Source organism: Alligator mississippiensis, chromosome 3, assembly GCF_030867095.1.
Source record: "Alligator mississippiensis isolate rAllMis1 chromosome 3, rAllMis1, whole genome shotgun sequence".
In the NCBI taxonomy this organism is placed as follows: domain Eukaryota; kingdom Metazoa; phylum Chordata; order Crocodylia; family Alligatoridae; genus Alligator; species Alligator mississippiensis.
In genome coordinates, this window is record NC_081826.1 from 268,286,677 (window position 1) to 268,495,562 (window position 208,886).

Sequence of the window (208,886 nt, forward strand, 5' to 3'; positions counted from 1 at the left end):
ACTTCTCTACACCGACCTTAAACAGTGCCTTGGATAAAGCCAATTTGTCCACTTCTACAGCTCTGAAGCTTGTTTCTTCAGGATGTGATTCATCCAGATACAGGAACATGAAAGGGCACAAGGCATTGCTATAAAAGACTCCAATATTACATATATGTGATGCAGGTACTCCACAGTGAGATCCACACTTACCTGTCTCCAAGTTGTGCTCAATCATTAACATGAAGGTACCAAATGAGCTCTGATTCTGTGCATTTCTACCAAGTAGCGCTGACAAGCTGATGAGACTCACTGTACTTTGGCTATCTGGCATTTTCTCCAGCTGGTAAAAGGCAGATCATGTCCTGCACCAAACTAGCATCAGGCAGAAACCACATGAAGTCTATCCAATCCCTGGCTTATGGTTAGCAAGGCTTCAGAGCTGCCCTTTTGATCCAGGAGCCATTTTAAGTGTCAGAAAAAGCCTAAACCCAGCTAGATTCATGGATCTAGTAATAATATATGTTCACTATTGTCACCTACACATCTAAAATGGGACTCTGCCAGGTGCATACTTAGAGCTTTTAGGCCAATTTTCCACTACTCAGGACTTCTTCCTCTGCTAAGAAATCATTCTCTGGTAACCAGATGGGAAGGGTTTACAGACCTTCTATTCCAGATAGATGTAGAGACACCATAATTAGAATCAGGCAGCCTATTTCACAAGCATTTTTCTCAGATAATTAACCTTATCTGTATGGCCCCTAATACCATGGTATGCGAGAGTCCTACAGTCTTTAATGCACTTAACTTCACAATTCATGGGGAGGGAGAAGTACTAATGTCATTCTATTTTACACAGATGGATCTGACGCCAAGGGACAGGTTTGTATATGCATTTAGAAAGTCAGATGTTCAAAAGTGCTTAGTCACACTGAACATAACGGAACCCTAAGCTCATGTAGCCCACACTAATTCCTCTCTCCTTCCTTCCTCACCATATTTTCACAAGAAAATAACTTATATTCACTATCATAACATACTATAATTTTGAAGAATACATGAATAGTTTGAACCATAATGTAACCCTGGTGGTACCCAGCAGTCTTTTCATAGCATAGATGAAAACAACATGAATTTTAATATTCTAATATTAAACTAAGCCTAGAATTTAATTAGCAAAAATGTAGAAAATGAAGCTCTGGCTTCATTAAAAGAGGAAACATCATAGCCTAGAATGCGAGTCCCTTCATGGGATGCAAGATGGGATGACTTACAGAAAACTAGTAAACACCAGAAAGCTAAAGCTGTCTTGGCAAGTTTTAAGACGAGGGTGGGAAAACAGAGTGATTTCTCTTCTTTCCTATTTTCTTAATGACTTTACACCAGAAAACTAGACTAGGGAATATTTAGAGAGAGATTTTGAAAGGCAAACTTTTTAAAAACTTCATAATGATTTACTTTCCTGTGCTACAAAAAAAATCAAGAGACTAGAAGCCTTCAAACAGGTCTAAGATAAAACATGCCCAGGCATTGAGCTTTGAGATTCAGCTACTGCTTGTCTTCATATTTAATCCTTATATTTCCAAAATAAATATTGAACTTTGACTCAAGTACTGTAATATAAGGTTTATTCATATCCATGCCTATAAGTTCATCACGGGGGCACAGAAGGGAATTGGTGAGGTTTTATTCACCAATGTGCCCCCGTGGGTTACAAGAAATAATGGCCATAAACTAGCAGAGAGCAGATTTAGACTGGACATTAGGAAGAACTTCTTCACAGTTAGTGGCCAAGGTCTGGAACGGGCTCCCAAGGGAGGTGGTGCTCTCCCCTACCCTGAGGGTCTTCAAGAGGAGGTTAGATAAGCATCTAGCTGGGGTCATCTAGACCCAGCACTCTTTCCTGCCTATGCAGGGGGTCGGACTCGATGATCTATTGAGGTCCCTTCCGACCCTAACATCTATGAATCTATGAATCTATTTTGCAAGAGTTGCCCAAATGGTGCAACTTTGTAGGCTTATCATGGAAGCCCCCCTACCTTGGACTGGGTGAGAGGACTGTCCATCATGCAGCCCTGTCCCTCACTACTCACTGGCAGAGAGAGGCGTGGCCACACAATATGCAGCCTTCTCAGCCAATCAGCTGCTGGGGGTGGTGGTGGCAGCCACCATCTTACCCCTCCCCCACAGGCTGTGAAGCTGAGCTGCAGTAGCCATTAGAACTGCTGGCTCCCACTGGGGAGCCAGCATTTTATTTATTTATTTATTTGGGGGGGGAGGGGGAGTGTCAGCAGGGTTTTTTTTTTTAAATTTCGTGGCTTTCACAGACATTGGCTAATTTTGCAGGGTCCTGCAAAATCCACAAAACTATGGATTGAGTAGGTTCCTACCTATGACTATCCCTGACATGGGCAATTGGTGCTACCTTTGTCAGGGGAGACGCATTCCCCTCCCCCTCCCCTCCCAGTCAGCAACCAGGGGACAGGGCCCTGCGACCAATCTTGCCAACCAGCTATAACACTTTATCAAAAAAGAAACATTTGCAACATATTAAATACTATAGTAAGAATAATAACAGATATCCAGCAGAATGTGTGTGTGCAAACAGTAAGAAAAGTGAAAACTGGCAAGTGCCCTGAAAACAAAATAGCAACGGATAAATCAGGGCAATCTCATGGCAAGATTCATAGATGTTAGGGGCTGGAAGGGACCTTACAAGATCATTGGGTCCAGATCCCTGCAACTGCAGCAAACATTCTCCTTCCCATGGGTAGAGCGGATGGGGGTACGTCTGTCCACACACACTTTCATTCTAGGAGTTTGAGGACTAGCTTACAGCTTCTGCATGCAATCTGTCCATTGGCTGCAGGCTGTGGTATCTCAGAAGTGTCTGTGAATACTGATGGAACAGTGATGGAAGGAGCGCCAAGATCTCATTCATAACAGAGGCCTCCCAGTCAACAGTATGAGCAGCCATTCAACTAAGGTCTCAATTCCCTGAGCTGCTGTTGTCAGCATGATTGAAGGATGAGGAGAAAGGTTATCCTGCTGGCCTCCCTGTTGGTACTCTAGATGGAGGTCAGACCAGCACCTTACATCTCAACAGTTCTTGCAAGTAGTCATCCCCAGACCTCTTCCTCCCATGCTTGGTCACTTCTTATGCCAAGGCCACTTGGATGGCGGTACAGGTTTCCTTCGTTTTATGCTGTACATGCATTCCTGGAAAGTGATGCATAACTCAAATTCACCCAAAGGGAACACACTTAGAATGTAACAAACAGGGATATGTTCCAAAACCTCAACTGTACTGACCCCCAGACATATTTCTATCACTTTTACAGGACAATTTTTTTATGTACTCACCAATAGCAGAGTAGGAGATAAGCTAGTGGGATGCATAGAAGCCATAATGGGGATGGCAAGTACAGAAATGTGCGTCACAGACAACGAGCGAGGAGCACAGATCCACACAGGAGACTATATTCTTGTGTGCATCACTCCCACAATGCACTGCACAGAGCAACTGACTGGGCTTTCACCACACCAATTGCATAAGAGTGAATTTACCTTGCACATGATGAATTTTTGGTATAAAAAGGGTCATCAAATAAGAGCCAATTTGCACATACAGAACCCACATAAAGCAAGGGGGACCTGTATTCAGCTATCTGTACTGGAAGTCCAGCCAGAGAGATGACAGATGAGAGAGTGCATTTCTATTTGCCTATGGAAAGAAAGAAAAAAAGTCCGTCTACCCATTCTCACTGGGGGAGAAGAGTGTGCGTGGGGGGGGGGGGGGCAGGCAACTTGCTCCATTTCTCCCCTCTTCCCCTGCCCACTTAACTCCCTCATGCCCCCCCCCCCCTCAGGTCTCTGCTCCACCTCCCTCCCCCCCCCCCCCCCCGATTCTGTCCCCTGCAGCCTTAGGTCCCCAAATCCCCCCTTACTCCCATACCCCTGAAATCTCTACACCCTACCACATCTGACCCTCCTCTTCCCTCCCATTTGCTGTGCATGGCAGATTCTGTCCCTGTTGAAGCCTGGAGGTACTGAGCCTGGATCCAACCCTGCCCTGTAGTAGCAGCATAAAGCTGATATGGCTGCTACAGGGCCAGGCTGGAGCCAGTCTCCACTCTCCAGGTTGCAGTGAGGACAGAGCCTGCCACAGCAGAGCAAAACCATGAGGGAACATGGCGGGGCATGGGGAGGAGGGGGAAAAGCAGCACGGATGGTAGGAGAAGGTAGGCAGCAGGGGCTTGAGGCTGCAGGGGAAGAGTCGGGGGAGGGATGCAGAGGTGAGGGGTGGAGGCAAGCAGCAGCTGTGGCTCTGGCCTCAATCTGGAGTTGGACCCAAAACCACAGCAGCTGCCTGCCTCCTGCTGCTGTTTACTCTACTGTAAGATGAGGGGCATTCTCTGCACTTCCCCACCCCGCAGAAGTTAATGGAGGAAATACCTAGTCTTTTAATAAGAGTGAAAACAGTCATCAACTTATGAATATGCTCTCCCCACTGCTATAAGAGAGCCCATTTTGGTATAACTTGAGGACATGTTACAAACCCACCTGTTTCTCAATCTTTGTGCTGTTTCCTATATCACTATAAAGGCACAGTATCTGAAAAACTGGTAGGTAATTCTGCACTTATTTTGTTTCAGGTGTCAACTTTTTTGCACCAACATATCACTGTTAACCCTCAAAAATTCTCATGGACCACTTAAGGACCAGTTTGGAAACCACTGCCTGAAGCCATATAGTGAAGACAGACTACTTGCTACAGCTAAAATGGAATCCATTTTCCTACATATTTAAAAATCTCTAAGAACAAAAAACACAAAGTATGCTTTTAAAATTAACAACTTTATAAACAAGACATTTCCATTTGAGAGTTCACGTTCTCAGTCTGACAAATTAGTGAGAAAATGACTTAAAGTTCATATTTCTGTGAAAAGGTGTCCCTCCCAGGACTTCCCTGTAATGTATGCAACACTTTCTAAACAAGAAAAATAAGTTTGTACTTTAAGTGTAATAGTGTAACCTTCCTCTTGGCAGAATTGCAATCTGATACAATTCTAAGAAATCATTAGCAGGATGAATGAAACAAATATCAGGGAAAGTTCCTTCCAAAACAGAAATACCATTATCCTGAAGAAAACTCTGGTCATCCTTGAACTATTTAGCCAGAAAAAGCGATGTCACTTTTCCCCTTTGTTCAAAACACTAACCCACTTCCAGGAAAAGGTGGAGTGAGCCTTAACACACGCAAAACAGGACTCTCAATTCAAAGACTAGGTAGCTTTAATACACCGCTCATCCAAAAGTGATAGCAGCTAGCATTATATTTTCTTGCATACAGCCTGCAAAGAGCAGGTGGTGGAATTTAGAGCGTGCACTATATAGAAGAAAATGTGATGCGTAGGTTCGGCAATGGTCCTCAGATTCAGCCCATTTGGATTCCACACTGGTTGGAAATTTGGTGACAGGAGAGCAGTGGCAGTTTTTTTGCAACCACTGCTCCCCCACCACCAAATCTTCAGACCCATGGGGAGCCCCTTGGCTAGATGATGTGACCGTGTGTGTCAGATTGGGCCAGCATGTGGATCCAGTTCACAGCCCCAAATCTGGCACATGGCCAGTTTCAGGATTAGATCCGGCCTGTGGTTCCAGCCATGGCACACACAGTTAGTCCACGGGGTGACAGCAGGCTCAACTCCCTAGCTGCAGCCACTCAGTTACTACAAAGTTATTTGAAAGGCAGCATGAAGGGGGGAGAGGGGGAACCAAGCGTATGTTATGTATGTGGTGTGTCTGTCCCTATATGAGTAATTTAGCAACTACCTAAGAGTGATAATGCAAACTGTGAAGCTGTGTTCTGTACAAAAGCAATAAGTCAGTATTGGAAGGTAAAATGTGGTAAAAACCTACCAAAAAAGAAAAAAAAAAACCCAAAAACACAAACCACCAACAGTATACTCAATTTGTTAAAAGCAGTATTGTACTAAAGTTTATGGATACTATTCCCTCCACAGTACTAAACAGATGAGTGTTTTAACACAATTCTTTTCCTCTACAAAATGACCAACTATTTATTTTGTGGAGGTTCCTATTTTAATCAAAATAATAGATATTCTTAATGCTTATCACAGGGCCTTCAGCTGGTATGGTTTTAATTTTTTAAAAGAAGGAACACTATTGTCTTAGATTAACATTTCTGATCAGCTATTTCCTTCAAGGCATGTGCCGGTTTAGGACAGCAATGAGAAAGGAACTCAGGCTACATAACCTTGAATATTATCTTCCTTTTGTTAGGGCATGGTGTATAAACATTTTGTAAACATCTGAATTTTGTCACCCAGTAAGATATGCTTGTGAAGCTTCTTGAACATGAAAACAATAAACAGGGAAAAGCCTAACATGCACACATGCTAGAGAAAATACTAAGCTACAGCTAACATTTAAACAGTGATGGAACGCCAAAAAACAAAAGTCTAAGGCAGTCATGATAGATGTGTGAGAATTCCCATTGTCTTTAGTTTAATCACCCTTTAGTTTCTAAATGCTCATCTCTTCTAAACTGATAACTGGACACTCCACCCACTTCGTAAGTATCAACAGGTTAAGACTCCAAAAAAGTTTGCCTTTTTGTGCATATCAGTTTTTGATAACTGACGTATTTCCATATTGGAGACCAAGAAGGAACCATTGTGAGCGCTCACATAACACAGGAGATAGAGACTTGTTCAAATTCATTCTCATTTGGCCTACGAAAATATCCAATCTTAAAAATCTATAGTAAAGACAACACCACTACTCCCGCTAAGTTTATCCAATAGCTAGCTAATTTACTGTTAAATTTGCATGCATTTCAAATCTGAATTTCTCTAACTTAAAACTTCCAGCCATTAAATTTTATTATTCCTTTGTCTGCTATTTTTGGGTTCCCACAGTGGGTCTCTGCTCAGGTGTTCTGAAGCCCCATGAGATGGAGAGCTATAGGATGATGAGATCTTGGGTATTCTTCTATGCTTAATTGCATAGAAGAAACAGTTAGGCATAATGCAGGCAGTTACTGGCGTGGTCCACAACCACTACGAAGGTACAGCCCTGAAGGGTAGAAAAAGCCTCAAATGCCAGACAAAATTGCTCCAAATTTTAAAACACTGATATGAACAGAAGGTTTAGAACCAGAACGCTCTCTCCAAAAGTGAAGTTAGTCTAAGTATATTCCTTTAATAAGAGTCTTCAATAAAAAGATTTAGAGAAGTAAACTTCCTTGCATAACTTATTTGAATTGTGTAATCTGTCTAGAAGTGATGTTTTCCTTTCCTAGGGAAATTTTATCATGTCCATAATGTTTATACTTAGGCTCAGTAAATACCATTCAATATAGACACCCCTGCATTGGAGAAAGATGAAGTCTGGCATGCGGCATGAAGAATATCTTGTAGCTAATATTGCTTGTGCAACTTGCCAGAGGCCTGTGTAGTGAGCCAATTTAGCACCTCTTGAAAAATTCTCAGCTTGTCCAAGGAAGCAAATTAAGGATTAATCATTTATCAGGTGACAGAAAGAAAATAGCCAAGTGGTCACACAAAGACCTTAATGGAATTCTTAGTCGTCCTCCAAGAGTAGATGTCAGAAATGGCAGTGGTCATCGTAACATTTATTTTGTAAGAGATAGTAGGATCCCCAAGGAAACATTTCCAGACATACAGGTTGATCTCAAAGACACTTACAGAGGGGTAAACTTTGTAAGCATGTTCTCAATGGTGTGGTGGCCAGGTGATTGCTGGGGCCCTTGCCCGGAACCCAGAACATTAGGTGGGTACTTCGATGCGTGGAGTGGAATTAGGCACGGATGTGTATTGGTTGCAACAAGGTTGTTTACTTACGCTACTGATGTGTGCAGCATAGGAAGAACTGGCTTAATTGCAGTTACAAACGAGTTACAAACGTAGCGAGAGAAACGTAGCAAGAGCCCTTGAAGCGGGACAAGACGTTCCATAAACGAATTACCGAGTGCACAAGGAAGGGGGGTACGTCGGGCAGGTCGGTGACGGGGAGTCGTTGGTGGGTGATCAGTCCGCCAAGTTTACTCCCAGGTGCGTCCGGAGTTCTCCAACTTGGGCGGAAACTGCTTTTACTTTTATACATTTAGAGTAGCCAATGACGGGCTGCTAAGTAGAGCAGAATGGCTGATGTCACAGCGCACTTCCATGACCAAATTTGGGAGTGGAGGTAGGTCCATACGGTCTATTGTGACATGGGCACTTGCTCGACTTGGTTATGACAAATGGTTTGTTTTCAAATAGTCAAAGCATTAAGAGATACCTATTAAGGATTCTTCTCTGAATTGCATCTCTCTGTACTTACGGAGAAGTCTGCTGCATTACCTTCGGGAAGTCAGAGAAATAAGTCTTCCATTAACAGGGTACATCATTCCAACAAATCTTTTTAACTGGAATTGAAATTCATAGATTATAGTCGGAAGGGACACAATGGATCATCGGGTCCGACCCCCTGCCCCTGGCAGGAAAGAGGACCATAGGTCAAACAACTCCAGCCAGGTGATTGTCAAGCCTCCTCTTGAAGACCTCCAAGTTAGGTGACAGCACCACCTCTCTTGGAAGCCCATTCCAGACTCTGGCTACCCTTATTGTAAATAATTTCTTCCTAATGCCTAACCTAAATCTACTCTCCACTAGTTTGCACCCATTATTCCTAGTTACTCCCCAAGGTGCTCTGATAAACAGTGCATCCTTGATTCCCTGCTGTCCTCCCCTGATAAATTTATAGGTGGCTACAAGGTCACCCCTCAGCTGTCTTTTGTATAGGCTGAAGAGATCCAGATCTCTCAACCTCTTCTCGTAGGGTCCTTCATGGAGACCAATCATGCGGGTGACCCTCCTCTGAACCATTTCCATTTCCTCTGTGTCTCTCTTGAAGTGTGGCACCCAGAACTGGACACAGTACTCCAACTGTAGTCTGACTAGTGCTGCAGAGGAGGAGCATCACCTCCCTCAATCTGTTGGTCATGCATCTGCTAATACACGACAAGGTGAGATGGCCTCGCTGCACTGCCGACTCATGTTCATCTTGGAGTCAACTATGACTCCAAGATCTCTCTCGGCCTCTGAGCTGCTGAAGAGGACATCCCCCAACCTGTAGGTGTGCTGGGGATTCCTCCTTCCTAGGTGGAGTACCTTACATTTATCTTTGTTGAATTGCATCCTATTACGTTCCACCCATTGATCTAACCCGTCCAGGTCGGCCTGTAACTGCTCCCTGCCCTCTGGTGTATTAACTTTGCCCCATAATTTGGTATCACCTTCAAACTTGGAGAGGGTGCTCAACACACCCTCTTCCAAATCACTGAAAATATTAAATAATACCAGCCCAAGGACCGAACCCTGTGGGACCCCACTGCCCACCTCCTTCCAGGGTGAAAATGACCCATCAACCACTACTCTCTGGATGCAGTCCCTAAGCTAGTTAGCCACCCACCTGACTGTGTAGGCATCCACTCCACAGCCCGTTAGCTTCCCTATGAGAATAGGATGCAAAACTGTCGAAGGCCTTCCTAAAATCCAGGTAGATGACATCAGCCCCCGCTCCTGTGTCAAAGCAGTGTGTGACCTGGTCATAAAAAGCTATAAGGTTTATCAGGCAGGATCTACCTGCGATGAACCCATGCTGGTTTCCATTCAGCATCGTTTCCCCACTGGGCTTTCACAAATATGCTCTTTGATTTTTTCCTAGTATTTTCCAGGGATAGAGGTAAGACTGACTGGCTTAAAGTTACCCAGCTCATCGTTTCTCCCCTTCTTAAAAATGGGCACCATGTTGGCCTTTTTCTAGTCCTCAGGGATCTGTCCAGAGCGCCATAAGAGCTCAAACAGCTGTGCCAGCAGCTCAGCAATGACACTGGCCAATCCCTTCAGCACCCGTGGATGGAGGTCATCTGGGCTGGCTGACTTGTACCCATCCAGCCCTTCCAAGTGCTCTTTAACTAAATCAGCACTAAATTACTACGTAAGACATGAAACTGGTTTTTACAGATTTAAATAACGCTATGGAATAGCAATTTTTATTGGAACACGTATTCAAATATTTGAATGCCGGCTTCCCTGCAGGTCCTTTCACAGCATTTAAGTGGGCAGTTGCTTATAGAAGCTTATGCATGAACCAGCCAATTGCCTGTCAAAAATGACCGCAGTGGGGAAGGAGAGATGCACTGTCACTACCTGATGTCCCATGCCGCCTCCATTTTGCCTACTGCAGGGAGCAGGGTGGGTGAGCCCTGTCCAGCCCTCCTCAGTGCTGTGGCCTCGGCTCCCCCACCCTCTGTCTCGACCTCAGTGCAGCTTCAGAATCATGGTGGCACTGCCCCAAGCTTGGAGCACTCCGACTGGCCGTTTCCGTTGGCCAATCAGAGTGCAAAGATCAACAAGACTTTTATATTAGAAAAAGTCTAGAAGGTTCAATGCCACACTGCCTTCTGCCTATAATTTAAGTGAGCTTTAGCTAGTGAAGAAGTCTTAAAAATAAATGCTGTGACTTATGCAAAAAGTTTTGATAGTCTAGATGGATTCACAGACTTCATTGTGTGTTACTAATTTATACTTCATATATATCTGAGAAATGAAAAAGCCTGTATCACGAACTTAATATAAAAATAACTACCAATGCAAGATATGATCCTTCAGTTTTTACTGACTGCTTGTAAAGACTCATTTACAACAGTTTATTAAACAACTCAACTAGTACAAGCTGTGTTTCACAACTAACCTTTAATGCTACAACTTAAACCTGAAAATGTCATTGCAGATAATCAAATAAGTTTTGTGTAATAGTCTTCATTCGCAAAACCAATTGTTCACAACTGTTGTGCAATTTTCCATTAAGGACACTAACTTTGAAATGGTAAGTTAGATGAATCTGCAGGTTTTCAATTAAACCAACAAGCAAACAAAAAACTGAAAATTAAACTAAAAAACGAGTTTCACACATTTTATAAAGAATGCTCACTGCAAACAAGTCAACGCTCTTCATTGTTTATTATTTTCCCAAGACTTCACACGTATGTAAGAAAACTCTTGCTAAAAATGGCCTTTTCACAGAACTATTCCAAAAGTGGATGTTACCTCAAATCCCCAGTACCACTATGTAGTAGTACATCCACTTTTCATGAAAACAGCATCAAATAGTCAACATCAACTGCTTCTTAAATGTTTAAAGAATTTTACAGAACTGATCAGCAAGGAACTTAGTAAAGGCAACAGATTATGCTTTACAAGTCTTTAAGAAACAAAATGTTTTTAACAAAATCAAGATCTGAAACTTGGCACTTTTTCCTTTCAATCCCATGACTCATCAGCTGAACCTGTAGCATACGACTGGTTAAGTCCTCCTGCATTCATACCGTCTTTGCCTTGGTAAGTCTAGAAAACAAAGGTAGATACCAAACTGTAGTTACATTTCTATGTTTTAAGGTAAAACCTGATCCATTTTAAAAATCATAAAAAGTTGTATATCAAAAGAAATTGTGTTAGTTGATTCATTTTTAGGGACTGACCTTAGTCACAGGCATTTGGGCGGTGGCTGCCTACTTGCAAATACTGGAAGCATTTTTTCATAGGATTAAAGGGCGTAGTCATAAATATTCAGCCAGTAGATTAGATAAGTACTCGCACAGCTATATGGAAACACTACCTATTAATAGCCAATTACAACTCCTAAAAAGGAATTTAGAGACACTGAGAAGTATAGATCCCAGGAGAACTTGGAGATTCCAGTGTCTTGGGTAGCCAGTTCCAATGCTTGACCACTCTCAGTCACCCTCCTGATCTTCAACCTAAATTTCCCCTGCTGAAACTTAAGGCCTTTGGCTCCTAGTCCTGTTCACTATAGCAAGGAAATGCCTCTCTCTATACTCTCTGTAAACTGCCTTCAGGTATTTAAAAAGATAATCCATCATCCACGTAATTAAATGAAGATGTTAAACAATACTGGACCCAGGACAGACCCCTGTCCTGCAGACAGATCCCACTTAATAACCTCCTCCCAACTAGACATCAAGCTATTGATAACTACTCGTTGCACACAATTCAACCAGTTACATATCCATCTTCCAGTAATTTCATCTAATCTGCATTTTCTTAGCTTCACTATCCAGGCTTTTGATGCCATCTGATGACAAGGTATATCGCATCTACTCTTCTCCCCACATCCACAAAGACCGTCTCTATCACAGAAGAAAATCAGGTTGGTCAGACATGACTTGCTCTTGGTGGACCTGTGCTGGCTGTTCCTGATCACCTTGTTCTCCTCTGTGCTTCAAAACAGATTCCTTGAGGACCTGCTCCATGATCTTTCCAGGTATCAAGTACAAACTGACTGGTCTGTTAGTTAGATCCTTCTCCTTTCCTTTTTTAAAGATGGACTTTATATTTGCCCTATTTACCCTTATATTGCCCTTTTTACGATGCAAATCAGCCACAATCAGCTTGCTTCTTCAAACAAGCCTGCAAAATAGCTCCCGAACTATATCACCAAGCTTAAACCAGGCACCTTGCTACTCACCACTCTCAAACCCTTTCCCAGGCAAACAGGAGAGGGGAAGCTATGAAACTGCTTTCTTCCTGTGCTTTTTCTTACCCCTAAGGTTTTTGTATTTTGCCAACAACCTTTTGAGAAAAATTTCACCTGGACTGTCCCACTAAGAATACAGCACTGGAGACAGTTTTACACAGACAAGAATCAAGCTTAGAAAAGCCAGCACTTCAATTTCTCCTCCAAACTCACCTTTCGAGTATCAACAGATGCAAAAATACTTCCTCTTGGAATGGAAAAGTTAGCTCCAGGAGCACTAAAAGCAATTTCTTCCAGCCATACTGGAACCTCCTGTTGAGCCTACAGTACAAAAGTTAAAGGCTGAAGTCATGACTGGGTTGCCTACTTGCATTAAGAATATAAAAACAAGTTAATATCTCTATTTAAAAAACTGGGTAGAACGTACATCTGAAAGCACTTTAAGCAAAGGTTCTGCCAGGTGGCTATCTGTTTTTAAATCAAAAAAGGAAATGGCTTTGCCTATATTCCCACAACGGCCAGTTCGTCCAATCCGGTGAACATATTCATCAATGGTGGTTGGAAGATCAAAATTAACAACATGTTGAACATTTTCAATATCCAAGCCTCTGGCTGCCACTGATGTAGCAACGAGAACAGGGCATTTTCCAGAACGAAAATCCCGAAGAGCTTCTTCCCGTTCCCTCTGCTCCCGATCTCTATAAAAGAAAGCAAATCAAACAGGTTATAACAGATTTCTTTTTAAGAGGCAAGTAAAAAATATTATAGACTAAGATGAAGCAACTAAAAAGCAACAGGTTACATATAGAAAAATACAGCAGCAACTCCAATTTTTAGTACAGAATACCTACATTATTAAAATTCTGCCATTTGGATCTGTAAAATAGGTACCATTGGTGTGCTTCTTACAAACCTCTATTCTGGGAAATGCATTCATTTTGATACACTAGACATATACAGAGTTTAAAAACTAGCATGACCATGACAACACTCACACAGTGTATTTGATGTAAATTGGGAAGGGGAAGGGAAGAAGCAGGAGGTCATCGTAGTAGTAAGGATCAACTCCCTTACTGAAGAGTGATGTCACTGACAGGAAGTAAACTGATTGACCATTTTGGATTCAGGAGTTGGTGGTTACAATAAAGGCTTAATGAGAACAAGGAGTCTCCCTGCCTAAGATCCAGAACAACACATGGGGCACGTCCAGGCAAGCGCAGTCAAGCAGTATGTGGTGCCATAAACACATTTGCGGCACCACATACTGCAGTCTGGTGTTCACCACCTTGCAAGGGCATGCTGCCTGAGCACGTGCTGCTCCGTTTTTTCTGCAAATTTTTTTTTTACCTCTGTATATCCAGGGGTCAAAAAAACTGCAGGGGGAAAAAAATGGAGCTGTGCATGTTCAGGCAGCATGCACTGCTGGAAAGTGAAGCCAAGCCACCCGGAACTGCACTGAAGCTGCTGGCCAGGTTCTGTCTGGAAGGATCACTGCAGCTGCAGCCCTGGGAAGCCCCCAGGACAGGATGTTGGGGCCTGTACATGTTGGCGATGTAAAAAGAAAAGTTGCTAGCCTTTATAGTTTGTTGCCCCATTGCTGGAGTCTGTGAAGTCACAGAACAGGATGCAGAATACTTCACAGTACTTTTAGATGAAGTTACAGAGTCTTTATCAGATCTAGAAATCAGAATGACAGACATTGAGCTCAATGGATAACCAATGCCATTTAAAATTGATACAAGAGCAGCCTCAGCTATCCCAGGATTCTTACTACAGCCCACATAGGGATGGGATTCTCCATACCCCTACCCAATAGCTACAGAGACCAGACAACACTACCCTCAAAGTACTGGGATCCTTTAATACAAAGATGACATTGAAGTAGAGATGAGCAAGAAGTCTATGTGATTGGTAATCTTGCTGTGCCTTTACTGGGTTTACTGGCCATACAGGCACTGCAACTTGTCCACTGACTAGATTAAATAGTGGACCAGAAATCCTTAAAGCAGTACTAAAGAACCAAATATTCATCTGTCTTTTCTAGTCTTGGAAAAGTGTCAGGTAAATATTAAATACACCTAAAAGCCAATGCATAGGTGATGCGTAAGGGGTGCATGTGCATGCCCTACAAAAAGGCACTGCTGACAGTGGCAGTGGCATCTGTGGGTGGTCACCGCTCATCAATGACACCAGCATCTGTGGGCATTCGCGATCGCCACTGGCCACTGCCAACAGTGCCTGTGGGTGGTCACCTATCCCTGGTCAGCATTCCGTCCCCCCCGCAATAGTGCTGGCGGCGCCTGTTGGAGCTCTGTGCTTACCACCGCCATGGTCCTGCTGCCACTGTGCCCCCCCACCCACAAGGGGCATGCACCGTTCATGAGCTGATGCCATTCCATATGTATTAACTACTCCAATACAGGTACCTTTGCTACAAATGGATGAAGTTTAAGAGCTAACACACATGGAAGAAATGGGAGTAATTACAAAGACTGAAGAACCTCTTACTTGGTGTTCTGGGATGGTGATCGTGCCAAAACCCAATGGTAAAATTATGATACGTGTTGACCTCACACAGCTGACAAATACACGTGCAGGGACAGACACATTCTTCCATCTATAGAACACAATTTGGCTGAACCTGCAGAAGCCACAGCTTTCACCAAATTGGATACTCAGGCAGAGTTCTGGCTGATTCCTCTAGCTCAGGGGTGGGCAATTATTTTGGGCAGAAGGCTGCTTACTGAGTTTTGGCAAGCCATCGAGGGCTGCATGACAGGTGGCTGGGGACAGATAAATATTACTTTTCTAAATTTTTGGGGGGCCCCGCGGGCTGGATAGAATGGCCTGGTGGGCTGCATCTGGCCCGCATTTTGCCCACCCCTGCTCTAGCTGGTGAATCATCCAATCTAACAACTTTCATTACTCCATTTGGATGCTACCAGTTCAGAATCTCATCAGCTCCTGAATTCTTCCAGTTTCAGATGTCACCGATACTAGGTAGCCTAAAGGTATTCTTTGCTATGCCAATGATATTTTGGTTTTTGGGACCACGAAGGCACAACAGGATGCAAGAGGGGATGCAACACTCAGAAAACTCCAAGCAGCTCAAGTTACACTGAATGAAAATTGCACCTTTGCTATGTTGCAGCTCATGTTTGTGGGACACTGGATTCTGTGTGTTGTAATCCAACCAGATCCCTCAAAAGTTGCAGCCATCAAGAGGTTCTCAGAACCCAAGGATGTCTGAGAATTATGCAGATTTATAGACATGGCCACATACTTGGGCTGTTTTGTACCAAAATAGGCAACAGTAACAAAGCCTTTAAGAGACCAGAACACATGGCTCTGGGGACTCCAATAGCAGTCAGCTTTCAACAAGATCAAATCTATACTTAGTTCCTCCCTGATACTGGCCTAATGTGAGCCAACATGAAAAACTCATATTGCAGCAGATGCTTCATCATACAGGTTTGGAGGAGTGTTACAACAATGTCAGGGAACGGGCCACTGGGCCCCTACTGCTTTTGTGTCTACTACTTGCTCCACCTGAAACTTGATATGCACAAATAGAAAAAGCACTAGCAGTTACACAGACATGTGAGCGACTCAGAACTTTCCTTGCGTGCCTGACCTTTACTTTACAAACTGATCACAAGCCACTAGTGTCTGTTAGACGACAAACCTCTTGATGAACTTCTGCCACGAATCCAGAGATTTATCTTCAGAATGCTGAAATTCACCTACAATATAGTGTACATCCCAAGAAGAGTTACAAACAGCTGATCCTCTTTCTAGGGCACCATTACAGACTCCACCGTCTCCAGAAGAACTCTGCCAGGAGCAAGATATTGCTGTTTATGTGGACCATATTGTGAATGGATTACCCATATCTACTTCACTGCAAACAAGAATTCAGGAAGCTCAAGAAGCTGATTCCTCTCACGAAAAGATGAAGTAGTACTGTTTGGAAGGATGGCTTCAAGTGAGATTCAAGGACAGTCAGCTGGCAAAGTACCAACAAAAGATTCAATCTCCATGTTGTCAGAGACTTAGTCACTCATGTTCCACAACAGAGTACTGATACCTTTCAATACTACGCCAGGAAATCCTAGAGAAAAATCAAGATGCTCACCAAGGCATTGCAAAATGTCAAGCCAAGGCTCACTACAGTTTGCTGGCCCTCCGTCTGTGATGACATGTAGAACTGGGTGACCAGTTGTAAGGTTTGTGCTGAACACCACCAACCAGCCCATGTGAAGCCATGCTTTACAAATGATCATCCATGGCAAATGCTGGGAGCTTATTTATTCACCTGGAAGGGTTCTGTTTACCTTGTTGCTATTATTATTCCAATTACCTGGAGATGGTACAATTACAGAGCGCCACCACAAAGAGTTATAATGGCATTGAAAAAAATATATATAGGCACGTCATGGCATACCTTCAGTTTTAAGAACTGATAATGGCACACAATTTTCTGGAGCAGTGTTTAAGCAGTTTGCAACCCAGTATGACTTTTAGTGTGTCACCACTAGTCCATGTTTTCCCCATAGCAATGGAGAAGCAAAACATAAGGTGCAGACTCTGAAGAATTTGCTCTGGACAAATGAAGATCTCTATAAAGCATTCTTGATCTACCATTCAACGCCAATGGAGCATGAGTCCAGCTGAGTTGCTTGTAAGTCACCGACTCCATACAGCCCTACCAAGTACTTGATTCTAAAACTTGCCAACCCACAGGAATTGTGTGAGAAAGCCAAACAGATAAAGGACCAGAGACAGAACTATAACACCAGGCATGCTTCCAAGACATGTACCTGCTCTTTCCCCACAACAGGAAGTTTGGATCCCATATCCAGGGATCTAAACTGTCCAGGCTAGGTCAAATACCCCTCATTCATATTGGGTGGAGATGTCTAGTGGTCTTCTCCGTAGGCATCAAGAACACCTCCGTCATTCCACCTGTTTACCACACTAGGTCTGGACATGCCTCAGTTCCACCGAAGAGATCAGACTGGTTAGTCTGGTCTAAACAAATAAACTTACCAATGTTTCTGCTTTGCTTAGGTTCCTTTTGTAACCAAGTGTGTATCAAGCTTTCCCCTGAGAAAAGGGGATGTAGTAGTAAGGGTGAACTCCCTTACTAAGAAGAGTGATGTCACGAGCAGGGAGTGGTCTCAGGGGTTGGTGGTTACAATAAAGGCTTAATGAAAACAAGGAGTCTCCCTGCCTCCTCCCAAGATCCAGAATAAGTCATTAACTAAACAAGTAGGAAAGAAATGTTGAGAAGAAACAATATTTTGATGACTGTAAACCAATTTAGTGCTTTAAGCAATGAATGCTACATGTGTCATTAAGCAGTTTCAAGTTGATCTTTGCATTATTATATTATGCTGGATTAATGCCATGCAATGACCAAAAAAAGCAAGGCTACAAAAAGGTAATCAAGCAACATTTATACAAATCATCCACCTGCTATTTCACTATATCATAGGGAAGACCATTTCCATAGATCTTTCATAGGACTCTGAAAGAGGAGGTAGGAAGGGAAAGTTTAATTTATCTACTCAAATTTCATAACAGTCACTTTCTGGCCAAACCCTTTCCTGCAGTTCCCAGAGATAAAAATCAGGTCTGGGACCTCTAAATTCTTCATCTTCTAAAACTAAATTCTGTCATATCGTATATATGATAGGTCAGGAGCAGGGTTAAGGTCTCCATTCTTTACTCAAACAAAAAAGGGGAGGCAAGACTCAGGTAAGTAGAAAGAGAGAAATGGGCATGAAGATTAACTCTAGCAATTGTCACTACAGTCCACTAACTTTTACTCGCAGCAGCAAGCCACCCATAACTAAAGGAGTAGGAGAGTAACAAAGAGAGAGGAGTAATCAGAGGAAAAGGCAAAATGGATGAATCTCCTGCCAGACTGCAACAATGCATAGGGGAAAAAGGTCCCATTCATAGTAACAAATTAAAACTTAATATTGAACCAAGAAGCTATCTGAGACGTATGCCTTCTCTGCCCAGGCTGTTGCAGATATAGAGGAATTTGAACAGAGGTCCTCCACAACACCAATTCCTGGTAATTCACCTGGGGATGCCGAGTCAGTCACTTGCAAAGACAGAGCCTGCATTTAGTCAATTGCGAAGACAGAGCCTGCTCTACAGGCACAAAACCTAAAGGATGTGGAGGAGCAATCCACAAGGTGGACAACTTTGTCCCCAAATAATAGGATCCCCCCCCTAGATTTGTTTCCCCCACCATTAGGTGGGCTCAAAGTAAAAATGGCCAAACTGGCATTTTTGCCAGTGGACCCCATGCCAAGAGGACAGAAAAATAAAAGGCATGTATGATGGATGACCCTGATGTCCAGAGGCAAAGGACTAGAGTATCACCAGCTGCAATTCACTTCAAAATCAAGAGAAATCCAATGAGTTCGAGAGGAAAAAAGCTGGTACTAACTATGAGATCCTTTCAGGGGTGCCACACTATGCCTGCTCCCAGGTCAAACTGCCCTGCTGAACCTCTCCGTTTCCAGATGTGAAGTGGAGCTAGACCCGGAAACAGCTGGGGACAGGATCTGGCTCTCTAAAACCTAGGGAAGGTGTCCAACTCTTTTTGGGTAACAGGCTACAGCCCTGATTGAAAAGTAAGAGCAAGGCAAGAGTTAGGCAAGAATAGGGAGGGGATGAGGAACCAGTCCTTTCTCCCCTGCTCTCTGGGACAGGTGGGAGGCCCCACTGCAAGAGGTTCTTCCAGAAGGGACTCTACAACTGGGGTCCTGCTACCAAATCTTACTGTATAACACCAGACAACTAGACCCTTTCTATGGCAGGGACCCAGCTGCCTTGCAAAGGCATTTTCGTCCTGCAGGAAGAGCCTCCCCTCTCCCCATTTTATGTGGCTGTCCCCTGACTTTCATTTTCCTCTCCACCCTGCTCCTTTTTTAGGCAGTATGCAGAAAACAAGCAGTCCCCCCCCCCCCCCCCCCCCAAACTAGGGAAAATTATGGTTTTACTGTGAATCGTGTATATGTTGTTTTGCACAAAGCCCTCACTCCTAGAAGGATTTTTGCTTTGTATTAAAAAAAATCCAATTTCTAGACCTCACACTAAAAGGTATCTAATGGCACTTACGAGTTAAAGTGAGATGAAATCTGACCCTTGGTCTCTGTGCACCAATGTACCCTGCAACAATTAAAGATCTGAGGTTTTCATACCTCATTTTGACAGGATTCATAATAGCATCCTTCTAAAGTGGTGATCCTCAAGTGGGGCACTATCAGGTACCAGTGTGGCACTGTGGTTATTCATATGTGCTTTTTCTAGTCTTTTTTGTACACTATAATAGAGGGGGGAGTTGCTTGGTTTTGTAATGGAGTGCCACTAAATTCAGAAGTTACAGAAGGTTGTCTTAAATCTAAGAAGACAGCCTACAGCCTGATCACATTTACATGTTACTTTCCCTGTCTGGAAGTAAAGGACTTGCATGTGACAAATCAGTAGCATGTATGTCCCCATTTCAAGAGAAACAGAGTTTAAAACCAAATGATATGAGGGAAAACCACACTGAAAGACAAGACAGCAGTCTGGTCAAATTAGAAGGGGGAGAGGCAGAAACATGCAGCAGGGGTCAAGATCTTGTGTGCGTGCATGTGTGAACAAAAGGCTGTATCAAACAAAAGCTTCATCTTGACAGGAATAGGAAGCTCACACTTCCCTTTAGGTCCTCAGTGTGGAGGGGGGAAAAAGTAATGCACATGTATTACTGAGATAAGGAGGTTATTGAGCAAGTATCCAAGACAAGTGCACCAACAGTACAGAATGTATATAGAGAAACACTTTAAAGTATAGCTTCTACATACATAAAGTAACATACTACAAAGCCATATTTAAGTTAAAGTAGTTGCAACATAGGGGCTAGATGTAAACTAAATGTCTTCAACTAAGGCAATGCATGAAAAATGGGAAATCCAGCTCAGGAAAGCATCCCACTAGCGCAGCGGTCAAGGAAGACCAGTTCCCATATGTGCCCTTACAGGAACTGTTGAATTAACATGTTTATCTTACTGAAATTTAGATACAAGCCATCCAGGATTGGTAACAGGTTTTTCCTTTCTCAACTTACTGTGCATAAATTAGCATGGAAATAGAATACAGATTCCAAATATAAGCAAAACCATTACTGGATCCAGTCTTAAACGAGTCTGAAAGAAAACATCATTTTTGCTTTATTTCAAATAAGTGAAACGAGTTAATGCAGTAAAGTGCTCACCCATGAATACTGGTGGTTGCTATTTTTTCTTGACAAAGAAAGGTTGCAATGAAATCTGCTTTTTTCTTCGTTTCCACAAATACCATAGTTCGCTCCTTACCTGTGAGAGATCAAATATACTCCTTGATAAATGAGAAATTACAAATTTACTACAGTCTCAAAGCACTAAATACAAACAAATATGGCCTGAATATGGATGTTCTTCTTTCAGATAGTTCTACCTGTCAATGGATTTAAAACAAAGCAACACATGCACTTTGCCATTTTTCTAAAGGCAGCTTTCCTCTCTGCTTGCTAATTAGTTATTATTTCCCAGCTGAATTCCAGTTCCAAAGAACTGAGAAGTAAAGTGTGTCCCCAGGTAGAGTTCTAAGTTGTGGCAATTCTTCAAAAAAATGAACACAAACACTATAGGTAAGACTATTAACTACGAAGCTCCACAAATCACTTGGAAACATTAACTTTAAAATGACAAAAAACAGATGGGGGCAATGTACAACACTACTGTATTAATTCAGAAGCACCTCAGTTAAAGCTGTGGGGAAGATATAAAAACAAAACCAGCTTTTAAGGGAGAGCAAATCCTACAGTATTAAAGCTCCCAAAGTAAAAACCACGATTGCCTGCAAATTAAAAAAATGCTGAGACAGAGCCTTTAAATCTTGAGTAGTACACCTTTTAAGGCCAGAGTTTTTCAAGAAGTTAGTATGGATCATTTAAAATTCAAATCTTACCTAACAGGAAAACTGTATAAAATGGTGATCATATTAAACCCTCTCAAAATCCATGAACAATTATTCTGAACACAGCAGCAAAATCTGTAAGTGGCTGATCAGCCACACCGATAATCCAAATAGAGCAGAATTAAAATAACTGAGCTTTTAGTTCACAATCATGTATCACTCTCGCTAGGTGGGTACAAAATAATTAAGACTTATTAAAACTAATTGGCCTTCGTTTTGTCATTGAAAACAAGATTTTCAAACTAAGCCTTGACACCCAGGTCCATCTAAACTGGGCATCTCAAACTAGAAAGAGACAAAAAAAGAGAAACAATTATTCTGTGGAAGTGGTTACTGTCAAACACTGCTTCTGTCTATCCTAGCACTAACACACACACACCACAAAACAGCAATGACATCCATTAGCCAACCAGAAGTATAATTCAGACATTCCTCTAAAACAGATCAAACATTGAGTATATGCATTACAAAATATACAAAGTTTAGTATCAAGAGCTCACATTTCACAATCTACAAAGTTTTAACACTAATTAAACACCCAGCTGGTGGGTGAAAGACAGCACATTCCAAATGAAAGAGCAAGTAAAGTAGTTTACTTCCAAATAGACAAAGAAACACTTAAGTTAATGCAGAAAGCAATACATCCCAGCTGCCAAACCACAGCCCATTCTATTCCCACAGCTATTCTTGGAAGAGCCCATAGTCTTGGAAACTCATCTAAGCAGTAGCCAATACTAACAAGATTGGTCTAGGAAGCACCCAAAAACAAAATTTTCCTAGAAACAAGAATAGCCAGGAAAGTTTGCCTAGCACTTGAAATTAATTGAAATCAATACTAGCTCAGCCCGATCAGGATCTAAAATTTTCATTCTGCTCTTGACTATCTTTCTCTCCAATTAGGGAGGGAAAAAATGCAATAAAGAAAGTTACCTATGCTTAGCAAAATGTCGATCAACTTTTCTCTCTTAGAGTATTGGTCAACCTGAAGAATACTCTGCTGGACATCACTGCAGGCTCCACCAACTTGTCCAACAACAACAAATAAGTATTCAGTTTTCAAAAACTCTCCAGCCAACCTTAGAACAAAAATAAGTGATAGTTTAACTACTTGTCATTAGAATGACAAGTTTTTTCAGTAGCGTAACATGTTTTTAAAATCATAAACAAAATCAACACAACATAATAAACATTTACATTTTACACCTTTCAGGCCAAATTATCTCCTAAAATGTAGGCATAGCTTTTCGCCATAATATTAAGAGGAATTCTGCATCTACTTTCCAGCACAGGGTTTGCTCACAGGGTTTATAAAGCAACTGATACATTTGTTTTTATTAAGAGAGAAGTTGGCAGTTTGCTATACAACTACTAGCTTTCAACATACTTGAAGAGGTATATAAATATTTACAGATGGCAAGATTCAGAATTTGAATTCTGAACTGTCAAGTCCTAAATGCTGCAGCACATACAGTTATGGACTGCTATCATCATAAGACAGCACCACTTGCACTTATTTACCAAAGAAGCATTAATTTATGCTGCAACAGAGGAAGTAATTAAACAGGCAACAAACAGACACAAATTAGTTCAACTTAAACTCTTGAAAAAAATAAGCTCAATACTCAGACAAGTTTAGCAAATATGACTCTGAGCATTAACAATGAACTTCAATTATTTGAGTGATCATCAGATGAGAAAGAAAATATAAGCAGAGATGTAAAAGCCAGAGACTGACTCCCTGCAAATGGGTTTTCAACTCCATGAAAACTATTTACCCACCTCTGAATTCCTTCTGGGAAGGTGGCACTAAACATCAGTGTTTGACGCTTGTCTTTTGGGGGCATGCCGGGATAAGAAACTAACTTCTTCATCTCTGGACCAAATCCCATATCAAGCATACGGTCCGCTTCATCTAACACCAAATATTTCACTTTACGCAAGCCAACCTTTAGAGAATGTTTATTAAAAAACACAGAACATTAAAAAACTCCTCTTCAATCCTATAACTTTGTTTTGCCGGTGAAAATGGTAAAGGTATTTCCTTTCTGCTGTAAACCAACCAGTTGCACTTAAAATGTTTTTCTCTCTCCACAGAGCTCTTCAATTCCCAACCAGTTAATTACTTAAAACATCCTAGTCTACACCTCTGCAATAGCTGGGAACAAAAAGAGTCACTAAATTGCCTCCTGATTCACTTCAGGAGTTTGTCTAGTTAAGATCTACCATACTTCATCTAATACAGGATGCAAGCCACAGCCTGAAGCCATTTCATCTGGCACGCAGGACTGGAAATTTGACAGCGTAAACTGCCAAATCTCCCAGAGCCAGGATGGCTGCCTTTTATCCTGCCACTAGATTTCAGGCTCTGCAGGCAAGATAAATTCTGGCCTATAAGGCCAGATAAAAGTGACACCACCTCTGCTCTAATACAATAGTTACAAGAGCAGATGTGCCCAAGTTTGACATTTTTAGTAGCTTCCTGAAAACATGCCTTTTTGTTCCTTGATTACATGCTGCAGTATACAAGAGGGAATGGAGTAAAAAAAAACAAACAAAAAACAACCAAACAAAATGCCAAACAAACCACAAACCCCAACCCCCCAAAAAACAATTGGTACTAAAGGACAAATGTAAATGCTAACAATTAATAAAGAGGTTATGACAGAAGATTCAAAACAGTATGAAAAACATTTTTTTCACAAGAAACAACAAGAAAGTAAAATTCTACAAGAAGGGCAGAAGTATTTTCATCTGTCCAGATGCTTATTTAAGGAATTACTTGAACATCAACCCACAGGATATCCATTCTTCAGTCAACAAATACAAAAGTGCAAATACAAATAAAATGCTTCTATTTGAAGTCATGCACTTACACAAGTGATAATGGAAACAAGCTTTTTCAAGCATGAATTCATTAGTATTAATGAGTTCCACAGATAAAGAGGTGCTTGCGATACATATAAACATTCTTTCAGATGCTGAAGTCAATCTAAGTTTTCCCAGAATGAACCAACATTATATGCATCTATAAGGGTTTTGAAAATATATCTAAATATTAAAATAATTTGTTACTGTAAAGACTGAAGTGAGATTGAGATTTTCTGATATGCTCTGAGGACAGGCTATCGAGGAGATTTGAGATAAAGGTCACTTTCAAAACTAACTTTCTAAACTTGAGAACAAAATGTAAATTAACCCAACATATAAGCAAATTCATCACCTTTCAGCTCCTATAATCCTCTCCTTCCTAGGCAGCCAACTATGGCCTGTCATTCTGCCTTCATTATACTGGTAAAACTCAAGTTTCTCCAGGCAAAAGTTTCATCACATTTAAGTATCTATTTTTGTAACCCCGTAAACACAGAAGTGTAAAGTTGCAAGTATATCAGAGATGCATTTAAGAATATATATAAAAATTTAAACATTTGAGGGATGGTAGCTACTTGGGTCAAATGAATTTGACCATCAGACTGGACAGTGCCTTCTTTTGGAGGTAAAGACATCAGCTCAAATTAACTTGCAAAAGTAAAAAGCTTTGTTTCATTAAAAGTTTACCTGACTACAATCGATTCATAACAAAACTGCACTTTTGAAAGAACGCAAAGAAGTTCTATAATACAGAAACATTAGCTTTAAAATCTTACCTTTTCTTTATTTATCATATCCATAAGTCTGCCTGGAGTGGCGCACAGTATATTACAGCCTTGCATTATCTGACGAATTGAATGAACTGTCTGCGTACCTCCATAGATCACAACTGGCCTTATACAAGTTCTAAGTCAAAAGAAACTGTGATTTAAATATGCACAAAAATCCTTACACAATGGTTTAAAAGAAAAAACACTGGAAATTACTGTACTATTCCACAGCTAAAGCTGAACTTTATCATAAAATTGCTGATGTCTACTCCCCTCCACTGCTGCAGTACACCCTAGATCAATGGCAGAAACTAACAATGAAAGCTTTAAACAGAGATGGCATTCTCAGAGTGAAAACCACCACCCATACCACAGGTAGACTAGGGGTGTTGGTTGTAGCTGTGAGGAAATAGGCAGAAAAGGTTCTTTGGGTAAATCTGATATCTTTCATTAGCTAAAATAGTTGGGCAAAAATCTTCTTTGCAAACTTTTGGGTACCAACACCCTTCTTCTGCAGTTGTCTTGTACTCTCCTGGATGGGATAAAGGCCAGTATGGCTTCCACTCCCCCTGCCTGAAGGGTGTTGGGTACTCAAAAGCTTGCAAAGAAGATTTTTTTTCCCCAACTATTTTAGTTGGTCTAATAAAAGACATCAGATTTACCTAAATAACCTTGTCTGCCAAAGGTGGACTAGCTAATTAGTTGCAGTTGCACACTAAATACATCATAATATTAAGTGCTCAGGTAGCATAAATGTAACTAACAAATGTAGCTTTTCACCATGTTTATTTTTTTAAAAAACAATGCAACGCTCTTGAAACTACTAGTTTTCAATTTATCACATGAAACTGCCTCTGCCAGCCCTTGGGTATCCATTTCATTTAAAGGACTTTCTTCCTTTCTATTTAAACCCTGATCTGTGCAAGCCATTTCATACCATCCGACAAAGGAGGCTGTTGCCTACGAAAGCTTATGCCTTAAGGTCCCTGCTACATGTTACATATATCATGCAATTAACTGGTTTATTGAGCAATAAATTTAGACCACCTACATGGGCAAAGTAATTATCACATGATAAAAATTACTATCTAGCTATAAAGAGCCAACCAGCTATCAAATTAATGCTTAAAAACCCATGACAACTGAAAGCTGGATAGAAACCAGCTATAAAATTTGAACATATATGTAGCAGGGCCCTAAGATGCCACTCTGCCTTGCTTGTTCCCGGACCTCAAAGCTAATTGCTCCTCCCTATTAAAAAAGCAGTACAGAATCATGTAATTAAGACTACTGCAAATAAATGCACACAGAGGACAAATTAAACCTTAAAGAGGCACTTCCAAATGCTCCATTTTAACAGTGTTCTTTAACAAAGAAATAGACATCAATGCACACTTCTTCCAAACAACAGGATCTGATCATGCAGTTTTACACAAAATATATTCTTAAAAAGACAGAGGTAGGTTTTGCTTTACACAGAGAAGATGCATGCAATAAATAAGGCTGAAGAGCTCATTAAATTTTTTTAAAGTTAAAATATTTTAAAAGTTAATGTATATGCAGAAGACCTTTTTCCAATTACTAAAGAAGCCAGCACCCCTTTACTAGACCACCACCAGACACATCTAATATGAGGCCTCAGTATGCAATTTTAAAGTTGTATCCCTTGAGACAATAAGTTTGACCTTCTGGACAAAACTAAGAGCAGTGGGAAAAAGAGCATGGTATCTCAATACTTTCGTGCACAGAGAACACCGCTCAGATTTCTGTAAGATTTGATTTTGAAACTAGAAGCACAAGATATCATATATTTTATAAAGATGAAAGGCAAAAAAATTAAGAATCTAGAGTACTTTTTCATAGTTACTTTATTTTAGTCAAACAGATAAAGAAATTCAACTCTCATTTAAAAGGCTCTCCACATATTAGTAAGGCTCTGCCAAAGTCAACATGACAGCTTTCTCTCTGCCCCTCTCTAGCTGTACATTAAACTTTAATGATTAAATCATTAGTTAAACAGCATCCTTACAACCTACAGCAGAGTTGTCCAACTTCAGAAGTCAGGGGTTACACAGTGAGGATCACAGACCTGGGGGCTGCATACCCATGCACAGGCCAGTCCTGTTCCCCCGCCCCCTCCTTATGCTGTGCACAGCCCAGATTCCACCCCATCCAACCCCTTTCCTTTATCATGCACAGCCCAGTTCTCCCCTATATCCCACCCTGCCCATTCATGCACAGCCCAGCCCATCTCCCTTGTGCCCCCCTCTTCCCCCACAGCTATACAAGCTGTACAAGACAGTTTGCCTTACAACACAAGCAGCCCAGCTTCCCACTTACCCTGCCATGCATACAGCACCCCCAACCTGCTTCCAACCACACATGTGGTCGGGGAGGTGCTGGGTTCCCTGTCCAACGTGCACCCTGGCCCCCTTCCACTGCACCACCTTCTACCCCACCCCAGGAACAGGGCAGGAACCAGAAGTTGGAGAAAGGAGGGGGAGCGTGGAGGACCCGACAACTGACATTACTGTAAAAGAGAGGGACAGAGCAGCCATCAGGCAGAAACCCTCATGTTAACTTCTCACAGGTCTCATGAGGCTAAACAACCCTGAAGCTGCTTGCAAAACTCCACGTACAGTAATTTCAACTTGACAGACGTTTCGTTTTAAGATCAATTCCTTAGTTGTAGCAATTATTGGCTTTTTTACTAAGTAAATTAAGTCTCCTATTGTTTCAATGTATTCTGGTATTGCTTAAATCTTACCCATATGCAAACTTTCTCGCTTCCAGAAAGATCTGATTTATCAGTTCTCTAGTTGGAGCTACAATAATACATTCTGGTTCTTGTTGCTCTTTAAAGTGACTGGCAGCTATTCCATCGTTCATCATGTGTGCCAAAATTGGCAAGAGAAAAGCTGCCTGAAAAAACAAATATAAAAACACTTCAACAACAGTTTCAAAATATTAGTTTAAACAGTGTGAGCTAATTGTGAAAGCCAAGAAAATTATGTTATTGAAGAAAATCAACATCAATCTCCAAATGAAAGCATTGAAAAACCTATCATGTTTAGAAAAATTCAGAAGCAGCAGTAATTTAACGAGATGTAGAACAAATTACTGTATAAAAAATTACACTTGAGATGCATAAGGCAAAGTTATAGCTTGTAATCCAATATTTTAGCAAATAATTTACATTTTATGCAAAGAAATACACAAGCCAAAAACATTTTAAGTTCTGTTGATATGACTCCAGGCGAAGCACTGGCTTCTTAGCAATATGAACCATTTTTTTGGCAAACACGAGCAAGGTAGAATTTCATGCTACAGCAGAAGCCAGACCTAGGTGTTCATAGAATTCATCTTCTAAAGCTGCTGACTGCAGCTGTTTTCTTTTTCATTTTTTTTAGTGAAAGGATGGCACTACTTCTCCAATCACCTAGAGCTTCTTAGCAGTGTTGTACAGCTGTTTGTTATGGCTATATATATATATATATAACTCCTGCTTACTTCAAGTACCGTCACTTTTGCATGGCTAGATTCTTAACTCCTGTAAAATACCCAGATGCATTTCAGGTTCCTAAGATCATTACAAGTCCCAAAACAAATGCTGCTACATCAAAGCAAAAAACTAAAGACAAAGAACTGAACATAGTAATAAAATGCTGAACAAGTTATTTTCAAGGAAGGAGACAAAAAAAAAAAATTACCCTCAAAACTGCCTGTGTATTTGATACAAGTTTGTTAGGGTAATGCATTAGATTTCTAGGCAGGCAAGGTTCTCTGGGTAAATCTGATATCTTTTGAGTTGGTCTAATAAATTATATTTCTAGAATACTTTGGACATTTTCCTAATAAGAAAACAGGAATTTCAGCACTTCAAATGAAAAACAAAAACAAAAAATACATTAACACCATAAACTGACTAGAATTCTACAGTTTTTCTGACAGTTAATAAAGCCCACTAAAGATCTAATATTTCCAGAAAGTAATAATTTTATCAGTAAGATAATTCAGATATTAAAAATATTTAACCATACTTTTAACTCTGAACACATATATTACTCTAGGTATCATTAAATCACTGTGAACTATAGCTATACCAAAGCATGTAACCAACAAAATTTGGATGTTTTGTAAACAATGTAGAACTGTTTACTATAAAACTATTCAGTTTTATACTTCAACACTTAATTCAGCTAAGAGTCTGGGTATTACTGTTCATACAAATGAATGAATGTTATGCCTTTTAAACCAAAAGAATATTTCTTGCCGTCTAGCTGGAGGTGCTGACAAGCCTCTCAAGTCACAAAAACCAGGTTGTGCATGCACAAACACTTATAAACAACTTACAGTTTTTCCTGATCCTGTCTGGGCACATGCCATTAAATCTCGCCCTGCAAGTATAATAGGAATACTGTACTTCTGCACTGGAGTAAGTTTTGAATACCCAGCTTTGGCAATGTTCTTGTTTAACGTTTGACAAAGATTAGCTTCTTCAAAAGTCTAAAGAAAGAAAAAAAGTTTGCTGATTTTATAACCATTAAGTTCCTCTAATTCAGAAGTTAAAGAAATAATGGCAGGAAGTGATCCAAATATTTAAAATACCAGAATTAACCTTTAAAGACTCAGGATTTATGTTAACTGATACTTGAGAGAGGACATCCTGTTAACTAATTTTCTTCCCACCTCAATATTCTACAGCCCATTGTCTAGGCAAGTCCCAGGATTCTTCTGGAACTAAACATTGTTAGAACAACATTAAGGAATGCAAATCATTGTTAGAGCCCTTAAGTATTTAAACGGCATGCAATTAGCCCTAAAACCACCATTTTCTTTTGATCCAAGGTACAAAAACGTGCAACTTCTTACTGATTTCTAGTAGACAGCCACATACATTCAAATATTAATTTGTTCTCCAAGATGCACAGAGAAGCTTGAAGATTCCCATGCACTCCAGATGCTGGGCACTGGCCAGATATTCAAATAAAGACATAGTAGGAACCAGCCCAAAAGTTATTACACAAAATATATATATCTTAACCCAACTAAATGCATGGCCAAGTCACTACCTAAAATGCAATTAACCAGTTAATTACATCTTAAGTGTAGTGTCTGTCAGGGACCTGAATGTCCCACAATAAAGATGAGAAATATATGTAGCGAAAAAATGGTGAAATCACTCAACTGCTTTTTCCAATTACAATAATGATTCTTCCAATTTGGGTTCCTATGAAATAGATGTTTTCTTGATGGACTTGGCTGTGAACAACCTCAAGACTGCAGAGAAAAACTAGACAGCTCTTGCTCTACTTCATAAGAACTCTTACCTAATGGCCAAATCCAGCTACAGACTGAATTAAACTTTTTAGTTCCACACAAGCTTCAAAAGTTTCTTCACAGAAAGTACTGCAAATCTGAGCTTTCCTATGGCTGGCATAAGCAAAACATGTGCACTTCTTTAAGTTCACTAGAAACCAAGAACTTTTCTTGGCTGGAGGAAAGGAATTTGTTTAGATGAACAAAGTTTATTGGCCAAGTTTCAGAAACATTCCACATAACTTTCCAACTGTTTAAAACAAAAAGTTTCCCAACACAGTTTGTATTTGGTCTATATAAAAAAAACTTCCCAGAAGTACTGGACCTTATTAAATCAAGGATTTAAACAAAATAAGCACATTCTACAGTTCTGTATGTAATTCTGAACCGCATACAGCATCAAAACTAGAATGGAAAGTTTACAACACATACCAAAGAGAGGTGCACCTAAAAATGTTGACACCCTGGGCAAAACTTCTGTGGGGAGGAAGGAGAAGGCAAGCGCTGGAGCAGCCCTAAGTCCCCGCCCCTCCAACCACAGGAGCCCAACTGGGAAAAACCCCATGCCACCCAGCTGTAGGAGCTGGGTGGCAGGATACAGCTGGAGCATCCCCAAGCCACCCAACCATAGGAGGGTATTACTTCCCCCGGGATCCAAAGATTTCCCAGTCAGTCCTGCCATGTCCCTGCACCAACCTCCTATGGTCAAGTCAGTCCAGGACTTCAACTCTGCATCTAGGGATGGGCAATACAGAGCTGTTCCCTTCTGCGTCCCAGCACACAGCTCCTATAGCCAGGCAGCAAAAGGCTTCTCCAGCTGGGCTCCTATGGCCAGAGGGGGAAAGGGCTATCCCAGATGCAGTAAAGACTCCTGGGGAGGGGAGGGAGGCATAACAGCTCACCGGGGTCGTTTGACCCCTGTACTCTTTCCTGCCATGGCAGGGAGTCAGACTTGATGATCTGCTCAGGTCCCTTCCAACCCTACCAAGTATGAAACTATGAATTCCAGCACCCCTTTAAGGTGGCACTTGGAGCTCATGCCCCTCTCACCCCCAGTTCCAACTAGTTACATTACTGCCAAACATATTTGCTACTTAAGTGTTGTCATATTCAATTTTAAAATGTGAGCAAAGCCAAGTACAGTTTAAAGAGACGTTATTTATTTACCACGGTACAAATTCTCAGAGACATACTGCCCATATCCCATTCCAATGCAAGATGTGCGTGAGGTGCATACATATGACCATGAAATTTTTTTTTTTTTACCTTAGCACTATCCACAAGGCATAAATACACATTTTGCTTCCTCGTACTCTGCATGGAGTGCAGAAAAGGCAGTATGTATATCCCAAAGCTGTTTCCCCTGTACCCCATCCACAACCACAGAACCCCAGAATATATGGGCTCAAGAAGAGGGGATGGGGTAAAACAAAGAATGTACAGAGACCTTGCAAAGAGAATATACTTACCAGCAACAGGAGCTCAAGATGGGTATACAAGTACCACAGCAGATGCACCCAAGCTACAGTCACTCTTTCTGCCATAACAGTAAAGATACAGCGTGCCTTTTCCCCACCCTTCTTTGTCCTATGCACTGGAGAACAATGTGTGCCTCCTATTCTTTTTCCCCCTCTTAGGAGTTCTAGATCAGTACGGACTATGAGGAGGAAGGGGTAGCCAGGCACCACAATATCTAGCACCCACTGACCTGTAGTAACCTGGACCCCCACGATCTAAAGATTTTCTGAAAAAAAGGAGACAACAAAGCTAGAGGAAGCAGACCCCAAGCACTGGCAGAGATGCCAAATCTACACTGCCTTCTACAGAGATGCCTAAAAGTCAAACAGACTACATAGGGAACTTGAGGAATTAACATGGGGGGGCAGGGAGGAAGCAGCTGGTCCAGGAACCAGGAAATCTATAGAGACTGTCCAAGAGCTCAAAAGGACATCATTAAAAAAAAGGAAGCAAGCAAGCTGAAGTACAGTCTTCACTAGGATAAAGGTAAGAGTTCTATGATCTGTTAGAAAGAGAACCACAAACAGGCTCACAAATATAACAAATACCTATAAAATGAGAGAGACTGGTGCAAGTAGAGTGCTGACAGAAGCACAGAGGGCAGCAAAGATTCCAGTTGAAGCAAGTCACTCACTATCTAGAGGATGTGTGGCCACCTTGCAGCAGGAGCAAACATGCCACAAGTGGCACAGGCAGCCTGGGGGACACATGGCAGACAAGAGTGGGGAGGATAAGCAACACAATAGCAGGTAAGGCAGGAAGAAAACCAGGCAGGGGGAAAGGGATCTGAGGAGGACCTGGGAGGGCACGGAACTTAATTTATGGCACAGCTGCCAAAAAAGGCTGGTCCCCACTGGTCTAGATGGTTAACTCAAGAAATGAAGTAATATCTTATCAACTTTGACTAGTTTGATCACCAAGAGATTAATAAGCACACTCACCTTCCCTGTGCGTGAAGGAGACCCCACATTTAAAAAGATCAACTAGCCAGTTACCAAGGTACATCACAGCTGTGAATAGCAAGAGAAAAACAAAGGTCTCCTTTTTAAACATTAACTGGATCCTTCTTAACAGAGAGGAATGAACTAAAAGGGCAATCATAACTGTCATGTCCATGAATTGATTTCCACCTGCAAAAAAGTCAGGTCGGGCAGGTTTTTAAATCGGTCTTACAGAAAAATTTCAGGGAGCCCCAACTGGCCCTGATAAATGCCTCTCCCCACTATGCCCAGGTTTGACTGCTGAGTGTTCAACCTGGACCCAAAGTCTTAAATTGGTGAAGTATGGTCTCAAGGCCCACTATCAGCTCTTCATAATCAGGCATCCAGATACAGGTGCACCACAATGTTTTTCCTCCTATAGGTGGACCTATCACTACAGAGTCATGTTAAAGACCCATGGGACTGTCAAAAAACAAGACCTAGGATCTCATACAGGTAATGGTCCAGAACAAACTTCAGCTACTGTCAGAGATGATATCTCATGACAAATGTAGAAATGCTCAGTCTGAAGGTAGAGAAAAAAAAATAAGCCAGTGCCCAATTCCCAGCACAGAATGATGGTAGTCAGTGTTACTATCTTGAACTTCTACTTACAGATAAGGAAGCTCAGCTCTCAGGTCCAAAATCAGATGGCATTCTCCTTTTCTTTTTAGGATTTGCAAAGGCTATTGTAAATACCTTATTCCTTATGCAGCAGAGGAGCTTTCTTTATCACCCCCCCAAAGTGTGAAGACTTGCTGATGCAGTAAGATCTTGTGAGAAGGAACCTTAAAAAGGGACAGGAAAGGTAAAAGAATTCAAGCTGAACTGGATCAAGTCATCCAAAATGGTGTCTAGGACCCACTGATCTAAAGCAACATGACTCCCTAGGCATGCCTGCAATAGGCAAAGCACTTCTCCAGAAGTGGAGAGATGAGAGTACAAGAGCTAGAATCCAAGGAAGAAAGAAGTTTTTATCTGTCCCATCACTACATAGATCACAAGACACTCATTTGTAGAAATACTGCCTCTTCTTTGGTAGCCCAAATCATCTATATAGTTAGCTAGCTGAGTAGATGGTCTCTGGATGATGCTCATGTTCATTTCAGGACTGGCATGGCAGCAGAGAGTTCCCCTACAGCTGTTAGTGGTCGGCAAAGCTTTCTTTCAGAGCTGAAAAAAAACTCTCCTTTAACTGGAGGTCCTCCTCAGTATTTTGGATGTCACAGGGAATGCCAGAGTCCCAGAGCCAGGGGGCAAGATGCTGTATGCACTGCAGCCAAGCACGTTTTGTAAAGAGATCCTGGCAAGGCCACAAAGCCCCCTTAGAGTCCAATGTTATCTTGTCCATGAAGTACTGCCATTTCATGCCACATTAAGTTATACCAGACCAGAAAAGTTGGCCAGTTGGCAAGACAGAAAGCCTGAAGATTTGCCATTGAGTATGGATTTATTTGGTAGGAAGTTCATCCTTGTCTTTCACATGTGCTCTTACACAGCTTCGCTTTCTCACTGGCAACCACCACAACTAGGCAAGTAGAACCTGTTTGGGCTAGAATTCAGCACTCCTAGATGGCTCTTGATAATATTTACTGACATCTCTAGTGGTAGGAACTGAAGAAGCTGGAGTTTATTACTTTGGCCAACTGCATTCATTGTGTGAGACTGTTTCACTCTGTATAGATTGGTGGAGAATATCCAGCACTTTAAGGGTACGCTGCCTGACTCTCCGCCACAGGAATCTGAAGACCTCATAGGGTCCTGAAAGTAACAGATAACTCAGCTGTCCACATGGAACTACAAACAGTTATTTCATCAACTCCTTCCACAAAGGTCTTTCATATGTCTGTTCTTTCCCTAATCAGGGAAAGGACTGAAATAAAGTTTACCCATGTTTCACATCACATTTGCATTACATTCACTTCCACAAAACAGAAAAATTTCCAGAAGTATACACTGGGAGCGAAACAAACCATATACCATATAGAAAATAATCTGTTTCAAATTTTTAGTAAAAACAGATTTTTTTCTGAATAAACCAAATGCTCTTTACTTCCATGCCTGTTGCATGTTTCCACATATTAATATTTTAGAAAAGCAGCAGATCTTGCCATGTATCAAGTGCTATTTCTAGCACAGAAAACCTGAGATTTTTATTTTGCAGAGCAATCCAAACAAACACATACAAACCCTTACTTGAGGGTACATTTAAAAAGCACTGAAAAAAAAATTCCATCTACATTCTCTAGAGATGCTATAGAGGTAGTAGTCTATGCAAAAGGCCTCTCTGCTTTTTACAATATAAAGCAAAAACTTAAAAGATTATTAAGGGGAATTAGTATCTAATGAGCGTGGATCTTTGAGAGAGGATTTTTAGTCAGGCTTTTTTATGGCTGTCACCTATTTGGTTTCAAAAGGAAGGAATATCCCAAGCAAGGGAAATAAGTGTAAGCTCCATACCTCCTATTTGACCTTTTCAACTGAGAATTAATAATAATGGTTCTAGAAACCCTACCCACCCCTGTGATTTTCAAAGGTCCTCCAAACAGTCCTACCTTCCTAAACACAAGTTAAAAGCCCAGGTAAAATGTCCTGTCCCCTTCCACAATGTGGGGGGTGGGATCTTAAATAGAGGAAAAAAGTTTACTCACCAATATTGCTGGAGGGGGATCAAGCCCTGATACTTTTACAAGTATTGTATCATATTTGTCAAAATTAATTCCTGTTTGATAATGTGCAAAGATGGCTTCTTCATTATCTGGTGGAGGTGGAGGCATATATGTCACCTTTGGCCCTTCAAAATACAAGAAAAAATATAATGGGTCAGTCATATCAATAATTAAGTGAACTCCCAGATGACAGTTTGTATATGCTGTACATTCTACAATTCTGTAGGATCTTATTTTTATGCAAGTGGCAAATAAGTCACATATGAAATAATTTACGAAATGGGAATAGTTTGAAACATGCTACACTGAAGTCTCATAATAGTAAGACTTATTTTTACTCTCTTTTTTTATTATAAAATTTACTTGTACCTTATCCAAGGTTACAACATTAAAAAAAACCAAATTTGCAAATGACCAAAAAAAAAGTTTTTTTATGAAATTCTTCTATGTGCTTAATTAATATTTGTTCACTCTCACACAAAAAAGTTTTTTTCCCCAGTCATTACTAAATTAACTGCAATTCTATTGTAGGATGAAAAATTAGAAGTCAAACTGTTCACCTTTGGAATCTTCACAAGAGAAAGCTTACTTACAACTGAATGCAAGCTTGTGCTGTAGGGCTACCAGATGAACAGCCCTGATCTAATTCTCCCTTAGAAGCCTGTACTAGCCTCATATTAAGAGTGTTCTTCCCAATATCCAACCTAAATTTCCCCTACTACAATTTAAGACCAAGTCATTCTAACCTGGCTACAGAGGACACCATATTCACACAAATACAAGACTACCCTGATTATAAAATGACCTCCCAATAATTAGATCCTGTATGTGAAAATTTTATAAATTTGCTATCATTTTCCATGTATAGAATCTAATTATTGTAGGTTTGTCTTGAATTTGTCCCCCTTCCACTGCTACAGTAGGGGAAATAAATCTGGGAAGGTCAGGTGGCCCTCTTACCCTCTGCCCTCCCTCCCAGCTTCTTCGCCCTGTAGCCCCTGGCCCACCCCCTTCTGTCAGACGCTGCTCTCTGTGAGCACATGGAAGTGAGGAGAAAATCTGAAGACACTGACATGAATTGACACATTGTCTTTTAAACTGATGCAAGGTTTAGCACAGATACTCCACAAACACACCTCTAAGCAGCACTTTTGTACCTCCTTATATAGAATACATATTAGGCATGATATGAACCCAAAACCAGAAGCCTCAGGATTTCATAGGAGTTTAACAAAAGACAATGCATTTAATATGGTTTCCTTGTATGCAAGTGTAAGACTGGGAGCTTTTCCCCCCACCATGCTGACTGGCAACCCCTAGTCTTATATTCAAGAAAATACAGTATTTTGCCACCAACCTTCACTCCCCCCCACTCACTCAGTAGTCCCAGTCCTTATAGCCTTTACTCATGTTTCATGCACTGCTGAACTCTTTCCTATCCAAGTCTTTCTTGAAAAGTGGGCCCCAAAACTAGACACCACTCCAGGCTCCCCAGTGTCAAGAAGTAAGAGAACCATTTCCCTTGACTTGCAAGTGACAGGTTTATTAATAAAGCACAGTACATTATTGGCCTTTTCCCCAGTGCAGGCAGGAGCACCTGCTCCTCCTACAGATACTTCCTGGCCCAGCCCTGCCTGCTCCTGCTGAAAACAGAAGCATGCAGGATTGTTCTACCTGGTGGCAGCCTGGAGATTTATCTGTGCAATGCCTGTGTTCCTCCAGGCTGCTGCATCACCACTGCTGCCATCAGGTAGAACTGCCCTGCACACCTGTTCCCAGGAAGAGCATGCAGGGTTTGACCAGGAAGTCACGCAGCAAGAGAAGGCCATCCAGCTTCCATTCAGCTTAATCAGATAAATCTAATGGAAGCAGGAGCTCCTGCTTTTCCCACAGACCTTTCCCCAAGTCAGGATCTGTGCAAGGCACACAGAGCAGTTTCACCTGTTTGTGGTAGCACCAGCACCATGGCACCCTCGAAAAGATCTTGTAGCACCCTCAGTGGCATGGCATGATGCCCAGTTGAGGACTGTCCACTGATTTATCCAGTACAGATTTCCTCCCAATAAAATAAGCTGGCGTCTCTGCCTTTTTCAAATCCCTTCCATGACTGACTTCTGCAAAACTTATTTTCTTGTTCTATCCTTTAAATTTTTGCAAAGCACTACTCAGACCTATGTCTCATCCTGTTACTGCACATTGCTGTGTGACCTCTATTTCCCCTCACCTCCTGGCTGGGATGATCTAGTTGGGGATGATTCTGCTTTGAGCATGGACTGGACCAGATGACCTCCTGAGGTCCCTTCGAATCCTAATTTTTTTTATTTTTTTTTTTATGATTCTATGAATGGCAGTTGCCAGGGAGCCGAGCCAAGCCCGCTGCCAGCCCTGCACATTGGATGAAACCTGCAGTCCAACCTAGTGCACCAGGTCTGTGGCTCTGCACTAGCTCTGGAGCCACATGGCAGGTCAGAGCCTATGCATGACTCTGAAGCCATGTGCCAGGGCCAACCCAGCACACTACCCCAGAGCCAACATGAAGTCCCACACTCAACACACTGGGTCCCATCTAGCATGTGGTTTCAAAGCCAGTGCACCAGATCTAGATCTGGTGTGCGGAGTCCAGCAACAGATCAACTCTGCACACTGGGCCAATCTGGTGTGTGGCTAGAAAGGGGAGTTCCACATAGATCTGGACTTTTGATAGGCAAGGGCATGGCAGGAGGCAGATTTGTAAGCCACAATGAGCCTTTGAGAAGCACAACATAAATACACTGAGTCTTATTCAGAAATGACTTTCAATGGCCTATTTGTGGATTGTTGATTCAAGATGTTACGCATGTGGACATGGTCCACTTTGAAGAACACCTAATCTGTACATATACTACATGCATAGTACTGAGTATTTCTGCTCAGATGAAAAAATAAACTAACTAGAATTAGTTAGGCAAGCATGCTTTATGATTAGTGCTACAAACATGTACATGCTTACCTTGATTATCACCACTTTCCATTGCACCTGACTTCCAAGTACCTTTAAGAAAAAGGAAATTAACTATTAATAAAGCAAAAAACAAAAATAAACCCACTTCCTTGCTAAGGTAACTTACAATAAAGCAACTTACTTCTTCCAGAACCTGCAATTACTTCTTCATTGCCTCCTCTGTAACCACCTGGTTAAAAGATTGTCATAATTGCTTTATTTTAATGAGACAAGGTGCACTGGAAATACTCATTTATTTACCCGTTTCATAAATTAAAGTCACAAAAAACCCACATATAAGGGGCAGCATAGAGGAGAATGCCTAACTATTGGCAGAGTGAAAGGAATAGAATGCAAAGTAAGGGAAGGGATTGGGTAAGTAGGGTGAGTTAAACTATGGGAGACATGGAAGACAAGGACTACAAATGTGTGTTTATTATGCTAAGAAAGGGGGGAAAAGATAGTGGGTGACATGATCAAAGAAATGGGCGTGGACAAAGATTTTGGAAGTACCATTTGGACTAGACCAAAGGAGGGAAAGAATAAAGTGATCAGCTAGAAAAACAGGTGCTTGTAACACCATATTTACTTGAATACATGGATGCCCCCCAATAATTAGATTATCTATATAAAAAATTATAACTTATAATTTTCCAGATACAGAATTTAATTATTAGATGTGCCTTGAATTCATCCACCACCCATTGCTACAGCAGAGAAAATAAATTCCAGGGGGGGGGGGGGGGGAAGGAAGACAGGTGAATCCCATTGCTCTCTGCCTCCCCACAACTTTTTCCCCTGGCAGCCCCTTCCCCTTCTCCTTGCTGTCAGACCCTGCCCTCCCTGAGCACACAAAAATGAGGAACAAATTTGAAAACAATAACCCTGAAATTAAACGTGGCTGTAGCAAATTTTCCCGTAAACTTAGTTCATCCAGAACTGACACGTTACCTTTTTTTTTTTTTTAAACTACTGCAAGTTTTAGCACAGGTACTCTATAAATACACTTCTGAAGCAGCACTTTGGCACCTACCATATTTACCCAAATGAAACATGACCCTGAATGTAAAATGAACCCCTAATAATTAGATTCTACACATGGAAAATTTTTTCCATGTATGGAATCTAATTATTGAAGGATCATCTTAAATTCAGCTGGGCTAGAACAGCAGTGCCAGATCTGTGCCACTGCTACTAGAGGCCCAGGCTGCAGCCAGGCTCCGCACCCCAGGTTGCAGCAGGGATGGAGCCTGCTGGCCAGCAACAAAAGTAAGGAGTGCGCAGAGGGGAAGGAAATGGGGAAAAACAGGACTGGGGGCTGCAAGGGCAGAGTAGCAGGGTGTACATGAGGCAGTGGGGCACGTTGGTGCCGACTCTTATTCAATGGGCACTATCATATGTCTTATTCAGATGGACTGCACTAAGCTCTCCTTGTGGTTGGGCTTACTTGCCCAATGTAGGTCATGTGTTTTATAGTCATGATCAGTGTTGGCTGCATTTCAACTTCATGGTTGGTTTCCATTGCTGAGTGCATGCTGCTTTTGGCAGCAGTTTAATAGCAGAGAATGAATTTAGAGAGATTTTCTTATATATCTTATGACAAGGGAGTTTCTTCCCTCATGACATTTGCTGGGGGAGGGGGTGTGCTCATTTTGTATTCAAGTAAATATATTACTTTGTTATTCAGCCTTCATCATGCTTCCAGTTTGGTAGTCTGGACAATATTCCTTGTCTGACTGACCAAATCCCACTACTGCCACTGCTATTTCTGTTAGACATGGAACCTCTGGCCACTGCAGTAAGGCAAGATTCCCAGACGAGGCTGGATACAGATTAGAACATAATACAGTTCTCTATACAGAGAATGTGCTGGGTTTTTTTTGTTTTTTTGGTTTTTTTTAAACAGAATACTCTTTCCTTCTTAAGAGCAATAGTATTTTAGACAGGTAGTCATCTGTCTCTGGATACAACACTAAATATGCAATAATATTTAATATTTTTAATTCCTTTGGCAATTAATTATGTAACAATATATTGATAATTATTAACATGTACATGTTAGGTGTTGGTATTCCTGAGAAGCTTAAGCTGGAATGGGGAAAAAAACTTGATAATTTTAAGCAAATTAAAATTTTGATGAAATACGTGGGTATCAGCCTTAGGGAAAAGAAAGAGGACCTTTTTAATACTAATTGTTGGTCTAAAAAATAACAAAATCCCTCAAAGAACAGGTGGTGATGGAGAGTTTTGGGGTCACCAGAATAGCTGCCATTAAAATGAATGTACTCCCAAAACTTCTTGCTATTGCAACATTTAACTTATGTATAGCAGAGCATACTTCAAAGTCTTAGCAAGCTGTTCTCACAGACTTCATTTGGAATCATCATCATGAGGATGAACACCTATTATACAGGCCTTCTAAGAGGGCAGGTCTTGCAGTCTCATCATGTCTTTGAACTAAGTTTTGTGCCAACATGCTACATGAAACTTTGTTCAATGCTATGGACTGATATAGAACAAGACTGGCTTGAGAAAACAGGATCTCCCATAAATATACTGAGTGAGAGAAATTCAGGCTGAAAAAGCCTTAAAAACTACCCCTTTTATCCATACATCAAGATTCCTAGGTCAACATGTAAAGTTGCTTTCTCCTTGGCCTTTCCTATTAATCACTTTTTCTTCTTTTCTTAACAAAGTATTCCTACCTAAAACACATCAAACATGCAGCTCTGCTTGGGTCAGGACAGGTATTATATTCAATTAGCTAACAGACATGATAACATCTTCACTCATCTGCAGAATTTTTCATTTAAAGAAGCTGAAAAGCACTTTAAATCTTAAACCTCTTAAATCTCAACACTCTTAAACTAGGTATTATTACCACTTACAAAGAGGGAAATTGAGACATTCAATGACTTAATGATTTTTTCCAAGTTGTCATAGTGCATTAATACCAGAACTAGGAATATATTACAGCCGCACTTCTGTACTCCCCTTCCTTTCTTAGAGAAAGAACTTTTACCTATACACAAATACAACTAAATACAATATATATGATTCAAAATTCTGACCTCTGACTCCAAATCCTCTATGTTCTTGATCACCTGAAGAACAAAAAGTCAAAACATTACTTCTAAAGGAGCCTACTAATTTGACTTGTGGAGAACACACTACAGGTTTGCCATCCCTGTGGAATCTTATAGTTGCTATAACTATGTACCAGAAAGAAGGATGCCAAGCGTTTTTGTCTATTTTTAAAATCCTATCTTAATCCCTTGTCTGTTATGTATTGGGAAACATTGATTTTAAAATCACTGCATTATGCATTCTAAAATAAATTATTGTAAGAAGTTTTACTGCTTGCAAAGGAAGAAAAGTAGGCTAAAACAATTAGCTGTTCATAAATTCTCTTCAGGCCTTCCTGACTGCAGAAGCTTCTATGACACAATTAAGAGAGGCCAAAAAGACTAATCTAGGATGCAAAAGAGCAAATTGTTAACTAGGGTGTAGGTTGTAACCATGTTGATCTAAGGACATAGGCAGACAAGGTTCTTTGGGTGAATCTGATATCTTTTATTAGACCAACTTAAATAGTTGGAAAATATTTATTAAGCAAGCTTTCGGGTTCAAAAACCCTTCGTCAGGCTACGGAAGTTTCAGCAGTTGGTGTGTGCTCTTCCTGGATGGGTCTCTCTCCACTTTCATCCCCCTTCTCTCTCTTCCCCCCGCCTCCCCAGGCTGTCTCACCCATTGATTCTTCAATCTACATTTTCACTGACTACCTGTCTTGCATGCATACCAGCCTAGCCGCTGGCTTCTTTACTTCCTGGATGGAATGAAAAGAGCACACACCAACTGCTGTAACTTCCTTGGCCTGACAAAGGGTTTTTGAACCCCAAAGCTTACTTAATAATTGTTTTCCAACTATTTAAGTTGGTCTAATAAAAGATAATTGTTAACTAGTAATTTATTCTCAGGCATCCATCCTACAAGAACCCAGTTCAACCCAGCAAAGGTTCCTCGGGATTTAAGCTTACTTTAATCTCCAGCATCAAAATATAACCAAAGACCTATGTAATGTTAAGAGTACTATGAACACTACCATGTCTCTTGCCGAGATTGGTAGACAGTACAGTGCTCATCCTAAAATTCCTACTGAACTGAGCCTGTTCCTATCCTATATTAAAAACTAGTTTTATTATTAAAAACAGGAACACTCAAAACTCAATGTCCATCTTCAAAAATTTTTTTTCTACAAATTCTATACTCAACTTCATGTTTTGGGGGTGTTGGTTGTAGCCATACTGGGCTAAGGATATAAAACACCAACAGTCTCTTCCTATGCCTAAGAGCTTACAAAGAACAATTTTCTATTTAGTTGGTCTAATAAAAGATATCACATTTACCCAAATAACCTTGTCTGCCTATACTCAGCTTCAGTATATTATTGATGGCTTCCATTAAACGCCCTTCCAACACAGCCATAGAAAGACAATCTACTTCCTAATATCCACTACAGCTAGTTCTCTCATTCAGTTACTTTACAAGTTTTCCATTTTATATAAGTCCTCCCAAATACCAAGAGTCATCCAGAATTCAAACAATAAAGGACACTTCAAGGAAAATGGTAGGGAGTAGTGTCACTATTTAGGATGTTTTACTGCAATTGCCAATTAAAAAGTATAGGCTATGGCACAAAGTTATGCACTGCCTGCTTTAAAAAAAAAAAAAAAAAAAAACACACAACAAAAACATATACAAAATGGGTTACAGAAATACAAACTCTTATAGATCAAAATCAGACATCAATCAGACAATAAAAATTTACCTATAATGTTCAAAAAGATATATGGAAATTTCAACTGGTAGAGAAGGATTATAAACTGGAGGTCTCATATTACCTCTATGAAACATTCCTCTGGGGTTTGACTTCAGATTATTTCCTAAAAATACTAAAATCCATTAGTTTTTAAATGCTTAAGACTCATTGAAGGATAATCATAAACTAATGGTTATCTGAACAGAATAGGATCAGATATCATTTGTTATATTTTTGCATTGTCTCAACCAGTAATACACAAGCAGTAGTTAAAAAAGGCCTATTACTCAAAACTGGAAAATAACAGAGATGCAAACAGTGGGAGAAAAAATTAAACATATAAATAATTGGAAATGGTTTCCAAGTATTTTTGTAACAATCACAAGATCACAGCTACAAGAAAGCAGGTTACTTTTTGAAATAAAAACAACCAACCTAGTTAAGAGAGTTAGTGAAAATATCAATAAAACTAAAAACCATGGCTAGAAGAAACAACTTTTGAAATATATTCTTGGGAAGCTGGAAAAGAAAGTCGGGGAAATCTGCCAGAGGCAGGACAGGGGCCAAGACAGTACTAAATGAGCATCGCTGAAAAAAATATGAAACTAACAGGTTAAAAAAATGGAAAAAGTATGTTCAGTGTGTACTCTCATTATATGGATTCTCAATCATCAAATCATCAACAAGAAACCAGCAGACTGGCGGGAAAACAAGTTATATGACAAACAAAGGCCTCCCTCTAAAATTGGAATTGGCGACTTGCAACTTCTTGTATATTATGTCTGTTTTCCTGAGTCATTAACTTCATTTTGTGACCGTGAAAAATCTGGAGAAGAAATCTTTATCAGAAAGGCCTAAACAGAAAAGGGCAGTGAACCTAGAAGCGGCCAACAAAAGTAGGGAGGAAAGGAACCTTGAAATGGTCACAATTTGCCTGCCCTAGGAAACATCAAGATGCATATATATCAAAACTTGCTCCTAAAAAGTCTCCAGTGATGGAAACGCCAAAACATGCTCATGTAATCTATTCTGGTACTTCACTACCCCACAGTTGGAAGCAAAAAAAAATCCAATGCCTAACCCAAATTTCTATTCCTGCAATTTAAACCTATTACTTCTTGTCCTATCCTCAGAGACAGGAAGAACAGTAACATTACTTGAAGATTTCCATCTCCCCAGTTGTCTATTTTCTAGGCCAGAAAGCTCTCCAAACAATTCTAAGGATCTGAAAAAGGCCACACGATCTAGACCTCTAATCCTTTTCACTGCTCTTCTTCAAGACTCCAACTGGTCCATATCTTCCCTGGAAATAGTGCCCAAAATAAAACTCAATACACCAGCTGATACCTTACCAGAAGCCGATTACAATGAAAGGATTTTTCACATCTTATATGCAGGATGGTGTTGGTTTTCCCTCACAACATGAGGGACTTCATAATGTCACATTATGACTTGATTGATTTGCTTTGAGATGCAGTATAAAACCTCATGATCCTTGTCTGCACAATAGCTGCCCTACAGCCCCAATTTAAAATTCATGCAGTAAATTTTTCCTACACAAAAAGTAGTAGGCTGCACTCGCCCTTTGACTGTATTTATTTCAAGACATTTCTCCAATTCTCCAACCCTTCCCAGCTTGATAGCATCTGCAAATTTATTAAATGTTTAAACTTCCTGCAGGAAGCATCTTGAACAATGATCCAAAACAAACACAAACAAACAAACAAAAACAAACAAACAAAAAAACAAAAAAAAAACCCATCAAGAAAAAGGAAGTTGTTTCTGATTAAATTAGTTTTGCAATGCTGTGGTTCACTGTCTGTTTACTGGACCATAAGGAGGGGTGACAGGAGGGAAATTTACCATTGAGGCATTGACCCCTGGATAAGTGCAGGGCAGGGAGGGCAGCAACCAGGGATCTTTTGGCAGAGGCTGGGCTCAGAGAAAGCGCTGACAGCACTTCCCAGCATGTGGGTGGAGGTGGGGCGTTGAGCAGGGGCTGCGCTGGGCAGCTGGTGGCAGCGAAATTTGGGGTGGATGTAGCATCCTCCCAGAGCTGCTGGCGCCTGCTCCAAGCCCAGGCCCCGCTGAGAAGAGGCTTTCACAGCCCCGGCTGCGAGCCACTCAGCCCCACACAGATCTGAGAAGCTCACACCCCTCGGCCCTCCTGGGGTGCAAGCAGCAGCAGGAGCCAACCCCCTCTCCCCCCCATGAGCCATGGCTCTGCCCACTCCACCCCACCAGTACCTGCCCCCTCCACCACAAGGACTACTGATCTACCTGCCGAAGTCCCTTCCCTCCCCCCTCCCCTGCCATCACACCGGATTTACCAGCTGGAGGCAGCTGTATTGGAAATCTGATCAGTATCACCCGATGTGCCTCCTTAAATATTGGCTATCGGTATTAGTCCCAAAAATTTAAGTGTGCACCCCTGATGAAGATATCAACCTCCAATCCATTGGAATACCTATCCTTCAGTTGGAAGGGCATAGCTGCTGCAGTTTATTATGTGCCCTTGAAAATACAGCATGATTGATTGTATTTTTTCAAACCTATATATACAAGGAGAGGCAATAAAACAGACAGAATACTGGCATTCAACAGGAAATGCTAGGTTCATATAGTAACGCTGTGAAATTTAATTGAAGTAATTTTAGTATCTGGACAAGACAGGTACTCTCCTCCCCTAATGCTTCTATTTTAATGAAGAATCACTGACTTTTAAGCTAATCCACTGGAACTGGCAAACTAGTGAGGACCACCTACACATTCAGCACTACTTGTGTGAAAGCTACTGTCAAGTTTAATAAAATGACTGGTTAAACCAAAATGGCAGAATTAACTATTCTATAATCAGTATGAACAAACAGTGAACTGGTACAGCCACAAGACAAGCTAGGAATAGGCTATACTGAGACAGAGGCCAAAAACGAAAAACCAGATGTCAGCTACCAATCCGTAGCTCGCTATGCTGCATCCTGCAAAAAGCCAAAAATAGAAGGCAGTGCCATAACAAAACAGGTTAGCTCAGTGGCTCTCAACATTTTTAAACTCAAGGCACACAGAAAACCTTTTCAAAGATCAGTTCTAAGACTTCCAGTTTAAAGTGCAGCATTTAAAAAAAAAAGAAACATAAGGCAACTCCACATATGCAAGATTCCCATTCCTGGCTGTGTATGGCACACTCCTGCAGCTGAGAGCTAGGTCAGCTGATGGGGTTCCCTGCCACAGGGGCAGACCCTGCTACACATGCAAATTAAAGCTAGGCAGCAAACAGCTATAAAGTCAATATACATTTTCAAGGTATAACTTTATAGCTAGTTGGACCACCTTTTAATGATATGATAGGTACTTTGCACAGGTAGCTGGTCTCAGTTAACTGTGCAATATCTGTAACATGTAGAGGGGGCCTTTGTGTTACATTTGTGTTCAAGTTGGAAGATAAGCTAAGTAAATACAACTGTACAATAAAGAAGGTTTAATGTTTTGAAGGAAAAAAGGAATTAATCCATTAGGTTAGAAACAAGTCAGTTGCAAACACCACTTTAAAATATCTGCAAAACTTTAATATAAATAAACATCACCTGTAGGGCCTCCCAACATTCCCCTCCTAAGGCCAAAATGCGGTCCTCTTTCTTGTTGCTCATTTTCATTATCTACAGTAATATGTACAATATTATTAGAAAAGTATTTATTAAAAATAAAATAAAATATTCAGTCCTGAATTAGAAATTCCTATTCCTTACGAACTACAAAAAGCAGCAGCCTCACAGGTTTAAATTTTAGGAAGAATGTGCATGAATGTAAAGTCCCCCATTTTTAAAGTAAAACGTGTTCATTTACTTTGTTTTCATGCTTTTGCACAGCTCAAAGACCTCTTCATAACTTGAACCTTTATTACATTTTTAAATCAACTGGGAAACTCCACCACAACAAAACTGTATTTTATATTCAGTTACTGCTAAGTGCCAGAAGTTCAACATTATCAAGCTTACATTGACTTGGACCAAATCCTCCACGGCCACCTCTGAAATCCCCTCGAGCACCTATAATACAGCATAATGGCAATTGTAAAATCTGAACAGAGTTCACTGCTTATCAGTTGCACTGTTTGCACATGCACATCTTGGTGCTTTCTACAAAGAGTAAAGAAACGTCATCAACCAATATTATTAAAAAGGGACACAAGCACAGTCAAGTGACTTATTCAAACAGATTTGAAGTAAAGAATTGAAAATGCTACCCCCTCCTCAGTAATGCTTCCAGTTCACACTGAAGATATGGAGAGAAGAAATTAGGACCTTGGAGTTATTTTCTTTCTCCAAGCTATTCAGATACAAACCCCAACCTTTAAAGCTATGAATTCTGGGAAAGATAACAATGTGGTTAAATCAGAACATTGAGTCAAAAAGTCAGTTTTCTATACCCACATCCACTGGTGTGAAACTAGAGGAAACCCAGCAGCCTGGGTACAGGGCTAAGATAGAAAAAAATGAAAGCTATTCTTATTCTACATAAACTCCTATGTACCTGGTCTTTCATTTTTTATTACCTTTTTTTTAGGACATAGACCAGAGTCACACAGTCAAAGAGTAGGGAAGAAACACTCACCATATTAAATAAAAAATGTGTTGCTTTACTCTGGATCTAGAATGTGCTCCTAATACATTTACAAGGAGTTTCAGATCACCACTTATGTAACCATAAAGAAGAAAATATTCTTTATTGCACCAAAATATTATGAATATTTCTTTTTTGTACAACTCAGAATGTTACCTTGTGAAACTGGTTTTTCAATGGTTATTCATGATTTTTAATTTTTCTATTTTATCAAAACAAAGAACACTAAGTCATGCTGAGATTATGGGATGGATTTTCAAATGTACAAGAGGCATCTAATCATCCAATTCCAAATGAAAGCCAATGAAAATTCCCCTGGCCTGAAAGTCTCTCCCTTAAAATATTACTGCCAATTTGCTTGTGCCCTTACCTCCTCTTCTTGAAAATCCTCTGCTTCTGGAGTGGGCATCTTCAGTACGTTCTTCTAAAAAAAAAAAAAAAAGCATTCAAGTGGAATTTTAAGAAATAAAAAGATCTCAGAACTGTCTTATTTTGCAAAGACCAAGTCTCAACTTCAACAGATTTTACTGCCGACAAGTTAAATACATACCTTACCTTTCTTCATTCTGCTTTTTAAAAGAAGATTTGTCCAGAGTTATGACTGCACAGGGCAGGGACACAGCCTAATCTTCAACTGACTCACCCTCCCCTTCAACTAAAGTTGAATCCCTAGCTGCTGAAGACTGGCTTTCATGGGTGATTTTGAAAAGAGCTAAAGAATCTGAACTAAAGAACTGAGGGAAGCAGTGAAACAGACCAGGAGCAGGTGACAGACAGCAAAACTGCCTTAAGAAAGGTTAGCTTGATTAGTGAAACATCAAGACTGATCTGGGACAGACTAATCATTAACACCTGTAAAGTGAAGAACAACGAGCCAGTAAGTCAACTGACTCCCTAAACTGCCTGAACAACATCAGCACAGCTCCTGCATTGAGGTAGGAATCAGGGAGCAGGGCGCTTCCAACCCCAGGCAGAAAATCAACTTCCTCACTTACTAGATGCACCCCAATTTTGAGGGGCTGATTTTTGAGTAAGTGTGTATGTTGTATGTAGGAAAATACTAGTAGTAACCTTATTTTCCAATACACACATTTGCCACTGCATAGGAATCAACTGCCAATCACTTGAGTCCACAATTAATATCACATTATCAGGAGGAACGTATACCTCCTGCAAACTGCATTTAAACTATTGCACACAGCATCTCAAATGCCAATTAATGTTTTATTTTTTATATATTTTACAAATTAGTGAAGTGGTGGAATGGACTGAGATTAGGTTTGAGGGATGTAATCACTGTTCCAGAATAAAATGCTTGAATAATATTACCATTAGAAAACCTCACTGAAGCAACCTATATCAAGACAGAGATCAAATTACTCAGCATAATAAATCACTTTTAGGGACAGAACAATTAAATGTCTTAAAGATTAAAAGACATTGATTCTTCTTCAAATAAATAGTTTAAATTTGCTACCCTTTATTATATTATGGTTACATTTGGGTTTAAAGTATTCTGGAATACAGATTCAAGATTGACTTAAAAATTAAGCATCTTGATTTTATCTATAATTACTAAGGGGTTTCGCTCCTTATGCAAGAATAAGAAAGGGCAGCAAGACAGAATGTTATAATTGGACCTTTTAGAAAGTCCACTTTTCTTTTTAGAACTCATTTCTTTCTTTTCATGAAAGATACAGACTGCACTTGTCTTCCTAACAAACCGAAAAGCAGGTGGAAACTCTTTGAAGTCTCACCATTTCAAAGCCTACTTCATTTTAGTAAAAAATATGAATGTAACACTACCATCTTTCCACTATTAGCTGGAACAGTCATCAAAATACCAAAGAGAGCAGCCCCAGAAAGAATACATAACGAGTTCCCCATCCTAATCCTTGTCCTTCCCATGCAGGGCTAGGGCACTTTACAGCAAGGGAAGGACAGAAGTATTAACTGCCACTGCTTTTCCCCTACCCCCTGCCACCTAATTTTCTGACCTATGGGGAGCTCCACAGGCCAGAAGCCATGGCTCCACAGTACAGATTTGGACCATGGGCTGGGTGTTGACCCATCCCTAATGCAAGAGGTTTGCTCTAATAACCACAAGTACAGGACAAATTCTTGCCCTGTTCCATCTACTGTGGGTTAGGAAGAAACAGAAAGGTAGTTACGCTCTTGAACAACACTTCATAACATTCTGACCCATGAAAGGAGAGAACAAGAGAAAGTTGCTGCTGTATTTGGACAAGATGGACAGCAATAGATGAAAGCCTCTAAAGACACTGCTAAAGAAAGAGTTGCCCCAAATGTTCATAGATTTCATAGACATTAGGGCTGGAAGGGACCTCAGAAGATCATCGAGTCCAGCCCCCCGCCCAAAGGGCAGGAAGTCAGCTGGGGTCATAGGATCCCAGCAAAATAAGCATCCAGTTTCATCTTGAAGGTGTTCAACGAAGGCGCTTGAACAACCTCCAGTGGCAGGCTGTTCCAGACCTTGGGGGCTCGGACAGTAAAGAAATTCTTCCTTATGTCCAGCCTGAAACGATCTTGTAGTAGTTTGTGACCATTCGACCTCGTCATCCCTTGGGGCGTTCTGGTGAACAAACGTTCCCCCAGATACTGGTGGTCACCCCTGATAAACTTGTAGGTGGCCATCAGATCACCCCTGATCCTGCGCTTTTCCAGGCTAAAGAGCCCCAGGGCTCTCAGCCTGTCATCGTAGGGTCTTGTGGAATCAGAAAAAAAATATGCGCCTTAAACTTTGATTATTTTAGTTATAAGATGACATAACCACTTTGTGTAGAATTGCTGGCTCTGTACAAAAGAACAGATAAGGGCAAGTGTTTGTTCTTTGTCACTCCTCTGCAACTGCTTTGCTCACCGCGGCCTTGAAGGTAGCAAAAAAAAAGTATATACAAAGTTAATTTCCAGGTGCAAGGAGGTTTGTGAACTAATCTCGCCTCCCCCATTAGTTCCCATCCTGATTACAGCAAAAAAATAATGAAGTAATATTATAGCCGCTTTTCATGCTAATTTCACTATATGATCACGTGAGTTGTAAGCAACTGTTAAAAAGTATATAAGCCTCCTGATTTTGCTCTTGGGGGGGGGGGGGGGGAGACCCCTTCCAAGTGCTTGGGAAATCCATGTCACTTTGGAACTCCCCCTACAGCTGTAGTTTCTTTTGAATAAAAACTTCTGCTGACCTGACCCAAAAGTATGCTGCGTGTGTTTCCACGACAATTCCTGGTGCCGTGACTCGGATCCAGAACACAGGCTGAGGACGGAGGACTGCAGGCTGCCCCCCGCCCCGAACCCCGAGGCACCAAACTTGAGAGGTAAGAGACCTAATTCAAAATCTCTATTGGGGTTTCGGAGGAGGACTGCCTGTAGGCTCCCAACTTGGCCGTGGTAACTGGATCTGAACTTTGTTAAAACAGGTCAGTCTGAACCTTACTGCCGGCTAAAATTTTCTGTCTGGTAATGGATCCCATTTTGTGTCTGGTAACCTATGTTTTATTTAGGGAGAAACTCTTTGAGGCACCTTCATCCAACAGCACATCGGGCTTGTAGTTAATTAACTAAGGCGGTGTGGGGTAGCAGGTCTGGCTGACTGAATAAATGTGCATGTGCGCGTATTTAGAAATATGAGCCACTGACCAGGACTGAGACTACGGTTGGGCTCAGCCGCCCCAATTCTGCCTGACAGGGCAGTTTTGAAAGCAAGGGGGCCCAACTGGAACCTCGTGACCTACTGGACAGGGCGTCTGAGTGATTTTGTCTTTTCCAAACCCCTTGTCCCAGTAGCTTCTGCCGAAAGCAGGAGTGAAAGGATCCCTCTAGTGTTTCCCTCCCCATTTCCATTTTATGAGCCGGTGTCGGGTCAGAAGCCTTTTGTCTGGGCAGTGAAAAACTGCGGGGCAAGGCACTGAGCGGCCCGGACATCCTAAATAAGCCTCTCCTACGTCTCCCTGTGTGACTGAAAATGGGAACAAGTCAGTCTAAACAAGTTCCTGTCCCCTCTAAGGGGACTCCGGCGTACTTTATGTACACACATTATTCTCCCGAGACTTGCAAGTACCTGGATAAGTGGAACTGGTATACTAGGGATGATCCTGTGAAGCATTTTCCACAGGAAGGAACATTTGATCAGGATAAAAGAGTGCACTTGAGAGGGGCGTTAGAGTCCCGTGGATCCAAAACACCACAAAATCAGTGGGACGCGTTCTTTTATTGGTATGATGAAATGTCCAAAAGGCAGACAGAGTCTCAAACTAGGAGCCTAAAAGACTCTCAAGAAAAATTAAAACAGCAGTTAAAAGCTGTTCAGGAGAAATTGGCTGCTCCCCCAAATTACACGCTGGACACCGCTCCGATGTATCCAGCATTGGCCGGGGCGCCCCCACCACCGGAGCCAGCAGAGGATATCCTTGACCTTTGTTCGAACTCTGCTCTCCTGGGACTCCCACATCAGCAACAACCGGTTCAACATCAGGCTGCAGCCCAGGCTAGTGACCCATTAGCTGAAGCTCCTTCAGTAAATCCATCCACGGAGCTTAATAGTCCGGACTCATCCACCATATCTGCCACTCAATCATCACCAGTGTGGCAATTTACTCCTGGGTCACAACCCACCACAGGTGTATTTAAAAGAATGGGAATAGGCATGGAAAGATCTCCCATCAATCTGAGATCCCGAACTGCACAAGTTTACTCCCCAAGACAAATGCCAGGCATTGGCACCAATGGACAAAATATAGTAACTGTGCATGCACCCTGGACTCCAGGTGAGCTCTACAATTTAACTCAAAAGTTCCCAAAAATCAGGGAAGACCCAGAAAAATTTCAGGAAGAATTGCAGACTGTTATAAATTGTTATAATCCAACATGGGCTGACATTAATCAGCTCATGCGATCGATTTTGCCCAAGGAAACTATGCTACGTCTGTATGCTGCCTGTACTTGGCCAGATCAAAACCCAGGGATTGGCCAAGACTTTATTAACAAGAGAAATGCTTTGGTTCAGGCAGTTCTCACAATTTGCCCAAAAAAGGCAGACTGGACCAAAATAAATACCTGTAAACAAAACAAAAATGAACACCCCAGTGACTATTTAGAACACCTCAAACAGGCATTTGAACAATACTCAGGAATGGATAACCCAGTCAGAAATGCTAAACAAGCAATAGTGGCAGCATTTGTCCAGGGACTTAACCCTAAAATTGCTGAGAAAATTCAAACAGTAATTATTGGCTGGGAAACTAAAGATTTGACCGAAGTCCTTGCTGCGGCTAACCATTTTCATAACAAATTGGAACGGTCTAAAGACAATGCCGAGTTTAAATTAATGGCCTTACAGATTTCTCAGTTGCAGGGTCCAGGTAGAGGAAGAGGACAAGGACGGGGAAGGGGAGGCCCGGGTAGATTCAGGGGAAGAGATAGATCCTTGAGCCCACAAAACCCAGGCTATGGGAACCAATGTCATTATTGCAAGCAAGAAGGACATTGAAAATCAGAATGCCCCAACCGCCCCGGCCAAGGACCCAGCCCCCACCTCCACTTCCTGTCAATTTTCCCAGTGTTGAATAGGACAGCCTGAGGGACAGTGACATCATTGCTCCTTTGCTTGCTACTGACCAATCTGGTCCGTTTGTTGAATGCCTTATTTCTGGTAAACCTGTCTCCTGTCTTGTTGACACCGGAGCGTCCCGCTCCACGCCAAAGGCTGCTGAGTTTCCTTTTCTACCTTATTCTCCTGAAACTGTAAATGCTGTCAGTATAGGCGGACAACCTATCCCACATCCCGTCTCTGAACCTGTCTCCATCTCTATTGGCCCTTTGTCTAAAAATCATGCCTTTCTTCTTAGCCCCTGTGCACCTGTCAACCTTCTTGGTAAGGATTTGTTGTGTAAACTGGGATGCGTGATTTATTGTAGCCTAGATGGTGTTTACCTTGAGGTACCGGAACATAGGGAAACCGAGCTTGTGGCTTTGCTAACCCAGGAGTACTCTGATCCTGACACTTCCTACTTGCAAGAGGAACTGTTGGCACAAGTACCTCCACAGCTGTGGTCCACCCATGCGAATGAAGTGGGGCACATGCTGAGTGCTGAACCAGTGCGTATCATCCTAAACCCTGCCAAGCCACTTCCTCGTGTCCCACAGTACCCCATCTCAAAGGAAGCTGAGGAAGGGATCAAGCCTGTCGTTTCCTCACTCCTTGAGCAAGGGATTATTGTCCCAATACGCTCCCCTTGCAACACATCTATCCTACTTGTCAAAAAACCTGGTAAAAATACGTATCGCTTTGTGCAAGATCTTCGAGCTGTAAGTGCCGCTGTTTTACCCGCTTTCCCCGTGGTCCCTAACCCTGCCACTATTCTTTCCTGTATCCCTTCAGATGCTACATATTTCACAGTAGTGGATCTTTGTTCTGCTTTTCTCTCTATCCCCGTTCATAAGGATAGCCAGTATCTGTTTGCATTTACTTATCAGGGATTTCAATATACCTGGACAAGACTCCCTCAGGGATATACGGAGTCCCCAACCCTGTTTTCCCAGATCCTAAAAAAAGATTTGGATCCTATCATGTTCAAAGGAGGGTCCACCCTTGTTCAGTACGTTGATGATCTATTGTTAGCCTCACCCACTTTAGAGGCCTGTAAGCAAGATACTTTGACACTCCTCACAGCTTTAGCTCAGAAAGGCCACAAGGCCTCAAAATCTAAATTGCAGCTCTGCAAGTCTAAGGTACATTATTTAGGGCATGATATCTCAGCAGGAGAACGACACCTTTCCCCTAGTAGAGTTGAAGCTATCCTCAACATTCCCAAACCTATGACTAGAAAACAGATGAGGGGATTCTTAGGTGCAACGGGTTATTGTAGACAGTGGATCCTGGGTTATGCTGCTTTTGCAAAACCCTTGTATTCACTCATGATACCACCCCGGAACCCCTCCCTTGGACTCCTGAAGCCGAACAAGCATTTGTGGCCCTTAGGCAAGCCCTCACTCTTGCTCCCGCTCTTGGACTTCCTAATTATAAAAAACCCTTTACCTTGTTTTGTCATGAACAGGAAGGAATCGCTTTAGGAATACTCACTCAGCTGCATGGTGAAAAGCATCGCCCAATTGCATATTACAGCTCTGCCCTTGATCCCATAGCTGCGGGACTTCCTCCTTGCCTCCGTTCAGTTGCAGCTGCTGCCTTGTTGGTTGAAAAGGCAGATTCTCTAGTTTTGGGACACTCTTTAACCGTTGCAGTTCCACATGCTGTGATAGCCCTTCTGCTCAAGGGCAAAACTCAGCACATTTCCAATTCCCGTCTTACTAAATATGAGAAGCTTCTACTGTCAGCTGCAAATGTAACCTTAAATCGCTGTTCAATTCTGAATCCTGCGTCATTTCTGCCTATTGCCTCTGATGGTGAGCCTCATGATTGCCTGTCTATCACAACTCAATTGTTAACCCCTCGAACTGACCTCAAGGACATTCCTATCCCGAACTCTGACCTTGTTTTGTTTGTTGATGGTTCCTGTCTTAGAAATGATGCAGGCAAATTAGTTGCGGGATATGCAGCATGCACTCAGTATGCTGTTTTGGAAGCCTATTCTTTACCCCAAGCTCGTTCTGCTCAAATTGCTGAACTCATTGCTTTAACACGTGCTTGCATTCTTGCAAAAAAATCAAACCACAACCATTTATACTGACTCTAAGTATGCTTTTGGTGTTGTTCATGATTTTGGACAAATCTGGAAACAAAGAGGGTTCCTCACTTCATCAGGGACCCAAATCAGTCATGGTTATGTAAAAGTGCTCTTAGAAGCTGTTCAATTGCCTCTTGCTATTGCTATTGGTAAATGTAAAGCTCATGAGAAACCCTTTGATGATGTCACACGAGGAAAAGATCTGGCAAACCGTTCTGCCAGAAATGCGGCCCTTTCTGGCCCACAGGCTCCTAACTGTGTTCTTGTTTGTTTTTCAGCAGACCAGTCTCCTTTGGCTAGCCTTTCAAGTCTGGCCCTTCTTCCAAATCAGGCCCCAAAAAAGAAAATAAATGACTGGCTGCGTGCAGGATGTTCACTGCACCCCGACTCTCTCTGGCGCTCCCCGGACGGCCGCCTGGTGGCACCTAGAGAGCTTTTGCCACTTCTTGCTCGTTTAACCCACTCTGTGGCCCATACGAGCAAAGGGTGGATGATTGCTACAGTACAAAGAAACTGGTTTGCCCCAAATTTTCCTTCCATGGCACAACAGTACTGTAGCTCATGTCCCATCTGCTTAGCTCACAACATTGGGCAACGAGTAAAAACGACACCCGCAGCCCATCCCCCTCCATGGGGACCATTTGTAAATCTGCAAATTGATTTTGTGCAGCTACTTAAGTGCTGTTCTTATGAATACATTCTTGTTATTATTGATGTGTTCTCTGGATGGGTGGAAGCCTACCCCCGCGTACATGCTGATTCCATCACTGTAGCAAAGAAACTGCTCAAAGAATTCATCCCTAGATTTGGATTGCCCCTTGCCCCTCACAATAGATAGTGACCGCGGCACCCATTTCACAGGACAGATAGTAAAAAACATCTGCCAAGCACTCAACATACAGCAACACCTACACTGTAGTTATCATCCACAATCAAGTGGTGCTGTAGAACGTAAAAACTCTGATTTAAAAACGCGCATTTCGAAGATTTGTGCTGAAACAGGCCTCAAATGGCCTGATGCACTGCCCATTGCTCTTATGCACATTAGAAACACTGTTAACAGAAAACATGGCCTAACCCCTTATGAAATACTCATGGCACGACCCATGAGGATACCAGCTACACCACCTGTTGCCCCTCACCAAACAGACCTACAATTAACTGATGAAACTGTACTAAATTATTGCAAGGCATTAATGAAGTATGCCAGGTCTGTTCATTCACAGGTCCAAGAAGCCTTACCTCAACCACCGGATGTTCCCTGTCACAACCTCGATCCAGGAGATTGGATCTACGTAAAGGTCTATCAACGGAAAAACGCACTTCAACCCAGATGGAAAGGACCTTTCCAGGTACTTCTGACCACTAATTCTGCTGTTTGTTGCCAAGGTCACCAAACGTGGACTCACGCCTCGCGCTGCAAGAAGGTATCACCTCCATTGGACCCCGAAGCAGCTGTATTCCAACCAAGGTTGGGATCTTTCCCTGAGGCCAAGGACAAAGGACCTCACTCAGGCAAGTGAGGAGCATCAGGGTGCAAGTGCTAGTAACCTCTCCCCTGCACCCAACACCTCAGCCCAGCCGGATTCATCAGTTAAAGAACGAAGATATCATCTTCGGCCTCGAAGGAAGTGAATGCTCCCATTCGGAAGATCACCACCTCGATCAAGACCAAGAGCCGACATTATCAGTCCTTTAGGTAACTTGAGCCCAGAGGACGAAGAAAGACTTTGGCTGCCATCCTGGGTTTGGCTGGTAGTGTTCTTTTTCTTACTGGTGCTGGTTATGTTTGTTGTTAAGATTCTTTGTCCCTCCTGTCTCTAAAAATGGCACTGATATCCTTATATATCACACTTGGGTATCTCAGTATCACCCAAGGGGGGTGGAAGAAAAATTTGTATTTGCAGATCTCCCGTACGGTGGCTCAAGCTGGAAATAAAAGTGACTGCTGGATATGCTCTCACAGCCCAGCACACCTACACCAAGGAATCCCAATGATCGGAGTACCAATATCCCTCTAGCAATGGGGAACAATAAATGGCGGCTTCGTTAGACACTACTCGTTAGCTGCCCATCGGTCCGCTCCTAAAGAATGGAGGGCCGCCCCTGCTAACTGGATAATCTCCCCAAGAGTAGAGGCACCTTTCTGTTACAGATCCAACAACACCGGAGCTTATAATAAAGCTACACCTGTATGACACTACCCTCATTGCCTAACTACTCTAGATTATAGCCCTAGTAGCACCAGTGGATTCCTGTTGGGTAACGTACCCTCTCTCAATTGTACAGGATTCATGGTCTACAACTTTTCTAAGGAACCTCATGTTGCTCTCATTGCAAACAGATCGGAATTTTACATTGACTCCAATTTTACTTCTTGTAATATATCTCGGTCCAGCAGGATAGCAGCTGAACGTGGTCCGTCCTATATGATGCATATCAATCGAAAGTGCCAGATATGGCACAACTGTCGAGATCTGAGTACCCTTTCTGCCCCAGGCCTTTACTGGCTCTGCGGAAACAGGGCTCATAAAATCTTGCCCTGGAATTGGGTGGGGGCATGCACTCTTGGACGTGTTATCCCTGGTTTCGAAATGCATAGTGCAATATATCTGGAACAAGTAAAAAATTTCAACCATCACATGAAAAGGGCAGTTAACCCCTTAGCTACCAGAAACACAGGGTTCCATCGATTTGTGAGAACCTTCATACTGTGGCTTGGAATAAGAGAATTGGAACTAGCCATAATTAACATTTCAGCCACAATGGAAACTATGGGAAATGCCACTGCGGATGCAATTCAGGATCTGCAAAAAGAGATCTCCCAGATCTCACAAGTAACTATACAACACCGCATAGCCCTAGATTACCTATTGGTATCCCAGGGAGGAGTATGTGCCTTAGTAAACTCCACCTGTTGTGTCTATATCAATCAGGACACGCGAATCGAAACTGACATTCGCAAAATCCAAAATCAGTTAAGGGTCCTACATCAAGTGGCCTCAGAAAATACTGACTGGGGTCTAGAAGAAATGTGGTCTTGGCTAACCTCCTGGCTCCCAGATTTCGGGGCCCTTGGCAAGAAAATCCTGTATGGAATATTGTTTGTCTTGATAGTTCTGATAATGTTCTATGTCTTAGTGCAACTGATCCTCTGCTGCGTGAAAGCCAGCAGGAGAAGCTTTAGCAAGGCAAGAAAACCCACAGCAGAGTCTAGAATAATGGTGTTACAAAAGTGTGAGCAGATTGAAAGAAAACATGAAAGGCTGCATGATGAAATAGAGGGGCTCATGAGAATGGAAATTTAAGGCTAAAGTGAGACTAAATAGTCTCAAAGGGGGGGGCTGTGGAATCAGAAAAAATATATGCCTTAAACTTTGATTATTTTAGTTATAAGATGACATAACCGCTTTGTGTAGAATTGCTGGCTCTGTACAAAAGAACAGATAAGGGCAAGTGTTTGTTCTTTGTCACTCCTCTGCAACTGCTTTGCTCACCGCGGCCTTGAAGGTAGCAAAAAAAAAAAAAGTATATACAAAGTTAATTTCCAGGTGCAAGGAGGTTTGTGAACTAATCTCGCCTCCCCCATTAGTTCCCATCCTGATTACAGCAAAAAAATAATGAAGTAATATTATAGCCGCTTTTCATGCTAATTTCACTATATGATCACGTGAGTTGTAAGCAACTGTTAAAAAGTATATAAGCCTCCTGATTTTGCTCAGGGGGGGGGGGGAGGGGGGAAGGGGGACCCCTTCCAAGTGCTTGGGAAATCCATGTCACTTTGGAACTCCCCCTACAGCTGTAGTTTCTTTTGAATAAAAGCTTCTGCTGACCTGAACCAAAAGTATGCTGCGTGTGTTTCCATGACAGTCTGCTTCCGTCCTCTGATCATGCGCGTGGGCTCTTCTCTGGACTCTCTCAAGCTTCTCTACATCCTTTTTGAATTGTGGAGCCCAAAACTGGACGCAGTACTCCAGCTGCGGCCTCACTAAGGCCGAGTACAGGGGGAGAATGACGTCCTGGGATTTGCTTGAGAAGCATCTATGGATGCAAGCCAGCGTTTTGGTCGCTATACTAGCCGCAGCATCGCATTGCAGGCTCATGTTCATCTTGTGGTCAATGATGACCCCCAAGTCTCTTTCTTCCATAGTGCTAACCAACATAGCACTGCCGAGCCTATAAGGATGCTGCAGGTTTTTTTTCCCCAAGGTGGAGAACCTTGCATTTATCGGCTTTGAACGCCATCAGATTCTCGTCCGCCCACTTGCTGAGCCTGTCCAGGTCAGCCTGGATCATCCGCCTGTCTTCTGGTGTGGATGCTTTGCCCCAAAGTTTGGTGTCATCGGCGAACTTGGCCAGTCCGCTTCTGACTCCAGTGTCCACATCATTAATGAAGATGTTGAACAGTATGGGTCCAAGGACAGAGCCCTGGGGAACCCCACTGGTCACAGGACACCACGATGAGTGACTTCCATCAATTACTACCCTCTGGGTCTGAACCCGGAGCCAATTTTCCAGCCAGTGGATCGTGGAGGACACAAGGTGACAATTGGCCAGTTTCTCCAAGAGATGATCATGGGACACCGGATTGAAGGCTTTTAAGAAGTCAAGATATATGACATTAATCTCTTCTCCCTTGTCCAGGTGATAGGTCACCTGGTCGTAGAAGGAAATGAGATTGGTCAAGCAAGACCTACCCGCAACAAACCTGTGCTGGCTATCCCATAAGATGTTGGCATCGGCCAGTCCATTAAGGATGGCCTCCTTAATAAACTTTTCGAAGATCTTCCCCGGGATAGAAGTCAGGCTGATGGGCCTATAGTTAGCCAGATCCACTTTCCTCCCTTTCTTGAAGATAGGCACTACACCAGAGCGCCAAGAGTTTTCAAAGACCCGTGCTAGAGGCTGGGCTACGATGCTCGCCAGCTCCTTGAGTACCCTGGGGTGAAGATTGTCAGGGCCGGCTGACTTGAAGGTATCCAGCTTCTCAAGATGTTCCTTCACAAAGTCAGCATTAATGGAGGGCAGGGGATCACCCTCACCCGGACTTCCCGGCCCTGTAGCGGGCATGGGCGTCCCATGGGGCTGATGAAAGACCAACGCAAAGTACCTATTTAATAGGTTGGCTTTTTCCTGGGCGTCAGTTGCCCCATCTGGTTCAGCAGGGGTCCAACGTTGCCCCTGCTTTTCCTCCGGCTCCCCACATATCTGAAAAAGGACTTTTTATTGTTCTTGATGCTCAAAGCTAGCTGGAGTTCAGTTGCAGCCTTGGCTTTCCTGGCCTGCTCCCTACAGGACCGGACCAGTGCAGAATAATCCTCCTTGGAGGTGATTCCCATCCTCCATCTTTTGTAGGCCTTTCTTTTTAGCCTCAGGAGGTCTGCTAGGTCCCTGGAGAGCCAGGGGGGCTGCTGTGCCCTCTTGCTGCCTTTCCTCCGAGATGGAATAGACTTAGTTTGTGCATTGAGGATCGCTCCCTTGAGGAGCAACCACTCTTCTTGAACTCCCCTCTCCCTGCGGTCACAGTCCCTTAGGGCCTCACTGACAAGCCTCCTGAGCTTGTCAAAGTCGGCTTTCCTGAAGTCAAGGACTTGCGTGTTGCTGACTGACTTGCCAGCTTTTCGACGGATGGTGAAGGTGATCAGCTCGTGGTCGCTGTCACCCAGCTTCCCATCGATCGCTAGGTCGCCGACTAGGTCATCCCCAGTAGCCAGTACCAGGTCGAGCAGCGCTTTGCCTCTCGTTGGCCCATAGACTTCTTGTGTCAGGTAGAGGTCATCCACGCATGAGAGGAAGCTCTGCGACCACTCAGATTTTGCTGAGCGATCCTCCCACGAGATGTCTGGGTAATTGAAGTCACCCATGACAACCGTGGTCCTGGAGCAAGCTGCCTCAGCCAGTTCCTGGGCAAACTCCTGGTCAAGCTCAGGACTTTGGGTGGGAGGTCTGTAATAGACTCCCACCATTGTGTCCCCCGTGCTGTGTTCCCCACGGATTTTAACCCAGAGGGTCTCCAGCCGTCCACCCTGGTCGCCAATATTGGCTTGCAGGGACGCGTAGCTTTCCTTAACATAGAGAGCTACACCCCCGCCCCTTTTCTCTACACGATTCCTCCTGTACAGGGCATAGCCATCTATCCCCGTGGTCCAGTCATGGATGGAGTCCCACCAGGTCTCCGTTATCCCTATGACATCGTAATTGTTTGCACTGAGCAGGAGGATGAGCTCCTCCTGCTTATTCCCCAAGCTCCTGGCATTAGTGTAGAGGCAGGCAAGTGCCCCCTGGGGGGCTCATTCCTTGCCCACAGATTTTACCAGGGCTGGGGCGGGCTCCCTTGAGTGCCGTGATCCGCTGGCTTTGCAAGGATTGTTCAGCGGGCCAGCAGTGGCGGTAGTCCCCCCGTCCCCCAACGGGCTTAGTTTAAAGCCCGGTGGAGCAGGTCAGCCAGTCTGGCTGAGAAGAGCCTCCTCCCCAGGGGAGAGAGGTGGAGACCATCTCTTCCCAGCAGCTCGCTGCCTCTCTCGCCAAAGAGCGGGCTGTGGTCATGAAAGCCAAAGCCTTCCTGACGACACTAGCGCCGCAGTCTTTGGTTGACCACATAGATCCTCCTGTCCCTTCTCAGCCCATAGCCTGAGACTGGGAGGATTGACGAGAACACCACCTGTGCCCCCAGACCCTTAAGCCCCGCTCCCAAATCCCTGTAGCGCCTCATGACCTGGCTGGGAGTGCTCCGAGCCGTGTCATTGGTGCCCACATGAATAAGGAGCATGGGATAGTGGTCTGTGGGTTTGAGGAGCTTGGGGATCATCTCCGCAATGTCCCGAATGCGGGTCCCTGGGAAGCAGCAGACTTGACAGGCTAAGGGGTCGGGGTGGCAGATTGGCCCCTCCGTCCCCCTCAGGAGGGAGTCTCCCACAACAAACACCTTACGTTTTGTCTTGGGGAGAGCAGGGGCGGGAGCTGCAGTTAGGCCCATGTTGCCTGTGGGGGCCGGCAACTCAGCAGGCTCTGCTGGGGCAGCAAGAGGTGCGTACCTGTTGCTCAGTTCTGGTGGGGGAGGGGCCTTGGTGCAGCGGGCCTTAGGGCCCTTGACCACCTTGGTCCATGCCCCTGGCTGGACACAGCAGGAGGTCCCAGAGTCCTCCTTTGGCGTGGAAGGAGACTGTGATCTACCCTCCGCCTCCCAGGGGAGAAGGGCCTGGCAGTATGAGTCTATCTCCTGCTTGCAGTCCCTGATGGCCCGCAGTCTCTGGACTGTGGCCTGGAGCTCCTCCAGCTGGCGCACCAGAGACCCCAAAAGGGAGCAGACCCCACAAGGGGAGGTCGCCATGCTCCCAGGCCCCAGAGCCTGGAAAAGGGACAGGCAGCCCCCGCAGCCGAGAGCCAGGGGCTCTGTCTGCGTGGAGCCCAGAACCAGGGGCTCCGTCTGGGTGGCCATCTCTGAAGTGCCGGGGGGGGGGGGGGGGGGGGGCCGGGGCCGGGGCCGCAGAGCCCGAGGGGACCCTCGGGGTGCGGCACGTGCCCATCCGTGTCATGCCTCTGGTGGGCTGGCTACGGCTGGGGCTGTTTACCCTGGGGGGTGCACAGGCAGGGTCCGGCGCCCTCCCGCACACCCTCCCGCGCTAACTCACGCGCCGGCAGAGAAGCACGCCTGTTTGCGCAGCCTGTTCGCGCGGCTCCCTGGGGGGCTGGGCGGGGCTTGACCCGGCCCGGCTCCACTCAGCCGCCGCCTCCCACACACACACACACACACACACACACACTAAGGGGTTAGCCCCCTCTCTCCACGGGCCCCGCTTACCCCGGCTGTGCTAAAGGGCATGGTTAATGCAAGCTACTTAATTATTCACAGGAATAGCCCAAGTGTCTGGAAGAAAGTTCAGGAACCGGAAAGTGAACAGACTTACCTTGCTAAATAAATGTGTTACTGTTACAGCAGAAAATTATTCCGTATTAATTCAAAAGAGGGTACACTATAACTGCCAGCACTAAGATGACTGAGTTGCAATCTTCCCCAGGTAGATTTAAGAGTTAGATACATTCCCCAGGTAGATTTAAGAGTTAGATACATTCTGCATTCTGTTAATAAGCATTAGCTTAAATTTCACCTTAATTTTTCCTTCCAAGAAGAATGAAAACATGATTCTGCTATAAGGTTATAACTTATTCCAATGAAGAATAGGGAATTTTCTCAAAGTTTACTACTCACCTACAGGTCTCAGAGAAGACTATATTAATCTTTCCATAATACCAGTTTAAGATGTAGGCATGAAACTGCATTTATTGTAAACAAAAGGACATCTTAAGCAAACAGGGAATGGTTAAATACTGTCTACATGCAAGCTTCTCAAATGCTTTAGGAGGGAATAATAATACAATTTCTCATTTGAATTACAATCTATACTGTATAAGACTATTTTGCAGGGCCAGTAGTTAACACTCAGTATCTGATACTTATGTCTCTCACTAACAACACACAAAATCTAAACCCACGTGCCAGGACACTTGAAAGAAATTTGACTGACCACTTGTCTCATGACAAAGCACATCTCTAAAAAACATTTGCCAAGAAAAGGCTAGATACCAAACTTGCATGTCTCAAATAGAGTTGTTTCTTTCTTCAAGTTTATTTTCTAGTGTAATTGGAGGTAACAAAAGCAAGCTACATCAGAAGAACCAACATACTGATTTCCACAAATACACACCCACACATTTCAGAAGTCAAAGGAAATGATTATGAAGTAGTCCAATTAGCTGGGTAGCAACAGGCCACAGAACTTTGCCTGGTATCAGAAACATCTAATCCAAATCCAGTACAAATAATATTAGCCAATAGCTCAATAGCTGATGTTTCAAGTAATACTGAACACATTACCCTCCCACATCCCTAGCCAACTATGCCATGTTATAGTATAGGTACAAGATTGAAGGAGAAAAATAAGAATGAAAGATATTCTGAAGCATGCTGTATCGTTTCTACTGCTCTACTGTGAAAAATGTTATTGATGCTCAGTTATCAAACCTTGCAGCACCTTCAAACACTATTTATTTTAGAAATAGCCGCTGTTGAAAGAAAAGTCTTACAGGAATAGTAGAGAAGAACTGGTAGACTAATCAACTGATGAAGCAGGAAACAAACTGTAGTTATTTCAAATAAAGTTGGATCCCAGTCAAGTACACCATATCTCAAGGTTTGAAAAATTAAGATAAGGGGCATATTGTTATGCAGGGATGCTAGTGCAATTCCAAGTTATAAGAAAAGCCAGGATGCAGTGGGAACAACCTAAACAGGACTCTAGACACAAGAAATGAGAGGTCAGCTCTTCTAATGGGACAGGATACCGACTTTCAGGCTGGAACAGTTCCTTTATTTTTGTCACTGGTTTACGGGAAGAACCCTATCAAGACTTGTAAACATATCCTCCTCCTTCCAGGCAACATTAAATCCCTAAAAACCTAAATGGTCTCACAGCAAATAATTACAAGGCCGAGCTGATGAAAAACCTGAACACTCATTGAAACCCTGCGAAAGGGAAGCTATCAATATCACTACATCTTTTGTTGATTCTGAAATTCTGCATAACACCCAAGGGCAAGATATCTATTAAAATGGAGTACCCAAATATAAATAGGAGAATTTAAGAGATTTAAAAGACCTTGTGCAAATATCTGCTGATAAAAAAAGCAAGCTTAATATCAACAACTAATTTCAGGACTAACATCAAGCCATTTTATGTCTACATTAACAATGATCACTTGTATTAAAATTATGGAAGTAAAGAACATGTTTCTTAATTTAATAAAATCCAACACACCTTGCAAAGTAGATCCAAAATGAATACCCAAGACAGGAAAAATTTAGCAGTAAGCACTAAAGACATCGCAGATACTAAAAAAGTTCTTTGTAACGAGTTTACAAATGCTGAATAGAAAGTTTACCTCTGTTTCCAAAACTCCTTCCACTACCAAATCCACCTTCTCTGGGAGTATTTTCTGTATTGGGATTCTCACTGGCATCTACAAAAAAAAAAAAAAAAAACAACAAAAAACATATTATGACTTGTAAGGACAAGTTCCTGATCAAGCATTTTACTCACCATAAAAGATCATGCCACAAAGAAGAGAGTGTGTAATGTGAGAGCTTCTTTGGAAGAATGGCTAAATTGGCTTTCATACTCAAGTTTTTCACACTGCCACTCAATTCCAGATCTTTAAAAAAATAAAACGGGCTAAAAAGTCAGAAAGGTATAAGCTACCATTGAGACTGTCATTTTATTGAGGTACAGTGCACTTTAATTGCATGGCCTCCAGACTAAAATAACGCCAAAGGGAATAGGTACTATTTTGTACCATTTCATTCAGCAACTGTTCCATATCACACATGAATGCTCTACAGAGCATGACAAGGGCCACGTAAGTCCTCCAAGCATAATCACAATACAATGTTCTGCCTTCCTCCTCAGCCCCTCATTCCAACGCTGAGCAGGGGAGGTTATCAGCAAGTACTCTCCTGTGCTCTCCACCACTACCCTCGAGATCCCAGGAGTGCTCAATGATTGTCTGTTCCATTATCCAAGACTAATCCCAATCCTTCCCCACTGCTGTGTGTATGCCAAGTGCAGCAATTGAGGCAGTTTATGCATTTAACAGATACTAAAAATGGAGCTGATTACAATCAAGCCAATCAGTAAAAAACTGGGTACAGTACTGGTATGCACTTCAGCAAGCTATACAGTATTTTGTACGTGTACTGTACAAAGAGTATAGTTTTTATAAAGGAGATCTTGGACCTATAGACTTTGCAGCTGAATGCCTTTGCAGGGGTACTCAACCTTCAGCCTATGAGCCAAATACGGCCCATGGAGCCAAGGCAGCCAGCCGACGGAGCTCTCTATGGTCCGAAAACATGGCAGTTATTAATTATGGGCCCGCCCCCCTGCCAAATGCCCAAACCCCAAGCTCCACCCAGCCAGCTGAAGCCAGGCTGCAACCTCTTTACCTTGCAGGGTCAGGTCTCCCCCCCTACCCCACAGGGCTGAGTTGGGGCCAGGCCATTTCTCTACCTGCCGTAGGGCCAAACCATTCCCCCCCACATCTATACCAGCAGGACTAGGTTGCCCTTCCACACAACCAAAAGATGCCTGCCACATGCGCCCTGGGTGCTAGATCAGGACCAGCAGACAAGTCTGGCCCATGCATGGACTGGGCACTGCTCTGAGAAAAAAAGAGGCTGGTCACCATGCCTTATTGTATGTAATTTGCACAACAACATTATGGAAGGCTTTGACTCATGACCACTCCCAATACATTTATCTTCGTCATGTTCTACTAGCAGCACTATGTACCCTAACGTTAGTAATAATCGTTTATAGTTGTGTACCACCCTGCTGTGCAGAATACATTGTTAAAGTTTAAACAAAACCCAATAGAAAAGGTGGGGCGTAGGGGGGAAGAGAATAAAATTAACAACCTCTGCTTCCAAAATTCCTTCCACTAGTAAACCCTCTCATTCTGGGCTGACATCCTCGGTTAGGCTCCTCGTTGACATCTGCAAGTTTGGAAGAAAAAAAAAAATCAATTTATTTTTTCATGTTGAACAGGTGTCAATACTTTTACCCACCACACCAAAATATACCACATGTGGCACATTCCTTTCCTATTCAAGTTTTTCTTACTTTCACCCAAATCCAGAGTAAAGGACAAAGGTTTTGAAGCAAAACATTTATTTGTCAAGTAGCAGAGCTCTTCTAGCATGCTTCCAAAGATTCTAGTATCCACACAGCAAATCACTTCATTTTTACCCCAGAACTATTTTGTATTGAATTTACAGCTTAGTGATTACCTGTATCACCCTGCATACAAAATTCACATCCCATTTTAAAGATAGAAAATGTGGCAGTACATGAAAGTTTGCATGTACACAATTTAGAGTTAATCCAGTGTTTTAGCTTTAAAAAAAAGCAAGCCTCAGGTTCATGCCTGGTTTTGGAATAACATGCCTGCAACTCAAAGAATGCAATTTGATCAGTACTGTTAGAGATTCAGGATCTGTGTATGTTTGCAAAACCCAAAATACTTAAAATTGATTCTCATGGTGTTCCATTAAAAGCTGTTGCCATATTCGAGTAAATCATCAAAAAAGAAGCATGAAACAAAAGGACAGAGTCATGATTAAGTATTCTGTAAATTGCCAAGCACCATGGATTACCTTAAACAACTTCAAAACCATGTTTCAAGCATATAACGCATTTCAGAAGTTAAGCACAAAGTGTTTGGAGCACAAGCAGATAAACTGCTGAGCCTGTATGCCAAATCAATGATGCAGAAAAGGAGTACGTCCATACAGAAGGGTGACAAAACTTGTAGGAAAGTATCTGTTGCTGAGGGGATGGGGGAGAAAGAGAGGGGACCATATTCAAGTTTATAATGCATTTGATGGAAATAGCCAGTCAAAGTGCTCCAAGAACGGGGGAGTGCCGCCATGATTCTGAAGCCACGCCAAGGACCGGACAGAGGGTAGAGCAGCTGATAGCCTCGGTTCCCCCACCCCACTCTGTGCAAGCAGGACTGAGGACTGGATTCCCCACCCCACTCCCTGTAAAAGGCAGAACAGCAGTAGCATGGGGCATTAGGTGGCGGCACTCCATCCCAATCCTGTCCCATCCCCCGTCACTCTTGACGGGCAATTGGCTAGTTAACTATAAAAACCTCAAACAGGACCCTAACCGTCCTTGAACACAAATATGTAACCAAATTCATTCTCTGCCAATTCTAAGAACTGTATTCTCTGAATGCCAGAACATTATACATGATCTCCAACATGTAGAAACAAAGGGAACTCCAGGAGACCCATCTCCAACTGCAGTACCCTCACTGAAAAGCTACCAGGTTTCAAAGAAGCCACGAACAAGCCACTTTTTCTTTAAATGACAAGATAAACTACCTTTAAAACACCATGTTTTCAACCATGGATGACACTAGCATCCCACACCACGAAGGCATCAAAGCATGCCTAAAATACAAACGACATTCATAGATGCTAGGGTCGGAAGGGACCTCAATAGATCGAGTCCGAACCCCTGCATAGGCAGGAAAGAGTGCTGGGTTCAGATGACCCCAGCTAGATGCCTAACCATTCAGATTTAACACAGCCATGGCTGATTATCCCAAAGCCCATTACAGGCCCCAAAGTGCTTCCCCCATGTAAATATATCAGTAGCAACTTGCAGACATTACTGTTGTGTAAAAACCATGAATTCCTCTTCTTCTATCATCTCTTAGCACCAACCTGCTGTGGTAGACTCTGAAGTTCCACAAATACAGAAGAAATGAACATTCTGTCCATAAAATACACAAGGAAGTCTACTGATGTGTGCACGGTACAAGTGTGACAACAAAATAATAGAAAATTAGGGTTGGGACCTCAGGAGGTCATCTAGTTCAACCCTCTGCTCCAGGGTGGATTGATTTAAAAATCATGATTTAAAATCACCGAGAAAACCAAGTTTCCCACTGATACTTCACATATCTTCTTAAACAATGGCGCAAATTGGATCACTGAAACATGTTAATTTACAACTCAATACAGCATTTTACGTCTGTCTTTAACCTTTTTTTTTTTTTTAAGTTTCAAATTTTATTGACTCTAACAGACGTCATCACAACACGAAACGTACACTGTCCTTTAAACTTCTACAACTAGATCTCCCCGTTCCCACTGTCATTTTTACTCAGAGACTGAAACAGAAATACGAGTTTTCCTGCTTTTTCAACTCTCAGTTGATTTCTTAGCTTTGAGTGAATAATACCAAATGATGAAAATATTATCTCTGTGCCTGCAGAGGAAATGACTGCTGTGAAAAGCTGGCTTAGCAACTGAAGGAACTCTGTTTCAAGGTGCCTGGCTAATGATTTCCACCAATTCAGGGGACTGACTTTGTTCAAAACATCGTCAGTAAACATGTTCTGTTTAAATAGTTCCCCTCCAGCCCTGAAATTTATGATGACTGACATAACTGAGGAGTGATTTTGAGATGCCCAGGCCATGGCAGCATCATCTTCTTCAGAAGTTAGGCATCTACCTAGGCAGCTGAAGCAAAATGGTTGTTATGGATGTATTTTGCAACTTCAACAACATTTTTTTATTCCTAGAAAAGTATTTAGGTCTTTGGCTAAAAGACAGATTGAATGGGCACTACAGGTATGTTATTAAGAAGCATCCTTCTTTGTCTTCTTTTAAGTATCTTCTCATCTTTATCACGTTTGCAGCATTGTCTGCGACAAAACCGTGCACATGACAGTTGAAATTTTGCTCACAGTTTATTACAACTTTCACTGCCACTTTTAAATATTCTGCTGTATGGGCACTTCCTGATGCATCGTTTCTGACAGATATGCAACTCCATCTTCTGATGTCATGCAGGCACATTCTACTGGATCGTTGTGTACATTCCTCCACCCATCAAGGCTTAAACTAGCAAATTTCCCCTCAGTATTTCTTATACACTGTTCAAGTTCCTTCTCATACACTATCTAGCAACCTTCCACCAATGTCTGCCCTACCAGGTGGCATGCAGCCTGGTCGTAAGGACTCAACCATGTCAATGAAGTGTTTATTGTTAACAATGCAAAAAGGAGAATTTGAGCATAAATGAACCGAGCAATCTTTTCATCTATGGTGTCTTGTTGGTATTTGCTGGTCCTTACTACAAACCCATCCATGGTGTTGGTTTTACAGGATGATTGAAATCTTTTGCTTGCTACTGATACTTTGTTGTCTGAAGCACGTTCAGTTGCAGCACTGCTGCTAAAGTACCAACGGATGACTCTGAAGTTGTTGCCGATACAGTCAAAGTCCCTTATACTTAAATGGGCTCCTGAAGAAAAAAAAAAAAATATTTTTGTATAGTCATTCCTCTCAGTTCTTCTCACTCTATTATTCATTTAATCATTTACATTCTTTTCAGCAAGGATGCAGATCCGATTCCAAATTACCAAAAAAACTAAGACTGACTGCACTTAGGGTGCACTTAATTTTGGACTAATACCCATTGAAATCACTGGCACTTGAGAAAACAAGTATAGGATGGGGTTCCCTTGGGAAAGCTGAGCTATGCTGAAGTAAAATAGGGAATAGACTTATGGCATCACCATTATGGTCTGGGGCCTTGATGTTTCAAAATAAAGGGCACGTGTTATGCAATATAAAATAAGAAAATGATGCCCAATGGCAACTGGCAACTCTAGATTTCTCTTACTGCAATGTTTTGTACCATAAACTTGGGTGATAAATTCTAAACCTAGTTAACTAATTAAACAAGCCATAATGATTAGCTAAGCTAAACTTTTTTTTTCTAGCAACATCCAACATAGCAAACAGCTTGGGAATTTACTGGTTACATCACACTTATACTAAAAGGCATAGCCAGTCTTGAAAAATGGTGCATTGCAAAGTGAATTATTTAATTTACTAACCAGTTGATCCACATAGTTCTTCAGACATATCCACGTCTTCATCCACATCATTGTCTCCCAATAAACAGTTTTCGTTATGATGACATGCAACTAAGCCATGTCATTATGATGATTCTTGCAACTAAGCCGTGTCTCCTTCTTGCACTACTTACACTTGCCACATTTTCCTTTGTTACCCAGGGAAGGTCTCTTACGCCCAGAAGCCATGACCGGTTTTTTGTGGCAAAAAAAAAAAAAAAAAGGGAGGGGGGGAGGAAGAGTGAGTGAGTGTACTACTGAATGTCTTCCCTTTTTCTTTCCAGTCCACTCCACTGTTCCTTTCTACTCTGCTTCCGTCCTTTCCTATATCATCATCCGTCTTTAAGACAGTGTCTTGACTAACTCCTCTGCCTGGCTTGGCCCAGTCCCACCACCACCTAAGCACAGAACAACAACAATCCCATCCAGCCTGTGTCTTTAGTCCACTGAGAAACAGAAACTGAAAGCCCAGAACTTTCAAGAAGCAAGAGCTGGTAATTAGGCTGGACACACAGATTAGAGCCACTTTCATGAGATGAAAAACTGAAATGAATGCTGGGGCCCATGTTTGATTGGTAGATAACTCAATGTATGCAAGTGAGACAGAGCCATTAATTCATTTTTAAGAGACTATAAGTGTAGGTTTGGCATGTTTGTGATGAGATTTAATTGTAGCTGTTATTTTTTAAACGAGAGAATTTTAGTATTTTATTGATGATTTTGGAAAAGAATCCTATTTAAATAAAAATTTTTTTTAAAAATTGGTTTCTTTTAAGTTGTCGATTTTCATCCACCTGCCCTGCTCACAGCAGGACCAGCCCCAATCATCTCATCCCAGCAAGGCTTTGTCTAGCCAGGTCTTAAAAACCTCCAAGGATGGAGAGTCCACAACCACTCTGGGTAACCTTTTCCAGTACCTTACTACCTTCCTAGTGAGAAAGTTTTTTCTGATATCCAACACCCACACTTCCCTTGCTCTAACCAATCTCCCCTCTAAGGTGTAGCAAATCATGAACATGGGAATAGAGCGAAGCAGCAAAGTGATCCCGCTCCCCCTTTCGGCGCACACTGCTTTGGGCCGCCCCGCAGTATAACAACAAAAGTTGATACTAACAGCAGAATGTCTACAGAACCATCTGACCTCATTCAGCGGCCTAAATAAAACTGCTTCACATTCAGCAACCTTACATAGTTCTTCAAACTTCGATTTTTTTTTTTTTTTTTAAACAGATCTATTAAACAGTGTGTATATGGCCTGTAGTTGAGTTTCAATGCACCTCAAAGATGCGTATTTCCAAGCATCATCAATCCCCAAGTCTTCCCAGTGTGCCAGCATAAAATTATTTAATTGCTGCTAGAAGAGCAGAACTATCACAAGCTGTCAGCTTTAAAATTCCAGCAAATCTGGACTGAGTGAAATTGTCCATAGTTCGGAATTTTACATACAGAATTAACATTTTGCTAACAGAAATATCTGTGCTCTTGTCAACTATCAAAGCGTACAATGGTGATGTACACATTTCATTCGCTACTTCCTGATGAATTACAGAATTTATGCAGTCAATAAATTCAAATACATAATTCTTACTTCTCCAGCTTTCAGGAATTTTAACATATTTTCCAACATGACTGTGGATTTCCTGCAACGATAGCACTGATGAGTTTAATTTCACTGTGAGGAGAACATTATCAATTAAGATTTTGACTCTGTCAGAGTTTCATAGATGTTAGGGTTAGAAGGGACCTCAATTGATCATTGAGTCTGACCCCCTGCATAGGCAGGAAAGAGTGCTAGGTTTAGAGGACTCCAGCCAGATTCCTAACTAGCCTCCTCTTGAAGACCTCCAGGGTAGGGGACAGCACCACCTCCCTTGGGAGCCCATTCCAGATTTTGGCCACTAACTGTGAAGAAGTTCCTCCTAATGTCCAATCTAAATCTGCTCTCTGCTAGCTTATGGCCATTATTTCTTGTGACCCCCAGGGGCACCTTGGTGAATAGAGCCTCACCAATTCCCTTCTGCACCCCCATGATGAATTTATAGGCAGCCACAAGATCGCCTCTCAACCTTCTCTTGCGGAGGCTGAAGAGGTCCAGGTGCCCCAGTCTCTCCTCATAGGGCTTGGCTTGCAAGCCCTTAACCATACGAGTGGCCCTTCTCTGGATCCTCTCCAGGTTATCCACATCCCCCTTGAAGTGCGGCGCCCAAAATTGCACACAGTATTCCAAATGCGGGCTGACCAGCGCCCAATGGAGGGGAAGTATCACCTCCTTGGTTCTGTTCGTCATGCATCTGCTGATGCACGATAAAGTGCAGTTAGCTTTGCTGATGACTTCATCACACTGCCTACTCATGTTCATCTTGGAGTCCACTAGGACTCCGAGATCCTTTTCTGCTTCTGTGCTAACGAGCAGGTCGTTTCCTAAGAAGTAGGTGTGCTAGACATTTTTCCTCCCTAGGTGCAGCACTTTGCATTTCTTCTTGTTAAATCGCGTTCTATTGTTTTCTGCCCATTTGTCCAACCTGTCCAGGTCTGCCTGTAGTTGTTCCCTGCTTTCCGGTGTGTTCACTTCTCCCCACAGTTTTGTATCATCCACAAACTTGGACAGAGTACATTTCACTCCCTTGTCCAAATCACTGATGAAGACATTGAAGAGTATCGGTCCAAGGACTGAGCCCTGTGGGACCCCATTGCCCACATTCTTCCAGGTGGATACCAACCCATCCACTACCACCCTCTGGGTGTGACCCTCTAGCCAATTTGCGACCCACCAGACTGTGTAATCATCTAAGTCACAGCCTCTTAACTTGTTCACCAGTATGGGGTGGGATACCATATCGAAGGCCTTCCTGAAGTCTAAGTAAACGATGTCAGCCCCTACTTCTGCGTCCAGGTGTTTTGTAACCTAGTCATAAAAAGAGACTAGATTAGTCAGGCACGATCTACCTGCTATGAACCCATGCTGGTTTCCCCTCAGCATAATTTTTCCTGCTGGGCTCTCATATATATGAGCCTTAACAATCTTTTCAAAGACTTTGCCAAGGATGGAGGTGAGACTGACTGGCCTATAGTTGCCTGTATCCCCCTTCCTCCCCTTCTTGAAAATAGGGACCACATTGGCCCTTTTCCAGTCCTCCGGGACCTGGCCCGTGTGTCATGAGCGCTCAAATATTCTTGCCAGTGGCTGTGCAATGACATCAGCCAGTGCCTTCAGTACCCTTGGATGGAGCTCATCTGAGCCTGCCAACTTAAACGCATCCAGTTGGATCACTTCCTTTCAGACAGTTCTATCCTATTTTCCCTGTATCTTGCGTGTTTCAGAAAATAAACTTTTCAGGTTTCCTCTGCTTTGGTAGTTTTATCACAGAATCTATACAAATCTTATGGGTCAAATGGCACTTCAAATAGTTTAATTTCCAGTAGTCGCTCCATTTGTTTCCAGTTGTCTATTCGCTATTGGCACCTCTGCACACATAGATGGTACACAGGACATACCTACTTTCACGATACTGGAAAATATCTCCAAGACTTACGCGCTGCCAACTGGATGCATGCAGCATGTTGGTTTTCTCCTTCAACCACACTTCTTTGAAACTCAAGCAGCTCTTCTTAGCTGGTCCACTGCATTCACTGTCTTTACATTTACACTTCGACGTTGCAAAATTCAAGGATTTAACTTAAAGAAAAACTAAAAACCAATTACTACACTAACCTTACCACGCTACCAAACTTAGATTCAACTCTTAAGGCCAATAACCAGAAGTCATCCCTGGGAAGACCCCAGGCCCCTCCAGACACAGCGCTGGACAGTCAAGTGAGAGCACGTGGCCTGCAATCTTTGCGCGGGGAAAGGGCAGGCGGGAGCTGCGCTCTGCCTGCTCCCTGCCTCCATGCCTTGCTGCAGCCTTTGAAAGCTGTGTGGCACCTTCACTGCTGCTTGCATGCTGCCCAGTGCAGTAACCATGGCCATGCAGAGCAGCCGCGCTGCCCAGTTCACCAGCAGCGGTGCTCAGCACAGGCCCCTCCCCTCCCACTGTTGACACTGTGGTGCAGCCAACACATGGCTCTCAATCTTTGCATGGGGCAAGGGCAGGCAGGAGCTGTGCTCTGCCTGCTCCCCACCTCTGTGCTTCATTGCATCTTTTAAAAGTGGCGTGGCGCCATGTACATCCTGCTGCTGGGCAGTACATGCAGCAAGGCCATGATGTTTTCAAAGGCTGCAGCGAGATGCAAAGGCAAGGAGCAGGCAGAGCGCGGAAGACCCGTGGGGCGGCCAGGCTTTGGCATGGGAGCCGTGGGGCTCCCAGTGCAGGGATAAAAGCTAAGATGAAGGTGAAGCCGGTGGGGCTCCAGGTGAAGCTCACCTGAAGGGGCTGGGGAACAGAGCAGGTTCCCCAGAGCTGGCAGAGGCCACATGGAGCTCTGCCCCAGCCCCTATCCCCACCTTGCCTCAGGGAAGAACCGCTGCCTGCCCTGTGTCATGGGCAAGGAGGAGGAAGGGCCGGTAGCGATGATCGTCCACTGATCCGTGCCCCAGCCCCTTCCAAGACTTACGCACTGACAACTGGACGCATGCAGTATGTTAGTTTTCTCCTTCAACCACTCTTCTCTGAAACTCGAGGGGCTGTGCTCTCCCTCCCCGTGGGGATGCTGGCATGATGAGGAGCAGAGCAGCCCCCACACAGCCGAACTGTAAGTGTCCTGTGCCGGCCCCACTGCCTCCACCCCAAGCTGCACTCCAGGGACGGTGCCCAAACTTCCAAGAAGCTACAGCCCAGGTCCTGTCCGGGAAGGCCCCTCGACCACAGCGGGCAGCGGAGCTCCTCTGCAGTTTCTCCAGCTGTGGGAACAATCCCCACAGTGCAAGAGGGAGCAGGGCAGCACCCTGCCCCTACCACACTCCCTCCTGCACTGAGGGGGTCTTAATCTGTCTGTCCATCCCCCCCACAGTGATAAAGAAAGAAACTTACCTGCCTGTGGCTGTGATCCTGGCTTGGGGTGCACGGGTATCTCAGTGTCCCCACCCCTCCCCCCTCCTGCAGCAGCCTGTGGCCGGGTTGGGGCAAGTGCACCGCATTAGAAAAAGTTACTGTGCAGCACAATTTTTTATTGTGCATGGCCACACACATATGCATGCAGCTTAGAGGGAGCCTTGGCTGCAACTTCAGACCACTGCTCCTGCCATATACTATCTGCCACCACTGAAAACAGGCTATCTCCATCTTCTTTGGAATCACTCTTCAGGTAGTTAAAGGCTGCCATTAAATCCTCCCTCAGTCTTCTCTTCTCCAGACTAAATAAGCCCAGTTCCCTCAGACTCTTCTCATAAGTCAAGTGCCCCAGCCCCCTAACCATTTCCGCTGCCCTTTACTAGACTCTCTCCAATTTATCCAAATGCTTCCTGTAGTAAGGGACCTAAAGTGGCAGATGGGAAAGCAATGGGAAAATAAGGTTGTTTTGAATTGGTGAAGTTATATGGAGAAATATAGGATTAGAAAGGAATTGTGGGTATTGTCTTCATATGTTTCCACAATTTTCTGGGAAGAATACTGATAAGTCCTAACCCATATCAGCAGTGCAGTGTCTTATAAAAATCAGCAAGTCACATGGTAGTATATGGATGCCAATATATCTAGCAAATATGCACTTCTAATATTCATTTTTACTAGACTACAAAATCCAATTGTTGCTTCTGTTTTTAAGCAAACTCAACTTTTTCTTAAGTGTCTCAAATGAGCATACAGAACTTAAGGTGCAGTCAACACTGCTATGCCCATTAGAAGCCACATAGCTAAACAAAAAGCACTCCACCCTAAACATTTTCATTATAACTTTATATAAAAACCATTTTCATTAGAACTGAAATGTATCCCTTAGTTAAGTATCTCTGGATATAGTTGCAACAAAACAGAAACCAAATCATTAAGCGAGCATAAAAGAATTCCTTCGGAATCTCTTCTCTATCCAAACACTACATTCTACTGGAAGAAGGCCAATGTGGTGCCTATCTTCAAGAAAGGGAGGAAAGTGGATCCGGCTAACTATAGGCCCATCAGCCTGACTTCTATCAAGGGGAAGATCTTCGAAAAGTTTATTAAGGAGGCCATCCTTAATGGACTGGCCGATGCCAACATCTTATGGGATAGCCAGCACAGGTTTGTTGCGAGTAGGTCTTGCTTGACCAATCTCATTTCCTTCTACGACCAGGTGACCTATCACCTGGACAAGGGAGAAGAGATTAATGTCATATATCTTGACTTCAAAAAAGCCTTCGATCCGGTGTCCCATGATCGTCTCTTGGAGAAACTGGCCAATTGTCACCTTGTGTCCTCCACGATCCACTGGCTGGAAAATTGGCTCCGGGTTCGGACCCAGAGGGTAGTAATTGATGGAAGTCACTCATCGTGGTGTCCTGTGACCAGTGGGGTCCCCCAAGGTTTTGTCCTTGAACCCATACTGTTCAACATCTTCATTAATGATGTGGACACTGGAGTCAGAAGCAGACTGGCCAAGTTCGCCGATGACACCAAACTTTGGGGCAAAGCATCCACGCCAGAAGACAGGCGGATGATCCAGGCTGACCTGGACAGGCTCAGCAAATGGGCGGACGAGAATCTGATGGCGTTCAACGCCGATAAATGCAAGGTTCTCCACCTTGGGGAAAAAAAACCCGCAGCATCCTTATAGGCTCGACAGTGCTATGTTGGCTAGCACTATGGAAGAAAGAGACTTGGGGGTCATCGTTGACCACAAGATGAACATGAGCCTGCAATGCGATGCTGCGGCTAGTAAAGCGACCAAAACGCTGGCTTGCATCCATAGATGCTTCTCAAGCAAATCCCGGGATGTCATTCTCCCCCTGTACTCGGCCTTAGTGAGGCCGCAGCTGGAGTACTGCGTCCAGTTTTGGGCTCCACAATTCAAAAAGGATGTGGAGAAGCTTGAGAGAGTCCAGAGAAGAGCCACGCGCATGATCAGAGGTCAGGGAAGCAGACCCTACGATGACAGGCTGAGAGCCCTGGGGCTCTTTAGCCTGGAAAAGCGCAGGCTCAGGGGTGATCTGATGGCCACCTACAAGTTTATCAGGGGTGACCACCAGTATCTGGGGGAACGTTTGTTCACCAGAGCGCCCCAAGAGATGACGAGGTCAAATGGTCACAAACTACTTCAAGATCGTTTCAGGCTGGACATAAGGAAGAATTTCTTTACTGTCCGATCCCCCAAGGTCTGGAACAGCCTGCCACCGGAGGTGGTTCAAGCGCCTTCATTGAACACCTTCAAGATGAAACTGGATGCTTATCTTACTGGGATCCTATGACCCCAGCTGACTTCCTGCCCTTTGGGCAGGGGGCTGGACTTGATGATCTTCCGAGGTCCCTTCCAGCCCTAATGTCTATGAAGTACATTCTAAATAAATCTGCATCTAGCTAAACATTATGTCTTCACTGTTTAAAAAAGGAACTTCTGCTCTGAATTGGTCATCTTTAGTCTGGCCTACATAACTCAGGTCATCTTTCCTGATAACAGCAAAGACATGCACCCACTTTATGAATGACAATTTGGCACTGCCCTCTCCAGACCTAAATGGCAGAATCTTGTAAAATGATTTTTTGGTAGGAAAAAAAAACTACAAGAATCTGACCTTTATATAAAGCAGCGAATGCCAAGATCTTAAATAGTGCCTCTAAGCCCCTCCCCACACCAGCAAATATTACTGAAAAAGAACTTATACCTTTACTGTGACCCACTCTTCTGTGCTTAAAGAAAAAGCAACCAGCAGGCTCCTATGTCTAAAGGGTAACTAGTTACCTCTTACCAGAGAAGTTACTCTGGCCCCGTCCCCAATCATTTCATTAACTCAAACCAGATTCTTGCCTTAGAGACCTTTACCAGTTAATCCCATTCCAGTCAGCTGTTCTGTTATTGGAACTCTGACCACTCTCTGCTTTCCAAGCTTTCAACGCCCAAATGTTAGAACAACCCCACTATGGTAAGCTATCTTGAAGAAATCTCAAAACTTCAGGCAATAATATTTACCAACTCATGGATGACAGCTGAAAAGAAGAGAGAGTACTTCACATTTCCTCTTCTTAAAAGAAAGAGGACCTGTGTATTTACAGGTCAGTAGCCTGGCTCCAGTACTAGAGCAAATTATTTGACAATCAATTTGTAAATATCTGGAGAATGAAGGGAGATTACTAGTGGTGTGCAAAGCTTCGGTCACCGATTCAATTCTGAGGCCGAATCACAGAACCCAAATCGAACTGAGAGACCAAAAAACCTCCAAATCAATTCTGAGCCTCCAAATCAATTCAGAAAAGATTCGGGGATTCAGAAGGCAGTCTTTCAGGGGAACAGAAACTGAGAAAAGGGAGGGTGAGCAGGGGGAGAAAAAGACTGACATCTGTAGCTGGCCACTGACTGTGATCTTTCCAAGTTCCCTTCCAATCACAGTGCTCTGGGGGAGGGATGTAGAAACAGCACATAAGCCTCTGTCTGCAGCCTTTCTGCCCCTTTTGTGAGCCATTTCTGCCTCAGCACCAGAAGTGACCCCTGTTGCAGGCTACTAACCCTGCTGGTCTCTCTCTCTGTCTCTCACACCCCCCTCCCCAATGAACTTTGCTTGTCAGCAACTTGAGGTGCAGTTTCCCAGAAACCGCTGCACCTATCTCCTTGAAACCTGGTAGGCCTCATGCCCTCAGAAGGGGCTACCGTTTCTGCTGTTTTCAACTGAATCTACCAAAAAAAGACAGTTATAGATATTTCAGTGACTCCCCATTATAGTCTATGGCCAAATCTCTCCAAATCAGCACTAGAACTTCCGAAGCCGATTTGGCCAAATTGATTCAGGACAGTGATCCTAATCAAATCGCTGTCCTCCGAATCCAAATTGAATGCTTCCCATTCGCACAGGCCTAGTGATTAATAGCAGCTAAAAGATTTGTTAAGAAGAAACCACGTCAAACAACCTGATTTCCCTTTCTGACATGGGAAGTAGTTTAATGAATAAGAACAGAGTTGACATAAAAGCCTTGCTAGATTCAGGCAGACATGGTTTTTTGGGTAGATGCAATATCTTATTTCTTCAGGCATAGGGAGAGTTTGTTAGTGTGTGTGTGCTCCCCTGGGTAGAACAGAAGCCAATATGTAAATTAAAGTATTGAACTGAAATATGTGAAAATGCAAATGCCTGGCAGTGAGGATCAGTGGGGATGGGAGACCACAGGTAAGAGAAGGTAGTTTGGGGGGGGGGTGTGCAGGGAGAAGGTGATAGAACAGGGGTTGACAACCCCCAGCATGCATGCCATTAGTGGCACATGGAAACATTTTTCCAGCACGCTGGGAGACATGCAAAGAAATTGTTTAAATTATTTTTGTTTTAAGTTGCTGCTCTGGGCTCTCCTGTGCAGCCACAAGTCCCAGTGCCGCAGCAGGCACGGGGGCGGAGCCAGAAGAACACAGGCAGGGACACCTTGCTCCCAGGCTGCACCCTCCAGCCCAGATGGCCCCTGGAGCGAGCTGCGGGTAAACAGGGCTGGGGCTGGGACCAAGGCAAGAGCTGCACAGGGTCGCTGCACAGGGTCGCTGCACAGGAGGCTTCCAGTGGGTGGCAGAGCCCTGTGCCCAGGCAGGCAGACATCCTGTCCCACCCGGGACAGCACTGTGGTGTCGAGTGCTGGGGCCGGACAGTTGGGACAGTCTGGGCAGCATGGCGGGAGGCGCCACAGGCAAGCCAGCCTGGTCAGGCCCTTAGAAGGGCAGGGGCTGGTTAGGAAGTGGGGGGGGGAGGGGCTCAGGGGGTAAGCTCAAGCTGTGGTGGGCAGGCAGGTGGAGTAGACATTGTGGTTTTTTCAGCACTCCAGCCAAAAAATGTTGCCTACACCTGCGATAGAATGTAGCTGGTAAAATGCAGATAGGTTACCTGGAGTTAATCAGATGGTAGGCATGTTATAATGCATCCTAATGCATCCATGTTATAATGCATCCATGTCTATATTATATAAAGTCCATGATTTTTTGTATCCAGTAGATTTATTAAGTGAAGTTCATAGGCTCGTCTACAAAAGGTGTTTTATAAATTCCCTTTGAGGAGTAGAACTGAAAGATTGGAGAGAGAGTGGTTGTCTTGTGAGATCTGTGCACCCACACGTAATTGGGTAGTTTTGTCTTTGATAGATTTTTGGTGTGCGTTCATTCTGGTATGCAGCCATTTGATTTCTCCTACATATTTTCCATCACAGAATTTAGGGTACTGGATGAGATATATTACATTTCTGGAGGTATAGGTGTAAGATCTAGGAACGGTGATGATTCTGTTATGGGCTGTAGTTATTGTGGGTGTGGTGGAGATGTGGTGGCAGGTTTTACATTTCTCGTCCAGGCATGGTCTGGATCCATCCCGGTGTGTTTTCGGCCATAGGAAGTTTGTCCGTGATGAGGTTGGAGAGGTTTGCTTTTTGTTTAGAGGCTAGGATGGGTGGTTCTGCAAAGATCTCTATAAGAATTGGTTCTTCTTCTAGTATGGGTTGCAACTGTTTGAGGATTTTCCATATATGTTCCAGGGAGGGATGGTATGTCATAACTAAGGGTGTGTGATCCATGGGGAGTTTCTTTTTATACTGCAGCAATACTTCACATGGTATCCAGGTGGCTCTTTCAAAAGTACAATCTTTCTCTCTCTGGAGTGTCCTTGTTGAGTGAAAGCCCTTTCGAGATTTGAGGTAATGATTGCAGGTATTCTCCTCAGTGCAAATTCAGTGATATCAGAGGGCTTAGCTATATATTACATATTTCTTGGTGTGTTTAGGGCAATTGCTCATTCTGTGCAGATATGTACATTGGTCCGTGGGTTTCTTGTATATGGCGTTTTGTATTTTACCACTCTGGATAGTGAACAGTGTCTAAAAAAGGAAACATTAGTGCTGGAATATTCAAGAGATAGCCTGACAGGTGATGGTTACTGAATTTGTGATGAAAATCAGAGATGGCAGGTTTTCAGCCCATATGACAAATAGGTCATCTACATCTCTCAGGTATGGTATGGGTTTGATGGTGCAGTTCTTAAGGAATTCTTCTTCCAGGTGGGCCATAAGAAGGCTGGCATATTGTGGGACCATTTTGGCGCCCATAGCTGTGCCCATGGTCTGGAGGAAGTGTTGGTTATTGAAAATGAAGTTGTGGTGTGAGGATGAAGTGTAGGTTTAGTAATATCTTTGGATCTGTACTCCGAGTTGTAATCTTGCTCTTGTAGATACGAGAGGCAGGCCTGGATGCCATCCTGGTGTGTGATAATTGGTATATAAGCTGGTAACATTCACGGTGGCTGGGAGGGTATTGCTAGGTAGGTGGTCTGTGTGTTTAAGTTTTTGTAGACAGTCTGTTGAGTGAGTCTTGGACAAAACTTGAGGTTTTAGGATGGATTCAATGACGTATGATCTTTCCTCAGTTAGGGTTCCATGGTTGGATATTATGTAGTCTTCAGTTAAGGATAATTATACCTCCTCCTTTTACCAGCTGGTTTTATTACTGTTTGGTGGTTGGATCTTAGAGATTCTATGGTCTCTCTGAGAGGGAGAGGTTGTTAAAAAGGTGCTGTTTGCTGTTGATTATTTCATTGTTCGTTCTTGCCCTGAAGCAGTCAATATAGCAGTCAAGGTTTGACTTTTGTCCACTGTAAGGTGTTCAATCTGATTTTTAATTTTTTATGTTAATCCTTTCCTTGATGTTGTCACAGTATGAACTATTGTTGAAAGTGGACTCATTTTGGTTGTGGGAATATTCAAAACTGAGGTGTTGGAAAAATTCGTCTAGTTCTCCACATTATAGCATCTTATTAGGGTATTTTTCCAGACAGAAATTAAGGCCTTTGGAGAGGACAATTCTTCAGTTTTGTTAAGTGTGCGCGGGGGTGGGGGGGAGGAGATTGATGATATTTGAGGGTTGACTGGTTCCATCACTTTCATTAGGTATGAGGTTGGAATGTTGTACAGTATTGGTGCTGTTTCTCTGATGGTTTCATAGCTGGGAAAGTTGTTCCTGTAATTATTGGTTCCATTTCTTCTTTCTATGTTGAAAGGATCTTGGGTAGTCTTTCTGTATACATGGTATAATGTTTGGGAAGATATCTGGATTTCTCTCTCAAGTTGTTGTAGTATGTGTTGATTTCCTTGAGCTGATCTCTTTTGGAGTAGGTTATGTGAAGCAGATGATTGTTAAGTTTTTCTGAAGTTCTCCTGCATAGTTGTGAAGCACATTTGGAGTTGTATGCAGTAGTCAGACAATTGTAGATGTTCAGTCCTCTGGGAATTATGTTGTATTTCTTGCATAGGCTTGGAAAAATATATATCACTACTGAGTTTGGCCTCTTTCTTCTTCATGTTGTGATGCTGAAGAAAGTTGGGCTAGATAAAACTACCCATAGGTGGATATGTAAATTGACTGAAAAATGCCACCATACAACAGCAAGATAGATATCAAACTGGCAGGTCTCAAAAGGATTTTAGAGGGTCTTGCTTTAAATCATAATCATTTTACATTCATATTAATTACAGAAAACAAAACTGCAAGCAAGGGGTTGCAAACAGCCTGAAGGACTGGAATTCAAACTGTTCCAGATAAACTGGAGAACCTGGCTATGGACAATAAAATTAAATTGCTTATACTGGTGTGTTAAATTATACAAAAAGAAAAAAAAACAAAACAAAACAATACACAATCTTAAAACAGGGAATTAGTTTGGCAGTAGCACTAAGAATCGGTGCGCTGTAGTGGATCAAAACCTCAACATGGATCCACAACATGACACAGCCACATAAAGGCATTTTGGGCTGCATTAACAGAAGTATTGCATGCCAGATACCATGACAGCATGAAGTGAGCTTTACAGCTTTAGTTAGACATCAGCTGGAATAGTGTGTTGAGTTTTGGCACCGTATTTTAAGAAGGATACAGATAAATTAAAGAGGAACCAATGGCAGGTGAAAAAAAATGGAGACACCAGAATGCAACACCCCAATACAAAAAAAAAAGAAAGGTTGAAGGTTTTAGGCATGCTTAGTTTGAAAAAGTGGAGTTACACTATTTATTAAATACAGAAAAGGCTGCCAAAAAAGATAGAAGAAAGCTGCTCTATGCCACAGATGACAGGGCATGAGACAGGGAGCTTAAACTGAAGTAAAGCGCATTTAGACCAAAACTCATCAAAAAAGCACCCTACTGAAAGTACAGGAAGGCAATAGAACAAACCAACCCAAGGGTCTTCAACCCCTATCCTGCAGGCTACATCCAGCCCACAGCACCAAGTCATCCAGCTTACAGGGATCCCCAGGCATCTGGAAATGTAGCAACAGAGTACCAGTAGCACAGCTCCCTGCTGCCAAGTTTCCAGACCCATAGGGAGCCCCAGGCCCTGCATGCCAGATCAGACACCTGATCCCAGTGCTGAGGGCAGCAGCAAGCTCCCTGGATGCCCAGTCCTAGCACACATGGCTTTATCTGGCCTGAGGGGCCAAAATTTTGAGCACCCTTGGTCTAGAGAAATTCTGGCATCTTCTTCATTGGTACTTTTCAAGAAAAGCCTGGATAAAAAGTTACCTGGGATGATTTAGGATTAGCAAATAATTCATCTGTGCAGGTGGTAACATTGATACCCTCACAAAGGAGTAGTTTGTTTGTTTGGTTTTTTAAAAAACAACACCATCTGAAAACTGAAGCAAAAAAGTAATAAGCACCTTGATCATCACAAAATGAAAATTTAAGACACAACACAAGCTATGATACAACACGGTACTCAATAACAGTACCAGTAAGTATTAATATGTTCAAAAGAGCTTTAAAATTCTTCAGCTCACAAGTTGCAAGGACCATGTTATTTTGATAAACAAATAGAAAGAAAATAAAAGCAAAGTTCTAAAAATATTAGAGATTCAGAACCTTTGTTCTTAATTCTGAAACTAAAATTTTAAATGAACAAAACATTAAAACATGCATGCACACACAGGACATGCAAACCTACCCCAATTCCCAAAGCTTCTTCCAGAACTGGAACCACTCCACATGGGCTGACTTCTATTTGTTACCTCACCAGCTTGGGGGGGGGGGATAAAGAGTACATCAGTATGTCAAGTTTTTCTCTATTCCAAAGTATAGAATTGGGCCTAGAACCTACCTACAACTGTTAGAGAGATGGTCATAATTACTATTTGCAACTGAGAAGGAAGTCACTTCCTTTTGCATCAGAGCATGCCACTAAATTGAATAGGACGTGTCCAATTTTAAATTTTCCTATCAAACATCAACATCAGGCACTGCCTAATAAAGAACAGACTGGATAGATAATTTGTTCTAGTGATTTGTCAGTCAAAAGTAAGATACTCAAATACATCTACAAACAAATAGAAGCATCTTCATTTAAACTTGTCATGAGCACATTCCCAGGCAAGATGTATTTGGTAGCCACGCTGATCTAAGACGCAAAGAAATGCAAAAAACTCTAGAACTCTTGGTTCAAAAATTATACATTTTATTAAACTAACTAAGAAATTGCAAAAAAATTCTCTCTCTTTTCAAGCTGACGGGCACAAGCACCGTTCTTCAGGCTAAGGACAAATCTAAGATGGTAAAAATCCTCTTGGGTAGAAAATAAACTTCATTTTGCACAGGGAAATTGAGGCTGAAAGTCTGTTCCCCTGGTTCTGAGAGTCTTTTGTGCGAGTTGCTCCTTGATGTGCAGATAAGGCTGTTCTCATCCTGAAGGTGTCAGATGCCAGGAAGGCAGGGAGGCTCAAAAAAAAATCTTTCCTTCTCATTCAGCAATGAAGCTTATATTTCCAAAAATATTTCTTGCACTTTTTAGTTAGTCTAATAAAAGGTATCATCTCTGAACCAAGAGTTCTAGAGTTTTGCATTTCTTTTGGTCTCAGACCAACACAGCTACCAAATACATTCCTGAAACATGGAAGGTGCTGTATTTTTGCCAATTTTGGAAACTATATAGAAAAAATGACATCTGGATTAACAAATTATTTGGCTGGATTCACAAATTATTTGGCATGGAGGCAAAGATAAATCTCGGTTCATTAAGATGCAAAACATACGTACATGGATCACTAGAAACTATATTCCACTACAGGTGCCTAGCAACTGTAATCACCAAGAAATATTTTAAAACTATGGCTTTAAAAAGTTATCTGATTATTACTCATATCACACATTGTCTTGGAGTAGGAACCGGGAAATACATTTCTTCTGAGGGAGTGCAGAGGCAATTACTGCAAAGTATTTCTCAAAGATATCCTCTGATGAATTTTGAAGTAATGATTCAGAAATGTAGGAAAAGGGCAGAGAGAAGTACAATCTCATTACTTCCTGCTAATGGAGCAGAAACTCCATATTTTCAATTGTGAGCAAACTATTAGAAAGCCAATGGAATTTCATCACAAGATATATTTTCTTCATTAGTAGTTTATTTTCGGTTCAAAAGAATATGTTGCTTTGACTTGATGACCCTTCGGGGTCCCTTCCAGCCCAAATGTCTATGAAATGTAATGAACATTTTAGGAGGCTTCAGCAGTCAACATTTAAATGTTTTCTGTAGATTTCAGGCAAATAAGGTAAGAATTATAGCAAGGTTCTACTTATTAGAAAGATTATTTGAAATCCATTTACTTCAAGTATACTTCTTGTACTTTTAGATAAAGCATTCCCTGATTTAATTCCTGTTTATAATTTATTCTTGGCAGGAGCAGGTGCCCATTAAAAAAAAAAAAAAAGGCAACAAAAAAAACAGAAGTTCCAAACTATGTGACAGACAAATGGAAGCATATAAACCTCCCCACACCCATCCACCACTTTCAGATAATCTCTTTTATTAAATAGTGTATGGAAGAAGGGTTTATCAATTTATTGGGGGGTGGAAATTGAGATCAAGGAACCTGAGAACAAGTTGTGTAGTTTTAACAAGTGATCTCAAAAAAAAAGGTCAATCATCAATCATCAGATTTGTCTGTAAAACACAAGTGGGCACCAGACTCATTTCTTCATTTACACACCCAGGAAAGGCTGGGGCTAAGTTTTGGGGTATTGTCTGGGAAATTGTTTTTACAAGCTTATATGTTTTTGATTTTATTTTATTGTAAACCACTTTGAGCCCTTTCTGGAGAAGGAAGCATGCAGAGTCTCAATGTACATAAACTTACAACGAGAAGTAACTCATGCAAAAAGTGGTCAAATGGGGGGAGGGGAAAAGAGACCATACAGAACAAAAGGATTAGAGATGTTGACTCCCAATTTGTGAACAATTTTTGGAGCACTAAGACCCTAAATGCAATTTCTAATAGAACCATACTCCTGTACAGTACAGAAGACTCTGCTACGGTCTTTGGGGGTCCCTGACAGACATTACATTTAAGATACAACTAACAGGTTTCATAGATTGTTAGGGGCTGGAAGAGACCTTGTAGATCATCAGGTCCAGTCCCCCTGCACTAGGCAGGAAAAGACAACTGGGGTCAAGTGACCCCAGCAAGGTGACTGTCCAGTCTCCATTTGAAGATTTCCAGAGTAGGAGACTGCACCACCACTGGAGGGAGTTCATTCCACAGTCTGGGCACCCTGACCGTGAAGGAGTTTTTCCTGGAATTGAGCATGAAGTGGCCTTCCAGGAGTTTTTATCCATTGCTCCTGCTCTTGCCCAGGGATACCCTGGTGAACAGCTGTTCACCGAGTTCTTGATGTACTCCCCTGATGTAGTGGTAAGCCGCTACCCAGCCCTCTCTCAGCCTTCTCTTCTGTAGGCTGAAGAGGCTCAAATCCCTCAGCCACTCTTCGTATTGCTTGTCTTGCAAGTCCCTGATCAGATGAGTGGTTTTTCTCTGAAACCTCTCAAGTTTTTCCACACCCTTGTTGAAGTGGGTCGCCCAGAACTGGATGCAGTACTTCTGCTGGGGTCTCACCAGTGTGGAGTACGGTGGGAGTATCACTTCCTTAGTTTTTCCATGAGATGCAACGGTTAATGCATGCCAGCTTGCTTGCCCTCCTGGCTACAGCATTGCACTGCCAGCTCATGTTCGTGTGACGGTCTATCACTACCCCTAGGTCCCTTTCAGCCATAGTGCAAGTTAAATTGTCGCCACCAAGCCTGTAGGTATGTTGGATATTGATTGTCCCCAGATGGAGCACCTTACACTTCTGAGTGTTGAACTTCACCTGGTTCCAGTCCTCCCAACTCCCCAGCCTTTACAGATCTGCCTGCATCTGCAACCTATCTTCTGGGATAACCACACTCCCCCATAACTTGGTGTTGTCTGCAAGCTTGGCCAGTGAGCTTTTCAACCCCACATCCAAATCATTTATAAAGACACTGAAAAGCACCGGTCTAAGCATGGGCCCCCGAGGGACACCACTGGTCACTTCTCACCAGAACGACACACATCCATTCATGAGAACTCTCTGGGTCCTACCATGCAGCCAGTTTTCCACCCACTCAACTGTTGAGCAGTTAAGCCCACAATCTTCCAATTTTTCTACAAGCACATCGCGGGATACTAATTCAAAAGCCTTCTGGAAGTCTAGGTATATAATGTTGACCTTCTCTCCCACGTCCAGGTGGCGAGAGACCTGTTCATAGAAGGAGATGAGATTGGTAAGATGCGACAAAGCCATGCTGGCTGTTATTCAGAATCTTGCCCTCAACGAGCGTATTGCACATAGATTCTTTAATGAGCTTTTCCAGGATTTTCCCTGAGATGGAGGTTAGGCTGACTGGCCTAGTTGCCTGGGTCCTCCCTCTGCCCCTTCTTGAAGATGGGCACAATGTTGGCCCTCTTTCAATCCTCAGGGATCTCCCGTGTGCTACAATTTCTGAAAGAGTCTTGCCAAGGCTTCCACGATGACCTCAGCCAACTCCATCAGCACTCCTAGGTGAAGTCCATCTGGTCCTGCTGACTTATGTCTAGCTTTTCTAGTTGGCTTTGCACCAGCTCAGCATCCACAGTGGAAAAGCTATCATTCCCACCATGCCCCCTCCAACCCATGATCCTTATCTCACTTGTCTTTCCCCTTGGTCTGGTGAAATACCAAAGCAAAGTGGGCAGTCAGGAGTTCAGTTTTTTCCCCCGAGTGTCCATTACCAGCTGTCCCGAGGTGTTAAGTGGGGGCCCCATGATTCCATTTGTTTTCCTTCTGCTCCCTACATACCTAAAGGAGGACTTCTTATTGTCCTTGACTCCCTTGGCTAACCAACTCAAACTCAGTTGTCACCTTAGCATTCCTAATCATTTCCCTACAAGTGCGGACCACTGTTGTATAGTCCTCCTGGAGGACTATCCATAGCTTCCACTGAGTGTACACCTCTTTTTCCTTTTTCAAGAGGACCATGATATTCCTACTGAGCTAGGAGGGCTTGCCAGCCCTTCTGCTACCTTTCCTCTTCACGGGAACGGTTTTCTTTTGTGCTTTGAGGATTGCATCCTTGAGGAACAACCACTCTTCATGCACCCCATTCACCTTCTGTGCCTGGTCCTGAATTACCTCTCCTACTAATGCCGTGAGCCTGCTGAAGTCAGCATTTTTTAGGTCCAGGACTTCAATCCTGCTGGTTGATCTATCAACCTTGCAGCAGACAATGAACCTGATGAGCTCATGGGCACTGTCGCCCAGGCTACCCTCAATGTTCAAGCCACACACCAGATCATCTCCTTTGGCCAAGACCAAGTCTAGTGGAGCAGTACCTCTGGTTGGCCCTTGCACTTCCTGGGTCAGAAAGAGCTCCTCAATTACAGTTAAGAAGCTACATGACTGATCTGACCTAGCTAAGTGTTCCTCCCAATCTATGTCTGGGTAATTGAAGTCACCTATGACAACCAAGTCCCTTGCACACATGGCCTCTGTCTTTAGTTCAGAGGCCTGTAGTAAATGCCCACAGTTGGGTCTCTCACCTTGTCCCCCCTGCCCAAAAGCTTGATGCAGACGGTTTCAAGCTGCTTATCTTTCGAGCCAATGTCAGCCTCCGAAGAGGTGTACTGCTCCCTCACATAGAGAGCTACCCCTCTGCTTTTTCTCCCTGCTCAGTCCCTTCTGTGCAGGGTGTAGCCCTCTATGGCTACGCTCCAACCATGTGAGGAGTCCCACCAGGTCTCCATGATCCCTACCAGGTCATATTGCCCACTAGAGAACAAAAGGGCAAGCCCCGGCCTTGTCGCATACAAAGAGCAGGGCAACAGCTCTACAGACCCCAGTTGCAGCTGCTTGCAGCCTCCCTGTCACCTGCTGCAGGCAGCCCGGGTTCCATGGTGGGTGGCAGGGGCCTGCGGGCCAGCTTGTTGCTGACAGCAGATGCACACATGCCTCGGGGCAGATGGCAGGGGAGGGGCCAGGGCTGCACTGCCACAACAAGGATCAGGACCCTCACAGCTCCCTTGCCATCCATCCCTGCCAGACCAACATTTTACAAGTTGAGGCTCCCCAGTGTTTTTGGCACTCTGCCCAAAAATGTTGCCAACTCCTGCTTTAGAGCCTGGAAGGTTCCTAAGCTGATTGGGGTTCCCAGCCTCTGGAGCACATCATGGCTGGAAGCTCCAGTCAGCTGATCAGGACTCCCCCAGCTGAAAGCCCCTGCCAAACTATCAAAGCTTCAAGGCAGGGGAACATGCCATGCACTCCCACAGCTAGTATGGGTGCACCAATAACGATTTTCTTAGCCATATCTATAGGCGAGTATTAACCAACCATAATCAGCCAATGCCAATCCGGTAACTGACATTTAGTAATAATGCAAGGCATTTTAAACTACTGACATAAACCTTTTCTTTGGCATGCTCCAGCAGCCTCTTAAGTCACATGTATCAGTATCTTGGCACTTAAAAATGGCAGCAGGGGCACTTGAACTAAAGCTTATTCAATGAGATTTAGTTCAAGCACTGCTGCCACCATTTTTAAGCATGGGGACACTGATGCATGAGATGCTATGGGACTTTAATTAGAGCTGTCAGAACCCCTCTAATCAAAGTGCTGCCCCCACCCCTGAAGCACATGTAAAAAAGTGCCAAGGGACATGTCCCTGAGCCTGTCCAGCTCAGCTGAGGGGGAAGGTGTGAGCCTTCCTGGCTCAGTAGTCTCTGGGCCAGGCTCCTTGCTTTCCTCCCTCTGCACAGGGCAGATCCCCCTCTACAGCCAAGCCCCAGGAGCTAGACTGCAGCAGGGGGAAAGACGCCTTTTCCTCCTGGTGCTGCTACTGCCAGGAGCAGAGCAAGTCCCCATGCCCACAGGGGAGGCTGAATGACCTGGCCCTGGGAAGGGCAGGATCCAGGTGGGCTGAGGGTAGGATGACACATGCCTGCCTCTCCTCCCTGCTCTCCCCCTCCCACTGCCATGGCTGGAGCAGAGCCAAACAGTGCAAGGGCACATGTTAGCTGCCCACTGTGGGCTTGGGGCTCTCCGCCCTGCTGCCTTCGCCCTGGAGCCCCACACTGACCCCTTGCCAGCCCAGCAGTGGGGGAGCTGTCTTAGAATGAACTACTGGGTTCAGAAGATTCCCCGTGCTTGAACAAAGGACGTACTCATAGATTTCATAGACATTAGGGCTGGAAGGGACCTTGGAAGATCATCGAGTCCAGCCCCCCGCCCAAAGGGCAGGACGTCAGTTGGGGTCATAGGATCCCAGCAAGATGAGCATCCAGTTTCATCTTGAAGGTGTTCAATGAAGGCGCTTGAACAACCTCCGGTGGCAGGCTGTTCCAGACCTTGGGGGCTCGGACAGTAAAGAAATTCTTCCTTATGTCCAGCCTGAAACGATCTTGTAGTAGTTTGTGACCATTCGTCCTCGTCATCCCTTGGGGCGCTCTGGTGAACAAACGTTCACCTAGATACTGATGGTCACCCCGATAAACTTGTAGGTGGCCATCAGATCACCCCTGAGCCTGCGCTTTTCCAGGCTAAAGAGCCCCAGGGCTCTCAGCCTGTCATCGTAGGGTCTGCTTCCCCGACCTCTGATCATGCACGTGGCTCTTCTCTGGACTCTCTCAAGCTTCTCCACATCCTTTTTGAATTGTGGAGCCCAAAACTGGACGCAGTACTCCAGCTGCGGCCTCACTGAGGCCGAGTACAGGGGGAGAATGACATCCCGGGATTTGCTTGAGAAGCATCTATGGATGCAAGCCAGCGTTTTGGTCGCTATACTAGCCGCAGCATCGCATTGCAGGCTCATGTTCATCTTGTGGTCAATGATGACCCCCAAGTCTCTTTCTTCCATAGTGCTAACCAACATAGCACTGCCGAGCCTATAAGGATGCTGCGGGTTTTTTTTCCCCAAGGTGGAGAACCTTGCATTTATCGGCGTTGAACACCATCAGATTCTCATCTGCCCACTTGCTGAGCCTGTCCAGGTCAGCCTGGATCATCCGCCTGTCTTCTGGTGTGGATGCTTTGCCCCAAAGTTTGGTGTCATCAGCAAACTTGGCCAGTCCGCTTCTGACTCCAGTGTCCACATCATTAATGAAGATGTTGAACAGTATGGGTCCAAGGACAGAGCCCTGGGGGACCCCACTGGTCACAGGACACCACGATGAGTGACTTCCATCAATTACTACCCTCTGGGTCCGAACCCGGAGCCAATTTTCCAGCCAGTGGATCGTGGGGGACCCAAGGTGACAATTGGCCAGTTTCTCCAAGAGACGATCATGGGACACCAGATCGAAGGCTTTTTTGAAGTCAAGATATATGACATCAATCTCATCTCCCTTGTCCAAGTGATAGGTCACCTGGTCGTAGAAAGAAATGAGATTGGTCAAGCAAGACCTACCCGCAACAAACCCGTACTGGCTATCCCTTAAGATGTTGGCGTCGGCCAGTCCATTAAGGATGGCCTCCTTAATAAACTTTTCTAAGATCTTCCCCGGGATAGAAGTCAGGCTGATGGGCCTATAGTTAGCCAGATCCACTTTCCTCCCTTTCTTGAAGATAGGCACCACATTGGCCTTCTTCCAGTCTTCGGGCACTACACCAGAGTGCCAAGAGTTTTCAAAGATCCGCGCTAGAGGCTGGGCTATGATGCTCGCCAGCTCCTTGAGTACCCTGGGGTGAAGACTGTCAGGGCCGGCTGACTTGAAGGTATCCAGCTTCTCAAGATGTTCCTTCACAAAGTCAGCATTAATGGAGGGCAGGGGATCACCCTCACCCGGACTTCCCGGCCCTGTAGCGGGCATGGGCGTCCCATGGGGCTGATGAAAGACCAACGCAAAGTACCTATTTAATAGGTTGGCTTTTTCCTGGGCGTCAGTTGTCAGTTGCCCCATCTGGTTCAGCAGGGGTCCAATGTTGCCCCTGTTTTTCCTCCGGCTCCCCACATATCTGAAAAAGGACTTTTTATTGTCCTTGATGCTCAAAGCTAGCTGGAGTTCAGTTGCAGCCTTGGCTTTCCTGGTCAGTTCCCTACAGGACCGGACCAGTGCAGAATAATCCTCCTTGGAGGTGATTCCCATCCTCCATCCTTTGTAGGCCTTTCTTTTAAGCCTCAGGAGGTCTGCTAGGTCCCTGGAGAGCCAGGGGGGCTGCTGTGCCCTCTTGCTGCCTTTCCTCCGAGATGGAATAGACTTAGTTTGTGCATTGAGGATCGCTCCCTTGAGGAGCAACCACTCTTCTTGAACTCCCCTCTCCCTGTGGTCACAGTCCCTTAGGGCCTCACTGACAAGCCTCCTGAGCTTGTCAAAGTCGGCTTTCCTGAAGTCAAGGACTTCCGTGTTGCTGACCGACTTGCCAGCTTTTCGGCGGATGGTGAAGGTGATCAGCTCATGGTCGCTGTCACCCAGCTTCCCATCGATAACTAGGTCGCCGACTAGGTCATCCCCAGTAGCCAGCACCAGATCGAGCAGCACTTTGCCTCTCGTTGGCCCATAGACTTCTTGAGTCAGGTAGAGGTCATCCACGCATGAGAGGAAGCTCTGCGACCGCTCAGATTTTGCTGAGCGATCCTCCCACGAGATGTCCGGGTAATTGAAGTCACCCATGACAACCATGGTCCTGGAGCAAGCTGCCTCAGCCAGTTCCCGGGCAAACTCCTGGTCAAGCTCAGGACTTTGGGTGGGAGGTCTGTAATAGACTCCCACCATTGTGTCCCCTGTGCCGTGTTCCCCACGGATTTTAACCCAGAGGGTCTCCAGCCGTCCACCCTGGTCGCCAATATCGGCTTGCAGGGACGCGTAGCTTTCCTTAACATAGAGAGCTACACCCCCGCCCCTTTTCTCTACACGATCCCTCCTGTACAGGGCATAGCCATCTATCCCCGTGGTCCAGTCATGGTGGAGTCCCACCAGGTCTCCATGATCCCTATGACATCATAATTGTTTGCACTGAGCAGGAGGATGAGCTCCTCCTGCTTATTCCCCAAGCTCCTGGCATTAGTGTAGAGGCAGGCAAGTGCCCCCTGGGGGGCTCATTCCTTGCCCACAGATTTTACCAGGGCTGGGGCTGGGGTGGGCTCCCTTGAGTGCCGTGATCCGCTGGCTTTGCAAGGATTGTTCAGTGGGCCAGCAGTGGCGGTAGTCCCCCCGTCCCCCAGCAGGCTTAAAGGCCGGTGGAGCAGGTCAGCCAGTCTGGCTGAGAAGAGCCTCCTCCCTAGGGGAGAGAGGTGGAGACCATCTCTTCCCAGCAGCTCGCTGCCTCTCTCGCCAAAGAGTGGGCTGTGGTCATGGAAGCCAAAGCCTTCCTGACGACACCAGCGCCGCAGTCTTTGGTTGACCACATAGATCCTCCTGTCCCTTCTCAGCCCATAGCCTGAGACTGGGAGGATTGACGAGAACACCACCTGTGCCCCCAGACCCTTAAACCCCGCTCCCAAATCCCTGTAGCGCCTCATGACCTGGCTGGGAGTGCTCCGAGCCGTGTCATTGGTGCCCACATGAATAAGGAGCATGGGATAGTGGTCTGTGGGTTTGAGGAGCTTGGGGATCCTCTCCACAATGTCTCGGATGCGGGCCCCTGGGAAGCAGCAGACTTGCCGGGCTAAGGGGTCAGGGTGGCAGATTGGCCCCTCCGTCCCCCTCAGGAGGGAGTCTCCCACAACAAACACCTTACTTTTTGTCTTGGGGAGAGCAGGGGCGGGAGTTGCAGTTAGGCCCATGTTGCCTGTGGGGGCCGGCAACTCAGCAGGCTCTGCTGGGGCAGCAAGAGGTGCGTACCTGTTGCTCAGTTCTGGTGGGGGAGGGGCCTTGGTGCGGCGGGCCTTAGGGCCCTTGACCACCTTGGTCCATGCCCCTGGCTGGACACAGCAGGAGGTCCCAGAGTCCTCCTCTGGCCTGGAGGGAGACTGTGATCTACCCTCTGCCTCCCGGGGGAGAAGGGCCTGGCAGTAGGAGTCTATCTCCTGCTCGCAGTCCCTGATGGCACGCAGTCTGTGGACTGTGGCCTGGAGCTCCTCCAGCTGGCGTGCCAGAGACCCCAAAAGGGAGCAGACCCCGCAAGGGGAGGTCGCCATGCTCCCAGGCCCCAGAGCCTGGAAAAGGGACAGGCAGCCCCCGCAGCCGAGAGCCAGGGGCTCCGTCTGCGTGGAGCCCGGAACCAGGGGCTCCGTCTGGGTGGCCGTCTCTGAGGTGCCAGAGGGGGGGGCCGCGGAGCCCGAGGGGACCCTCGGGGTGCAGCGCGTGCCCATCCGTGTCATGCCTCAGGTAGGCTGGCTACGGCTGGGACTGTCTACCCTTGGGGGTGCGCAGGCAGGGTCTGGCGCCCTCCCGCACGCCCTCCCGTGCAAACTCCGCGCTAACTCACACGCCAGCAGAGAAGCGCGCCTGTTTGTGCAGCCTGTTCGTGCGGCTCCGGTCACGTGGCTCCCTGGGGGGCTGGGCGAAGTAGGGGCCTGGGCGGGGCTTGACCCAGCCCGGCTCCACTCAGCTGCCGCCTCCCACACACACACTAAGGGGGTTAGCCCCTTCTCTCCACGGGCCCCGCTTACCCCGGCTGCACTGGGGGTCAGCGGGGGGCTCCGCGGCTGCTGGAGGGTTTCTGGGGGGCTTCGGGGGAGCGGGGGTGCAGCGAGCTTTCACCCGCGCGTCTCTCGCCGCTCCCGCGTCTAACTCTACTCACGGTTGTTCTCATCCTTGCAAAGCTTTATTTAAGGATACTCGCAGAGGCAGGTGATAGGACAGAGCAGAGAGGACGGTCACTTCACATTGGCCCTAGGCAGCAGCTGCCACCCCGCATAGTTCCCCTAGCCCCGGAATGTCCCGATCCCGGGGATGCGATAGTCTGCGCCAGGGCTCCGTGCAAGACGGAACTTTTGCCAGAGCTGAGGAACCCGTCGCAACTCAAGAACGTACAGCTTATATAGTCTGGAGTAAATAACATTATCTCAAGCTAAGAATTTGGGGATGAGTCGTGATCCAACACACCTGGTGTTTACCACATTCCACTGTATTACAACATTCTACTATCTAGGTTCGTGGTTCGGTCACGCTCACAGAGCAGGAGACTACGTGCCGTTTTGCCAGCCTACTATGGAATCAGCATGCAGAACTCCTGTTATTAGCATTAGCAAAGCTCTTACTATTACAGGAGCACAACTCACCACCCCCACTGCTGCCAGGCAGGCAGAAAGCACGTGGCTGGCATAGGTCTCCCAGGGAAAAGGCAGCAGAACAGTGAGCCCTGAGCCCACAACAAACAGCCTGTATTTACCCCACACGCTAATCTGAGGGGAGACATTCCCCTGCCCCCACAAGGGGTGCACACAGCAGCATGGAGCCACTCCCAGGATAAGTCACCCATTGCTCCGCCCTGCCCTGGCTTGCATGCACCACCCTGGCCGGGCAGTGCCCCTAGCCCCCGCCCCACTCCTTCCCTCCCTCACCATATCGGGGCTTCAAATCTGCCCCCGCCCCTCCAACCCCATCCTCTCCACAGACTTACCTGAACAGAGCTGCTCTCCATGCTGCCCAGTTGTATTCGTGGCCACGTGCATGTGTGCAGCCATGCACATGCACCCCGCATCCCGCTCCCGGCAGCCCCAAGCAGGATCCCTTGCAGGCTAGAATGCTGCCCACCTGCAAGGGGAAACCAGAGTGCCCCAAGGAAAAACAAGGACCAACGGTCATAAACTCCTTCAAGACTGTTTTAGGCTGGAGATAAGAAAAATGTATTTACTGTCTGAGCCCCCAACATCTGGAATAGACTCCCTCCAGAAGTGGCGCAGGCACCTACTCTGGATTCATTCAAGATATGCTCAGATGCTTATTGTGCTGGGATCCTTTGACCCTAGCTGACTTCCTGCCCTTGGGGCAGGGGGCTGGACTTGATGATCTTCGAGGTCTCTTCCAGCCCTAACGTCTAGGAAACCTGCTATTTCCCAAGGGACCCAGGCATCTGGGGGTCCCAGCCCCATGGGGGAGAGGGAACCCAGGTGTCCAGGGCCCTGGCCAGAAGGCATAATTATCAGTAAGCATTATTGGCTACAATGGCCAAAAAAAGACAATAGCTGATATTGTCAGTTCCCGTTTATTGGTGCCAATCCGATAGGCAACCAATGCATTGGTGCACCTCTAGCAGCTAGGAACCAAGTTTGAAGGGGGAACCCACAATCTGATATGGGATCCTACAATCGCACTTCCTGCCATGCATGTGGCAGAAAGCACAATTGCTGGGATCCCACAACACGTGTTAAGTTAACTGCGTGATGGGATCTATCAGGGACCTAAGTATCAGCATCAGTATCAGATCAGCTGATCATCTATCAGCCTGCCTCAGGTTTCTGTTGTTGGCAGTCTAATCTCTGACTGAGAGAACCCCAACCGTTTACTCCACAGATCAGTCAAGACATAATTCAAAATGATGTATCCAGCACCCATCTAAATTCAATACTCTTTGCAACAATACTAGTCATAGCTTCATAGATTGTAAGGCAAGAAGGGACCTCAAAAGATCGTGTCCAGTCCCCTGCACCAAGCAAAAAAGGTAACTGGGGTCAGGTGACCACAGCAAGGTGACTGTCTCATCTCCTCTTGAAGATTTCCAGGGTAGGTGACTGCACCACCTCTGGAAGGAGCTTATTCCAGTCTGGACACCCTGACTGTGAAGAGGTTTTTTCTAAAGTTGAGCCTGAATCAGTCTTCCAGGAGTTTGTGGCCATTACTCCTAGCTTTCCCCTTGGATGCCCTGGTGAAGTTGCTCACCAAGCCCTTGATGTACTCCCCTAGTGTAGCGGTACACTACTACCAGGTACCCTCTCAGCCTTCTTTTCTTAAGGTTGAAGTGTGTCAGATCCCTCAGCCTTTTGTCATATGGCTTGCTGTGTAAGACTCTGATCATAAGGATGGCTTTCCTTTGGACTCTCTCAAGCTTGTCCATGTGCTTGTTAAAGCACAGCGTCCAGAACAGGATGCAGTACTCCAGCTATAGTCTCAGCAGTGCCAAGCAGAGCAGAAGAATCACCTCCTTGGCTTTGCTGGCGATGCATTGATTGATGCATGCCAGGATAGTATTTGCCCTACTGGCTACAGCATCGCACTGCCGGCTCACATTCATACTGTGGTCTATTATTACCCCCAGATCCTTTTCAATCATGGTGCTAGTCAGTTTGGTGCTGCCACGCCAGTAGGTGTGTTGGGGGTTGCTCATCCCGAGGTGAAGCACTTTACATTTGTCAATGTTGAACTTCATCAGGTTCCGATCCATCCAACTTGCTAGCCTGTCTAGTCATTGCTTTGTATGGAGTAAAAGTTATACAGACAGCTCCCATACCTTCATCAGCACATTCAGTTGGTTGGAACTTGTTATCCAAATAATTCACTTGCAGTTCTCAGCCACTTTCAACTCCATAAGTACCACAGATACCAGTGTTGAATATAACCCTCAAATACTCCAAAGAGCCAATGTCTAGCAAATCTCTTATTGAATAAGTCCTTCAGAAGGGAAGCTGCTCTGATAGATACAGTAGGCAGGCCAAGTATTCACCCATACGAGTGAAAGAGTTGGTGGTCTCCATCTTCAAAGGCTAACCCATGCTAAGCACTCTGGACTAGTGTTGGGATGGATTTGGAAGGGTGTTGGGAAGGATTTGTCTCCTGAATGATACAAAAGAGTGTGGCACATTTTTGCATTCCCTCACAGCATAACACAATCTTCAGGTATTCTTCTGCAGTGGTTTTCACCATTTTTTTTTTATTTTTTTTTTAAAGAGTCATGGCACACTCATAGGTTCAAGGCACCCCTCACTAAACTCAAGACACCTTTTGAAAATTGCCAGCTCTTAGTTTTCACTTGATTATTTACTACAGAGAAGTAATAAAGCAATTCTGTTGCGAAGAACTCAGAAAGACCACAATAGGTCAGAATGTTTTTAACACTATGGATTCCTAGTTGAAATCTAGGTTTATCCTGTGAATCATGTTTGTACATCTAACAGTGCTAACATTGTGTGGCACTCCAAAGCACTCCCAAAATGATCTCAAGACACCAGAGTGCCACAGCACCCTGGTTAAGAAATCACTGTTCTAGCACAATGACAGTTTGGGAAGCCACTGAACAATTTACCTTTCTGTTGAAGGTACCAATGAAATAAGGAAAGGCAAAATGAAAGAAAAGTATCAAGGCACAGAAGAAAATTCAGTACCAGATTAAAAGCTGGGAGTCCAATTCAATTGGGGTAACAAAGTTCCACAGCGTACATGAAGTGGAAACAGTATTCTTATTTGAACAACAAAATGAAAGGAAAAAGAAAAAAAAGATTCTGACATGAGATGCTATGCAAAGCAGTACAGATAAAGAAATAAACTGTACTGGACACAATTATTTTTGGTGCTCAAGAAGCAAAGCTCTAAATTTCTGAGGTAGACAGTAGTACAGTATAACCTCATGAATCCGGCATGCTCGGGACCAAGCACCTGCCGGAAATGTAAAGACTCCAGATTTTTTAAACCGGAGCAGAGGCTGGTCCCAGAGCAGCAGCCACAGCCAGAGTAGCAGCATGGGGCTGCGGAGGGTCAAGCTTCCCTTTCTGCTGCTCTGGGACCAGCCACTGCTACTCCCCAATGGAGTGTAGTTTAAAAAAAAAAGTGCCGGATTTTCAATAATTCCAGGTTTTTGATATCCAGATATATGAAGTTATGCTGTATAAAATCACATGAAGTAGTACCGAGATCTGAAAGTACTCAACCAACAACAATTGAGTAATGTTCACGGAATGCATTTAAGAACCTGAACACAAACTTTGTGAGCTAAGGCATCTCTGCTAGTCATTGCACTGAGTGTTCAGCACATTGATTACTACTATCAAGCATTAAAAACAAAGGCTAGAGCGGTGGTTCTAATCTCATTAGAGGAAGCCAAGCCTCAAGAGTTAGAAAGAATACTGCAGTCTTTAGAGAACACACCAGCCACACAATTTTGAACAAAGGCCATAAAGTAGTATATGTAAAATATATTCACCTGTGCACCCATCAAGTGTTGAAAAAAAGTCACATGCCTACTACACATGCACCCATCAAGTGAGTATTTTCTACTGTACCTTGACATCTAAAACTTCGACTCCTTTGAGGCCAGGTGCATATACTTCCAAAACCTAAAGGCCCAAAATAAATGGAATTTTATCATGATACCAGGCTGTTTTATGTAGTAACATTATTAAACCAGAACTAAAACGAAGCTTGAAAAAAAATGACAAAACAGCAGGCATGCAGATCTTTAGAATGGGAAACATAGCCTATACTGAGGGGGAGGGGGGCGGGCGGCGCAGCAGCAGCGGAAGGAAATCAAATTAGAGTGTTCACTTTCCTAACAGGTTAGGGTGAGGTAAGTAACTAACTGGTCTCATTTAAACTTTTTTTAAATCCAATTTCATTGGTTAAATGAAGCTGAGGCTGTATAAAAATGATATGAAAAATCTGTCCCATTATAATTTGTATTAATATTTGTAATCAAGTTACAAATTACTTCTGAATAACTTCTGAAAAGTAAATATACAAAATATTGAGAAAAGTTAGAACTACCCTTGGGCGCACAACTGAACTCACAAACAGTGCCACTGAAGTCACATTGTGGATCTTCAGAAAGGCAAACTACAGGTTATTAGCTAGCAAGGTCTTCTCAGTCTCAGGGGTTATGACATCCACTGAAGTTTGGAAGCAAGCAACTACACTGGCAGCTCTCAGCCTTTTTGGACTTGTGGTATCCTTCTAACTTGTGAATTGAGGGGCACCCAATTTCAATAACTAATTACAGTGCTTAACTCCTTGCAGAGGAACTGGCAGATAATTGATGAAGCAGGGACAATTCTGAACCCAAAGCAGCCTGCTTACCTCCTCGCGGTACCCTTCTAAAGTATCTGGAAGCACCCCAAGGTGCCATAGCACCCTGGTTGGGAATCACTGGACTAAACTTTTGCCCCTTGAAAATATATTCTGCAGGCTGAGTTGATAAGAGAATTGTCCATAAAAGTATAAATGAATGTCCATATACCAGCCACAGAGCTTACAAAAAACCACAAAACCAAAAAAGGCAATTTCTGAATGCTTGCTGTGGATGTTGCCACCATTCATGTGGAAAGGGGGTTATTAGGCAATGGCTTTAGTTTAAGATTAGGACTGGATGTATGAACTGATTTACATAGAGCACAAGCCAAAAAAAGACTCACTTTTAAACTTCTGAAAGACAAAACAGTAAGTCTGCCCTATGACATCAAGCAATTTTATAACATCTACTTTACAGAACATTATCAGCCTGAGTTGAAGTGGCTTTTAGAAGACAATAAACAAAGATATTGCTTATATTAGAAGTGAAATGCAAAAAAAATTAGCCATAATGCAACTTTATTTTCTTAAGTGCAAGGTGGTTGGAACATAGTCAACAATTTCACACACACACACACACCCGTCCACAGTCGTGTCAGGAGACTTTCAGATAAAGCATAAAACCCTTTCAGTTAGGCTATTAACAAATGAACAGCATCACCTCTACCTTCACCCCAGGGAGAGGGTCAGCAGGTACCCAGCCAAGAAGTTAAACCATTCTGAAGGCTGTTTCACAAGGATTCCTTTAAAAGGGATCCAGCAGAGATGGAAGCTAATCACCACAAATAAATAAAATTAGAAGAGCCTGTACCTATGCCTATTTAGAAAAGAATGGACCAAAGGTATTCCCTTCAGGCTGTTTGGGAAACCATTTTTAAGAACTGGGACCACTATAGCCAATCCTTCATCTTTCATGACCCAGATGCCTAGAAATTGTTTATTCCCTACTCTTCTGTCCTCTGCCTGTCTTGCCTAGCCTAGTAGATACCCAAACTGGTAGACTTATAAGTATTCAATCTAATGGTGACTGACTCAAGTTCATTAGATTGAATATATCAACCTGTCCAGAAGCAGACAGCCCTATCTAAGGACAAGATTTTAAAAGATAGTAGTGTTGGTTTCAGTTTTTCTTTAGATAGAGGATTTGCAGAGTGCCCAGCAAGGGGAGCTCCATGACACCATGTAAATCCGACGCTGCAATTATGAGAGAAATACTTGTTTGAATTTTTGGATTTAGTGGATTGAGATAAGGTTTAAACATTTCACACTGAAATAAAGGAAAAAGTGGGGAACACCCCACAAGCACCCATTTTGTATCAATTTATCTTGGTGGTAACTAACTACATCCGATTTTTTATGACATTTTTATGACTTTTAGAACATTTAACATTTGAAACATAGCCTCTACCTACACTGAGATCTTTGAATTCCAATACATTCTGAGCAAGTCACACAGAGGACCTAGATTACTTATAAGCTCCCTCAGGATGCCAATTGACATTTGGGCATTTTCCTAAATCTCAATACCACCAAGTATTAGACCTTATAGTTAACTATTTTAAGATGTTTCAATATAAATGCAACAAATCCTTAATAAAAAAGGGTGCTTCCCCCCCCCCCCCCTCCTTTGAGCTATGAAACCCAGTTTGCATCACTTAAGCTTTTGCAGTTAGTTAATGGCATTTTGCTAGTATTGCTCAGGTTCAGTCTGGTCCCATTCACAACAGTGATTTCCAAGTTGTAAAAACACAGGGGTCTGACAGACATGGGAAAAACAAATATGCTCTACCGGAAGCAGCAGCATGGGTACTTAGACCTGGCTCTGCAGCATTTATATAGATCGGGTGCTTCAACAGGGATTTTTTGAGCTTTTAGCTAAAACTAATTCAATCAGCTATTAGGTAAACTACCCAAAAAGCCCCACTAAAGCGCCCAGTCTCTACAGATGTTGGGAAAGCCAGGTACAACTAAGGTGCTGCCTCTTCTGGGCATGCGTTGGGCTCAGTATGGGAGCACGTCGGGTTTAAAGTAAAAGAGCCAGTCCTGTTCCGCCCCGCCCCCCTCCCCCACCCTCTGCAAGCAGCTGTAATTATAGCAGTCTGAAGTTAGGCTTAAAATGCTTCATTCAATGAAGTCTAAGTGCAAACCTTGATAGTTCTGTCATTTTTTATATTTCTCTGGCTGAGAACTACAGCAAAAGAATGTCTTGCCCAACAAATGCCTTACAAACTAAGAGTAAGAAACAGTTAAATATACCTCACGTAGTATTAACAGAACCCCTACAACAGAGACTGGAAGTTTTCACTTCAGAACTACTGGATTTGACATTACTATACATGCAGTTAGCTAATTATTGGAGGATCATCTTAAAATCTGTCTGTCCCCCCTACCACTGAAGCAGGTAAAGCAGTGGTAGTGGGGCAAGCAGTGGGGGGTCAGGCAACATGACCTCTCCCCCTTGCCCCTTACTTCGTATCCTCAACCCCGCCACTTGCCCCCAACCCCATGCCTACGCTTCCTAGCACCTGCCCTTCCCTCCATTTCACTCCTACCCTTCCCCCCACCCCGTTACACCACTTCAGCCATTACTGATCCAGGCTGGGACTAGAGCAAACATATACTCTGTGCCCCAGGCTGCAGCAAGGCCAAAGCAAGAGTAAGCAGCAGGCTACAGAGGAGGAGGAAGAGGGTGGCGGCGTGGGGAGGGATGTCAAGCTGTAGCTGCAGCTCTGACCTCAACACCAGGTTGGGGTTGGAGCTGCCTGCCCCTTCCACCATACTCAAATGCAAGTTAAGAGACTTCTGTCCCTCCCCCTGTTAAATGGGGGGGGGGGGGGGGGGGGGGGGGGACGGACTTGTCTTGGATTCAAGTAAATACAGTACATCATCATGCTTCATTCCTAGAAGATGCTCAAATTATTTAAGTAAAACCATTAAAAATTAATATTCCTCAAGAACGAAAATTTGAGTTCTCCTTGTACTTGCACCAAACCCTTGAAAATTATCTAGTTGAAAAGGTAGTCACTAGTTTACAAAAAAAGACTTAACCACTGTTCTAATTTGTGCTCAGTATGCATATTTCATAAATACCTAACTTAACCAAATTTGCACTGGAAGTCAAGACGATAACAGTTTAAAAGTTTGAGGATGCAAACTTCCTATATCCCCAAAAATCAATCTGGTTGAACTATTACAGTTAAAAGTATCATAACACACATACCTGTTGAATTCGTGCTTTGACTGCAGTTAAATGAAGATTCGTTTGGTCTTCCAGGGAAGCCATCCTGCAACCATCAGACATATTACATTCATTTGATTTGAAAATGCATGTACAAATTATATATCCAACAATGAAAATCTGTTAAACTTCCCATAAACCCAGATCAAATACTGTTGTACTAATGTACACATTTATTTGTTCAGTAATAATATAGTTTATATTTTAGTCTCCTTTACATTACTGCATACTACATGAGTTTTTTGGCAATGTACAAGTATTTAACTACAACTACTAAGTTACACTGAGCAATCTTGCTTGCCACATGCTTCCAGGCCATTATTAATAGACAAATACTTCAGAACAGGGGTCATCAACCAGGGGTACTTACGAAGGCCCTAAGAGGTATGCGCAGGTGGGCAGGACAGAGCACCGCCATGTACCATCCTCCACTGCCGCGCAGGTGCCACCCGCCCAGACACAGGGAGTGGGAAAAGCTTGCATGTGGTGGCTGTTCCATCACTCCGCGTTCGGTCACACACCACCCCTCCTCCCACTCTGCATCCGACGATCGGGGGTACACTGATCCAAAAATGTTGAAAACCCCCACTTCAGAAGAATGGGAAGTGCAAAAGGAGATCAGCCTGGCTAGACAGCCGTCTCTTCAGCGCGTTGAAACTCAAAACCCCTCCAAAAAATGTGAAAGCTTGGTTATATGTATAGGGAAGAGTACAATAATTAATCCCATGGGTGTTTAGGGAGAAGAACAGAAAGGCCATATCATTTAAAATGCAACAAGCAAGGAAAATAAAAGGCAAAAAACAGGACTCTATAAGTACGCCAATAAGAAGAAAACCAAGGAAACCATAGGTCCCTTACAGAATACAGAAAGCAATCTAGTTACAGATAACGCAGGTAAAGTTCTTTTTACTTCGGTTTTCACAAACAGGGGCTGCTACCAGGTGACAAGCACAGTTCGCAGCAAAGATAGGGAAGGAGACAAATAGCCTAAAGATAATGGCAGAACAAGTAAGGGATTATTTAGAGAAGCTAGATACTTTCAAGTCTACGCAGCTGGATGGGGTGCTGAAAGAATTCACCAAAGCAATTTCTGAGCTATTGACTATTCTCTTAGAGAACTCAGAGGCCAGGTGAGGTCCCAGATAACTAGAAAACAGCAAATACAGTGCCTGTCTTTAAGAAAGGGAAGGAGAATCCAGGGAGCTGCAAAACAGTCCACCTGACTTGGGCAACTGGAAAGATCATGGAGCAGGTCATCAAGGAATCAGTTATGATGAAGCACCTGAAGGAAAACAAGGTGAACAGACACAGCCATCATGCATTCACCAAAAGCAAAATTAGCCCGATTAACCCAATTTCCTTTGGTGATAAGCTGACAGGTTCTGTAGATGGAGGGAGAACACTGAATGTGATCATGCACCTTGACTTTCACAAGGCTTTTACTATCATTTATCATGACATTCTCATTAACAAGCTAGGATCATACGGACTAAAGAAAACTCAAGAGGATACATAACTGGCTGCATCATTTGTGCTCAACAAGTACCAGCTCAATATCTAGTTGGGAGGAGATCTCAAGTACGGTTCCCAGGGGTTTGTCCTGGGCTCAGAGTTATTCAAATCATTAATGAAGATAATAATGGGATCAAGTACATACTTGGCCAATTTGTGGAAAATACCAAGTTGGGTCTAGTTGCAGAGACTCTGGAAGGTAGGAATAGGTTCCAGAATGACCTGGACAGACTGGAAATATGGTCCACAATCAACCAGATGAGACTCAACAAGGACAAGTGCAAAGACCTGCACCTGGGATGGAAAAACTGCATGCACAAATACAGACTTGAGGAATGACTGGCTAGGCTGTAGTACTGCAGAAAAAGTTCCAGGGGTTAGAGTAGACCATAAACTGGGTACGAGCCAACAGTGCAGTCCTGCTGCAAAACAGCCAACGGTATACCAGGTTACAGCAACAAGAACGTCACCTGCAAATCAAAGGAAGCAATTCATCCTTTCTATTCACCACTGGTGAGGTCTTACCTGGAGCACCATATCCAGTTTGGGGGGGCCCCATGATTCAAGAAGTATGTGGACAGATTGAGATTCAACAGAGGGCAACAAAAATTACTAGAGGCCTGGGAAACATGACTTACAAGGAGAAGCTTAAAGAACTAGGGTAATTTAGTCTGGAGAGGAGAAGACTAAGGGAGGATTTGATAACAGTCTTCAAATACCTGAAGGGGAATTACGGAGAAGAGAGACTCTCTATCCTGTAGTCATGAGAGACAGGACTAGGAGCAATGGCCTCAAGCTGCAGTAGGGAAAGTTTAGGCTGGTAAGAAGAACTGCCTGACTATGAGGTGGTCAAGCACTGGAACAGGCTACCTAGAGAGAGTTTGGACTCTCCATCGTTGGCAATTTTCAAGAGCAGGTTAGACAAACATTTTTGTAAGAAAATTTTCTAAGCGAGAAGTAACTAGATTTCCTGCAAATCAGTAAAATAAAACAGTCTTTAAGATACAGAAAACAAAATATTGTGGAAAAAAGTAATAAAGCAGAGACTTATAGCTGCAAAGCTTAAAAAAAAAAATGAACAATAAGGCAAATCCTATGGGAATAGTAGGGGGACAACTGGGAGCTTGTTCAGAAGAGATGGCAGATCATGTCAGACAATTTTCTAAGAGATTTATAAAAGATTACATACCTCAAAAGTAAAGAATCCCCCAAAAGCAAACAATTTGGAGCTAACTTAAGGATTCACCCCTGCCTTAATGAGAAAAAGAAAATAAACAATTCCTGAATAGCTCCAAAGGGAGCACTTTGCTGGACTGTTGCCAAATAGACTAGAGGTATATTATTTACATACATGCACCCAGCTCAATGAAGATTTATGGTAGGCAGACAAATTGCACAACCCTTAGAAGAGCCCTTAAGCAAGCTGGTCAATCAGGGCTCCTGGTAGTGATATCTTTTGTTAGACCAACAAGAAAATTCTTTAATTGCAAGCTTTCAGGTACAAACACCCTCCATCAGGCATGGAAAAAAAGATTGTAAAAGTTCTCCTGAATAGACATGAAAGTTCATATTTTATAAGATTTCACAGAGGAGTCAATAAATGGAAAACTCCTCTGGGCAGGCAGTTCTTAGCTGGTAAGGAGTCTCTCAGCTCTCTTGTGAAGCTCTGTGATAATGCAAATTGCCTTGAACAAAAGCAGGAGCAGTATCTCAGGTTTCAGGTGGTTAAAGTTGCTTCCTCCTTGGGAAGTTATGAAGATTATTTAAAAAGTCCGCTAAAATCCAATATCTTCCATGTGTCAGGTATCCAGGTTGTAGCCTTACTGGTCTAGAAAGCTTGCAATTAAATTTTTTATTTTTTTTTTTGCAAAAACCTTGTTGGTCTACTAAAAGATATCACCTCTACCATGATCCTTAATTGCTTTTTCCTCCAGACCAATATGGCTACAACCTGGATACCTAAGCTGGTATATAATATTCATAAAAACACCACTCAGGGGTGTTTACCTTCTGCAGAAAAAGCCTTTTACAGAGGAAAGTGGAAGTATGAGCGCTATACTAGAAAAATCTTGTCCTAGAAATAAACTTAAAATCTCTAGTTCTACATTAGAGAAGGACCCTACAGCTTCTACACTAGTCAGTGGAACCCTCTCAAACATATTTAAGTGGACATAGGTGCCTAGTTCATCACTGCTGATCACTAACCACACAACCTCTGGCTACTTCAATAAGGCAGAATTCCCATATAAAAGAAAGGTCAAATCAGGGGTGAAGTAAGATAGCTCTCTATGGAGACAATGTGCTGCTTTTTGTAAAACCAATAGTATTCACTGCTCCTTAGAAACAACCGTATTCCAGACATGTTGATTCAGTTCAGTCTCTGAATATAACATTCATTATATATCATCAATTTTAGAAGTGCTGGTATTGTGAGCAACTGCGTTGGAATGAGGGAAACATACACTCTCTCTCTCTCCCTTCCTCCCCACCCCACCGCCTTCCAAACTTCCACCTATTTACATTTACAGACTTGTCACATTTTTAGCTTCTCTTCTACCTTGGAAATCTCAGAACAACAGCAGAGTCTTCCAATGCCTGAAGAACGGTGTTTGTTCCTGAAAGCTTGCAAAGACCTTTTTTCCAACTATTTAGTTGGTCTCACATCTACCCAAAGAACCTTGCCTGCCTATGTCCTTATACCAACACAGCCACAACAACACGTTGGGGGGGGGGAAAAAAATAAAAAAAGTCAGTAAGATATGCAATATACCCTTACAGAAAAGCACAAGAACTTTTCTAACAGTAATTATTTACCAATCTGGTCTAAATATAGCAAAAAAAAAAAAAAAAAAAATCACACAAAGAAGAGGTAAGGATAGAGATTTCTTGGATGGGATAGCCACCACTTAAGGGGGGAGGGGGGGGGGGATGTGTTCCCAATACTTCTCCTTCTACTCCAACATTTAAAAGTGCTCTCTGATTAAAGTGAAAGTGAAAGGCTTGGCAAGCTGTTCTCATCTATCTTGCTGGGAAAAATAAGAGGCCAATGCTGAGCACATTAATATTATACTAAGTTGAATGGTTGGGGGGAGAAAAAAAGTCAGCCTCCAACATAATAGCACGTTACGCAGTTCAGCTGAACTCTATAATAAACTGGTGTGCAAAACCTTGTTCTGCATCAGTCCATAGCACAGAATAAGAGTGCAGCAAGAAAATGGATTTCCTACATTTATGTTGTGTAACAGATGCATGCAGGCAAAACAAACAGAAAAAAACCCTTAAGCCACCACTTTTTCCAGACTCCTTTAAGATCCCTTGGTAAAGAGTTGCTTTCCCTTAGCCCTCCAAATTTGGCAACTCCATTTTTAACAGAATTCCTCCCTAGAATTTATCAAATAGGCAGCTGTTTAGGTCACAGCAGGTATTACCCAATTAGACCAACTCTTGCTGGGGGAAGATAGATCTTATCAAACTTGTGAAAACCCTAATGGGGAAAGAGTACCTCCCCAATCCTTTCAAATTAGAAATTTTACAGTAAAATGCATAAATAAATAAATAAATAAATATAGAGAAACACTTCCGGTAGACCACTTACCCCACTGAGCAACTGACACAGGTAGACTGAAGAGGAAAAAGGTTCATCTCTAAGATATATGCAATTTTAATACCCACAGGAAGACTAATCAAATGAAAGCTTGAGAAAAACCTGGGAAAGAAATTGAGCTGGAGCAGTGGAAGAGAATGTGGGCAAGAGGTTATTCATCTTCCATGCATGTTTTACACAAAGAAAGCCTTTATTAAAAATGATCCACGAACTGTACTCATCTCCAACTAGGATCTAACACACTTTTTCCAATGGTGATGCATCATGCTGGAGAGATTGTGAAGAAAGAGGCCCCTTTATCCATGTGACTGCTGTACCCAGAGGTCCAAATATGCTGGTGGAGGAAGTGACAAAACTAACTGTGGTGGATGGTAACAGCCCTTTGGATCCATTGGTTTGTCTACTGCAGTGGTTCTCCACCTTTTTAGTCCTAAGGCACCCCTCCAAAAGCACTGGCTCTTAGCTTTCACTCTTATTTTGAGGGTAGAAAACAAGAGCAATTCTGCTGTGGCAAAGAGCTAAGATTGTAAGAGGTTAGAATACTTTTGACACTACAGATTCCCATTTGAAATCTCTGGGTTTATCTTACGCACCATGTGTAGCTGTTTGTACAGCCAACAGTACTAGTGTGGTACAGCACTGTGTCACCCTTCAAAGGATCTCATGGCACCCCAGAGTGCCACAGATCCCTGGTTAGAAACAGACACTGCTCTACTGAATGTGTCCGTAGAGGGAATGAGTATGTGGAATGAAAAACTGATATCCTCCTTCTCAGCTGCTAGCAGTAATGCAGCTAGGGGTGGAGGGACATGGCCACCTGCCTTAGGCACCGACTTCAGAGCGCTGCCAAAAATCATTCCCCACCCTCGCAGTCTGTGGCCTGGCAGCAAGGCACCCACAGCACTGCTCCTGCAGCAGCAGCAGCATGTGCAGACACCACAGCGCTGCTTTAAGAGCAAGAGCTACGATGGGCAGACAACACAGGGGCAGCAGCAATAACACTCCTACACCCCCGCACAGCTGCACTCCCAGCTCTCCCACATGGCTTTCCCAGGTCACAGACCCTGCTTGCTACACCACGGGCTGCTAGAGGACACTTGCTCAAAAGGGAAGAATCACACACTCCTCCCACCTCCAGAAATGAGAAACGATAAACCACAGACTGTCCTGGCAATTCCAAAGCTGCCCCATCAGGCAAGATTATCAGGAATCACACAAAAAACCAAGGAGAGGGAATGAGAAAAGAGGGACACCTCGGCAAGAACGGCCAGTGACTGGGTCAGGCGCAGGTGCACGTGGCGCAGGAGCAGACGGCGGAGGACACGACCCCCATCTCGAAGGATTGGATATCGGGAGGGGGGGGGGGTCTGGGCCCACCCGGATCAGACCTCAGGCACTTCCACTGCGGCCTTTGCCGCCAGGGGCCCGCCCACAGGACTCACGACATGGGCCCAAGGAGTTCAAGCAGGGACCAGAGTGCCACCGCCCCGCGCGGGCCCTACCGGCTTCTCGGCGCCGGGCGCGCAAGGCGGTGCCGAGCCGCCGATCTCGGTGTCCCAGTCCTCGTCGCCCATCCTGCCGCGGGCGGGCGAGAACGGACGGGCAGACAGACGAACTGACGCGCCACGCAGGGGGCGGGGCAGGGGCAGCCCCGCGCGAGCCCGGGCCGCGCCGCCACAACGAGGCTTCTAGGAACGCGCCTGGCACGTGCCTCAGCTTCCCGCGGCCCCCGCCCGCCGGCCCGGCACGTGCTCTACCCCGGCCAATCGGAGCGCAGCCTCCCCTCCCCCGCCCCCGCGGCGGCGGGCGGCCGGAGGGGGCGTGCCCGGTCCCACGTGCGTAGGGCGGGGGGAGGGAGGGCGCTCGGCGCTGCGCAGGTGCAGACGCGCCCGCGCGAGGGCGGGGCCGGGCAGGTTGGTGCGGGGGCGGGTGTAGCATGACGCTCGCCCTAGCCCCGCCCCCTCCCGGCGACATCGTATTGTCCTTGCCCCGGCGTCTGCCTTTGTCCCGCGGCCTCGTAGTCAGCCTGAGGGTAGGGGAAACGGCACCTGACAAACTAACCACAGGGGATAATAATTGTACGTTTTTCTACGTGTGTGTATACATACATGTGTATGCACCCGTGTGTAGAGGTGTACATGTGTGCATCTGTACACCTAGCACAAGCTGCAGGTGCTGTGAAAGGATGTGCAGAAGACATTCATGGTACAGACCCTGCACCGTACAATCAGGGAATTAAGCAGCTAAGACCACCCCTCTTTTACCCTGATAGTTTGGCAATACCTGATGCTGCTCGCTTCAGGTGGATCTAATTGCAAGACCAATCCTGAGCCTTGGTTTCCAAGACACTGTGTTTGGCAAAAGTCAGCTCTGGTTTGCATGCACCAGTGGCTGAAGCCTCAGCCTTTCTGTTGACTCGGGAACACGTCTTAACAAGGATATGAATCTATGCACCTACTGGCACGGAGGGCACAATTCCTTGAATAGGTAGGCCCCATGCCAGCCCTCTAGCCAGCGCCCTGCAAGGCCCCTCTTCCAGCAGCAAAAATCGCTCCTAGTTTCTAGCACCCACAGCTTGGGCATGCTCAAGAGCCACAGCTGGAGACAGCTTCCCTGCCTCATTTCCAGCTGGCACAGCTGGAGTGAGAACATGTAGATGCCCTATGTCTGAAAGTGGCAATCCTAGGAGCAGAGAGGTAGTTAGCTAGGTTAGTCTGGTCAGGCAGAAGGCAGGGTAGATGTGCACCTTGTAGACCAACTTCTAGGAGCACCACACGCACTACATAGATGCATGCCCTATGTCTGTCTTTACTGGTGTCCTTGGCTGAAGAGTCATTATAATTTGCTAAGAATTTTGTTAAATTGCGTTTTTCTTATATCATCATTTCAAAGGCTTCATGTGGCTACTGTGCTCAATAAATCTCTAAACTAAATCATAATAAAGTTGCATCTTTGCCCTTTGACATTTATACTTTATAGTCATAAGAATTTTTCCCAATGCTGCTTAATATCTGACTGACTGAATAACTTACAGAACAAGAAATATACCCTTTCTCACAAGTTCAGGTAAATAGGTAAAAATTAAAAATGTAACACAATAATTGGGGGAAAATAATTTAAGAAAACATTTCAAATTGTTTTAGTAGAACTGAAACAAGTACAATAATAAGAGCACAAAACAAAAAAGAACAAAACACACCTGGCAGAAGCAAAGATTAAAAAAAATTTGCCTTATAAATGCTACCAACAGCCACAACAGCTTATTCTGTTATAAGGAAGTTTAGGTAAAGAGGAGTTATTTTGGTCCAGAGGCCTGTTTGTGCGACATACTGACATGAACAACATGTGCCCCTGGCGGCTGTGGGGGCACGGCAGCGGGAGCTCCCGCACTTGCCACTGGTGTAGCTGCGTGCAGCACCTACGCGTCACCCCTGCATACTGAACTATTTCAACATTACTGCTCCTGATACAGTGCAACTACATACACTGCTTCCAAGTATTGGACTGTTAATGCTTCAACTTATCTATTTTACCATGTTCAACAATTCCATGAAGTCAGGATTTACAGAAAAGCTCCAAGATACTTCAAGACCAGAAGAATATTCTGTTACATTAGGGTGCTTATTCTAGATGCCACTGATAATCAGTGACATTTTCTACGATTAGTCCACTAAAGCAGTGCTTCTCGAGCCACCGGTCAACAGTCCGCAGCGAGTTGCCAGGAAAGAAAGAAATATATTCACCGGTCCGCAGCGAGTTGCCAGGAAAGAAAGAAATATATTTTCAGAAGCATAACATTGATATGTCATAGCACCACAGTTATACGTTACAACACTCCAGGTGACGTCACATCGTGCGAGGTGAGGAAAGAGAAAGAAACAGCCGGTTGCGCATTTGTGTAGCGCTGTTACACGCAGTTGCTGCCACCGGCTGAACCCGGCACCGGTCCCTGGCCCACTGGAAAAAAAATTGCCAATCTGCCACATCAGATAATTTGAGAAGCACTGCACTAAAGAACACATTGCAGAGGAAATAAGCATCACTTTGCCATCTCCTGGTAGTAGTGCTATCCAGTAGCAATCCAAGGGACAGGGAGTAGGGTTATTCCCCCCTCTGCCTCCAGGGGATCGCAGCAGGGTCTGTCCTCCCTGACTGCCACTGCTTGCTCCCTGCTTGGGGCAAGCAGTGGAATAAGCCCCCTCCTGCCCCCCTCTCTCTGGCATCTGGCAGAGGGGGCTTATTCCACCAATTGCCCTGGGCACAGAGCAAGCAGCAGCAGCCGGGGCAGGCAGGCAGACCCTTCTGCGGTGCCCCAAGGGCAGACGGGGAAATAAGCCTGCTCCCTGCCCCACACCTAAGGGGCCCTGCCCACTGGCATCTGGCCCTCCCCACGCCCAGCCACAGGAGCAGCGAGGGGGAAGCAACCATGATGGGGGCAGCAGCCCCTGTCATGATTTCCCCGAGCACGAGCCTCTTCCCAGCGGGGAAAGCTGCTGTGGACTGCAGTGGTGGCAGTGTTGGGTGGGGCTTGGAGGGCTCTGGCCCCCTCCGAGCCCTGATGCTGCCGCATGCAATCCGCTGCAGCTCTGGTTGCACTGGGAAGGGGCTCACACTCCCCAACACTATGCTACCCCCATTAAGGGCCCTGCCCCCCTTGCTGCTGCAGCAGGTGGGTGGGGGCACAGCCAGACACCACCTGGCAGGGTCCCTTAAGCAGAGAGCAGGGACGACGGTTATTCCCCCTCCCTCTGGTGTCCAGCAGAGGGGTCTTATTCCGCCACTTGCCCCAAGCACGGAGTGAGCGCAGCAGCAGCACCGGCGGCAGCAGTTGGGGTGAGCAGATCTGGCTGTGGTCCCCCAGGGATAGTGGGGGTAGAGGGGAGAATAACCTCCTTGCCTGCCCCCACTGCCTCAGGGCAATGCCGGCCCAACGCTACAGCAGTGAGGGGGAGCACCTGGCAGACCCAGCTCCGGTCCCTGCTAGTGGAACAGGGAGGGGGGAATTAAACCCCTCTCTCACCAGACCCCCATCCCCTTCTGTCCCTGCTCCAGCTGCAGAGCAAGGGTCAGGGCCAGCCCCTGCTCTGCTGGCACAAAGAGCCCAGCCCAGAGAGCATGCTGGGATGCTGGGGGACTCTGGTTTAAGTTAACCCAGGAAGGGATCTGGGACAGACATTTCATAAACCGGTATGAGCCAGATCAGTTGAGTCTGATACTACATTCAACCAGGTTTATCTCAAACTGGTTTCAGCCATTTTGAAACTGGTTTTTGTGCACTGAATGTCTGTTATATTACAGGTTTAAAGTAGTTTCTGATCACTTAAACCAGTTTATGTGTAATGTCTGTCCCTAGTCAGTGGGAGTTCCTGGACAGCATTAATATTCCTCAAGGGAGTCACTGATTTAGGAACAGTTCTTGGCTAGTGTCACATTGTTTAATACCAGCTCAAGTGCTTCCTAGTTAGTGACTTTTATTAGATGTTTCTGTTCTCAGGCCAGGGCCCAGATTGTGCTAAAGCAGGGATCGGCAACCCCCAGCACATGTACCAGAGCATGGCATGTGAGGCCATTTTCCTCAGCATGCCACAGCTAGCCTGGGCTCTGGGTAGCTGCCATGGGCCAGAGAGCCAGGGCTGCTTGCAGTAGACAGCCGTGAGGCTGCAAGCTGCCTGGACTCCCTGGCTGGCAGCAGCTGCCCAGAGCCTGAGCTGGCTGCAACCAAGAGGCAGCAAACAGCTGCACAGGGCTCTGCCATCCTGGCACTAGCTGTGTAGTGGTGGCAGTTGTGCACACACCTCCAGGTGCATGGCAGGGAAGGTGTCTGAGGCAGCCCAGAAGCGTGCATGCAGCTGCCACTGCCACAGAACCAGTGCCAGGTCTGTGGAGCCCTGCACAGCTGTTTGCAGCCTGCCCACTGCCTGCTGCAGCTGCCCAGAGCCCAAGCTGGCTGTGGCAGGCAACCAGGAGGCTGCAAACAGCTGTGTTTCACAGTCTTGGCACTGGCTCTGTGGCACTGGTGACTGCATGCCCAGTGCACATGCAGCTGCTGCTAGCACTAGCGATTGGGCCCCTTGTGGCTCCCTCACCTCTGGCACTCCAAGTCAAGGCATGAGTGGAGGTTGGGGTGTTTTTGGCACTCCAGCCAAAAACACTGCTGACCCCGTGCTAAAGTCCTGGAGAAGGAACAGCAGCTCCAAGTTTCTGAATTCACTTTTCTGTATTTATCTAAATTTATCCTCAGACTGTAGCATCAATGTAGAGGAGAGCTCTGCTCTCTGTAGACAGCTGCTGGCTTTAAGCAATATTATTGGTCAATGGGCCTAGGACACCCTGCCTACTACTGCTATCACAATCACAACCACAGGCTTCACACATTACTCTCTCAGATTAAACTAAATGATGACTAAGTTACTGGTGGAGCTGGTGAGCTCACTCAACTCACAGAAAAAAGGACTCCTCAGGGCCTAAATTAACATTTTTTCCTCCTAACACCAAGATCAGCTTAATGTAAGCAGCAGTGTTGTGGAATACGTTCTGTAAAATGTTAGCTGGGTGTAAAGTTTCCTGAAGCAAGACAAATGATTGGACATTGACTTTTACTAAATTACCTTATTTTAAAATAAAAATATGGTCCTGATTATTTTCTCTGATGGAAGCCTATTGTGCAAAGGAAGTCCAAAACACACCAGGAACTGGCTAACATGGAATTCCATCAAAGAGCCATAGGCTGCTCTAACGTAGGCCAAGTCTAGGGCAAGAGCAGCTAGGTACTAAAACCTTTGGGTGACCCACATCCAGTGATCACATTGGTGAAGAAAATGTGGCCCTTGAACAGTCACTTTTCTGCAAACAATATCATAATCACAAAATACTGAAAATAAGTATAGTTTAAAACATGAACAGTGTGTGCTCCTGGCAGCTGAGGGGGCATGGCTGCACTGGCGGTAGGGGCGGTGAGCGGGGAGCTCCTGCAGATGCCACCGGCACTGTTGGCAGCAGGGGGGGAGAGTGGGGTGGTGACCACCTGCAGGCGCTGCCAGCAGCAGTGGCACCGGCCAGGGTTGATCATAGACTGCCCACAGACACCTTTTTGCAGGGCGTGCACCGCCATGCACAGGGGGTGCATGTGCACCCATGTGCACCCCCTACGCGTCACCCCTGATTTAAAACAGCATTTCTCAACCTGTGGGTCGCAACCCAAAAGTGGATTGCACGAATATATGAAACGGTTATGAGCAAACTTTAAAAATTGATTTTTCTTTAAGAGAAAAACTTGGGAAACCGTGGCTTTTCCCTAGCAGGCTGTCAGAATTCCAGCCTGCAAGTGGCTGCTTGGGGTCCCCCTGGCCCCTACACACCCCTCATGCTCCACACATTGAGGACCTGGGCCTTCGGGGAGCAGGTCAGGATTGAGGGGCACTGAGTCAGGACTGACCATCAATTTTTACAAATGGGTCCTCATGCAAGGAAGGTCAAGAACCACTAGTTTAAAACAATACATACAGATACTTTAATCCTGAAAAGGCACTGAATGTTTAGTATGTACTGGAATATGAACACAAACTGCTTTCTTTCATAATGCCATATGATTTATAGGCAAGCACGAGTCAGCTTTTCTCAGAGGTCTGCAATTTTTCATTTTGCATGCGAGTCACCCTTACTCTTTTTTCATGGGAAGAAAGCTTCCTAAAATGTCTTTACCCTTAATGTCTTTATTGCATATTTCTCTTCTGACCACAGTTGCTGTGTATGTAAGAATCGGTTACTCAATTCAACTTCTCTTTTCCTTCTGTAACATGGTAACTTAGAGAAAAATACTCAGCAGGTAGGGAAAAATAATATTAAGTGTATATATCTTCTTGAGGCACTAGATGCAGCCTAGTTTTGAAGTGAGCTGGATCAGTCTGTAATTACTTTCCTGCACTTTTCTTGCAGTTGCATGAGTGTTATCAATTTCTTGCCCTTACTGCTGCAAAGAAAAATGTAAATTAACAAATACAATCTTGGGGTAACCACTGTTGGGCTCTAGCTCTATCTGTGATCAGAAGTTAATCATGCTGTAAGACTGCTTACCACAATTATATCTGCAGTGTAGGCAAGGCTTTCTTCAGTCTGCAGGGAGACAGTCTGAAAGATTTTATTACTTGTATTACAGAGAGAGGTTGTTAGCTGTATTCATCTGCAGTCAGGGAGAAAGCAGGGTAGAGATGCACCTCATAGACTAACTAAATCAGAGATGCAAAGCTTTCATGAGCAAGAGCTCACTTCATCAGATGCTGTAAAAGGACACGTACAGAACAGACTATCAAACAGAGAGAGATGAGCACAAAATATAGGGAAGAAGGAAGGTGGGAGAGAGGGGGAGGGAATCAGTGCTGAGAAAGGCAAACAAATAATAAACTTACAGGGCCAAAAGGGTCAAAAAAGCTAATCCAGGTAATGGAATACAAATCTGTAGTACCTATTTATACCATATGTAACATAATCAAGTCTGTAGATGATAGCTTGTTCCACAATCTTGTGTTTAAGTCAACTTTTAAAGTTGCACTGTTTAAGAAGAGCTACTCCGAGGTCAGCAGTGGAATGTCCAAGGTTAAAGTGTTCTGCCACAGGCTTTTGTACATTTTTGGATTTGATGTCAGATCAGTGTCTACCACCCTCACCTTCTGCCTTCTGATGTAGTGATCTCTTGCTCACAAAAATGTATGCACCTCTGATTCAGTTAGTCTATAAGGTGCATCGATACTCCACCTGCTACTTGTATTAGTCACCTTATGGATCCCAAATGAGAAATGTTTTTTGCCTTTGCAGCGGACTAGATTTCATCAGATATATGTCAGAAATTAAGTTTAAAAAGATACTTAATACTCCATAAAAGTTTTAACTTTGCATACAACTAAAATGTTGTATCATTCTAGACTGAATGATGTTTTATTCTGTTACCGGTATATCTAGCATATGTTTCAGAAGCAAAGTATATATTACCAGCAAAATGCAGCTACACATCATCTGTTTGTTAAACAGATGGCCATGTCGTTTTTGATTATAAAGAAGTGTTTCAGTTTAATTAGGTAAAAATTGATCTCACACACAATTCTGCAAGGTCATGCACCCAAATTTATTGCATCTGTTACAATACTACAGTAATCCCTCACGCTAAAACCAAAACAAGGACCCCATCATTGTACAGTGTGGGAGAGAATGCTCATTGGAGACGTTATCAATTTATTGTTTGTATTGCAAATATACTCAGACCCTTAATTGACATTCAGGTTCCCTTGTTTTAAGCACACACACAGTACAAGACAGTGTTTGTTTTCAAGACCTGATGTGTCATCAGTCACAATGGAATGTCACAATACAAATGCTGCGATGAAACTGCAAAACATCACTTTGTACTCTCATCTTTCTGTAGCTTATTTCATTGAAAATATGTCTCTGGTACGGTGAGTATGGTAGACATAGATTATGACTCTTACGATATGCCTGTTGTCAATGAGTGACACACTTTCCAGCGCACTTCATGACTTTAGTTAGTAGCCAGGACTACACTGAAATAGACCTAGATTGTTTACACATCAGTAACTAGCTAAATTATAGCATACAGTCTCAAAAAACAACTGCCAGAAAGAGTGGCATTAGCTGCTGCATGCTTCTTAAAGTAAGGAGCAACCATTTTTCCAACTCTAGTAAGAGTTGTGCTTCAGATGAGAACATTATATTTGTATAAGACAAGTACTTTGACTTTTCATCTTCTTTCACAAGGCACTGAGGTCCCGGGGGGGAGAGGAGTCAACTGTCCAAGAAGAGTGGTCGTTCCTTAAGGAGATGATCCTCCAAGCCTAAAGCGAGGTAATCCAAACATGGATCAAAGGGGGCAAGAGGATGCAAAAACCCCCATGGCTCACTAAAAGCGTTCGGGAACATCTCCTAGCTAAAAAGGAGGCGTACACCCAATGGAAGGGAGGGACCATCAGCAGGGAGGACTATACCTCGGTTGCTCGGGGCTGTAGGGGGCGGTCAGGAAGGCCAAAGCAGAGCTGGAACTGGGACTAGTTATCTGGATCAAGGACAACAAGAAGTCCTTTTTTAAATACATAGTGGGTAAAAAGAAGGTACCGGGTAACATGGGGCCTCTGCAAGGTACGCTAGGAAATCTGGCCGTCGCTTCAGACGACAAAGCTAACCTATTTAACAATTTCTTTGCCTCCATTATTCTGAGCAGGGACCAGGTCACTGCCCCCCACCAGGCCCCAGGGGAGGCACACCCAGGCCTAGGATCAGTGAGGATCTAGTCAGGGAACTGCTGGAGGGACTGGACGTATTTAAATCAGCTGGTCTTGATGATCTCCACCCCAGAGTGCTGAGGGAATTAGCAGAAGTCATTGCGGGACCCCTGGCACGGCTTTAAGAACACTCATGGGGCTCTGGTGTGGTGCCAGAGCACTGGAAAAGGGCCAATGTGGTTCCCGTTTTCAAAAAAGGGAAGAAGGAGGACCCAGGAAACTATAGGCCAGTTAGTCTTACCTTGATCCTAGGTAAGCTTTTTGAGCGAATTATCCTGGCACATGTCTGTGAGGGGCCAGCAGGGAAGATTATGCTTAGGAGCAACCAACATGGGTTCATTAGAGGCAGGTCCTGTCAAACCAACCTGGTGGCCTTCTATGACCAGGTCACAAAATCCTTCGACGCAGGTGTAGCAGTGGATGTAGTATTTCTGGACTTTAGGAAGGCCTTCAACACTGTCTCTCACCCCATTCTCATTAAAAAACTAGGGAACTCTGGCATTGGCACCTACACAGTCAATTGGGTCACTAACTGGCTGGAGGGCTGCACCCAGAGAGTGGTGGTGGAGGGGTCTTATTCGACCTGAAGGGATGTGGGCAGTGGGATCCCCCAGGGCTCAGTCCTTGGGCCTGCACTGTTCAACATCTTCTTGGACGAGGGGGTAAAAAGCACCCTGTTCAAATTTGCAGATGACACTAAGATGTGGGGGGAAGTGGGCACACTAGAAGGGAGGAATGGGCTACAATCAGACCTAGACAGGTTACAGGGGTGGGCAGATGAGAACAGGATGGGTTTCAACACTGACAAGTGCACGGTGCTGCACCTGGGGAGGAAGAACCAGCAGCATACCTACAGGCTGGGGAACTCCCTTCTCATCAGTGCAGAGGCAGAAAAGGATCTTGGAGTCATTATTGATGCCAAAACGAACATGGGCCAACAGTGTGGGGACGGGGCAGGAAGGCCAACCACACCTTGTCATGCATCCACAGATGCATCTCATGCAGGTCCAAGGAGGTGATCCTCCCCCTCTATGCGACACTGGCCAGGCTGCAGTTGGAGTACTGCGTCCGGTTCTGGGTGCCGCACTTCAGGAGGGATGTGGACAACATGGAAAGGGTCCAGAGGAGGGCCACCCGCATCATCAGGGGGCAGCAGGGCAGGCCCTATGAGGAGAGGCTAAGGGACCTGAATCTGTTCAGCCTCCACAAGAGAAGGCTGAGGGGGGACCTAGTGGCCATTTACAAACTAGTCAGAGGGGACCAGCAGGCATTGGGGGAGTCCCTGTTCCCCCGAGCACTACCAGGAGTGACTAGAAATAATGGTCACAAGCTGGCAGAGGGTAGATTCAGACTAGACATCAGGAAGCGCTACTTCACTGTAAGGGCGGCTAGGATCTGGAACCAACTTCCAAGAGAAGTGGTGCTGGCTCCTACCCTGGGGGTCTTTAAGAGGAGGCTAGATGAACACCTTGCCCCGGTCGTTTGACCCCAGTACTCTTTCTTGCCATGGCAGGGGGTTGGACTTGATGATCTAGTCAGGTCCCTTCTGATCCTACAAACTATGAAACAATAATTGAAGGGTAGGACATACAGGAGAGGTAACTAAGACTGGGGGGTGGGGGGAAGACTATAAATCTAATAAATAAAGAGAAAGTATATATAAGTGATTTGCATTGAACATCATTTTGTAACTTTCTGCTCAAGTAAAAGATAATTGTTATATGTGCAGACTTTCTCTTCGTATCATTGTATACATAAAAGAAATTGGATGGAACTGCCTGAACTGCTGCTATGTTTCTTTTAAAACATAACAAGAGCTTCTGTCACTTCTTACAACGACTTTGGGTGCATAATAAATTATTTTTGGTTATCTCCTATATGTTTACTATCATTTGATGCTTGATTGTTCAAAGAAAGTAACAGCATAGCTGCAGACCAGTTTTAGTGACCATTATTTGCACTTCATCTCATAACATTTGTATCTCTTGCTCTATGGAAATTAATCAATTTGATTTATTATAGAAAAGCCCTACGTTAAAAAATATTAAGGCTTCAAGGTAAAAGATTCAAAAGTTAGAAAATGCCAGAATTTGATTTTCCAGCTCCTACTCCAAAGAAAAAAAAAATGTCTTCACATCGACAGCCCATGCAGCTATCACCCCAACTCTCCAACCTCCTCTTTTGGGGAAGGCAATTGAATGAGTGGGTCACCCGGCAGTTCCAGGTCTCTCTGAATTCTATCACACACCTGAACCGTGGTCAGTCTGGCTTTTGTCCTGGGTACAGTAAGGAGATGGTGCTTATCAGCTCAGTCCAACAATCTTCACCTGGAGATGGACAGGGGAAATTGTTCCTTTTTGATCTTATTAGATCTTTCAGCAGCTTTTGATATAATTGATCGAGACCTACTCAAATCATGATTTCATGGAAATTGCAAAATTAAGCAATCTCTGTGAAATTCCGCATACCCCCCAAAAAAAAACCTTCCTAAAAATAAAGTGCTGGCAGTTCTCCTGGCTGCACAGCCCACCACAAATAGGGCTGCCAGCATGAAAATAAGAGGGCAAGATGGCTGCCACCCCCCCACCCCCCGCCGCAAGATGGACAACCCTGTCCACCAATCGGGGCGGGGGGGGGCCACTGGGGCCCCTCAGTCAGAGGTGTGGGGGGCCCCCACCATGATAAGCTCATGGAAATAGCTGCAGGGCTCACAACCTGCCTGCAAAATTGGCCAGTGATAATGCATTTGCATGATCTGGTATATACTTGTGAGATCGCTTTGAATTAGTTCCACTCTTTCCTGGCAGGGAGGGCCCAGAGAGTGGTGATAGGCGAGTGTTTGTCATCCCATCAGGACCTCTCATGTGGGGTCTCCCAGGGTTTTGTGCTGTCACAGCTCCCGTTCAATACGAATCTGAGACCGTTGGGCAAGACTGTGAGTAGATGTAGAAATGCCATCAGCCTGATGATGGCATCCAGCTCTTATCTTGCATTTTCATTCAACCCAATGCTCTCTACATGGGGCTGTCCTTGAGGACCGTCCAGAAGCTGAGTCAAAATGCAGTGTCCCTAAAGTCACCTGAGAGCAACCTCCTGCAAATGCCATGGGTGTGTCAAGTTTGGTGGAATCAAATAGGAGGTGGTTCTAGGTAATCGCCCCTCAGCTCTGGAGCCCTCCCCTTAAAGCCCAAGATAGCCTCAGGCTGGAGATCTTCCAAAAGCATTGCAAGACCTTTCCATTTCAGGCCTTCAGCAGGTGGGGTTAAGTCTGGGGGCACTGCCTGGATAGGATGTTCGACTAAGTTATTTTATTTTATATTTTCATCTATTTCATATATTTTATTTTATTATTTATGTTTTGTTTTTACTGTAAGCCACCCTGAGCCTCTTTTGGGGAGGGCAGCATATAAATCTTATCTAATCTAAATTGATAAAAACTTTGATTCAGGTCTCTTGAGGGTATGAATTATAATACAATTTTTACTGACATAGTCTCACAGCATCTCCACTCCTTTACTGCCATGATGCTTATTTAATGACTACCTATCCAGTATATTGTTTGAGCATTATTGTTCAAGTGTGACCCAACATCTTATTTACAGCACACTATATGAAGTCTGCTTTTGAAGGACAGAATTATTAATTTCCTAGGGCATTCATTACTACAATATCTGACTGCTCCATAAACATGAATGAACTTAACACCCCTTTGAGGTTAAGGGTACTAATGCCTGCAACTGACAAATGGGAAGATGAGACGGGGGAAATTAAGACTAATTTTAGATATCTAACAGGAAAATGCCCAATACCTAATATTTCAGAATGCTTAAAATATGTAACACTTTGTATGTTTTAAATGATTCACCAAACATCGGACAAAAGCTAACAGAATCAGAAATATAAGCCAGTTCTCCAAGGCATCTTTCAACTGCCTTCTTAGGCTGTTCTTTCTTCTCCTGAAGTCCCTTGCTCCATGCTTTGTACCAGGAGAGACAATCCTATGGCCCACAATATGGCTCCAGAACCAGCTCATCTGACCTGTAGGGTTTGTAGAAAGGCCAGGAATTTGGGAGTGGGACCTGCAGAGATGAGGCTCACTGATGATATGCATGGCACAAGTCCCGTTGGGAATGTGTGTTGGGCACGGGGCATGGGGACAGCCGCTGCAGGAACCTCCACAGCTGCCACTGCTGCTCACCCTGCTGCTGCCGCTTCTGCTGCCACATCTAGATTCAGCCTGCAAGGAGCCCTGCAGTTTGGATCCAGCCCAGGGGCTGAGATGAGTCAACACCCCTAGTCTACACAACTTGAAACTTCTGCAATTAATAAGGCAGAGGTCCTACAGACAACAGTCTTATTTACCACTGAAAATGGATCTGTAGATAGATACACAGATAGACTTTGTTTTTACAGCTGCTCATTCAACAAAATTCACCAGTACAATATTGGCATTAAAAAGTATACCATGCGATTCCAAGTCACACTTTCCCCACTGATTTCACTGATTTATTCAGTGAGTTTCTCCTCTTCATGGAAAGTGCCAGTCCCAGGGAGGAACTAACAGGCTTCCATCGTGTATTGTGCTCTACATGTTTGTCTACGTAGGGAGAGAGTCCAGAATAACCGCTCTGTCATAGCTCCAAGTATGGCCACACAACAATCGGTTCTACAGACCAGGGTAGAGACCCACTTCTCTCCGCACCAGCGCTCCTCAACCTTTCTTCACCCCTCCATAACTTCTGTGAATGGAGTGACACCCAATTTAAAAACTAATTTAGATATCACAGTACTTACCTCCTTGCAGAAGGGCCAAGCAATGGCAGTGGAGGATGGATCAAGCAGGGACATGCCTGAGCTTATCTGCTCACTCCCAGGGGCACCCTTCAAAGGATCAGCTGGGCCCCGGCTGAGAAGCACTGCCTTACACACATGCACTGACTGCTCTAGCTGGTGACTGGGTCTGGCGGAGGCGTGGGGGGTCAGGAGCAGTCTTCCTGCAGGGGCACAGCCTAATTTACCCCGCTTCTTGGGCCCCCCCTTGGCAGCATTTCTCAACCCGTGGGCCGAGAAGAATCAGTGGCAAGGAAAGCAGTGGCTGAAGTGGGGGCGCACAAATGCCATCTTTATTACGGCGGGGGGCAAACCCCCGAGGCTGGGGGAGGCTGCCCTATACCTATGGGCACGGGGGCGAGCCAGGGAGTGAATTCACAGTGAATTCCCGGTGCGCGCTCACCCGCGCCAGGCAGGCCGGGCCCCAGGGACGGGGGGCAACCCGGGGTGGGGAGGCAGCCCCGTCCGGTCACCGCGCCGCCCGCCCGCCTGCCTGCACAGCTCCCCCCGGTCCCTACCCCTGAGGCTCAGCACCGCCGCGAGCCGGGCCCGCCGCTCCCCGGCCAGGCCCGGCCTCCCCGCGCATCGCGGCGAGCGACCCGCCCCCGCCCCCGCCCCCGCCGGGGCGCGCTGGGAGCTGTAGTCCGCGCCCGCGCCGGCCCGGCAACTTCCCGCGGCCCCCGCGCCCTTCCTGTTTTCGGCCGGCGCCGGAGCCAGGTAGAGCCGCGCTCGGGTGCGGGCCCCAGCGGGGATCCGGGCACAGCCCCTGGGGCAGCTGCAGCGGGGTCGCGGGGAGGGGGTCGGGCCGCCCTGCCAGCCGGCCGGCCCCTGGGGGCGCCCGGTTCGGGCCCTCGTTGGACCCCCGCCCCCGGCTCGGGGCGATCCCGGGTCGTTTTCATGCGAGCGGCCTTTTGTTCCAGGTGAAGTGGGAGCCCTTGGGCTCCCCGGCCCTCGGGACGGGCCCCGGGGACACGCTGGCTTCTCCCTTTCTTAATCCGCGCAGTGGAGGTTACTTCAGGGAGGAGGAAGGACACCTGCTTTCCAGGCGGTAGATAATATTGCCAGGTTGTACTTCTCCTAAGGCTGCACCCCAGAGAGTTTCAGGGCTGTGTTATCTGGGGTCAGTGTAAACATCTCAGCCTGCTCTAGACGGGGCTGGCAGCTACCTGTGCTCCCTCCCCCCAACACTGCAGCTTGCAAGTCTGCCATGCAGCCCCCATGCCCAGAGCCTGCCCCCTCCCTGCTTCGTACCCTGCCGCTGAATCTGCAGGCGCATCAGGTCTCTGCCACTGGCTGTCTTGTGTTAGCTGCAGTGCAATGCAGGGCTAGGACAGACAACCAGCTGACAGAGGCTGTAGTGGGAGTCAGCAGCCACCAGGCTTTCATGCATCTCTGGTTCCTCACTGAAGGGGACCAGTAAGTCCAACAGAGACTCCCATGCTTTCTGTATGTACAGCTACTCCTCACTTCATGTCCCAGTTATGTTCTTGAAAAATGTGACTTTAAGCAAAATGATGTTAAGCGAATCCAACTACATCACAGCAGTTACCTACTAGCAGGCAGCGGCCAAAGTGTTATAACCGAACATTGCACAACCTTTAAATGAGTGTGTTCTCTAATAGATCAGTGATGTAATAATGAAACAATGTTATCCCTAATGATGTTAAGTGAGGAGTACCTGTACCTGTCAGGAGATTTCCTTCACTTGGGAAAGGTCTGTCAGCAAAGCCACGTAGTATAGGTAGGCCAAAGCTTATACGTCCACACTTCAAGCCACTTTATTACAAAATTCTGTCTTTCTGCTAGCTGACCAAAAATGATTTCTATTGCTGCCTGGCAGCAGGTATGTGTAGACATGCCTACAGCTTCTGCCAGCTCCTATGGTTCCTTCAGCAGTTGGTGCCTCCCATATACTTCACACCTGGCCAGTACAACAGCTGTAGTAGAGCCACCAGAAGCACATCACTACAAAAATTTTGTAGCAGCTTCCTTCTGACAGCTGCTATTAGCAAAATTTATGGCACAGACACAACCTAGGCAGACAAGATATAAGAGTTCTGGTAGAAAGATGGAGTCTAAACTCACCAAAGAGCTTTGGGTGCAGAAACACTCAATGTTTTGCTGGTAGAATATGGTAGTAAGGATGAGAGAACGTAGATACATAGAACTAACAGACTGGTGCATGTTTTGTCTGACCACTGGGGAGAAGGCCAAAGTGTGCTTGAACTGGGTTTAAACTTGTGTAGTAAACTATTTATACACTGTTATAGAGCAAGGATTCTTAATCTGGAGGGCCTCTATGTGCAGCAGCTATTAAGAACATTATGTGTGTTTTGTGATCAGGAGAGGGAGCCTACCAAGGAGATGGTGTGAAGTAATATATGGTATGATCTGTATTACATGGCTTTGCTGCTCCATGAATATTCAACGCTCTGGTTGAGTAGGCACAGTGTACAGGATAGTCATTGTAGGAGGGTACCTTGTTTGTTTGAAAAGGGGAGGAGTAATGGACCCTATGGACATGTGAAACAGGGCTTTGTATTTTGGGGTCTGGAGTACCTGTGATTATCTGACAGGTTATGGTGACATTAATAGTATTTGAATTGGTGAGATCTTTCCATAGCAGTTGTTAGAGGTGCAGCCCCCAAAGTCTAGAGCTAAAGAACAGACAAGGGATTTGATGCACCCATGATTAGGCAGGCAATATAACTCCTATTGTTTAAATAGGAGTTTTAAATAGCAGGGATTGTTTCAAGGCAAAGTGTTAATTTGAATAATTCACAGGTACTTAATGTGGGACATTGAGTTTAGTTGTCTGTAAGGTCTGGATTTGATGCACCTCAAAATGCTCTAATGCAATCAAACTTGTGTTTGTTAGTGTTTAGCCTGAGTGTTCCAGCCACTTTTAAAAGAGAAGCCACACAATTGTAGCATAGTTTGGTTTCTACTCATAGCCCATCACCCCATGTTGAGAGAGGGGTGGAAAAAGGATCCTGCTCTTCAAGTAAATATTTTATCATTAAGTAAAAAGAGTAGTGACCCCATTCTTCTGTGTTATATTGATTGCTACAGAGCTATTTATTTGGTTCATAGTGCACTGTTCTTTTCAGGACAATTTCAGAGGACCTGCCTTTTATCTTAATGCTTCTGTTTTGAATGTGGGCCATAAAACTTTAGAGTGATACTTTCAAAAGCACTTTGTTTTGGCCTTATTATTTTTCCTTACTGTATCGTCTAGTATGAGCTGAGAAGAGACCCATAAGGAAGGAATGAAAGCTCCAGGAGGGGAGGATGTTGCTGTGTGAGTGGCAGAGGAGAAAAAGAATAATTTTTGAAGGAAAAGCCAGTTTACCAACCATTGAAGGGAGAGAAGAGTATCTACATCAAGGATGTGAAACCAAAGCAGCTGTGGATGAGTGGTGCTGGGCTGGTCTGCAGGCCTGATTGGGCCCATGGACATGTACACACACACCTTGACCCTCTTTCCCCTTCCCTAGCATACCTGATTTGGCTGCCACTCTAGGTCCCTTACAGTGGCTGTTCCAGGATCTGGGCTGCACAGCATGGATGCCATGTGTAGCAGTTTGGTGGGAGCAGTGGCCGCCCCAGTTGGACTGCACTACAAGCAGTACCTGCCCCAATTGTGCTGTACATGACACCTGCTCCAGCTAGTCCAGAAGCCACACTGCACATGGCACCTGTGAGCGTTGTGTGCAATGTGGGTCCTGGACCAGCTAGAGCAAGCACCATATATGCAGCACATATCCCAGAGTGAGTGCCACGTAGCACAGCCTAGCTGGGGCAGCCATTGTGTGGAGTGCTGCTCCTGCTACTGAACTGTGCTGCATGCAGCACCTGTTCTCGCTGCTCAGGATCTGTGCTGCTTGTAATGGGGGATCCTAGACCAGCAGTTATATTGTGTATGCTGGGGGAGGCAAAAGGTCTGTGGTCTAGATCCAGCCTGTGGACTACCTCAGTGTCATCAGTACATGCTATACCCTGCAGTGGTGGGCTTAGGGCTGTTGGGGCCCTCGGCAAGAGAGTCAGTTGGGGCCCCTTAGAGGCATGTACTCAGGTAACTATTAACCCACCACAGTTGTATCGTAGATCTTTTAAAAATTCTTTGGGGGAGTTAGATAAATAGTTGTGTTAAAATGCAAATAGAGCTTTCCTTACAAAAACTCCCCCTGCCCCCCCTCCCCCCCCCAAAAAAAAATTTTGGACCCCCTAAAGTGTGGGGCCCCAGGCAGTCCACCTGGTTTGCCCCCCCCTTAAGACCACTACTGTACCCTGCATGGGTCTCATCAGACCCAGGGGCACCAAGGAGCTGGGTGGCAGGGCTCCCAAGGCTGGATCTAACTCTCAGGCCATATATTTGACACCCCTGACCTACATACTCATAGATTATGGAGTTGGAAGCGACCCAATGGATCATTGTGTCCGACCCCCTGCCCCTGGCAGGAAAGAGGACTGAGGTCAGGTGAACCCAGCCAGGTGATTGTCAAGCCTCCTCTTGAAGACCTCCAAGTTAGGTGACAGCACCACCTCTCTTGGAAGCCCATTCCAGACTATGGCCACCCTTACTGTAAAAAATGTCTTCCCAATGTCTAACCTAAATCTACTCTCCACTAGTTTGCACCCCTTATTAAAACATGTTAGTTATTCACACACTATGGTGATGAACAAGCTACAGATTTATAGCCATTACGTGTTAAGAAAAATGGCAAAGTCAAGCACTGAAAAGTTATGACACACAACATTTATTCAGCTCCCTAGTGCAGGGGCCAGCAATTTTTTTCATGCTGTGGGCCAAAACAACCCATCCCCAGTCTGGCACTGGTCAGATGGCTTCACTGGTATGTCAGTAGCAGGGGAGCTTTTCCTGTGTCTCTACTGGAGTCACACAGCTGGGAGCTGTGCCCATGCCACCACTGTTTCTCTCATCCCCAGCAGCAGTGCAGGTACAGCTCCCAGCTGAAGGGTAGTTGAGTTAGGGCTGGGCAGATAGAAGCTGCTTCTGCTTCTCCTCATCCCCATCCTTCTCCCGCCGCACAGCCCTGCTCTCAGCACAGTTCCACTCTGGCTGAAAGGTACACTTGCACTGCAACCTTGAGAAAAGGGCATGGCCAGCAGGGAGGGGTGAGGATGTTGGCTACAAATGTTCAACTCGGGATCCTTAAAAGTCTAGTTTATTAGGCAGATTGAAACACTGTAATCATAAACCTTGGGGCTGGTCCACACACACACACACACACACACAAAAGCAGGCTACACACACACACACACACACACACACACACACACACACACACACACACACAAAAGCAGGCTACAGAGTCAGGTATACCTATCCTACAAGCGCTGGAGTCTGTCTTTGAGGCTTTTTTCAGCGTGGTGTTATCTTCCAGAAGGGGGTTGCCGGCTGGTCCTTCTGGCTGGACAGGTCTGGTCAAGTTGGAGATCAAGAGGGTGCCACTGAGGGTCACTTTTCACTGCCTTTTATCTGTCCCTGGCAGACTTTGGTGACTCCCCAGTTTTCAGGTTTGCCCAATCCAGGGGTCATTGACCCTCGTGGGACTCCCCCCCCCCCCCCCCCCCCCCCCGTGGCTACTGGATGGCATCTGTCAGCCCCAGGGGTCGTCCGCATGTACGTTCAGGTTTGGGAGTCTGTTGATGAATTTAGAATAGGGCTCTGGGAGCGGTTGATCTGGAGATATTCAGCCCAAAAGTTGGTCTCTGGCGTTGATTAACTCAGGCCAGGGCTTCTAGCCTTTGATCAGTGACGTTTAGAGATTTCCCGGTTGTTACATTGTCTTCTATTGAGTTCTTCCCTTGGTTGATCTGCATCTTCTCAGGTGTTAATTGCTGTGTGCTACCTTGTTACACATTCAATCACTGATTCACTCCCTCTTTCCGGGGCCAGCCTGATACAGAGAAGGACAGTTTGATTCCTGCCCTTGTTAACATTGTTACAATGTATAACTTACTAAAACACATTTAGTTGAAAGTTGAAAGGTGAGGAGTATAAAATATAAGCTACAAATGCCATGGCACACAAATAGATAAACATACCAAACTACAAGGGGAGACAAAATGCACACATACAAATTTTAAAACACATTTCCTTATCTTAAAGTGAAAGAAAGAGGAAGGAAGAAAGGTAGAAAAAGAGAAACATATCCAAAGAAGGGAGAGCAAATGCAGGCAAGAGGAAAACGGGGCTTTCTGCTACAAGGATAGGACAAGCAGTAATGACGTGAGCACTGTTTCAAGCACTGCGGCCCTGGGGCAGCTCTTTGCTGCTCAGTTCCAGTACAGGCATGGGCACAGGCAAAGCCTGAGATTCAGCAGGCTGGATTCAGTGGTTCCATAGGGTACGCTGCTGACCCCTGCCCTACCACACATGCATATGACCATTTACTATTTTTCCTGTCAAGACTCCCATCTCATTTAGTGCACAAGATAGACAAGGCTCTGTTAAAAGAGCAGCTGTTTGAAATTACATTTTCTTCTTGCTCAGTGCACGGCTACATGCCTTGCTTACAGTGTTAGTCAAAGGACAGACTCATTAATTTCCCTGTGGGTTTTTCTGTAGTGTTCATCGTTATAAGATTAGGTACTTCATAAATAGGTTCTCACAACATGCAAGATGAGGAACTAATGTATTCATTCTGTAGATGGGAAAATGAGGTCTAGAGAGCATCCACAGATTTTGGGTGTTCAGTTTGAGATACCTGTGGCTCAGTTTCATAATGCTTAGCACTATATACAACTTTACATATTTAGAAGATTTCTGAATGATTTCAATTTGCAATCAATTTACAGAAAGGCTGAGTGCTCTGATGGCAGAGGTGCTGATGCTTAACACAGAAAAGGGAAGAACACTATTAGTCATCCACAGTAAAAAGTGTGGTTTAAACTACTTAGCATTGCAGTGGAACTCTGTGGCAGTGGCCAGTGTGAAATCCAGTTCTTCTGTGAAGAAATTCAGCTGTCGTCTTCTCTTTCTGTCTTCCTTCCATCTCCTGCAACAAATGAAACGGATCTGTGGGTGAACTGCCCTTTTTGTTCACACAATCTTAATTCATGCCTTGAGGAAGCGTATACTACACATTGGACATTACAGGGGTCCAGTGGACAAAATAGTCATGTAAAAATCAGACTCTACTGCCATGCATACCTACAAGGAAGCCAAATTAAGTTTGCATATACAAACTTACATTTTGGCATAATGTTTTGTTTTGCCACCTTAATGATCATATATTGATATATGAACAACAAATGACCAGATGATTGCGGTGGGGGGAGGGGAAATGACACATGCTTTGTTGTTGTTGTTGTTGTTTTGTGTTTTTAAAATGCAAATAAAAAAGCAAACAAACACAATGCACACCAGCCATTCCCCTTTCCCCTCCCAGAACTGTGTTGTCACCACATCAACACCCATAGGAATCATCAGTAAGGCTGGGACCTTAGGATTTGTTCAACTGGCAGAGCTCTAAGTTTCATACCTCTACTTCCCAAGCCCTTTTTTCATGGCTGACCCTGGGGTAGGGATGTGGCATAGAACAGTGAGGGCCAACCTTTTTGGCAGCCCTGTGCCCTTGCTAAGTGTTAATCTGACCTTGTTCCCCTGCCTGATCTGCTGCACTGCTTTCTGCTTCTGACACCATGTGCCACTGTGTTCCCTCCTCTGCCAGATGCCACACATACAAGCTGCTAGAGGTGCGCCAATAAAGATTTTTGGGGCCGATATTGATGGCCAATTATTAACAAGCCATATCAGCTGATACAGATCCAATTGCTGATATGCAGCTTGGAGAGCAACATCCAGCTGGTAAGTCTGAGGGGGCAGGGAAGGGACATGGTGGGTGGGGAAGGACAGATCAAGGCCTTCATAGTGAGTGAGGGCTGGGACAGGGCCAGGCAATGCCCAGGCAGGGTGCAGGACAGAGCCAGCAGCTCATGTGGGGGTGTGGGGTGGGGCAGCAGTTCCCAGCCACTATGCATACCCCCAAGGGAGGCATGAGGGGCATGTGCCCCCTGGATCTGGGTGCGGGGTGAGGGCGGGCTGCCCACTTGAGCCCATTGCTGCCCCTGGCACTTTCCCAGCAGCAGGGGCTGGGCTGGGGCTGCACTTGGAGCAGGCAGCAACACTGGGAGAAGGGGCCCCTGTAGCCCCTCTTCCAGTGCCACTACCCACACTGAGAGCAGCCCCAGCCCAGCCCCCTCCCCCCAGGAAGAGCCTAGCACCAGCCCTAGTCTTGAGCGGGCAGCCCATCCACCCTCTCCCCATGCATAGGTCTGGGGGGAAAATATGCCCTCCATGTCCCCCCGGCAGTGCGCACAGTGGCTGGGAGCTGCTAGCCCCCTACACGCCCTGGGACGAGCTGCTGGCTCCGTCTTGCACCCCACCCGGTCAGCACCTGGCCCTTACTCAGCCCTACTGCCTCCCTCACCGCAGGGTGATCTGGATCTGTACCCCTACCCCCTTAGACTTACCAGCTGGATATTGGTTTCCAAGCTGCCAGGCTGCACTCCTGGCCCCATGCATGTTGTGGCTGCGCACATACATGTGGCATTTATCAGCAACATTAAATTGGCCACATCAGCCAAAAAAAGCCAAAAATGTCCATTTGTTGGTGTCGATATGATATGAACCAATGTATCAGTGTGCCTCTAGAAGCTGCCCATGCCACTTGTGGCACATGTGCCAGAGGTTGGCCACCCCAGCATAAAGCCAGGTTTCCTGTCTGGTATAACCTGTTTATCTCATGCCAAGGGCAGAGTTATGCAGATACCTGCCCATCTGGTCTATTTCTCTTCCAATTAGGTAACAAGGGTGCAGGTCAGAAGCAACTGGAAGCCAGGGTTCACATAGGGAACAGGAAGATAGGGTCACAAATGAGAAGAAGACAGGAGGGAAAAAAAAAGGCAGGAAATAACAGCAAGTCAGGAGAAGTACTCAGGAGGAAGGCAATAAGTCGGTGATTTTCAGCCTGTGGTCTGTGGACCCCTGGGTCTGCAGATTATGGCCAAGGTGTCCACAAAGATGACTGATCAAAAGTATGTGAACCCACACTTACAATTCAAAGGGGTCTGCACCTCTATTCAAAATTTCTCCCAATAAGGATGTAGGGAGAAGAGATCTGAAAGAGAATGGATAGAAGAGAAGAACTATGGAAGATAACTAAGAGGGAGGAAAGAAACCATTAACAGAAGAGAATAGACCTGACCACAGTGCTCTTCATGGAAGGCTTACAAAAGGTTTTTCCATGATTAGTTCAGTAGTTCCAAACTTAGCTCCAATTTGTTCGGAGCCATACTCATAAGCCTTCCTAATTAATTGCTCAACATCAAGAGGGTCCGGAGGAGGGCCACTCACATGATCCAGGGACAGCAGGGCAGACCCTATGAGGAGAGGCTACAGGACCTGAACCTGTTCAGCCTTCACAAGAGAAGGCTGAGAGGGGACTTGGTGGCTGTCTACAAACTTACCAGGGGGGACCAGCAGGGAATGGGAAGACCCTGTTCACCCATGCACTTCCTGGAGTAACAAGGAATAACAGCCATAAGTTGTTTGAGAGCAGGTTCAGGCTGGACATTAGAAGCCACCATTTCATAGTCAGGACAGCTAGGATCTGGAACCAACTTCCAAGGGAAGTGGTGCTGGCTCCTACCTTGGGGTCTTTAAGAGGAGGCTTGACAATTACCTAGCTGGGGTCATGAGCCCAGTATTCTCTCCTGCCCAGGGCAGGGGGTCGGACTTGGTGATCTACTTGGGTCCCTTCCGACCCTACATCTATGAGTCTATGAACACATGTTGATTCTTTTCTGCTAATGCTCTCTTTCCTTGCTCTTAGTTATCTCCAGGTACCCTGGTGTTCTCTGTTTAAAATGAATCAATCAGTCAATCACAAATTCTTCAATTAAACCCCCTCTCCCTCAAATCAATGTTTTTCTGTGATTAAAATGAAACACCACTACATATATAGGTATCAGTTGAACACAATTTTTTATTGATATACTTACAATTTTAAAGCAATTTGGAAGCCTATCAGTGCCTTAATCACTGTAATAAAATACATTCTAAATACCTATACTTTATCATGGGAAGTCAGAGCTCCCTCCCCCCTTCACTCCCCAGGACATGAGTCTAGCTGTGGCTTCTCTACCCACCCCAGTGTTTATGGTGCTGAGCAGCCCTGATATGCCGGTACCTTGCCCATGCTATTGCCCCTCACTCCTGACCCACAGCCCCCTGTCCCCCCAGCCCTGCTGGAGGGGGCCCCCAGCTGCTGGTTCTACAGGGCAATGGACCCAGGTCCGCAGTTCCCTGCACCCCCGCAGCAGCACCTGAGTCCCAGCTGCTGCAATACAGCAGAGCAAGGAGCCTGACTTCCCCCAGCCTGCCAGGCAGCATGGCTGGAGTAGAGCTCATTGTGGGGGGAGGGGGCAGATGCTCTGCGGGCTTGGGCTCCCTACTGCCCTCTCCCCAGGGTCTCTGCAGCAGAGCAGGAGAGACTCAGCACAGCAGGGCAGAGTGGGGCAAAGAAGCTCAGTGTCACTGCTGCAAACCTCACGCTGCCATGGCATGGTGTCCCTGGCTGCTGCTGGGTAGGCAGGGAACACAACTCCACACTGCCACCCTCACTGTTGCCAGGCAGGTAGGAGCAACTTGCTTTGGCAGTGCAGGGCTTGCAGCAGCAAGGAGCTTCCCTGCCCCACTCTGTCCTGCTGTACTGGGTCCCAGCCGCCAGGCCATGGAGGCCCCAGAGGGAGGGCAGGAGGGTAGAGAGCCCAAGCCTGCAGCGGGCAGCCCACATCTGCTCCCTCCCCACACACAGATCTCAGGAGCACATGCCCCCTATACCCTGCCAGGGAGTGTGTGCAGCAGTGAGGAGCCAGCCACCCCACTGCCCCCTGGAGGAGCCACCTGCAACTCCATCCTGCTCTCCACCTGAGCCATGCGATTGCACATTCTAGCCCCAGGCCTCAAGCCCCACACACTGCCCCATCTGGGCACCAGCCCCAGCCCTGCCCATGGAGGCTTCAACCTCATTCTCCCCTCCCCACCAGATTTTCTTGCAGGAAGCTGCTCTCCAAGCTGCCTCGCAGCCCTCCTCCTACTCCTCCCCAGCCCCTTGCAGACTGGAACTGCCAGTCTGCAAGGGGAAACCCACCATTTCCCACTTCAAAATGAGAAAATCTGAGTTTTACCATGTTTTTCTGTGGTGAACACATAACCAGATCCCTGGTTCTCATAGTTTTTCCCTTCCATCAATTCTCTTTCAGGTCTGTTCTCCCAACCCCACGCCCCATACCAAAAGCCTTCAAGTTGCTAGGAGCATGCAGCTGTTTCTTGATGGTGGTGTGTAGCTGAAGTCACCTTTTCTTGCAGCTAAACCTGTTGTGAAAAGAAATAAGCAACCCATGAGCCGGTTCCTAAGCACGTAGCTCTGCCTGCACGTTACTCCTGTTATTTTCTTAGGGAATCTTGTGGGAGGCAGAGCGCCATTAGGAGATTCCAAGTGACAACTTGAACTTTACCCACAACATTACACATGTAATAGAAAGCTTAAAATAGCTCCAAGGTTTATGCAGCATTTTCTTACCCATTCTCTTTGCCCAATACCACCACTGAACCAGACAAAACACCAGGGACTCCCCAGGCTGGAAAACACTGATGTAGGTACCTCTCAGCATTTAGACATACATTTAATATTACAAGGCATTAGCATTAATGCTTACATATTTATCCTTTAGCTTTTTGAGGTTTTATTTTTCCACTAGCTCAGTTGCTCTTTTTCGTAGCTTCCTACTTTAGTATTAAGCCTTAAAATGTCAAAGTATCTGTTCCTTTTCTTGTTACTTACTTCTCTTTTCCAAACCTCTCCCTTTCCTTCCTTCTTCCCCTACCGCCACAATTTTAAATGACAGGTTATTAACTATTCTGACCTTTGTGCATCTGCATCATTCAAGCCCCACATCAATTAGTATAAAAGACAACATATGTAACCCATTTACTTACTTTTACCCATACCCATTTGACCCCAAATAAATGCTTTAAAATGTTCTGTGATAACAGGATCTTTAAAGTCCATCCTAATCTAAAAAAAGGTTATACAGAAAGAAAACCCAGTAAAGTGAATAGATGCTGTTTATTCCAGGATTTAGCTGGAATTTAAAACATCTGAGACTAAAATAATGATTCCCTTCCCTCCCTCATTAAGTATCTTCCTGTTTTACTTGAAAGGTTACTGTGTACCTAATAATTCTGTTCTTGTGGATACCCAGAGCCACCCAATCTGAGCAGCTAGCCACCCATCTCCTGCTAATGCCTAGTTGAGGTCCAGGAAGCAGGCGAGATGGTGGAGTAGCACTTAAGACCGCTCACAAAAATGCAGTTTTGTGCTCTGCATTTGACATATGGCTGTGGATGGTATGTGGCTGCCTGTCTTATGCATAATAGCCCAAGAGCTAGAGGACTCACTCAGAAAGGGGAAACCTTTTTAAATCCCCCTCAGCCTCAGAGAGTTCAAATTAACATCTCCACCTCCCAGGATTTGCCCAAATGAGTAGACTCAAGAGAAGGCAGGGATGAGGGAGCTATTTCTCAATCCTGTTGAAGCTGTGCAACCGTCTGGAAAGGAGTGTCTAGAAAGGAGTAATGCAACAGGGACTCTATAGCATAATGGTGAAGGCATTGCTTAATAAATAATGGAGTCAAGGAAGAAGGCCAAGCATTATGGAAAATAAGGGATGTTAGTGGTTTGCAGGTCGGAAATGGCAATTGGAAGGGAAGTTGGTAGTGTGTGATAGGATAAGTAAAAGTTATATTTGGGAAGGGGGACTTACAGTAAAGCTGTGTTAACCAGCATTTTACTAACTGGAATACTCTGTTAACCAGAATTTCCAATATCCTCCAGTACTTTAGCAACCAGAATCCTCACTTTAGCAACCCAAATCTTTCCCCAGTCTATCCGACACATCCATCAAATGTTTCCTGAAAGGGCCAGGAAGGGTGGCAGGGGAGGAGGGGCTGGGATTGGGAGGGAACCAAGCCCAGGATTGGAATCAAGGCTGGGGCCTGCTGCACCCGTGTGGCCACCCCTTTCCCCATGCCCGGGGTCATTGCCCAGCAGCAGCATCCCCTGCATGAGCAAATCTGCCACCCCCAGCACCGCACCACTGGGGGGAGGGGGTGGGGGGAGCCTGCATGGAGCAGGACAGGCTGCTGCTGCAGGCTGGGGCCAGGGTAGTGCCAGGCTCTTCTCAGCAAGGGTGGCCGTGCTGCACTCCAGGCGGGCAGTGGTGGCCCTGGGATGGGCCTGCCTTGCTGCTTAGCCCGCCCAGTGGCAGGATGCACATGGCACCATGCCATATCACTTTCAAAGCAGCAGCAGTGAGACAGAGGCAGGGAGCGAGCCCACCCTGCAGCTGCAGCCCGCTCTTGCCCCATGCACCGATCAGGGGTCCATGTGCCTCCCCACCCAGCTCCCCACGCTGCGCCTCTGGATGAGCCGCCAGGCTCCAATTGTCTCATGACCCAGCCCAGCCAGGGTCCCATTCACAGCCTGACTGGGTTTGTGGGACCATCCCCACAATGCAGGAGGGAGCGGGGCAGGGGTGACCAATTTGCCCCTGCCCCACTCCCTCCTGCACTGTGGGCATCTTGATCTGCCTGCCTGCCGCCCTCCCACCTCCAACCCCCCAGTCCAGGCATTCATAAGGAAGTAGACTGAAAGAAACTTACCTGCCCGCTGAGCCGACTGCTACCCTGGCTACGCTGGGTATCCAAGTGTGCACGCCCCTCCCCCCCACTGCATCTGAGGTATAAAACTCTTAGATAACCAGAATTTTTAGGTAATCAGCACCCCCCTTAAGACACTCATGCAGGATAACAAAGCTTTTACTGTAGAAGTTACTGCAGAAGTTACATCCACTGAGGAAAGCATGCATTTTATGAGCACAGATGGTCCTGGTTAATTGGTTATTCTGCTTTACTGTCACCGGGAGTTTTTTTCCCCCTCACTGAAAGAATTGAGACAAAACTTTTAATTTCCTAAATTTAGGTCTTGATTCCAGTCTCATGCACCTCCCTTCCCCATGGATGTAGCTTGTTTGAATTCTACATATGTAAAAGTACAAGACAGAGCAAAATTTTATCATCAATATTTTGCCAAGTATCATGCCTATGTATAATATTCTTGATTCAGAGATGATACCTTTTTTAGGTCAATTATAGCATTGCATCCTTTCAGTTGCAGATTATCAAATCATACAACACCATCTTCTGAACCTTATTTCAAGAAATCTTTGTATAACCATGAGGACATTTTTTCAGAAATGTTTACAGTTCTTCACTGAAAAGCCAGCACAGCTTAGTGACAGGACAGAATCTGTTCCCAGGTTACCCCACATGAAATTCCCTTCACAGAATGGGAGCTCCCAAGTAGCTACCTCTCACCCTTCAACTAGCAATTGACCCTCTGGCTGCTTTGCATCAGGCCTCACGTAGGTGTGGTGTTTTGTTGTAGCAGGGCCAGTATCTTACCTATTTGTTATAACCGTCTTGTTTTATTTGTTTTAGGTCCAAATATTAACAGGAGCTAGCAGAAGGAAGTGCATTCTTCAAGTATGGAAGAGGATACTAAACCGCTCCTGATCCCTGATGGAGGTGGTGATGAAAGCGATTATGGAATCATGAACATTCAGTTTAGTCCAGAAGACCTTAAATGCAAAAGGTGAGGGGGAAAGTCTAATCTTAATACAACACTGGAAATGGTTGTTGTCTTATATTTATACTTAAAAGAAGAATTCTGTGAAGGAAACAAAAAAAAACAAACCACTAACATTTTGCATCTGCTTATTTTTATAAATCAAAGTTTCTTCTTTGTGTCTAGTCAGTGTCATTTTAAGCACCACCTGCATTTCATAGAATACATTTTTTATTTTTTCTCTTTTCCTTTTTAAGAAAGAGATCTTCCTCTTGAAAAGTTTAGTGACCTTGCTTCAGTGAGGGCATGCTAGAATGCAGTTGGTTTGAAAAGATATATGCATGCATGTGATAGGTCTTGTGGCCACAGAGGGTACTCCGAGTGAACCTGCAGCTCCTACCTGTGTCAGACTGCAATGCCAGTCTCCTTAATTTGCTCACCTGCCACGCCTTGTTTTTTAATAGTAAAAGTTGATTAAGGGAGGTTGCCAACAGGCTTTAGAGTGAACCTTATTCCTAAGGACTTCTCATTGGGTCTTAATCCAGCCCTCAGGCCTGATAGATCCCTCTCGGCCTAACTAGGCCCCTGTAAAACACCCAAGGGCTGGTTGTGTGGCCCGTTTTCCTCCCCTATACCACACCCCAGGCCTTACAGGTATTATCATATCGTTGTTCACTTGTTGGGCTCTGGCCTCTTCAGCTTCCATCCTTTTCCTACCAGAAAGGCCTTCTAGCCCAGGCCCACTGTGTTGGACCTGGCTGTGGCATTAGCTCTGGTTTGTCTCTCTCTGGCTCCAGCCCCTGTCTGGCCCAGTAGCCTTGCACACTGCCCCTCTCCGGTCTCAACAGTAGCTCAAGCCTTGAGCCTGCACATGAAGGGCTCAAGGCAAGTGTCTGCCCTTCGGGTACAAATGGAACCTCTATAAACCACCCCTTGCAGTCCTAACCCAAACTACCATCATTAACGGTAACTTAAACCATAAGCCCCTGGACTATGACAGAAAACACAAACAACAGCAGGAACACCCCGTACCCCTTTAAGAGGGCACTTTCCTCATTCCTAGCTGGCATACTTTCCAGCCCAGGGCTATACTCTAGCCCGGGGTGGGCAGTTATTTTGAGCAGAGGGCCACTTATTGAGTTTTGGCAAGCCATCGAGGGCCGCATGACAGGCAGCCCAGAGCAGATTAATATTAATTTTCTACATTTTTTAGGGGCCCTGCGGGCCAGATAGAATGGCTTGGCAGGCTGCATCTGGCCCCCAGGCTGCATTTTACCTATCCCTGCTCTAGCCTATACACTATACAGCCTTGGGCTCTTTGGTCCCACACATAGCTTCTCTGGGCTCTCAGGCCCCAGCTCAGCCTTTCCCTGGGCACACAGACCCTCTGGTAGGCACCTCAAACCTTCTAGGAAGTTAACCTAAAACAAAGGCCACTTGCCTATAAACTCAGTCTTTCTCTGCTCAGGGAACTTACCTCTGTTCCCAGGCCTGCAGAGTTGTTTTGCTAAATCCAGGTCCCTTCAGGAGCCCTTCTGCCAGGAGCTCCTTACTGCAAGGTTGCCAGGGAGAGGTTCCCTGACCTGGACAAGCTCTGGATTTATATAGCTCCAGCCTGAGCCCTCTTCTGATCAAATGAGTCCCTCATTAGCTCCCCGCTGCCACCTGCAAGCAGGCTCACAGGCTTCTTGCTCTCTTCAAGGAGCAGGCACATCCCAGTGCCCTGCTACAATGTACCTGTTTCAAATATGTCTTAAAACACTGAACAGAATCAATGGGCACATATTTATCACCATGCCTATTAAGATTTTTACTTACTGCAAAATGTAGTACCACTAACTTAGTGGTGAGAATATCCATGAGAAGCCACCTGACTGTGGGCATGAGTACAGCTGCACAACTTCCCCCAGGGCATATGATGCACGGGCCATACACCATACCGTGCTGCATGCTGGATGCTTTCCCACCTCACTGTACAGCAGGCACCCCTCCCTGCTATACCATGCCATCAGCCCCACTGGCCCCTGATAACTGCACCATGCCATGTGCCCCGTGGCTGCTTCTGCTGCGATTGGAGTCTTCAGGCTCCTTCTCCCTCTTGGTTTCTACTTCCTGCCTCCTTAGACCAGGACTTGTTGGGTAAAAAGACTAAGAAGTGGAGACCGGGATGGGCTGGATGAGGGGAATGAGAGTAGGCTGAGGAGCCAAGAGTGGGGAAGAATCAGGACTTGGGCAGATTGGAGGGGTTGGGCAAAAAAGTCATTTGTGGAGGGAAATGGGCAGAAGAGTCCACCTTTTGCTATCAGCTACTCAGCTAGCAGAAGTGGCAGAGGTCAACATGGTGGATCTTAAAATTCCTTGTGATAGAATTTGTTTTTTTCCAGTTTGTATTAAAAAAACCTAGGACATTACATGCACTTATTTACACCTAACCTAATTGCTTTTAAGGAATATTCTTATGTTGGAAAGTCAAACAGTTCCAAGTTAGGAAATGCCAGAATTAAGGATGCCTGCATAATCTTAATTCACCCTCTTGTGCATTCATTACAATACAGTCTTTATTGACACCATCTCATTATCCCTGTCTGCTTCAGTGTACAAGATGAAATGCTCTGAGTGAATCAGGATTATGTATTAAAGGAGACTTTTCTGCAGCAACCCTGGCATATTTGGTGAAGAATATGGAAAGTAGGAAGTGAATGGATCAAGGCGATGTGAGAAGAGAGATGTTTGGGTAGTTCAGCACTGCCCTGGAAGATTGGATTCTATGCTTGCCTCTGCCACAGAGTTCCTCCTGTGTCATTCTACTCAGGTAGTTTGTATTAAGCTTTTCACACATAGTCACTGACTGTACGTCTTACATTTTCTGGGTCGCTGACAAGGTGTCATAGGGTCTGTTTCCAGAAGCACTAAACACTCACAGCTGCAACTGGAGGCTGTGCTTTGAGTATTCAGAGTGCTACACTGTGGTAGGTTTGCTGAAAAATCAAGTCTTCATATTTCAGATTAGGCACCCAAAATGAGTGAGCATTTTTTACATTAATCTCTCTGTGTCCCAGCTTCCTTTGCACAGTATGAGGCAGGAGTCCTGTGAAAATAATAGTACGTAATCACATAATTGAAGTCTGTTTCATAATGCATATGTGCAAAGTGGTCAAATTCAAGATTGCACAGTCATTCTGGCATTTCCTACCTTTTGAGTACATAACTTTGCAACATTAATAATGTTCTTTTAATGTCCTTTGGTAAATATACCAAAAATCCAAAATCATAATTTTAAAGTATTTTAGAGTAACACAGTAGAACATTATGCCAATAATAATTCCAGTAAACCTCTAATAAATATTGATTTTAAGAGAATGTAAAAAAGATTTAACATATCAGTGGGGGAAGCACTGCTTACCAGTAGTTGAGCAACCTGCTGCTTTTCAGCTGCAGGGAACAGCACTAGGTGGATCTTAACTATGAATCACTTTGGCTCTTTTACTTTTTGGCTTTACTGAATGTACCGTTTCTGAGGCAGGTGCAGTTTGCACAAGAGAACGGAAGGTGGCACTGTCATCTTTTAAATTTCCTTTTAACACAGCAGGAGAAGTGAAAAAAAGGGTCTTGGCTGGCAGTATAGGCACTAGTATATGCAAGTACATTCGGGCCTATTTGCTGTTGTATGCTTGGCTTGAGGTACCAACACCTGATGCCTAATTGCTCCAGGGGCATTTGTGCATGGATGCCAGGGCCTAAAGCCTCTGTGAGCCCCATCTTCCCTTTCTAGATTAAGGAAGAAAAGAAGGGATGGGGACCTCATGGAAACAACAGGGGTGTAGGGTGGGGCACAGTAATATTAGTGTAATGCAGATTGGGAGCTAGCAGAGCCTGCTTGATTGAGGAAGAGAGAGGCATTGCTCTCTTGCAAATTGCTGCCTTGGATTTGGCACTGAAAAGGGCCTGGGGCTCTTCTGACACAGCTAGGCCAGATGCAGGTGCTCATTTGTATGGTTTTAGAGAGTTGCTAAGGGCGGATCATTTCTCTGTATGTGAAGATTGATGCGTAAGAGATGGTGACACATGGGTAATAAGAGAAGCTGTGATGGAAGAGAGATCATGATCTAGAAAAGGTTTGTTCAAAGTGAGGTGCATCCGTTGCTTTGTGTGGTGTGGTGAATCTGAGTAGCGGAGGAGGGGCTTTGTGCTTTGCCCTCAAACTTGATCTCCCAAAAGAAAAACCAAAGTGCACACTTTGAGCAATCTTTTTCCCCAGCCTGTTTTGTTCTGGCACATTAAGTGGTCCACATGCCTTCTCCTTCCTTTTTGCTTGATTTTTGTTTCTAGTTACTGCACAGGCCACCAGTTTTCTCACTCAGAGTTAGCTCTCCAGCCCAGAACTGGCTTTTTCTATTCAGCTAGGCTTATAGTAATACAAAGTTTGATTGGTAGGTGTGGCTGGTGCCACTACAAAAGAATGCCTTGCCTTTCCCCACCCCAACTCTCCTTTCTTTTCATCTTGGCCTGGCAGCACTATCTGGCATTGGCAGAGCAGAGGGAAAGGCTAAGCCAGATGCTGTTTGACTCACCTCTGCAGTTCTGAAAGAAGTGTACTCAGTGCCCCAGGTGCTTCTTAGCCATTCACTCCATCTCTGCCTTTTTGGCTCTGCTCCCTTTCTGCCTCTTTTCAAATACCAGACATGTATCTCTAGAGTACAGCTGCTATAAGAGATGACACTGTTGTCTTTGTAAAGTCTTTAGTCTATGGTAGAGAAGCAAAAGAACAGGTTTGAAAGATGTTGGCAGCATGGGCATATCCATGGAGGGGGGCTTCCCTGTTGTCTGCTTTATATGAGCCTTCAGTCCCTGAAAAGACTTAAGTTTTCACACAAGGAGAAATCTGAAGGCAGTGATTCTTAACCAGGGTGCCTTAACATTCTTTCAAGAATGCCATGCCATGCCATGCCATGCCCTGCAATGTTAGGTGTGCAAACATGATTCACAAGATAAAGCCAGTGATGTGAAATAAGAATTATGAGTGTTACAAGCATTCTGGCTTATTGTGGTCTTTCTGAGTTCTTTCAACAGAAAAAAATGCTCTTTTTTTTTTGTAGCAAAAAAAAAAAGGGTGAAAGCAAAAGGCTGGAATTTCCTGAGGTGTGCCTCAGGTTTTACCAGGGTGGTGTGAGAGCCATTGACTTAAGGGCTAAGAACACAGACCTTAACTTCCCACCTCAGAGCAAGGAAGGATAGAGAGGAACAAAAAGAGAGAGCTTGAGGCCAGCTGTTTTAGGCAGCCTGTAGAAATAGAGGGGCCAGGGTCAGGCAGGGTTAAATGCAGATTAGCATAAAGAAAAGCATTGTGGGATCAGAAACAGAGAAGTGTTGGGTACAAGTGTATGTATTAGAGATGGCTCTGACAAGCATGAAGATATTTTTTGGTTTCCCTAGTATAGTTTGAATTCCCTGTTTATATATGTTAGGAGTCCCTGAGAGCAGAAAAATATCTATCACATATAAACAGTATTGTGAGAGGGGATCATGAATGTGGGCTACAAGTAGATTTTGTTAAACCTGTTGCTGGTGGAGCCATGATCAGATACAGGTTTGTAGTGTTTTCTAGCCTTTTTTAGTTTGTTTTAAATAGTCTTTTCTTTCCATATTTATAAGTTTGTCACTAACTTAGTCTTTTGTCTTAGGGATTTGTGATTAGTGTTTGTTTTTTTGTAGGTGGTTTTATTATTTATTTCATAAGTTGTTAGCTGGTTTTGTTAATTATTCTGGGTAGTGTTGCAATTATTCTGGGTAAAGCTGCAAGGTGGAATAAAAGTACCTGTTGAATTGAATGTTGAAAATAGCTTGCTTTGTTGTCTACTTTGTTTATTAAAGTTGTAAATGACTTTCTTGTGTAGTATGTTTCTTTGTCTTTCTAGGCAAAAAAAGTCCAACATAATAGAGCACTTCAAAATTGGATGCGGTTGCTTTGTGTAACTTCCTTAACATTTCTAATAACTTAGAATGAATGATTTGGTAACTATATAACTCTTCTAGCATATTTTATTATGGTAGTTTGGCACAGCAATATTATCTAGTGTATTAGAGTAAGGACTCCATTTTTCTTTCCCTCCCTCATATTTTCTCTAATTTACAGTTTTGTTGTCTTTGGGAATGTGTGATGCTATGGGGATGAAACTGGAAGTGTGTTGGAAGCTGTTCTAATTGAAAATGCTTAAGACCCAGAGTAGAGGATGTATCCAGGCTCTGCCCTGAGGGAAAACAAAAGGCACATAAAGCCAGGGACTTGAGAAGAATGAGAAGTTAAAAAGAGAATAATGAGAGAATACCAAAAAGATGAAGGAGTGGTCAGTGTGGGAAATATTTCTAAATGGCATTAGAAGCATTGGAAGGGGCCCAAGGACCATCTTTTCTTTTCCTTTAGGTTCTCTCTTTTTCCTGTTCTTTTTCTTTTTCAAGTTTTCTTGCAAGTTAAAAACAAACAAACATAAGAGATGCTGTGTAGGTATCACTAGATACCTGAACTCTTATTTTTACATAGCAGGTATTGCTACATGCTTCAGCAGCCAGGCTCAGATTTGACTTGCAGGATGACTGTTATTTGGAAGACAGATTGCTGGCTGTTTGACACCTACAGACTAATTGAGGAAGAGTGCAAATAATTCCTTGTATTGGAGTGCAAGTTTTTTACTCTCTCTTTCAGGGAGGAGACATTGGTTATTTCCCTAGATGGCTCAATATCCTTAGAATTAATAGGGGGATTATTTAAAAATAGTAAATATAGTATAATAAGGGGTGGACAAGCAGAAGTCTGCTAAAATCAGAAGTGATGCTCAAACGTAGTATGTTCAGTCATATGGATTGCCTACATAGAGGAATTGTATGTCTGTGTACAGACTTATTCTGAAGCATTAAAAAGGTGCTCTGATTTTGGTTATCAGCAGGGATCTTAGTTTTCTCTCTTTAAAAATCTCAAATTCTCTGATTCTTAAAAAACCCCCCAACAAATCCATTTTTCTACAATTAAAATGAAACGTCGCTATGAAATGCATCTTAAAATGAAATGCACGTGGTGCCCCCTGCTCAATTACCCTCCTTCTGTAGCCCCAAGTAACCACTTTTGCAGGCAGGAACTCTACCAGCCTGCAAGGGGAAACCCACCGTTTCCCACACTTTTCTCCTCTAAAGGAAAAAATCCATGATTTTTCCACAGTAAATAGAAAGCCCAGGTCCCTGGTTATCGGCACCATATACAACATGGAAAGAGACAACAGAGCACACTGTGGTTTATCCTATTAAGTATGAGGAACCCCTGTACCAAAGACCTTATACTGACTGTCATACTCTGATTTTTGATTGAGTCTTCCTTCATGAGTGGACTACTGATTTCAGGCATTTCTGGCTGTAGGATTTGGGGTCTGAAGATACAGAAGCTTTACAGCTGAGAGCCAGGGTGAGATAAGACGTTTGCAGAGTAGATTAGTTTTCATGAATGATCTCAAGGAAGAGAGGACTCTCAAACCATTAAATGGTATAACTACTTCCTCTTCCCCCTTTGTTTTAACATCATCTATTTCCTGGCAAAAGTGTCTTCAAATCCAAGCAAGACTAACTCTAAAATATATATTGTTAATTGATGAAATTTCCACCCTAATTTTTAAACACATGTTCCCAATATCTTTCAGTTGTCCCAAAATATGCAATCGTTTTAATAGATTTCTTATCTATCACTGAAACTCAGCAAATTCTAGTGTTTTGACGATATAAAATTGTTTAAAATTCCAGCATATTTCTCCTACTCAAGAAGGATAGTCAAATTTAAACTATATTGTGTCCTTGGGGGAGGAGGTGAGGGTGTTTATCTGTAAACGTGGTTTCTATATTCATACTTCTTCATTCTGCACGTATACTTATACATGGCACTATACCTTTTGATGCCTATTGTGTATAGTTTAGACAGTCCCATCCAGAAAAGATATTGGACATCCTTATAATTACTGAGATTATCATTGCCCAAGGCAAAAGTGCTGTTTGTCTGAAATGACAAGGTAAAACCCTACAGTATATAGATAGCTATAGATAGATCTTTCTATACATTTCAGACAAACATCACTTTATATAAATTTCCTAGAAAGTTTGGGAAATGAAATTCTTTGTTCATTAGTATATACTTGCTTCCCATAATTTTATGTACATTATAAATGCTGGTCAGAAAATGCATATAGCTTAGAAACTGAGTCCTCCTGACCAATGGAACTGAAACTTTTATTTTAACAAAGAAACGTCATAGTTTTATAAGGCCTGATATTTGGAAATAAGTGACATGGAAAGTACTACACTGTATGCAAAGTCACTTTTAATACTGATTGGATTAATTCTAAATGCTGAATTGGTGAGAGTAGCTAGGCTATATAGTATTAAAGCTATACACACACAAGTGCTATAGGAAATGCAACGACCTCTCCCTTGCCCACTGTGAGCTGTGGCCCGCGGGTTCTGTGCCAACTGCAGTTCTATGATGTACGCAAGGTGAACATCTCCTGTGTGGGTTCTCAGCATCCAACCCCTGCCTACCATGTAAAGCAAAATCCATAAGTTCTCATGCAGCGTTTGCCCCTGAACAAAGAATAGTCTGGTTGGATTAATTTTTAAAACTGGAGTATAATAGTACTATTGCCCTGGACATAGTGAATCCATTAAATTGTGTGTGGCTCTCCCCTGTCTCTCTGAGTGCTTGGTTAATGCTCTTGTTATTACTATATTTATCTGTAAACCACATGCACATCTGCCCCCAAAATTTGCCCTCCAGAATTAGGGTGTGTGCCTTAAGCGGGGAAGTTGATTTTTCTTTGCTGGAAGAGAACAGAAATATACTGACACTGCTGTCATGGGTGCCAAGATGGCTGCCACTTCTCTTTGGGCCCAGCAAGCAGAGGGGCTGGAGTCCTTTGTCCCTCTCACAGCTGAGGTCGCTGTTGGCTGAGCAGCGTAGCATGCATCTGGAGTAGTCATTGAGTTAGCTCAGGGCAAGTGAGCTGCTGCATGCTGTCTGTCATCAGTACCTTGAGGCTTTCGGTTTGGAAACAACACCTTATTCTTTACTGTAAAGAAATAACAGTCTTGCTGCTGCCCTTGCAAGGGTCTGGGCATAGCCTTGTTGCTGTTCTGCCATAGCAGGACACTTCTGCTGCCCCATCCAGACTACTTCCTGGGATGCCACACTTCCTGGGCTCTCTCTGTTCCCTGGAGACCTGACTTAGTCTCCACACAGCCACAATTCTGTCAAAATCTTTTTTTTCCCCTACGGTCTGACATCCAAAAAACAAGGTATATGCCTTGGGGATAGGGGAATGTGGTACACAAGGAAATGCAGTACTTCTCCTACTTTGTACTTGTTGTCATACCCTCAAGTCTTTCCCCATTCTGCCATTTTTTTTCCTTTTGGTTTCATGGGGCCTCTTCAGAGTGCTGTCCCAAGAAGAGAAATTTCTCACAGATCTGCTGAATGGCTGAGCATGGTGTTGGCAGGGTTTTCTTCCTGTAGGATTTACAGCCCTGTGGGCCCAACCTGCTCTGGGTCTCTGGAACAGCATGTGCAGCCAGATACATTTCTAGGCCTGGTTTTCAAACTGAGTGCAGATGTAGAGAACACAAAAATCGCTCCCTTGTTTTAGGCAGATTGCCACTTTTCCCAAGGAGAGATCACCACTCGCGTTCCACGTAGAAAGGTGTCATCATGATCTACCCATATAAGCTCATGGATCGAGTTAACATCCTTGGAGAGATTTCCCCCAACTGACAGACCAATGAGCAGGAGATCTTGTTAACCAAATCCATGTGTTAAGCAAGGCAGTGAACGCTCTGGTGCTTAAAAATGTCCTTGTATCCTGCTGCTTTTCAGTTGTCCTCTCTGATCACTGTTGTTCTCAAGCAGCGTGTGTCCGACTGGAGTGGGAGGAAAGGGAACCCAAATACAGCTGCAAGAAACAAGATAGCAGCAGCAGGCTGGAGCTTCCTATGGTTCGAAACAACTGTAGTAGAGTAATGCTTTCATTTTATTTTTTCCTTATCTGCTATAATAGCTTTTAAATCACACCCAGCTGGACTAGTCTGCGAATTGCATAGTTAATCCTGATTCTTTCCATCTGCTTTTACATTCATCAGAAAGCATTCATTTCTGTTTTGTGCTATTGACCATGAGGAGAATCACAGAAGTGAGCATTCAGGGTTTGGGGAACAAGCTTCATCTCTTTCAAGTATCTTTTAGCAGGCAGTAAACAGAGCTGCACTTTATAAATTGGGTTTTGTTAACCTCCAGGGGTAAGCTTGTGCATGAGGCAATATTTAATAATGCACCTGGAAGGAGGATGGGAGCTCAGTTGAGAAAAATAATGCCCTGATATGAGGGTGAGGCTGAAAATCGTACAGCCCCCATGAGATGTTCCTGTCACCAGGGGCCACTGCCAGGGGAGTCGGTAACTACTGTTGCACATCTCTAGGACTGAACTTGAAAGGCTGTTGTTTGAACCTGTGGTTTTCCAGACTACTCGTACCACAGGAAAAATTCCACAATATTCTTCCTGACTATTTTTTTTGCTGCTGGTGAATCAAGACTCCTAATTTAGCTTTATTTGTAATTTGCAGTGCTCTGGTTTATACCTGCCTCCTTCTCGCCCCCTCCAGCCTCCGAAAAAAAGAAACCAAACTGGAAGATTAACAAACAGTTCCAGGAAATGTGCTTATCCACTTCACATCTACCTTTGCGTAAATACAGTGCTGGATACGCAGCCTTGTATCTATCCTGTCTCCAAACATCTTCCATCCACATGGTAGACAAAGAGGCAGAAACATTATCATTCCAAAGGATGTTTGTTTCCATATGGCTGCTTTGGGGACAGGCCATGATCTGAACCTTAGGAATTTTTGTTCCTGAGAATCATACTCCAAGTGATTAATCCAATGTCTTTCGAAAGGAAACTGTGAGGTAGCAGAACATTAAAACAGACTTTTCTCTTTAAATGTAAATATATTGTAACAAATTCTGCTCTTTACCCCAGTTTAACAGAACACAACTGGTTTGTTGATTCTACTATGTACAGTATTAGTCAAAACTCCGTTAACGGTTTGCCACAGTATAAGTAATACAGCAAAAAAAATTGGCCTGCTGGCTGCTTTTCTGGTTTTTGTGTTGTTTTTAATGTGATTTATAAAGAGAGGTAAATGTTGGCTTCCGTCATCTGTGGAGTGTAAGACACTGACGTGGTACAGATGCTGCATGTTGGATAGCTGTTTAACAGAATTATGTAAAACTGTTTTCTGAATTTTACCTGATAATGCTGCCTAAAGGTTTTTGGTGTTTTGCTTTTCACCCTCTTCAGACCATTCCACGTAGAGCCTACAAACATCGTTAGTGTGAATGATGACACACAAAGAGTTACAGACGAAGCATCAGCAATGAATAAGCGGATTCATTACTATGGCAGGCTTACTTCTCCATCAAACAGGGCAATGGTAAGAAAAGGCCAGAGATACTAATTAACAGGGGTATAATGTAATGTGATGGGGTTACTACGAGGGGTGCCTGACCTGCACATTTCTGCATTAGAATAAAAGAAAAGAAAACATTAATTAAAAGTGAAAATTGCTTTTAAATAAGAAATGAGTGGCTAAGCACATCCAAATTTCTGTAGAACCACAATCACAATTATCTTGTTGTTATATATTTTTAGCATCTAAGAGACATGTAAACAATGCTGAACCTGTCTTAAAATTTGGCTACAAGAACTCACATAAATGCTGATTTATTAAGCTTTAATGTAAAAATGTGTTAATTTTGTTTATAGTAAATTGGCTTGCATGAGAGAGGAAGCTGTGATCTTACTAAGGCCCCGGGCAGATGTTACAGTTAAAACACGATTAACCAGTTAATCGCATCCTAAAGTGTAACCCAGCCACGTATTCAGGAAATTAATGACGTGACAAAATATGAATCAAGCCACAAAATGATGACACAAAAAAAATTGTACTAATTTTGTGTCTGGTTTCCATTGTGCCTTGAAACAAATGTGTGGCAGGATGAACTACACTGGCATCTCCAACTGGACCTGGTGTGTTTCCTGCCAGCCAGTAGTCTGCTGATCATTGGCAGGACTGGAACTGCACAGGGGCTGCCCAGTGTGGCCCTCATCCTGCAAGCCATGAGTTGGTTGGGCAGGGAACATACTGTTGCAGGTTCAAGCCCCACTGCAGTCTTGATCCAGCTGGCTCCAGGGCTCACAGTGGGACTCAAACTGGCCCTGTTGAGTCCCTGAAGCCAACTGACAATTAGCTGCTTGTTGGGAACTGTTGCCAGTGCAGGAGGAGCCTGAGATCATGATGCTGCTCAGTGTTGCAATGCAGCTTCCCCTGCTCCAACAAGTATCGCATAATTGGGATCTGATCCCAAAATTGCATGTCTTGCCGTGCAAGTGCGTCATGGTGGGAGGCACAGTTGTTGGGATCACAGGTTAGATCCCATCACATCTTTAAATAAATATCTGTCAGCAACTTAATACTACTGCTTTTGTTATCTGTTTGTTAGATTGCTCCTGATCACGTTCTTCCAGCTCCAGATGAAATCTATGTGTACAGCCCATTAGGAACTGCTTTCAAAATGGATGGTTGCACAGAAGGCTATGGTAAAAACTCCAGCATAGTAACAATGTACGTTAAGCACTTTTGTTTATTGTGGCTAAAAATTACAATTATTTTAACTTAACAGCTTTTACTATAATCTGTTTAAGTTCATCACGGGGGCACAGAAGGGAATTGGTAAGGTTTTATTCACCAAGGCGCCCCCGGGGGTTACAAGAAATAATGGCCACAAGCTAGCAGAGAGCAGATTTAGATTGGACATTAGGAAGAACTTCTTCACAGTTCGAGTGGCCAAGGTCTGGAACGGGCTCTCAAGGGAGGTGGTGCTCTCCCCTACCCTAGGGGTCTTCAAGAGGAGGTTAGATAAGCATCTAGCTGGGGTCATCTGAACCCAGCACTCTTTCCTGCCTATGCAGGGGGTCGGACTCGATGATCTATTGAGGTCCCTTCCGACCCTAACATCTATGAATCTGTCTGAAAGAGTAGCATATAAAAAAAATGATTTTTTTTTTCTTCCAGATTTATGATCTGGAATACAATGATGGGTACATCTATACTAAGTATCCCATGGGGAATAAAACAGGTAAGGTGGAGGAAATAATATTGGCTTTTGCAGCATGTAATTTGTTGTTCATTTGTGTCAACAGTATACCTGGCTAACATATAAAATTAAATATATTTCTTGTTTTAAACAGGCAGGATTTACCAATGGAATTATTCTGATATTACTAATGGGACTTCTGACACTTTACTGCTGTTACAGGGTTTTGAAATCACGGACTATGATAGAAAGTAAGAATCTGTTGCACTATAGTACACACAAGGGTCTGTCTCATGGTTTAAAGCAAAATCCTTGAGATCTTAGAGGTTTTTGCCTCGAACTCCAAGAGACATTTGATGTAATACAAAGCAGTCCAGCTTCTAAATGGCTGAATGCTGAATGCCCTGCAGGCTTTACCATGGGAGGTTGCTTGCTTGTGGGCTGGGGCAGAGGCAGGCAGTGAAAGCTAGAGGAGTGAGAGGAACCTGGAGGCTTTGGATGCTGTTATAGCTGGAATGATGGGAGGGAGCCATGGCTGGGGAGGAGCTCAGGGGTTTAACCCTTCATAGGCTGCCAGTTGGACAGCCCTGCTGTAATAAAAATCCAGTTGTGAAACAGAATACTGCTGCTTTGGGAGTGTTGTACTTTTAAGTTGTTGATGGTCATCTAGCACTTAAAAGAGGGTTTGAATCTATGAGAGAGGTCTGGGTAAACAGCATGATCTCTCCTGATCAAAGTATTCTAATATCTAACCACCTGCTTATTTTATTTCTTCATACATTTGTATTTTTATGTTTATATAGCTTCAAAAGATACTTCAAACTGGGAATTCCCAGATGTCTGCAAGCACTATTTTGGATCCTTTGGTCAATGGTCCAGTCTATTATTTTCAATGGTATCACTTGTTGGAGCCATGGTTGTTTATTGGGTACTTATGTCCAACTTCCTGTTCAACACAGGAAAATTTATATACAGTAAGTAAAAGTGTTGGGCTTAAATTAGATATTTAGCCTTTAAGCAGTGGGGTTCTGACCTGCATCTTCATGTTCTGTCTCTTATTCCACAAGAATTGGCAAGCAAAGGACAATTATGCGTGCACACAGCAAGTGATTAGAACTGATAGCCAACACCTGGATGTTCTGTAGCATCAAACGGAAAAACCAGGGTTTAGTAAATACATATCTTGATGTGTTGCTTTCAGTGTCTGTATTCACAGCACTTTCCAAACCTCTCATCACAGTAAGAGAATGTCCTGATCCTAACATCTGACAAAATGCTAAACAGGGTTAAACTCAAGTTTCCTGTCCTGGACACCTTACCCTATTGATTAATGACTAATGGAATCTACAGATGACCTAATTCAGATTTTGTCCTAGATGATTATTTTTATAGTTATTGCAAGCAAATTTCATAGTGTTTGAACAGGTCCCTTTTCCAGAAATAAAGACATAAACAAAGCTCTGCTGCTTTCCTCCTCTTCCTGTTCTCTCTGTAAGCTTGATATGTTTTGTCATTGTCAGTCAGCTAAGAACCACCTTATGAAAATAGAATTGGTAATACTAGTTCTGTGGTAACTTTAATGACTAGAGCATTTTTCTAACTTTGACTATTAAATGGTCAAAATTAATCTACTCAGGGTGCTCACAGGATACTGTGTATGATTTCAGTGCACTGAAGAATACTATTAAATTGAGAAGTTTTATTTAAATATATTCACATTAAACAAATTGTTTATCTAGTGGAGGATATCTTAGAAAATAGCATTATATACAAACGATTTTAGACAAGAATTCTTCAGATATGGATATTAAGTGAAATACAGCTTTCCTTCTCTTGTGTAGGTGTGCCTGTTTGATAGTTTTTTTAAGTATCCAAAAGTGACATTTGATAGTTCTAAAGTACTTTATGTACTACTAAAGAAATCTCATTTGGGAATCAATTTATAACTTCCATGAAAGTATCTGGTTATTCTCTAAGTGCATTTCAGGTTTTGAATATTTTCCATTAAGAAGCATTTTTTTTTTTTTTTTTAAATCACAAAACAAGGGTGATCTTGGGCACATCTGCTTGCTCTACCCATTGAACTACTTCTATTTGAGCAGCTGGAAGACTTTGATGGAATTATTATTATTAAAAGAATAGCAATTTTTAAACCTAAGAAAAAAATAATTGTTTTCTCTGCATCAGGTTTGTAAAACTCAGATTCACATTCATTGTGGCAAAGAAATCTGAAGCCAGCAGCACCAAATGCTTTATTTAATTTACACATGCATGCACTTATACTCACCATGAGATGTTGTCCTTAAAGCATTCAGTCAGTGAGACTCACTAAATTGTCAAGCTGTTGGACCTGCATGTGTGTGTGTGTGACATCAGTGGTGATGACCCAGACTTTTAAATGGAGGTTTGATGTCTATATTCTTTTCAATGCCTGGTCTAATATTTTCAAGCATTAATTTAGTAAGATTAAAATTTTCTATGTTGATCATCCAGTCTAAGGGACACAAACAACTGGGGCAAAATCTTATCCATTTTAACTAAGATAACAATGTTAAAATCATTTAAGGGTGAGTGTTCTTCCCTTGAGCACTGTATTTTCCACAAATTCTTTGAGTACTGTCATCATACTTTATCTAGTTTTCTTTTATGCTAAATAGAAGAAAGTTTCTATTGCATGACAAGAAACTAGGAACCAACGAACTGAAATTTCAAAATATAAAACCAAAAGGAGGCATAACCTTCCTTGACAAAGATGGAACCAGCAATATTGTAGAAATTCAAACAGCACCATTTAGCAAAGTCCTGACCTTTTCTTGTAGATGTATATTAGTAGACATGACTAAAGGTGGCAAAATTAGGTCTTGCCTGAGAAATCTAGTAATGGAATAAATGCAGAATAGCATAATCATTCAGCAATCTAATAAAAATATCCCAAGAGTTAGTCTGACTTGTTTTTTAAGCCAGCTGTATAACTTAAAACTTTTTGCCTACTGTAAATACTAAATTTAAAAGGCTAGTTAAGTACAAGCACATGCAGCAACAATTGTTCATCTGTTTTACTTCTATAATCTGATAGTATAAAGTAATTGTTAGACTCATTGGGATATTTCAGTTTAGATCTGTGATTCCCTAAGTTTTGAACCAGTGGGCCATGCTAACTTTCAAAATGTCTCAGACCACCATGAAAACATCTTTAAACCAAAATGAAAAGGGGGAAGATGTGATCTGTAGACCACATACTATGGCCACAACACTACCCATGGACCACTGTTCGGGCCAACTGGTATTCATCAGCACCTTGATTTTGAAAAAGGACTAGTCTCTTTTAAACTGACGGTATTCAAAAAGAGCTGAAAGAAACTAACTCACTTTAAAATAGCAACATAAAACAGTTGTCCAAAAGGAGGCTCTTTTCCCATTTCCAATAAAATGCAGAATGTTTCCAAAAACTTTCCATAAAACTGTCAGTGTTTCTTATCTTGCAAGCAATTGACAGAAAAAAGCTCTTTTTCACACATGTGAACAAATACCAAAAAAGACACATGCTATTAAAAGGCAGTTTTAGATTAAAACAAGCTTCATGTGAAACGAGTACGTTTTCTAAGATGGGAAGCTAAGAATATTCTCTTGAAAGATGATGCAAAATATTCTTTTGTCTCTCTACTTTTAGTTCCATAGATGTGGTACTTCTTTAATGTGTAGAAATAAGATACAAATTAATAGCATGCATATAATAAGAGTATTTTCTTAATTTCAGATTATGTTCATGACATTAATGTCACAGATATCATTCCTGGCACTAATGGAAGTACCAGAGGTAAGAAAAATCACATTAGTACTGTGCCTGTGCATTAAAATACATCATGATGTTTTGTGGCCCAAACTTTACTCAATTTCAATCATTTTAAAATAAGGCCTTTTAAATTCTGTCTGTCTAGTTTAAAATTACCATTTCATTTCTGGATTCTCTTTTTTTAACAAATAACTACAGTGGCCAATATTGAAGCAATGACTAGTCATTTTGAGTTCCCAACTCAGTACTTCATTTATTATCTGCCGTAAGAATATCTAGTTCTTCAGTGGGGCCTTAAGGCAAGCACCCAAAAAGTAAGGACACCAAATCACTAATAGCTTTTAAAAATCTTGCCTGAGACATTCATGCTGTCTTTGCTAACTGCCACAGTATCCCTTTTAGTAGAAAACACTTTATCCAGAGCTTTAATAATATTGCCAGAAATCAGGGCAAAGTGGTACTATATAGTTTAACTTTTTCAGAGATGCATGAACTTTCATGGGCAACAACTTCATCAGGTTCTATGAATGGACTTGCAGGGAGTTAGGGTACTAAATAGAAAGGAATTATGTCATTTAAATACACAGGAAAGGGAAAGGGGAAGGAGATGATTGAGGGAGGGGCACTGCTGAGAGAGATGAAGGTGGGTTGAAGGGACCAAAGGAGATAAGCAAAGGGATTAACCCACTGAGGTACAAAAGGGTTATAAAAGCTAGTCCAGATAATGGGATAAGAGTATGGAGACTGTTGAGACAGTTTGTGAATGAGTTCTTACTCTTCATTTTCATGTTTAATAATACTGTTTGATGGTACCTTACAGAAGAAGATGAAAATGGTCAAGTAACATACTGTAAAACTAATGTTGTGGAAAAGGGCAAATCCCACGTATGATTTCTTGGCTTGGGTATAAGCTTCTGTATGTATTAGTCTGTCTCCATCAGAATTTCTACTCATGGGGATGGGAGGCAGGCTTAAAGACAAGGGGTTGGCTGTGGCCTTTAGGTAGTAACTGAACTTTATAGACGGGTGTTAAAAAAAACCTGCACTTTACCAAAAGCATCAGCATGTTACTTTGACCTGGCTCTACAGAGTCTGTATATATTGGGCACTTCAGCAGGGTTTCATGGCACTTTTTATGTAATAGCTGATTGAATCAGCTATTAGATAAAAGTGCCACAGAAGCCCCACTAAGGCGCCCAATTTTATACAGATGTTGAGAAAGCCAGGTCCAACTAACATGCTACCTCTTCTGGGTATGACGGCTTGATGCGGGAACATGCTGAGTTTGAAGTAAAGCGCTGTTTTGGTTTTTGTTTGTTTGTTTTAACATATGTGAGCAGTCATAATGTTTTGCTAGGAACAGAAGACAGCCTCTGTCTCTTATGAAACTAAGACAGAAAAATGTCCCATGTTGAAATTGATACCTCTGCTTTAGGGTATCTGTTATCATGACATCATCAGGGCCGTCCGTAGTGGTGGGCGAGTGGGGCGACTACATTGGGCTTTGCGGGGCCCCGTGGGCAGTGCCGTACAGGCCCTGCTGCAGCTGCCGTGCGCTGCTGGCTCCGTGGTCCGGCTGTTTACCACCACCCCCGCTTCCCCCCAGCACAGGCTGATACGCCCCGGGCCCTGCACATCCATAGGGATGGCTCTGAACATCATCAATGCCATTGTAATATGACTGAGGCCCCTCCAGCCAGCAAAGTAAAGTTATGGCTGAAGGTGAGATTAGGAGCATTTTCCTCTGCAGTAATATTCTTTTAGGTTTTTTGTTTGTGTGTATGCTTCGTGCTCTTCTAAAGGGTCTTAATGGAATGGGTGAAGAAAGCAGTGGTAAGATGTATTCCACCCCCCCACCCCCCAATCTGCTAGCACGTGACCTGCTGAAGAAGCTCTAACGTTGATACATTGGCAAATGTGAGGGAATTAGAGCTGGACGTAACACTGCCCAGGTTGAGAAACATTCCATGATAGCAGCCAAACCCATACTAATTTTGAAAGGTTTTTCTATTTTCTGAAAATATTTTGAATAATCCCAATTTAAAAAGCCACATTAAATGCAGCTTACTTCCACATAAGGGAAAGTCCTCATAACTGCCAAGGTCTGCCTAGCTACATAAGCAACCTATTAAGTCAATTTTTTAATAAGCCTGTTTACACACAATTTCCTGTAATTGTAAGTTTCAGTTTTTATGGTCAATACGTATTCCTACATGAAATGGCAGAAGAGAGGAGCTGCATAAGTTTGGCAGAGATCAAAGGCAATGGGTGCCTTTGGGTGCTAAAATAGGAGAGGGATTAGTGGAGGGTTTCTGTTGTGGTAAGGGGCAGTTTACAAGGACAGGTTTTGGATGTTGTGTGTCTACTGGGGTGTAAGGTATGCTGGGGGAAGTGAATGAGTGCTTTGTGTGTGGGAAGCTGGGGCAGTGGTATGTCCCTGCAGAGTGGCTGTTTCTGGATCTTGCTGGCAGTCGGGGTCAGATAGAGAGGTAAGGGGTCATTCTGAGAACTAGAGAGAAAGGGGGTTGGCCTTGAGTCCCTGCCCTCTCCTCTCTTGTCCTGCCAAGTCACACACTGCTACTGTTGGTGCTGCAACCCCTATTGTCCCTGTCCTGTTATCTTGCCCTGAAAAAGATGCAAACTGCTGCTGCCTGGGCCCCATCTGATCCACAAGGGAGGACCAGCCAGAGGAAGCAGACATTCCATTAGGCTGCCTGGATCCAGGCCCCTTAGCAGCCTCTAGATTGAAGACATGACTGCAGCTGCTGCAGGAGGGCATGGCAGCGCTGCTAGATGCTTGACTGTCACTTAAGAGCTCTTTTGCCACAGAGAAAAGGACCATATCAGTAGAGACAAAAGCATTTTTCAACGTTGTGTGAAACAACCCTCTTACACAATACAGAGGTAGGGGGAAATAGAAAACAGTAATTTCAAAGTGACTCGGTGGTGTCCCTTTTAACTTTCAGATTTATGACCAAATGCTATCTAGAGCTTTGTCTTTAAGTTATTGTAACCAGGCAGGCATGCAACCAGCAGGGGAGAGTTTGAAGCATTATGAAGTACAAAGGTTTATAAATGGAAATTGGAGAAAACAATAAGAGGATTTCACATTTCTACACAACCCTGGAATTGCTGTTTATATTTACAGACAAGAAGAACTAAGTCCAGTCAATATATAAAATATTTTAACCATTTAAAAGGCTGCTTTTCTGGTTGTCAGATCATGACTTGAGCTTATCTTCCATAGCGCTTGTACTGGTTTTCACACAACCAGTATGATACTGTGACTTGCTCAGATACAGAAGTTTCAGAACAGCTGCTGATTATGCTTGCCCTTTTCTCATGTCACAGGCATGGCATCTTCAAAGCCATATACACACAGCTCTACTAATGCAGGCATTTGTGCATGTAGCTGTACATTCTTACCTATGCACTTGCCACATGACTGAACATGTCTGTTTTATTAATTTGAGCAGAGGTAGACTTAAACGTATGTATGTACACAGTGAGGCAGCTGTGCACATGGTCAGCACCCACAGACAGTCATGTGTGTGTGGCCCTGGAGTCGGATACTGTACAGCAGTCATCATTTCCTTTCTTCATGGTCAGTTGCTAACTCTTTAGGCTCCGTGCCGAAGTAAATGGAGAGGCTGCAGAGAAAAAGGTTGGGCCCAATAGTCCTTTTCTAGTTTACCACTAAGGTTTTACTAATGTACAAGCCTATTTAAGCTGGTTTAAAGTTTGGAATGGTTCAAAATTGAACTTAGAAAATCAGATAGCATTTTGAACTGATTCTACTGTGACCTGGGGCAGTGTTTTATGTGAATACATAGTGTTTTGCAACCTGGGTCTGCTCAGTCCTCCAGAAATCCCCTATTGCTGTAACTAGTTGCTCTGGTAGATGGCCAAAATTCTGCTGGGCCCTCTTTCACCCTTTTTGGCACTTTTAATTAATGAACTCCATTGTACAACTTGTCCAAGAATACCTGTCTTTCCAACAACCAGTTGTGTTCTCACTCTCTAGCTGGTTGTGGCCCTTCCTTATGTCCTCCCTCTGACCCTATGAACCAAAAAATCAATCCAAGCACTCTTCCCCAGTACCTGCTCTAGTTCTGAGCAGCTGAAGTCGGGCTGTAGCACACTGCAGAGTTTGGTCAAGTGCATGCTACTGAATTTTATTGAACTACTAGCAAATTGCCCATCAAGAATCATTGGGGGGGGGGGGGTGCTTCACCTCCTCCTGCCCCCTCTTTGGGTCCGGCCTTCCTTCCCCCCCACCGCTCTGGGTCCATCTGGCCCACATCCACCTGGCTCCCCGCTCACCTTCCTTCCTGCCATCTCCACTTCCCTGCTGGCTGTTCTGGGGGGCATCTGGGCTGGGCAGCAGGGGATGCTGCCACTGTGATCCCCCCTTCGCCCTCAGGCAGGGAGGTGTGGTGAAACCCCACTGCTCAGGTGGCCAGGGCATGTTCGCCATCCGCAAACTTCCCTGGCAGCGGCCCAAATTTGGGCCGGCGCAGCCTGGGCTGCCCAGCCAATCTCCGCTTGCCCTCTCAGCAGTGCATGCACAATCGGCCAGAAGCATTACCGACAGACAGACAGACTAAGCCTTTTATTATATTAGAATTGTTCAGTAGAGAAGGGAAAACAGAAAAGTTAAAATGCCCCCTCCAGGGACTAGGTTCTGAGATGCTTGATTCACTGTGATACTTTCATTTAAATCAAGGCCTGTTCATGTTTTTTTTAGTCATATGTCCAGGTATTCCCAGTGATCCTCAACCAGACAACAACAGTGAGACATTATGTTCTGCCAATAACTCAGACTTCGAGTCGTTCGAGATGTGGTGGGGCAAATCAAAAACCGTGCCATTTTATCTGATTGTTGTTCTTCTGCCCCTGCTGAATCTGAAGTCGCCTTCTTTCTTTGCCAAGTTTAATGTCCTAGGTAGGTAACAGACAATCCTGGAGACTGTATTTATCATGGGTAAAATACACATAGACTATAGTGAACTGATACTACCATATGTACTTGAATCTAAGACATGTTTTTCCCCCCCATTTAACATGAGCGGGGGGGAGGAGCCCCTCATCCTGGATTTGAGTACATAGAAGGGAGACAGGGGGCAGGCAACTGCTGTGGTTCTGACTCAGAGACATGGCAGGGGGAGGCACCAGAGGGTGTAGAGATGGAGGGCCTAAGCACCTAGGCGGAGGTGAGAGAAGGGCAGGTGGTGGAAGGGCAGGGGTTGGGAGGCAGGCATTGCAGAGGGGTATGAGGCAGGGGCCACCTGTCCTTCTACCTCTGCTTGCCCTGCTGCAATGGTGCAGGTGATTGAATTTAAGGCAGCCCTCTAAAGAATAGATTCTGTTCATGGAAAATTCTAACAAATATATTTTCCATGTTTATAATCTCTAGTTATTGGGGGGGGGGGGGTCATCTTAAATTCATAGTAGTCTTGGATGCAGGTAAATACAGTTATTATCCCAGCTCCTTGTCCCCAAGGTCTCCTGTATTTTTTTTTTGTTTTACCTTTAGTGAAAGATTAGAATCTGCTAGTGAGTTGGACATTCCCCCCCTGCTGCTTCCTTGGGTAATACCTGAAAATTAGTTTAACTGCACTTGAGATAAATGCTAGAAGTGAGTAGATCCATGCTGTCCTTGTACCCTACGTAAAAAGCTAAGAATAGAGCTATGTTTTAACTGAGAAATTGACCATTCAGGAAAGGCAGCCTTAAATTCTCTCCCTTATGCTCATGCCTTAAAATTATTTATGTTGTAAAATATTTGTTTATACAAATGATATAGAATTATAAAACTTGACACTTGTTATAAAACATGGTATATAGAGTAAGTTATGCATATACTTTTCATGGCTGCCTTGATTTTCTCTCTCTCTCTCTCTCTCTTTTTAAGCCCTAGAGAGAACCTATAAAACAAAGCAAGATTGAGGAAAATTGGTAAAGTGGCTTCAAAGTTTTGATTGCATAAAGTGAGCAAGCTGAAGCTATTCCTCTGCCTATACACTTATGGAAACCTTAGAACATTAGGAAAATGAAGTTAAATTAAATTATTAATTATTTAGTAATTTAACAATTTAACAGCTATTAAATTGATCTTAAAGTTCAGAGCCCTTTCCATTTCATTCCTTAATCTCAGACTATTGTTCTTGATAGTTAGAGGACAAATAATTCCTTTAAGTATTAATTAATAATTAATGTTAGCTCTGAGATATTTCTAGACTGAGATCATGTCTTCCCTGACCCTTATTTTCTAAACCACCTAAACATCAATCCTTCATTTTTTCATATCTATTTCTTGGATATTAATCTCTGTACTGTTGAATTGGTCGCTATATTGTATCATTAATATCAATATGCAGTTTCTTTCAGTCTGCAACTGATTATTTTTGCCCTTTTTGATCAGCTTTTTTTTTTCTCTGTGCTGTTGAGGGCAGACTTTTGCACTCTCTCTGTTCCAGCCTTAGTGAGATTAAGGCAGACAAGGTTCTTTGGGTGAATCTGATATCTTTTATTAGACCAACTTAAATAGTTGGAAAACAATTATTAAGCAAGCTTTCGGGTTCAAAAACCCTTCATCAGGCTAAGGAAGTTTCAGCAGTTGGTGTGTGCTCTGGATCCAGGAAGAGCACACACCAACTGCTGAAACTTCCTTAGCCTGACGAAGGGTTTTTGAACCCGGAAGCTTGCTTAATAATTATTAGACCAACTTAAATAGTTGGAAAACAAAAGATATCAGATTCACCCAAAGAACCTTGTCTGCCTATGTCCTTAGACCAACACGGCTACAACCTACACCCCTGTAACTTAGTGAGATTAAGGCTTTGGTACACAGTCAGTTTTGCATATGCATAATTATGTGTATTGCAAAAGTCCTTAGATCAGGATAATGGAATATGGATCCTGTTGTGTGTAGCTTGTTAGCTCAGGTGAAACTTAAGTCACTAGTAACCAAAAGTGGACTCTAGGGTTGTGTGAAGCGGTTCCCATTTGATTCGGATTCGGCCCAAATCGGGGACAGTGATTTGATTCGTTGATTCAGATCACTGTCCCTGATTCAATTCAGCCAAATCTGAAGATTCAATGCTGATTCGGACAATCAGCAATTTGGATATCGACACAGCTTTAAAAGTTATTTCTACATACCTTGAGGTGGTAGGCATGGCTCATGAATCCTGTGATGCTGGGGCACATGGAGAGTCCCACAGGAGCGTGGGGAGACCCTCCGCGTGCTTGGCAGTGAACCCAGAAGTGTGCTGGCCCCCCATCCCCTGCACCCCTCTGGTTTGGCAATCAGCTGTGGGGGGGCTCCGAAAGCTGCTCTAATTCAAGTGCCCGGAGCATCATGTGTATCAGCATCCCTGCTCTGAAAAATGGTGGCCAGGACACTTGATCTAAAGCTCATTCAATGAGTTTTAGTTAAAGTGCCCCTGCTGCCATTTTTCAGACAAGTGACGCTGGACCCTGCTGGAATGTGGTAATTACCATGCTCCAGCAGACTTGATTAATTGAGTCTGCTCCAACACTTTGTAATTCCAGCGCATCAGAGTAGCCTTGCTGCACTTGTATAGGTGGCTTCAGTTTCGTCATTAATTAGGCCCCTTCCAGGCCACTAAACTCACTTGTAGTTTAAATGAATAGATGGTGCTGTAGTACCACTTTCTGAGCTTTGTAAACAGAACTGCTGTTTAAAAACTGGGTCTGCCTTGCAGGTTTTAGAATGAACAGCAACCGTGTTTCTCTGGGCTGGTGACAATTCATTGGGTAGACTTGATATAAAATGAGACACAAATCGCTTCTATTGCAACATAGCCTAATGACAATTGTCTGTCTTGTTTCTTCTGTCTTGTATAGGTACAGTTTCAGTTGTCTACTTAATTTTTCTTGTGACTATGAAAGCTGCACATCTGGGATTCCATATAGAATTCAGCTGGTTCACATCTAACAAATTCTTTGTACCAGGTAAAAGAGTTTTTTTTAAAAAAAGTAGCAATTTAATTTTGAACCTATATCTTGTGCTTTTACTCATTAAAGCACTTTATAAACCTTTGTTTATTATCCTAACAATTCCCCTGTGAGGTATAGTTGGCAAGCAGATATGGACTGTTCATGCAGCAGTTCCAAACTAGGGCTCATGACCCTAATTGGGTCTGTGGTTCCTACAGGTAGGTTTGCAAGCCCTACAAATATGTGGTCATGCATGATCACAAGCTAGCTGGAAGTTAGCTCAGAAGGGGTCAAGGGCCAGAAAGATTGAGGATCACTGTACTTATGCCTCCAGAGACTCTGGACCAGGTTTGGGCAATTTGGCCCAGAGGGAAACCTAACCTTTGTTCCCCACTTCCCTGCACCCCTTCCCCTGGCCCAAGTCCCTGACACATGGCCAGATTGGGCCAGTGCACACTGTGATCCTGCCACCACCTCAGGCCATGTGGGTGCAGCTAGCACAGCTCCTGCCTGACCCAGCCACATGCCGGGGACTTGGGCCAGGGGAGGGGGTGCCGGAAGATGGTCAGAACACAGTGTGGGACTGGCCCAGCCAGACCCAGACAACATGTGGCTCCTGGCCCCCTTCTCCCTGCACCCTCTCTCTGGCCCCAAGTCCCTGGCATGTGGCCTGCTTAGGCAGGAACTGTGCCTGCTGCAGCCACGTGGCACAAGGCAGCATGTGGGAATATAGCATGGCACTGGTCTAGCCACGTGTCTGGCACTTGGGGTGGCAGGGTGGGTGCAGGGCGAAGGGGACCGAGAGCCATGGGTTGTCCTGGACTGATCAGACTGGTGCCATGAAGTGTTCCCAGCTTCTCCCTGCACTTCCACCCCCGCTCTAAGTTCCCGGCATGTGGTCAGGCTGGGCCAGTGCTGCACTGTGTTCCCGTGCACTGCTTCAGGGTGGGAGCTGGGTGCACATGGGTGCAGCTGGCATGGCTTTTGCCTGAACTGGCTACATGCTGGGGACTCAGGGTCAAGTAGGAGCCGTGCTGGGGTTGGGCAGACTTGGTGCTGGGGTCAGGCAGGAGCCACAGCTGCATTCATGTGGCACAGTCCAAAGCGGCACATGGGAACAACACAGTGTCCACACCCCGACCAGGCCCTGGACTGGCAGAGCCTAGATAACCTGTGGCTCCTGGGCCTTTTCCCTTGCACACCCCTTCCCCCACCAGCAGGGAGAACTTTGGCTTTCTGGGAGCCAGGCTCTATGGCCTGCGAAGGGCTGCAGCGTCAAAGCAGTGCACAGTTAGCCTTGCTGGGCAGAAGCCTGACCAGGAGCTTAGCCCGCCCCTGCCTTGGAGTATACAGAGGGGGGTGGGGGAGCAGGCTGGGCTGAGTGGTGGCTGCTGCAGTCAGCTATAGCTAGGGTAAACAAGAAGAGCCATAGGTGCTAAAAGCCAAGGCAGCCATGGGCCAGGTACAGTGCTCCTTTAGAGGAGCAGCAGCAGGCTGGATAGAATCATGTGGTGGAATGGATCTGGCCAATAGACCATATTTTGCCCAACCCTGCTCTGGACTCTGCTCAAGTCCTCTGTAGGTAGAGTAGCAAAGGTACAGAAAATCTTTCTTCCCTTTGCCTGAGCTTGGACACAGGATATGGAAATAACAGTGCATTAAGTCCTACAAACCCAGGGGAGGAAGGCCGTTGAGTGGTACCTCCAGCTATACCACGTGCTGAGGAGCTAGCCAGGGCACCATTCCTGCATTATGGTATAAAGTGCTAGCTGTACTCTTTTTAGTGCTTGGAGATTACAAAAAAACTAACAATTAGTTATTAGAGAGAGGCTTATTTGTAGCAGTCCAATAGGCAGGGCCGACCCTGGGGGGCGCGAATCAGGGCAACTGCCCTAGGCCCCACACTTTGTGGGGCCCCACAGACAGTGCTGTACAGGCCCCTCTGTGGCCGCCACGCACTGCTGCTGCCAAGCACTGCTGGCTCTGCTGCCACCAAGTGCTGCCAGCTCCAGCTGCTTGTCAACCTCCCCCCCCCCCCCCTTCCTCCCCAGGCCCCACACACCCCTAGGGACAGCTCTGCCAATAGGTACTTCCATGCCTGTCTTATATTCCAGGTTCTTAAACTAGTACTCATCCCCAGCTACTGAGTGCACCTCATCCCTGCTCCCCACTCTGTTAGGGTCCTTAGTCCATGATTTAGCTCTACATTTTTAAATTCTCATCAATTTTCCTTTTTGCCAGCTTATGTAACTAAATTTTATTGATGCCACTCAATTGACATAATGTCCACATGGGGATTTAAAATGGCTTAACTGAAACGGTTATTTGGGTAGATTCAATACTATTGTTAAACTCAAACTGGTCTTGTATAGAAGACCACAGCAGACCGGCTAACTAGTATGTATTATATATTCCTGGCTAGGAATAATGCTGAAAACAAGCTTACTAGCTTAGCTAGCTTCTAGCTTGTTCCTTCATCTTTCTATAAATGAAGGTTGTTGGTGGTTTTATCATTCAAATAAATAGAACTCTATTGCAATGTCTAATGCCAGACAGCAAGCAGAATCTGGATAAAATACTATATTTACTTGAATATAAGATGACCCCCCAGTAATTAGATTTTATATATGAAAAATGTATATAATTACTATTTTCCACATATAGAATCTAATTATTGGAGGTTTACCTTGAATTTGTCCTCTTTCTACTGCTACAGCAGGGAAAATTTAAATCAGGGGGGTCAAGTAGCCCCCCTGCCCTCTGTCCCTCTCCCCCACCTTCTTCCCCCTTGTCCCCTTCCATGTGCTTAAAGAGAGCAGGCACAGCCAGTAAGGAACTGAGAAGCAAATTTGGAAACACTGACCTAGAAATAAATATACCTGTAGGCAGTATTCCCTCTAAGCTGTGTGGCGTGCATGGCCATGTACATTGCACAGCTTAGAAGGAATGCTGCCTGTAGGAATTTACATACAGGAAAATTATTATAGGTTCTCATAGACTTGGTTCATCCAGAATTGACCATGTTTACCTCTTTTAAACTCCTGCAAGTTTTAGCACAGGTAATTCATAAACACACTTTTAAGCAGCACTTCTGCTATGCATGATATTAGTCCAAAGCCAAAAGGCTCATGATTTGCCATATAGGTCACTGGACTGGGCCCCAGCAGGGAAGACAGCATTTCAAGCCCAGGTGACCCCACAGCTCAGCACTGGTCAGTATGTGCATGTACTTCAGATATTCCCTACAAAGGATCCATGTGGTAATTAGCCCTCCATTCATGACTAGAACCAGGTGTTCTTGTTACAAGTCCTGGGATCCTCCAAAAATTTATATGTAGATGAGGAACAGGGCAACCTGGTACAGCTTCACCTCACAGAGGGTGGGGTCACACTAATCATATGCAACAGGCTGAGAGAAAGGGGGGGGCGGGATGACAGAGGGATTCTGGGTAAGGTCTTTGGGGCCCTGTTCAGTGATGCTTGCCAGACATTTAAAGCTGGTGAAGAAATGGGACTTCTTAGAAATGGGAAACAAAGACATAGCCCAGCTGTGAGGGTGAAGAGGAAGCTGAAATATATTACTTGTTGTGACTCACCATGACTTGGAAAAAGAGTCAGCATTGAGAGGACTGAGCACAATGGATACTCCTACAAAATTTATCGTACTAACCTGTTCTTGTGGTCAGTTCCCATCAGTGTCTTATCCTTTTGGCTAAACTCAAATATAGCATTTCTGGTACCATAGGGAAGGTGTCAGGGCTGGCCTTGGCCCTCCTGGTGCCAGCCTGGTATTGTAGTACCCCCAGGCATGGTTCTAGTTTTCTGCGGAGGCAACACTTCACTGTTTCTTTTTGTTTTATTTTGTTTTTAAGCCGCCCCCCCTACACACACACACACACACACACACACACACACACACACACAGGTTCCCATCAGTATGTTTGTCCCATGTGGGCCATGTGTTTTATAGTTATGCTCAGTGTTGGCTGCATTTAATCAACTTCATAGTCAGTTCCATCGCTGAGCACGTGTTGCTTTCAGCAGCAATTTAATGATAGACAACGCATTTAATCAGGCTTCTTTGTATGTGAATGTAAGATGAGGGGCTTTTTCACCCCATATTGATTGGGGGAAACTTTGTCTTATGTTCTAGTAAATATGCAGTTCTCTATCATGCCCTATTTGGCAGAAAACTAACTTTTCCTTTGTCTGCAACTCTCAAACTATTAGATCAGTGATTCTCAGGCATGATGCTGTGAGATCCTTTCAAGGGTGTTGCACAATATTAGTACTATTAGGTATGCAAAAATTTATACATAATTCTCAAGATAAATCCAGAGATTTAAAAAAATAATCCATAGTTTCAAAAACGTTCTGACTTGTTGTGGTCTTTCGGAGTTCTTTGCAACAGAAGAGTTATTCTGTTGTGTTCCTGAACTAAAAATGAGTGAAAGCTAAGAGCCGGTATTTTCTGAGGCATGTTTTGAGTTTAACAAGAAATGCCTGGGGCCTAAAAAGGTACAGAAGCACTGTATTAGATCCAGTAACTTCCTGAGAACAGCTATATACAAAACCCAAATATAAGCCTCTAGGGTGAATAGTGTGCAAAAGTGGTTTCAGTAAGCCCCTCAATCCTTCTGAGATGCTGATCTCAATATTTTTGGATTGTATAGGTTCATATCAATACTATCTAACATTTTCTCTAAGGAAGAATGTAGTGAAGGAGGAGGGGGGAAAGTATTTTGGGGACAAGCCAATTATCTTTATTTGCTTCCAGTGTAATGATAGCATTTGACTGACCTGTATAGAAATGCTTAATGGCCTAACTAAAGTTAGACCCACTTAGACATTGTTTCCACAAACTGACAGCATTATGGGTAATATGGTACTTTAGAACACTCAAAGTCAGATAGCTAGACAGAGAAGCTGGTCTTAATGTAAGATTTATCTGGATGGGGAGAACTGCTGTGCACACATCCAGGAGTTGGGACTTGGACTCTACAGATTTTTCCCTTGCCAAAGTGTTACAGTAATGGGATAAAATGAGTCTTCAGAAAAACTGGATTCTAGCTTATATTTTGTTGGTTTGCCACAAAAGTTGGTTTCCAGCTAGCTGCTGAAATTAAGAATTATAAAGTGCTAATCCTGGCCACTGCCAGTCCTAGACACAGAGGCTAGGATTAAAAAAAAGATATTTCAGGATGCTTAGCTGAAATACAGTCCTGCTTCCTCTCTGAGAAACCCTAGATGACCTTCATTTGAAAATATGGTTTGAACTTGAATTGTACCAGCAGTCCCAGACTGTTCATTGTATTCCCGGTTACCCATACAGAGCAAAAAAGTTCATATCCAGCATTTCTGAAAAGTCTGTGGATGAGAACAAAATGCATACAAACTACAGCTGGTTTACATACCTAGGATCAACTTGAAACCAGACTGGTTTTTACTGTGCTTGAGGTTCAAGTTCAGTGCTGTTTTAAGTGGTTTTAGCAATTCAGATTGATTTACAGTAGCCTATATTGCTGTAGGTCACAATAAGTTGTTGAGTGCACAGTAATGTGGATTATTTTGGCAAGAAGATCAATATCCAGAGATATGGACATAAAGCACATGGCTAGTATATACGCACACATAATAAGCTTTATCTAGTGTCATTGTTGTGGGAAGAATGCGACGCAGACTGTAAAGAGAAGTTCCAAGTCTAGAAGCAGCTTACTTTTCACTAGTTCTAGCCTTATTATAAGGTGAGACATTTAACTGGTAGCACATTAACAATAAAAAAGCATTAAGAAATGACATTGAAACCAGAACAACACCCTCGAGAGAGAGGAGTATTCTGTTATTTTGCAGTTGCCATATCTTGGCAGGTACATAGGTAATATCTTAAAGTACCATCTTGGCTAACAATACAGCATCAGTGAATAAGCATTACTGGTACAGTATCCATGTTCCCCAAAGTATATTGTCTTCTGACATAGCACTTCTGCAAATTACACTAAATGCAACAGTGCAGGGCCCAGGAGGGTAAAGATGCTGGTTATATAATGTTCTTTATAACCTCCACAAAAGGACAGTATTTTGGGGAGTCTCTGAGTCCTTTATTATAAAGCATCCATTTGGGTCTCCCCTTAGAACACCCACAGTTGTCACCTCTCTTCCTTGGAGGGGAACTTAGTAATGCTGTCTAGAATGACCAATGAGAAAGACTTAGACAGCAAGAAGCTGCTACAGACATGGGCTAGAAACAGACATCCTCTTTGGTGCACAATATGTCATGGCACAGCTGGTCTGCTTCATGGACTTCTAACAGACATTGCTGGGGCTGTGATCCCCCCAGGGTTGATTCCCTGCCTCTTCTAGGACTTCAGGAACCCAATCCTGGGAGAAAAGGGCCCCTGGTTCACCATCCCAACTTGTGGTACACATGTACAAGTGGAGAACTGACATTGTAGACATGTCCTTATGTTGGGGCATAGAGGAATCGCCCAGCGTGAGATTTAATTGCGAGTTGGGAGCTCTCTTAGGGTTTCCCCATCTGCTTGTACATGATGCCCTGATCCTGGGTTGTCAGTGAGAAAAGTGCATCAGGTGCCAGCATCCCTGTTATGCTGCTGCCTTTGGCTTAAGGCTCACATGCAAGCAGAGGGAGAAACTCCTGGGGCAGCTCCCCGCCTCTGTGCTTGCAGACCTGTGTTGAAGGAATGATTCCCCACTGTGGTGTGCAAATGAGGGGAGAAGTCTTCTGCATTTGCAGATGCATGCTGGGTGAATGATTCCCTGTGGGGAGCTCCCCTAGGAGCTTCCCCTGCTGCTTGCACATGGCCCCTGACCCAGGGGCAGCAGCATGATGGGCACATTGGTGTCCAGTGTGCTTCCTCTCCCCCCCCCCCACCTCTGCCCTGCTAGAGGATTGCCCCATTCCCTAATATGAGGTTGCAGGGTATCTGCAAGCAGGGGTTTTCCTGCTTGCAGGCTCTTGACCTAAGTCAGACCTGGACACCCAGGCCCTTTTTATCCCAGGATTGGGCCCGAGGTCGAGGGAGTTTCTACTTAAGGTAGCAAGAGAGTGCAGCAACCCACACTGTCCCTTAAGTGAACAGACATCAGGTGCAAGAGGGCAGCACAAACTGTTAGTACCTGTGTTGATGCCACAAAAATTCACTTAGCTTTTGTGCTGCTATAAATAAAAATTATGGTGGCACAAAGTTGACATCTGTTTGCTTGCAGCCAGAGTATCTCTATAAATAGCTGACTTGTCAAGGCCTTAGGTTGCCCATGGAATTATATTGTTAGAAGAATAAAAGCTTTTTTTTTTTTTTAATATTGTGCAAAATGGGGAGTATCAAAACAATATCCAACTACTAAAGGTTAAGAAGAACCTTTTATTGTGAAGGCAAGTTCTAGATTAGCTGTTTTATTGCACAGTTTTTATACTTGCTGCCTAAGCATTTGGTCCAGGCCTCCGTCACAAACTGGATACTGTCCTGGTCCCATATGAAAACTCCTGTTGTCTTGTAATCAAGCAATACACTTTAACTCTGAATGTTTGTTGCATTTTGGTATCTGTTGTTCATTCCACTGCTGCAAATAACACTGATATTTTCCTTTTCTCCCCTAGAATTTAGAATTCTGTTTCCTCAGTTTACAGGAGTTCTGACACTAGCCTTCTTCATCCATAACTGTGTTATCACCCTACTTCAGAATAACAAAAACCAAGAAAACAATGTGAGTGACTTTGTAAGAAATTGTTGGTTTGTAGCTATAGATGCCAGAGTTTATATATTCCTATCTATACTTTTCTTGAAATTGATCTGGGTGCTGCAACAGGTGCAGAACACACAGATCTCTTATTCTCTAATAATAGTCAGTGAATCAATTATGTTTGCTGTCTGCCAGTGCATAATGGTTATGTTTATAAATAATTCAGGTGTAATCCTTGCTTAGGAACTTAATATCATTTGACATCGGGCTGATAATAGCCCTGACACATCCCCACTAGGAAAGAGAAAATGAGACAAAAGTGGGACAGAATTGCAGCATTCTGAAAGTGACTGCTTTGGGGATGGTAAAGCTCAAGCATCTTTAAGTATAATTATCACTGTGCTCAATGACCTGAGCTGCTGATGTGCCTAGATTTAAGGTTTTAATCTGGGCACACTGAGTTCTTAGTTTGAAATATAACAAGACTAACATTACAAAATATTCAGTTGTGGCTTAAAGCACTGATTTTGATGATTGAGAAGTGAGGCTCAAATTTTGTGCCACAGTATGGATGATATGAACTATGACCACCTATGATTTAGTGATTCATGCACTAATTTCTTAGGCTTTGTGAGCCAAGGATGGCTGACCAAAAATAATATCCTAGGGGATTCGTGGGTTCATGATTTCTTCTCTGAAAGCCCTCTAGCATGTTAAAAGCACTAATGAACATAAATTAATCATTAAATAATAAGTGAGGAAGGAAAACTCGGTGAATTTCTTGTTGCTAAGTTTTTTCTCAAAATCTTCTCTCATTAAAAAGAGAAGGATTTCCCTTCCATTTGCAAGAGTCAGTTATTTTGGTCTCTGAATCCTGAGGATGCTTGTTATCTGTGTGGAGGAGGCCAGATGCCTCCATACCAATTTTACATCCTCTCCCTGTAGCAATACCTGGAACCTGCTTTTTGCTACTTCTGCTGTATGAGAAAGCAGGAAGTTGCAGCATATTAATTGTATGGTTACACAATTATAAAATTGTATTAACTTTTCCAAGTGTTTTTGATTAAGTTTAAAGAATGTATAGCCAGAGCAGCCATGATGGATCTCAGACAGCACAGAGGTCTGCCCATTCCACATCTTTGAGGAAATGGTAAAACAACACAGCAGAGAGATCATATCTCTCCTTTTGTATACGTCAGGAAGGAAGTAATGGTAGACACACAGACCATTTAGGCTAGATCATGCCCCTAAAATCTATGTTGGCAAAAGAGTTCCTTGTTTATACAAGCTCAAGTAGTATCTTTTAATAGTATTAGGCTGCATTCATAATTTTGTGAAATATTTTATAGTTTTGTGGCACCCTCTTATCCATAAATCCGAAGCACTTTGCAAACATTAATTAAGCCTCAACATTTCTGTGTGGCTTAATGTTATGTAATATAATTCAATTTATATATTTAAAAAATTTATATATTTAACAAATTGAAAGTATGCTTCTGTTAGCAGGTGTGCTAGTGGAGACACCTGTTTTTGGTGATAACTTACAGCTTCTCATTGTAAAGAGTTTCAGAGGTGTACAATTCCCTTCTGCCCTGTTTGAGACTAGATTTCATGGGGTCACATGGAAGATTCCTTGTTTAATTCATTTCCCCCTTCAATTAACTTTTTATGAGAATTCTCTGAAGAGCTGCAGAAGTGCACAAATGGAAAGTACTGCTACAGGTTGTGTTACACCTTGTTGAAACCGGTGCATACAACAAGCACTCTGCCTCTGGGGAAAAAAATCTAAAGAAAATAATCAAGTTCCTTTTTATAGAGCCAGAAAGCTGAAACAGTAATAGTTCCCACACAGAATACAAACACATGGCTTCACTCAAAACAAAAACACGTGGATGGAGAATTTTTGGCTGCTGCTGTAGTTCAGGGGTTTTGAATGTGAGAAAAGCAGCAAGAAAACACTATGGAGAGAGAGCAAAAAGCAAGTGATTCAGCATGAGCACTGGGAACTAGGCTTTGAGGAAAAAGCTGGAGAGGTTATGAGTAGTCAGGTGAAGTGACTTGTTTTTTTTGCTCACAGTTCTGTCTCCTATTTGATTACATTTGTGTTTTTGAAAGTAAGACTTAGTGTGTTCTTTGTAAATAAATAGGATTGTATCAAAGAAACCTAGCCCTGTCTTTAGTTTTTCCTTTTACCCAAAACAACAATCGGGACCATGAATTTTGACCAACCAGCTGGATCATGAAGAGGAAGCAGTGTAGTATATACAGTTAGATGTTATTAATGATAGATTTCTTTGTAGCTGGAGCAGTGAGGGATGCTGGGCAGAATTGGCCCTGCTTGCCCATGCACCCACCATTGCGCAGCAGTCTGGGAGATGGAGTCTGACCCTGTGGTGCCCAGTGGGCAGGACTGCTTCTGCTCAGTGTCCCCTACCATGCCAGCATAGACTAGAGCCCCATCCACCTGGCACCATGAAGTGGGGGAGGCAAGGGGGGGAACTGAGCCCTCCTGCCATGGCCCCCCCCAGCCAGGGTCTACACAGTGGGTGGTGGGGAGGCCAAAAGGCAGGGGCATTTCCCACCCCCCCCCCCCCATGCCTCTGAGCCCTGTTCCTGCCTGCTGGTGTCAGCCAAGCCAGGCAGTACAGGAGTGGGGGAGCTGGGGAGGAGCAGAGTTAAGATGCTACAGCCCCAGGCAGGCTCATGCTCCCACTCCTGCTGCTGCTCTGGAGCCAGCCTCAGTCTGACTGCGGGGAACTTGTGGATGTGCACGTGCATGTGTGGCCCTGAGCAGCTCATCAAAGCTGGTGAAGTGGCCCTTCAGCCCAAATAATTGCCCACCCTTGTATTAACCCTGAGGTTGGGAGCCAGTTTAACCAGTGAGGAAACCAAGGCAGAAAAGTTGCCTGATACGTTTTTTGTTTTTTTGTTTGGGGTTTTTTTTGTTTGTTTGGGGGGGGGGGGTTGGTGTAGCTTCTTACAGAAAATATGGGCAAAACCAGACATAAAACATAGAGCATCTGACTCAAAACTCCAACTCCAGAGGAAGGAGCTGAAGTCAGCAAGCTGTGTTACAAGCAGGAGGCAAATTATAACCCAAATAAGTTTGCTATTAGGAAGGGGCCTCGCTACTGTGCTGGGCCAAAGTTGAATGGTCCCTCCTACAGCCAGAGAAGGGTTGAAGGCTTTTGTTTGCTGGGCTTTTTGTTTCTTTGCTGCTAAGGCTGTATTTTTTCTTTTTAAAGGACTGGCTAAGGAGATCCTAAGCCAGCCTGTGAGGCATCGGGTTCACTGACGCACTTACATTCCTTTAGTGTGATCAACCTAAAATGATCAGTTTTTATACTTTCTAATTGATGCAAATAATTTTATATTCATTATAACTTCTCATACTTTAAAACCTCTCCAATTTGGTGCCACACTTTGCCTTTGCTATGCCATGCTCAGTCACCCAAATCTCTAAAGGCACAGTCTTGTCTTTCTTCTTGTCCATCCTTGATACTCATCTCTTCTTTAAAGCATACACTAAATAGCAACTGAATATGGGCAAAGAAGGTGGCATACAGTTATGTCTACAACTGACCAGCTGTGAATTTTCATTCTTATGCCTTTTTTTCATATTTCTTTCCATCCCATCTCTCCTTCCCTTCCCTCCCAACTACCTGGCCTACTGCTTCCTTTTATCTATCATCTCTTTGGATTTTAAACTCTTTGGGCCAGGGACTGTGTAAGCAGGTGTGCACTTCTGCCCCGCTGCTGTGCTGGAAGTCCACAGACCTCCATCTTGTCCTCCCACTCACCTGGCATATCTTGATAGTAAAATTATATCCAGGAGGATGGGTGACTATTGGAGCGACTATTGCCACAATCTGGCAGAGTCACTGGTCTTCTGCAGGGCTTCACTTCGTGGTTGGGAATGCAGTAATCCCTAGCCTTTTTAAAATGTGGTTGTACTTCAAAAAGCAATTATCTCAAAATGTTCTCATCTTCTCAAGCAGCCTATTCAGTCTCATCTGCTGAAAATAAGCTTTGGATTTGGCTGATGCATCAACAAAGTTAAGTTCTGTTTTATAAGCGTTTTATTATAGGATTTTGCACAAGCCAAAAGACTTTTAGGTGTCTAGAAAAATTGTCTGTTAAGTAAAACAAGATTTTTTTATTTTTTTTTTTTTTTAATCCTTCATATGCTTGCTGCACAGATTGTGGGAACGTACCAAATATAGAACCCCAGAATGCCATTTTTAGAGAAATGGCAGTAAATCTCCTGGTTTGATTCCCTTCTATGGGGAATTAGCATTTAAAGTTGTCTTCTGCTCTATTTCCTGGACATTTTGAATGGTTCAGGTATCTCCAGGTATCTGGTACATTTGTGCTAAGAGGTAACTGCTAGTATGAAGAAGTATGTCTTCTGTTGTCTTGCTAGTTCCTTCAGTTCTTCTGTGACTCGATCAAACCTTTATTTAGTTCAGTGGCTCCCAACCTCGGGGCGTGACCCAAATCAGGGTCAAAGGGGGTCCGCCCCTCACTCTGCCCCTCCCATCTGCAGGGTCTCCTGGCACACGGTCTGCACAGCTCTCACTGCCGCTGCTCCCTGCAATCCCAGGTATGAGTGAGGCAGGGGTGGGCGTCACAACCTGGATTTAGGGTTGCAGCAAAAAAGGTTAGGAGCCACTGCTTTAGTCATTGCAGACAAAGTTCCGTTCAACCCTTAGTTTTTGTTCGCCTGCTTCCTTGTTTGCCTTTCCATTAGGCAGCAGTCTAGCACTAAATGTCAGTACATTTCAAACAGTGGGGCATAAAAAATTTCATGCTGTAAATATATATGAGCAAGCAAATTGTTGTGGTGTATCTGGTTTCTATAATTACCATGATTACCATTGTAATAAGTATCTGGGTACTAATATAGGTAACTTTATTTTAATGTGTGGCTCTGCACATGTATCATGTACTATCACTTTAAACACTGGGATTTGAAAATTTAAGTTGTAAAGGGATTTTTGCTAAATGTAAGGCAACCTCTTCCTTTTCTAATTTCTTTTGGCTGTATTTTAAATAGCTACATCAGAAGTCCACAAGAGCTAGAAGACTAGACGTTAATGACTAATTGGAGAGAGAGTTAGTTTTGGATACATGGTTAAGAAAGGTAGTCAGGGTTCCTTTAGTATTGTGCATGTTGACTTGTTGAGTAATTCTCATACGGGAGTATAAGATACTAAAGAAGACAAGGACCACTTGAAGTACATGCTTATGGGAAAATGTATACCTAATATATGAACTTTGTGAACAGGTATGAGGAGGAAAATTAGGACAGATTTTTCAGGTCTGTTAATCATGATCATGTCCCTCTAAATCCTAGGAAAATAAGGTCATATATTGAAGTGTTACTGGTAATCCTTTAAGAAGCTGATTACTAGCAGTAGCTGGTTTAGAAACATTAGCAGCATTGGTTTAGCAAATGGTAATTATCTGCATACGGCACCACTGGACTTTTATTAACACAGAGTCTAGCTAGTTAATGACCAGAAACAAATGGCTTCATAATTCACTTCCAAAAATTGATTGATATAGGCTAGTTAACCTTTTAAAAACATAGTTGCTTTTTAGTTAATGTAATGTGTGTTTGTGTGTGAGTTTTGCAGGTCAGAAAACTATTTCCAAAGCTTTGAGTATTTTCCCATTATTGTTAATTGTTCTGTGACCTTTAATAATAATGTAGAGGTATCATCCATTTTTAATGTATTACGTGTTCTAAATTTAGGCCAAGATTTTCAAAAGTGGGTGGTAATGTTAGGTTTCTGAATCCAATTATACTCTAGGCACCTAAATATGGATTTAAGAGCCGAATGTTACCACCCACTTCTGAAAATCTTGGCCATAATCTAAAATGCTTATATGTAGAATGTTGTGTAACTCTTCAAATAAACCAGCCTGATATAGCGTGTTTAGTATGCTGTTAACCAACTGGCTGTGTAAATTTAGACTATCTGCTTTATATTTTAATGCTAAAATAAAAAGAAAACGTTCTGTTTTTGTTTTTGGCAGGTGAGAGACCTTTCCATTGCTTATTTCCTCGTAGGGTTAACATATCTCTATGTTGGAGTGTTGATTTTTGCAACATTTCCTTCTCCACCATTGTTCAAAGAGTGTATTGAGCAGGTAAGGAAAGATACCTTACTGCACTGTACTTTCAACACTGACCCTTAATTTAATGTGTAGAAAAACTCTACTGTTTGTTATTTCTTTTCCCCAACTTCTCTCCAACTGTCTTTGATGTGGACTTCTTAGAACAATGACTGTCTGTCTTTTCAATCTGTTGAAAGTGACTAGCACCTCATGGGCACCTCCCATAAATTATTGAAAAATTATGGCAGCATTTTCATGCCTGCCTGCCTGCCAGTAATTCTCTAAGGACAGGTATTAAAACAAATAATAACAAAATTAACTGTTTTGACTGGGAGGACCAAAAATAACATCAAAATCAAACTTGAGTTGGCTGGATTTTTAGACATTCTTGTGGGTGGTTGTACTAGGCTGGTTGACTTATCTCAAAACTGGTGAACTGTAACCTGAACAATTCAAGCATCCTTAGGATTTTATCTTGAAAAACCTTAATCTAACCAATGGGTAATTCTAGTAAATTTATAGGGCTAATCAATGACACTTAAAGCTAAGTAAGTGCAGATCAGTGTCTTAGACTGCAGGGGCCATTGCTATCTATATATGCAGTGCTTAGCACTGTGAGGGGTCTTGATTGCATACTAGTTCAATATAAATAAATAATCCTGGCAGGAAGACTGTCATACCCAGTTGGCACCCTTAATCCCTTTTTTTTTAATCTACTTTAAATATAGGGGTTGTCTCTTTTCATGAAGTATTTAATGCGAGAATTCATTGAGTGCTAAGTGTCTTGTAGAGAGTGTAGCAGTGAAACAGCACATGAAAGGATGTGCTGACAAGTTAGATAAAGACTGAAGGTGGTTTTTAATGATGAAGCTCTTCTATAACTTTCCTGAAAGCATTTTATTGGCTGGAAAAGCCATGATTAAATAATAGCTGGCAAGCATTTTTTGTCTCTGCTTTATATTGTGAGTAGTTACACGGTTACAGGACTTCTCATATTTCCGTGGCATTTGAACCATATAAAATTCACTACATTTAACACTTGTCTCAATTTGTAGAATTAATTGATTCCTTATTGCTATAGAATTCAGTTGGAATGACTATAATGTAATTACAAAAATGTCTCTCTCATGACAGTTTCAATTCCAGAAAACAAGCAGAAAGTCTTGTGAGCTTTCATAGGGAGGAAGGAATGATTTACTCTTTCACTGGTACCAAAAGGTGTTTGTGTGTGTTATTTGTCACTTAGATCTGCTAGAATATCATTATTTCTAAGGTTGAGAGAGAGAATCAAATAAAACCTAGAGCCATTACAGTTTTTTGAAAGGTTATCAGTAGTCATAATGGATTCATGTAAAGACAGAAAGTCCTTGCCAAATAAAATTACATGCCACTTCCATATTCCTGAGTTCTCAGGAATCGCTGGCATATAGAAAATTAAATGTTACCTGGTGAGGCCAATTTAGAGATGGGATCACCAGCCTTTCCTACCACAATATTTAGGTTTGTATGTTGTTGCATACCAGTTGTATGAGAAGGAAGATGATTTCAGTTCACCACCTAATTGACTTGGAAGAGTCTTCTTACACTTATTACCCCTTCTCTCCATACCCCCCAGCTGTTATCAGCACTGTTTCTTTAAACTTTCTTTATGTTAGAATTTTTTAGACAATTTCCCGAGCAATGACATCATGTCATTTGTTGCAAGAATGTTCCTGCTGTTCCAGATGATGACTGTGTATCCATTGCTGGGCTATCTTGCACGAGTTCAGCTGTTAGGACAATTCTTTGGAAATGTTTACCCAAGGTAAGGACTCTACCTACTGTCAAGTTATTGACATACATTACTTATCTGGCTTCATAATTTTGTCAGAAATTAAGGGAAGGCTGCCATGGGCTTTTCCATGGAGTTTATAGAAGTACCTCCACACTTGTGGGGAGTGTGTATTGAACAGGTGTGAAATATATACTCTTGACCTGCCCAGTCAGGATCACAACAAATTGGTAGGGTAGCTGGAATAAACTTCAGATTCTCCAAAGCGTTCTGGGGATAACCAGAAGACTTTGATCAGTGTCAGACCTTTCTGTATTTATTTAAATAGCCATGAAAATGAATTTTTAAAAAGTTGCTTTTGAAGTATTAATCCTTTTCCTTGACAGAGCAAAAGGACTAAATCACTGATAAAGAGTTCTCTACAAATCGTTGAACATGCACACAGCACATACGCATATGTGGATTGGGCATACACCCACCCACCCATGCCTGCAGACCAAAGCTTTCAGAAAAGAGCACATTCTTTTTATTTGCTTAATTTAATAAGCAAAAGACTCATTCCTTCTTTTGTGTTAAATAGAGTAAATAGCACATTTTAGGTTGATTGTTACCTGTAATATTTAAAAGTATGTTACTGTTTTTACAGAAATAGCTTTTTATATGCTTATTTTAGAGCTGAATCACACCCTGAATCTGAACATTGCCTGAACTTTGAGGAAGTGCAGCTCTAGAGGGAGATTTTGCATCTCAGACCCATTTTTAGTTTGCTTAAATAAAACCCGGAACATTATATATTTGGTGCACTGGTTGAATTTGTCACAGTTCAGGGGGAATTTGGCACTCTTATTTTAAATTGTGATTTAATGTTGATCAGAAAAAATGATCTACAGAGAAAAGGCTGTTTTCCCTCTGACATCAGTGGTAGCACATCTGTCTCAAGGAATTTTTTTCAAGCTTCAGGATTCTGTTGGGAACTAAAATACACTAAGCTTCCCAAAAATGTTTTTCTAAAATTAGGTGTCTAATAAATGGCTTGATTTTCAAAAGTGCTAGGCAGTTAGCAGCTCAGCTTTGAGACCTAAGAGGAGCTGACTTCTATAAGCTAAGTACTCTTAAAAACCAAGTCATGTATTTAAGTTCCTGAATCTGGATTTAGGCAGCCACTGTTGAAGATCTTAGTCTTAGTCTTTATCTATTTACTGCCTTTAAGTCACTCTTTACCTTATTTCTTCTGGTTAAAAAAAAAAAAGTTCTTGAGCCATCTCAAACTCTTCTTGGCTTCCTCAGTTTTGCTTGATCTAGGACAGGGGTGCTTAACCTCCAGCCAGTGCACCAAATTAAGCCTGCAGAACCATCGGTTCCTATGAGGCTCTCCGTGGATTCAGAAATTTGGCGGTGGACAAATGGTGGCCACCCGTCCCCTGCCAAATTCCCAAACCCCAAGCCCTGTGTACCTGGTGGGAGCCAGACCATGCCCTCTTCACCCTGCAGGGCCAGGTTGAGGCCGTGCCGTGCCACGCCACGCCATGTCACCTTCTCCCTGCTCCCTCCCACACAAGGTTGGGCCATGCTCCCTTTTTCCCCTGTGAGCCAGGCCATGCCTCCTGCCCCCCACAGGGCTGGCTTGGATTGAGGCTGGGTCATGCCCCTTTCCCCTTGCCACAATGCTAGGCCACACCCCCTTTTCCCCTGCAAGGCTGGGCTTAGGCCCCTTACCCCCCTGCATGGCCAGGCTTGGGCTGAGCAACTCCCCGCCTCTCCACATGGCTGGATGATGGCCAGTGCACTGGCCCCAGGTGCTGGATCAGAACCACCATCCAGCCCATGGTCAGACCAGGCACTGCCTATCTAATCTGTGAGGGGAAAAGGTTGAGCATCACTGGTCTAGAACAGAGCAGACAACGTGAATGTTCATGTTAGGGGTGCACCGATAGAGATTTTGGGGCCTGATACCAATAGCCGATTTTTTTTAAGGAGGCATATCGGCCAATACCGATCCGATTTCTGATACAGCTGCATGCAGCTGGTAAGTCTGTTGTGGTGGAAGGGGGAGCAAGAAGGGGTGTGGGAGGGGCAGATCAAGGCCCCTGCGGTGAAGGAAGTGTGGGGCTGGGAGGTTGGGTAGGTGCGGCCCAGCTGGGGTGGGCGTGGGACAGAGCTGCAGCTTGTCTGGGGCGGGGGGCAGCTCCCACTGCTGCTCCTGCCACTCGTCCAGGAGGGCATGGGGGGGAAGGAGGGGGCATGTGCCCCTGGATCTGCATTGGGCAGGCTAGGTAGGCTTCAGAGCTGCACTCGGGGTGGGCGGTGGCACTGGGAGGAGGGGGTACGGGGGGGTGTGCTGCAGCCATCCCAAATTTCACTCTAGCCCCCCCATAGCACCCTCCTAGCGCTGTCACCACGCACCCCAAGCACAGTGCAGTGCAGCCCCCCAGCCCACCCCACACAGATCTGGGGGCATACCCCCCTCGCCGCCCCACCTTCCTGTGTCACCTGAACGAGCCACGGCTCCATCTGCTCCCGCCCCAGCTGGGCAGTACCAGCCCCAGCCCCACTCCCTCCTCCCTCCCCTTTCACCACAGCAGATTTACCAGCTGCACACTGCCAGACTCTGTTCCTTGTTGCCTGCTTGCTGTGCTGCAGCTGCGCGCGCACACAGACATTTATCAGCCAAAGTACTGGCCACATCAGGCCGATTTACAATATAGTTAATTTTCTTTATATTGGTACCGAGTTGATATCAGTGCACCTCTAGTTCATGTTCTTGCCTCCTAACTGTCTTGGGTACAGGTATCACTCATTACATTTTTTTTTTTTTCCCCGTTTTACGAAGAAGGTGTTTTAAAATTTCTGAGAAGTTGGAAAAAGCTAAAAGGAAATGTAGGAATTCAGCTGCTCCTAATCTGGGGCAAGGCGGCCTTCTAGAGCATGCACGTCTCATGTACCCTGGACTGTTTGACTTAACTGAGACTAACACCTGCAACAAGGACTGTCTTTAGGAGAGTGCATGATTAGTTTAGGCATCTTGCTAATGAACACCTACTATGCAGCATGTGAGCTCCTTTGACGGAGCTTACCTTTTGTGGAGAGCAACTGGTGATGCCGTTATCTGTGGTCTAAACACTAACTTAGCAGTTGGGAACCTTTTAGCTGGAATGGCCCAGCTCAGGTCCAAGGCATGCAGGTACTAGGACTACTGCTGCTACTTCTGCCTGCCACCCAGCCATGGTGCAGATGAAGCTCCTTACCACCCAGCCACAGTGCAGTGTAAGCAAAGCTCCTTCCCCTGCCCCCAAACACCACTGAAGCCCCCTGGTTTCATGGACTGGCTCCAGTGACTCCCTGATCTGGTTCCAGCTTGTGGGTTGAAGGTTGCCAACCCCTGCACTGATACTTCAGCAGCAGCATAAATTTCTTACCTTTCTGGCCAAAATTTCAGTATCCAGAATTTCAGTAAATTGTCAGCTGAGAAGGCAGAGAAGCAGCCTGCTGCTCCAACATGGATTTTACTACTGCCTACTGCTCCAAAACGCAGGTCTATCCCTCAGCGTTCCTAAGAAGGAAAACGTGTTAATGTTAGCGTTCCCACTTGGCACTTTCTGTCCACTAAGCTGTAGGCTGCCCAAGCCCTTAAAAACTTGCTCGCTGAGTTCTTTTCTACTCCAGCTAAATTACCTTGTCAGTGTTTCCAGAAAGAACTTAATTTTGTTACATAGGTAGATATGAAAATACCTGCACAATACCCCTCCAGTTCTATTAGCTTGCAATCCAGATCCTTAGCTAAGCAGGCTAGAGCACTTAAAAGTGTTTTTAAGTATGTTTGATTTTATGGGAAAATCTGCAAAAAAAAATAAAGGAATGCCTCTTATCTACCCCATCTGATACCTCCCTGAGAACCCAGTAAATTACGCCGTGAAGAACCTAGCTAAAATAAGAAATCCATCCCTTTTGCACAAATGCAACTTCCAGAGACTGTTTATTCTAGGCTGTAGATGCTCAGTTGTCTTTCTATAAACCAGCTAGGAAAAAAAGCAGCTTACCTCTAGGAGGTAAGAGGATTAGCCACAAGATAGTTGAAGCTGTGGAACTTAAAAGATGCATGTAGAGGGGGCAGAAATGACTGTATATTTCATATAAATTATGTTTACATCAGTTGAATTCTAGTAAATCTATATTAAAAGCCAAAGAAGAGGAGACAGGGCAGGGAGAGAGCAAAAAAGCAGATTAGAAATGATGCAATCCTCTCTTGAAGATTTTTATTAAACTAGTCACAGCTTAAAATGGGGGGGTGACTTTGGTGCATATATGGTTTTTGGTATTTTCCTATGTCCATTCTTCAGGCTATGGAAATTTGTTCCTATGGGGTGTTATATTGATGGTCAATCAGTAGTTTACAGAAGGATACTTAGCAGTTTGTTGAGTATATATTGGTCACATATTTGAGAAACTCAGTTACTTGGCAGTATGGCCTCATTTAACCCCACCATGATTTATCATGTTTAATAAAAAGTCTTTCCATAGTTTTGTTCTTGCTACATTCAGTTTCCTTCACAGCTGTGTATTGACCTTCTGGCTTTAATTACCTAATTTCTAAAAATAAATTTTCCTTTTTTTTTTCTTTCTTTTTTTTTTAAGTTCTACATATGGATATGCTGCAATTTCCATGTGTACTGGAAGTTCCTTGGCACTAAAAGCTAAACTCTCTTTGCATGAAAAATTGTTTGCAGATGTGAATACCTGTTGCAGTTATGGATTGAGCAGAGGGCTAGCTTTTTATGTATTATTTGTAGCTATCGAACCTCAGAAAAAATGTGAAGAGCTGGATTGCTGCATGTTAAAACTGACCATTGATTGAATGGATTGCTCACACACTTGCTGTTGGGTTGCCAGATAATTCACATTTTCTAGCAACAAACCTATTACCTGGGTCAGTGTGATTTTTTGGCTAGTTAGTTATTGCTGGATATGATGAAGAACTAAGGGATTACTTCAGTTTAGTAATATCTTGTCTTGATGACTGGGTTAGTCCAAAGTTATTCCTACCAAGAGATGCATAAGCACCATCCGGTTTTCAGATTGTATCTGATGTTGCAAATATATCTGATACCTCCATGCATGACAGCCAGAGCTCTCGACGTACTTGGCCTTATGTGATGACAGCTTGGCCTCAACATGTACCCATGCATGTGTGCCACCCTTCTGTTCTCATCCACCATGTCTTGATATCATTGACTACACAGAAGTCTCCTGATGTTTCTGGGGCTACACATGTGGGACCATGGGTCACCTTCACAGGGCTCGTGCCTCCCTCTTACCCCGTCCACCTGCCAACCAGGTATTCTAGAAAGTCAATTAAATGGAAACAAAAAGAAAAAGGCAAATCCTTTTACATCTGATGATTAGTCAGGGCCACTGGAATGCCGGGCTTGGATCCTCAGGGTTTGGCTTCCTGCTGTCCCTGCTCAGGCCTTGTTACTGGCTTGTACACGTTTTTCTAATAAGTCTCAGATGGTGCCAGGGCATCTGTTATCCCATCAAGTAATGTTGAAATAATACTTCAGTCTGGCCTGAGCAAGGCTTTCCCAGTTGTTCAGTAATCCCACAAAATTGATAAAGAAATAGCAACAAAGAACAGAAAGCACTCAAACCCTTAAGTTCCTTAACTTGCATGCGAAGTCCGCTCAGATACTGCAGGATCTTCCCGCACCTCCAGACTTGTCTTTCTCTCCATCACTCCTGGCCACGGTGGGTCCCTGTCAGCTGCTCAAATTCCTGGGCACCCGCTGCTGGGCACTGCTCCAATTGCTTGGTCTTCCAGTGTTCTTCCCCTCCTGTACAGGGGATGCTCACAAGATGCTGGGCTCACATTCTCCCTACAGCCCTACGCCTGCTGTCAGTTGTTTCCCCGCTGTACCAGCTCTTCTCCCTGGCAGGTGCCAGGCTTCCAATTATACTGGCAGCTGTGGCATGCTCTCCTATGCGCAGCAAGCACACGTTTCTAAAGTGTGGCTGCTGCCATGTCTGATTCTTTTGCCGCTCCTCTTCTGCCTCCTGTGCTCCTACAAGGAGGTAAGGAACATGACCCCTGCTTACTGGGCCAACAGGTTCTTCCCTGGTGCCCTGGGGCAGTTCCTCTAGATTTCCCTGTCCTGTGTTCTTTGGGATGCCAGGAGCTAAGCTTGTACACAGATCTTGGGTCTCATTTCAAATCTGACTAAAGAATCTGACAAATCTGATTACTGTCCCCCTGGCAATTTTCTTCAACTTTGGGAGGGCCTTTCCTACATACAGAATGAGTCCCAAGTCATCTGCCCTGGAATTCTAGACTCTACATGCATCTATACATGAGCTTCGTGGGGAGGGAGGGAGGGGGGGGGGCGCTTTAATTAGAGCGGCTCCTAGAGTGTCTTGTGTATCAGCATCCCCATGCTTCAAAATGACGGCTTGCTCGTTCAACAAGCTTTAGATAAGGCGCCCCTGCTGCTGTTTTGAAGTGCAGGGACACTGATACATGAGATGCAGAGGCTGACTGGAACGTAGTAATTACCACATTCCAGTAGATTTGGTTAATCAAGTCTTCTCTGACATGCTGTAATTACAGTGCATCGGAGCACCCCCCATGCTCATATATAAGCATCCCTGCAATATTGTTTGCTTCAGATGCATTGCCTGGCATGTGGCCTTTAATATCCTGCTTCACGGTGGCTCTATGGACTGGTTTCTCACCATTCAGCTGGTGCTTCCCAGAAGCAATAGGGCAGAGCTTAGATGTAAGCATCTCGAGGCAGAACTTTTTCTATAATACAATGTCTGATATGTTTGATGGGATCCCAGTGGATCCTGTTAGAAAAACCACTACTAGTTAATTTTGATAGTTTGCCTGAATTGGCAAGGAAACTGTTCCACATATCTTACAGAAGGCAAGTCTGCCACGTTTTTGTGGGGGAAGGAATAAGATGGCTCACTGTTCCAAAATCTACTCAGCCAAAGGTATCTTTGGCTCCCTCTTTTGAGATGCATGGCTTCTCCTTTCTGGTATGTAGCAAATTAGCAAATGGTATCCTTTCTGGTATGTAGTAAATTAGCAAATGATCTACCTCTCTGGGGAGTGTCCAGACCCCAAAAGATTATTCCAGACATGCTAACCTTCTGGGAGGTACCTTAACAATGTTTCTCTTTTTTGGGGTCTTGTGCGTGTATTTCCTTGCTTTTTCATCTAGTGATAACAATTAGGTGAAGAGGGTAAGCCCTCTTGCAGTTGTCATGTTGCCAAAACAGGTTCTTTTTTTGCAAATACGGATTGGACTCAAAGTCTGTGTAGATCTATAGTCAGTTTTTGACTAATGGATGGTTTTTCAAGACTTTTTAGAAGAAGCTCAGAAAGTCCTATAATGGGTCACTGGATAATCTGACTGTAGGAGAAGGAAGCATATTTTTAAACCATATTGTTTAAATTGGCTTAAGGACTGAGGCATAAGGGTTTATCTCTTATCTAATGTAATCAAGGATGTTTTCATTGTCCATATAAATAACTAATTCTTTTTGACTGTTGCTAAGCTCCCAGCTTCAGTAGTATTTGAGGGCAATGAATCCCTTTGATTAGTTATGTCCATATATATATATATATATATATATATATATATATAACATAAAATGAAGTGTGTGTGCGTATACACACACACACACACACACACACACACACACACACACACACACACACACACTTCATTTTACTTCAATGTCTGTCTCATATTGAGAGGGTAAAAAAGGCTAAAGGAAATAAGTCCTCTAGTTTCCCTGCAAAGTCTTTATCCTCCCTCCATTCCCTGGTAGCCCAGCAAATCCAGCGAGTCTCTTTTAAGCATGCTGCTTCATATGCAATAGTAAGACATTCTTGTTGTGTATGTTTTGAGCAGTATTTGCTCTTCAATTTTCAGCATAGATAATTTAGTTTTTCTTGTACATTTTTCCTACCTTGTTCTATGCTCCTTTTTGATGTGTATCACTGGAGTTGGATTTCCAGTTTCTGAAGAGTACACCTTGAAGCCTACCATTTAAAAACACTAGATTTTTTTCTTGTTTTCCTGCTTTTCTTTGTTTAATGGTACGCATGAGATCTGTGATTTCAGTGCTGCATGTGCTTAAGTAGACTCCATGAAGAAGACTCTAATCTTCTTAATTTCCTTACTTTTTGGCTTGAGAGTTTTTAAAGCCAGTTTCTTTCTTTTTCATTCCTATTTTATCTCCATCTATAAAGCTTGGTTTCAGTTTTTGGCAAGATTCTCCCATGAGGATGTTGTAGTTAATTTTGTGGTCCCTTTTTTGCTTAGTGGCTCAACTATATATTTATAGCCATTCTTCAGAAAAGGTTCTTCTTACCTCAGGTTTCCATCCTTCTTCCTGAGCATCCAGGCCTTCATTTGAACACTGACAGTCATAGATTCATAGATGTTAGGGTCAGAAGGGACCTCAATAGATCATCGAGTCCGACCCCCTGCATAGGCAGGAAAGAGTGCTGGGTCTAGATGACCCCAGCTAGATGCTTATCTAACCTCCTCTTGAAGACCCCCAGGGTAGGGGAGAGCACCACCTCCCTTGGGAGCCCATTCCAGACCTTGGCCACTCGAACTGTGAAGAAGTTCTTCCTAATGTCCAATCTAAATTTGCTCTCTGCTAGCTTGTGGCCATTATTTCTTGTAACCCCCGGGGGCGCCTTGGTGAATAAAAACTCACCAATTCCCTTCTGTGCCCCCATGATGAACTTATAGGCAGCCTCAAGGTCGCCTCTCAACCTTCTCTTCCAGAGGCTGAAAAGGTCCAGTTTCTCTAGTCTCCTCGTAGGGCTTGGTCTGCAGGCCCTTAACCATACAAGTGGCCCTTCTCTGGACCCTCTCCAGGTTATCCGCATCCCTCTTGAAGGGTGGCGCCCAGAATTGCACGCAGTACTCCAACTGCGGTCTGACCAGCACCCAATAGAGGGGAAGTATCACCTCCTTGGATCTATTCGTCATGCATCTGCTGATGCACGATAAAGTGCCATTGGCTTTTCTGATGGCTTCGTCACACTGCTGACTCATGTTCATCTTGGAGTCCACTAGGACTCCAAGATCCCTTTTCACTTCTATGCCACCCAGCAGGTCATTCCCTAGGCTGTAGGTGTGCTGGACATTTTTCCTCCCTAGGTGCAGCACTTTGCATTTCTCCTTGTTGAATTGCATTCTGTTGTTTTCTGCCCACTTGTCCAACCTGCCCAGGTCTGCTTGCAGCTGTTCCCTGCCCTCCGGCATGTCCACTTCTCCCCATAGTTTTGTGTCATCTGCAAACTTGGACAGAGTACATTTCACTCCCTTGTCCAAGTCGCTGATGAAGACATTAAAGAGTATCGGTCCAAGGACCGAGCCCTGCGGGACCCTACTGCCCACACCCTTCCAGGTCGAAACCGACCCATCCACCACGACTCTCTGGGTGCGACTCTCCAGCCAATTCGCCACCCACCGGACTGTGTAGTCATCCAAGTCACAGCCTCTTAACTTGTTCACCAGTATGGGGTGGGATACCATATCGAAGGCCTTCCTGAAGTCTAAGTATACGACATCCACCCCTCCTTCTGTGTCCAGGCGTTTCGTAACCTGGTCATAAAAAGAGACTAGATTGGTCAGGCACGATCTGCCTGCCACGAACCCGTGCTGGTTTCCCCTCAGCATAATTTGTCCTGCTGGGCTCTCGCAAATGTGAGCCTAGATAATTTTTTCAAAGATTTTGCCAAGGATGGAGGTGAGACTGACTGGCCTATAGTTGCCCGGGTCCTCCTTCCTCCCCTTCTTGAAGATGGGGACCACACTGGCCCTTTTCCAGTCCTCCGGGACTTTGCCCGTGCGCCACAAGCGTTCAAATATTCCCGCCAGTGGCTCTGCAATGTTGTCGGCCAGTGCCTTCAGCACCCTCGGATGGAGCTCATCCGGACCTGCCGACTTAAAGGCATCCAGTTCTTCCAAGTGACTCTGCACCATTTCAGGGTCTACGCATGGAAGTCTGGCGCCTTGCTGCTGCCTCTCTACAACCCCAGTGAGAGACTTGTCGTGCCCCTCTCTTAGGAACACTGAGGCAAAGAACTCGTTGAGGAGTTCAGGCTTGTCCCCCCTGTCCGTCACCAATTGTTTCTGCCCATTTAGCAGGGGTCCTATTCCTCCCTGGGCCTTCCTTTTACTCCCTATATATCTAAAAAACAATTTCTTGTTGTCCTTTACTTGGGATGCCATCCTCAGCTCCATGGTAGCTTTGGCCCATCTAACTGCCTCCCTACAAGCACAAGCAGAGGAGGTATATTCATCTTTGGTGATCTCTCCCTGTTTCCACTTTTTATGTGCTCCCCTTTTGGCCCTTAGGCTGCCCTGGATTTCTCTGGTCAGCCAAGGAAGCCTCCTGGCCCCTTTCCCTCTTTTCCCTCGCTTTGGGATCATCTCGCTTTGTGCCCGAAAGATCGTTTCCTTAAGGCACAGCCACCCTTCTTGGGCTCCCATCCCTTCAAAACTCCTACTCTGCAGTGCGTCCTTGACTAATCGCCTGAGTTCATTGAAATCAGCTTTCCTAAAGTCTAGCACTTTCACCCTACTAGTTACCTTACCCACTCGACGTCTTATGGTGAATTCTATTATTAGGTGATCACTGTCCCCCAGGTGGCTACTGATATGTAGGTCCCCTACCATGTCATCTCCCGTTGCCAATACCAGATCCAGTATGGCATTCCCCCTAGTGGGACCGTGCACCTCCTGTGTCAGGTGGAGGTCCTGTACACAGGTTAGAAACCTGCGTGAATGGTGGGACTTTGCTGTCTGCGTCTCCCAGCAGATGTCTGGGTAGTTTAGGTCCCCCATAACTACCTCCTGTTTAGCTTTTATGGTCTCCGAGAGCTGCCTCAGGAGCCCCGAATCTATTTCTTCCCCTTGGTGTGGGGGTCTGTAGCAGACCTCTACCACCAAATCCCTTTCTCCTTGCCCCCCATGTAGCCTAACCCACAATCCTTCTACTTCCTCATCCTTTGATTCCGTCTTGATGAGGGTCGATGTATATTGCTCATTGACATAGAGCTGTCTGAGAGGTGAACCCTCCAATATGGAGGGTTGTTGAAGCTTTATTAAAATCTTACAGCTCTTCTGCAACCCCATGACTTTTGTAACATCTGAAATAAATTATATTGTTGGGACAAAGGAATTGGGTTCTCTCTTCCTCATAAATGCCACTTGACAAAATAATGGAGTTAGGCATGGAGCATAGAAGGCTTTGAGCCACTCAACCTAGACTCCAGTGTAAATCTCAACATTTAATATGGCTTATGAGCAAGATACCACAGAAGGGACTGTTCTGGCAGCCAAACATAGAGTGCAGATCAGTCTTGGCTGATGTCCTGGACAATCTTATAAGCTGCCCCAACATATCTTCTGTGAGGGGGACAGTAAGGAGGGAATTGCAGGTCGAGTTCCAAATCTTGTCTTGTAGGTACATATACAAAACTTCAGCAATATATATCAGCTGCTTAGATCACAAAGACTGATCCTAAGTGACCCTGTTGAATGACTGCACAACCATGTAAGTACCTAGATTCATAGGATGTTTGACATGAAAAAAATCCCTAGTCACCTAGATTCAGCTCCTGTGTATCCTTGGGACTCCTCTGTGTGAAGAATCATGGAGTAACCTGCTTATCAAGGAAGTTCATTCGTAGCCCTGAAGCAGAACTGTTTTACATCCTTTCCAGTTATTTGGATCTTTGTTCTACCTGCAGTTTAATTCTAACAGTTACAACTCCTAAGTCAAGCCATGTGTCAGTCCCTAATGCCCCCCTTTCTTTTGAAATGCCTACTGAAAAATTAAAGATACTCCTTTTAGCTGCCTCCTGAAATGTTTTCCTATTGGAAGGGTAATGTTTCAGAAAGTTTCTAGCCTGGCAGTATCCATTCTCACTTGTTTGTTGTTTAATGCACTTGACATCAGTGTACTTGGTCCACTGAACCTGTTGCAGAAGTCATTGTCCTGCATCTTACTGCTGCAGTCACCTTATTATCATCACTGAAACTCGTCCCTCAAAAGTCTTCCTCCAATGTGGGGAACAAGAAGTCCCTAGGAGCTGAACCAAGTGGATGGTAAAACATATCAGAGTCATGTTTGCGGTGACCAATCTGGAAATGTGTATTTCACTGCAGAAGTGGTGCTGTTTGACTCTACTTTTCATGGTGCTTGCTTTTGATGGCTTCTTACAAGCACAACCATTTGCTAACAAAATACGTGATATTGATGGTCTTTTTCTGTTGAGAGGTCATTGTCACCCTTTCACTGACAAAATACTATAGCCATGACCTTACTGACTGCTGTCACCTTGAATTTCTTGGGTTGGTGGAGACTGTATGCTTTCATTGCATGCTCAGGTGTATTTGTTCTATCCTGAGCCACAGTCAGTCCTGCTCATGAATCTTTTTTGGGGAAGGGATTGTTTGAAACTGCACTGAACTTTCTGTGGGAATTTCTGGTTCTGCTCTCCTTGCTGTCAGCATTCTGGCCATCCATCTTACTGATGTCATTTGCACTGAGGTTGGAATATGCTGACACCATGCTGATGTCCACTGTGTGCGTAACTATTGATCTTTGTCACACAACATCTTCTTGTGGATAGTATCAATTGGGTTTGGATGCAGCAATATTTCTGGGTATCCAAACTTTCACTCATCCTCAGTGCTGATTCTCTCACACTTCAGCTGCTCAGTTTCTTTGTTTTGACATATGAGAGAGCATCATCCCTCCCAGCATTGTCATGCTGCATATGGACGTTGGGGAGGTAGGGGGAGGCCTTTCCTTTGGGCATACTTGATCACCACTTTTGATTTAATTCTTCTCTGTTTTCAATTTTTTAGTGACTACCTCTCTTTCACACCATCTCTACAGGTTCTGCCCAGAATTAAAAAAAAAAAAAAAGGCTGTTAATGAAGAGCACATCAAAATATCAGGATTTTGATCTGTGAAATCTGTTATGCCTGAACATATCATTAGGTCAATTGAGATGACTACTTTCTGAATACCACTCATATTGGTGCTTTATGGCTTAGTTTGTTCTGTGTGTTATCCACTTTTTCACTAAGCTATAAAGGAACTTCTTTATTTCACTGTCTAGATTTGTAAATTAGCACTTAATATTTCAGCCATTTAAATTGGTTGTTTGTACCAGTTTGTGTATCATGCCTAAAAGCTTATCTACTCTTACAGACTCTAAAGGCAGAAGATATTTGATGGTTCTTGAGGCTAGGTGTATGTACAGGACACACAGGATTTTTGTTTTCATCCTAAAAGGATTCTGTCAGAAAACAAAAATTGTTCAAGTTTTTCACTTGAAACTTTTTTGTTTCTTTCACATTGCTGTTATTTACCCCAAAACAGTTCAGTGTGTATAGTAGCTAGATAGTACTTCATTCCCAGAAATATAAACAACTGTTTTATCTACCCAAATATGTAAGATGCCGTGTATTACTTTGTGTTTTTTAATGTATTCTATGTAATGCTTTTCATTCTGTGATACATCTTTCTCTGGTATTCATGAGGCCACTTTTATAACTCAGATCATTTTCTGATTCAAGTCATTTCTTTCATGTGGGAATTCACTTATACAATATTGTTTTTCTGGCACATGAATCCATCCAAAATGTTTAAACCCAGAATATTAAATATATTGTTTTCAGAAGAATTGCCAAATTATACAGACACTGCTTGAGAATTATTTAAATCCAAACATTTGAGAGTGCTTGGAATCTGGCATTTGGGATACTCGGTAGATGTCATATTTGCAATTAAATTAATTAGTTTTAAATAGGGTGAGCCATAGAAATGAAAATGCTCTCTCTGGGAATACCTTTTAGCTTTTAACACAGTAAATGAAAGAAGCTGTTTTTATACAGATAATTCTTTTAACTCTTTTTCTTCTCCACCTCTTTGTAGTATTTTTCATGTGTTGGCTCTGAACATAGCAATTGTAGGAGCTGGAGTGGCAATGGCAATATTCTATCCCAACATAGGAGGTATCATACGGTAAGTGCTCTTTGCTCTTGTCCTTGATGGTAGCTATTTTTTTTTAATGGAAGGTGAACTGTAAGAGATCAGACTTTCATCTTTTTATTTATATTTTGTTAAAAGTCCTAAACAAATGTAGAAAATAAATCAGAGTCCAATCAAAATTCCAAACTAATTCTTTGTAATTCTAGCTCTTTGAAAGAGGTATTCAAGGCACTGGGATGATTGCCAAGCAGGTGTGAACTGGGAGAAAGTTTCTTTCATACCCTTATCCAAGACCTCATAATTTACCTGCTTACCCTGAATAAGAAACATTGTCTTGCCAGCATCAGAGCACCTAAGTTAGTGTATGGCTCTATTTGAGTAGTCTTAAAACAAATTAAAGCTTAACATGATATCGTTTTTGGTAACAATTAAAGTTAATTTAAAAGACCTGTGGTAAAGAAAAACAAGAATTTCAGAATTAGAGGGGCAGTCAGTATTAAAAAGAGTGTTTGCTTGTTTTGTTTTTAACCATTTCTGTCCAATACTTAAGTTTTCTAAAGCTACAAAAATTTAAAGGAAATAATTTTTCTTTTTATTTTCAGTTTATATACTTTATACATTTGGCAAGACTTTGCACATGGTCCATCCCCCCACCCCTTTAGTCTGTATCTTTCATACAGCAACCAGGAGAGGGAAGCATTTTTTAAAAATGGAATACACGATTAGGAAACCACCACAATTGGCCTTGGGCCTCAAGAACCAGCTAATGCAATTGTGATTCACTCACTTTCTAAGATAGGCTGATTCTCAAACTAACTTTTTTTTCCTCTTTTCCCTTCCTTTCTCCTACAGCCTCTCCATTTTGGGAAAAATGTCATAGAGCTGTGAATTAAATTACAGGATATATTAAACTTTGACTTGATCCTTATTTCTACCAATTTGTTCTTTATAGTTTGTCTCTGAAAAAATTGAACAGTTCTTGGCATCTGGGTTGTTCATAAATTACTCTGTTTCACTACTTGCTATCGTTGGTGTGTAACTGATCACCAATTTGTTTTAGACATCTGATGGAAAATAATGAATAATGAGCCAAGCTTGGGAGGGAATATGGAGAGGGATTTAATAACTAACAGAGAGAGTGGAAGAGGAGAAGTTCAGGACTCCAGTAGCTCTGCTTTGGAGCTGGTTGGTACTTGAATGTTATACGTTTGCAGTAGCAGATAAATGTGTATTAAGACCTCATTAGGTGATTAAAGCAGTTATGTGTTCATGTAGCTTAACACAGGTTGTTTAAGCATCTGGGGTATTACTAGATTCAGATTAACAATTATGTAAAATGATAACAAAAGAGACACAGGCTGCCAATATTATTTTAACATATATGTTAACAGCTCCCTTGAGAACAAATAACCTCAAATTCATAGGTAGGAAGTCTGTCTTTAGAAACATCTGGGGATGTGGCTGATAAATCAGAATCATATTTTATAGTATAATTACTCTGGGGGAAGAAAAATGTTGTCAAATAATTAAATGACATTTGAAAGAGGGAAGAGAAGAAGAAAACAGATAATAATGAACAAAAAACAATTTTTTATTTTGGTTGTGACTTCCAATAGTCATTCAACCAGGCTGTTAACTGTTTTTTGGGATTTTTCCCCCTTGGACCAGAAGATAATGTACAACATTTTTTATTTTTTTGCAGGTATTCTGGAGCAACATGTGGTCTTGCCTTTGTATTTGTGTATCCATCCCTCATCTACATGATCTCCCTACGTATTGTGGGGAAGCTGACATGGCCAATACTAATCACTCACATCTTTATAATCATCCTAGGACTGGCAAATCTGATTGCACAGTTCTTATTATGAAAACTCTTCATGGATATCACAAATGACCTTTGTGAGATTTGATTACAGCCTTGAACACTAAATGCTGAGGACTGCAGATCTGATTCTGTTTCCACATAAGAAAACTTGCACTTTCAAAAGCAATGGACAAAGATGTCTTAGCAGCAGTATTCAGGAGCTGGAAAGTAAAAGCATCTTGCTCTTTTGAAAATGCTATATCGCAATAAATAAATAGGTCAAATTTTGTTCATAATTCAGTTCCATTAGGTACAGGGAAGCTACATCAGGGATGAATTTCACTTTCTAGAGAAACATTTTCATATGGATAAAAGATGGTACAGTTCATTTTTAAACAGCTACCTTTTTAGTCTTATTTTGTGGAATTCCCCTTTCTTCTAAGAAATCATTGTTCCTATTCTTAACAAACAAGCTCTCATCGTGTTGTACAATGACGGTTCTAAATATTAGTAGCTGCAGTAAATTTTAGTGCATTGTTTGGAACCAAACACTTGCTGAAGAAAGGGTTGTGTTTGTGAAGTCAATTTTACAGCCACTTGAATTGCAATACACCTTCCTGTACAGGCACTACAAATTTGTTTGGTAACTTTTGTCTTTCTTTTTGCTGGATATCTCAATTAAAAAACACATAGAAAGGAACTGGTATTTGGCCTCCCAGAATAAGCGATGTTGTGACAGTAGGCAACAAATACAGAACAAATTGGTGGCTCAACTGAAGTTAAGACACAGGGTCTCTCTCACTTTAGGCCCTTTAACATAGGGGTCAGCAACACACAGCCCAAGGGCAGGATCCATCCCACAGAGCCAGAGGACTTTGCTTTGCATTCGCACAAGCACCACTTCCCCAGCTCCTCACTCAGTGGCTGTAGGGTCCAGAGCTGGGGGACCGGGAAAAGCAGTGTCCATGCAGACACGGCTTTTAGCTGCCTGGCCCTGGTAGAGGTGCAGGCAAAGCCCCCAGTTGTTGACGTGCCACTGAAGCCACCCACCCTACATTGAACTAGAGCCAGGTTGTTCTGGCCTGCAACTTGTTAAAGGTTTCTTCCTGCTGCTTTTGAAACTAATCATTAGATTAGATACTCAGGTGCTTTCATGAGTCACAACTTTAAATGTGAAGAGCATTCTTGCATTTCTGGTGTAGGCCTCCTTGCATACCCGTAGGGTCACAGACTATGAAAATGTCATTGTGGAAAAATAGTATTCGTCAACTCTGATCTACAATTCTTGGAGAGATGTAGACATGCTGACAAAATAGCACTCTTAAATATTGTAGGCTAAACCAAATGAGAATGTGCAAATACATAAAACAATTATCTTTTTGTGTATCTCTGCAGTATTCAGTATTAAAAAACAGTTGATCTAATCTAAAAAAATACATATATTATATGCAATGTAAACCATATTTTCAGAACCTCTGGTGCAAAATTATCAATATCATTACTTAGCCAGGTACTACAGTACCTGCAAACAATCAGCTAGGTGGTTAATTAGTCTGTTATCTTTCCAATTAATGTTATTGCATGTGCAACTTGACACCTGTAGTTGTAAAAAGCTAAACCCATGACAGTTAAGTAGATACTAGTAAGGTATTGCCTGAAGGAAGCTTTTAGGACTACAAAAAATATGCACAAAACTGGAAATGTACACAGGTAAATCAGAAATAAAGACTGAGATTTCTGTGACATCCACAGGGACCCAATTTTTTTTCTAAGTAAACAGCAAAACTCATTGTATTCAATGGATGAAAGTTCTAGATTTCAAATTTGTTTTGGTTGCAAGAATTTCTTGTGAAAAACATATGTTGGATCAAGAACAGCAGTTTGTTAAATGCCACATGTACAGGATCATAGTAGGTTTCAGTAATGGAGCATTGCATACTCTGAGAAAGCATGTAACTGAATCATAACCATGCACACGTTATGAAAATATGAATGCACGTACACAGAAGCAGACGAGCTGGATTGGTGGCCTGTCAGACAGTCGTGGTGCTTTATTTGCCTGGTGCTGGGGTTAAACAAATGTAGGATTTAGCTTGCCAAATATTAAATGTAAAGATGTGTGTTTGACTAGAATTACCAGTATATGTAGGATGGGTGTGGGAGTCTGAGTTAATGAAAGACTACTTGGAGATGATTTAAGTCTGAAGGTCAAGTCCAAGTCCATTGTAGAACCATACCCAACATGGGTTGATGGATCCTGGTTCAGAAACAAAGCTATTGTGAGGGTGGAACACATCCCTTACCCCAACATCTCCCTGCATAAATAATTCCTGCCAAGATCAGGAGTATTCTGCAAAAGAGTGTTTTACCTCATTTTTGTTTGTTGGCCAAGAAAGTATAAGTATGTATGACCCTTTATCCTGAACATCTTTTGTTTACCCATATTTAGAGGTCAATGCAACATTTTGCTTGCAGGCATTTGAGAAAGCAGAAAACTCATTCCTGGTGCTCACCCTGCCGAGGCCTTTCCTGGCTCTTGCCTGTGCACATCAAGTGGCCAGTATTCAAGTCTGTCATGAACAAAAGGAGTGAGAGTTAAGTTTGAGAGCAACTAAAAGAAAAATGGGTAACATTTCAGCCTTATTTATTTGTTTAGTACCCCTACCCTCCAAGTCCATTCACAGCATCTGACAGCATCTCCTCGTTGCAGCAGCAGGAAACATGGGGGGACTGAGGGATGAGCATTACAAAGCCTATGCTGCTGTAGCTATTCCACCATAGTCCTTAGTAAAGATGCAACGTATACCAATGAAGAAAAGGGTTTTTTTCCACTGGCACAGTTATACCACTTCTCCTAACAACATACGCTAAGATGACAGAAGCCCTAATGGTTTTGCTGGCAGTTACGTCAGCTTGGGTATATGATCTTTTCATACCCCTTACCTGTAAACCTTGTACAGCAGGCTCTGGTTGGGTTCTTAACAACACCTTCTTTTGCTGATTGTCAGGTTGAAGGCATAGTCTAGAATAATGTGTGATGGTGACCACAATCTGAAGGTTTCAAGATCAGAACTCCTCAAGCTGCAAAGGGTTCTGGTCCTGGTCTTCCTCCTGTTTCTAACTTATGAAGTAAACAAGAATGAGTAGGTGAGGAATAGTCATTGCAGTGTGTAGGAGACTCACTTCAAAGCTCTTACTTTTCTCAGCTGCAGAGCAATTTGACTTTTTTAGTCAGGATTGTGGAGTACACATAACATTTATCCTGTATGAAAGAGAGATGCTTGCTCCATTGTTGTCATTCATCTGTCATCTTTCATTCTTCCTTTTCTGCAAGTCCATCCATAGCATCTGATGAACTATTTCTCCCCTTTCATACTTTGGTATTCCTTTCCATTGACACATATGTTAAACTTTCTATTCTCATTGCCTCCATAATGAGTCTGATCATAGACAATTTACACAGTCAGCAAGAGCACTTTGCCTACAGGATTGTTTATGTGGTCTGATGATAGGATTAGGGCAAATTTGCCTAAGGCACGGAATGTGTGAACCTTGTCATTCCAGTATTTGTGTTGACAGCTAGCACTCTATGGAAACTTATTTTTCCCACCTCAATCTCGCCTTCCTCTGTTTTGCCTTACATTTTCCTTTCCTCTTCTGACTTCTGTTTCTCTCCAGCAAAACTGTACTCAATATCAATGCACAACTGCAGCCTAGCTAAGCCTCAGTAGCATTGCTAAGGGAGGGCAACTGGGGCAACCCCAGACACCACCTTTGTTGGGGAGCACATAAATAGCTGTGGGGGCTGATTGTACTGCTGCAATTGGAAGACAATTTTGCCTTGGGTGCAACATAGCTGCCCAGGGCATAGAGCTGCCTAGTTATGCCTCTGTTAAGCCTCCATGGCTCTTTGGTTTGATGTTATTAAGATTTGTGTCCCTTTTACTGATAGGTTACTCAGAATGTCAAAGAATGGAAGATGCCATACTCTTCCTCCTCTGTACTGAAAACCCATTAATTTTATCACTGAAGTCAACTGTTTTTGTAGGTGACTGTCACTTCTCAATTGAGAGCCCTTTCTGTACCACATGTGAAGCTGGGGGGAATGGGTATTTAATTGATAGGAGCCCTGACCTGCACAAACAAGAACAACCTGAATCTTAGGCAGTTGATGAAATCCTGGTTCCACTAAAGTTCATTGTAAAATGCTTTGACTTTATTGTGCTTTGGATTTCATCCGGTGTGTTTTACTTTATTCTTTAAAAATTAAAAAAGCCTTCATGTTTTAACCACTGTAGATGCTTCTTTTTTTTTGTGATGATAACATTGATTTAAATACTTTGATTCTGCATCAGTTGTTGCAAGCAAATTAGGACAGCTGTTTCTAGTATACATTAGTGTACAATATCAAGAAGGGGAAACTTTAGTAAAATAGATTTCACCATATTTTTCTTGAAGTTTTTGGAAAACCAAATTTTTGCATTTAGTATTTCTTTTTTAAGCATGTCCATAATTATAAGGACCAGAGTTTTCACATTTGAAAGGAGAATGTCAGGGGACAAAAAGCAAAGGACACATCTGCAGAAAATGAATTGTTATAGATAAATGCAGGTGGGAGGTAGCAAAGGCTCTTAAAAATAACTGATGGGAACAATATGACCCTAACAAAGCTGTGACCCTCCCTACTGCAGTAGTTTTCTCAGGAATGAGTAAAATGCCTGTGACTTCTTGGCTAAGAGTTCCACGAGCTTGAGTCACAAGCAATATTTACATATCAGCAGCTTGACTCCTGAAATGGGAAATGCCCATCTTCCTGCGGTCGTCTGATCCCAGTAGTCTTTCCTGCCCAAGTGCAGGGGGGCTGGACCCAATGATCTGTAAGGTCCCTTCCAGCCCCTAACAGCTGTGAAACTATTAAATAAACTGGAATCCACAGTAAGGTATGCATTTGAAACTCTGATATTTTTTGTTATGCAAGGCACACTAGTCTAATATGGGTTAGGACTTGGTATCTGATTGTACATTGCACTAAACAGAAACCCAGTTTAGGTTGTGAAAACGGGTTTCTTTAATACTTCTTTTGTGCAGGTTTTCTTACTTGTGCTATGGATGGTATCAGTTGGAATTACATGTTTGAAAATAGAAAATAGTGGTTTTTAAAAAATTATTTCATAGCATTGTCTCCATCTAAATGTATTTAGTCAATAAAATTTGAAACTCACATTGAAGATATTCTAATACCAAAAGGTGGGATGGTCAGAAGTACCAAAATGAGTTAGGAGCATAATTTTTATTGAAAGTCAGTGGGACTTGTGCTCCCAACTCATAAATATTCTTGAAAATTTCTGGTTTTGGGCCCATTTTTTGACCTGATTCTCAGACAGTTGGAAAAAAATGGTTACACAGAAACATGCATTAAAGTAAAATTGTTATTCCCTCCACACACACACACACACACACACACACACACACACACACACACACACACACACACACACACTTAATTAATCCTGGTCTTGGCACAATATGAAATCTTACTGTATGTATCTATAGCCAGCTAAATATGACTTTCTAACATTGCTGTAGAGTGCCTCATGTTTCAGTGGAAGAGAAAAGAATGTCCTGACCAAAACGATATTTTGTGAAATGTAATTTATTGACTTTATAATAATAATAAAAAAATAAAATAAAATTCTACTGGAAAAAATCAAGTCTTTATTTTTGTTCAAATAGTTTTAGTAAATTAGCAGTGTCCTGGCAGCCAAAGAGCTGACAGTTCTGGCAAGAATGAGGCACTGAGTAACTGTGAACTTTCCCACACAGCTTCATGAGTCTGTTTGCAGTATTCTCAACATATTGCACTGTGGGAATTCAACCCTTCATATTATGTGGTAATGTTGTGATGCAAACTAAAATCTCTATTGCACAAGGCTAAGACCATCGTAATTAGACTCTTTGCATAATACAAGTCAGGTTGGAATTCAGGTCTTTGGATGTGGGAGGATATTAACCCTGTGTGCTGATCTGGAAGGGATAGATGAAGATGCAACAACATGGAAGGAGATGGCACGAAACAGGAGGAGATGTAAGGTTGTAGTTAAGGTGGCCATAGGCTCTGGAGGCCTATGAGACCACAGAGAGAGACTACTGTTTAGGCACTATTGGAGCAGCCACTCAGGACATCATACAGGGCGTGCTAGGAAGCAGAGCAGTAAGTGGTTGTAGGGAAGAGCATGGTTACCACGTGCCAGCATTGCCCGGTCTTAAATATGAAATTATCACATTGGAAGCTCAAGTTACAGTTTTTCAAAAAATACAATCATACACTGAAAAAAGTATGCAAATAAGTCTTCTTTTTTAAGTAATAGTATGTTGCCATACACTGTTATCATCACATCCTCTCTACTTGACGCTGCCCACTATGACATTTTGTATAACTTTCCAACTGGTTAAACTGAACTTATTACTATGTATTATAAATCTTTTACATTTTATTTTGAAACTTACTGTATTGGGTACACGCCTGGAATTTACAAACGAGGCAAGCGCAAAACTCCTTTGACTTTTTCTATTGATTTAAGACCATATATAGCATTTAAAATAAAGCTCTTAATATTATAACACAATGAGATTTAGTTATGTGATCATTATACAGTTCCTTTATATTGCTAACTGTAAGTCTCTAGTTAAAGATAAATGGAAAATATTACTCACCCTCACTTTAGTCCCTGTCAAATTTCAGTTCAACGTGAGTGAGAACTGGGTCATCAAAGTTGAAACATTGCTTTAGTGCTTAGTGATAGCATTTGCCTTTGTGCAGCCACGACTGAGAATCTACACTACATTTGAGTCCTTGAAAATGTCGTTCAGCGCATCAGGCAAAAAATTATCATGCATTTTGAATGCTTTTAGTATTATCTATCATACATTGTACAATGATTGAAATTATCATATGAATACAATAATTATCATACACCTGGCAATGCTGCCATGTGCTCCCAGACAGAAGCCTGTTCTCAAAGTGGCATCTCATGACACAGAAACTTCCTCACCTCCTAGAGACAAAGAAAGAAAGAGAGACTAACTTCCCACCCCGACCATCTCTGTTCCCAAGACGCCCCAGAAGCCAGCCTGCCTCTGAGAGGAACCATAAGGGAAATCTTAAACTTCTGGGACATGGGCAGACAGTTAGATTCCAATTAGATCTGTGTCCAGCATCTGTCTCAGATAAACTGTTTCCCCTTCTATATTTGGGCTACAGTCTCTTCCTGCTGCTTGTTAATGCAGTTCATCCTGTAGCTGAAGTCGGAATAATCTATGCTCTGGGGATGTGCTTGTACAGGTGGTGCTAAGAGGGGAGTGGTTGTAAAATTCTGATACATATATATATTTTTCTTTTAGAAGTAAGCCTCAGTACACAGAAAAGCCCTCCTTTCCAATAATGTTCTTTGGGTTGCAAAATCAAGCATTCTTAAGTTAAGAAATGCTAGATTTATGGTTGCCAGCTCAACCTGCTTGGTGTTCTCCTGTGCATGTCTTAAGATCAGGGATCCTGGTTTTCTCTGTTTAAAAATCGCAAATTCTCTGATTAAAAGAACCAAAATTCACTACTAAAATTAAATGCCACTATATATATATACATATAGAGAGAGAGAGAGAGATTAATTGAACATGTTGTTTTATTGATATATTTACAGTTTTAAAGCCATTTGGAAGCCTACCAGTGCCTTAATCACTGTTATAAATTCTAACTACCTATAAATTTCGGTATCTGATTTTGGGTTTTTTATGATGGAAAATAAAAGTTTCCCCTGCCCCCTTAGCTCACCAGGATGCAGGTCTAGGCCCCTCTCCCCACTCACAGCCCCCCAGTCCTGCTGGTGCCCCTCACTCCCCACGCACAGCTCCCCAGCCCTGCTGGATGAGGCCCCCAGCTGCCAGAGCTGTGGGGCAAGGGACCCAGGTCTGCACAGCAGCACCTAAGCCCCAGCTGCTACTTGTGGGATGCAGTGGCCACTGTGATGGAGCAGAGTGGAGCGCAGAGCCTGGCTCCCCCACCCCTACGGGCGGCATGGCCAGAGTGGCCCCTAATGGGGTGGCAGGTGCAGGTTGCCCACTGTGGGCTTGGGCTCCTTGCCCTGCTGCCCTCCCCCTGGGGACTCCACAACCCAGCAGGTGGGACCCAGTGTGGCAGGGCAGAGACACATCTGGGGGTCATGTGCCCCACTGTCCCCCCCAGGAGTGTGTGCAGCAGCAGGTACCCATCCCCGTTCCCCCCCCCCGGATGAGTCGCCTGTGGCTTCATCCCACTCCCCACTGGGGCCCACCAGCCATGCATTCCAGCCCGGGGCACCAAGTCCCATGCAGCACCTGGCTGATAGGGCTGTGCGAAATTTCAGCAGCTGTTTTGTTTCAGAAGTATTTTGGCCCTTTTCGGTGCCCAAAACAATTAATCCAAAACAAAACAGAAGGCTTCTCCAAAACGAAACAAAATCATCCAAAACGTTTCAGAAATGTTTCAGAGGTGGGCTCGCAGGGAAACAGAAACTCAGAAGGTGTTGGGGGGAAGGACTGCTCGGATATCGACATCAGTAGCTAGCCAGTGTTTGCGATCTGTCCCTGAGGTCCCTTCCAATCCCAGTGCTCTGGAGGAGGGACGGCAGCCTGCTGTCATCCTGCCCACAGATCCGGGGGCCCATACCCCTGAAGAAGAGCCCAACACAGCTCTGCAGCCCTCCTTTTAAAGTGCCAGGAGGCTGGGGCTGGGCAAGGCAGCCATGGGGGCTTCTCCTGCGGTTCCCTCCCACTGGTCCAGAGGCAGGCACAGCTGAGGGAGCCACAGGAGAAGCCCCCATGGCTGCCTTGCCTGGCTCCATCCTCTGCCTGGCCCCAGCCTCCTGGCACTTTAATAAAAATTTTTAAAAAGCCCCACACTCACCAGGTGCAGCAGCAGTGATCAGGGCCTCTGAGGGCTCACGGCAGAGCCCCCCTGCATAGCATGGGGCAGTGGGGATCACCCCCCCCCACCTGGCACCTGCGTGGCAGCTACTCTATTACACAGGTGCAGCATGGCTTGTCAGGGCATTGCACGCTGTCTGGGAGCTGGAGCCACTGGGGCTGAGCAGTGCCAGGCTCTGGCTGACAGGTGGAGCCGCACCAGCTCCCAGAGAGCGTGCGCTGCACCTGTGCAATTCAACAGCTGCTGCGTGGGTGTCAAACAGGCGGGGGGAACCCTGCTGCCCCATGCTGCATTGGGGGGCTGTGCCATAAGCCCCCAGAGGTCCTGATTGCAATTGCTGCAGCTGGTGAGTGCAGGGCTTTTTTATTTTATTTTTTTTAAGTGCCAGGAAGCTGGGGCCAGGTGGGAGATGGGGTCAGACAGGGCAACCGTGGGGACTTCTCCTGTGACTCCCCCCACCCAGGCAGAGGCAGGCACAGCCAGAGAAGCCATGGGAGAACCTGCAGCCGGCTGACTGTGCCTGCCTCTCCCTGGCTGACCCAAATCTCTGAATTGGTACAAAAACAGCATTGAAATTCTGAAACAACAGTGAATTGAAACGGAACAATGATCCAAAACACCAAAACGAATCACTGAACCTCCAAAACAGCTGAGTCTGAAACGGAAATGAAACACAGCCGTTTCACACAGCCCTACCGGCTGGGCAGCAGCCCCAGCCCCAGGCCTGCCTAATTCCTTCCCTCCCTATGGGGACCTTGTTCGCCCCTGCCCTTCTACCAGACTTGCCTGTGGGAGCTGTTCTCCAGCCTGCCTTGTAGCCTGGTGGCTTCCCCTGCCTGACTGCCCTTTTCCCGCTCCCCCCAGCCCCTTGCAAGCTTGAACTCTGCCAGCCTGCAGAGAGCTCTTTGCAGAAGTGGGAAATCTGCGTGTTTCTCTGTTAAAATGAAAAATCCATGTTTTTCTCAGTTAAAAGGAAAAATCTGCAGGTTTTTTCCAATTTTTCTCTTGGAAATGGAAAACCCAGATCCTTGCTTATGATTCAGTTGTCCCATTACAAGATTACATACAATTGTATTTTCTCTGGGGAGCCTACTTCATTCAGTGCACAGGACAAATGCCCAAAATAAAAGCTGCCTGGTTTCCATAACTGCTCTTTTGCAATTTGAGTGCTGGACTTCGGAAGAATATTACTTAAGGTGCAAAGCAGTTTTTCTATATGTAATTAATACTGAGGTTGTTTAGAACTCTTGTGTGCTGGACAGCTAGTATGACATTAATTCAGGGGGTGGAGTAATGTCCTACCAATCTCACCTAGACTAATAGCAGAAGGAGAAAGTTGGGGGAGAGAGCAATAGGATTGGATGCTGTAGCTACTGCACAGAAATCTTGTGGTTTACAATGTAAGGTTTTAGGGATCTGGCTGTATCCATCTGGATTCTGTTAAGTGTTAAATGCACCCTTGGGCACTAAAATAACTAGTGCAGTGACTACTTTCTTTATTACCATTTAGTAGTTGTGTGGATATAGGAGATGTTATGTGAACCTAAACCCTAGAAGTCAGACCCAGCTTTTCACTGTATTTTGTCTTGCATGAAATCCAAATTAACTGTATAGTGAGATGATTACAGACATTAAAGAACCCAAGGGAATAAAGAGAAAAAAGTTGATATTTGTATTATAGTTAGAAGCAAACGCCTGCACAATACCAGGTAAACATCATACCAGGCTCCCTTATATCCTTAGTGAAAACTTATTTCCATGGGGTGATTTGAAAAGGAGGGTTACCTCTGCTTATTAATGTACCACATTAGTAGAACTGTAACTTTCTAGAATGAGATAAAATCATAATAATTCTGCAAAATACCAGCAAGTGTTCCCATTGCTGTCTTTAGCTGGGGGAAGCAATGTAGATTCTTCTCCCTTTTTCCATGTTGTAAATAACTATTGAGCTCATACATGAGGGCCCTTTCTTTTATCCTGCTCCTGCTAAGGAGGATTCTGCACCATTTCTGTAAGATAAGCCTAATCAGAAAGCATTTGGCCAGACCCTCTCCACCATTCACACCTTGTGGTTTGGCTCATGATGATGACACATGGAATCCATAACAGTTGTCCTACAGTTTGCATTTCAGAACACTAACTGTTTGTGGTTTTGTTAAAGCTCATTTAGTTGTGGGTTTGCCTATATCTCTCATTTTGAAAAGCAGACGTAGATTACCCACTCACTCCAGATAAAAAGTGCAGCTCTGTCTGAAACACTTTTCAATCGCTCCTTCCTGCATTTATACAACAGCTTGACTAAAGCACATTGAATTGTGTCCAATAGCCCCAAAGAACATTTAAAAACTGCTGTCCCATGTGTTTCTTTTTATCTTAATTTCAATGGTTTTTTTTCAAGCCCATGATCTTTGTTCACGTTTGACATTTAGTTAAACTGGTAGAGGAAATGGAGATTAGTCAGGTCATTTCAAATCAGCACAACAGAGTCATTCAGCCACAATATGAGGGGCAGAGAAATGCCTTCTCTTTGAGTCCCAGTTACTAAATGCCCCTCAAAATAGAAACATTGTCCTAGTGCACAGCTGGTTTGGGTTCTCAATATGAAATAAGGCTAAATTATAGAATTAACACAGGGGAGTCAAAGTATAGGCTATACTTAAAGGTTTGGGTTTGGGGGTTTGTTTTATTTTGATATTTGGGGGGGAGAAAGGAGGTTAAAACATGTTTATGATATTTGGGGAAATATTCAACTGTTGTCAGGTCCAATAATAATAACCCAGATTCTCATCTGTGCCCCTTGCAGGCAGTTTCTGGATGGAAAGTTGGTGCAACTGGCCCCATGGGGATTCTCCATGTGAGCTCAGAGGGATTTTCTGTTATCAGAGCCAGGGACTAAACTAGCAGATGACAGAGAAACTGGTAAGTACACATTTGCATCATGCTGTTCTGTGTGCTCCTTAGCTAGAGATGAAAATCTAGCCAATTGCTGCTCATACTTGTGCAGCACCTTTCCTCCTGAAAGAGATCCAAGTACATTATAAACCATGGGTTGGATCTTGCCAACCTGTGTTTGAAAGAGTAATCCCTCTAGACTCCAAGGGGAAAATGTGCATGAGTAAGGATTTTCAGGTTCAGCCCTGCATTAAGTTTTAATCTGTTTTTGAAATGGATAGAAATGAGGGTGACCGCCAAGCTTCACAAGAGTGGTATTACAGACACCTTTGGCCAAAGTCATCAGTAAACAATGCCTTTATGCCTTCAGAGCTTGTCAAGGAACTGTCCAGCTGGAACTAATGCTCATACCTGTATTTTCTCATATACCACATGCTCCCCAAATAAGACATGGTAAAATGCCCCTTGTTTTTGGAAAGGCAGAATGAACAAAGATTCTTTCCAGAGTTATGACCATATGAAGCAGGGACTTTGGTTCATTTGTCCTCCCTTTCCCACTTTGAACCCTTTTACACCTGAATTAGTTGAAGATTAAGCCCTGTCTCTGCTTCAGTTCATCCCATGAAGGGATTAATACTAGCTGTGCTAAAGACTTGATTCTGCTTCTACCTCTAGGTGGCCATGGTGGGGAGAGAAGGAAAAGAAGCTGCAGCCATTTTACAGCAACCCCATGTTTCTATTCCTGGGAGAACATCAGATTCCCCACTTAAGACATGCATCCCAGCTTTGGAACAGTAATTCTAGGGGGAAAAGGTGCATGAGGTATGCGAGTAAATATGGTGACTGGAATAATTTACAGGGATTTGGTGACATCATAAAAAGGTA

The 208,886-nt window shown here is 44.0% G+C and overlaps 2 protein-coding genes across 19 annotated transcripts; one reads left to right on the forward strand and one right to left on the reverse strand.

Moving 5' to 3' along the window:
- Positions 1-11,017: 11,017 nt before the first annotated feature.
- On the reverse strand, positions 11,018-125,625 carry DDX4 (DEAD-box helicase 4). Of its 12 annotated transcripts, none has more exons than XM_059725167.1 (22): positions 125,033-125,625; positions 104,819-104,882; positions 85,347-85,418; positions 67,311-67,388; positions 65,780-65,857; positions 48,505-48,558; positions 47,510-47,560; positions 47,099-47,170; positions 43,597-43,638; positions 41,767-41,799; positions 38,838-38,885; positions 38,705-38,746; positions 35,698-35,840; positions 29,583-29,735; positions 27,997-28,151; positions 25,236-25,365; positions 23,371-23,537; positions 22,522-22,667; positions 20,849-20,948; positions 12,998-13,268; positions 12,784-12,891; positions 11,018-11,420 (listed from the first exon to the last, which is right to left on the reverse strand). In XM_059725167.1, the coding sequence occupies exons 1-22, from the start codon at positions 125,084-125,086 to the stop codon at positions 11,337-11,339; spliced, it is 2,145 nt and encodes a 714-aa protein (XP_059581150.1). In that variant the 5' UTR covers positions 125,087-125,625; the 3' UTR covers positions 11,018-11,336. The 12 variants fall into 12 exon arrangements, with proteins under 12 accessions (XP_059581150.1, XP_059581152.1, XP_059581149.1 ...); XM_059725169.1 differs by lacking the exon at positions 85,347-85,418 and adding an exon at positions 100,818-100,871 and having other exon boundaries at positions 125,033-125,624; XM_059725166.1 differs by lacking the exon at positions 125,033-125,625 and adding an exon at positions 111,455-111,662.
- Positions 125,626-125,696: 71 nt separating this feature from the next.
- SLC38A9 (solute carrier family 38 member 9) lies at positions 125,697-200,439 on the forward strand. Of its 7 annotated transcripts, none has more exons than XM_019496082.2 (15): positions 125,697-125,785; positions 139,662-139,815; positions 151,164-151,296; positions 152,366-152,487; positions 152,938-153,001; positions 153,114-153,210; positions 153,763-153,933; positions 156,717-156,776; positions 161,500-161,697; positions 164,625-164,732; positions 172,336-172,442; positions 178,461-178,574; positions 180,247-180,345; positions 194,290-194,379; positions 198,626-200,439. In XM_019496082.2, the coding sequence occupies exons 2-15, from the start codon at positions 139,709-139,711 to the stop codon at positions 198,740-198,742; spliced, it is 1,587 nt and encodes a 528-aa protein (XP_019351627.1). In that variant the 5' UTR covers positions 125,697-125,785; positions 139,662-139,708; the 3' UTR covers positions 198,743-200,439. The 7 variants fall into 7 exon arrangements, with proteins under 7 accessions (XP_019351627.1, XP_019351625.1, XP_014449532.1 ...); XM_019496080.2 differs by having other exon boundaries at positions 125,698-125,785; positions 180,197-180,345; XM_014594046.3 differs by lacking the exon at positions 198,626-200,439 and adding an exon at positions 196,049-197,899 and having other exon boundaries at positions 125,698-125,785; positions 180,197-180,345.
- The last annotated feature ends 8,447 nt before the right edge of the window (positions 200,440-208,886 follow it).

Bases quoted from the DNA above. Each gene is read 5' to 3' on its own strand.
- DDX4 (XM_059725166.1), bottom strand. From the start codon at position 111,526: ATGGGCGACGAGGACTGGGACACCGAGATCGGCGGCTCGGCACCGCCT. The intron at 29,736-35,697 runs GTGAGTAAACTT...TTCTTTCTTTAG, and splicing joins ATCCCCCTCCAGCAATATTG to ACTTTTGAAGAAGCTAATCT. The intron at 22,668-23,370 runs GTGGGTAAATAG...TTTTGTTCTAAG, and splicing joins TTCCCAGAAGGAATTCAGAG to GTTGGCTGGAGAGTTTTTGA.
- SLC38A9 (XM_014594046.3), top strand. From the start codon at position 139,709: ATGGAAGAGGATACTAAACCGCTCCTGATCCCTGATGGAGGTGGTGAT. The intron at 153,934-156,716 runs GTAAGTAAAAGT...TCTTAATTTCAG, and splicing joins CACAGGAAAATTTATATACA to ATTATGTTCATGACATTAAT. The intron at 194,380-196,048 runs GTAAGTGCTCTT...ATTTTTTTGCAG, and splicing joins AACATAGGAGGTATCATACG to GTATTCTGGAGCAACATGTG.